The sequence below is a fragment of the Gorilla gorilla genome, chromosome 3, assembly GCF_029281585.2.
Source record: "Gorilla gorilla gorilla isolate KB3781 chromosome 3, NHGRI_mGorGor1-v2.1_pri, whole genome shotgun sequence".
Taxonomy (NCBI): Eukaryota; Metazoa; Chordata; class Mammalia; order Primates; family Hominidae; genus Gorilla; species Gorilla gorilla.
In genome coordinates, this window is record NC_073227.2 from 987,785 (window position 1) to 1,276,142 (window position 288,358).

The following is a 288,358-nucleotide window of genomic DNA, read 5'->3' on the forward strand; positions in this document are numbered from 1 at the left end:
TGCCATCTGGATGAAAATGGAAATATCTACACCGCTATATGTATGAACATGGGAATATCTACACCGCTATCTGTATGAACATGGAAATATCTACACCGCTATCTGTATGAACATGGAAATATCTTCAACGCCATCTGTATTAAGATGGAGATATCTACACCGCTATCTGAATGAACATGGAAATAACTACACAGCCATTTGGATGAACATGGAAATATCTACACCGCTATCTGTTTGAACATGCAAATATCTTCACCGCTATCTGTGTAAACATGCATATATCTTCTCCGCTATCTGTATAAACATGGAAATATCTACACCGCTATCTGTATGAACATGGAAATATCTGCACCGCTATCTGTTTGAACATGGAAATATCTACACCGCTATCTGCATGAAAATGGAAATATCTACACAGCTATCTGCATGTGCATGGAAATATCTATACAGCTATCTCTTTACACATGGAAATAACTACACCGCTATCTCTATAAACATGGAAATATCTACACCGCCATCTGTATGAACATGGAAATATCTGCACCGCCATGTGTATGAACATATAAATATCTACACCACCATCTGTATTAAGATGGAGATATCTACACCGATGTCTGTATAAACATGGAAATATCTACACCGCTATCTGTATAAACATGGAAATATCTACACCGCTATCTGTATGAACATGGAAATATCTACACCGCTATCTGTTTGAACATTGAAATATCGACACCGCCATCTGCATGAAAATGGAAATATCTACACTGCTATTTGCATATACATGGAACTATCTACAAAGCTATCTCTTTACACATGGAAATAACTACACCACTATATCTATAAAAATGGAAATATCTACACCGCCATCTGTATGAACATGGAAATGTCTGCACCACCATCTGTATGAACATATAAATATCTACACCGCCATTTGTATTAAGATGGAGATAACTACACCGCTATCTGTATAAACTTGGAAATATCTACACCGCTACCTGTATAAACATGGAAATATCTACACCGCTATCTGTATAAACATGGAAATATCTACACCGCTATCTGTATAAACATGGAAATATAAGCAACGCTATCTGTATTAAGATGGAAAATCTACACCGCAATCTGTACGAACATGGAAATATCTACACCGCTATCTGTATAAACATGGAAATAGCTACACCGCTATCTGTTTGAACATGGAAATATCTACAACACTATCTGTATGAACATGGAAATATCTCCACCGCCATCTGTATGAACATGGATATATCTACACAGCCATGTGGATGAACATGGAAATATCTACACCGCCATCTGTATGAACATGGAAATATCTGCACCACCATCTGTATGAACATATAAATATCTACACCGCCATCTGTATTAAGATGGAGATAACTACACCGCTATCTGTATAAACTTGGAAATATCTACACCGCTACCTGTATAAACATGGAAATATCAGCACCGCTATCTGTATGAACACGGAAATATCTACACCGCCATCTGAATGAACATGGAAATATCTTCACCGCCATCTGTACGAACACGGATATATCTACACAATCATCTGGATGAAAATGGAAATATCTACACCGCTATCTGTATGAACATGGAAATATCTACACCGCTATCTGTATGAACATGGAAATATCTTCACCGCCATCTGTATTAAGATGGAGATATCTACACCGCTATCTGTATAAACATGGAAATATCTACACCGCTACATGTGAAAACATGGAAATATAAGCACCGCTATCTGTATGAACATGAAAATATCTACACCGCTATCTGTACGGACATGGAAATATCTACACCGCTGTCTGTATGAACAAGGAAATATCTACAGCACTATCTGTATGAACATGGAAATATCTACACCGCTATATGTATGAACATGGATATATCTACACAGCCATCTGGATGAAAATGGAAATATCTACACCAATATCTGTATGAACATGGAAATATCTACACCGCTATCTGTGTAAACATGCATACATCTTCACCGCTATCTGTATAAACATGGAAATATCTTCACCGCCATCTGTATGAACATGGATATATCTACACAGCCGTCTGTATGAACATGGAAATATCTTCACCGCCATCTGTATGAACATGGATATATCTACACAGCCATCTGGATGAACATGGAAATATCTACACTGCTATCTGTATGAACATGGAAATAGCTACACCGCTATCTGTATGAACATGGAAATATCTACACCAGTATCTTTATGAACATGGAAATATCTACACCGCTATCTGTATGAACAAGGAAATATCTACACCGCTATCTGTATAAACACGGAAATACCTACACCGCTATCTGTATAAACATGGAAATATCTACACCGCTATCTGTATAAACATGGAAATATCTACACCGCTACCTGAATAAACATGGAAATATCAGCACCACTATCTGTATGAACATGGAAATATCTACAACGCTATCTGTATGAACATGGAAATATCTACACAGCTATCTGCATATACACGGAACTATCTACAAAGCTATATCTTTACACATGGAAATAACTACACAGCTATCTCTATAAACATGGAAATATCTACACCGCCATCTGTATGAACATGGAAATATCTGCACGGACATCTGTATGAACATATAAATATCTACACCGCCATCTGAATTAAGATGGAGATATCTACACCGCTATCTGTATAAACATGGAAATATCTACAACGCTATCTGTATAAACATGGAAATATCTACACCGCTATCTGTATAAACATGGAAATATCAGCACCGCTATCTGTATGAACATGGAAATATCAGCCCCTCTATTTGTATGAACATGGAAATATCTACACCGCTATCTGTATAAACATGGAAATATCTACACCGCTACCTGTATAAAGATGGAAGTATAAGCAATGCTATCTGTATTAAGATGGAAATATCTACACCGCAATCTGTACGAACATGGAAATATCTACACCGCTATCTGTATAAACAGGGAAATATCTACACAGTTTTCTGTGTAAACATGGAAATATCTACACCGCTTCCTGTATAAACATGGAAATATCAGCACCACTATCTGTATGAACACGGAAATATCTACACCGCCATCTGTATGTACATAGAAATATCTTCACCGCCATCTGTACCAACATGGATATATCTACACTGCCATCTGGATGAAAATGGAAATATCTACACCGCTATATGTATGAACATGGGAATGTCTACACCGCTATCTGTATGAACATGGAAATATCTACACCGCTATCTGTATGAACATGGAAATATCTTCACCGCCATCTGTATTAAGATGGAGATATCTACACCGCTATCTGTATGAACATGGAAATAACTACACAGCCATCTGGATGAACATGGAAATATCTACACCGCTATCTGTATGAACATGGAAATATCTTCACCGCTATCTGTGTAAACATGCATACATCTTCTCCGCTATCTGTATAAACATGGAAATATCTACACCGCTATCTGTATGAACATGGAAATATCTGCTCCGCTATCTGTTTGAACATGGAAATATCTACACCGCTATTTGCATGAAAATCGAAATATCAACACAGCTATCTGCATGTACATGGAAATATCTATACAGCTATCTCTTTACACATGGAAATAACTACACCGCTATCTCTATAAACATGGAAATATCTACACCGCCATCTGTATGAACATGGAAATATCTGCACCGCCATGTGTATGAACATATAAATATCTACACCACCATCTGTATTAAGATGGAGATATCTACACCGATGTCTGTATAAACATGGAAATATCTACACCGCTATCTGTATAAACATGGAAATATCTACACCGCTATCTGTATGAACATGGAAATATCTACACCGCTATCTGTTTGAACATTGAAATATCGACACCGCCATCTGCATGAAAATGGAAATATCTACACTGCTATTTGCATATACATGGAACTATCTACAAAGCTATCTCTTTACACATGGAAATAACTACATCACTATATCTATTAACATGGAAATATCTACACCGCCATCTGTATAAACATGGAAATATCTGCACCACCATCTGTATGAACATATAAATATCTACACCGCCATCTGTATTAAGATGGAGATAACTGCACCGCTATCTGTATAAACTTGGATATATCTACACCGCTATCTGTATAAACATGGAAATATCTACACCGCTACCTGTATAAACATGGAAATATCTACACCGCTACCAGTATAAACATGGAAATATCAGCACCGCTATCTGTATGAACACGGAAATATCTATACCGCCATCTGTATGAAAATGGAAATCTCTTCACCGCCATCTGTACGAACATGGATATACCTACACAGCCATCTGGATGAAAATGCAAATATCTACACTGCTATCTGTATGAACATGGAAATATCTACACCACTATCGGTATGAACATGGAAATATCTTCACCGCCATCTGTACTAAGATGGAGATATCTACACCGCTATCTGTATAAACATGGAAATATCTACACCGCTACCTGTATAAACATGGAAATATAAGCACCCCTATCTGTATGAACATGGAAATATCTACACCGCTATCGGTACGAACATGGAAATATCTACACCGCTATCTGTATGAACATGGAAATAGCTACACCGCTATCTGTGTAAACAGGCATACATCTTCACCGTTATCAGTATAAACATGGAAATTTCTACACCGCTATCTGTATGAACATGGAAATATCTCCACTGATATCTGTGTAAACATGCATGCATCTTCACCGCTATCTGTATAAATATGGAAATATCTTCACCGCCATCTGTATGAACGTGGATATATCTACACAGCCGTCTGGATGAACATGGAAATATCTACACCGCTATCTGTATGAACATGAAAATATCTTCACAGCCATCTGTATGAACATGGATATATCTACACAGCCATTTGGATGAACATGGAAATATCTACACCGCTATCTGTATGAACATGGAAATAGCTACACTGCCATCTGTATAAACATGGAAATATCTACACCGCCATCTGTATGAACATGGAAATATCTGCTCCGCTTTCTGTATGAACATATAAATATCTACACCGCCAACTGTATTAAGATGGAGATATCTACACCGCTATCTGTGTAAACATGCATGCATCTTCACCGCTATCTGTATAAACATGGAAATATCTTCACCGCCATCTGTATGATAATGGATATATCTACACAGCCATCTGGATGAACATAGAAATATCTTGACCGCTATCTGTATGAACATGGAAATAGCTACACCGCGATCGGTATGAACATGGAAATATCTACACCAGTATCTGTATGAACACGGAAATATCTACACCGAAATCTGTATGAACATGGAAATATCTTCACCATTATCTGTATAAACACGGAAATATCTACACCGCTATCAGTATAAACATGGAAATATCTACACCACTATCTGTATAAACATGGAAATATCTACACCGCTACCTGTATAAACATGGAAATATCAACACCGCTATCTGTATGAACATGGAAATATCTACACCGCTATCACTATGAACATGGAAATATCTACACCGCTATCTGTTTGAACATGGAAATATCTACACCGCTATCTGCATGAAAATGGAAATATCTACACAGATATCTGCATATACATGGAAATATCTACACAGATATATCTTTACAAATGGAAATAACTACACCGCTATCTCTATATACATGGAAATATCTACACCGCCATATGTATGAACATGGAAACATCTGCACCGCCATCTGTATGAACATATAAATATCTACACCGCCATCTATATTAAGATGGAGATATCTACACCGCTATCTGTATAAACATGGAAATATATACACCTCTATCTGTATAAATATGGAAATATCTACACTGCTACCTGTATAAACATGGAAATACCTACACTGCTACCTGTATAAACATGGAAATATCAGCACCGCTATCTGTATGAACATGGAAATATCTACACCGCTATCTGTGTAAACATGCATACATCTTCACCGCTATCTGTATAAACATGGAAATATCTACACCTCTATCTGTATGAACATGGAAATATCTACACCGCTATCTGTTTGAACATGGAAATACCTACACCGCTATATGCATGAAAATGGAAATATCTACACAGCTATCTGCATATACATGGAAATATCTACAAAGCTATCTCTTTACACATGGAAATTACTACACCGCTATCTCTATAAACATGGAAATAGCTTCACCGCCCCCTGTATGAACATGGAAATATCTGCACCGCCATCTGTATGAACATATAAATATCTACACCGCCATCTGTATTAAGATGGAGATATCTACACCGCTATCTGTATAAACATGGAAATATCTACACCGCTATCTGTATAAACATGTAAATATCTACACCGTTATCTGTATAAACATGGAAATATCTACACGGCTACCTGTATAAACATGGAAAAATCAGCACCGCTATCTGTATGAACATGGAAATATCTACACCGCTATCTGTATGAAACTGGAAATATCTACACCGCTATCTGTATGAACATGGAAATATCTTCACCGCCATCTGTGTGAACATGGATATACCTACACAGCCATCTGGATGAAATTGGAAATATCAGCACCGCTATCTGTATGCACATGGAAATATATACACCGCTATCTGTATGAACATGGAAATATCTACACCGCTATCTGTATGCACATGGAAAATCTACACCACTATATGTGTAAAGATGCATACATCTTCACCGCTATCTGTATAAACATGGAAATATCTACACCGCTATCTGTATGAACTTGGAAATATCTACACCGCTGTGTGAACACGGAAATATCTACACCGCTATCTGCATGAAAATGGAAATATCTACACAGGTATCTGCATATACATGGAAATATCTTTAAAGCTATCTCTTTACACATGGAAATAACTACACCGCTATCTCTATAAACATGGAAATATCTACACCGCCATCTATATGAACATGGAAATATCTGCACCGCCATCTGTATGAACATATAAATATATACACCGCCATCTGTATTAAGATGGAGATATCTACACCGCTATCTGTATAAACATGGAAATATCAGCACCGCTATCTGTATGAACATGGAAATATCAGCCCCTCTATCTGTATGAACATGGAAATATCTACACCACTATCTGTATGAACATGGAAATATCTACACCGCTATCTGTAAGAACATGGAATTACCTTCACCGCCATCTGTATGAACATGGATATGTCTACACAGCCATCTGGATGAACATGGAAATATCTACACCGCTATCTGTATGAACATGGAAATAGCAACACCTCTATCTGTATGAACATGGAAATATCTACACCACTATCTGTATGAACATGGAAATATCTACACAGCTATCTGTATGAACATGGAAATAGCTACACCGCTATCTCTATAAACATGGAAATATCTACACCACTATCTGTATGAACATGGAAATATCTACACCGCTATCTGTATGAAACTGGAAATATCTACACCGCTACCTGTATGAAGACGGAAATATCTTCACCGCCATCTGTATGAACATGGATATACCTACACAGCCATCTGGATGAACATGGAAATATCAGCACCGCTATCTGTATGCACATGGAAATATATACACGGCTATCTCCATGAACATGGAAATATCTACACCGCTATCTGTATGCACATGGAAATATCTTCACCGCCATCTGTATGAACATGGATATATCTACACCGCTACCTGTATAAACATGGAAATATCAGCACTGCTATTTGTATGAACATGGAAAGTCTACACAACTATCTGTGTAAAGATGCATACATCTTCACCGCTTTCTGTATAAACATGGAAATATCTTCACCGCTATCTGTATGAACTTGGAAATATCTACACCGCTGTTTGAACACGGAAATATCTACACCGCTATCTGCATGAAAATGGAAATATCTACACAGCTATCTGCATATACATGAAAATATCTAAAAAGCTATCTCTTTACACATGGAAATAACTACAACGCTATCTCTATAAACATGGAAATATCTACACCGCCATCTATATGAACATGGAAATATCTGCACCGCCATCTGTATGAACATATAAATATCTACACCGCCATCTGTATTAAGATGGAGGTATCTACTCCGCTATCTGTATAAACATGGAAATATCAGCTCCGCTATCTGTATGAACGTGGAAATATCAGCCCCTATATCTGTATGAACATGGAAATAGCTACACCGCTATCTGTATGAACATGGAAATATCTACAGCACTATCTGTATGAACATGGAAATATCTACACCGCTATATGTATGAACATGGATATATCTACACAGCCATCTGGATGAACATGGAAATATCTACACCGATATCTGTATGAACATGGAAATATCTACACCGCTATATGTGTAAACATGCATACATCTTCACCGCTATCTGTATAAACATGGAAATATCTTCACCGCCATCTGTATGATCATGGATATATCTGCACAGCCATCTCGATGAAAATGGAAATATCTACACCGCTATCTGTATGAACATGGAAATACCTATACCGCTATCTGTTTGAAGATGGAAATATCTACACCGCTATCTATGTAAACATGCATACATCTTCCACGCTATCTGTATAAACATGGAAATATCTACACTGCTATCTGTATCAACACTGAAGTATCTACACCGCCATCTGTATGAACATGTAAATATCTTCACCGCCATCTGTACGAACATGGATATATCTACACAGCCATCTGGATGAAAATGGAAATATCTACACCGCTATCTCCATGAACATGGAAATATCTACACCGCTATCTGTATGAACATGGAAATATCTTCACCGCCATCTGTATTAAGTTGGAGATATCTACACCGCTACCTGTATAAACATGGAAATATCTACACCACTACCTGTATAAACATGGAAATATAATCACCGCTATCTGTATGAACATGGAAATATCTACACCGCTATCTGTACGAACATGGAAATATCTACACCGCTATCTGTATGAACATGGAAATAGCTCCACCGCAATCTGTATGAACATGGAAATATCTACAGCACTATCTGTATGAACATGGAAATATCTACACCGCTATATGAGTGAACATGGATATATCTACACAGCCATCTGGATGAACACGGAAATATCTACACTAATATCTGTATGAACATGGAAATATCTACACCGCTATCTGTGTAAACATGCATACACCTTCACCGCTATCTGTATAAACATGGAAATATCTTCACAGCCATCTGTATGAACATGGATATATCTACACGGCCGTCTGAATGAACATGGAAATATCTACACCGCTATCTGTATGAACATGGAAATATCTTCACCGCCATCTGTATGAACATGGATATATCAACACAGCCATCTGGATGAACATGGAAATATCTCCACCGCTATCTGTATGAACATGGAAAGAGCTACACCGCTATCTGCATGAACATGGAAATATCTACACCGCTATCTTTTTGAACATGGGAATATCTACACCGCTATCTGCATGAAAATGGAAATATCTACACAGCTATCTGCATATACATGGAAATATCTACAAAGCTATCTCTTTACACTTGGAAATAACTACACCGCTATCTCTATAAACATGGAAATATCTACACCGCCATCTGTATGAACATATAAATATCTACACAGCCATCTGTATTAAGATGGAGATATCTACACCGCTATCTGTATAAACATGGAAATATCTACACCGCTTTCTGTATAAACATGGAAATATCTACACCGCTATATGTATAAACATGGAAATATCTACACCGCTACCTGTATAAACATGGAAATATCAGCACCGCTATCTGTATGAACATGGAAATATCTACACCGCTATCTGTGAAAACATGCATACCTCTTCACCGCTATCTGTATAAACATGGAAATATTTACACTGCTATCTGTATGAACATGGAAATATCTACACCGCTATCTGTTTGAACATGGAAATATCTACACCGCTATCTGCATGAAAATGGAAATATCTACACAGCTATCTGCATATACGTGGAACTATCTACAAATCTATCTCCTTACACATGGAAATAACTACACCGCTATCTCTACAAACATGGAAATATCTACACCGCCATCAGTATGAACATGGAAATATCTGCACCGCCGTCTGTATGAACATATAAATATCTACACCGCCATCAGTATTAAGATGGAGATATCTACACCGCTATCTGTATAAACATGGAAATATCTACACCGCTATCTGTATAAACATGGAAATATCAGCCCCTCTATCTGTATGAACATGGAAATATCAGCACCACTATCTGTATGAACATGGAAATATCTACACCGCATTCTGTACGAACATGGAAATATCTACACCGCTATCTGTACGAACATGGAAATATCTGCACCACCATCTATATGAACACATAAATATCTACACCAACATCTGTATTAAGATGGAGATAACTACACCACTATCTGTATAAACTTGGAAATATCTACACCGCTATCTGTATAAACATGGAAATATCTACACCGCTACCAGTATAAACATGGAAATATAAGCACCGCTATCTGTATGAACATGGAAATATCTACACCGCTATCGGTACGAACATGGAAATATCTACACCGCTATCTGTATGAACATGGATATAGCTACACCACTATCTGTATGAACATGGAAATATCTACAGCACTATCTGTATGAAAATGGAAATATCTACACCGCTATATGTATGAACATGTATATATCTACACAGCCATCTGGATGAACATGGAAATATCTACACCAATATCTGTATGAACATGGAAATATCTACACCACTATCTGTGTAAACATGCATACATCTTCACCGCTATCTGTATAAACATGGAAATACCTTCTCCGCCATCTGTATGAACATGGATATATCTACTAAGCCATCTGGATGAACATGAAAATATCTACACCGCTATCTGTATGAACATGGAAATAGCTACAACGCTATCTGTATGAACATGGAAATATCTGACCACCATCTGTATGAACATATAAATATCTAAAACACCATCTGTATTAAGATGGAGATAACTACACCGCTATCTGTATAAACTTGGAAATATCTACACCGCTATCTGTATAAACAAGGACATATCTACACCGCTATCTGTATAAACATGGAATTATCTACAACGCTACCTGTATAAATATGGAAATATAAGCACCGCTATCTGTATTAAAATGGAAATATCTACACCGCAATCTGTACGAACATGGAAATATCTACACCACTATCTGTATGAACATGGAAATAGCTACACCGCTATCTGTTTGAACATGGAAATATCTACAGCACTATCTGTATGAACATGGAAATATCTACACCGCTATCTGTATGAACATGGGTATATCTACACAGCCATCTGGATGAACATGGAAATATCTACACCGCTATCTGTATGAACATGGAAATATCTACACCGCTATCTGTGTAAACATGCATACATCTTCACCGCTATCTGTATAAAAATGGATATATCTACACCGCTATCTGTATGAACATGGAAATATCTACACCGCTATCTGTTTGAACATGGAAATATCTACACCGCTATCTGCATGAAAATGGGAATATCAACACCGCTATCTGTATAAACATGGAAATATCTACACCGTTATCTGTATAAACATGGAAATATCTACAACGTTACCTGTATAAACATGGAAATATGATCACCGCTATATGTATGAACACGGAAATATCTACACCGCCATCTGTATGAACATGGAAATATCTTCACCGCCATCTGTACGAACATGGATATATCTACACTGCCATCTGGATGAAAATGGAAATATCTACACCGCTATATGTATGAACATGGGAATATCTACACCGCTATCTGTATGAACATGGAAATATCTACATCGCTATCTGTATGAACATGGAAATATCTTCACCGCCATGTGTATTAAGATGGAGATATCTACACCGCTATCTGTATGAACATGGAAATAACTACACAGCCATCTGGATGAACATGGAAATATCTACACCGCTATCTGTATGAACATGGAAATATCTGCACCGCTATCTGTTTGAACATGGAAATATCTACACCGCTATCTGCATGAAAATGTAAATATCTACACAGCTATCTGCATATACATGGAACTATCTGCAAAGCTATCTCTTTACACATGGAAATAACTACACCACTATATCTATAAACATGGAAATATCTACACTTCCATCTGTATGAACATGGAAATATCTGCACCACCATCTGTATGAACATATAAATATCTACACCGCCATCTGTATTAAGATGGAGAAAACTACACCGCTATCTGTGTAAACTTGGAAATATCTACATCGCTACCTGTATAAACATGGAAATATAAGAACCGCTATCTGTATTAAGATGGAAATATCTACACCGCAATCTGTACGAACATGGAAATATCTACACCGCTATCTGTATGAACATGGAAATAGCTACACCGCTATCTGTTTGAACATGGAAATATCTACAGCACTATCTGTATGAACATGGAAATATCTACACCGCTATCTGTATGAACATGGATATATCTACACAGACATCTGGATGAACATGGAAATATCTACACCGCTAACTGTATGAACATGGAAAAATCTACACTGCTATCTGTGTAAACATGCATACATCTTCACCGCTATCTGTATAAACATGGATATGTCTACACAGCCATCTGGATGAACATGGAAATATCTACACCGCTATCTGTATGAACACGGAAATAGCAACACCGCTATCTGTATGAACATGGAAATATATACACCACTATCTGTATGAACATGGAAATATCTACACCGCTATCTGTATGAACATGGAAATATCTACATGGCTATCTGAACATGGAAATATATACACCGCTATCTGCATGAAAATGGAAATATCTACACAGCTATCTGCATATACATGGAAATATCTACAAAGCTATCTCTTTACACATGGAAATAACTACACCGCCATCTCTATAAACATGGAAATATCTACACCGCCATCTGTATGAACATGGAAAGATCTGCCCCGCCATCTGTATGAACGTATAAATATCTACTCCGCCATCTGTATTAAGATGGAGATATCTAAACCGCTATCTGTATAAACATGGAAATATCTACACCGCTATCTGTTTGAACATGGGAATATCTACAGCGCTATCTGTATAAACATGGAAATATCTACAGCGCTATCTGTATAAACATGGAAATATCTACACCGCTATCTGTATAAACATGGAAATATCAGCACCGCTATCTGTATGAACATGGAAATATCTACACCGCTATCTGTGTAAACATGCATACATCTTCACCGCTATCTGTATAAACATGGAAATATCGACACCGCTATCTGTATGAACATGGAAATATATACACCGCTCTCTGTTTGAACATGGAAATATCTACACCGCTATCTGCATGAAAATGGAAATATCTACACAGCTATCTGCATATACATGGAAATATCTACAAAGCTATCTCTTTACACATGGAAATAACTACACCGCTATCTCTATAAACATGGAAATATCTACACCGCCAACTGTATTAAGATGGAGATATCTACACCGCTATCTGTATAAACATGGAAATACCTACACCGCTATCTGTATAAACATGGAAATAACTACACCACTATCTGTATAAACATGGAAATATCTACACCGCTATCTGTATGAACATGGAAATATCTACACGGCTATCTGTATGAACATGGAAATATCTACACCGCTATCTTCATGAACATGGAAATATCTTCACCGCCATCTATATGAACATGGATATATCTACACAGCCAAATGGATAAACATGGAAATAACTACACCGCTATCTGTATGAACATGGAAATACCTACACCGCTATCTGTTTGAACATGGAAATATCTACACCGCTATCTGCATGAAAATGGAAATATCTACACGACTATCTGTATAAACATGGAAATATCTACACCGCTATATACATGAAAATGGAAATATCTACACTGCTATCTGTATGAACATGGAAATATCTACACCGCTATCTGTATAAACATGGAAATATCTACACCGCTATCTGTATAAACATGGAAATATCAGCACCGCTATCTGTATGAACATGGAAATATCAGCCCCTCTATCTGTATGAACATGGAAATATCTACACCACTATCTGTATGAACATGGAAATACCTACACCGTTATCTGTGTGAACATGGAATTAACTTCACCGCCATCTGTATGAACATGGATATGTCTACACAGCCATCTGGATGAACATGGAAATATCTACACCGCTATCTGTATGAACACGGAAATAGCAACACCACTATCTGTATGAACATGGAAATATCTACACCACTATCTGTATGAACATGGAAATATCTACACCGCTATCTGTATGAACATGGAAATAGCTACAACGCTATCTGTATGAACATGGAAATATCTACACCACTATCTGTATGAACATGGAAATGTCAGCACCGCTATTTGTATGAACATGGAAATATCTACACCGCTATCTGTATGAACATGGAAATATCTACACCACTATCTGTATGAACATGGAAATATCTACACCGCTATCTGAACATGGAAATACCTTCAACGCCATCTGTTAGAACATGCATATATCTACACAGCCATCTGGTTGAAAATGGAAATATCTACACCGCTATCTGCATGAACATGGAAATAGCTACACCGCTATCTGTATGAACATGGAAATATCTACACCATTATCTGTATGAACATGTAAATATCTACACCGCTATCTGTATGAACATGGATATATCAACACAGCCATCTGGATGAACATGGAAATATCTACACCGCTATCTGTGTAAACATGCATATATCTTCACCGCTATCTGTATAAACATGGAAATATCTACACCGCTATCTGGATGAACATGGAAATATCTACAACGCTATCTGTTTGAACATGGAAATATCTACACTGCTATCTGCATGAAAATGGAAATATCTACACAGCTTTCTGCATATACATGGAAATATCTACACAGCTATCTCTTTACACATGGAAATAACTACACCGCTATCTGTATGGACATGGAAATATCTACACCGCCATCTGTATGAACATGGAAATATCTGCACCGCCATCTGTATGAACATATAAATATCTACACCGCCATCTGTATAAAGATGGACATGTCTACACCGCTTTCTGTATAAACATGGAAATATGTACACCGCTATCTGTATAAACATGGAAATATCTACACCGCAATCTGTATAAACATGGAAATACCTACACCGCAACTTGTATAAACATGGAAATATCAGCACAGCTATCTGTATGAACATGGAAATATCTACACCGCTATCTGTTTGAACATGGAAATACCTACACCGCTATCTGCATGAAAATGGAAATATCTACACAGCTATCTGCATATACATGGAAATATCTACAAAGCTATCTCTTTACACATGGAAATAACTACACCGCTAACTCTATAAACATGGAAATATCTACACCGCCATCTGTATGAACATGGAAATAGCTGCACCGCCATCTGTAGGAACATATAAATATCTACACCGCTATCTGTATTAAGTTGGAGATACCAACACCGCTATCTGCATAAACATGAAAATATCTACACCGCTATCTGTATAAACATGGAAATATCTACACCGCTATCTGAATAAACATGGAAATATCTACACCGCTAGCTGTATAAAAATGGAAATATCAGCACCGCTATCTGTATGAACATGGAAATATCTACACAGCTATCTGTATGAACATGGAAATATCTACACCGCTATATGTATGAACATGGAAATATCTTCACCGCCATCTGTATGAACATGGATATATCTACACAGCCATCTGGATGAACATGGAAATATCAGCACAGCTATCTGTATGAACATAAAAATATCTACACCGCTATCTGTATGAACATGGAAATATCTACACCGCAATCTCTATGAACATGGAAATATCTTCACCGCCATCTGTGTGAACATGGAAATAACTACACAGCCATCTGGATGAACATGGAAATATCTACACCACTATCTGTATGAATATGGAAATATCATCACCGCTATCTGTGTAAACATGCATACATCTTCTCCGCTATCTGTATAAACATGGAAATATCTACACCGTTATCAGTATGAACATTTAAATATCTGCACCGCTATCTGTTTGAACATGGAAATATCTACACCGCTATCTGCATGAAAATGGAAATATCTACACAGCTATCTGCATATACATGGAAATATCTACACAGCTATCTCTTTACACATGGAAATAACTACACCGCTATCTCTATAAACACGGAAATATATACAAAGCCATCTGTATGAACATGGAAATATCTGCACCGCCATGTGTATGAACATATAAATATCTACACGACCATCTGTATTAAGATGGACATATCTAGACCGCCAACTGTATAAACATGGAAAGATCTACACCGTTATCTGTATAAACATGGAAATATCTACACCGCTATCTTTATGAACATGGAAATATCTACACCGCTATCTGTTTGAACATGGAAATATCTACACCGCTATCTGTATAAACATGGAAATATCTACACCGCTATCTGTATAAACATGGAAATATCTACACCGCTACCTGTATAAACATGGAAATATCAGCACCGCTATCTGTATGAACACGGAAATATCTACACCGCAATCTGTATGAACATGGAAATAACTTCACCGCCATCTGTACAAACATGGATATATCTACACAGCCATCGGGATGAAAATGGAAATATCTACACCGCTATCTGTATGAACATGGAAATATCTACACCGCTCTCTGTATGAACATGGAAATACCTTCACCGCCATCTATATTAAGATGGAAATATCTACACCGCTATCTGTATAAACATGGAAATATAAGCACTGCTATTTGTATGAACATGGAAATATCTACAACGCTATCTGTACGAACATGGAAATATCTACACCGCTATCTGTATGAACATGGAAATAGCTACACCGCTATCTGTATGAACATGGAAATATCTACAGCACTATATGTATGAACATGGAAATATCTACACCGCTATATGTATGAACATGGATATATGTACACAGCCATCTGGATGAACATGGAAATATCTACACCAATATCTGTATGAACATGGAAATATCTACACCGCTATCTGTGTAAACATGCATAGATCTTCACCGCTATCTGTATAAACATGGAAATATCTTCACCGTCATCTGTATGAACATGGATATATTACACAGTCGTCTGAATGAACATGGAAATATCTACACCGCTATCTGTATGAACATGGAAATATCTTCACCGCCATCTGTATGAACATGGATATATCTACACAGCCATCTGGATGAACATGGAAATATCTACACCGCTATCTGTATGAACATGGAAATAGCTACACCGCTATCTCTATAAACATGGAAATATCTACACCTCTGTCTGAACATGGAAATATCTACACCGCCATCTGTATGAACAGGGAAATATCTACACCGCTATCTGTATAAACACGGAAATATCTACACCGCTATCTGTATAAACATGGAAATATCTACACCGCTATCTTTATAAACGTGGAAATATCTACACCGCTACCTGTATAAACATGGAAATATCAGCACCGCTATCTGTATCAACATGGAAATATCTACACCGCTATCTGTATGAACATGGAATTATCTACACCGCTATCTGTTTGAACATGGAAATATCTACACCGCTATCTGCATGAAAATGGAAATATCTACACAGCTATCTGCATATACATGGAAATATCTACACAGCTATCTCTTTACACATGGAAATAACTACACCGCTATCTGTATGAACATGGAATTACCTACACCGCTATCTGTGTAAACATGCATACATCTTCACCGCTATCTGTATAAACATGGAAATATCTACACTGCTATCTGTATAAACATGGAAGTATCTACACCGCTATCTGTATAAACATGGAAATATCTACACCGCTACCTGTATAAACATGGAAATATCAGCACCGCTATCTGTATGAACATGGAAATATCTACACCGCTATCTGTGTAAACATCCATACATCTTCACCGCTATCTGTATAAACATGGAAATATTTACACTGCTATCTGTATGAACATGGAAATATGTACACCGCTGTCTGTTTGAACATGGAAATATCTACACCGCTATCTGCATGAAAATGGAAATATCTACACAGCTATCTGCATATACATGGAAATATCTACAAAGCTATCTCTTTACACATGGAATTAACTACACCGCTATCTCTATAAACATGGAAATATCTACACCGCCATCTGTATGAACATGGAAATATCTGCACCGCCATCTGTATGAACATATAAATATCTACACCGCCATCAGTATTAAGATGGAGATATCCACACCGCTATCTGTATAAACATGGAAATATCTACACCGCTATCTGTATAAACATGGAAATATCTACACCGCTATCTGTATAAACATGGAAATATCTACACCGCTACCTGTATAAACATGGAAATATCTACACCGCTATCTGTCTGAACATGGAAATATCTACACCGCTATCTGTGTAAACATGCATACACCTTCACCGCTATCTGTATAAACATGGAAATATTTACACTGCTATCTGTATGAACATGGAAATATCTACTCCGCTATCTGTTTGAACATGGAAATATCTACACCGCTATCTGCATGAAAATGGAAATATCTACACAGCTATCTGCATATACATGGAAATATCTACAAAGCTATCTCTTTACCCATGGAAATAACTACACCGCTATCTCTATAAACATGGAAATACCTACACCGCCATCTGTATGAACATGGAAATATCTGCACTGCCATCTGAATGAACATATAAATATCTACACCGCCATCTGTATTAAGATGGAGATATCTACACCGCTATCTGTATAAACATGGAAATATCTACACCGCTATCTGTGTAAACATGCATACATCTTCACCGCTATCTGTATAAACATGGATATATCTGCACCGCTATCTGTATCAACATGGAAATATCTACACCGCTATCTGTTTAAACATGGAAATATCTACACCGCTATCTGTATGAACATGGAAATAGCAACACCTCTATCTGTATGAACATGGAAATATCTACACCACTATCTGTATGAACATGGAAATATCTACACCGCTATCTGTATGAACATGGAAATAGCTACACCGCTATCTCTATAAACATGGAAATATCTACACCGCCATCTGTATGAACATGGAAATATCTGCACCGCCATCTGTATGAACATGTAAATATCTACACCGCCAACTGTATTAAGATGGAGATATCTACACCGCTATCTCTATAAACTTGGAAATATCTACACCGCTATCTGTATAAACATGGAAATATCTACACCACTATCTGTATAAACATGGAAATATCAACACCGCTACCTGTATAAACAAGGAAATATAAGCACCGCTATCTGTATGAACATGGAAATATCTACACCGCTATCTGTACGGACATGGAAATATCTACATCGCTATATGTATGAACATGGAAATAGCTACACCGCTATCTGTATGAACATGGAAATATCTACAGCACTATCTGTATGAACATGGAAATATCTACACCGCTATCTGTATGAACATGGATATATCTACACAGCCATCTGGATGAACATGGAAATATCTACTCCGATATCTGTATGAAGATGGAAATATCTACACCGCTATCTGTGTAAACAGGCATACATCTTCTCTGCTATCTGTATAAACATGGAAATATCTTCACCGCCATCTGTATGATGTTGGATATATCTACACAGCCGTCTGGATGAACATGGAAATATCTACACCGCTCTCTGTATGAACATGGAAAAATCTTCACCGCCATCTCTATGAACATGGAAATATCTACACCGCTATCTGTTTGAACATGGAAATATCTACACCGCTATCTGCATGAAAATGGAAATATCTACACAGCTATCTGCATTTACATGGAAATATCTACACAGCTATCTCTTTACACATGGAAATAACTACACCGCTATCTCTATATACATGGAAATATCTACACCGCCATATGTATGAACATGGAAACATCTGCACCGCCATCTGTATGAACATATAAATATCTACACCGCCGTCTATATTAAGATGGAGATATCTACACCGCTATCTGTATAAACATGGAAATATATAGACCGCTATCTGTATTAATATGGAAATATCTACACCGCTATCTGTATAAACTTGGAAATATCTACACTGCTACCTGTATAAACATGGAAATATCAGCACCGCTATCTGTATGAACATGGAAATATCTACACCGCTATCTGTGTAAACATGCATACATCTTCACCGCTATCTGTATAAACATGGAAATATCTACACCTCTATCTGTATGAACATGGAAATATATACACCGCTATCTGTTTGAACATGGAAATATCTACACCGCTTTCTGCATGAAAATGGAAATATCTACACAGCTATCTGCATATACATGGAAATATCTACAAAGCTATCTCTTTACACATGGAAATAACTACACCGCTATCTCTATAAACATGGAAATAGCTTCACCGCCATCTGTATGAACATGGAAATATCTGCACCGCCATCTGTATGAACATATAAATATCTACACCGCCATCTGTATTAAGATGGAGACATCTACACCGCTATCTGTATAAACATGGAAATATCTACACCGCTATCTGTATAAACATGTAAATATCTACAACGCTATCTGTATAAACATGGAAATATCTACACCGCTACCTGTATAAACATGGAAAAATCAGCACCGCTATCTGTATTAACATGGAAATATCTACACCGCTATCTGTATGAAACTGGAAATATCTACACCGCTTTCTGTATGAACATGGAAATATCTTCACCGCCATCTGTATGAACATGGATATACCTACACAGCCATCTGGATGAACATGGAAATATCAGCACCGCTATCTGTATGCACATGGAAATATATACACCGCCATCTGTATGAACATGGAAATATCTACACCGCTATCTGTATGCACATGCAAAATCTACACCACTATCTGTGTAAAGATGCATACATCTTCACCGCTATCTGTATAAACATGGAAATATCTACACCGCTATCTGTATGAACTTGGAAATATCTACACCGCTGTTTGAACACGGAAATATCTACACCGCTATCTGCATGAAAATGGAAATATCTACACAGCTATCTGCATATACATGGAAATATCTTCAAAGCTATCTCTTTACACATGGAAATAACTTCACCGCTATCTCTATAAACATGGAAATATCTACACGGCCATCTATATGAACATGGAAATATATGCACCGCCATCTGTATGAACATATAAATATCTACACTGCCATCTGTATTAAGATGGAAATATCTACACCGCTATCTGTATAAACATGGAAATATCAGCACCGCTATCTGTATGAACATGGAAATAGCAACACCTCTATCTGTATGAACATGGAAATATCTACACCACTATCTGTATGAACATGGAAATATCTACACAGCTATCTGTATGAACATGGAAATAGCTACACCACTATCTCTATAAACATGGAAATATCTACACCGCCATCTGTATGAACATGGAAATATCTGCACCGCCATCTGTATGAACATATAAATATCTACACCGCCAACTGTATTAAGATGGAGATATCTACACCGCTATCTGTATAAACTTGGAAATATCTACACCGCTATCTGTATAAACATGGAAATATCTACACCACTATATGTATAAACATGGAAATATCTACACCGCTACCTGTATAAACATCGAAATATAAGCACCGCTATCTGTATGAACATGGAAATATCTACACCGCTATCTGTACGAACATGGAAATATCTACACCGCTATCTTTATGAACATGGAAATATCTTCACCGCTATCTGTATGAAACTAGAAGTATCTACACCGCTATCTGTATGAAGATGGAAATATCTTCACCGCCATCTGTATGAACATGGATATAACTACACAGCCATCTGGATGAACATGGAAATATCAGCACCGCTATCTGTATGAACATGGAAATATATACACGGCTATCTGCATGAACATGGAAATATCTACACCGCTATCTGTATGCACATGGAAATATCTTCACCGCCATCTGTATGAACATGGATATATCTACACCGCTACCTGTATAAACATGGAAATATCTACACCGCTATCTGTATGAACATGGAAATAGCTACACCGCAATCTGTATGAACATGGAAATATCTACAGCACTATCTGTATGAACATGGAAATATCTACACCGCTATATGAATGAACATGGATATATCTACACAGCCATATGGATGAACATGGAAATATCTACACTAATATCTGTATGAACATGGAAATATCTACACCGCTATCTGTGTAAACATGCATACATCTTCACCGCTATCCGTATAAACATAGAAATATCTTCACAGCCATCTGTATGAACATGGATATATCTACACAGCCGTCTGGATGAACATGGAAATATCTACACCGCTATCTGTATGAACATGGAAATATCTACAACGCTATATGAATGAACATGGATATATCTACACAGCCATCTGGATGGACATGGAAAAATCTACACCGCCATCTGTATGAACATGGAAATATCTACACCGCTATCTGTGAAAACATGCATACATCTTCACCGCTCTCTGTATAAACATGGAAATATTTACACTGCTATCTGTATGAACATGGAAATATCTACACCGCTATCTGTTTGAACATGGAAATATCTACACCGCTATCTGCATGAAAATGGAAATATCTACACAGCTATCTGCTTATACATGGAAATATCTACAAATCTATCTCTTTACACATGGAAATAACTACACCGCTATCTCTATAAACATGGAAATATCTACACCGCCATCAGTATGAACATGGAAATATCTGCACCGCCGTCTGTATGAACATATAAATATCTACACCGCCATCAGTATTAAGATGGAGATATCTACACCGCTATCTGTATAAACTTGGAAATATCTACACCGCTATCTGTATAAACTTGGAAATATCTACACCGCTATCTGTATAAACATGGAAATACCTACACCGCTACCTGTATAAACATGGAAATATAAGCATCGCTATCTGTATTAACTTGGAAATATCTACACCGCAATCCGTACGAACATTGAAATACCTACACCGCTATCTGTATGAACATGGAAATAGCTACACCGCTATCTGTTAGATCATGGAAATATCTACAGCACTATCTGTATGAACATGGAAATATCTACACCGCTATCTGTATGAACATGGATATATATACACAGCCATCTGGATGAACATGGAAATATCTACACCGCTATCTGTATGAACATGGAAATATCTACAACGCTATCTGTGTAAACATGCATATATCTCCACCGCTATCAGTATAAACATGGAAATATCTTCACCGCTATCTGTATGTACATGGAAATACCTACACCGCTATCTGTTTGAACATGAAAATATCTACAAAGCTATCTGCATGAAAATGGAAATATCTACACAGCTATCTGAATATACATGGAAATATCTACACAGCTATCTCTATACACATGTAAATAACTAGACCGCTATCTGTATGAACGTGGAATTATCTACACCACTATCTGTATGAAGATGGAAATATCTACACCGCTATCTGCATGAACATGGAAATATCTTCACCGCCATCTGTATGAACATAGATATATCTACACAGCCATCTGGATGAACGTGGAAATATCTACACCGCTATCTGCATGGACTTGGAAATAGCAACACCGCTATCTGTATGAACATGGAGATATCTACACCACAATCTGTATGAACATGGAGATATCTACAACGCTATCTGTATGAACATGGATATAACTACACAGCCATCTGGATGAACATGGAAATATGTACACCGCTATCTGTGTAAACATCCATACGTCTTCACCGCTATCTGTATAAACATGGAAATATCTACACCGCCATCTGTATGAACATGGAAATATCTGCACGACCATCTGTATGAACATATAAATCTCTACACCGCCATCTGTATTAAGATGGAGATATCTACACCGCTATCTGTATAAACATGGAAATATCTACACCGCTACCTGTATAAACATGGAAATATAAGCATCGCTATCTGTATTAACATGGAAATATCTACACCGCAATCTGTATGAACATGGAAATAGCTACACCGCTATCTGTTTGAACATGGAAATATCTACATCACTATATGTATGAACATGGAAATACCTACACCGCTATCTGTGTGAACATGGATATATCTAAACAACCATCTGGAGGAACATGGAAATATCTACACGGCTATCTGTATGAACATGGAAATATCTACACCGCTATCTGTGTAAACATGCATACATCTTCACCGATATCTGTATAAACATGGACATACCTACACTGCTATCTGTATGAATATGGAAATATCTACACCGCTATCTGTTTGAACATGGAAATATCTACATCGCTATCGGCATGAAAATGGAAATATCTACACAGCTATCTGCATATACATGGAAATATCTACACAGCTATCTCTTTACACATGTAAATAACTACACCGCTATCTCTATGAACATGGAAATATCTACACCGCCATCTATATGAACATGGAAATATCTCCACCGCCATCTGTATGAACATATAAATATCTACACCGCCATCTGTATTAAGATGGATATATCTACACCACTATCTGTATAAACATGGAAATATCTACACCGCAATCTGTATTAACATGGAAATACCTACACCGCTATTTGTATGAACATGGAAATATCTACACCGCTATCTGTATGAACATGGAAATATCTTCACCTCCATCTGTATGAACATGGAGATATCTTCACCGCTATCTGTATAGCTCTATAAACATGGAAATATCTACACCGCCATCTGTATGAACATGGAAATATCTGCACCGCCATGAGTATGAACATATAAATATCTACACCGCCATCTGTATTGAGATGGGGATATCTACAACGCTATCTGTATAAACATGGTAATACCTACACCGCTATCTGCATAAACATGGAAATATCTACACCGCTATCTGTTTGAAAATGGAAATATCTACACTGATATCTGCATGAAAATGGAAATATCTACACAGCTATCTGCATATACATGGATATATCTACAAAGCTATCTCTTTACACATGGAAATAACTACACCAGTATATCTATAAACATGGAAATATCTACACCGCCATCTGTATGAACATGGAAATATCTGCACCACCATCTGTATGAACATATAAATCTTTACACCGCCATCTGTATTAAGATGGAGATATCTACACCGTTATCTGTATAAACTTGGAAATATCTACACCGCTATCTGTATGAATATGGAAATATCTACATCGCTATCTGTATGAACATGTAAATATCTTCACCGCCATCTGTATGAACATGGATATATCTACACAGCCATCTGGATGAACATGGAAATATCTACACCGCTATCTGCATGAACATGGAAATGGCTACATAGCTATCTGTATGAACATGGAAATATCTACACCACTATCTGTATGAACATAGAAATATCTACTCTGCAATCTGTATGAACATGGATATATCAACACAGCCATCTGGATGAACATGGAAATATCTACTCCTCTATCTGTGTAAAGATGCATACATCTTCACCGCTATCTGTATAAACATGGAAATATATACACCGCTATCTGTATGAACATGGAAATATCTACACCGCTGTCTGTTTGAACATGGAAATATCTACACCGCTATCTGCATGAAAATGGAAATATCTACACAGCTATCTGCATATACATGGAAATATCTACACGGCTATCTCTTTACACATGGAAATAACTACACGGCTATCTGTATGAACATGGAAATATCTGCACGGCCATCTGTATGAACATATAAATATCTACACTGCCATCTGTATTAAGATGGAGTTATCTACACCGCTATCTGTATAAACTTGGAAATATCTACACCGCTATCTGTATAAACATGGAAATATCTACACTGCTATCTGTATAAACATGGAAATACCTACACCGCTACCTGTATAAACATGGAAATATAAGCATCGCTATCTGTATTAACTTGGAAATATCTACACCGCAATCCGTACGAACATGGAAATACCTACACCGCTATCTGTATGAACATGGAAATAGCTACACCGCTATCTGTTTGATCATGGAAATATCTACAGCACTATCTGTATGAACATGGAAATATCTACACCGCTATCTGTATGAACATGGATATATATACACAGCCATCTGGATGAACATGGAAATATCTACACCGCTATCTGTATGAACATGGAAATATCTACAACGCTATATGTGTAAACATGCATATATCTCCACCGCTATCAGTATAAACATGGAAATATCTTCACCGCTATCTGTATGTACATGGAAATACCTACACCGCTATCTGTTTGAACATGAAAATATCTACAAAGCTATCTGCATGAAAATGGAAATATCTACACAGCTATCTGAATATACATGGAAATATCTACACAGCTATCTCTATACACATGTAAATAACTACACCGCTATCTGTATGAACGTGGAATTATCTACACCACTATCTGTATGAAGATGGAAATATCTACACCGCTATCTGCATGAACATGGAAATATCTTCACCGCCATCTGTATGAACATAGATATATCTACACAGCCATCTGGATGAACGTGGAAATATCTACACCGCTATCTGCATGGACTTGGAAATAGCAACACCGCTATCTGTATGAACATGGAAATATCTACACCACAATCTGTATGAACATGGAGATATCTACACCGCTATCTGTATGAACATGGATATAACTACACAGCCATCTGGATGAACATGGAAATATGTACACCGCTATCAGTGTAAACATCCATACGTCTTCACCGCTATCTGTATAAACATGGAAATATCTACACCGCCATCTGTATGAACATGGAAATATCTGCACGACCATCTGTATGAACATATAAATCTCTACACCGCCATCTGTATTAAGATGGAGATATCTACACCGCTATCTGTATAAACATGGAAATATCTACACCGCTACCTGTATAAACATGGAAATATAAGCATCGCTATCTGTATTAACATGGAAATATCTACACCGCAATCTGTATGAACATGGAAATAGCTACACCGCTATCTGTTTGAACATGGAAATATCTACATCACTATATGTATGAACATGGAAATACCTACACCGCTATCTGTGTGAACATGGATATATCTAAACAACCATCTGGAGGAACATGGAAATATCTACACCGCTATCTGTATGAACATGGAAATATCTACACCGCTATCTGTGTAAACATGCATACATCTTCACCGATATCTGTATAAACATGGATATACCTACACTGCTATCTGTATGAATATGGAAATATCTACACCGCTATCTGTTTGAACATGGAAATATCTACATCGCTATCGGCATGAAAATGGAAATATCTACACAGCTATCTGCATATACATGGAAATATCTACACAGCTATCTCTTTACACATGTAAATAACTACAATGCTATCTCTATGAACATGGAAATATCTACACCGCCATCTATATGAACATGGAAATATCTCCACCGCCATCTGTATGAACATATAAATATCTACACCGCCATCTGTATTAAGATGGATATATCTACACCACTATCTGTATAAACATGGAAATATCTACACCGCAATCTGTATTAACATGGAAATACCTACACCGCTATTTGTATGAACATGGAAATATCTACACCGCTATCTGTATGAACATGGAAATATCTTCACCTCCATCTGTATGAACATGGAGATATCTTCACCGCTATCTGTATAGCTCTATAAACATGGAAATATCTACACCGCCATCTGTATGAACATGGAAATATCTGCACCGCCATGAGTATGAACATATAAATATCTACACCGCCATCTGTATTGAGATGGGGATATCTACAACGCTATCTGTATAAACATGGTAATATCTACACCGCTATCTGTATAAACATGGAAATATCTACACCGCTATCTGTTTGAAAATGGAAATATCTACACTGCTATCTGCATGAAAATGGAAATATCTACACAGCTATCTGCATATACATGGATATATCTACAAAGCTATCTCTTTACACATGGAAATAACTACACCAGTATATCTATAAACATGGAAATATCTACACCACCATCTGTATGAACATGGAAATATCTGCACCACCATCTGTATGAACATATAAATCTTTACACCGCCATCTGTATTAAGATGGAGATATCTACACCGTTATCTGTATAAACTTGGAAATATCTACACCGCTATCTGTATGAATATGGAAATATCTACACCGCTATCTGTATGAACATGGAAATATCTACACCGCTATCTGTATGAACATGGAAATATCTTCAACGCCATCTGTATCAACATGGATATATCTACACAGCCATCTGGATGAACATGGAAATATCTACACCGCTATCTGTATGAACATGGAAATATCTACACCGCTATCTGTGTAAACAGGCATACATCTTCACCGCTATCTGTATAAACATGGAAATTTCTACACCGCTATCTGCATGAACATGGAAATATCTACACCGCTATCTTTTTGAACTTAGAAATATCTACACCACTATCTGCATGAAAATGGAAATATCTACACAGCTATCTGAATATACATGGATATATCTACACAGCTATCTCTTTACACATGGAAATAACTACACCACTATCTGTATGAACATGGAATTATCTACACCACTATCTGTATGAACATGGAAATATCTACACTGCCATCTGTATGAACATGGAAATATCTTCACCGCCATCTGTATGAACATGGATATATCTACACAGCCATCTGGACGAACATGGAAATATCTACACCGCTATCTGCATGGACTTGGAAATAGCTACACCGCTATCTGTATGAACATGGAAATATCTACACCGCTATCTGTATGAACATGGAGATATCTACACCGCTATCTGTATGAACATGGAAATATCTTCAACGCCATCTGTATGAACATGGATATATCTACACAGCCATCTCGATGAACATGGATATATCTACACAGCCATCTGGATGAACATGGAAATATGTACACCGCTATCTGTGTAAACATCCATCCATCTTCACCGCTATCTGTATAAACATGGAAATATCTACACCGCTACCTGTATGAACATGGAAATATCTACACCGATATCTGTTTGAACATGGAAATATCTACACCGCTATCTGCATGAAAATGCAAATATCTACACAGCTATCTGCATATACATGGAAATATCTACACAGCTATCTCTTTACAAATGGAAATAACTACACCGCTATCTGTATGAACATGGTTATATCTAAACCGCCACCTGTATTAACATGGAAATATCTGCACCGCCATCTGTATGAATATATAAATATCTATACCGCCATCTGTATTAAGATGGAGATATCTACCCCTCTATCTATATAAACATGGAAATATCTACACCGCTATCTGTATAAACATGGAAATATCTACACCACTAAATGTATAAACATGGAAATATCTACACCGCTACCTGTATAAACATGGAAATATCATCACCGCTATCTGCATGAACACGGAAATATCTACACCGCCATCTGTATGAACATGGAAATATCTTCACCGCCATCTGTACGAACATGGATATATCTACACAGCCATCTGGATGAACATGGAAATATCAGCACCGCTATCTGTATGAACATGGAAATATCTACACCGGTATCTGTATGAACATGGAAATATCTACACCGCTATCTGTATGAACATGGAATTACCTTCACCGCCATCTGTATGAACATGGATATGTCTACACAGCCATATGGATGAACATGGAAATATCTTCACCGCTATCTGTATGAACATGGAAATAGCTACACCGCTATCTGTATGAACATGGAAATATCTACACCACTATCTGTATGAACATGGAAATATCTACACCGCTACCTGTATGAACATGGAAATAGCTACACCGCTCTCTATAAACATGGAAATATCTACACCGCCATCTGTATGAACATGGAAATATCTGCACCGCGATCTGTATGAACATGTAAATATCTACACCGCCAACTGTATTAAGATGGATATATCTACACCGCTATCTGTATAAACTTGGAAATATCTACACCGCTATCTGTATAAACATGGAAATATCTACACCGTTATCTGTATAAACATGGAAATATCTACACCGCTACCTGTATAAACATGGAAATATAAGCACCGCTATCTGTACGAACATGGAAATATCTACACCGCTATCTGTATGAACATGGAAATATCTACACCGCTATCTGAATGAACATGGAAATAGCTACACCACTATCTGTATGAACATGGAAATATCTACAGCACTATCTGTATGAACATGGAAATATCTACACCGCTATCGGTGTAAACATGCATGCATCTTCACCGCTATCTGTAGAAACATGGAAATATCTTCACCGCCATCTGTATGATCATGGATATATCTACACAGCCGTCTGGATGAACATGGAAGTATCTTCACCGCTATCTGTATGAACATGGAAATATCTTCACCGCCATCTGTATGAACATGGATATAACTGCACAGCCCTCTGGATGAACATGGAAATATCTACACCGCTATCTGTATGAACATGGAAATAGCTCCACCGGTATCTGTATGAACAGGGAGATATCTACACCACTATCTGTATGAACACGGAAATATCTACACCGCTATCTGTATGAACATGGAAATAGCTACACCGCTATCTGTATAAACACGGAAATATCTACACCGCTATCAGTATAAACATGGAAATATCTACACCGCTATCTGTATAAACATGGAAATATCTACACCGCTACCTGGATAAACATGGAAATATCAGCACCGCTATCTGTATGAACATGGAAATATATACACCGCTATCTGTATGAACATGGAAATATCTACACCGCTATATGCATGAGCATGGAAATATCTACACCGGTATCTGTATGAAGATGGAATTAACTTCACCGCCATCTGTATGAACATGGATATGCCTACACAGCCATCTGGATGAACATGGAAATATCTTCACCGCTATCTGTATGAACATGAAAATATCTACACCACTATCTGTATGAACATGGAAATACCTACAACGCTGTCTGTATGAACATGGAAATAGCTACACCGCTATCTCTATAAACATGGAAATATCTACAGCGCCATCTGTATGAACATGGAAATATCTGCACCGACATCTGTATGAACATATAAATATCTACACCGCCAACTGTATTAAGATGGAGATATCTACACCACTATCTGTATTAACTTGGAAATATCTACACCGCTATCTGTATAAACATGGAAATATCTACACCGCTATCTGTATAAACATGGAAATATCTACACCTCTACCTGTACGAACATGGAAATATCTACACCGCTATCTGTACGTACATGGAAATATCTACACTGCTATCTGTATGAACATGGAAATAGCTACACCGCTATCTGTATGAACATGGAAATATCTACAGCACTATCTGTATGAACATGGAAATGTCTACACCGCTATCTGTATGAACATGGATATATCTACACAGCCATCTGGATGAACATGGAAATATCTACACCGCTATCTGTATGAACATGGAAATATCTACATCGCTTTCTGTATAAACACGAAAATAACTACTCCTCTATCTGTATAAACATGGAAATATCTACACCGCTATCTGTATAAACATGGAAATAACTACACCGCTACCTGTATAAAGATGGAAATATCAGCATCGCTATCTGTATGATCATGGAAATATCTACACCGCTATCTGTTTGAACAAGGAAATATCTACACCGCTATCTGCATGAAAATGGAAATATCTACACCGCTATCTGTATAAACATGGAAATATCTACACCGCTATCTGTATAAACATGGAAATATCTACACCGCTATCTGTATAAACATGGAAATATCTACACCGCTACCTGTAAAAACATGGAAATATCAGCACCGCTATCTGTAAAAACATGGAAATATCTACACCGCCATCTGTAGAAACATGGAAATATCTACACCACCATCTCTATAAACATGGAAATATCTACACAGCTATCTGTATAAACATTTAATTATCTACACCGCCATCTCTATAAACATAGAAATATCTACACCGCCATCTGTATGAACATGGAAATATGTACACCGTCATCTGTATAAATATGGAAATATCTTCACCGCTACCTGTACAAACATTGAAATACCTACACCACTACCTGTATAAACATGGAAATATCTACACCCCTATCTGTATAAACATGGAAATATCTACACCGCTATCTCTATAAACATGGAAATATCTACACCGCTGTCTCTATAAATATAGAAATATCTACACCGCTGTCTCTATAAACATGGAAATATCTACAACACTATCTGTATAAACATGGAAATATCTACTCCGCTATCTCTATAGACATGGGAATATCTACACCGCTATCTGTATAAACATGGAAATATCTGCACCGCTATCGGTATAAACATCCGTATTTGCTCTTAATTTATACCCAAGGCTGGGATGTTTCATATGATAAAAAGACCAAATACAGAATTAGTCTATATTTGGTCTGGCAATTGATCTCTGCAATAATCAAACCTCAAAGACAATCAAACCTGAAATCTAAGCTACTTATTAAATAGCTTGGTTTTTAGGTTGCACGTTGCTGTGTATGCTGGCTTCATAGAAAATGCAAGTAGCAATGGCCGTTTTTTAATAGTCATTAGCCTTGAAGCTCTCCTAGTTTTGAATCACATAGAAATAGAAATCAAATCTCACTAGATTTTTTTTTTTTGAAACAGGGTCTGGCTTGGTTGCCCAGGCTGAAGAGCAGGGCATGATCTTGGCTCACACCTCTGCCTCTCGGACTCAAGCCATCCTCCCACCTCAGCCTTGGAGTAGCTGGGACCACACGCATGTGCCACCATATCCAGCTAATATTTTTATTTTTGTACCAATGGGGTTTGTCATCTTTCCCAGGCAGGCCTCAAACTCCAAGACTCAAGCAATCCACCTGCCTTGAATTCCCAAAGTACTGGGTTTACAGGCGACAGCCACTACGCCCAGCAACTAAACTTCTAAAAATCAATTTAACATAAAATTATCTAAGCGTGCAAGGAAAGATAAGAAGCCTAAGGAACCAGTGAGTTGAAGAATAAATGCAGTTTAAATCATACATGTAAACAACATGATGTGATGTGGTAGGAATCATCTAACATGCTTTAAAGCATGAGTAAAAGGTCTTTACTTAGAAAACTGGATCTTAGTTTAGGATATCTTTAGATAAGAGTATGAAAAGTCATATCATATTGATAAGTAAAGTGCTTCCTTTGGCTAATTTTAAGGATAGGACATTTATTTTCATATAATTCATAGGAATCTTAGACTTAAAAATAAAATTTCCCTTCTCAAATCCTTACTTTCATACATTTTTTGCATTTCTTTCACTTTTGTGTTAATGGCCTATGTCTCAACATATTCTATTAAGCCTTCTGGAAACACATACTTTGTTTCCAGCCTCTTCAGAGAACCATCACTCCAATTCCTAGGCTTCTGAAGAAGCAGACCCAAGCTTATAGTTATTACATATTTCCAAATCTAGGTGACCAACAAAAATTGATACTTTTCCCATCATACCTTTAAGTTAATAATCAGGTGTATGCTGAGAGGTAAAGACCCAAGAGTGTTGGTTGTCTAATTCTGCAGCTGTATAAACAAATCTTAATGCTTGAAAATATTCAAAGGTTATTCTCACGTTGATTGTTGGTAACTATGTGTAACAACATGAAAAGAAAAAAAAATCAAAGAATTACGTCTGAGGATAATACACAATCTCTAAGGGTAAGAAGAGCAACAAAAATTCTGCTTCAATTACCACTGAAATAATATATTTATCCTGTAAAATCTATGGTGGCTGGTTGTAAAAATTAGGCATTAGCAAACTGATAAAGACTTTTTAATGAAAACATTATGAAACATAGTTTTTAAAAAGTTAAATACACCCACACCAGTTTTTCACATTCTTTGGGCTACTTTAATGCTGCCATTAAATAATGGATTTAGTTGTGACATAGATCCTATGTTCCATGGAGTCTACCATTCATAAAGATGCAATGTAAGGTAACAAAAATATAAATTATGTGTGTGGGGGGGAGAAGTCAAGAGTATTTTTATGTGACAGAAGTTAAGTTGTTATCAGTGTAAAATAGTCTGTTACAAATACAGGACTCTGTATGTTAGTTTCACTAACCAGAAAGAAAGAAATTACAGCAGATACACACACACACACCAAAAAAGGGAAAAGAAACAAAGCTTAGCACCACAGAAAACCACCAAACTAGAGGGATAAACAATAAGAAAGGAAGAAGTGAACAAGTAATCTAAAAAACAACTAATGAAATGGTAGAAGGAAGTCCTAATTTATCAATAATAAACTTGAATAGAAGTGGATTAAACTCTACTTAAAAGATATAAAGTGGATGAATGGATTCAGATAGCAAAACCCACCTATATGCTGCCTACATGATACTTACCTCACTATTAAAGACAAATAGACTGAAAGTGAAGAGATGGAAAAATATATTTTATGCAAACAAATGAAAAGCAAGCAGGAGTAGCCACAGTCATGTCATATTTTAAAAGGCTTTAAATAAAAAAACTATATAAAAAAAGAATGTCACTGTATAATGAAATGATAAAAGGCCCAATTCAATACGAGGACATAACATATATATTACTTAGGTGTAACTATATATGTACCCAACACCAGAACAACCAGATATATAAAGCAAATATTAGATTTAAAGGTAGAGATAGACTGCAATACAATATTAGTAGGAAATTTCAACACTCCACTTTAAAAATGGACAGATTCTATGAAGAGAAAATCAACCAAAAAATGACAGACTCAAACTATACCATAGACCAAATGGACCTAGCAGGTAAAGAAGATCTCACCTGATATGGTTTGGCTGTATATCCCCACCCAAATCTCATCTTGATTATAGCTCCCATAATTCATACATGTTGTGGGAGGGAACCAGTGGGAGATAATTGAATCATGGGGGCGGTTCCCCCATACTGTTCTTGTGGTAGTGAATACGTCTAACAAGATCTGATGGTTTTATAAGGGGGAACCCTTTCACTTGGTTCTCAATTCTATTTTGTTTGCTACCATGTAAGATGTGTCTTTCGCCTTCCATCATGATTGGGAGACCTCCCCAGCCACGTGGAACTATGAGTCCACTAAACCTCTTTTTCTCTGTAAATTACCCAGTCTCGGGTATGTCTTTATCAGCAGTATGAAAACAGACTAATACATCATCCAACAGCTGCAGAATACAAATTATTCTCAACTGTACACCAAACATTCTCTAGGACCAATCATACATTATGACACATAATAAGTCTTAACAAACTTAAGAAGACAGATATCATATGAAGTATCTTTTCTGATTACAGGGATATAAAGTCAGAAATCAACAACAGGAAAGCCCTTGGAAATTTTATAAAAACATGGAAATTAAATAGCACGCACCCAAGAAATCAATAGGTCTCATTAAGACATTAATAGGAAAATTTCAAAAGTCACTGAGACAAGTAAGAATGAAAATCCAACATACCCAAACCTATGGAACGTAGCAAAAGCAGTTCTAAGAGGGAAATTTATAGCAATAAAAGCCTACACCAAAAAAGAAGAAAGATTTTCAAATCACAAAGCAAAATTATACACTTCAAGTAACTAGAACATCAAAAACAAACTAAACCCAAAATTGGTAGAAGGAAGGAAATAATAAAGCTCACAGCAGATATAAATGAAACAGACACTAAGAAATATTTCAAAAGATAAATAAGACAAAGTGTAAAGGTAAAACTGACAAACCTTTAGCTAAACTAAGACAAAAGGAGAGAAAATTCAAATAAATAAAAGATGAAAAAGGAGACATTACAACTGATACACCACAGAAATAGAAGGGATTGTAAGACATTACTCATAACTATATGCCAACAAATTTGATAATGTAGAATAAAATGAATAAATTTCTGCACACATACAACTACCCAGATTAAATTGTGAGGAAATATAACATCTGAACACATCAATAATGAGTTTGGAAATTGAATCAATAATAAAACATCTTCCATCAAAACAACAACAACAACAACCAACACCCAGGACCTGATGTCTTCACTGCTGAATTCTACCAAACAGTTAAAGAATAACTACCAATTCTCCACAAACTTTTCCACAAAAGTAATGAGGAAGGAATACTTCCATACTCATCTTATGAGGCTCGCAACATCCTGATTCTAAAACCAGACAAAGACACGCACAAAATGAAAATAACAGGCCAATATTCCTGAAGAACATAGATACAAAAATTCTCAACAAGATACAAGTGAACTGACTTCGACAGCACACTAAAAAGAGTATTCACTATAATCAAGTGGGGTTCATCCCAGGGATGAAAGGATGGCTTAACATGCACAACTCAGTAAATATGATACACCACCACAATAGAAAGAAGAACAAAAACCATGTGATCATTTCAACAGATGCAAAAAGAACACTTGACAAAAGTCAACATTCGTTTATGATAAAAACTGTCAAGAAAGTAGGTATAGGAGTGTACCTCAACGCAGTAAAGGCCATATGTGACAAACCCACAGCTAACATCTTATTTATGGTGAATAGTTAAATGCTTTTCCTCTATGATATGGAGGAAGACAAGGATGTCAACTTCTACCACTTCTATTTAGCATAGTACTGGAGGTCAGAGCCAGAGCAATTGGACAAAAGAAATAAATAAGAGGGATCCAAACTGGAAAGAAGGAAGTCAGATTGTTTCTGTTTGTAGAAAATGTGATCTCACATACATATGTATACATCTATATATATGATCATATAGATATATATGATCTCTCTCTCTTTAGGGTTCTTTCTATATATACTTATATAGAGTGAGAACCCTAAAGACTTGACCAAAAACTACTAGAAATCATAAATAAATTCAGTAAAGTTGTAGTATACAAAATCAACACAGAAAATTCAGTGGTGTTTCTATACACTAATAGTGAACTATCTGAAAAAGTCATCAAGAAAGGAATTCCATTTACAATAGCTACCAAGAAATCTGCAGATAAATTTAATCAAGGTCGTGAAAGATCTCTACAATGAAAACTATAACACACTGATGGAAAAATTTACGATCCACAAAAAATGGACACTATATACTCATGGAATGGAAGAACTGATACTATTGAAATGACCATACTAACAAAATGTCCTACAGATTCAATGCAATCCCTATCAAAATACCAATGAAATTCTTCACAGAAATAGAAAAAAATACCCTAAAATTTGTATGAAACCAGAAAAGACCCCAAATAACCAAAGCAATCCTGTGCAAAAATAACAAAGCTGGAGGCACCACACTACCTGACTTCAAAATATACTACAAAGCCATAGTAAGCAAAACAGCATGGCACTGCCATAAAGCAAACACATAGACCAATGGAAGAGAATATACAGCTCAGAAATAAATTCTCATACCTAAAGTCAACTGATTTTCCAAAAAGGAGTCAAGAGCACACACACATGGGTAAAGACAGTCTCTTCATTAAATGGTACTGAGAAGATTGGATATCTACATGTGGGATAATGAAATTAGACCCCTATCTTTTACCTTATACAAAAATCAACTCAAATGCGATTAAAGACCTAAAGGTAAGATTGAAAACTATGAAAAACTACTAGAAGATAACATGTGGGAAATTCTCTATAACTTTGGGTTCTACAAGGATTTTTTAAATGAGACGTCAAAAGCACAGGCAACAAAAGAAAAAAATAGATAAATGGGGTTTCATCAAACTAAAATGCTTTTGCACAGCAAAGGAAACTTAACAGAGTGAAAAAACAACTTACAGAATGGGATACAATATTTGCAAACTATACATCTGCTAAGGAGTTAATGCCCAGATTATATAACAAACTTAAACAACTCAACAGCAAAAACATAAATAACTTATTTAAAAATGGGCAAAACTGGGAGGCTGAGGCAGGCGGATTGCCTGAGGTCAGGAGTTTGAGACCAGCCTGACCAATATGGTGAAATCATTTCTCTACTAAAAATACAAAAATTTAGCCAAACATGATGGCGTGTGCCTGTAACCCCAGCTACTCAGCAGGCTGAGGCAGGGGAATTGCTTGAACCAGGGAGATGGAGGTTGCCGTGAGCCCCGATTGCACCACTGCACTCCAGCTTGGGCAACAGAGCAAGACTCCTTCGCAAAAAAAAAAAAAAAAAAAAGGACAAAATAAACTAAAAGAAATGCCACAAGAGAAAATATAGAAAGGGTCAAGACGAATATATAATAAAATCATGTTCAACATCACTAACCATCAGGGAAATGCAAATCAAAACCGCAATGAGATACCAGTTCACCCATTAGAATGGCTATTAGCAAAAAGGTAAAAGATAACAAGAGTTGGCAAGGAAGTGGAGAAAACGGAACACTTACGCACTGTTGATGGGGTTGTAAACTAGTACAACCATTAAGCAAAACTTTATGGAAGTTCGCTAAAAAATAAAAAATAAAAAAAAAACAATCATTCGATCACATAACCCAGCAATCCCACTACTGGGTATATATCCATAGGAAATGAAATCATTGTGTTTGAAAAATATCTGCACTCTTATGTTTACTGTAGCACTATTTCTAATAATCAGATATGGAATCAACCTATGTGTATAAAAACAAACAAGTGAATTATATATATATAATATATATTATGTATATTATATATAATACATATTATGTATATTATATATAATATATTATATATTAATATATTATTAATATTAATATATTATATATTAATATATTATTAATATTAATATATTATATATTAATATTAATTATATTAATAATAAATAATAATTATTAATTAATAATTATTAATAATTAATAATAATTCATATTAATATTGATATATTATTAATATATAATATATGTATAATATACATTATATATTATGTATATTTTATATATAATACATATTATGTATATTATATACATAATACATATTATGTATATTATAATATATATAATGTATAATGTATATAATATACGTTATGTATATTATATATAATATACATTATGTATGTTATGTATATTATATATTACATATAATATATATATTATTATTATATATAATTATATATAATTATAATTATAATTATATATAATTTTATGTGTAATTATAATTATGCATAAAATTAATTATAATTATATATAATTTTATGTGTAATTATAATTATACATAAAATTATATATGTATATATATATATATATATGTATATATATGGACACACACACAATGAAATACTATTCAGCCATAAAAAAAGAATGAAATTCTGCCAGTTGCAACAACATGGATGACCCTGTAGGATACAATGTTAAGTGAAATAAGCCAGACACAGAAAGCAAATACCGCATGATCTCGCTCATATGTGGAATCTTAAAAAAAAAATGTTAATAGAGAAGTAGAGTAGAATAGTGGTTACCAAACAGTGAGGAAGAAGTGGGGAGGGCAAAATGGAGATAGATTGGTTAACAGTTATGAAATCACAATTATATAGGAAGAATAAGTTGTAGTGTTCTTTGCAAAGCAGGGTGACTATAGTTAAAAGTAAAGTATTGTATATTACAAAGTATCTAGAAGAAAGGATTTTGAAATTTCTTATTAAAAAGAAATGATGAATGCATGAGGTAATTAATACACTAACTATCCTTATTGGATCATTAGACAACATACATATTCATTGAAACATCAAATTGTATCCTATAAATCTATATAATTACAATGTGAAAATTTTTAAAAAATAAATTAATGAATTAAATAACAATTTTAAAATGTTCTCAATCACCAATGCAAAGTTTAGGAGCTTTGTTCTTGACTCAGCCTTAAGACTGAAAACTAATGTGTTAGAAATATTTGTAGATCCTCTCAATTTTGAAAGAATCCTAGCTAAACTACTGAAATATAAAGTATATTCTATGGAATATGCTCTTAGGTATATTCTTAGGTGAACTCTGCTTTTAGATGAAGCTTATAAAAATGAAAAACGTATCTGAAATAAAATTTTAAAGTATTTGGAAAATTACAGCTTAATCTCTTAAAGACAAATTTTCTATACAGTAACCTTTTTATGTGCTTTTGAAATGGGATATACAATTATTTTCCCTGATGTGAGACAAAATATAGAAAGTTGGCATTTTATCTAAGAAGTTAACTTAGGAAGAAAGAGTGAGAGGCAGAGGAATGAGGGAAGAAAGGAAGGCTGATGATGGGATACCTTATCAAGTTGCCTAATGCTGTATTGGAACCTAATAGGCCTTCTAAGGAGTTTTATTACATAATGCAAGACTCCTCAATCTGGGAGGAGGAAAGGGCTTTATTTTTGAGTGGTCACAGGTTGCCCCATGGGCATAAACTCTACCAAGCTGCTAGGTTACACCTACATGAGCATCCCACCTGCTTAAGTAAGAGCAGCCACAAACTGTGGGCCATTCCAGGTAAGTGTCATATCACACCTGCACCAACTAGTCAAAGCCTGGGTCAAAGCCTGTGCAGAACTGATCGCTACAGCAGAGGCTAAAATAAGAAATGGGGCTAAGAGAGTGAAAAGCAGTGCCCATATGTATCCAAAAACAGGTTGAAGATATCTTTAGGAAGGAACAGATAATTTTTTTTATTCATACAATAACAGATGCATATGAACTCCTCGAGTAGTCACCCATTCCTGTCAGCCCTTGGGCTTCATAACTAAATCATTCTTCCTTTGTAATCCAGTCCCACATTTTCAGCTATCTCTATATGTTTATTATCTTAAATATTTCTTTGCTCTATACTCTTCCTCTAGTCTTCAACCAATTTCTTTCTTTATTGTCCCAACCCACAGACTGTTATTTCCACTTCGATGTCCCATAGAAGCTTCAAGGGTTTGAAATACCTAAAAAAACAACTCATCTTTCTCCCTAAAACTCCCTCTCCTTCTCCCACTTCAAAATTTCAACTAATGGCTCCCCCTGTTATTCCCACCAGAATCCTGAATGATCCCTGTTTCTCCTCATTCACTCCATACATGTAAATCTCATTAACGTTACTTTCTAGATATTTCATGAATCCTTTCCATTCATTCTGTACTAGAAAGTGTTCCCAGTTTAGACCCTGGTGGTTGGTGGCCTCTTACCTAGGTGCGCTCTCTCTCTCTCTCTCTCTCTGTGGGTGTGGGTGTGGGTGTGTGTGTCCTGAGAATTTATTTACTTCTGGTTTTTGTTTGTTTTTTAGTATCCAGAATCTACAGGGAACTTAAATCAATTAGAAAAAAAATAACCCAATTAAAAAATGGGCAAAGGACATGAACAAACACTTCTCAAAAGAACACATACAAACGGCCAACAAATACATGAAAAAAAAATGCTTAGAATCACTAATCATCAGAAAAATGCAAATCAAAACACAATGAGATACCATTTCATACCGGTTGGAATGGCTATTATTAAAAAGTCAAAATACAACAGATGCCAGCAGGGCTGTAGACAAGAGGAAGTGTCTGTATATTTTTAGCTATAGCCCTACTTCAAACGTGTCCCCATTACAGCCAAAAGAGCGGCCTATCTAAAGGACTGTTCTGATCAGCTCACTTACCTGACTGAAACCTTCAGTGACTCCCATGGCCTGCAGGTCAATGCACTAATTCATGACTATAACATCTGAGATATCCTTGATCTGGCTACTGGTCTAGCCCTCTCTGACTCATGCTTTATAAACCATGCATTCTGGAACTTTTTAGTTGTTTCCCACATCAGCATGCTACTTCCCATCCATGTAGATTTGCAGAGACCTCCTCATCTTTTTAATTCCCAGTTCCCACTCTCAACATGGGCCATCTCCTACCCACACTTCAAAACCTAAGCAAAACAACACCTTCCGTGACACCTCCATGCTGAGTCAGATGCCATCCCCTTTGTATTGTAGTTCTTTGCTTGTGTGCCTTTGTCTCACTTTGTTCTCTTTAAAATAAACTCCATGAGGACAATGATCACCTGCTATTTGTGTTAATATCTGCACCTAGTGGCATAGTGTCTGGAGTATAGTAGGATCTATTTTCAAGGAAAAAAAGATTATATCTATACCAATAGACATGAATTAGCGCTTTTTTTTTTTTAAAGATAAGCTCCCTTTGAACTAAGTCAATGTTTACAAGAAGAGTTATACTAAAAAGTTCACTTTTGCTGCTTACGTTTCATTTATTTCAGGCAATTAATTCATTGTTATTGGTAAATCGATACTTTTTATTGATACTGAAAAGAGAGAAATAAACTAATGACTATCTCTGTTAGAGTAGATTTGTTCATATCTATCAGTAAAATGTTAATTATCTGAAAGTCAATAATAAAACATAAACTGTGATCTTAAATGTTTTTTAGGGGCTCAAAAATAATTAGAATTCATGTCAGCATATAAAAAAAGATCAGAGTATTTTTAAGATATGATAAAATTTTATTTTAGTTTCTTAATAGGGATTTTTGTGACCTTATAGAGTTCAACTAATTATAATTTTAAAAATAGGATTGATAGAGTTTTAGAATTAGAAACAATTTATAGATTATTTTATTTTTCTTTTGAGGAATCAGGTCATCAGAAGATCAAGGAACACCTATAATGTCACTAGATCCTAATTTAATTTAAATTTTAGAATCCAGGTATTCTAACTCCTGTCTTGATACTATTTCTACTTTATTATGTTGCTTCCCAGGGCTTTAAAAAATAAAAGCTGGGAAATTACATTTGCTTTGCATATACAGCACCAATTATCAAATTCAGCATAAAAGCATAACATGTATACATCAAAAAGAAAACATAAATCTTCAAATGAAAAGCATCTCAAAACAATTGAATATAATAGGGAAACCTTATACAAATGCAACACTCACCCATTAATAAAAGGAAACCAATTGGAGAAAAAAGAAATTCAATATAAACATGTTGGAATATAACCTAATTCATTTTAATCCAATGCTTCAAATTGAAAAAAATTAGCACTAGTGTTATTTTCCTTTATCATTACAATCTTGCTTTTCATTATATTATGCTATGTTTTGTATTAAACATAAAATCAATTTTTCACCTTAACACATGCTAGAAATACAGAGTCACCATATTGGAAATCAGTAGAAAGTGTCTTTGTTTCTACTTTTTTTTCTTTGAAAAAGCTTTGGGAAAAAAATCATTTACAATGTTTAATTTTAATAACTTAAAGAATGTAATTGATTTTTGTTTGTTTTTGACATGGAGTTTCACTCTTGTCACTCAGGCTGGAGTACAATGGCATGATCTCGGCTCACTGTAACCTCCACCTCCCAGGTTCAAATGATTCTCCTGTCTCAGCCTCCCGAATAGCTGGGATGACAGGCACTCGCCACCACACCCGGCTAATTTTTGTATTTTTAGTAGAGATGGGGTTTCATCATGTTGGCCAGGCTGGTCTCAAACTCCTGACCTCAGGCGATCCGCCAACCTCGGCCTCCCAAAGAGCTGGGACTACAGGCGTGAGCCACCGTGCCCAGCCAATTGAATAGTTTTTAACTCAGAGGATAAATGCTTGAGGGGATGGAAAGCCCATTCCTCATGACGTGATTATTTCACACTGCATGCCTGTATCAAAACATCTCATGTACCCCACAAATATATAAACCTCCTATGTACCCACAAAAATTTTATAAAATAATGAAAATATTTTAAAACTAAAAAAAGTGTTTTTTAATTAAGCAACTTTATTTAAATAAAATCATTCTTCCTCATCCTCAGTCCTGGGATCTACCAGAAAGAATTAGCAACATCTTAAAGATGACAAAGTGTTAAAGATAAGCTGCTATTAAGTAAAAGTGTGAAGTGTGGAGGGGACAAGCTGGATGCCTGAACCATTTTGTTCTATCTTTAGGACAGTGAAAGAGCAAGAAGCAGGGTTGGGTGGGGGACACATATTCTGTTGAGCATTGTCACCACTATATTCACTGAAATTCATCTGCATGCTTGTATGTATACTTTTGATTCGCCTGATACACTGAAAATTATATGAAATTGTTCTCTATTCTTTAGATAATTATAATCTAAGTGCTAATATGAAGCTTAGAATTTATATGAAATATGTATGCCCACAACAAGACATTTCAGCTATTTCCTAGATAATAATCTCACTTCACCCTGCACAAAACAGGCACATGATCATGTCACTCTGACCTGGTTTGAGTCCAAGGAGGCTTTTGTTTTTAAAATAATTTAGGTTAGTAGTTAAAATATGAACTTTGGGCCAGGAGTGGGAGCTCATGCCTATAATCCCAGCACTTCGGGAGGCTGAGGCGGGCGGATGACTTGAAGTCAGGAGTAGGAGACTGGACTGGCCAACATGCTGAAACCCCATCTCTACTAAAAAAAAAAAAAAATAGAAAACTTAGCTGGGTGTGGGGGGGGGCACCTATAATCCCAGCTACTTGGGAGACTGAGGCAGGAGAATTGCTTGAGCCTGGGAAGTGGAGGTTGCAGTGAGCAGAGATCTTACCACTACACTCCAAAACAAACAACAAACAAAAAAATTCTAGAGTCACACTGAAAATCTTAACAACCTGCTTCTACTACCCATTTTTTTTAATTTTTATTTTGACCTGATTTTAGATTGATAGCAAAATGCACAAATAACAGAAAGTGCCCCCTATGTCCCTCACCCTACTTCCCCTAATGCTAACATTTTCAGAGCCATCCTTATTTTCTCTATAAAAGAGCAGAGTTCTCCTTTTAGAGATTTGGAAAGATTATTAAAAGATAAGTTATAAAATACAGTACCTGACACGTATAAAATATTAAATAAATACTAGCCATGCTTAATTATTTTGTTTTAAGTCTATATGAGTCAAGTTTTAGTAGAAATATGGGCTAGAAAAAAAAAACAGAAAGCGGGACTCTGTGATCCGACTTGGGCTTATAGAACAGACTGCACTAGTTTGTTCTCATGCTGCTAATAAAGTCATACCCAAGACCGGGTAATTTAGAAAGGAAAGAGGTTTAAGGAACTCACAATTCCACATGGCTGGGGAGGCCTCACAGTCACGGCAGAAGGCAAAAAAGAAGCAAAGGCACATCTTAAATGGTAGCAGAGAAGAAAGCTTGTGTAGGGAAGCTCCCATTTTAAAAGCATCAGATCTCGTGAGACTTATTCGCTACCAGGAGAACAGTAGGGGGAACCCGCCCCTATGATTCAATGATCTCCACCTGACTCCATCCTTGACATGCGGGGATAATTACAATCAAGGTGAGATTCGGATGGAGACACAGCCGAATCATATCAATGACTAATGAGAGTTACGTCCAGAACCTAATGAAAACCTGTCTGAGGCCACATTCCCTGTAAAGCAGATTTGAGATAGAGATTTGTGTAGAGAACATTTAACTGGGTAAAATCCTAGGAACCAACAACTGTGGCGAAAAAGCTGAATTGGATAAAGGGAGTTGAGATGTGAGGCAGTCACAACAAATACCTCAGCTAATCTCAAGGGGGAGCTGAGAAGCTGGGGCGACCCTTCAGAGTTGCCCTAAATTGAGGCAGGAGTATGGAGTTTTAATACCTTTCACTGGCCATTCTTCAGATAAGAGTTGTCCCCAAGGATGGACATCAGCTTGACAAGTTATTAATTAGATCTCCTGAGAATAAATTCTAGAGAGAATCAGCTGAGAGGCATGATTTGCCAACACTCCCAATAGCTGGGCAAACTTCAGTTTTGAGGGAGGATTTGGGTCACACACAAAAGTCTCCACAACCAATTATTCATGGGAAATTCTATGTAGGCAGAGCTATTTCATGGCCAGTTAATCAAAACTACATAATCTATTTGGTTAAGCAAAAGAAATGAAAAAGATAAAATAAAATCTATGTATTAACACTCAAAAGTTTTTTAATGCATTTGCCTTGCATTTCGTATGTTTTGCCTTGCATTTCATATGTTTTGCCTTGCATTTGTTTATTTGCTTTTAAGAACCTTTAGAGAACAATAATTACTAATATAATATGGAGTAGCACAGCATAGACGAGGGAAGCTAACTCTCTCCCTTTTCCCAGAACCTGGAACAGCTAAAGATCCTAAGCATTGTCAGCTTTGGTATCTGACATAGTTTGGATGTTTGTCCCCTTCAAATCTCACGTTAAAATGTGATCCCCAATGTTGGAGATAGATGCCTTCTGAATGGCTTGGTGCTGTCCTCTTGGTAATGAATGAGTTCTTACCCTGTGAGTTCATGCGATATCTGGTTGTTTAAAAGAGACTGACACCTCCTCCCTGTCTCTCTTGCTTCCTCTCTCACCATGTGATATGCTGGTTTCCCTTCACCTTCCACCATGATTGGAAGGTTCCTGAGGCCCTCCCTGGAAGCAGGTGCCAGTACTATGCTTCACGTACAGCCTTCACAACAAGGAGCCAAATAAACCGCATTTCTTTATAAATTACCCAGCCTCAGGTATTTATAACAATGCAAATGGGCTAACAGAGTATCATTCATGGACAGTGAGTGTATTAGTCAATTTTCATGCTGCTGATAAAGACATACCCAAGACTGGGTCATTTATAAAGAAAAAGAGGTTTAATGAATTCACAGTTCCACATGGCTGAGGAGGCCTCACAGTTATGGCAGAAGGCGAAAGGCGCATCTTACATGGCAGCAGGCAAACAGCAAATGAGAACCAAGTGAAAGGCGAAAGGGGTTTCCCCTTATAAAACCATCAGATCTCATGAGACTTATTCACTACCACTAGAACAGTGTGGGGAAAACTGCCCCCATGATCCACTTACCTCTCACTGGGTCCCTCCCACAACATGTGAATTATGGGAGCTACAGTGCAAGATGAGATTTCAGTGGGGACACAGCCAAACCATATCAGACAGTAATAACTTTCAATTAAATATAGCTAGACTTTCTGTCAGTGGGTCACAGTAGTCTAGAGAATACATTGGAAAACTCTGGGAACAGCAGATATAGAGGTCAGATCTAGAGATTTTGAACAAAGTTTAGTGCTACAATGCATTGGTGACCACAGACAAAAGGTGTCTGTTGTTGTTAGTTTGTTTTCTGTCTTGTTTTTCATCATGGGAGGACAAAAAGAAAAAATGGGGGCAATGGTGAAGGAGAAATGAAAAAGACCTGCTTTTCTATGGGTGGAAGCGACTAAACGAGAGAATAAATTTGGATCACACAACAAATGCAAATCAAGTTAGAAGCATGAAAGGCATGTTTAAGGCCATGGTTCTAATAGAGATCAGCCAGCGGAACCAGGATCATGCCACACCGAGAGAGGCTGCAGAGCCATTGCCTTCTCTCCTGTCAAAGCTAAATTAATGAAATGGAACTCACAGAAGCACTATGTAATCAAATATTGGTGGGACACAAGCAAATTCTTAAAAAGTTTCATTGATCAGTGATAATATCTTTTGGTGTAAATATCTCCTCAAAACATTTCAGGAAAAAAAAAATAAAGCTATAATTTTACTTTAGAAATATTTAACTTTGTTATACTAGTTTACTTATTTTTTACCTAATACTTCTGATATATTGTTATGTAGGTTAAAGATGCTCGATTCATGCCACTGTGGAAACCACACATAATTTAGGCAATAATGCAAATTCTTTTCAAATTCTTTTATCAGTGTATTCACTTTATTTTTATTTCAAACACAATACAAAATTACAGGATGCTATCAAAGTGATGCTACAAAACGCCACTAAAATTTTTTCAATTCTTCAAATCACACACTTACACACACACACACACACACACACACACACACACCACATGCATTCCCCGTACAGACCTTTTTTTGGGGGGCCTGAGTAAATAATTGCATTTTATTTTCAATTTTTCATTTTGAAATAATTAAAGACTTACCAAAAATGTTGCAAAACTACGTGCCTTTTTGAAGTAAAGTCTTGAAAAAGTTGTTTGGTATATCCTTTATAGTAATAAAAGAAAACACGTGTATATTCTGTTGATTAAAGGCATGCTGAGATCGTCAGACATGTGATTTCATCAGAGACTCCAATATAGAGCGCAGCTGTAACGACATCCTAAGAGTGTTCTAACTGAAATGTGTTGGAAGAAGGTTCTAATTTTTTTCAACCCTTCTCAAGTTGGCACTCAGCAGATTTCCACTCTATAAAAGTAACTCCTGCTCTGCAACTAATGTTCACAGATAAGCTCCAAACATATTTACAGCTCCATTTAAGTATAATGTACACACAGTAAAATTCACCCTTTTCAATGTGCAATTTAATGGGTTATGGCAGATGAATATCATCATTTGACCACAATCATGATCAAGATACAGAAAATCTGCATCATCACAAAACGTTTTCTTTTGCTGTTTTGCATTTGATCTTTTCTCCATTCCTGAACACAGGCAACCACTAATCTGCTTCTGTTTCTACAGTTTGCATTTTCTAGAGTATCCTATTAGTGGAATGATACATTGGTGTCTTTCATGTCTAGCTTCTTTCACTGAGCATAATGCTTTTGATATTCATTTATATTGCTGTTGTATCAGTTTGCTCCTTTTTATTGTTGAGTGGTACTCCATCTACAACTGGTTTATCCATTTACAAGTTGATGGACACATCTGCTATGAACTTCAAGGATGAGGCTTGGTACGGATATGTTTTTTTTGATTTTGAGTCGCAGTGGAATTATTTGGCTATATGATCAGTACTAAGTTTAACATTAAAAGAAACTGCCAAACTGCTTTCCAAAATGTCTGTACCATCTTGAAGTCCCACTAGCCAGGTGTGAATAGCAATTCTTCACATCATGTGGTATGGTCAGTTCTGCTCGTGTCAGCCACTCCAGTGGGTGTACAGTGGTACCTCAATGTGGTTTTAACTTGCATTTCCCTGATGACGGGTAATGTTAAGTATCTTTTCATTTGTGTATTGGACATCATCTCTTTTTAAATTAAAATATCTGTACAAATATTTGGCCCATTTAGGTCAAAATATTACGTTAAATGAGTTATTTGTGTTTTGTTATTTAGTTTTTTAGTTATGTGTACATTCTAGATGAAAGTTCTTTATCAGACATATTTAAAATTATTCTGTCCCAATCTGTGGTTTGCCTTTTCATTTTTTGATGCTATGTTTTAAGTTGCAAAAGTCTTAATTTCATGAAGTCCAACTTACTATCTTTTTCCATTTTCATCCATCCTTTTCTTATCTAAAAAATTTTTAGCTATAGTAAGATTATTAAAAATTTTTCCTATTCAGTAAGCTTTATACATTTTATATTTACATTATGTATAAAATACATGTTGAGTTAATTTGAGGATATGGTGTGAGGTAATTCTGAAGTTCATATTCTCCATTTAATATCCAATTTTAATAGTACCATCTTTATAAAGACATTGATTTCCTTATTGAAATATTTTGGCAACTTTGGCCATGTAAGGCAGGATATATTTCTAAATTATTTATTCTGTTTCACTGATATATATGTCTTCTTCATGCCAGTAAGTTTACTGTACTGTTTAGTGTAGCTTTACAATATGTCTTGAAATTTGGAAAGTTTTCCAACTTTATTCTTCTTTCTAAAACATGCTCTGGCTATTCTAGGACTTCTGCATTTAAAAAAAAAAAAATTAGAATCAGCTTTGTAATTTCTCCAAAAAGGCCTATAGGTTTGACTGGGATTGTGCCAAATCTGGAGATCAGTTTCAGAAGAATTATCATCTAATAAGTATGACATGTATATTTACCAATGAACTTGATACATATTTCTACCTATTCAATCTCTCGTATTAGTGATTTAGAAATTTTGGATCAGCATACCTTTTATTAAATTTATTCTGAATTATTTTATTATTTTTGAGGCTATTATAAGTTAAATTGCTTACATAATTTTATTTTCTAATTGGTGTTGATTGTGTATAGAAACACAATTGATTTTATTTATTGATCTTTCATCCTACAACTTTGTTAAATTCACTTCATGCCTCTAGCACACTTCTGCAGATGCCTAAGGATTTTCTATGTATATGTTTACATCACGTGAGAATAGTATTTTTCTTTCTTCCCAACTTGGGTGTCACTTATTTCTTATTTTCTTTTCTTTTCTCTTTATTTCTTTCTTCTTTCTGTCCATTCCTCCTTCCTTCCCTTCTTTCTTTCTCCCTGTTTTAGAATCAGTTTTGTAATTTATCCAAAAGGACCTATAAGGTTTCATGGGAATTCCACTGAATCTAGAGATCAATTTCAGGAGAATTATCATCTCATAAGTGTTAAATATTTATCAATGAACTTGGTATATATTTCCACTTATTTAATATTGAATGCAATACTTTAAAGAACTAGGGAGAGAGGACATCATTGCATTTTTCATAATCTTATGTAGAAAGTATTAAGGCTTTCACCATTTTAAGTAAGATGTTTGCTATAGATTTTTTGTAAACACATAATCAGTTTGAAAATGTACTTTTCTATCCTCAGTTTGCTGGGAGTTTTTAATTTAAAAAATGTGTTACATTTTGTAAATTCCTTTTTTGCATCTATTGAGAGTGTCACGTGATTTTTCTTTTTTCTGTCAGCATGGTAGATTTTCAGTTGTTGAAACCAACTTGAGATAAACCCCACTTGGTTAAAACACATTATCATTTTTAAATATTCCTAGACTCAATTTGCTAATATTGTATTAAGAATGTTGCATCTAAGTTCATAATGGTTATCAGTCTGTCATTTTTGAGTTGTGATATCTGTATTTGTTTCTGATATCGAGAGAATCCACGTAAAACATCTACTTCTGTCATCAGTAATAATCTGACCAGGGATAACACCAACAGTTAGAGAGGAACCTGTCATTACCTGTGGCAGCAGAGATATCAGAGATTCCAAAAAGAAAAGCAAGGTTAAAATTTCAAATATAATCACATGAAATATCAGAAAGCCAGGGGATAGAAATATAGGAGAGCAAAATCTTAGAGGTCAAAACAAGTAGTTAAGTACTGCACATGATAATAAAAAGTAAAATCTTTTCCTAAGGCAGAGCCTGGCTGCTGCCTAGCTTCTTTGACAATTCTTGGTAGGCTTTCATGGCTTTATAAGGGCTTATACTTTAGGTAAAGTTATAGTCAGGGAAACGGTGGGTGTAGGTTGGCTCTGTAGAAATGAAGCATTACAGGAGCACTGCAGTGAGAAAGAAACTGATACTGATGATACTTCGGTCACACTAATAATACATGCTAATGATAATCATAGCAATCATGGTAATGACAGAAAATATATATATAATATTAACATGCTTCTATTTGCACATATACATATGTGAATAGAAACATTGATTTAAAGACATGAAAGTATAGAAATAGCCTACACCTGATAAAGATATGCTCATACACAATAACAAACCTCAGTATAAACAGAGATTTTGATGTATCACAGAATTCTGCAATAGATCACAATTTTGACACTATGGGAAGTGTCATTTTCAGAACTTTTCTTTATCTCCATTATCTCCATTCTCTATTTCCAACATTCCTGGAGACTGAACTCAAGGATCAGTAAATATTCTCAACCTTAACCATAGCAGACTTCATTCATCCCATATATGCTTGTTATTTTTCCCCATTGACAGAAGGCATTGTACCATGAAATATACAACATATCTCTGACACACCTGACGAAAACAAACAATGGGGAAAGATTGACTATTTAATAAATGGTGATGGGAAAACTGGCTAGCCAAATGAAGAAAGCTGAAAGTGGACCCCTTCCTTACACCTTATAAAATAATTAACTCAAGATGGATTAAAGACTTAAACATAAGATCTAAAACCATAAAAACTCTAGAAGACAACCTAGCCAATACCATTCAGAACATAGGCATAGGCAAAGACTTCACGACTAAAACACCAAAAGCAGTGGCAACAAAAGCCAAAATTGAGAAATGGGATCTAATTAAACTAAAGATAGCTTCTGCACAGCAAAAGACACTATCATCGGAGTGAACACACAACCTACAGAGTGGGAGAAAATTTTTGCAATCTATCCATCTAACAAAGGGCTAATATCCAGAATCTACAAGGAACTTAAACAAATTTACAAGAAAAAAACAACCCCATCAAAAAGTGGGAAAAGGATATGAACAGACACTTCTCAAAAGAAGACATTTATGCGGCCAATAAACACATGAGAAAAAGCTCATCATAGGCTGGGCGTGGTGGCTCACGCCTGTAATCCCATCACTTTGGGAGGCCAAGGCGAGTGGATCACAAGGTCAGGAGTTTGAGACTTGCCTGGCCACTATGGTGAAACTCTGTCTCTACCAAAAACACACAAAAAAACTTTAGCCAGGCGTGGTGGTATATATCTGTAATCCCAGCTACTCAAGAGGCTAAGGCAGGAGAATTGCTTGAACCCATTAGGTGGAGGTTGCAGTGAGCCGAAATTGTGCCACTGCACTCCACCCTGGGTGACAGAGTGAGGCTGTCTCGAAGAAAAAAAAAAAAAAAAGCTCATCACCCCTGGTCCAATGAGATACCATCTCGCGCCAGTTAGAATGGCAATCATTAAAAAGTCAGGAAACAACAGGTGCTAGAGAGGATGTGGAGAAATAGGAATGCTTTTACACTGTTGGTGGGAGTGTAAATTAGTTCAACCATTGTGGAAGACAGTGTAGCAATTCCTCAAGGATCCAGAACTAGAAATATCATTTGACCTAACAGTCTCATTACTAGGTACACATCCAAAGGATTATAAATCATTCTACTATAAAGACACATTCACACATATGTTTATTGCAGCACTATTCACAAGAGCAAAGACTAGGAACCAACCCAAATGCCCATCAATGATAGACTGGATAAAGAATATGTGGCACATATACACCATGGAATACCATGCAGCTATAAAAAAGGATGGATTAATGTCTTTTGCAGAGACATGGATGAAGCTGGAAACCATCATTCTCAGCAAACTATCACAAGAACAGAAAACCAAACACCACATGTTCTCACTCATAAGTGGGAGTTGAACAATGAGAACACATAGACACAGGGAGGGGAACATCACACACTGGGGCCTGTCAGTGGGTAGGAAGGAAAGAGGAGGGATAGCATTAGGAGAAATACTTAATGTAGATGACGAGTTGATGGGTGCAGCAAACCACGACAGCACATGTATACCTATTTCACAAAACAGCAAGTTCTGCAAATGTATCCCAGAACTTAAAGTGTATGTATGTGTGTATATATATATACACACAAATGTAAATGTAAATGTAAATAAATTGAAAATGGTAAAAATAGAAATATGTTTCCTACACAAATAGTGACATAATAAAGCAAGATAGAATGTATGTTTGAGTTAAAAAAAATTGCTTAGAAGACAACTTGAATTCCATTCCAAGGAACTAGTTTTCAAAAGTTTACAACCAGATTTCAGTTTGGCAAAAGGCAACAATGCTGTTTTGAAAATAATTTCTGAAAAGAGCTTCCCCAGCAGTTCCAAATGGCAGTCCTGATACAAGGAAGTAGGGGCAATTTTGTTACCACCAGGAACACTGAATTTATTTTCAGACCTTGAAATTCTGGGAGGCCCTCGAATAATAATCAACTACAATATTTTACTTTACATAGAAATATTGTTTTAATGTTAATATAAAAGCTTGTATATGAACTAAAATTGTCAATCTGCCACTTTTAAGAAAGAAGAATCCATTATGTCCCTAATCTATAGTGAGTTGATATGTTCCATAAGCAGTTCTGGAAGGAGGCTACACTTAGAGCATAAATTGGTATAGATCGCTTTGCTCTCACAGATAGCGACACAATATTTTCTGCTGAATGGGAAAAAGTTTGAAGGCATAAATCAAGATAAAGCAATCATCTGACAAAGAATTACAAAGAGGCCCCATACCTTTTTCTTAGTGAACTCCATGTGACACATTGATTTTCCACTGAAGATAAAAGCCAAAATCATGTGTCATCAATAGAAAGCAAGCAAAACTATTTGGTTCAATATGTTATGGTACTTAACAAAAAAAACTTGCAGAGAAAAGACAAATCTAAAATGTTGCACATGATTCAAACAAGTCTGGATCAGAAGAGACATTTCAGAGGTCACTGCTAGAGAGTCAAGGATACATTAGAGAGAAATAAACTCCTGCTTTTTTGTTTATCTACTTACATACACAGATACTGTCTGATGAAGATGATTGATATCAGGTATGGTATTTGATGGTATAGTCATTTACAAAATAATTCATCCCTTATGATCTAATGCAATTTTCTTCATATTACACGTGTATATTTAAATACTTCCTTGTGAAGTGGAGGCTAGCCAGGCTGCTGTTAGCATATCCAGTACATTTCTGCAAATTCCAAAATGGCAAATCCCACAGTTGAAATTTCAACCTCTCTAGCGTCCCTCGGCTGGAGTGCATAATCACGGCAAAAGTCTGCAACATCAGAGGTGGCCGCCACAGACACAAAGTCTATGTTTCTCACTCCATTCTACCAAATCTAGTCAGCAGTCTGGGTGAGGGGGCTTGGCAGTATCTATGAGCAGAAAGCATTCAAATGGCTGGTATATGTGCTTCTGGGGAAACTAAGGGGAAAAAAGAGAGAGGGAGGGAGGGAGGGAACAAGAAAGAAGAAGGAAACTCAAGGAGAGAGGAAGGGAAGGAGGCTGGCAAGAAGGGATGGAGGGAGCAAGGGAGGGAGGAATAAAGGAAGGAAGTTACACCAAGTTTCAAAACTGGCCACGGACTGAGAAGGATTAAGAGACAAACGGAATTGAAAGCATTTATGTTCATACTCGGTATTTTTCTTACCCATTCTTGCAAATTAGTAATTTAAAAATTTTCATTTCCACAAATCCACGTGTTTTCTTGTTCCTCTCTCTCCGCTCTTTTTCCTTCTTTCCTTCCTGACTTTCTTCTTTCTTTTCAACATAGGTTATATAAATGTGTGAGAGCTATCACTAGTCTACATTAATCATCAGGATTTCCCTGTATATTTCCAATTAAGATGACCCATAATAATATTCTACTGTAATTTTGGAGGGTCCAAATTACTAGATGGCATTTAGTGTTTTGGAAATCATGACAAGTCTAACAGGACTTTAAAAAACCTATCAAGACATCTGATGTGTTTTCTTGCCCATACACTCTTTAATGAGGTCTGCTTGACCCTTTCTTCTTCCCTTCTCTAGTCATGGGTTCTTCACACTGAAAACTAAGCTTTGCATCAGTGTTTGACGAACAGGTGACATAATAAACTGCAGTTACATTTTAAATTCAGCTCAAGATGGTAGATGAGAAATCTAAGATTGTGAAGTGAGATTTAGCATGCTGTTCAGTATGCAACAAATCTGAGTGTTGCTCACACAGGATTCATACCAACAGGCTCCTTCCAAAACCTTTCAATGCAAATTCTAGCAAATGCACACTTGGAAGAAAAATGTTCCATGAAGTTGTATATGTAAATTTATACTTTCAGCATTTATGTATATAATTTCAGGGGAAGTGGGATCAACTTAACATTATTAAACATAGTCCAATGATACTTACAACATAACTTCAGAAACATTTTATTACTAGAAGTATTTTAAAAAGGATGTACCATTTAGGATTTAAGACACGCCCCACAAATGAAAAAACAAATGAGATTATAAACAACATTTTTTAAGAAAATTATGCCATCTCTTTCACTACAAAATCCTCCTGGGGGAAAAATATCTTTTCCTTCATTATTAAAGGATGTTATCAGAGCACAGTGGAATTCTTTCAGATTTAGTCAGAAGGTTCTCTGGAGTTGAGAGATCTATTGGAGAATATTTTCTTTGAAAGTCCATGTCCTTTCCCCAGGCCTACATCATATATAAATAAACATTTCAGAAAAGGGGCCATGTTAGGAAAAAGTGGGTTGAAGATTGTAAGACCTGGTTCCTGGGTGCCAAATAATTCACAAGTTGGAATAAGCTGGGTTTCTGTAACACTTCTCTATGACTGCCATTGATACTGAACTATGCCAAGGCACTAAGTCCTACCAAGGAAAAGCAGGAGGAAAACAGGTGTAAGAAAACGTTTCCTGTCAGTGTGTCCAGAGATAGCATGAGTCAACAGCGGCTCCTCATGAAGCCATCGATTCGTAACACTGGAGTATCTAGAATGCATCTGGGTCGAATTATTAAAAAGAAAGTTCTTCTCAAGCTAGTTGTAATGGTAGCTACTTTAAAAAATTAATGTTCTGCGATTCTGATAAAAACCTATGTGGTGAACCAACAATAAAGGCAGCTGGAGATATTGGTATGAAATAGTTATTTTTCCTTATATACCTGGACGTTCATATAAGAAATTATACTTTTGGAAGGTCTGTCATATTCTCAGTGTATAAGAGTTGAATCATTTTTAGAAGTTATTGTCAGAATTTTGCTTTAATAGTGCAATAAAGTGTGCATTTTCTCTCTCTCTCATTTTCATTCAACAGCCTCTACAAATTGAGCCTGGCTCAAAGGTCTTTCCCTCTTGGAATATGACTCCTCCCCTGTCCCTCTACATAGGCTGTTCTATAACAAATTATTTTGCTGTCTTGATTTTTCAGAGACCTCATGCTAGTAGTAGAGAGCCAGGAGAAAGTGAGATGTCCTATATAAAAGGCCTGCTAGAAAAAGAAATCAGCACTGAGTTCTAAGGATACTGAACAACTTTTTAAAAAACAAGCAAGCCATATTAAACACATTAGTTACAACCAAATTAGATAAAACCATGAAAATTATCCAAGAAGAAAAAGTACATCACCTGTCTAGGTTTAAAATTGCTTAAGGCTGCCATCCAAGGACCATCTATGATAACAAATACAGTAGTCTGTATTGACACAAAGTTTTAGTGATAGACGTAATTACATTCTTCTGCTGGTGGTGTTCTAGAATAAATGGAATATCTGCTGATCAAATCTGAATGCATCCCATAATATTAGCATGTAGGATCCCAGATCTGCAGGCACTATCTCTTTCTCAGATCTACACTTTGAATATTATGTTAGTTAAAATGAGAAGTATGTTAGAAAATGTCTTTTAGAAAAGAAATATTGGCTGAGTATGGTGGCTCATGCCTGTAATCCCAACACTCTGGGAGGCCAAGGTGAGAAGATCTCTTGAGCTCAAGAATTTGAGACCAGCTTGGGCAACATATCTATAAAAAATTTTAAAACTTAGCCGGTGTGGTGGTGCACACCTATAGGCACAGCTACTTCAGAGGCTGAATCAAGAGGATCACTTGAGCTTGGGAGTTTGAGGTTGCAGTGAACTATGAACATGGCACTGAACTCCAGTCTGGGCAACAGAGTGAGAACTTGTCTTCAAAAAAATAAAAAAGAAGAAAAAAATAGGAAATATTGTGTTCACATATGCTATGGTACTCTTTCTTATATAAACTATTTCTTTGCAGTATTCTAGAAGATTTAAGACAAATTTACCACTGAATAATTTCATATGGTATATTATTGCATTAGTATAGTATGTTATTATATAATTAGTATAAGTGACCAGTGCTGCAACAACCACATTCCAAAAAGTATTGTGATCCTCCAAAATTACAATGTCTAAATGACATTATTCTCCTTCATGAGACCATTATACCTTAATTTTTCAGCACCATGAAAATCTACAAATGCCCTCTAAAATATATTTAGAAAACGTGGGGAAAAAATAGATACAGTTTCAGAAGATACATATATTTTGAAAATTAGCCTTTTTGGAATAAATTATTCTTTATGACATATAAATAAACACATTTTTCAGACTGGCGGGGTAACATTTGCATCAGTCAAAATAATTAGATTACTAAAACCTGTAATCTTATTAGAAAAATGGTTTATTCAGAGAATCATTGGAATTATTAGCCTTCAAGCTGCTATAGATTGAATCTGATCAAAATAATTAAGATAATATTATTTCATTTTTCAGTATAATATCTCCTTAGTATTTTTGTTTCTTATTTAATATGTGATTATATTTACTTCTGTGAATAATATGGATGAAGATCATTACAGTGTCAAGATCACTGGGTTCAGAGCACAGAGACCTCAAGTCTATTCTTTTTTCTTAAATACCTGTAAGCCTTTAAAGAAGACAGAGTTTCTGGACTCTAATTTCTCTATCTGTAGAATAAATGGGTTAGACCAAATAACTCCTTTCTGCTTATAAATTTTCTAATTATATGACTGAGCTTACACCTGGAAAACAGTCTATCTCCTGTATAAATTAATGATAGAAATGAAAACCACCACGTTTCATGAAATTAACCACATAAATATCAACATCAACTGCTCAGAAGGACTTAAGTGCAAGTATCACAGGAATTCTGAAGCACAGAGAACTAAATATAAGAAATGTAACACTCTTCGTATTTTCAAAGAAGATTTTAATAATATATGTAAACACAGTAGCCTGTTCATAAGAAAAAAGAAAAGGGACGTCTTAGCATATTCAGGGTTCAACCAAAACTACTACTGGAATGTAAATCAAAGTAATATTCACCTAACTGTCATAATTGGCATGAATAATTTTAAGTAAAACACTTTTATTTGATATTAAATATGAACAATAAGCCAAAACAGAGAAAATTAATAAATTGATCATTTATTGAAACTGAAATAAAAATATATAATTATTGAAGCCTCTTATATACATAAACCAATCATTGCTTAAATGAGCTGACATACTAGCTCCATAGTTTTATGTCACTAAGGAACTCTTTTGAACACAATAAAGAAACCAGAATTGATCACAAAGAATGATGAACTGGGAAGTTCATGGCTTTCTATCTACTAATTAGGAGTACAATCATTCAGTCAAACAGCCACTCAACAAACATTTAGCATACAGCTTCTGGATACCAGGTACTGGTGTAGGTGCTAGAGCAACAAGGAAATAGTCCCTGCATTCAGTGAGCTCACAGGCAAGTAAACAAGTAAGTATAAAGACTGCATGACTGATTGGGAGCGGTGGTTCATGCCTGTAATCCCAGCACTTTGGGAGGCCAACGTGGGCAGATCACGAGGTCAAGAGATCGAGACCATCCTGGCCAACATAGTGAAACCCCGTCTCTACTAAAAATACAAAAATTAGCTGGGCACGGTGGTGCACGCCTGTAGTTACTTGGGAGGCTGAGGCAAGAGAATCAGTTGAACCTGGAAGGTAAAGGTTGCAGTGAGCTGAGATCACACCACTGCACTCCAGCCTGGTGACAGAGTGAGACTCTGTCTCAAAAAAAAAAAAAAAAAAAAAAAGACTCCATGATAAATGTGTATCTACAAAGGGCACAAAGGAATGAGTAGCTAATCCCCAAAGCCATATGGAGCAGTCAGTATAAGCTTCAGGAAAAGAAACTGAAGTAAAAAGCTAACCTGAATCTGAAAAAAATGAGTAGGTATTTTCCAAGCACGTTTCAGGGGAAAAGTTGCAGGATGCAGAAGTCCTCCCAAGTACAAAAAGAGAATGAACTCTGGACAACTGGCAATTTATGGCACACAGGAATCAGTAAATGTAGGGATGAGAGGCACACAGAAACATGGGCAAAAACAGGAATTTTGACTTTATTCCATAAATCATGGAAAGCCACCAATGGGTTTTAAGTAATAAAATACTAAGACCAGGTTTGCATTTTAGAAAGATCAATTTGATTTCAGTGAGGAGGTCCAAAAATGAGAGCAGCAAGACCAGATAGAAGGTCCTACTGCAACTAGCTATGGTTAGAGATGCAGACCAAAACTAAGGTGAAATCATTTAGAAGAAAGAACGTGGATATAAGAGCCATTGGTTTGGCCTCTCCACATCATTTTTTTAATTTTATTTTCATTTATTTATTTATTTATTTTTTGAGACAGAGTCTCGCTCTGTCACCCAGGCTGGAGTGCAGTGGTGTGATCTTGGCTCACTGCAACTTCTGCCTCCCGGGTTCACACTATTCTCCTGCCTCAGCCTCCCGAGTAGCTGGGACTACAGGCACGCGCCACCACGCCCAGCTAATTTTTTCTATTTTTTAGTAGAGATGGGGTTTCACCGTGTTAGCCAGGATGGTCTCGATCTCCTGACCTCGTGATCCACCCACCTCGGCCTCCCAATGTGCTGGGATTACAGGCTTGAGCCACCATGCCCAGCTGGCCTCTCCACATCTTTGCTGTTATACTGATAACATGGGGATGAAAATAAATATTATTTGTATTTAAACAATTATTGTTATGTGAAAATTAAACAAATAACATACTATGATAACATCGGAGGTTCAAGAAATATTAAGTCTTGAAAATAGGAAAGATGAAAGGAAGGAAACAGGGAGTGGGGAGGAAAGTAGGAGAAAGGAGAGAATATAGGAATGAGAGAGGAGGAAAATAATAAGAAAGAAGTAGAAAGCTAGGTACGGTGGCTCATGACTGTAATCCCAGCGCTTTGGGAGGCCGAGTCAGGCAGATCACAAGGTCAGGAGTTCAAGACCAGCCTGGCCAATATGGTGAAACCTTGTCTCCACTAAAAATACAAAAATTAGCTGGGTGTGGTGGCAGGCACCTATAGTCCCAGCTACTCGGGAGGCTGAGGCAGGAGAATCACTTGACCCTGGGAGGCAGAGGTTGCAGTGAGCTGAGATCACACCACTGCACTCCAGCCTGGGTGACAGAGAAAGATGCTGTCTCAAAAAAAAAAAAGAAAAAAAAAAAAGAAAGAAGTAGAAAAAGATATAGTATTTCTTAATCAGCAGAAGCTACTCTTATTTTTCAATACTCTACCTTTCTAATGTATCACTGACAAGGAAAGGTCTTGAATAATTGACTGAAGTCAGAATAGGTAAGGCACTCTACCTGTGGATACATGAGAGGCCTTAAAAAGTTCATGGAAAATGTATATTATGAAAAAAACTATGCAAAGGTTTCAATTTTGGCAGCAAAATAAACTCATACTAATTTATTATAGCATGTTTGAACAGGATCTAGTTTGAGACAGTAAGAAGGAGTAGACATTAGTTTGAAAAGAGCCCCTAGCAGAGCAATGTAAATTCTGCTAAAATTGAAGCAAGAACAAACATTAGATTATGATGAAGCTTGGGTGAAAGAATGGTGAAATCACTGATGCTTTACAAGAAGCTTGAGGGGACACTGCACCAAAGAAATCAGTAGTTCACAAGCGGACAGCTTTTTTAAAGAAGAAACGAGATGATGTGGAAGATGAAGTCCACAGGGACAGATCATCCATATCAATTTGCAAGGAAAAAAATTAATCTTGTTTGTGCCCTAATTGAAGAGGACTGATAATCAACAGCACAAACAATAGCCAACATCGTAGACATCTTAATTGGTTCAGCTTACACAGTTCTGACTAAAAAATTAAAGTTGAACCAACTTTCCACTGCATGGGTGCCAAAAGTGTTGTGCTCAGATCAGCTGCAGACAAGAGGAGAGCTCTCAATGGAAATTTTAAAGAACTAGGGTCAAGATCCTGAAGGATTTCTTTGAAGAATTGTAACAGAAGATAAAACATGGCTTTCCCAGTATGATCCTGAGGGCAAAACACAATCAAAGCAATGGCTGCCAAAGGTGGAAGTGGTCCAGTCAAAGCTAAAGGGGATCACTCAAGAGCAAAGGTCACGGCAACAGTTTTTTGGGGACATTCCAGGCATTTTGCTTGTTGACTTTGTGGAAGGTCAAAGAACAATAATATCTGCATATCATGAGAGTGTTTTGAATAAGTTAGCCAAAGTTTTAGGGCAAAATACCTGGGAAAGCTTTAGCAGACAGTCCTCTAACACCACAATGTTTCTGCTCATTCCTGTCATCAAGCAAAGGCAATTTTGTGAGAGTCTCAATGGGAAATTGTCAGGCATCCACCTTACAGCTCTGATTTGGCTCCTTCTGACTTCTTTTTGTTTCCCAATCTCAACAAATGTGGAAAGGGCACCCATTTTTCTTAAGTTAATAATGTATAAGAGACTGCATTGACATTGTTAAGTTCCCAGGACCATCAGTTCTTTAGGGATGAAAACCGAAGATCACATTTTCAATGTTTATCTTTTAACTTCATTTTTCCACAAACTTTTTGAAGTTTCTCCATACAAATGTCTCCATACAAATGAGCACTTGCAAAATAAGCAGAGAGTCTCATTCAATGGACAGAAAGTTCTGTGCCATCTAAAAATTATCTTAAGCAAGTTCAATGTGTAGCAACAGACTGTATTGAGAAATATCAGTTAGGTTGACTTCTGCAATGACCATGATGGAGTAACAAGAACTAGACTTTCTCTCCCTCCTGAAACAACCAAAAAAATGGCCAAAATGTATGCCACAAAAGTTTGCAAGACCCTGTAAAGTCAGTCTCAAACAAGGTGAGCCTATCAACTGCCCTAATTTATGCCTGGAGAAAGTTTTCCAGCCCACTACTGCAGGAGAAAAGCCCAAGAGGAGCCCATTGTTCTCCCTGAGCTGAGGGGACAGAGCTGAGAGTCCACAGAAACCATGTTGACATGAGCTCTCAGGACAAGGTTTCCAAGAAGAAGGGGCTGCACAGAAAGAGAACTCCAGAGCTCTGCAAAGGGTCCCCCTAAAGTACATAGCTAAGTAATTGTTAGGACAGGCCTAGAGAAAAGTACCTACGGTTGGGGAAACAACACCCAGATAAGATGAAAAGTAACAGTACACATGCTCACCAAGGTCCAGTAATAGTGCTTATTTTATCAGCCAAACCAGAAACACCTCAAGATTCCCAGGGATACCCAGAAGGATCTTGCCTCACTAGTTGGGAGTGATTAGCTCTAAAATGAGAACTGGTCTGATCCCACCTGATGAATTTTTAAAGCAAGACCAAAAAGAGTCAAACTCTTTCCAACTAAACTTAAATACATACCAATACAAAGATCAAGAATATTTATATATACTTCCAGCACTCAATAAGATAAAAGTCACCATATCTGACATCCAGACACAGTTTAGCAGAGACACAACAGTAACAACAAAAGACAGAAGAACGTGGCTCATAATAAGGAGAAAAATCACTGAGTCAGAACTGATCCAGAGTAAATCAAGGTGCCAGAGTTATCAGTTAAGAACATTCAAATGCTTATTGAAACAGTATTCTATATGTTCTAAAATAGAGACATGCAAGATACACTAAAGGAGGCTGGGCGCAGTGGCTCATGCCTGTAATCTCAGCATTTTGCGAGGCCGAGGCAGGTGGATCACGAAGTCAGGAGTTCAGGACCAGCCTGACCAATATGGTGAAATCCCATCTCTACTAAAAATACAAAAATTAGCGGGGCATAGTAGCATGCGGCTGTAGTCCCAGCTACATGGTAGGCTGATAGCACGTTAGTCATTAAAGAAGAAAAGATAGACACCTCTCAAAATAAAATAGAGAGAGAAAATAAATTTTTAAAAAACATGAACAGAGCAATAGTAGACAGTAAATTTCAAGTAACTGAATTTACGTGTAATCTCAGTTCCCAAAGGAGAGGAGAGGGAAGATGTGAAAACATTTGGGACTTTGAGTCAGGCAAAGCTTTCTTTGATATGACCCCACAGCATGATTTATATAATAATATATTGATAAGAAGAACTCATCAAATTTAAAAAAAAGAATCTGCTCTTCAAAAGAATCTATTAAGAGACTGAAAAGACAAGCTGCAGGCTGGGAGAAAATATTTGCAATTCATATATCTGATGAAAGGCTTGCATCAAAAATATATTTTAAAAGCTCAAAATTTAATAATGAAAAACAAACAACCCCATTTAAAACTTGGGTGAAAGACTGGAACAGACATTACAAAGTAGACATTTGTTTGGTAAATAAGCACATATGCTCAACATAATTAATGCTTAGGGCAATGCAAATTAAAACCAAAATGAGACGCCACTATCTATTTTTAAATAGCTAAGATTAGCATGACTGATAACAGCCAAGCACTGGCTTGGATGTGGAGAAGCTGAAACTCTCATACACTGCTGATGGGAATACAAAAAAGTGTAACCTTTGAAAAACAGTTTAAGAGTCCCTTAAAAAGTTAAACATACTTCTGCCGTAAGACTCAGCCATTGCACTCCTGGGTATTTACCCAAGAGAGATAAAAGTAGGTGTTCATATAATGATATCAACACAAATGTTCATAGCACATGTATTCATAATAGCCCAAACTAGAAACAGTCTAAATATCAATCAATACATTAATGAATTAACTTGCTTTATCCGAATTAATTATGGATACATACTATAACATGAATGAATCTCAAAATAACTATACTAAGTGAAACAAGGCAGACTCTAGAGGTAAAACATGCAGAGAAAAAAACATAAAATGTCAGACAAAAAAGTGCATAGTGTAAAATTTTATTTATATACATTTTTTGACTGTATAAATTACTGTCCAGTGACAGAAAGCAGTTTGGTGGTTTTTAAGGGCCAGGAATGAGGGGCCAGAGAAATGTATTATAAAGAGGCATCAGGAAACTGGAGGTGAAGTATATTTCCATCACCTCGATTGTGTGCTGATGGTTTCTAAACTTTCAATATTTTTAGTTTATTATATGTTATACAAAATAAAGCTTGTAATAAAAATCAAAAGATTGAGCCATCCTTATTTTCTCTATAAAAGAGCAGAATTCTCCTTTTAGAGATTTGGAAAGATTATTAAAAGATAAGTTACAAAATACAGTACCTGACACGTATAAAATATTAAATAAATACTAGCCATGCTTAATTATTTTGTTTTAAGTCTATATGAGTCAAGTTTTAGTAGAAATATGGGCTAGAAAAAAAAAACGGAAAGCGGGACTCTGTGATCCGACTTGGGCTTATAGAACAGACTGCACTAGTTTGTTCTCATGCTGCTAATAAAGTCATACCCAAGACCGGGTAATTTAGAAAGGAAAGAGGTTTAATGAACTCACAATTCCACATGGCTGGGGAGGCCTCACAGTCACAGCAGAAGGCAAAAAAGAAGCAAAGGCACATCTTAAATGGCAGCAGAGAAGAAAGCTTGTGTAGGGAAACTCCCATTTTAAAAGCATCAGATCTCGTGAGACTTATTCGCTACCAGGAGAACAGTAGGGGGAACCCGCCCCTATGATTCAATGATCTCCACCTGACTCCATCCTTGACATGCGGGGATAATTACAATCAAGGTGAGATTCGGGTGGAGACACAGCCGAATCATATCAATGACTAATGAGAGTTACGTCCAGAACCTAATGAAAACCTGTCTGAGGCCACATTCCCTGTAAAGCAGATTTGAGATAGAGATTTGTGTAGAGAACATTTAACTGGGTAAAATCCTAGGAGCCAACAACTGTGGCGAAAAAGCTGAATTGGACAAAGGGAGTTGAGATGTGAGGCAGTCACAACAAATACCTCAGCTAATCTCAAGGGGGAGCTGAGAAGCAGGGGTGACCCTTCAGAGTTGCCCTAAATTGAGGCAGGAGTATGGAGTTTTAATACCTTTCACTGGCCATTCTTCAGATAAGAGTTGTCCCCAAGGATGGACATCAGCTTGACAAGTTATTAATTAGATCTCCTGAGAATAAATTCTAGAGAGAATCAGCTGAGAGGCATGATTTGCCAACACTCCCAATAGCTGGGCAAACTTCAGTTTTGAGGGAGGATTTGGGTCACACACAAAAGTATCCACAACCAATTATTCATGAGAAATTCTATGTAGGCAGAGCTATTTCATGGCCAGTTAATCAAAACTACATAATCTATTTGGTTAAGCAAAAGACATTAAAAAGATAAAATAAAACCTATATATTAACACTCAAAAGTTTTTAATGCATTTGCCTTGCATTTCGTATGTTTTGCCTTGCATTTCATATGTTTTGCCTTGCATTTGTTTATTTGCTTTTAAGAACCTTTAGAGAACAATAATTACTAATATAATATGGAGTAGCACAGCATAGACGAGGGAAGCTAACTCTCTCCCTTTTCCCAGAACCTGGAACAGCTAAAGATCCTAAGCATTGTCAGCTTTGGTATCTGACATAGTTTGGATGTTTGTCCCCTTCAAATCTCACGTTAAAATGTGATCCCCAATGTTGGAGATAGATGCCTCCTGAATGGCTTGGTGCTGTCCCCTTGGTAATGAATGAGTTCTTACCCTGTGAGTTCATGCGATATCTGGTTGTTTAAAAGAGACTGACACCTCCTCCCTGTCTCTCTTGCTTCCTCTCTCACCATGCGATATGCTGGTTTCCCTTCACCTTCCACCATGATTGGAAGGTTCCTGAGGCCCTCCCTGGAAGCAGGTGCCAGTACTATGCTTCACGTACAGCCTTCAGAACAAGGAGCCAAATAAACCTCATTTCTTTATTAATTACCCAACCTCAGGTATTTCTTTATAACAATGCAAATGGGCTAACAGAGTATCATTCATGGACAGTGAGTGTATTAGTCAATTTTCATGCTGCTGATAAAGACATACCCAAGACTGGGTCATTTATAAAGAAAAAGAGGTTTAATGAATTCACATATCTGCAACGATAGCTGTATAAATATGGAAATATCTACAGCGCTACCTGTATAAACATGGAAATATCTACACCGCTATCTGAATAAACATGGAAATATCTACACCGCTATCTCTATAAACATGGAAATATCTACACCGCTATCCGTATGAACATGGAAATATCTACACCGCTATCTGTATAAACAAGGAAATAACTACACCGCCATCTCTATAAACATGGATATATCTACAGGGCCATCTGTATAAACATGGAAATAACTACACCGCTATCTATATATACATGGAAATATATACACCGCTATCTCTATAAACATGGAAATATCAACACCGTTATCTGTATAAACATGGTAATAACTACACCTCTATCTCTATAAACATGGAAATACCTACACTGCTATCTGCATAAACATGGAAATATCTAAACCGCTACCTGTAAAACAGGGAAATATCTACACTGCTATCTCTATAAACATTGAAACATCTACACTGCTATCTTTATAAACATTGAAATACCTACACTGCTATTTGTATAAACATGGAAATATCTACACCGCTATCTCTATAAACGTGGAAATATCTACACCACCATCTGTATGAACATGGAATTATCTACAACGCCATCTGTATGAACATTGAAATATCTTCACCGCTATCTGTATAAACATGGAAATATCTACACCGCTATCTGTATATACATGGAAATATCAACACCGCTATCTCTATCAACATGGAAATATCTACAACGCTATCTCTATAATCATGGAAATACCTACACCGCCATCTGTATCGACATGAAAATATCTACACCGCCATCTGTATAAACATGGAAATATCTACACTGCTATCTGTATTAAGATGGAAATATCTACACCGCCATCTATGTAAACATGGAAATATCTACACCGCCATCTGTATGAACATGGAAATATATACAGAGCAATTTCTATAAAGATGGAAATATCTACACCGCAATCTGTTTAAACATGGAAATATCTACAACTCTATCTGTATTAAGATGGAAATATCTACACTGCCATCTCTATAAAGATGGAAATATCTACACCGCCATCTGTATGAACATGGAAATATCTACACAGCTATCTGTATATACATGGAAATATCTTCACCGCCATCTGTATGAACATGGAAATATCTACACAGCTATCTGTATATACATGGAAATATCTACACCGCTATCTCTATAAACATGGAAATATCTAAACTGCTACCTGTAAAACAGGGAAATATCTACACCGCTATCTCTACAAACATTGAAATATCTACACAGCAATCTTTATAAACATTGAAATACCTACACTGCTATTTGTATAAACATGGAAATATCTACAACGCTATCGCTATAAACACGGAAATATCCACAACGCTATCTCTAAAAACATGGAAATATCTACACAGCTATCTCTATAAACATGGAAATATCTACACCGCTATGCGTATCAACATGGAAATATCTATACCGCTATCTCTATAAACATGGAAATATCTACAGCACCATCTGTATAAACATGGAAATATCTACACCGCCATCTCTATAAACATTGAAATATCTACAATGCCATCTGTATGAATATGGAAATAACTACACCGCCACCTGTATAAACATGGAAATATCTACACTGCCATCTGTTTAAACATGGAAATATCTATACCGCTATATGTATAAACATGGAAATATCTAAAACGCTATCTCTATAAACATGGAAATATCTACACCGCTATCTGTATAAACATGGAAATATTTACAACGCTATCTGTATGAACATGGAAATATCTACACCGCTATCTGTATAAGCATGGAAATACCTACACTGCTATCTCTATAAACATGGAAATACCTACACCGCCATCTGTATAAACATGGAAATATCTACACCGCCATCTCTATAAACATGGAAATATCTCCACCGCCATCTCTATAAACATGGAAATAATTACACCGCTATCTCTATAAACATGGATATATCTACACCTCTATCTGAATAAACATGGCAATATCTACACTGCTGTCTGTGAAACAGGGAATTATCTACACCGCTATCTCTATAAACATGGAAATATCTACACGACTATCTCTATAAACATGGAAATATCTACACCAATATCTCTGTAAACATAGAAATATCTATACCGCTATGTGTATAAACATGGAAATATCTACACCGCTATGTGTATAAACATGGAAATATCTACACCGCCATCTGTATAAATATGGAAATATCTACACCGTCATCTCTATAAACATTGAAATATCTACACCGCCATCTGTATGCACATGGAAATATCTACACCGTCATGTGTATAAATATGGAAATATCTACACCGCTATTTGTATGAACATGGAAATATCTACACCACCATCTGTATAAACAAGTAAATAACTATAATGCCATCTCCATAAACATGGAAATATCTACACCGCTATCTGTATAAACATGGAAGTAGCTACACCGCTATCTGTATAAACATGGAAATATCTACACCACTATCTGTATAATCATGGAAATATTATCAGCGCTATCTGTATAAAAATGGAAATATCTACACAGCTATCTGTCAATACAAGGAAATATCTACACCGCCATCCCTATAAATATGTAAATATCTACATTGCCATCTGAATAAACATGGGAATATCTACACCGCTATCTGTATGTACATGGAAATATCTACACCGCTATCTGAATAAACATGGAAATATCTACACTGCTCTCTGTAAAACAGGGAAATATCTACACCGCTATCAGTATAAACATGGGAATATCCACAACACTCTCTCCATAAACATGGAAATACCTACACCGATATCTCCATAAACATGGAAATATCGACACTGCTATGTGTAAAAACATGGAAATATCTACACCGCCATGTCTATAAACATGTAAATATCTACACCGACATCTGTATAAACATGAAAATATCTACACCCAATCTGTATCAAAATGGAAATATCCACACCGCCATCTGTATGATCATGGAAATATCTACACCGTTATATGTATAAACACAGAAATATCTACACCGCTATCGGTATAAACATGGAAATGTCTACACTGCTATCTGTATAAACATGGAAATATCTACTCTGCTATCTGTAAAACATGGAAATATCTACACCGCTAACTCAATAAACATGGAAATATCTACAATGCTCTCTGTATAAACATGGAAATATCTACACCGCTGTCTGTGTAATGATGGAAATATCTACACCGCTTTCTGTATAAACATGGAAATATCTACACTGATATCTCCATACACATGGAAATAACTACACCGCTATCTGTATGAACATGGAAATATCTACACTGCCATCTGTATAAACTTGGAAATATCTACACCGCCATCTCTATAAACATGGAAATATTTACACCGCCCTCGGTATGAACATGGAAATATCAACAACGTCATCTGTATGAACATGGAAATATCTACACAGACATCTGTATGAACATGGAAATATCTACACCGACATCTGTATGAACATGGAAATATCTACACTGCCATCTGTATGAACATGCAAATATCTTCACCGCCATCTGTATGAAGATGAAAATATCTACACCGCCTTCTGTATGAACATGGAAATATCTACACCGCTATCTGTATGAACATGGAAATACCTTCAACCCTATCACTATAAACATCGAAATATTTACACCGCTATCTGTATAAACAAGGAAATATCTAAACCGCCATCTCTATAAACATGGAAATATCTACACTGCCATCTGTATAAACATGGAAATATCTACAACGCTATCTGTATAAACATGGAAATATCTACAATGCTTTCTGTGAAACAGGGAAATATCTACACCGCTACCTCTATAAACATGGAAATAACTACACCACTATCTCTATAAACATGGAAATATGTACACCACTATCTCTATAAACATGGAAATATCTACACCACTATCTCTATAAACATGGAAATATCTACACCGCTATTTGTATAAACATGGAAATATCTACACTGCTATCTGAATAAACATGGAAATATCTACAGCGTTAAGTGTATAAACATGGAAATATCTACTCCGCCATCTCTATAAACATGGAAATATCTACACCGCCGTCGGTGAGAACATGGAAATATCTGTACGCCATCTCTATAAACTTGGAAATAACTACACCGCCATCTGAATCAGCTTGCAAATATCTACACCGCCAGCTGAATGATGATGGAAATATCTACACGGCTATCTGTATAAACACAGAAATATCTGCACTGCTATATGTATAAACATGGAAATATCAACACCGATATCTGTATAAACATGGAAATTAATACCCTACTATCTCTACAAACATGGAAATATCTATAACGCTATCTGTATAAACATGGAAATATCTACACCGCTATCTGTATAAAGATGGAAATATCTACACCGCTATCTGTATAAACTTGTAAATATCTTCACTGCTATCTGTGTAAACATGGAAATATTGACACCGCGATCTCTATAAACATGGAAATATCTACATTGCTATCTGTATAAACATGGAAATATCTGCACCGCTATCTGTAAAAACATGGAAATATCTACACCGCTATCTCTATAAACACTGAAATATCTACCCCGCTATATCTATAAACATGGAAAAATCCACAATGCCATCTGTATAAACATGGAAATATCTACACCGCTATCTGTAGAAGCATGGCAATATCTACTCCGCTATCTGTATAAACATGGAAATATCTGCAACACTATCTCTATAAAGAAGGAAATATCTACACCGCCATCTCTGTAAACATGGAAATATCTACACCGCTATCTGTTTGAACATTTAAATATATACACCGCTATCTGTATAAACATGGAAATATCTACACCGCAATCTGCATGAACATGGAAATATCTACACAGCCATCTGTAAGTACATGGAATTATCTACACTGCCATCTGTATCAACATGGAAATATATACACCGCCATCTGTATCAACATGGAAATATCTTCACCGACATCTGTAGGAACATGGAAAAATCTACACCTCTATCTGTATGAAAATGGAAATATCTACACTGCTATCTGTAAAACAGGGAAATATCTTCACCGCTATCTATATAAACATGGAAATATATACACCGCTATCTGAATAAACATGGAAATATCTACACCGCTATCTATATAAACATGGAAATATCTACACCGCTATCTGTGTAAACATGGAAATATCGACATCGCTATCTCTATAAACATGGAAATATCTACACCGCCATCTGTATAAACATGGAAATATCTACACCGTCATCTGTATAAACATGGAAACATCTACACCGCCATCTGTATCAAAATGGAATTATCTACACCGCCATCTGTATGATCATGGAAATATCTACACTGTTATCTGTGTAAACAGAGAAATATCTACACCTCTATCTGCATAAACATGGAAATATATACACTGTTATCTGTTTAAACATGGAAATAACTACACTGCTATCTCTATAAACATGGAAATATCTACACCGCTATCAGTAAAAACTTGGAAATGACTACACTGCTCTCTGTATAAACATGGAAATATCTTCACCGCTATCTGTATAAACATGTAAATATCTACACCGCCATCTGTAAGAACATGGAATTATCTACACCGCCATCTGTATCAACTTGGAAATATATACACCGCCTTCTGTATAAACATGGAAATATCTTCACCGCCATCTGTATGAACCTGGAAATATCTGTACTGCCATCTGTATGAAAATGGAAAATTCTACACCGCTATCTGTATGAACATGGAAATATGTACACTGCTATCCATTTGAACATGGAAATATCTACCCCGCTATCTGTATAAACATGGAAATATCTTCAATGCTATCTCAATAAACATGGAAATAACTACACCGCTATCTGTATAAACATGGAAATATCTAGACCTTCATCTCTATAAACATGGAAATATCTACACTGCCATCTGTATAAGCATGGAAATATCTACACGGCCTTCTGTACAAACATGGAAATATCTACACCGCCATCTGTATAAAGATGGAAATATCTACAGCACTATCTGTATAAACATGGAAATATCTACACCGCTATCTGTAAAAACATGAAAATATTTACACCGCTATCTGCATAAACATGGAAATATCTACACCGCGATCTGTATAAACATGGAAATATCAACACCATTATCTGTATAAACATGGAAGTATCCACACCACTATCTCTATAAACATGTAAATAAGTACACTGCTATCTCTGTAAACATGGAAATATCTAGATCGCCATCTCTATAAACATGGAAATATCTACAACGCCATCTGTATGAACATGGAAATATCTACGTCGCCAACCAAATAAAGATGGATATATCTACACCGCTATCTGTATAAACATGGAAAAATCTTCACCACTATCTGTATAAACATGGAAATGTCTACACGGCCATCTCTATAAACATGGATATATCTACAATTCTATCTGTGTAAACATGGAAATGTCTACGCTGCTATATGGGTAAAGATGGAAATACCTACTCCGCTATCTGTATAAACACAGAAATATCTACACTGCTATCTGTTTAAACATGGAAATATCTACACCGTTATCTGTATAAACTTGGAAATAACTACACTGCTATATCTATAAACATGGAAATATCTGCACCGCTATCTGTATAAACATGGAAATATCTACATTGTTATCTGTAAAACAGGGAAATATCTACACCGCTATCTCTATAAACATCTAAATATCTACCGTGCTCTCTGTATAAACATGGAAATATCTACACCGCTATCTGCAAAAACATGGAAATATCTACGCCGCTATCTCTATAAACATGGAAATATGTACACCGCTATATCTATAAACATGGAATTATCTACACTGCCATCTGAATAAACATGGAAATATCAACACCGCTATCTGTATAAACATGGAAATATCTACACTGCTATCTGTATAAACATGGAAATATCTTCACCGCTATCTGTATAAACACGGAAATATCTACACCGCCATCTCTTTAAACATGGAAATATCTACACCGCAATCGGTAGAAATGTGGAAATATCTACACCACTATCTCTATAAACAAGGAAATATCTACACCGCCATCTGTATGAACACGGAAATATCTACACCGCTATCTGTATAAACATGCAAATTTCTACACCACTAACTCTATAAACATGGAAATATCTACACAACTAAATCTATAAACATGGAAATATCTACACCGCCATCTGTATGAACATGGAAATATCTGCACCACCATCTGTATGAACATATAAATATCTACACCGCCATCTGTATTAAGATGGAGATAACTACACCGCTATCTGTATAAACTTGGAAATATCTTCACCGCTATCTGTATAAACATGGAAATATCTGCACCGCTATCTGTATAAACAAGGAAATATCTACACCGCTACCTGTATAAACATGGAAATATAAGCACCGCTATCTGTATTAACATGGAAATATCTACACCGCAATCTGTACGAACATGGAAATATCTACACCGCTATCTGTATGAACATGGAAATATCTACACCGCTATCTGTGTAAACATGCATACATCTTCACCGCTATCTGTATAAACATGGATATATCTTCACCGCTATCTGTATGAACATGGAAATATCTACACCGCTATCTCTTTACACATGGAAATAACTACACCGCTATCTCTATAAACATGGAAATATCTACACCGCCATCTGTATGAACATGGAAATATCTCCACCGCCATCTGTATGAACATATAAATATCTACACCGCCATCTGTATTAAGATGGAGATATCTACACCGCTATCTGTATAAACATGGAAATATCTACACCGCTATCTGTATGAACATGGAAATAACTACACCGCTATCTGTATGAACTTGGAAATATCTACACCGCTATCTGTATGAACATGGAAATATCTTCACCGCCATCTGTATGAACATGGATATATCTACACAGCCACATGGATGAACATGGAAATAACTACACCACTATCTGTATGAACATGGAAATATCTACACCGCTATCTGAATGAACATGGAAATATCTAAACCGCTATCTGTATGAACGTGGAAATATCTACACCGCTATCTGTATGAACATTTAAATATCTTCAACGCCATCTGCATGAACATGGATATATCTACACAGCCATCTGGATGAACATGGATATATCTACACCGCTCTCTGTATGAACATGGAAATATCTACACCGCTATCTCTGTAAACAGGTATACATCTTCACCGCTATCTGTATAAACATGGAAATTTCTACACCGCTATCTGTATAAACATGGAAATTTCTACACCGCTATCTGTATGAACATAGAAATGTCTTCTCCGCTATCTTTTTGAACTTAGAAATATCTACACCGCTATCTGCATGAAAATGGAAATATCTACACACCTATCTGTATATACATGGAAATATCTACACAGCTATCTCTTTACACATGGAAATAACTACACCGCTATCTGTATGAACATGGAATTATCTACACCACTATCTGTATGAACATGGAAATATCTACACCGCTATCTGTATGAACATGGAAATATCTTCACCGCCATCTGCATGAACATGGATATATCTACTCAGCCATCTGGATGAACATGGAAATATCTACACCGCTATCTGCATGGACATGGAAATAGCTACACCGCTATCTGTTTGAACATGGAAATATCTACACCAATATCTGTATGTACTTGGAAATATCTACACCGCTATCTGTATGAACATGGAAATATCTACACAGCTATCTGCATATACATGGAAATATCTACACAGCTATCTCTTTACACATGTAAATAACTACACCGCTATCTCTATAAACATGGAAATATCTACACCGCCATCTGTATGAACATATAAATATCTACACCGCCATCTGTATTAAGATGGAGATATCCACACCGCTATCTGTATAAACAAGGAAATATCAACACTGCTACCTGTATAAACATGGAAATATCAGCACCGCTATCTGTATGAACACGAAAATATCTACACCGCCATCTGTATGAACATGGAAATATCTTCACCACCATCTGTACCAACATGGATATATCTACACTGCCATCTGGATGAGAATGGAAATATCTGCACCGCTACATGTATGAACTTGGGAATATCTACACCGCTATCTCTATGAACATGGAAATATCTGGACCGCTATCTGTATGAACATGGAAATATCTTCACCGCCATCTGTATTAAGATGGAGATATCTACACTGCTATCTGTATGAACATGGAAATAACTACACAGCCATCTGGATGAACATGGAAATATCTACACCGCTATCTCTATGAACATGGAAATATCTACACTGCCATCTGTATGAACATGCAAATATCTTCACCGCCATCTGTATGAAGATGAAAATATCTACACCGCCTTCTGTATGAACATGGAAATATCTACACCGCTATCTGTATGAACATGGAAATACCTTCAACCCTATCACTATAAACATCGAAATATTTACACCGCTATCTGTATAAACAAGGAAATATCTAAACCGCCATCTCTATAAACATGGAAATATCTACACTGCCATCTGTATAAACATGGAAATATCTACAACGCTATCTGTATAAACATGGAAATATCTACAATGCTTTCTGTGAAACAGGGAAATATCTACACCGCTACCTCTATAAACATGGAAATAACTACACCACTATCTCTATAAACATGGAAATATGTACACCACTATCTCTATAAACATGGAAATATCTACACCACTATCTCTATAAACATGGAAATATCTACACCGCTATTTGTATAAACATGGAAATATCTACACTGCTATCTGAATAAACATGGAAATATCTACAGCGTTAAGTGTATAAACATGGAAATATCTACTCCGCCATCTCTATAAACATGGAAATATCTACACCGCCGTCGGTGAGAACATGGAAATATCTGTACGCCATCTCTATAAACTTGGAAATAACTACACCGCCATCTGAATCAGCTTGCAAATATCTACACCGCCAGCTGAATGATGATGGAAATATCTACACGGCTATCTGTATAAACACAGAAATATCTGCACTGCTATATGTATAAACATGGAAATATCAACACCGATATCTGTATAAACATGGAAATTAATACCCTACTATCTCTACAAACATGGAAATATCTATAACGCTATCTGTATAAACATGGAAATATCTACACCGCTATCTGTATAAAGATGGAAATATCTACACCGCTATCTGTATAAACTTGTAAATATCTTCACTGCTATCTGTGTAAACATGGAAATATTGACACCGCGATCTCTATAAACATGGAAATATCTACATTGCTATCTGTATAAACATGGAAATATCTGCACCGCTATCTGTAAAAACATGGAAATATCTACACCGCTATCTCTATAAACACTGAAATATCTACCCCGCTATATCTATAAACATGGAAAAATCCACAATGCCATCTGTATAAACATGGAAATATCTACACCGCTATCTGTAGAAGCATGGCAATATCTACTCCGCTATCTGTATAAACATGGAAATATCTGCAACACTATCTCTATAAAGAAGGAAATATCTACACCGCCATCTCTGTAAACATGGAAATATCTACACCGCTATCTGTTTGAACATTTAAATATATACACCGCTATCTGTATAAACATGGAAATATCTACACCGCAATCTGCATGAACATGGAAATATCTACACAGCCATCTGTAAGTACATGGAATTATCTACACTGCCATCTGTATCAACATGGAAATATATACACCGCCATCTGTATCAACATGGAAATATCTTCACCGACATCTGTAGGAACATGGAAAAATCTACACCTCTATCTGTATGAAAATGGAAATATCTACACTGCTATCTGTAAAACAGGGAAATATCTTCACCGCTATCTATATAAACATGGAAATATATACACCGCTATCTGAATAAACATGGAAATATCTACACCGCTATCTATATAAACATGGAAATATCTACACCGCTATCTGTGTAAACATGGAAATATCGACATCGCTATCTCTATAAACATGGAAATATCTACACCGCCATCTGTATAAACATGGAAATATCTACACCGTCATCTGTATAAACATGGAAACATCTACACCGCCATCTGTATCAAAATGGAATTATCTACACCGCCATCTGTATGATCATGGAAATATCTACACTGTTATCTGTGTAAACAGAGAAATATCTACACCTCTATCTGCATAAACATGGAAATATATACACTGTTATCTGTTTAAACATGGAAATAACTACACTGCTATCTCTATAAACATGGAAATATCTACACCGCTATCAGTAAAAACTTGGAAATGACTACACTGCTCTCTGTATAAACATGGAAATATCTTCACCGCTATCTGTATAAACATGTAAATATCTACACCGCCATCTGTAAGAACATGGAATTATCTACACCGCCATCTGTATCAACTTGGAAATATATACACCGCCTTCTGTATAAACATGGAAATATCTTCACCGCCATCTGTATGAACCTGGAAATATCTGTACTGCCATCTGTATGAAAATGGAAAATTCTACACCGCTATCTGTATGAACATGGAAATATGTACACTGCTATCCATTTGAACATGGAAATATCTACCCCGCTATCTGTATAAACATGGAAATATCTTCAATGCTATCTCAATAAACATGGAAATAACTACACCGCTATCTGTATAAACATGGAAATATCTAGACCTTCATCTCTATAAACATGGAAATATCTACACTGCCATCTGTATAAGCATGGAAATATCTACACGGCCTTCTGTACAAACATGGAAATATCTACACCGCCATCTGTATAAAGATGGAAATATCTACAGCACTATCTGTATAAACATGGAAATATCTACACCGCTATCTGTAAAAACATGAAAATATTTACACCGCTATCTGCATAAACATGGAAATATCTACACCGCGATCTGTATAAACATGGAAATATCAACACCATTATCTGTATAAACATGGAAGTATCCACACCACTATCTCTATAAACATGTAAATAAGTACACTGCTATCTCTGTAAACATGGAAATATCTAGATCGCCATCTCTATAAACATGGAAATATCTACAACGCCATCTGTATGAACATGGAAATATCTACGTCGCCAACCAAATAAAGATGGATATATCTACACCGCTATCTGTATAAACATGGAAAAATCTTCACCACTATCTGTATAAACATGGAAATGTCTACACGGCCATCTCTATAAACATGGATATATCTACAATTCTATCTGTGTAAACATGGAAATGTCTACGCTGCTATATGGGTAAAGATGGAAATACCTACTCCGCTATCTGTATAAACACAGAAATATCTACACTGCTATCTGTTTAAACATGGAAATATCTACACCGTTATCTGTATAAACTTGGAAATAACTACACTGCTATATCTATAAACATGGAAATATCTGCACCGCTATCTGTATAAACATGGAAATATCTACATTGTTATCTGTAAAACAGGGAAATATCTACACCGCTATCTCTATAAACATCTAAATATCTACCGTGCTCTCTGTATAAACATGGAAATATCTACACCGCTATCTGCAAAAACATGGAAATATCTACGCCGCTATCTCTATAAACATGGAAATATGTACACCGCTATATCTATAAACATGGAATTATCTACACTGCCATCTGAATAAACATGGAAATATCAACACCGCTATCTGTATAAACATGGAAATATCTACACTGCTATCTGTATAAACATGGAAATATCTTCACCGCTATCTGTATAAACACGGAAATATCTACACCGCCATCTCTTTAAACATGGAAATATCTACACCGCAATCGGTAGAAATGTGGAAATATCTACACCACTATCTCTATAAACAAGGAAATATCTACACCGCCATCTGTATGAACACGGAAATATCTACACCGCTATCTGTATAAACATGCAAATTTCTACACCACTAACTCTATAAACATGGAAATATCTACACAACTAAATCTATAAACATGGAAATATCTACACCGCCATCTGTATGAACATGGAAATATCTGCACCACCATCTGTATGAACATATAAATATCTACACCGCCATCTGTATTAAGATGGAGATAACTACACCGCTATCTGTATAAACTTGGAAATATCTTCACCGCTATCTGTATAAACATGGAAATATCTGCACCGCTATCTGTATAAACAAGGAAATATCTACACCGCTACCTGTATAAACATGGAAATATAAGCACCGCTATCTGTATTAACATGGAAATATCTACACCGCAATCTGTACGAACATGGAAATATCTACACCGCTATCTGTATGAACATGGAAATATCTACACCGCTATCTGTGTAAACATGCATACATCTTCACCGCTATCTGTATAAACATGGATATATCTTCACCGCTATCTGTATGAACATGGAAATATCTACACCGCTATCTCTTTACACATGGAAATAACTACACCGCTATCTCTATAAACATGGAAATATCTACACCGCCATCTGTATGAACATGGAAATATCTCCACCGCCATCTGTATGAACATATAAATATCTACACCGCCATCTGTATTAAGATGGAGATATCTACACCGCTATCTGTATAAACATGGAAATATCTACACCGCTATCTGTATGAACATGGAAATAACTACACCGCTATCTGTATGAACTTGGAAATATCTACACCGCTATCTGTATGAACATGGAAATATCTTCACCGCCATCTGTATGAACATGGATATATCTACACAGCCACATGGATGAACATGGAAATAACTACACCACTATCTGTATGAACATGGAAATATCTACACCGCTATCTGAATGAACATGGAAATATCTAAACCGCTATCTGTATGAACGTGGAAATATCTACACCGCTATCTGTATGAACATTTAAATATCTTCAACGCCATCTGCATGAACATGGATATATCTACACAGCCATCTGGATGAACATGGATATATCTACACCGCTCTCTGTATGAACATGGAAATATCTACACCGCTATCTCTGTAAACAGGTATACATCTTCACCGCTATCTGTATAAACATGGAAATTTCTACACCGCTATCTGTATAAACATGGAAATTTCTACACCGCTATCTGTATGAACATAGAAATGTCTTCTCCGCTATCTTTTTGAACTTAGAAATATCTACACCGCTATCTGCATGAAAATGGAAATATCTACACACCTATCTGTATATACATGGAAATATCTACACAGCTATCTCTTTACACATGGAAATAACTACACCGCTATCTGTATGAACATGGAATTATCTACACCACTATCTGTATGAACATGGAAATATCTACACCGCTATCTGTATGAACATGGAAATATCTTCACCGCCATCTGCATGAACATGGATATATCTACTCAGCCATCTGGATGAACATGGAAATATCTACACCGCTATCTGCATGGACATGGAAATAGCTACACCGCTATCTGTTTGAACATGGAAATATCTACACCAATATCTGTATGTACTTGGAAATATCTACACCGCTATCTGTATGAACATGGAAATATCTACACAGCTATCTGCATATACATGGAAATATCTACACAGCTATCTCTTTACACATGTAAATAACTACACCGCTATCTCTATAAACATGGAAATATCTACACCGCCATCTGTATGAACATATAAATATCTACACCGCCATCTGTATTAAGATGGAGATATCCACACCGCTATCTGTATAAACAAGGAAATATCAACACTGCTACCTGTATAAACATGGAAATATCAGCACCGCTATCTGTATGAACACGAAAATATCTACACCGCCATCTGTATGAACATGGAAATATCTTCACCACCATCTGTACCAACATGGATATATCTACACTGCCATCTGGATGAGAATGGAAATATCTGCACCGCTACATGTATGAACTTGGGAATATCTACACCGCTATCTCTATGAACATGGAAATATCTGGACCGCTATCTGTATGAACATGGAAATATCTTCACCGCCATCTGTATTAAGATGGAGATATCTACACTGCTATCTGTATGAACATGGAAATAACTACACAGCCATCTGGATGAACATGGAAATATCTACACCGCTATCTCTATGAACATGGAAATATCTTCACCGCTATCTGTGTAAACATGCATACATATTCTCCGCTATCTGTATAAACATGGAAATATCTACACCGCTATCTGTATGAACATGGAAATATCTGCACCGCTATCTGTTTGAACATGGAAATATCTACACCGCTATCTGCATGAAAATGGAAATATCTACACAGCTATCTGCATATACCTGGAAATATCTATACAGCTATCTCTTTACACATGGAAATAACTACACCGCTATCTCTATAAACATGGAAATATCTACACCGCCATCTGTATGAACATATAAATATCTACACCACCATCTGAATTAAGATGGAGATATCTACACCGCTGTCTGTATAAACATGGAAATATCTTCACCACTATCTTTTATAAACATGGAAATATCTACACCGCTATCTGCATGAAAATGGAAATATCTACACAGCTATCTGCATATATATGGAACTATCTACAAAGCTATCTCTTTTCACAGGGAAATAACTACACCACTATATCTATAAACATGGAAATATCTACACCGCTACCTGTATAAACATGGAAATATAAGCACCGCTCTCTGTATTAAGATGGAAATATCTACCCCGCAATCTGTACGAACATGGAAATATCTACACCGCTATCTGTATGAACATGGAAATAGCTACACCGCTATCTGTTTGAACATGGAAATATCTACAGCACTATCTGTATGAACATGGAAATATCTACACCGCTATCTGTATGAACATGAAATATCTACACCGCTATCTGTGTAAACATGCATACATCTTCACCGCTATCTGTATAAACATGGATATATCTACACCGCTATCTGTTTGAACATGGAAATATCTACACCGCTATATGCATGAAAATGGAAATAACTACACAGCTATCTGCATATTCATGGAAATATCTACGCAGCTATCTCTTTAAACATGTAAATAACTACACCGCTATCTCTATAAACATGGAAATATCTACACCGCCATGTTTATGAACATGGAAATATCTGCACCGCCATCTGTATGAACATATAAATATGTACACCGCCATCTGTATTAAGATGGAGATATCTACACCACTATCTGTATAAACATGAAAATATTTACACCGCTCTCTGTATGAACATGGAAATATCTACACCGCTATCTGTATGAACATGGAAATATCTACACCGCTATCTGTATGAACATGGAAATATCTTCACCGCCATCTGTATGAACTTGGATATATCTACAAAGCCATATGGATGAACATGGAAATATCTACACCGCTATCTGTATGAACATGGAAATATCTACACCGCTATCTGTATGAACATGGAAATTTCTAAACCGCTATCTGTATGAACATGGAAATATCTACACCATTATCTGTATGAACATGGAAATATCTTCAACGCCATCTGTATGAACATGGATATATCTACACAGCCATCTGGTTGATCATGGAAATACCTACACCGCTATCTGTATGAACATGGAAATATCTACACCGCTATCTGAGTAAACAGGTATACATCTTCACCGCTATCTGTATAAACATGGAAATTTCTACACCGCAATCTGTATGAACATGGAAATGTCTACACCGCTATCTTTTTGAACTTAGAAATATCTACACCGCTATCTGCATGAAAATGGAAATATCTACACACCTACCTGAATATACATGGAAATATCTACACAGCTATCTCTTAACACATGGAAATATCTACACCGCTATCTGTATGAACATGGAATTATCTACACCACTATCTGTATGAACATGGAAATATCTATACCGCTATCTATATGAACATGGAAATATCTTCACCGCCATCTGAATGAACATGGATATATCTACACAGCCATCTGGATGAACATGGAAATATCTACACCGCTATCTGCATGCAAATGGAAATAGCTACACCGCTATCTGTAGGAACATGGAAATATCTACACCACTATCTGTATGAACTTGGAACTATCTACACCGCTATCTGTATGAACATGGATATATGTACACAGCCATCTGGATGAACATGGAAATATCTACACCGCTATCTGTGTAAACATGCATACATCTTCACCGCTATCTGTATAAACATGGAAATATCTACACCGCTATCTGTATGAACAAGAAATATCTACACTGATATCTGTTTGAACATGGAAATATCTACACCACTATCTGCATGAAAATGGAAATATCTACACAGCTATCTGCATATACATGGAAATATCTACACAGCTATCTCTTTACACATGGAAATAACTACACCGCTATCTGTATGAACATGGTAATATCTACACCGCCATCTGTATGAACATGGAAATATCTGCACCGCCATCTGTATGAACATATAAATATCTACACTGCCATCTGTATTAAGATGGAGATATCTACACCTCTTTCTGTATAAACATGGAAATATCTACACCGCTATCTGTATAAACATGGAAATATCTACACCGATACCTGTATAAACATGGAAATATCAGCACCGCTATCTGTATGAACACGGAAATATCTACACCGCCATCTGTATGAACATGGAAATATCTTCACCGCCATCTGTACGAACATGGATATATCTACACAGCCATCGGGATGAAAATGGAAATATCTACACCGCTATCTGTATGAACATGGAAATATCTACACCGCTATCTGTATGAACATGGAAATATCTACACCGCTATCTGTACGAACACGGAAATATCTACACCGCTATCTGTATAAACATGGAAATATCTACACCGCAACCTGTATAAACATGGAAATATCAGCACCGCTATCTGTATGAACCTGGAAATATCTACACCGCTATCTGTATGAACATGGAAATATCTACACCGCTATCTGTTTGAACATGGAAATATCTACACCTCTATCTGCATGAAAATGGAAATATCTACACAGCTATCTGCATATACATAGAAATATCTACAAAGCTATCTCTTTACACATGGAAATAACTACACCGCTATCTCTATAAACATGGAAATATCTACACCGCCATCTGTATGAACATGGAAATATCTTCACCGCCATCTGTATGAACATATAAATATCTACACCGCCGTCTCTATTAAGATGGAGATATCCACACCGCTATCTGTATAAACATGGAAATATCTACACCGCTATCTGAATAAACATGGAAATATCTACACCGCTATCTGTATAAACATGGAAATATCTACACCGCTACCTGTATAAACATGGAAATATCAGCACCGCTATCTGTATGAACATAGAAATATCCACACCGCTATCTGTGTAAACATGCTTACATCTTCACCGCTATATGTATAAACATGGAAATATTTACACTGCTATCTGTATGAACATGGAAATATCTACACCGCTATCTATTTGAACATGGAAATATCTACACCGCTATCTGCATGAAAATGGAAATATCTACACAGCTATCTGCATATACATGGAAATATCTACAAAGCTATCTCTCTACACATGGAAATAACTACACCGCTATCTCTATGAACATGGAAATATCTACACCGCCATCTGTATGAACATGGAAATATCTGCACCGCCATCTGTACGAACATATAAATATCTACACCGCCATCCGTATTAAGATGGAGATATCTACACCGCTATCTGTATAAACATGGAAATATCTACACCGCTATCTGTATAAACATGGAAATATCTACACCGCTATCTGTATAAACATGGAAATATCTACACCGCTACCTGTATAAACAAGGAAATATCATCACGGCTATCTGTATTAACATGGAAATATCCACACCGCTATCTGTGTAAACATGCTTACATCTTCACGGCTATCTGTATAAACATGGAAATATTTACACTGCTATCTGTATGAACATGGAAATATCTACACCGCTATCTGTTTGAACATGGAAATATCTGCACCGCTATCTGCATGAAAATGGAAATATCTACACAGCTATCTGCATATACATGGAAATATCTACAAAGCTATCTCTTTACACATGGAAATAACTACACCGCTATCTCTATAAACATGGAAATATCTACAGCGCCATCTGTATGAACATGGAAATATCTGCACCGCCATCTTTACGAACATATAAATATCTACACAGCCATCCATATTAAGATGGAGATATCTACACCGCTATCTGTATAAACATGGAAATATCTACACCGCTATCTGTATAAACATGGAAATATCTACACCGCTATCTGTATAAACATGGAAATATCAGCACTGCTATCTGTATGAACATGGAAATATCAGCCCCTCTATCTGTATGAAAATGGAAATATCTACACCACTATCTGTATGAACATGGAAATATCTACACCGCTATCTGTAAAAACATGGAATTACCTTCACCGCCATCTGTATGAAGATGGATATGTCTACACTGCCATCTGGATGAACATAGAAATATCTACACCGCTATCTGTATGAACATGGAAATAGCAACACCGCTATCTGTATGAACGTGGAAATATCTACACCACTATCTGTATGAATATGGAAATATCTACACCGCTATCTGTATGAACATGGAAATATCTACACCGCTATCTGTATAAACACGGAAATATCTACACCGCTATATGTATAAACGTGGAAATATCTACACCGCTATCTGTATAAACATGGAAATATCTACACCGCTACCTGTATAAACATGGAAATATCAGCACCGCTATCTGTATGAACATGGAAATATCTACACCGCTATCTGTATGAACATGGAAATATCTACACCACTATCTGTATGAACATGGAAATATCTACACCGCTATCTGAACATGGAAATATCTTCAACGCCATCTGTTAGAACATGCGTATATCTACATAGCCATCTGGTTGAACATGGAAATATCTACACCGCTATCTGTATGAACACAGAAATATCTACACCGCTATCTGTATAAACATGGAAATATCTACACCGCTATCTGCATGCAAATGGAAATAGCTACACCGCTATCTGTAGGAACATAGAAATATCTACACCACTATCTGTATGAACTTGGAACTATCTACACCGCTATCTGTATGAAAATGGATATATCTACACAGCCATCTGGATGAACATGGATATATCTACACCGCTATCTGTGTAAACATGCATACATCTTCACCGCTATCTGTATAAACATGGAAATATCTACACCGCTATCTGTATGAACAAGAAATATCTACACCGATATCTGTTTGAACATGGAAATATCTACACCACAATCTGCATGAAAATGGAAATATCTACACAGCTATCTGCATATACATGGAAATATCTACACCGATACCTGTATAAACATGGAAATATCAGCACCGCTATCTGTATGAACATGGAAATATCTACACCGCCATCTGTATGAACATGGAAATATCTTCACCGCCATCTGTACGAACATGGATATATCTACACAGCCATCGGGATGAAAATGGAAATATCTACACCGCTATCTGTATGAACTTGGAAATACCTACACCGCTATCTGTATGAACATGGAAATATCTACACCACTATCTGTATGAACATGGAAATATCTACACCGCTATCTGTAAGAACATGGAATTACCTTCACCGCCATCTGTATGAAGATGGATATGTCTACACAGCCATCTGGATGAACATAGAAATATCTACACCACTATCTGTATGAACTTGGAAATAGCAACACCGCTATCAGTATGAACATGGAAATATCTACACCAATATCTGTATGAACATGGAAATATCCACACCGCTATCTGTATGAACATGGAAATATCTACACCGCTATCTGTATAAACATGGAAATATCTACACCGCTATCTGAACATGGAAATATCTTCAACGCCATCTGTTAGAACATGCGTATATCTACATAGCCATCTGGTTGAACATGGAAATATCTACACCGCTATCTGTATAAACGTGGAAATATCTACACAGCTATCTGTATAAACATGGAAATATCTACACCGCTACCTGTATAAACATGGAAATATCAGCACCGCTATCTGTATGAACATGGAAATATCTACACCGCTATCTGTATGAACATGGAAATATCTACACCGCTATCTGTATGAACATGGAAATATCTACACCGCTATCTGAACATGGAAATATCTTCAACGCCATCTGTTAGAACATGCGTATATCTACATAGCCATCTGGTTGAACATGGAAATATCTACACCGCTATCTGTATGAACACGGAAATATCTACACCGCTATCTGTATAAACATGGAAATTTCTACACCGCTATCTGTATAAACATGGAAATATCTACACCGCTACCTGTATAAACAAGGAAATATCAGCACGGCTATCTGTATGAACATGGAAATATCTACACCGCTATCTGTGTAAACATGCTTACATGTTCACGGCTATCTGTATAAACATGGAAATATTTACACTGCTATCTGTATGAACATGGAAATATCTACACCGCTATCTGTATAAACATGGAAATATCAGCTCTGCTATCTGTATGAACATGGAAATATCAGCCCCTCTATCTGTATGAACATGGAAATATCTACACCACTATCTGTATGAACATGGAAATATCTACACCGCTATCTGTAAGAACATGGAATTACCTTCACCGCCATCTGTATGAAGATGGATATGTCTACACAGCCTTCTGGATGAACATAGAAATATCTACACCGCTATCTGTATGAACATGGAAATAGCAACACCGCTATCTGTATGAACATGGAAATATCTACACCACTATCTGTATGAACATGGAAATATCTACACCGCTATCTGTATGAACATGGAAATATCTACACCGCTATCTGTATAAACGCGGAAATATCTACACCACTATATGTATAAACGTGGAAATACCTACACCGCTATCTGTATAAACATGGAAATATCTACACCACTACCTGTATAAACATGGAAATATCAGCACCGCTATCTGTATGAACATGGAAATATCTACACCGCTATCTGTATGAACATGGAAATATCTACACCACTATCTGTATGAACATGGAAATATCTACACCGCTATCTGAACATGGAAATAACTTCAACGCCATCTGTTAGAACATGCGTATATCTACATAGCCATCTGGTTGAACATGGAAATATCTACACCGCTATCTGTATGAACACGGAAATATCTACACCGCTATCTGTATAAACATGGAAATATCGACACCGCTATCTGTATAAACATGGAAATATCTACACCGCAACCTGTATAAACATGGAAATATCAGCACCGCTATCTGTATGAACCTGGAAATATCTACACCGCTATCTATATGAACATGGAAATATCTACACTGCTATCTGTTTGAAGATGGAAATAACTACACCGCTATCTGCATGAAAATGGAAATATCTACACAGCTATCTGCATATACATGGAAATATCTACAAAGCTATCTCTTTACACATGGAAATAACTACACCGCTATCTCTATAAACATGGAAATATCTACACCGCCATCTGTATGAACATGGAAATATCTGCACCGCCATCTGTACGAACATATAAATAGCTACACCGCCATCCGTATTAAGATGGAGATATCTACACTGCTATCTGTATAAACATGGAAATATATACACCGCTATCTGTATAAACATGGAAATATCTACACCGCTATCTGTATAAACATGGAAATATCAGCACTGCTATCTGTATGAACATGGAAATATCAGCCCCTCTATCTGTATGAACATGGAAATATCTACACCACTATCTGTATGAACATGGAAATATCTACACCGCTATCTGTAAGAACATGGAATTACCTTCACCGCCATCTGTATGAAGATGGATATGTCTACACAGCCTTCTGGATGAACATAGAAATATCTACACCGCTATCTGTATGAACATGGAAATAGCAACACCGCTATCTGTATGAACATGGAAATATCTACACCACTATCTGTATGAACATGGAAATATCTACACCGCTATCTGTATGAACATGGAAATATCTACACCGCCATCTGTATAAACACGGAAATATCTACACCACTATATGTATAAACGTGGAAATATCTACACCGCTATCTGTATAAACATGGAAATATCTACACCGCTATCTGTATGAACATGGAAATATCTACACCGCTATCTGTTTGAAGATGGAAATAACTACACCGCTATCTGCATGAAAATGGAAATATCTACACAGCTATCTGCATATACATGGAAATATCTACAAAGCTATCTCTTTACACATGGAAATAACTACACCGCTATCTCTATAAACATGGAAATATCTACACCGCCATCTGTATGAACATGGAAATATCTGCACCGCCATCTGTATGAACATATAAATATCTACACCGCCATCTGTATTAAGATGGAGATATCCACACCGCTATCTGTATAAACATGGAAATATCTACACCGCTATCTGTATAAACATGGAAATATCTACACCGCTATCTGTATAAACATGGAAATATCTACACCGCTACCTGTATAAACAAGGAAATATCAGCATGGCTATCTGTATGAACATGGAAATATCTACACCGCTATCTGTGTAAACATGCTTACAACTTCACGGCTATCTGTATAAACATGGAAATATTTACCCTGCTGTCTGTATGAACATGGAAATATCTACACCGCTATCTGTTTGAACATGGAAATATCTACACCGCTATCTGCATGAAAATGGAAATATCTACACAGCTATCTGCATATACATGGAAATATCTACAAAGCTATCTCTTTACACATGGAAATAACTACACCGCTATCTCTATAAACATGGAAATATCTACACCGCCATCAGTATGAACATGGAAATATCTGCACCGCCATCTGTACGAACATATAAATATCTACACCGATATCCGTATTAAGATGCAGATATCTACACCGCTATCTGTATAAACATGGAAATATCTACACCGCTATCTGTATAAACATGGAAATATCTACAGCGCTATCTGTATAAACATGGAAATATCAGCACTGCTATCTGTATGAACATGGAAATATCAGCCCCTCTATCTGTATGAACATGGAAATATCTACACCGCTATCTGTAAGAACATGGAATTACCTTCACCGCCATCTGTATGAAGATGGATATGTCTACACAGCCTTCTGGATGAACATAGAAATATCTACACCGCTATCTGTATGAACATGGAAATAGCAACACCGCTATCTGTATGAACATGGAAATATCTACACCACTATCTGTATGAACATGGAAATATCTACACCGCTATCTGTATGAACATGGAAATATCTAAACCGCCATCTGTATAAACACGGAAATATCTACACCACTATATGTATAAACGTGGAAACATCTACACCGCTATCTGTATAAACATGGAAATATCTACACCGCTATCTGTATGAACATGGAAATATCTACACCGCTATCTGTTTGAAGATGGAAATAACTACACCACTATCTGCATGAAAATGGAAATATCTACACAGCTATCTGCATATACATGGAAATATCTACAAAGCTATCTCTTTACACATGGAAATAACTACACCGCTATCTCTATAAACATGGAAATATCTACACCGCCATCTGTATGAACATGGAAATATCTGCACCGCCATCTGTATGAACATATAAATATCTACACCGCCATCTGTATTAAGATGGAGATATCCACACCGCTATCTGTATAAACATGGAAATATCTACACCGCTATCTGTATAAACATGGAAATATCTACACCGCTATCTGTATAAACATGGAAATATCTACACCGCTACCTGTATAAACAAGGAAATATCAGCATGGCTATCTGTATGAACATGGAAATATCTACACCGCTATCTGTGTAAACATGCTTACAACTTCACGGCTATCTGTATAAACATGGAAATATTTACCCTGCTGTCTGTATGAACATGGAAATATCTACACCGCTATCTGTTTGAACATGGAAATATCTACACCGCTATCTGCATGAAAATGGAAATATCTACAAAGCTATCTGCATATACATGGAAATATCTACAAAGCTATCTCTTTACACATGGAAATAACTACACCGCTATCTCTATAAACATGGAAATATCTACACCGCCATCAGTATGAACATGGAAATATCTGCACCGCCATCTGTACGAACATATAAATATCTACACAGCCATCCGTATTAAGATGGAGATATCTACACCGCTATCTGAATAAACATGGAAATATCTACACCGCTATCTGTATAAACATGGAAATATCTACAGCGCTATCTGTATAAACATGGAAATATCAGCACTGCTATCTGTATGAACATGGAAATATCAGCCCCTCTATCTGTATGAACATGGAAATATCTACACCAATATCTGTATGAACATGGAAATATCAGCCCCTCTATCTGTATGAACATGGAAATATCTACACCATTATCTGTATGAACATGGAAATATCTACACCGCTATCTGTAAGAACATGGAATTAACTTCACCGCCATCTGTATGAAGATGGATATGTCTACATAGCCGTCTGGATGAAGATAGAAATATCTACAACGCTATCTGTATGAACATGGAAATAGCAACACCGCTATCTGTATGAACATGGAAATATCTACACCACTATCTGTATGAACATGGAAATATCTACACCGCTATCTGCATGAACATGGAAATAGCTACACCGCTATCTGTATAAACACGGAAATATCTACACCGCTATATGTATAAATGTGGAAATATCTACACCGCTATCTGTATAAACATGGAAATATCTACACCGCTAAATGTATAAACATGGAAATATCAGCACCGCTATCTGTATGAACATGGAAATATCTACACCGCTATCTGTATGAACATGGAAATATCTACACCACTATCTGTATGAACATGGAAATATCTACACCGCTATCTGAACATGGAAATATCTTCAACGCCATCTGTTAGAACATGCGTATATCTACATTGCCATCTGGTTGAGCATGGAAATATCTACACCGCTATCTGTATGAACAAGCTAATATCTACACCGCTATCTGTATAAACATGGAAATATCTACACCGCTATCTGTATAAACATGGAAATATCTACACCGCAACCTGTATAAACATGGAAATATCAGCACCGCTATCTGTATGAACCTGGAAATATCTACACCGCTATCTGTATGAACATGGAAATATCTACACTGCTATCTGTTTGAAGATGGAAATAACTACACCGCTATCTGCATGAAAATGGAAATATCTACACAGCTATCTGCATATACATGGAAATATCTACAAAGCTATCTCTTTACACATGGAAATAACTACACGGCTATCTGTATAAACATGGAAATATCTACACCGCCATCTGTATGAACATGGAAATATCTGCACCGCCATCTGTATGAACATATAAATATCTACACCGCCATCTGTATTAAGATGGAGATATCCACACCGCTATCTGTATAAACATGGAAATATCTACACCGCTATCTGCATAAACATGGAAATATCTACACCGCTATCTGTATAAACATGGAAATATCTACACCGCTACCTGTATAAACAAGGAAATATCAGCATGGCTATCTGTATGAACATGGAAATATCTACACCGCTATCTGTGTAAACATGCTTACATCTTCACGGCTATCTGTATAAACATGGAAATATTTACACTGCTGTCTGTATGAACATGGAAATATCTACACCGCTATCTGTTTGAACATGGAAATATCTACACCGCTATCTGCATGAAAATGGAAATATCTACACAGCTATCTGCATATACATGGAAATATCTACAAAGCTATCTCTTTACACATGGAAATAACTACACCGCTATCTCTATAAACATGGAAATATCTACACCGCCATCTGTATGAACATGGAAATATCTGCACCGCCATCTGTACGAACATATAAATATCTACACCGCCATCCGTATTAAGATGGAGATTTCTACACCGCTATCTGTATAAACATGGAAATACCTACACCGCTATCTGTATAAACATGGAAATATCTACACCGCTATCTGTATAAACATGGAAATATCTACACCGCTACCTGTATAAACAAGGAAATGTCAGCACGGCTATCTGTATGAACATGGAAATATCTACACCGCTATCTGTGTAAACATGCTTACATCTTCACGGCTATCTGTATAAACATGGAAATATTTACACTGCTATCTGTATGAACATGGAAATATCTACACCGCTATCTGTTTGAACATGGAAATATCTACACCGCTATCTGCATGAAAATGGAAATATCTACACAGCTATCTGCATATACATGGAAATATCTACAAAGCTATCTCTTTACACATGGAAATAACTACACCGCTATCTCTATAAACATGGAAATATCTACAGCGCCATCTGTATGAACATGGAAATATCTGCACCGCCATCTTTACGAACATATAAATATCTACACAGCCATCCATATTAAGATGGAGATATCTACACCGCTATCTGTATAAACATGGAAATATCTACACCGCTATCTGTATAAACATGGAAATATCTACACCGCTATCTGTATAAACATGGAAATATCAGCACTGCTATCTGTATGAACATGGAAATATCAGCCCCTCTATCTGTATGAAAATGGAAATATCTACACCACTATCTGTATGAACATGGAAATATCTACACCGCTATCTGTAAAAACATGGAATTACCTTCACCGCCATCTGTATGAAGATGGATATGTCTACACTGCCATCTGGATGAACATAGAAATATCTACACCGCTATCTGTATGAACATGGAAATAGCAACACCGCTATCTGTATGAACGTGGAAATATCTACACCACTATCTGTATGAATATGGAAATATCTACACCGCTATCTGTATGAACATGGAAATATCTACACCGCTATCTGTATAAACACGGAAATATCTACACCGCTATATGTATAAACGTGGAAATATCTACACCGCTATCTGTATAAACATGGAAATATCTACACCGCTACCTGTATAAACATGGAAATATCAGCACCGCTATCTGTATGAACATGGAAATATCTACACCGCTATCTGTATGAACATGGAAATATCTACACCACTATCTGTATGAACATGGAAATATCTACACCGCTATCTGAACATGGAAATATCTTCAACGCCATCTGTTAGAACATGCGTATATCTACATAGCCATCTGGTTGAACATGGAAATATCTACACCGCTATCTGTATGAACACAGAAATATCTACACCGCTATCTGTATAAACATGGAAATATCTACACCGCTATCTGCATGCAAATGGAAATAGCTACACCGCTATCTGTAGGAACATAGAAATATCTACACCACTATCTGTATGAACTTGGAACTATCTACACCGCTATCTGTATGAAAATGGATATATCTACACAGCCATCTGGATGAACATGGATATATCTACACCGCTATCTGTGTAAACATGCATACATCTTCACCGCTATCTGTATAAACATGGAAATATCTACACCGCTATCTGTATGAACAAGAAATATCTACACCGATATCTGTTTGAACATGGAAATATCTACACCACAATCTGCATGAAAATGGAAATATCTACACAGCTATCTGCATATACATGGAAATATCTACACCGATACCTGTATAAACATGGAAATATCAGCACCGCTATCTGTATGAACATGGAAATATCTACACCGCCATCTGTATGAACATGGAAATATCTTCACCGCCATCTGTACGAACATGGATATATCTACACAGCCATCGGGATGAAAATGGAAATATCTACACCGCTATCTGTATGAACTTGGAAATACCTACACCGCTATCTGTATGAACATGGAAATATCTACACCACTATCTGTATGAACATGGAAATATCTACACCGCTATCTGTAAGAACATGGAATTACCTTCACCGCCATCTGTATGAAGATGGATATGTCTACACAGCCATCTGGATGAACATAGAAATATCTACACCACTATCTGTATGAACTTGGAAATAGCAACACCGCTATCAGTATGAACATGGAAATATCTACACCAATATCTGTATGAACATGGAAATATCCACACCGCTATCTGTATGAACATGGAAATATCTACACCGCTATCTGTATAAACATGGAAATATCTACACCGCTATCTGAACATGGAAATATCTTCAACGCCATCTGTTAGAACATGCGTATATCTACATAGCCATCTGGTTGAACATGGAAATATCTACACCGCTATCTGTATAAACGTGGAAATATCTACACAGCTATCTGTATAAACATGGAAATATCTACACCGCTACCTGTATAAACATGGAAATATCAGCACCGCTATCTGTATGAACATGGAAATATCTACACCGCTATCTGTATGAACATGGAAATATCTACACCGCTATCTGTATGAACATGGAAATATCTACACCGCTATCTGAACATGGAAATATCTTCAACGCCATCTGTTAGAACATGCGTATATCTACATAGCCATCTGGTTGAACATGGAAATATCTACACCGCTATCTGTATGAACACGGAAATATCTACACCGCTATCTGTATAAACATGGAAATTTCTACACCGCTATCTGTATAAACATGGAAATATCTACACCGCTACCTGTATAAACAAGGAAATATCAGCACGGCTATCTGTATGAACATGGAAATATCTACACCGCTATCTGTGTAAACATGCTTACATGTTCACGGCTATCTGTATAAACATGGAAATATTTACACTGCTATCTGTATGAACATGGAAATATCTACACCGCTATCTGTATAAACATGGAAATATCAGCTCTGCTATCTGTATGAACATGGAAATATCAGCCCCTCTATCTGTATGAACATGGAAATATCTACACCACTATCTGTATGAACATGGAAATATCTACACCGCTATCTGTAAGAACATGGAATTACCTTCACCGCCATCTGTATGAAGATGGATATGTCTACACAGCCTTCTGGATGAACATAGAAATATCTACACCGCTATCTGTATGAACATGGAAATAGCAACACCGCTATCTGTATGAACATGGAAATATCTACACCACTATCTGTATGAACATGGAAATATCTACACCGCTATCTGTATGAACATGGAAATATCTACACCGCTATCTGTATAAACGCGGAAATATCTACACCACTATATGTATAAACGTGGAAATACCTACACCGCTATCTGTATAAACATGGAAATATCTACACCACTACCTGTATAAACATGGAAATATCAGCACCGCTATCTGTATGAACATGGAAATATCTACACCGCTATCTGTATGAACATGGAAATATCTACACCACTATCTGTATGAACATGGAAATATCTACACCGCTATCTGAACATGGAAATAACTTCAACGCCATCTGTTAGAACATGCGTATATCTACATAGCCATCTGGTTGAACATGGAAATATCTACACCGCTATCTGTATGAACACGGAAATATCTACACCGCTATCTGTATAAACATGGAAATATCGACACCGCTATCTGTATAAACATGGAAATATCTACACCGCAACCTGTATAAACATGGAAATATCAGCACCGCTATCTGTATGAACCTGGAAATATCTACACCGCTATCTATATGAACATGGAAATATCTACACTGCTATCTGTTTGAAGATGGAAATAACTACACCGCTATCTGCATGAAAATGGAAATATCTACACAGCTATCTGCATATACATGGAAATATCTACAAAGCTATCTCTTTACACATGGAAATAACTACACCGCTATCTCTATAAACATGGAAATATCTACACCGCCATCTGTATGAACATGGAAATATCTGCACCGCCATCTGTACGAACATATAAATAGCTACACCGCCATCCGTATTAAGATGGAGATATCTACACTGCTATCTGTATAAACATGGAAATATATACACCGCTATCTGTATAAACATGGAAATATCTACACCGCTATCTGTATAAACATGGAAATATCAGCACTGCTATCTGTATGAACATGGAAATATCAGCCCCTCTATCTGTATGAACATGGAAATATCTACACCACTATCTGTATGAACATGGAAATATCTACACCGCTATCTGTAAGAACATGGAATTACCTTCACCGCCATCTGTATGAAGATGGATATGTCTACACAGCCTTCTGGATGAACATAGAAATATCTACACCGCTATCTGTATGAACATGGAAATAGCAACACCGCTATCTGTATGAACATGGAAATATCTACACCACTATCTGTATGAACATGGAAATATCTACACCGCTATCTGTATGAACATGGAAATATCTACACCGCCATCTGTATAAACACGGAAATATCTACACCACTATATGTATAAACGTGGAAATATCTACACCGCTATCTGTATAAACATGGAAATATCTACACCGCTATCTGTATGAACATGGAAATATCTACACCGCTATCTGTTTGAAGATGGAAATAACTACACCGCTATCTGCATGAAAATGGAAATATCTACACAGCTATCTGCATATACATGGAAATATCTACAAAGCTATCTCTTTACACATGGAAATAACTACACCGCTATCTCTATAAACATGGAAATATCTACACCGCCATCTGTATGAACATGGAAATATCTGCACCGCCATCTGTATGAACATATAAATATCTACACCGCCATCTGTATTAAGATGGAGATATCCACACCGCTATCTGTATAAACATGGAAATATCTACACCGCTATCTGTATAAACATGGAAATATCTACACCGCTATCTGTATAAACATGGAAATATCTACACCGCTACCTGTATAAACAAGGAAATATCAGCATGGCTATCTGTATGAACATGGAAATATCTACACCGCTATCTGTGTAAACATGCTTACAACTTCACGGCTATCTGTATAAACATGGAAATATTTACCCTGCTGTCTGTATGAACATGGAAATATCTACACCGCTATCTGTTTGAACATGGAAATATCTACACCGCTATCTGCATGAAAATGGAAATATCTACACAGCTATCTGCATATACATGGAAATATCTACAAAGCTATCTCTTTACACATGGAAATAACTACACCGCTATCTCTATAAACATGGAAATATCTACACCGCCATCAGTATGAACATGGAAATATCTGCACCGCCATCTGTACGAACATATAAATATCTACACCGATATCCGTATTAAGATGCAGATATCTACACCGCTATCTGTATAAACATGGAAATATCTACACCGCTATCTGTATAAACATGGAAATATCTACAGCGCTATCTGTATAAACATGGAAATATCAGCACTGCTATCTGTATGAACATGGAAATATCAGCCCCTCTATCTGTATGAACATGGAAATATCTACACCGCTATCTGTAAGAACATGGAATTACCTTCACCGCCATCTGTATGAAGATGGATATGTCTACACAGCCTTCTGGATGAACATAGAAATATCTACACCGCTATCTGTATGAACATGGAAATAGCAACACCGCTATCTGTATGAACATGGAAATATCTACACCACTATCTGTATGAACATGGAAATATCTACACCGCTATCTGTATGAACATGGAAATATCTAAACCGCCATCTGTATAAACACGGAAATATCTACACCACTATATGTATAAACGTGGAAACATCTACACCGCTATCTGTATAAACATGGAAATATCTACACCGCTATCTGTATGAACATGGAAATATCTACACCGCTATCTGTTTGAAGATGGAAATAACTACACCACTATCTGCATGAAAATGGAAATATCTACACAGCTATCTGCATATACATGGAAATATCTACAAAGCTATCTCTTTACACATGGAAATAACTACACCGCTATCTCTATAAACATGGAAATATCTACACCGCCATCTGTATGAACATGGAAATATCTGCACCGCCATCTGTATGAACATATAAATATCTACACCGCCATCTGTATTAAGATGGAGATATCCACACCGCTATCTGTATAAACATGGAAATATCTACACCGCTATCTGTATAAACATGGAAATATCTACACCGCTATCTGTATAAACATGGAAATATCTACACCGCTACCTGTATAAACAAGGAAATATCAGCATGGCTATCTGTATGAACATGGAAATATCTACACCGCTATCTGTGTAAACATGCTTACAACTTCACGGCTATCTGTATAAACATGGAAATATTTACCCTGCTGTCTGTATGAACATGGAAATATCTACACCGCTATCTGTTTGAACATGGAAATATCTACACCGCTATCTGCATGAAAATGGAAATATCTACAAAGCTATCTGCATATACATGGAAATATCTACAAAGCTATCTCTTTACACATGGAAATAACTACACCGCTATCTCTATAAACATGGAAATATCTACACCGCCATCAGTATGAACATGGAAATATCTGCACCGCCATCTGTACGAACATATAAATATCTACACAGCCATCCGTATTAAGATGGAGATATCTACACCGCTATCTGAATAAACATGGAAATATCTACACCGCTATCTGTATAAACATGGAAATATCTACAGCGCTATCTGTATAAACATGGAAATATCAGCACTGCTATCTGTATGAACATGGAAATATCAGCCCCTCTATCTGTATGAACATGGAAATATCTACACCAATATCTGTATGAACATGGAAATATCAGCCCCTCTATCTGTATGAACATGGAAATATCTACACCATTATCTGTATGAACATGGAAATATCTACACCGCTATCTGTAAGAACATGGAATTAACTTCACCGCCATCTGTATGAAGATGGATATGTCTACACAGCCGTCTGGATGAAGATAGAAATATCTACAACGCTATCTGTATGAACATGGAAATAGCAACACCGCTATCTGTATGAACATGGAAATATCTACACCACTATCTGTATGAACATGGAAATATCTACACCGCTATCTGCATGAACATGGAAATAGCTACACCGCTATCTGTATAAACACGGAAATATCTACACCGCTATATGTATAAACGTGGAAATATCTACACCGCTATCTGTATAAACATGGAAATATCTACACCGCTAAATGTATAAACATGGAAATATCAGCACCGCTATCTGTATGAACATGGAAATATCTACACCGCTATCTGTATGAACATGGAAATATCTACACCACTATCTGTATGAACATGGAAATATCTACACCGCTATCTGAACATGGAAATATCTTCAACGCCATCTGTTAGAACATGCGTATATCTACATTGCCATCTGGTTGAGCATGGAAATATCTACACCGCTATCTGTATGAACAAGCTAATATCTACACCGCTATCTGTATAAACATGGAAATATCTACACCGCTATCTGTATAAACATGGAAATATCTACACCGCAACCTGTATAAACATGGAAATATCAGCACCGCTATCTGTATGAACCTGGAAATATCTACACCGCTATCTGTATGAACATGGAAATATCTACACTGCTATCTGTTTGAAGATGGAAATAACTACACCGCTATCTGCATGAAAATGGAAATATCTACACAGCTATCTGCATATACATGGAAATATCTACAAAGCTATCTCTTTACACATGGAAATAACTACACGGCTATCTGTATAAACATGGAAATATCTACACCGCCATCTGTATGAACATGGAAATATCTGCACCGCCATCTGTATGAACATATAAATATCTACACCGCCATCTGTATTAAGATGGAGATATCCACACCGCTATCTGTATAAACATGGAAATATCTACACCGCTATCTGCATAAACATGGAAATATCTACACCGCTATCTGTATAAACATGGAAATATCTACACCGCTACCTGTATAAACAAGGAAATATCAGCATGGCTATCTGTATGAACATGGAAATATCTACACCGCTATCTGTGTAAACATGCTTACATCTTCACGGCTATCTGTATAAACATGGAAATATTTACACTGCTGTCTGTATGAACATGGAAATATCTACACCGCTATCTGTTTGAACATGGAAATATCTACACCGCTATCTGCATGAAAATGGAAATATCTACACAGCTATCTGCATATACATGGAAATATCTACAAAGCTATCTCTTTACACATGGAAATAACTACACCGCTATCTCTATAAACATGGAAATATCTACACCGCCATCTGTATGAACATGGAAATATCTGCACCGCCATCTGTACGAACATATAAATATCTACACCGCCATCCGTATTAAGATGGAGATTTCTACACCGCTATCTGTATAAACATGGAAATACCTACACCGCTATCTGTATAAACATGGAAATATCTACACCGCTATCTGTATAAACATGGAAATATCTACACCGCTACCTGTATAAACAAGGAAATGTCAGCACGGCTATCTGTATGAACATGGAAATATCTACACCGCTATCTGTGTAAACATGCTTACATCTTCACGGCTATCTGTATAAACATGGAAATATTTACACTGCTATCTGTATGAACATGGAAATATCTACACCGCTATCTGTTTGAACATGGAAATATCTACACCGCTATCTGCATGAAAATGGAAATATCTACACAGCTATCTGCATATACATGGAAATATCTACAAAGCTATCTCTTTACACATGGAAATAACTACACCGCTATCTCTATAAACATGGAAATATCTACACCGCCATCTGTATGAACATGGAAATATCTGCACCGCCATCTGTACGAACATATAAATAGCTACACCGCCGTCCGTATTAAGATGGAGATATCTACACTGCTATCTGTATAAACATGGAAATATATACACCGCTATCTGTATAAACATGGAAATATCTACACCGCTATCTGTATAAACATGGAAATATCAGCACTGCTATCTGTATGAACATGGAAATATCAGCCCCTCTATCTGTATGAACATGGAAATATCTACACCACTATCTGTATGAACATGGAAATATCTACACCGCTATCTGTAAGAACATGGAATTACCTTCACTGCCATCTGTATGAAGATGGATATGTCTATACAGCCTTCTGGATGAACATAGAAATATCTACACCGCTATCTGTATGAACATGGAAATAGCAACACCGCTATCTGTATGAACATGGAAATATCTACACCACTATCTGTATGAACATGGAAATATCTACACCGCTATCTGTATGAACATGGAAATATCTACACCGCTATCTGTATAAACACGGAAATATCTACACCACTATATGTATAAACGTTGAAATATCTACACCGCTATCTGTATAAACATGGAAATATCTACATCGCTACCTGTATAAACATGGAAATATCAGCACCACTATCTGTATGAACATGGAAATATCTACACCGCTATCTGTATGAACATGGAAATATCTACACCACTATCTGTATGAACATGGAAATATCTACACCGCTATCTGAACATGGAAATATCTTCAACGCCATCTGTTAGAACATGCGTATATCTACATAGCCATCTGGTTGAACATGGAAATATCTACACCGCTATCTGTATGAACACGGAAATATCTACACCGCTATCTGTATAAACATGGAAATATTTACACCGCTATCTGTATAAAAATGGAAATATCTACACCGCAACCTGTATAAACATGGAAATATCAGCACCGCTATCTGTATGAACCTGGAAATATCTACACCGCTATCTGTATGAACATGGAAATATCTACACCGCTATCTGTTTGAACATGGAAATAACTACACCGCTATCTGCGTGAAAATGGAAATATCTACGCAGCTATCTGCATATACATGGAAATATCTACAAAGCTATCTCTTTACACATGGAAATAACTACACCGCTATCTCTATAAACATGGAAATATCTACACCGCCATCTGTATGAACATGGAAATATCTGCACCGACATCTGTATGAACATATAAATATCTACACCGCCACCCGTATTAAGATGGAGATATCTACACCGCTACCTGTATAAACATGGAAATATCTACACCGCTATCTGTATAAACATGGAAATATCTACACCGCTATCTGTATAAACATGGAAATATCTACACCGCTACCTGTATAAACAAGGAAATATCAGCACGGCTATCTGTATGAACATGGAAATATCTACACCGCTATCTGTGTAAACATGCTTACATCTTCACGGCTATCTGTATAAACATGGAAATATTTACACTGCTATCTGTATGAACATGGAAATATCTACACCGCTATCTGTTTGAACATGGAAATATCTACACCGCTATCTGCATGAAAATGGAAATATCTACACAGCTATCTGCATATACATGGAAATATCTACAAAGCTATCTCTTTACACATGGAAATAACTACACCGCTATCTCTATAAACATGGAAATATCTACACCGCCATCAGTATGAACATGGAAATATCTGCACCGCCATCTGTACGAACATATAAATATCTACACCGCCATCCGTATTAAGATGGAGATATCTACACCGCTATCTGTATAAACATGGAAATATCTACACCGCTATCTGTATAAACATGGAAATATCTACACCGCTATCTGTATAAACATGGAAATATCTACACCGCTACCTGTATAAACAAGGAAATATCAGCACGGCTATCTGTATGAACATGGAAATATCTACACCGCTATCTGTGTAAACATGCTTACATCTTCACTGCTATCTGTATAAACATGGAAATATTTACACTGCTATCTGTATGAACATGGAAATATCTACACCGCTATCTGTTTGAACATGGAAATATCTACACCGCTATCTGCATGAAAATGGAAATATCTACACAGCTATCTGCATATACATGGAAATATCTACAAAGCTATCTCTTTACACATGGAAATAACTACACCGCTATCTCTATAAACATGGAAATATCTACACCGCCATCTGTATGAACATGGAAATATCTGCACCGCCATCTGTACGAACATATAAATAGCTACACCGCCATCCGTATTAAGATGGAGATATCTACACTGCTATCTGTATAAACATGGAAATATATACACCACTATCTGTATAAACATGGAAATATCTACACCGCTATCTGTATAAACATGGAAATATCAGCACTGCTATCTGTATGAACATGGAAATATCAGCCCCTCTATCTGTATGAACATGGAAATATCTACACCACTATCTGTATGAACATGGAAATATCTACACCGCTATCTGTAAGAACATGGAATTACCTTCACCGCCATCTGTATGAAGATGGATATGTCTACACAGCCTTCTGGATGAACATAGAAATATCTACACCGCTATCTGTATGAACATGGAAATAGCAACACCGCTATCTGTATGAACATGGAAATATCTACACCACTATCTGTATGAACATGGAAATATCTACACCGCTATCTGTATGAACATGGAAATATCTACAACGCTATCTGTATAAACACGGAAATATCTACACCACTATATGTAGAAACGTGGAAATATCTACACCGCTATCTGTATAAACATGGAAATATCTACACCGCTACCTGTATAAACATGGAAATATCAGCACCACTATCTGTATGAACATGGAAATATCTATACCGCTATCTGTATGAACATGGAAATATCTACACCACTATCTGTATGAACATGGAAATATCTACACCGCTATCTGAACATGGAAATATCTTCAACGCCATCTGTTAGAACATGCGTATATCTACATAGCCATCTGGTTGAACATGGAAATATCTACACCGCTATCTGTATGAACACGGAAATATCTACACCGCTATCTGTATAAACATGGAAATATCTACACCGCTATCTGTATAAAAATGGAAATATCTACACCGCAACCTGTATAAACATGGAAATATCAGCACCGCTATCTGTATGAACCTGGAAATATCTACACCGCTATCTGTATGAACATGGAAATATCTACACCGCTATCTGTTTGAACATGGAAATAACTACACCGCTATCTGCATGAAAATGGAAATATCTACGCAGCTATCTGCATATACATGGAAATATCTACAAAGCTATCTCTTTACACATGGAAATAACTACACCGCTATCTCTATAAACATGGAAATATCTACACCGCCATCTGTATAAACATGGAAATATCTGCACCACCATCTGTATGAACATATAAATATCTACACTGCCACCTGTATTAAGATGGAGATATCCACACCGCTATCTGTATAAACATGGAAATATCTACACCTCTATCTGTATAAACATGGAAATATCTACACCGCTATCTGTATAAACATGGAAATATCTACACCGCTACCTGTATAAACAAGGAAATATCAGCATGGCTATCTGTATGAACATGGAAATATCTACACCGCTATCTGTGTAAACATGCTTACATCTTCACGGCTATCTGTATAAACATGGAAATATTTACACTGCTATCTGTATGAACATGGAAATATCTACACCGCTATCTGTTTGAACATGGAAATATCTACACCGCTATCTGCATGAAAATGGAAATATCTACACAGCTATCTGCATATACATGGAAATATCTACAAAGCTATCTCTTTACACATGGAAATAACTACACCGCTATCTCTATAAACATGGAAATATCTACACCGCCATCAGTATGAACATGGAAATATCTGCACCGCCATCTGTACGAACATATAAATATCTACACCGCCATCCGTATTAAGATGGAGATATCTACACCGCTATCTGTATAAACATGGAAATATCTACACCGCTATCTGTATAAACATGGAAATATCTACACCGCTATCTGTATAAACATGGAAATATCTACACCGCTACCTGTATAAACAAGGAAATATCAGCACGGCTATCTGTATGAACATGGAAATATCTACACCGCTATCTGTGTAAACATGCTTACATCTTCACGGCTATCTGTATAAACATGGAAATATTTACACTGCTATCTGTATGAACATGGAAATATCTACACCGCAATCTGTTTGAACATGGAAATATCTACACCGCTATCTGCATGAAAATGGAAATATCTACACAGCTATCTGCATATACATGGAAATATCTACAAAGCTATCTCTTTACACATGGAAATAACTACACCGCTATCTCTATAAACATGGAAATATCTACACCGCCATCTGTATGAACATGGAAATATCTGCACCGCCATCTGTACGAACATATAAATAGCTACACCGCCATCCATATTAAGATGGAGATATCTACACTGCTATCTGTATAAACATGGAAATATATACACCGCTATCTGTATAAACATGGAAATATCCACACCGCTATCTGTATAAACATGGAAATATCAGCACTGCTATCTGTATGAACATGGAAATATCAGCCCCTCTATCTGTATGAACATGGAAATGTCTACACCACTATCTGTATGAACATGGAAATATCTACACCGCTATCTGTAAGAACATGGAATTACCTTCACCGCCATCTGTATGAAGATGGATATGTCTACACAGCCTTCTGGATGAACATAGAAATATCTACACCGCTATCTGTATGAACATGGAAATAGCAACACCGCTATCTGTATGAACATGGAAATATCTACACCACTATCTGTATGAACATGGAAATATCTACACCGCTATCTGTATGAACATGGAAATATCTACACCGCTATCTGTATAAACACGGAAATATCTACACCACTATATGTATAAACGTGGAAATATCTACACCGCTATCTGTATAAACATGGAAATATCTACACCGCTACCTGTATAAACATGGAAATATCAGCACCACTATCTGTATGAACAGGGAAAATCTACACCGCTATCTGTATGAACATGGAAATATCTACACCACTATCTGTATGAACATGGAAATATCTACACCGCTATCTGAACATGGAAATATCTTCAACGCCATCTGTTAGAACATGTGTATATCTACATAGCCATCTGGTTGAACATGGAAATATCTACACCGCTATCTGTATGAACTCGGAAATATCTACACCGCTATCTGTATAAACATGGAAATATCTACACCGCTATCTGTATAAAAATGGAAATATCTACACCGCAACCTGTATAAACATGGAAATATCAGCACCGCTATGTGTATGAACCTGGAAATATCTACACCGCTATCTGTATGAACATGGAAATATCTACACCGCTATCTGTTTGAACATGGAAATAACTACACCGCTATCTGCATGAAAATGGAAATATCTACGCAGCTATCTGCATATACATGGAAATATCTACAAAGCTATCTCTTTACACATGGAAATAACTACACCGCTATCTCTATAAACATGGAAATATCTACACCGCCATCTGTATGAACATGGAAATATCTGCACCGCCATCTGTATGAACATATAAATATCTACACCGCCATCTGTATTAAGATGGAGATATCCACACCGCTATCTGTATAAACATGGAAATATCGACACCGCTATCTGTATAAACATGGAAATATCTACACCGCTATCTGTATAAACATGGAAATATCTACACCGCTACCTGTATAAACAAGGAAATATCAGCACGGCTATCTGTATGAACATGGAAATATCTACACCGCTATCTGTGTAAACATGCTTACATCTTCACGGCTATCTGTATAAACATGGAAATATTTACACTGCTATCTGTATGAACATGGAAATATCTACACCGCTATCTGTTTGAACATGGAAATATCTACACCGCTATCTGCATGAAAATGGAAATATCTACACAGCTATCTGCATATACATGGAAATATCTACAAAGCTATCTCTTTACACATGGAAATAACTACACCGCTATCTCTATAAACATGGAAATATCTACACCGCCATCTGTATGAACATGGAAATATCTGCACCGCCATCTGTACGAACATATAAATATCTACACCGCCATCCGTATTAAGATGGAGATATCTACACCGCTATCTGTATAAACATGGAAATATCTACACCGCTATCTGTATAAACATGGAAATATCTACACCGCTATCTGTATAAACATGGAAATATCAGCATTGCTATCTGTATGAACATGGAAATATCAGCCCCTCTATCTGTATGAACATGGAAATATCTACACCACTATCTGTATGAACATGGAAATATCTACACCGCTATCTGTAAGAACATGGAATTACCTTCACCGCCATCTGTATGAAGATGGATATGTCTACACAGCCATCTGGATGAACATAGAAATATCTACACCGCTATCTGTATGAACATGGAAATAGCAACACCGCTATCTGTATGAACATGGAAATATCTACACCACTATCTGTATGAACATGGAAATATCTACACCGCTATCTGTATGAACATGGAAATATCTACACCGCTATCTGTATAAACACGGAAATATCTACACCGCTATATGTATAAACGTGGAAATATCTACACCGCTATCTGTATAAACATGGAAATATCTACACCGCTAAATGTATAAACATGGAAATATCAGCACCGCTATCTGTATGAACATGGAAATATCTACACCACTACCTGTATGAGCATGGAAAAATCTACACCGCTATCTAAACATGGAAATATCTTCAACGCCATCTGTTAGAACATGCGTATATCTACATAGCCATCTGGTTGAACATGGAAATATCTACACCGCTATCTGTATGAACACGGAAATATCTACACCGCTGTCTGTATAAACATGGATATATCTACACTGCTATCTGTATAAACATGGAAATATCTACACCGCAACCTGTATAAACATGGAAATATCAGCACCGCTATCTGTATGAACCTGGAAATATCTACACCGCTATCTGTATGATCATGGAAATATCTACGCCGCTATCTGTTTGAACATGGAAATAACTGCACCGCTATCTGCATGAAAATGGAAATGTCTACACAGCTATCTGCATATACATGGAAATATCTACAAAGCTATCCCTTTACACATGGAAATAACTACACCGCTATCTCTATAAACATGGAAATATCTACACCGCCATCTGTATGAACATGGAAATATCTGCACCGACATCTGTATGAACATATAAATATCTACACCGCCACCTGTATTAAGATGGAGATATCCACACCGCTATCTGTATAAACATGGAAATATCGACACCGCTATCTGTATAAACATGGAAATATCTACACCGCTATCTGTATAAACATGGAAATATCTACACCGCTACCTGTATAAACAAGGAAATATCAGCACGGCTATCTGTATGAACATGGAAATATCTACACCGCTATCTGTGTAAACATGCTTACATCTTCACGGCTATCTGTATAAACATGGAAATATTTACACTGCTATCTGTATGAACATGGAAATATCTACACCGCTATCTGTTTGAACATGGAAATATCTACACCGCTATCTGCATGAAAATGGAAATATCTACACAGCTATCTGCATATACATGGAAATATCTACAAAGCTATCTCTTTACACATGGAAATAACTACACCGCTATCTCTATAAACATGGAAATATCTACACCGCCATCTGTATGAACATGGAAATATCTGCACCGCCATCTGTACGAACATATAAATATCTACACCGCCATCCGTATTAAGATGGAGATATCTACACCGCTATCTGTATAAACATGGAAATATCTACACCGCTATCTGTATAAACATGGAAATATCTACACCGCTATCTGTATAAACATGGAAATATCAGCATTGCTATCTGTATGAACATGGAAATATCAGCCCCTCTATCTGTATGAACATGGAAATATCTACACCACTATCTGTATGAACATGGAAATATCTACACCGCTATCTGTAAGAACATGGAATTACCTTCACCGCCATCTGTATGAAGATGGATATGTCTACACAGCCATCTGGATGAACATAGAAATATCTACACCGCTATCTGTATGAACATGGAAATAGCAACACCGCTATCTGTATGAACATGGAAATATCTACACCACTATCTGTATGAACATGGAAATATCTACACCGCTATCTGTATGAACATGGAAATATCTACACCGCTATCTGTATAAACACGGAAATATCTACACCGCTATATGTATAAACGTGGAAATATCTACACCGCTATCTGTATAAACATGGAAATATCTACACCGCTAAATGTATAAACATGGAAATATCAGCACCGCTATCTGTATGAACATGGAAATATCTACACCACTACCTGTATGAGCATGGAAAAATCTACACCGCTATCTAAACATGGAAATATCTTCAACGCCATCTGTTAGAACATGCGTATATCTACATAGCCATCTGGTTGAACATGGAAATATCTACACCGCTATCTGTATGAACGCGGAAATATCTACACCGCTGTCTGTATAAACATGGATATATCTACACTGCTATCTGTATAAACATGGAAATATCTACACCGCAACCTGTATAAACATGGAAATATCAGCACCGCTATCTGTATGAACCTGGAAATATCTACACCGCTATCTGTATGATCATGGAAATATCTACGCCGCTATCTGTTTGAACATGGAAATAACTGCACCGCTATCTGCATGAAAATGGAAATGTCTACACAGCTATCTGCATATACATGGAAATATCTACAAAGCTATCCCTTTACACATGGAAATAACTACACCGCTATCTCTATAAACATGGAAATATCTACACCGCCATCTGTATGAACATGGAAATATCTGCACCGACATCTGTATGAACATATAAATATCTACACCGCCACCTGTATTAAGATGGAGATATCCACACCGCTATCTGTATAAACATGGAAATATCGACACCGCTATCTGTATAAACATGGAAATATCTACACCGCTATCTGTATAAACATGGAAATATCTACACCGCTACCTGTATAAACAAGGAAATATCAGCATGGCTATCTGTATGAACATGGAAATATCTACACCGCTATCTGTGTAAACATGCTTACATCTTCACGGCTATCTGTATAAACATGGAAATATTTACACTGCTGTCTGTATGAACATGGAAATATCTACACCGCTATCTGTTTGAACATGGAAATATCTACACCGCTGTCTGCATGAAAATGGAAATATCTACACAGCTATCTGCATATACATGGAAATATCTACAAAGCTATCTCTTTACACATGGAAATAACTACACCGCTATCTCTATAAACATGGAAATATCTACACCGCCATCTGTATGAACATGGAAATATCTGCACCGCCATCTGTACGAACATATAAATATCTACACCGCCATCCGTATTAAGATGAAGATATCTACACCGCTATCTGTATAAACATGGAAATATCTACACCGCTATCTGTATAAACATGGAAATATCTACACCGCTATCTGTATAAACATGGAAATAACTACACCGCTACCTGTATAAACAAGGAAATATCAGCACGGCTATCTGTATGAACATGGAAATATCTACACCGCTATCTGTGTAAACATGCTTACATCTTCACGGCTATCTGTATAAACATGGAAATATTTACACTGCTATCTGTATGAACATGGAAATATCTACACCGCTATCTGTTTGAACATGGAAATATCTACACCGCTATCTGCATGAAAATGGAAATATCTACACAGCTATCTGCATATACATGGAAATATCTACAAAGCTATCTCTTTACACATGGAAATAACTACACCGCTATCTCTATAAACATATAAATATCTACACCGCCATCAGTATGAACATGGAAATATCTGCACCGCCATCTGTACGAACATATAAATATCTACACCGCCATCCGTATTAAGATGGAGATATCTACACCGCTATCTGTATAAACATGGAAATAGCTACACCGCTATCTGTATAAACATGGAAATATCTACACCGCTATCTGTATAAACATGGAAATATCTACACCGCTACCTGTATAAACAAGGAAATATCAGCACGGCTATCTGTATGAACATGGAAATATCTACACCGCTATCTGTGTAAACATGCTTACATCTTCACGGCTATCTGTATAAACATGGAAATATTTACACTGCTATCTGTATGAACATGGAAATATCTACACCGCTATCTGTTTGAACATGGAAATATCTACACCGCTATCTGCATGAAAATGGAAATATCTACACAGCTATCTGCATATACATGGAAATATCTACAAAGCTATCTCTTTACACATGGAAATAACTACACCGCTATCTCTATAAACATGGAAATATCTACACCGCCATCTGTATGAACATGGAAATATCTGCACCGCCATCTGTACGAACATATAAATAGCTACACCGCCATCCGTATTAAGATGGAGATATCTACACAGCTATCTGTATAAACATGGAAATATATACACCGCTATCTGTATAAACATGGAAATATCCACACCGCTATCTGTATAAACATGGAAATATCAGCACTGCTATCTGTATGAACATGGAAATATCAGCCCCTCTATCTGTATGAACATGGAAATATCTACACCACTATCTGTATGAACATGGAAATATCTACACCGCTATCTGTAAGAACATGGAATTACCTTCACCGCCATCTGTATGAAGATGGATATGTCTACACAGCCTTCTGGATGAACATAGAAATATCTACACCGCTATCTGTATGAACATGGAAATAGCAACACCGCTATCTGTATGAACATGGAAATATCTACACCACTATCTGTATGAACATGGAAATATCTACACCGCTATCTGTATGAACATGGAAATATCTACACCGCTATCTGTATAAACACGGAAATATCTACACCACTATATGTATAAACGTGGAAATATCTACACCGCTATCTGTATAAACATGGAAATATCTACACCGCTACCTGTATAAACATGGAAATATCAGCACCACTATCTGTATGAACATGGAAATATCTACACCACTATCTGTATGAACATGGAAATATCTACACCACTATCTGTATGAACATGGAAATATCTACACCGCTATCTGAACATGGAAATATCTTCAACGCCATCTGTTAGAACATGCGTATATCTACATAGCCATCTGGTTGAACATGGAAATATCTACACCGCTATCTGTATGAACACGGAAATATCTACACCGCTATCTGTATAAACATGGAAATATCTACACCGCTATCTGTATAGAAATGGAAATATCTACACCGCAACCTGTATAAACATGGAAATATCAGCACCGCTATCTGTATGAACCTGGAAATATCTACACCGCTATCTGTATGAACATGGAAATATCTACACCGCTATCTGTTTGAACATGGAAATAACTACACCGCTATCTGCATGAAAATGGAAATATCTACGCAGCTATCTGCATATACATGGAAATATCTACAAAGCTATCTCTTTACACATGGAAATAACTACACCGCTATCTCTATAAACATGGAAATATCTACACCGCCATCTGTATGAACATGGAAATATCTGCACCGCCATCTGTATGAACATATAAATATCTACACCGCCATCTGTTTTAATATGGAGATATCCACACCGCTATCTGTATAAACATGGAAATATCTACACCGCTATCTGTATAAACATGGAAATATCTACACCGCTATCTGTATAAACATGGAAATATCTACACCGCTACCTGTATAAACAAGGAAATATCAGCATGGCTATCTGTATGAACATGGAAATATCTACACCGCTATCTGTGTAAACATGCTTACATCTTCACGGCTATCTGTATAAACATGGAAATATTTACACTGCTGTCTGTATGAACATGGAAATATCTACACCGCTATCTGTTTGAACATGGAAATATCTACACCGCTATCTGCATGAAAATGGAAATATCTACACAGCTATCTGCATATACATGGAAATATCTACAAAGCTATCTCTTTACACATGGAAATAACTACACCGCTATCTCTATAAACATGGAAATATCTACACCGCCATCTGTATGAACATGGAAATATCTGCACCGCCATCTGTACGAACATAGAAATATCTACACCGCCATCCGTATTAAGATGGAGATATCTACACCGCTATCTGTATAAACATGGAAATATCTACACCGCTATCTGTATAAACATGGAAATATCTACACCGCTATCTGTATAAACATGGAAATATCTACACCGCTATCTGTATAAACATTTAAATATCTACACCGCTACCTGTATAAACATGGAAATATCAGCACCGCTATCTGTATGAACATGGAAATATCTACACCGCTATCTGTATGAACATGGAAATATCTACACCACTATCTGTATGAACATGGAAATATCTACACCGCTATCTGAACATGGAAATATCTTCAACGCCATCTGTTAGAACATGCGTATATCTACATAGCCATCTGGTTGAACATGGAAATATCTACACCGCTATCTGTATGAACACGGAAATATCTACACCGCTATCCGTATAAACATGGAAATATCTACACCGCTATCTGTATAAACATGGAAATATCTACACTGCAACCTGTACAGACATGGAAATATCAGCACCGCTATCTGTATGAACCTGGAAATATCTACACCGCTATCTGTATGAACATGGAAATATCTACACCGCTATCTGTTTGAACATGGAAATAACTACACCGCTATCTGCATGAAAATGGAAATATCTACACAGCTATCTGCATATACATGGAAATATCTACAAAGCTATCTCTTTACACATGGGAATAACTACAGCGCTATCTCTATAAACATGGAAATATCTACACCGCCATCTGTATGAACATGGAAATATCTGCACCGCCATCTGTATGAAAATATAAATATCTACACCGCCACCTGTATTAAGATGGAGATATCCACACCGCTATCTGTATAAACATGGAAATATCTACACCGCTATCTGTAAAAACATGGAAATATCTACACCGCTATCTGTACAAACATGGAAATATCTACACCACTACCTGTATAAACAAGGAAATATCAGCACGGCTATCTGTATGAACATGGAAATATCTACACCGCTATCTGTGTAAACATGCTTACATCTTCACGGCTATCTGTATAAACATGGATATATTTACACTGCTATCTGTATGAACATGGAAATATCTACACCGCTATCTGTTTGAACATGGAAATATCTACACCGCTATCTGCATGAAAATGGAAATATCTACACAGCTATCTGCATATACATTGGAAATATCTACAAAGCTATCTCTTTACACATGGAAATAACTACACCGCTATCTCTATAAACATGGAAATATCTACACCGCCATCTGTATGAACATGGAAATATCTGCACCGCCATCTGTACGAACATATAAATATCTACACCGCCATCCGTATTAAGATGGAGATATCTACACCGCTATCTGTATAAACATGGAAATATCTACACCGCTATCTGTATAAACATGGAAATATCTACACCGCTATCTGTATAAACATGGAAATATCTACACCGCTACCTGTATAAACAAGGAAATATCAGCACGGCTATCTGTATGAACATGGAAATATCTACACCGCTATCTGTGTAAACATGCTTACATCTTCACGGCTATCTGTATAAACATGGAAATATTTACACTGCTATCTGTATGAACATGGAAATATCTACACCGCTATCTGTTTGAACATGGAAATATCTACACCGCTATCTGCATGAAAATGGAAATATCTACACAGCTATCTGCATATACATGGAAATATCTACAAAGCTATCTCTTTACACATGGAAATAACTACACCGCTATCTCTATAAACATGGAAATATCTACACCGCCATCTGTATGAACATGGAAATATCTGCACCGCCATCTGTACGAACATATAAATATCTACACCGACATCCGTATTAAGATGGAGATACCTACACCGCTATCTGTATAAACATGGAAATATCTACACCGCTATCTGTATAAACATGGAAATATCTACACCGCTATCTGTATAAACATGGAAATATCAGCACTGCTATCTGTATGAACATGGAAATATCAGCCCCTCTATCTGTATGAACATGGAAATATCTACACCACTATCTGTATGAACATGGAAATATCTACACCGCTATCTGTAAGAACATGGAATTACCTTCACCGCCATCTGTATGAAGATGGATATGTCTACACAGCCATCTGGATTAACATAGAAATATCTACACCGCTATCTGTATGAACATGGAAATAGCAACACCGCTATCTGTATGAACATGGAAATATCTACACCACTATCTGTATGAACATGGAAATATCTACACCGATATCTGTATGAACATGGAAATATCTACACCGCTATCTGTATGAACACGGAAATATGTACACCGCTATATGTATAAACGTGGAAATATCAACACCGCTATCTGTATAAACATGGAAATATCTACACCGCTACCTGTATAAACATGGAAATATCAGCACCGCTATCTGTATGAACATGGAAATATCTACACCGCTATCTGTATGAACACGGAAATATCTACACCACTATCTGTATGAACATGGAAATATCTACACCGCTATCTGAACATGGAAATATCTTCAACGCCATCTGTTAGAACATGCGTATATCTACATAGCCATCTGGTTGAACATGGAAATATCTACACTGCTATCTGTATGAACACGGAAATATTTACACCGCTATCTGTATAAACATGGAAATATCTACACCGCTATCTGTATAAACATGGAAATATCTACACTGCTACCTGTATAAACAAGGAAATATCAGCACGGCTATCTGTATGAACATGGAAATATCTACACCGCTATCTGTGTAAACATGCTTACATCTTCACGGCTATCTGTATAAACATGGAAATATTTACACTGCTATCTGTATGAACATGGAAATATCTACACCGCTATCTGTTTGAACATGGAAATATCTACACCGCTATCTGCATGAAAATGGAAATATCTACACAGCTATCTGCATATACAAGGAAATATCTACAAAGCTATCTCTTTACACATGGAAATAACTACACCGCTATCTCTATAAACATGGAAATATCTACACCGCCATCTGTATGAACATGGAAATATCTGCACCGCCATCTGTACGAACATATAAATATCTACACGGCCATCCGTATTAAGATGGAGATATCTACACCGCTATCTGTATAAACATGGAAATATCTACACCGCAATCTGTATAAACATGGAAATATCTACACCGCTATCTGTATAAACATGGAAATATCAGCACTGCTATCTGTATGAACATGGAAATATCAGCCCCTCTATCTGTATGAACATGGAAATATCTACACCACTATCTGTATGAACATGGAAATATCTACACCGCTATCTGTAAGAACATGGAATTACCTTCACCGCCATCTGTATGAAGATGGATATGTCTACACAGCCATCTGGATGAACATAGAAATATCTACACCGCTATCTGTATGAACATGGAAATAGCAACACCGCTATCTGCATGAAAATGGAAATATCTACACAGCTATCTGCATATACATTGGAAATATCTACAAAGCTATCTCTTTACACATGGAAATAACTACACCACTATCTCTATAAACATGGAAATATCTACACCGCCATCTGTATGAACATGGAAATATCTGCACCGCCATCTGTACGAACATATAAATATCTACACCGCCATCCGTATTAAGATGGAGATATCTACACCGCTATCTGTATAAACATGGAAATATCTACACCGCTATCTGTATAAACATGGAAATATCTACACCGCTATCTGTATAAACATGGAAATATCTACACCGCTACCTGTATAAACAAGGAAATATCAGCACGGCTATCTGTATGAACATGGAAATATCTACACCGCTATCTGTGTAAACATGCTTACATCTTCACGGCTACCTGTATAAACATGGAAATATTTACACTGCTATCTGTATGAACATGGAAATATCTACACCGCTATCTGTTTGAACATGGAAATATCTACACCGCTATCTGCACGAAAATGGAAATATCTACACAGCTATCTACATATACATGGAAATATCTTCAAAGCTATCTCTTTACCCATGGAAATAACTACACTGCTATCTCTATAAACATGGAAATATCTACACCGCCATCTGTATGAACATGGAAATATCTGCACCGCCATCTGTACGAACATATAAATATCTACACCGCCATCCGTATTAAGATGGAGATATCTACACCGCTATCTGTATAAACATGGAAATATCTACACCGCTATCTGTATAAACATGGAAATATCTACACCGCTATCTGTATAAACATGGAAATATCTACACCGCTACCTGTATAAACAAGGAAATATCAGCACGGCTATCTGTATGAACATGGAATTATCTACACCGCTATCTGTGTAAACATGCTTACATCTTCACGGCTATCTGTATAAACATGGAAATATTTACACTGCTATCTGTATGAACATGGAAATATCTACACCGCTATCTGTTTGAACATGGAAATATCTACACCGCTATCTGCATGAAAATGGAAATATCTACACAGCTATCTGCATATACATGGAAATATCTGCAAAGATATCTCTTTACACATGGAAATAACTACACCGCTATCTCTATAAACATGGAAATATCTACACCGCCATCTGTATGAACATGGAAATATCTGCACCGCCATCTGTACGAACATATAAATAGCTACACCGCCATCCGTATTAAGATGGAGATATCTACACCGCTATCTGTATAAACATGGAAATATCTACACCGCTATCTGTATAAATATGGAAATATCTACACCGCTATCTGTATAAACATGGAAATATCAGCACTGCTATCTGTATGAACATGGAAATATCAGCCCCTCTATCTGTATGAACATGGAAATATCTACACCACTATCTGTATGAACATGGAAATATCTACACCGCTATCTGTATGAACATGGAAATATCTACACCGCTATCTGTATAAACACGGAAATATCTACACCACTATATGTATAAACGTGGAAATATCTACACCGCTATCTGTATAAACGTGGAAATATCTACACCGCTACCTGTATAAACATGGAAATATCTACACCGCTACCTGTATAAACATGGAAATATCAGCACCCCTATCTGTATGAACATGGAAATATCTACACCGCTATCTGTATGAAAATGGAAATATCTACACCACTATCTGTATGAACATGGAAATATCTACACCGCTATCTGAACATGGAAATATCTTCAACGCCATCTGTTAGAACATGCGTATATCTACATAGCCATCTGGTTGAACATGGAAATATCTACACCGCTATCTGTATGAACACGGAAATATCTACACCGCTATCTGTATAAACATGGAAATATCTACACCGCTATCTGTATAAACATGGAAATATCTACACTGCAACCTGTATAGACATGGAAATATCAGCACCGCTATCTGTATGAACCTGGAAATATCTACACCGCTATCTGTATGAACATGGAAATATCTACACCGCTATCTGTTTGAACATGGAAATAACTACACCGCTATCTGCATGAAAATGGAAATATCTACACAGCTATCTGCATATACATGGAAATATCTACAAAGCTATCTCTTTACACATGGAAATAACTACACCGCTATCTCTATAAACATGGAAATATCTACACCGCCATCTGTATGAACATGGAAATATCTGCACCGCCATCTGTATGAAAATATAAATATCTACACCGCCATCTGTATTAAGATGGAGATATCCACACCGCTATCTGTATAAACATGGAAATATCTACACCGCTATCTGTAAAAACATGGAAATATCTACACCGCTATCTGTACAAACATGGAAATATCTACACTGCTACCTGTATAAACAAGGAAATATCAGCACGGCTATCTGTATGAACATGGAAATATCTACACCGCTATCTGTGTAAACATGCTTACATCTTCACGGCTGTCGGTATAAACATGGAAATATTTACACTGCTATCTGTATGAACATGGAAATATCTACACCGCTATCTGTATGAACATGGAAATATCTACACTGCTACCTGTATAAACAAGGAAATATCAGCACGGCTATCTGTATGAACATGGAAATATCTACACCGCTATCTGCATGAAAATGGAAATATCTACTCAGCTATCTGCATATACATGGAAATATCTACAAAGCTATCTATTTACACATGGAAATAACTACACCGCTATCTCTATAAACATGGAAATATCTACACCGCCATCTGTATGAACATGGAAATATCTGCACCGCCATCTGTACGAACATATAAATAGCTACACCGCCATCCGTATTAAGATGGAGATATCTACACTGCTATCTGTATAAACATGGAAATATCTACACCGCTATCTGTATAAACATGGAAATATCTACACCGCTATCTGTATAAACATGGAAATATCAGCACTGCTATCTGTATGAACATGGAAATATCAGCCCCTCTATCTGTATGAACATGGAAATATCTACACCACTATCTGTATGAACATGGAAATATCTACACCGCTATCTGTAAGAACATGGAATTACCTTCACCGCCATCTGTATGAAGATGGATATGTCTACACAGCCTTCTGGATGAACATAGAAATATCTACACCGCTATCTGTATGAACATGGAAATAGCAACACCGCTATCTGTATGAACATGGAAATATCTACACCACTATCTGTATGAACATGGAAATATCTACACCGCCATCTGTATGAACATGGAAATATCTACACCGCTATCTGTATAAACACGGAAATATCTACACCACTATATGTATAAACGTGGAAATATCTACACCGCTATCTGTATAAACATGGAAATATCTACACCGCTAACTGTATAAACATGGAAATATCTACACCGCTACCTGTATAAACATGGAAATATCAGCACCGCTATCTGTGTGAACATGGAAATATCTACACCGCTATCTGTATGAACATGGAAATATCTACACCACTATCTGTATGAACATGGAAATATCTACACCGCTATCTGAACATGGAAATATCTTCAAAGCCATCTGTTATAACATGCGTATATCTACATAGCCATCTGGTTGAACATGGAAATATCTACACCGCTATCTGTATGAACACGGAAATATCTACACCGCTATCTGTATAAACATGGAAATATCTACACCGCTATCTGTATAAACATGGAAATATCTACACTGCAACCTGTATAGACATGGAAATATCAGCACCGCTATCTGTATGAACCTGGAAATATCTACACCGCTATCTGTATGAACATGGAAATATCTACACCGCTATCTGTTTGAAGATGGAAATAACTACACCGCTATCTGCATGAAAATGGAAATATCTACACAGCTATCTGCATATACATGGAAATATCTACAAAGCTATCTCTTTACACATGGAAATAACTACACCGCTATCTCTATAAACATGGAAATATCTACACCGCGATCTGTATGAACATGGAAATATCTGCACCGCCATCTGTATGAAAATATAAATATCTACACCGCCATCTGTATTAAGATGGAGATATCCACACCGCTATCTGTATAAACATGGAAATATCTACACCGCTATCTGTAAAAACATGGAAATATCTACACCGCTATCTGTACAAACATGGAAATATCTACACTGCTACCTGTATAAACAAGGAAATATCAGCACGGCTATCTGTATGAACATGGAAATATCTACACCGCTATCTGTGTAAACATGCTTACATCTTCACGGCTATCTGTATAAACATGGAAATATTTACACTGCTATCTGTATGAACATGGAAATATCTACACCGCTATCTGTTTGAACATGGAAATATCTACACCGCTATCTGCATGAAAATGGAAATATCTACACAGCTATCTGCATATACATTGGAAATATCTACAAAGCTATCTCTTTACACATGGAAATAACTACACCGCTATCTCTATAAACATGGAAATATCTACACCGCCATCTGTATGAACATGGAAATATCTGCACCGCCATCTGTACGAACATATAAATATCTACACCGCCATCCGTATTAAGATGGAGATATCTACACCGCTATCTGTATAAACATGGAAATATCTACACCGCTATCTGTATAAACATGGAAATATCTACACCGCTATCTGTATAAACATGGAAATATCTACACCGCTACCTGTATAAACAAGGAAATATCAGCACGGCTATCTGTATGAACATGGAAATATCTACACCGCTATCTGTTTGAACATGGAAATATCTACACCGCTATCTTCATGAAAATGGAAATATCTACACAGCTATCTGCATATACATGGAAATATCTACAAAGCTATCTCTTTACACATGGAAATAACTACACCGCTATCTCTATAAACATGGAAATATCTACACCGCCATCTGTATGAACATGGAAATATCTGCACCGCCATCTGTACGAACATATAAATATCTACACCGACATCCGTATTAAGATGGAGATATCTACACCGCTATCTGTATAAACATGGAAATATCTACACCGCTATCTGTATAAACATGGAAATATCTACACCGCTATCTGTATAAACATGGAAATATCAGCACTGCTATCTGTATGAACATGGAAATATCAGCCCCTCTATCTGTATGAACATGGAAATATCTACACCACTATCTGTATGAACATGGAAATATCTACACCGCTATCTGTAAGAACATGGAATTACCTTCACCGCCATCTGTATGAAGATGGATATGTCTACACAGCCATCTGGATTAACATAGAAATATCTACACCGCTATCTGTATGAACATGGAAATAGCAACACCGCTATCTGTATGAACATGGAAATATCTACACCACTATCTGTATGAACATGGAAATATCTACACCGATATCTGTATGAACATGGAAATATCTACACCGCTATCTGTATAAACACGGAAATATCTACACCGCTATATGTATAAACGTGGAAATATCTACACCGCTATCTGTATAAACATGGAAATATCTACACCACTACCTGTATAAACATGGAAATATCAGCACCGCTATCTGTATGAACATGGAAATATCTACACCGCTATCTGTATGAACACGGAAATATCTACACCACTATCTGTATGAACATGGAAATATCTACACCGCTATCTGAACATGGAAATATCTTCAACGCCATCTGTTAGAACATGCGTATATCTACATAGCCATCTTGTTGAACATGGAAATATCTACACCGCTATCTGTATGAACAAGGAAGTATTTACACCGCTATCTGTATAAACATGGAAATATCTACACCGCTATCTGTATAAACATGGAAATATCTACACTGCTACCTGTATAAACAAGGAAATATCAGCACGGCTATCTGTATGAACATGGAAATATCTACACCGCTATCTGTGTAAACATGCTTACATCTTCACGGCTATCTGTATAAACATGGAAATATTTACACTGCTATCTGTATGAACATGGAAATATCTACACCGCTATCTGTTTGAACATGGAAATATCTACGCTATCTGCATGAAAATGGAAATATCTACACAGCTATCTGCATATACAAGGAAATATCTACAAAGCTATCTCTTTACACATGGAAATAACTACACCGCTATCTCTATAAACATGGAAATATCTACACCGCCATCTGTATGAACATGGAAATATCTGCACCGCCATCTGTACGAACATATAAATATCTACACGGCCATCCGTATTAAGATGGAGATATCTACACCGCTATCTGTATAAACATGGAAATATCTACACCGCTATCTGTATAAACATGGAAATATCTACACCGCTATCTGTATAAACATGGAAATATCAGCACTGCTATCTGTATGAACATGGAAATATCAGCCCCTCTATCTGTATGAACATGGAAATATCTACACCACTATCTGTATGAACATGGAAATATCTACACCGCTATCTGTATAAACACGGAAATATCTACACCACTATATGTATAAACGTGGAAATATCTACACCGCTATCTGTATAAACGTGGAAATATCTACACCGCTACCTGTATAAACATGGAAATATCTACACCGCTACCTGTATAAACATGGAAATATCAGCACCGCTATCTGTATGAACATGGAAATATCTACACCGCTATCTGTATGAACATGGAAATATCTACACCACTATCTGTATGAACATGGAAATATCTACACCGCTATCTGAACATGGAAATATCTTCAACGCCATCTGTTAGAACATGCGTATATCTACATAGCCATCTGGTTGAACATGGAAATATCTACACCGCTATCTGTATAAACATGGAAATATCTACACCGCTATCTGTATAAACATGGAAATATCAGCACTGCTATCTGTATGAACATGGAAATATCAGCCCCTCTATCTGTATGAACATGGAAATATCTACACCACTATCTGTATGAACATGGAAATATCTACACCGCTATCTGTAAGAACATGGAATTACCTTCACCGCCATCTGTATGAAGATGGATATGTCTACACAGCCATGTGGATGAACATAGAAATATCTACACCGCTATCTGTATGAACATGGAAATAGCAACACCGCTATCTGTATGAACATGGAAATATCTACACCACTATCTGTATGAACATGGAAATATCTACACCGCTATCTGTATGAACATGGAAATATCTACACCGCTATCTGTATAAACACAGAAATATCTACACCGCTATATGTATAAACGTGGAAATATCTACACCGCTATCTGTATAAACATGGAAATATCTACACCGCTACCTGTATAAACATGGAAATATCAGCACCGCTATCTGTATGAACATGGAAATATCTACACCACTATCTGCATGAACATGGAAATATCTACACCGCTATCTGAACATGGAAATATCTTCAACGCCATCTGTTAGAACATGCGTATATCTACATAGCCATCTGGTTGAACATGGAAATATCTACACCGCTATCTGTATGAACACGGAAATATCTACACCGCTATCTGTATAAACATGGAAATATCTACACCGCTATCTGTATAAACATGGAAATATCTACACCGCAACCTGTATAAACATGGAAATATCATCACCGCTATCTGTATGAACCTGGAAATATCTACACCGGTATCTGTATGAACATGGAAATATTTACACCGCTATCTGTTTGAACATGGAAATAACTACACCGCTATCTGCATGAAAATGGAAATATCTACACAGCTATCTGCATATACATGGAAATATCTACAAAGCTATCTCTTTACACACGGAAATAACTACACCGCTATCTCTATAAACATGGAAATATCTACACCGCCATCTGTAGGAACATGGAAATATCTGCACCGCCATCTGTATGAACATATAAATATCTACACCGCCATCTGTATTAAGATGGAGATATCCTTACCGCTATCTGTATAAACATGAAAATATCTACACCGCTATCTGTATAAACATGGAAATATCTACACCGCTATCTGTATAAGCATGGAAATATCTACACCGCTACCTGTATAAACAAGGAAATATCAGCACGGCTATCTGTATGAACATGGAAATATCTACACCGCTATCTGTGTAAACATGCTTACATCTTCACGGCTATCTGTATAAACATGGAAATATTTACACTGCTATCTGTATGAACATGGAAATATCTACACCGCTATCTGCATGAAAATGGAAATATCTACTCAGCTATCTGCATATACATGGAAATATCTACAAAGCTATCTCTTTACACATGGAAATAACTACACCGCTATCTCTATAAACATGGAAATATCTACACCGCCATCTGTATGAACATGGAAATATCTGCACCGCCATCTGTACGAACATATAAATATCTACACCGCCATCCGTATTAAGATGGAGATATCTACACCGCTATCTGTATAAACATGGAAATATCTACACCGCTATCTGTATAAACATGGAAATATCTACACCGCTATCTGCATAAACATGGAAATATAAGCACTGCTATCTGTATGAACATGGAAATATATACACCACTATCTGTATGAACATGGAAATATCTACACCGCTATCTGTAAGAACATGGAATTACCTTCACCGCCATCTGTATGAAGATGGATATGTCTACACAGCCATCTGGATGAACATAGAAATATCTACACCGCAATCTGTATGAACATGGAAATAGCAACACCGCTACCTATATGAACATGGAAATATCTACACCGCTATCTGTATGAACATGGAAATATCTACACCGCTATCTGTATGAACATGGAAATATCTACACCGCTATCTGTATAAACACGGAAATATCTACACCGCTATATGTATAAACGTGGAAATATCTACACCGCTATCTGTATAAACATGGAAATATCTACACCGCTACCTGTATAAACATGGAAATATCAGCACCGCTATCTGTATGAACATGGAAATATCTACACCGCTATCTGTATGAACATGGAAATATCTACACCGCTATCTGTATGAACATGGAAATATCTACACGGCTATCTGAACATGGAAATATCTTCAACGCCATCTGTTAGAACATGCGTATATCTACACAGCCATCTGGTTGAACATGGAAATATCTACACCGCTATCTGTATGAACATGGAAATATCTACACCGCTATCTGTTTGAACATGGAAATACCTACACCGCTATCTTCATGAAAATGGAAATACCTACACCGCTATCTGTATAAACCTGGAAATATCTACACCGCTATCTGTATAAACATGGAAATATCTACACCGCTATCTGCATGAAAATGGAAATATCTACACCGCTATCTGTATAAACATGGAAATATCTACACCGCTACCTGCATAAACATGGAAATATCAGCACCGCTATCTGTATGAACACGGAAATATCTACACCGCCATCTGTATGAAAATAGAAATATCTTCAACGCCATCTGTACCAACATGGATATATCTACACTGCCATCTGGATGAGAATGGAAATATCTACACCGCTATATGTATGAACATGGGAATATCTACACCGCTATCTCTATGAACATGGATATATCTATACAGCCATCTGGATGAACATGGAAATATCTACACAGCTATCTGTATGAACATGAAATATCAACACCGCTATCTGTGTAAACATGCATACATCTTCACCGCTATCTGTATAATCATGGATATATCTACACCGCTATCTGTTTGAACATGGAAATATCTACACCGCTATCTGCATGAAAATGGAAATAACTACACAGCTATCTGCATATACATGGAAATATCTACGCTGCTATCTCTTAACACATGTAAATAACTACACCGCTATCTCTATAAACATGGAAATATCTACACCGCCATATTTATGAACATGGATATATCTGCACCGCCATCTGTATGAACATATAAATATGTACACCGCCATCTGTATTAAGATGGAGATATCCACACCGCTATCTGTATAAACATGGAAATATTTACACCGCTATCTGTATGAACATGGAAATATCTACACCGCTATCTGTATGAACATGGAAATATCTACACCGCTATCTGTATGAACATGGAAATATCTTCACCGCCATCTGTATGAACTTGGATATATCTACACAGCCATATGGATGAACATGGAAATAACTACACCGCTATCTGTATGAACATGGAAATATCTACACCGCTATCTGTATGAACATGGAAATATCTAAACCGCTATCTGTATGAACATGGAAATATCTACAGCGATATCTGTATGAACATGGAAATATCTTCAAAGCCATCTGTATGAACATGGATATATCTACACAGCCATCTGGATGATCATGGAAATATCTACACCGCTATATGTATGAACGTGGAAATATCTACACCGCTATCTGTATAAACATGGAAATATCTACACCGCTACCTGTATAAACATGGAAATATCAGCACCGCTATCTGTATGAACATGGAAACAACTACACCGCTATCTGTATGAACATGGAAATATCTACACCACTATCTGTATGAACATGGAAATATCTACACCGCTATCTGAACATGGAAATATCTTCAATGCCATCTGTTAGAACATGCGTATATCTACATAGCCATCTGGTTGAACATGGAAATATCTACACCTCTATCTGCATGAACATGGAAATATCTACACCGCTATCTGTATGAACATGGAAATATCTACACCGCTATCTGTTTGAACATGGAAATAACTACACCGCTATCTGCATGAAAATGGAAATATCTACACAGCTATCTGCATATACATGGAAATATCTACAAAGCTATCTCTTTACACATGGAAATAACTACACCGCTATCTCTATAAACATGGAAATATCTACACCGCCATCTGTATGAACATGGAAATATCTGCACCGCCATCTGTATGAACATATAAATATCTACACCGCCATCTGTATTAAGATGGAGATATCCACACCGCTATCTGTATAAACATGGAAATATCTACACCGCTATCTGTATAAACATGGAAATATCTACACCGCTATCTGTATAAACATGGAAATATCTACACCGCTACCTGTATAAACAAGGAAATATCAGCACGGCTATCTGTATGAACATGGAAATATCTACACCGCTATCGGTGTAAACATGCTTACATCTTCACGGCTATCGGTATAAACATGGAAATATTTACACTGCTATCTGTATGAACATGGAAATATCTACACCGCTATCTGTTTGAACATGGAAATATCTACACCGCTATCTGCATGAAAATGGAAATATCTAAACAGCTATCTGCATATACATGGAAATATCTACAAAGCTATCTCTTTACACATGGAAATAACTACACCGCTATCTCTATAAACATGGAAATATCTACACCGCCATCTGTATGAACATGGAAATATCTGCACCGCTATCTGTATGAACATGGAAATATCTACACCGCTATCTGTATAAACATGGAAATATCTACACCGCTATCTGTATAAACATGGAAATATCAGCACTGCTATCTGTATGAACATGGAAATATCAGCCCCTCTATCTGTATGAACATGGAAATATCTACACCACTATCAGTATGAACATGGAAATATCTACACCGCTATCTGTAAGAACATGGAATTACCTTCAACGCCATCTGTATGAAGATGGATATGTCTACACAGACATCTGGATGAACATAGAAATATCTACACCGCTATCTGTATGAACATGGAAATAGCAACACCGCTATCTGTATGAACATGGAAATATCTACACCACTATCTGTATGAACATGGAAATATCTACACCGCTATCTGTATGAACAAGGAAATATCTACATCGCTATCTGTATAAACACGGAAATATCTACACCGCTACATGTATAAACGTGGAAATATCTACACCGCTATCTGTATAAACATGGAAATATCTACACCGCTACCTGTATAAACGTGGAAATATCTACACCGCTATCTGTATAAACATGGAAATATCTACACCGCTACCTGTATAAACATGGAAATATCAGCACCGCTATCTGTATGAACATGGAAATATCTACACCGCTATCTGTATGAACATGGAAATATCTACACCACTATCTGTATGAACATGGAAATATCTACACCGCTATTTGAACATGGAAATATCATCAACGCCATCTGTTAGAACATGCGTATATCTACATAGCCATCTGGTTGAACTTGGAAATATCTACACCGCTATCTGCATGAACATGGAAATAGCTACACCGCTATCTGTATGAACATGGAAATATCAGCACAGCTATCTGTATGAACATGGAAATATCTACACCGCTATCTGTTTGAACGTGGAAATATCTACACCGCTATCTGCATGAAAATGGAAATATCTACACAGCTATCTGCATATACCTGGAAATAACTACAAAGCTATCTCTTTACACATGGAAATAACTACACCGCTATCTCTATAAACATGGAAATATCTACACCGCAATCTGTATGAACATGGAAATAGCTGCACCGCCATCTGTAGGAACATATAAATATCTACACCGCTATCTGTATTAAGTTGGAGATACCTACACCGCTCTCTGTATAAACATGAAAATATCTACACCGCTATCTGTATAAACATGGAAATATCTACACCGCTATCTGTATAAACATGGAAATATCTACACCGCTAGCTGTATAAACATGGAAATATCAGCACCGCTATCTGTATGAACATGGAAATATCTTCACCGCTATCTGCATGAACACGGAAATATCTACACCGCTATCTGTATAAACATGGAAATATCTTCACCGCCATCTGTATGAACATGGATATATCTACACAGCCATCTGGATGAACATGGAAATATCAGCACCGCTATCTGTATGAACATAGAATTATCTACACCGCTATCTGTATGAACATGAAAATATCTACACCGCTATCTGTATGAACATGGAAATATCTTCACCGCCATCTGTGTGAACATGGAAATAACTACACAGCCATCTGGATGAACATGGAAATATCTACACCCCTATCTGTATGAACATGGAAATATCTTCACCGCTATCTGCGTAAACATGCATACATCTTCTCTGCTCTCTGTATAAACATGGAAATATCTACACCGTTATCTGTATGAACATGGAAATATCTGCACCGCTATGTGTTTGAACATGGAAATATCAACACCGCTATCTGCATGAAAATGGAAATATCTACACAGCTATCTGCATATACATGGAAATATCTACACAGCTATCTCTTTACTCATGGAAATAACTACACCGCTATCTCTATAAACACGGAAATATCTACACCGCCATCTGTGTGAACATGGAAATATCTGCACCGCCGTGTGTATGAACATATAAATATCTACACCGCCATCTGTGTTAAGATGGAGATATCTACACCGCTATCTGTATAAACATGGAAATATCTACACCGCTATCTGTATAAACATGGAAATATCTACACCGCTATCTGTATAAACATGGAAATATCTACACCGCTATCTGTATGAACATGGAATTATCTACACCACTATCTGTTTGAACATGGAAATATCTACACCGCTATCTGTATGAACATGGAAATAGCTACACCGCTATCTGTATGAACATGGAAATATCTACACCGCTATCTGTATGAACATGGAAATATCTACACCGCTATCCGTACGAACATGGAAATATCTACACCGCTATCTGTATAAACACGGAAATATCTACACCGCTATCTGTATAAACATGGAAATATCTGCACCGATATCTGCATAAACATGGAAATATCTACACCGCTACCTGTATAAACATGGAAATATCAGCACCGCTATCTGTATGAACATGGAAATATCTACACCGCTATCTGGATAAACATGGAAATATCTACACCGCTACCTGTATAAACATGGAAATATCAGCACCGCTATCTGTATGAACATGGAAATATCTACACTGCTATCTGAGTGAACATGCATACATCTTCACCGCTATCTGTATAAACATGGAAATATCTACACCGCAATCTGTATAAACATGGAAATACCTACACCGCAACTTGTATAAACTTGGAAATATCAGCACAGCTATCTGTATGAACATGGAAATATCTACACCGCTATCTGTTTGAACATGGAAATATCTACACCGCTATCTGCATGAAAATGGAAATATCTACACAGCTATCTGCATATACCTGGAAATAACTACAAAGCTATCTCTTTACACATGGAAATAACTACACCGCTATCTCTATAAACATGGAAATATCTACACCATTATCTGTATGAACATGGAAATATCTGCACCGCTATGTGTTTGAACATGGAAATATCAACACCGCTATCTGCATGAAAATGGAAATATCTACACAGCTATCTGCATATACATGGAAATATCTACACAGCTATCTCTTTACACATGGAAATAACTACACCGCTATCTCTATAAACACGGAAATATCTACACCGCCATCTGTGTGAACATGGAAATATCTGCACCGCGATGTGTATGAACATATAAATATCTACACCGCCATCTGTGTTAAGATGGAGATATCTACACCGCTATCTGTATAAACATGGAAATATCTACACCGCTATCTGTATAAACATGGAAATATCTACACCGCTATCTGTATAAACATGGAAATATCTACACCGCTATCTGTATGAACATGGAATTATCTACACCGCTGTTTGAACATGGAAATATCTACACCGCTATCTGTATGAACATGGAAATAGCTACACCGCTATCTGTATGAACATGGAAATATCTACACCGCTATCTGTATGAACATGGAAATATCTACACCGCTATCTGTATGAACATGGAAATACCTACACCGCTATCTGTATAAACACGGAAATATCTACACCTCTATCTGTATAAACATGGAAATATCTGCACCGATATCTGCATAAACATGGAAATATCTACACCGCTACCTGTATAAACATGGAAATATCAGCACCGCTATCTGTATGAACATGGAAATAACTACACCACTATCCGTATGAACATGGAAATATCTACCCCGCTATCTGTTTGAACATGGAAATATCTACACCGCTATCTGCATGAAAATGGAAATATCTACACAGCTATCTGCATATACATGGAAATATCTACAAAGCTATCTCTTTACTCATGGAAATAACTACACCGCTATCTCTATAAACATGGAAATATCTACACCGCCATCTGTATGAACATGGAAATATCTGCACCGCCATCTGTATGAACATGGAAATATCTACACCGCCATCTGTATAAACATGGAAATATCAGCACCGCTATCTGTATGAACATGGAAATATCAGCCCCTCTATCTGTATGAACATGGAAATATCTACACCACTATCTGTATGAACATGGAAATATCTACACCGCTATCTGTATGAACATGGAATTACCTTCACCGCCATCTGTATGAACATGGATATGTCTACACAGCCATCTGGATGAACATGGAAATATCTACACCGCTATCGGTATAAACATGGAAATATCTACACCGCTACCTGTATAAACATGGAAATATAAGCACCGCTATCTGTATGAACATGGAAATATGTACACCGCTATCTGTACGAACATGGAATTATCTACACCGCTATCTGTATGAACATGGAAAAAGCTTCACCGCTATCTGTATGAACATGGAAATATCTACATCACTATATGTATGAACATGGAAATATCTACACCGCTATATGTATGAACATGGATATATCTACACAGCCATCTGGATGAACATGGAAATATCTACACCAATATCTGTACGAACATGGAAATATCTACACCGCTATCTGTGTAAACATGCATACATCTTCACCGCTATCTGTATAAACATGGAAATATCTCCACCGCCATCTGTATGAACAAGGACATATCTACACAGCCGTCTGGATGAACATGGAAATATCTACACCGCTATCTGTATAAACATGGAAATATCTACACCGCTATCTGTATAAACATGGAAATATCTACACCGCTACCTGTATAAACATGGAAATATCAGCACCGCTATCTGTGTGAACATGGAAATATCTACACCGCTATCTGTGTAAACATGCATACATCTTCACCGCTATCTGTATAAACATGGAAATATTTACACTGCTATCTGTATGAACTTGGAAATATCTACACCACTATCTGCATGAAGATGGAAATATCTACAAAGCTATCTGCATATACATGGAAATAACTAAAAAGCTATCTCTTTACACATGGAAATAACTACACCGCTATCTCTATAAACATGGAAATATCTACACCACCATCTGTATGAACATGGAAATATCTGCACCGCCATGTGTATGAACGTATAAATATCTACACCACCATCTGTATTAAGATGGAGATATCTACACCGCTATCTGTATAAACATGGAAATATCTACACCGCTATCTGTATAAACATGGAAATATCTACACTGCTATCTGTTTGAACATGGAAATATCTACACCGCTATCTGTTTGAACATGGAAATATTTACACCGCTATCTGCATGAAAATGGAAATATCTACACAGCTATCTGCATATACATGGAAATATCTACAAAGCTATCTCTTTACACATGGAAATAACTACACCACTATATCTATAAACATGGAAATATCTACACCGCCATCAGTATGAACATGGAAATATCTGCACCACCATCTGTATGAACATATATATACCTACACCGCCATCTGTATTAAGATGGAGATATCTACACCGCTATCTGTATAAACTTGGAAATATATTCACCGCTATCTGTATAAACATCGAAATATCTACACCACTATCTGTATAAACATGGAAATATCTACACCGCTACCTGTATAAACAAGGAAATATAAGCACCGCTATCTGTATTAACATGGAAATAACTACACCGCTATCTGTTTGAACATGGAAATATCTACACTGCTATCTGTATGAACATGGAAATAGCTACACCGCAATCTGTTTGAACATGGATATATCTACAGCACTATCTGTATGAACATGGAAATATCTACACCGCTATCTATATGAACATGGAAATATCTTCACCGCCATCTGAATGAACATGGATATATCTACACAGCCTTCTGGATGAACATGGAAATATCTACACCGCTATCTGCATGGACATGCAAATAGCTACACCGCTATCTGTAGGAACATGGAACTATCTACACCACTATCTGTATGAACTTGGAACTATCTACACCGCTATCTGTATGAACATGGATATATCTACACAGCCATCTGGATGAACATGGAAATATCTACACCGCTATCTGTGTAAACATGCATACATCTTCACCGCTATCTGTATAAACATGGAAATATCTACACCGCTATCTGTATGAACATGGAATTATCTACACCGCTATCTGTTTGAACATGGAAATATCTACACCGCTATCTGTATGAACATGGAAATAGCTACACCGCTATCTGTATGAACATGGAAATATCTACACCGCTATCTGTATGAACATGGAAATATCTACACCGCTATCTGTATGAACATGGAAATATCTACACCGCTATCTGTATAAACACGGAAATATCTACACCACTATCTGTATAAACATGGAAATATCTGCACCGATATCTGCATAAACATGGAAATATCTACACCGCTACCTGTATAAACATGGAAATATCAGCACCGCTATCTGTATGAACATGGAAATAACTACACCGCTATCTGTATGAACATGGAAATATCTACCCCGCTATCTGTTTGAACATGGAAATATCTACACCGCTATCTGCATGAAAATGGAAATATCTACACAGCTATCTGCATATACATGGAAATATCTACAAAGCTATCTCTTTACACATGGAAATAACTACACCGCTATCTCTATAAACATGGAAATATCTACACCGCCATCTGTATGAACATGGAAATATCTGCACCGCCATCTGTATGAACATGGAAATATCTACACCGCCATCTGTATAAACATGGAAATATCAGCACCGCTATCTGTATGAACATGGAAATATCAGCCCCTCTATCTGTATGAACATGGAAATATCTACACCACTATCTGTATGAACATGGAAATATCTACACCGCTATCTGTATGAACATGGAATTACCTTCACCGCCATCTGTATGAACATGGATATGTCTACACAGCCATCTGGATGAACATGGAAATATCTACACCGCTATCGGTATAAACATGGAAATATCTACACCGCTACCTGTATAAACATGGAAATATAAGCACCGCTATCTGTATGAACATGGAAATATGTACACCGCTATCTGTACGAACATGGAATTATCTACACCGCTATCTGTATGAACATGGAAAAAGCTACACCGCTATCTGTATGAACATGGAAATATCTACATCACTATATGTATGAACATGGAAATATCTACACCGCTATATGTATGAACATGGATATATCTACACAGCCATATGGATGAACATGGAAATATCTACACCAATATCTGTACGAACATGGAAATATCTACACCGCTATCTGTGTAAACATGCATACATCTTCACCGCTATCTGTATAAACATGGAAATATCTTCACCGCCATCTGTATGAACAAGGACATATCTACACAGCCGTCTGGATGAACATGGAAATATCTACACCGCTATCTGTATAAACATGGAAATATCTACACCGCTATCTGTATAAACATGGAAATATCTACACCGCTACCTGTATAAACATGGAAATATCAGCACCGCTATCTGTGTGAACATGGAAATATCTACACCGCTATCTGTGTAAACATGCATACATCTTCACCGCTATCTGTATAAACATGGAAATATTTACACTGCTATCTGTATGAACTTGGAAATATCTACACCACTATCTGCATGAAAATGGAAATATCTACAAAGCTATCTGCATATACATGGAAATGACTAAAAAGCTATCTCTTTACACATGGAAATAACTACACCGCTATCTCTATAAACATGGAAATATCTACACCACCATCTGTATGAACATGGAAATATCTGCACCGCCATGTGTATGAACATATAAATATCTACACCACCATCTGTATTAAGATGGAGATATCTACACCGCTATCTGTATAAACATGGAAATATCTACACCGCTATCTGTATAAACATGGAAATATCTACACTGCTATCTGTTTGAACATGGAAATATCTACACCGCTATCTGTTTGAACATGGAAATATTTACACCGCTATCTGCATGAAAATGGAAATATCTACACAGCTATCTGCATATACATGGAAATATCTACAAAGCTATCTCTTTACACATGGAAATAACTACACCACTATATCTATAAACATGGAAATATCTACACCGCCATCAGTATGAACATGGAAATATCTGCACCACCATCTGTATGAACATATATATACCTACACCGCCATCTGTATTAAGATGGAGATATCTACACCGCTATCTGTATAAACTTGGAAATATATTCACCGCTATCTGTATAAACATCGAAATATCTACACCACTATCTGTATAAACATGGAAATATCTACACCGCTACCTGTATAAACAAGGAAATATAAGCACCGCTATCTGTATTAACATGGAAATAACTACACCGCTATCTGTTTGAACATGGAAATATCTACACTGCTATCTGTATGAACATGGAAATAGCTACACCGCAATCTGTTTGAACATGGATATATCTACAGCACTATCTGTATGAACATGGAAATATCTACACCGCTATCTATATGAACATGGAAATATCTTCACCGCCATCTGAATGAACATGGATATATCTACACAGCCTTCTGGATGAACATGGAAATATCTACACCGCTATCTGCATGGACATGCAAATAGCTACACCGCTATCTGTAGGAACATGGAACTATCTACACCACTATCTGTATGAACTTGGAACTATCTACACCGCTATCTGTATGAACATGGATATATCTACACAGCCATCTGGATGAACATGGAAATATCTACACCGCTATCTGTGTAAACATGCATACATCTTCACCGCTATCTGTATAAACATGGAAATATCTACACCGCTATCTGTATGAACAAGAAATATCTACACCGATATCTTTTTGAACATGGAAATATCTACACCGCTATCTGCATGAAAATGGAAATATCTCCACAGCTATCTGAATATACATGGAAATATGAACACAGCTATCTCTTTACACATGGAAATAACTACACCGCTATCTGTATGAACATGGTAATATCTACACCTCCATCTGTATGAACATGGAAATATCTGCACCGCCATCTGTATGAACATATAAATATCTACACTGCCATCTGTATTAAGATGGAGATATCTACAACTCTATCTGTATAAACATGGAAATATCTACACCACTATCTGTAAAAACATGGAAATATCTAAACCGCTATCTGTATAAACATGGGAATATCTACACCGCTACCTGTATAAACATGGAAATATCAGCACCGCTATCTGTATGAACACGGAAATATCTACACCGTCATCTGTATGAACATGGAAATATCTTAACCGCCATCTGTACGAACATGGATATATCTACACAGCCATCGGGATGAAAATGGAAATATCTACACCGCTATCTGTATGAACATGAAAGTATCTACACCGCTATCTGTATGAAAATGGAAATATCTACACCACTATCTGTATAAACACGGAAATATCTACACCGCTATCTGTATAAACATGGAAATATCTACACTGCTATCTGTATAAACATGGAAATATCTACACCGCTACCTGTTTAAACATGGAAACATCAGCACCGCTATCTGTATGAACCTGGAAATATCTACACCGCAATCTGTACGAACATGGAAATATCTACACTGCTATCTGTTTGAACATGGAAATAACTACACCGCTATCTGTATGAACATGGAAATATCTTCACTGCTATCTGTATAAACATGGAGATATCTACACCGCTATCTGTATAAAAATGGAAATATCTACACCGCTATCTGTATGAACATGGAAATATCTACACCGCTATCTGTATGAACATGGAAATATCTACACCGCTATCTGTATGAACATGGAAATATCTTCACCGCCATCTGTATGAACTTGGATATATCTACACAGCCATATGGATGAACATGGAAATAACTACACCGCTATCTGTATGAACGTGGTAATATCTACACCGCTATCTGTATGAACATGGAAATATCTAACCCGCTATCTGTATGAACATGGAAACATCTACACCGAAATCTGTATGAACATGGAATTATCTACACCACTATCTGAGTAAACAGGTATACATCTTCACCGCTATCTGTATAAACATAGAAATTTCTACACCGCAATCTGTATGAACATGGAAATGTCTACACCGCTATCTTTTTGAACTTAGAAATATCTACACCGCTATCTGCATGAAAATGGAAATATCTACACACCTATCTGAATATACATGGAAATATCTACACAGCTATCTCTTTACACATGGAAATAACTACACCGCTATCTGTATGAACATGGAATTATCTACACCACTATCTGTATGAACATGGAAATATCTACACCGCTATCTATATGAACATGGAAATATCTTCACCGCCATCTGAATGAACATGGATATATCTACAAAGCCATCTGGATGAACATGGAAATATCTACACCGCTATCTGCATGGACATGGAAATAGCTACACCGCTATCTGTAGGAACATGGAAATATCTACACCACTATCTGTATGAACTTGGAACTATCTACACCGCTATCTGTATGAACATGGATATATCTACACAGCCATCTGAATGAACATGGAAATATCTACACCGCTATCTGTGTAAACATGCATACATCTTCACCGCTATCTGTATAAACATGGAAATATCTACACCGCTATCTGTATGAACAAGAAATATCTACACCAATATCTGTTTGAACATGGAAATATCTACACCGCTATCTGCATGAAAATGGAAATATCTACACAGCTATCTGCATATACATGGAAATATGTGCACAGCTATCTCTTTACACATGGAAATAACTACACCGCTATCTGTATGAACATGGTAATATCTACAGCGCCATCTGTATGAACATGGAAATATCTGCACCGCCATCTGTATGAACATATAAATATCTACACTGCCATCTGTATTAAGCTGGAGATATCTACACCTCTATCTGTATAAACATGGAAATATCTACACCGCTATCTGTATAAACATGGAAATATCTACACCACTATCTGTATAAACATGGAAATATCTACACCGATACCTGTATAAACATGGAAATATCAGCACCGCTATCTGTATGAACACGGAAATATCTACACCGCCATCTGTGTGAACATGGAAATATCTTCACCGCCATCAGTACGAACATGGACATATCTACACAGCCATCGGGATGAAAATGGAAATAACTACACCGCTATCTGTATGAACATGGAAATATCTACACCGCCATCTGTATGAACATGGAAATATCTGCACCGCCATCTGTATGAACATATAAATATCTACACCGCCATCTGTATTAAGATGGAGATATCCACACCGCTATCTGTATAAACATGGAAATATCTACACCGCTATCTGTATAAACATGGAAATATCTACACCGCTATCTGTATAAACATGGAAATATCTACACCGCTATCTGTGTAAACATGCATACATCTTCACCGCTATCTGTATAAACATGGACATATTTACACTGCTATCTGTATGAACATGGAAATATCTACACCGCTATCTGTTTGAACATGGAAATATCTACACCGCTATCTGCATGAAAATGGAAATATCTACACAGCTATCTGCATATACATGGAAATATCTACAAAGCTATCTCTTTACACATGGAAATAACTACACCGCTATCTCTATAAACATGGAAATATCTACACCGCCATCTGTATGAACATGGAAATATCTGCACCGCCATCTGTATGAACATATAAATATCTACACCGCCATCTGTATTAAGATGGAGATATCTACACCGCAATCTGTATAAACATGGAAATATCAACACCGCTATCTGAATAAACATGGAAATATCTACACCGCTATCTGTATAAACATGGAAATATCAGCACTGCTATCTGTATGAACATGGAAATATCAGCCCCTCTATCTGTATGAACATGGAAATATCTACACCACTATCTGTATGAACATGGAAATATCTACACCCCTATCTGTATGAACATGGAAATATCTACACCGCTATCTGTAAGAACATGGAATTACCTTCACCGCCATCTGTATGAACATGGATATGTCTACACAGTCATCTGGATGAACATGGAAATATCTACACCGCTATCTGTATGAACATGGAAATAGCAACAACGCTATCTGTATGAACATGGAAATATCTACACCACTATCTGTATGAACATGGAAATATCTACACCGCTATCTGTATGAACATGGAAATAGCTACACCGCTATCTGTATGAACATGGAAATATCTACACCACTATCTGTATGAACATGGAAATATCTACACCGCTATCTGAATGAACATGGAAATATCTACACCGCTATCTGTATAAACACGGAAATATCTACACCGCTATCTGTATAAACGTGGAAATATCTTCACCGCTATCTGTATAAACATGGAATTATCTACACCGCTACCTGTATAAACATGGAAATATCAGCACCGCTATCTGTATGAACTTGGAAATATCTACACCGCTATCTGTATGAACATGGAAATATCTACACCACTATCTGTATGAACATGGAAATATCTACACCGCTATCTGAACATGGAAATATCTTCAACGCCATCTGTTAGAACATGCATATATCTACATAGCCATCTGGTTGAACATGGAAATATCTACACCGCTATCTGCATGAACATGGAAATAGCTACACCGCTATCTGTATGAACATGGAAATATCTACACCACTATCTGTATGAACATGGAAATATCTACACCGCTATCTGTATGAACATGGATATATCAACACAGCCATCTGGATGAACATGGAAATATCTACACCGCTATCTCTGTAAACATGCATATATCTTCACCGCTATCTGTATAAACATGGAAATATCTACACCGCTATCTGGATGAACATGGTAATATCTACACTGCTATCTGCATGAAAATGGAAATATCTACACAGCTATCTGCATATACATGGAAATATCTACACAGCTATCTCTTTACACATGGAAATAACTACACCGCTATCTGTATGAACATGGAAATATCTACACCGCCATCTGTATGAACATGGAAATATCTGCACCGCCATCTGTATGAACATATAAATATCTACACCGCCATCTGTATTAAGATGGAGATATCTACACCGCTTTCTGCATAAACATGGAAATATGTACACCGCTATCTGTATAAACATGGAAATATCTACACCGCAATCTGTATAAACATGGAAATACCTACACCGCAACTTGTATAAACATGGAAATATCAGCACAGCTATCTGTATGAACATGGAAATATCTACACCGCTATCTGTTTGAACATGGAAATATCTACACCGCTATCTGCATGAAAATGGAAATATCTACACAGCTATCTGCATATACCTGGAAATAACTACAAAGCTATCCCTTTACACATGGAAATAACTACACCGCTATCTCTACAAACATGGAAATATCTACACCGCAATCTGTATGAACATGGAAATAGCTGCACCGCCATCTGTAGGAACATATAAATATCTACACCGCTATCTGTATTAAGTTGGAGATACCTACACGGCTCTCTGTAAACATGAAAATATCTACACCGCTATCTGTATAAACATGGAAATATCTACACCGCTATCTGTATAAACATGGTAATATCTACACCGCTAGCTGTATAAACATGGAAATATCAGCACCGCTATCTGTATGAACATGGAAATATCTACACCGCTATCTGTATGAACATGGAAATATCTACACCGCTATCTGTATGAACATGGAAATATCTTCACCGCCATCTGTATGAAAATGGATATATCTACACAGCCATCTGGATGAACATGGAAATATCAGCACCGCTATCTGTATGAACATAGAAATACCTACAACTCTGTCTGTATGAACATGAAAATATCTACACCGCTATCTGTATGAACATGGAAATATCTTCACCGCCATCTGTGTGAACATGGAAATAACTACACAGCCATCTGGATGAACATGGAAATATCTACACCGCTATCTGTATGAACATGGAAATATCTTCACCGCTATCTGTGTATACATGCATACATCTTCTCCGATATCTGTATAAACTTGGAAATATCTACACCGTTATCTGTATGAACATGGAAATAACTGCACTGCTATGTGTTTGAACATGGAAATATCTACACCGCTATCTGCATGAAAATGGAAATATCTACACAGCTATCTGCATATACATGGAAATACCTACACAGCTATCTCTTTACACATGGAAATAACTACACCGCTATCTCTATAAACACGGAAATATCTACACCGCCATCTGTGTGAACATGGAAATATCAGCACCGCCATGTGTTTGAACATATAAATATCTACACCGCCATCTGTATTAATATGGAGATATCTACACCGCTATCTGTATAAACATGGAAATATCTACACCGCTATCTGTATAAATATGGAAATATCTACACCGCTATCTGTATGAACATGGAAATATCTACACCGCTATCTGTATGAACATGGAATTATCTACACCACTATCTGTTTGAACCTGGAAATATCTACACCGCTATCTGTAGGAACATGGAAATAGCTACACCGCTATCTGTATGAACATGGAAATATCTACACCGCTATCTGTATGAACATGGAAATATCTACACCGCTATCTGTATGAACATGGAAATATCTACACCGCTATCTGTATAAACACGGAAATATCTACACCGCTATCTGTATAAACATGGAAATATCTACACCGATATCTGCATAAACATGGAAATATCTACACCGCTACCTGTACAAACATGGAAATATCAGCACCGCTATCTGTATGAACATGGAAATATCTACACCGCTATCTGTATGAACATGGAAATATCTACCCCGCTATCTGTTTGAACATGGAAATATCTACACCGCTATCTGCATGAAAATGGAAATATCTACACAGCTATCTGCATATACATGGAAATATCTACAAAGATATCTCTTTACACATGGAAATAACTACACCGCTATCTCTATAAACATGGAAATATCTACACCGCCATCTGTATGAACATGGATATATCTGTACCGCCATCTGTATGAACATATAAATATCTACACCGCCGTCTGTATTTAGATGGAGATATCCCCACCGCTATCTGTATTAACATGGAAATATCTACACCGCTATCTGTATAAACATGGAAATATCTACACCGCTATCTGTATAAACATGGAAATACCTACACCGCTACCTGTATAAACATGGAAATATCAGCACCGCTATCTGTATGAACATGGAAATATCTACACCGCTATCTGTGTGAACATGCATACATCTTCACCGCTATCTGTATAAACATGGAAATATTTACACTGCTATCTGTATGAACATGGAAATATCTACACCGCTATCTGTTTGAACATGGAAATATCTACACCGCTATCTGCATGAAAATGGAAATATCTACACAGCTATCTGCATATACATGGAAATATCTACAAAGCCATCTGTTTACACATGGAAATAACTACACCGCTATATTTATAAACATGGAAATATCTACACCGCCATCTGTATGAACATGGAAATATCTGCACCGCCATCTGTATGAACATATAAATATCTACACCGCCATCTGCATTAAGATGGAGATATCTACACCGCTTTCTGTATAAACATGGAAATATGTACACCGCTATCTGTATAAACATGGAAATATCTACACCGCAATCTGTATAAACATGGAAATACCTACACCGCAACTTGTATAAACATGGAAATATCAGCACAGCTATCTGTGTGAACATGGAAATATCTACACCGCTATCTGTTTGAACATGGAAATATCTACACCGCTATCTGCATGAAAATGGAAATATCTACACAGCTATCTGCATATACCTGGAAATAACTACAAAGCTATCCCTTTACACATGGAAATAACTACACCGCTATCTCTACAAACATGGAAATATCTACACCGCAATCTGTATGAACATGGAAATAGCTGCACCGCCATCTGTAGGAACATATAAATATCTACACCGCTATCTGTATTAAGTTGGAGATACTTACACCGCTCTCTGTAAACATGAAAATATCTACACCGCTATCTGTATAAACATGGAAATATCTACACCGCTATCTGTATAAACATGGCAATATCTACACCGCTAGCTGTATAAACATGGAAATATCAGCACCGCTATCTGTATGAACATGGAAATATCTACACCGCTATCTGTATGAACATGGAAATATCTACACCGCTATCTGTATGAACATGGAAATATCTTCACCGCCATCTGTATGAAAATGGATATATCTACACAGCCATCTGGATGAACATGGAAATATCAGCACCGCTATCTGTATGAACATAGAAATATCTACAACGCTGTCTGTATGAACATGAAAATATCTACACCGCTATCTGTATGAACATGGAAATATCTTCACCGCCATCTGTGTGAACATGGAAATAACTACACAGCCATCTGGATGAACATGGAAATATCTACACCGCTATCTGTATGAACATGGAAATATCTTCACCGCTATCTGTGTATACATGCATACATCTTCTCCGATATCTGTATAAACTTGGAAATATCTACACCGTTATCTGTATGAACATGGAAATAACTGCACCGCTATGTGTTTGAACATGGAAATATCTACACCGCTATCTGCATGAAAATGGAAATATCTACACAGCTATCTGCATATACATGGAAATACCTACACAGCTATCTCTTTACACATGGAAATAACTACACCACTATCTCTATAAACACGGAAATATCTACACCGCCATCTGTGTGAACATGGAAATATCTGCACCGCCATGTGTATGAACATATAAATATCTACACCGCCATCTGTATTAATATGGAGATATCTACACCGCTATCTGTATAAACATGGAAATATCTACACCGCTATCTGTATAAATATGGAAATATCTACACCGCTATCTGTATGAACATGGAAATATCTACACCGCTATCTGTATGAACATGGAATTATCTACACCACTATCTGTTTGAACCTGGAAATATCTACACCGCTATCTGTAGGAACATGGAAATAGCTACACCGCTATCTGTATGAACATGGAAATATCTACACCGCTATCTGTATGAACATGGAAATATCTACACCGCTATCTGTATGAACATGGAAATATCTACACCGCTATCTGTATAAACACGGAAATATCTACACCGCTATCTGTATAAACATGGAAATATCTACACCGATATCTGCATAAACATGGAAATATCTACACCGCTACCTGTACAAACATGGAAATATCAGCACCGCTATCTGTATGAACCTGGAAATATCTACACGGCTATCTGTATGAACATGGAAATATCGACACCGCTATCTGAACATGGAAATATCTACACCGCTATCTGCATGAAAATGGAAATATCTTCACAGCTATCTGCATATACATGGAAATATCTACAAAGCTATCTCTTTACACATGGAAATAACTACACCACTATCTCTATAAACATGGAAATATCTACACCGCCATCTGTATGAACATGGAAATATCTGCACCGCCATCTGTAAAACATATAAATATCTACACCACCATCTGTTTTAAGATGGAGATATCCACACCGCTATCTGTATAAACATGGAAATATCTACACCGCTATCTGTATAAACATGGAAATATCTACACCGCTATCTGTATAAACATGGAAATATCTACACCGCTACCTGTATAAACGTGGAAATATCAGCACCGCTATCTGTATGAACATGGAAATATCTACACCGCTATCTGTGTAAACATGCATACATCTTCACGGCTATCTGTATAAACATGGAAATATTTACTCTGCTATCTGTATGAACTTGGAAATATCTACACCGCTATCTGTTTGAACATGGAAATATCTACACCGCTATCTGCATGAAAATGGAAATATCTACACAGCTATCTGCATATACAAGGAAATATCTACAAAGCTATCTCTTTACACATGGAAATAACTACACCGCTATCTGTATGAACATGGAAATATCCACACCGCTATCTGTATGAACATGGAATTACCTTCACCGCCATCTGTATGAACATGGACATGTCTAAAAAGCCATCTGGATGAACATGGAAATATCTACACCGCTATCTGTATGAACATGGAAATAGCAACACCGCTATCTGTATGAACATGGAAATATCTACAACACTATCTGTATGAACATGGAAATATCTACACACCTATCTCTATGAACATGGAAATAGCTACACCGCTATCTGTATGAACATGGAAATATCTACACCGCTATCTGTATGAACATGGAAATATCTACACCGCTATCTGTATGAACATGGAAATATCTACACCGCTATCTGTATGAACATGGAAATATCTACACCGCTATCTGTATGAACATGGAAATATCTACACCGCTATCTGTATGAACATGGAAATATCTACACAGCTATCTGTATAAACATGGAAATATCAGCACCGCTATCTGTATGAACATGGAAATATCTACACCGCTATCTGTATGAACATGGAAATATCTACACCGCTATCTGTATGAACATGGAAATATCTTCACCGCCATCTGTTTGAACATGGATATATCTACACAGCCATCTCGATGAACATGGAAATATCAGCACCGCTATCTGTATGAACATAGAAATATCTACACCGCTATCTGTATGAACATGAAAATATCTACACCGCTATCTGCATGAACATGGAAATATCTTCACCGCCGTCTGTGTGAACATGGAAATAACTACACAGCCATCTGGATGAACATGGAAATATCTACACCCCTATCTGTATGAACATGGAAATATCTTCACCGCTATCTGTGTTATCATGCATACATCTTCTCCGCTCTCTGTATAAACATGGAAATATCTACACCGTTATCTGTATGAACATGGAAATATCTGCACCGCTATGTGTTTGAACATGGAAATTCCTACACCGCTATCTGCATGAAAATGGAAATATCTACACAGCTATCTGCATATACATGGAAATATCTACACAGTTATCTCTTTACACATGGAAATAACTACACCGCTATCTCTATAAACACGGAAATATCTACACCGCCATCTGTGTGAACATGGAAATATCTGCACCGCCATGTGTATGAACATATAAATATCTACACCGCCATCTGTATTAAGATGGAGATATCTACACCGATATCTGTATAAACGTGGAAATATCTACACCGCTATCTGTATAAACATGGAAATATCTACACCGCTATCTGTATGAACATGGAAATATCTACACCGCTATCTGTATGAACATGGAATTATCTACAACACTATCTGTTTGAACATGGAAATATCTACACCGCTATCTGTATGAACATGGAAATAGCTACACCGCTATCTGTATGAACATGGAAATATCTACACCGCTATCTGTATGAACATGGAAATATCTACACCGCTATCTGTATGAACATGGAAATATCTACACCGCTATCTGTATAAACACGGAAATATCTACACCGCTATCTGTATAAACATGGAAATATCTACACCGATATCTGCATAAACATAGAAATATCTACACCGCTACCTGTACAAACATGGAAATATCAGCACCGCTATCTGTATGAACATGGAAATATCTACACCGCTATCTGTATGAACATGGAAATATCTACCCCGCCATCTGTTTGAACATGGAAATATCTACACCGCTATCTGCATGAAAATGGAAATATCTACACAGCTATCTGCATATACATGGAAATATCTACAAAGATATCTCTTTACACATAGAAATAACTACACCGCTATCTCTATAAACATGGAAATATCTACACCGCCATCTGTATGAACATGGAAATATCTGTACCGCCATCTGTATGAACATATAAATATCTACACCGCCATCTGTATTAAGATGGAGATATCCCCACCGCTATCTGTATAAACATGGAAATATCTACACCGCTATCTGTATAAACATGGAAATATCTACACCGCTATCTGTATAAACATGGAAATATCTACACCGCTATCTGTATAAACATGGAAATATCAGCACCGCTATCTGTATGAACATGGAAATATCTACACCGCTATCTGTATGAACATGGAAATATCTACACCGCTATCTGTATGAACATGGAAATATCTTCACCGCCATCTGTATGAACATGGATATATCTACACAGCCATCTGGATGAACATGGAAATATCAGCACCGCTATCCGTATGAACATAGAGATATCTACACCGCTATCTGTATGAACATGAAAATATCTACACCGCTATCTGTATGAACATGGAAATATCTTCACCGCCGTCTGTGTGAACATGGAAATAACTACACAGCCATCTGGATGAACATGGAAATATCTACACCCTTATCTGTATGAACATGGAAATATCTTCACCGCTATCTGTGTTAACATGCATACAACTTCTCCGCTCTCTGTATAAACATGGAAATATCTACACCGTTATCTGTATGAACATGGAAATATCTGCACCGCTATGTGTTTGAACATGGAAATATCTACACCGCTATCTGCATGAAAATGGAAATATCTACACAGCTATCTGCATATACATGGAAATATCTACACAGTTATCTCTTTACACATGGAAATAACTACACCGCTATCTCTATAAACACGGAAATATCTACACCGCCATCTGTGGGAACATGGAAATATCTGCACCGCCATGTGTATGAACATATAAATATCTACACCGCCATCTGTATTAAGATGGAGATATCTACACCGATATCTGTATAAACATGGAAATATCTACACCGCTATCTGTATAAACATGGAAATATCTACACCGCTATCTGTATGAACATGGAAATATCTACACCGCTATCTGTATGAACATGGAATTCTCTACACCACTACCTGTTTGAACATGGAAATATCTACACCGCTATCTGTATGAACATGGAAATAGCTACACCGCTATCTGTATGAACATGGAAATATCTACACCGCTATCTGTATGAACATGGAAATATCTACACCGCTATCTGTATGAACATGGAAATATCTACACCGCTATCTGTATGAACACGGAAATATCTACACCGCTATCTGTATAAACATGGAAATATCTACACCGATATCTGCATAAACATGGAAATATCTACACCGCTACCTGTACAAACATGGAAATATCAGCACCGCTATCTGTATGAACATGGAAATATCTACACCGCTATCTGTATGAACATGGAAATATCTACCCCGCTATCTGTTTGAACATGGAAATATCTACACCGCTATCTGCATGAAAATGGAAATATCTACACAGCTATCTGCATATACATGGAAATATCTACAAAGATATCTCTTTACACATGGAAATAACTACACCGCTATCTCTATAAACATGGAAATATCTACACCGCCATCTGTATGAACATGGAAATATCTGTACCGCCATCTGTATGAACATATAAATATCTACACCGCCATCTGTATTAAGATGGAGATATCCCCACCGCTATCTGTATAAACATGGAAATATCTACACCGCTATCTGTATAAACATGGAAATATCTACACCGCTATCTGTATAAACATGGAAATATCTACACCGCTACCTGTATAAACATGGAAATATCAGCACCGCTATCTGTATGAACATGGAAATATCTACACCGCTATATGTGTGAACATGCATACATCTTCACCGCTATCTGTATAAACATGTAAATATTTACACTGCTATCTGTGTGAACATGGAAATATCTCCACCGCTATCTGTTTGAACATGGAAATATCTACACCGCTATCTGCATGAAAATGGAAATATCTACACAGCTATCTGCATATACATGGAAATATCTACAAAGCTATCTCTTTACACATGGAAATAACTACACCGCTATATTTATAAACATGGAAATATCTACACCGCCATCTGTATGAACATGGAAATATCTGCACCGCCATCTGTATGAACATATAAATATCTACACCGCCATCTGTATTAAGTTGGAGATATCTACACCGCTATCTGTATAAACATGGAAATATCTACACCGCTATCTGTATAAACATGGAAATATCTACACCGCTATCTGTATAAACATGGAAATATCAGCACCGCTATCTGTATGAACATGGAAATATCAGCCCCTCTATCTGTATGAACATGGAAATATCTACACCACTATCTGTATGAACATGGAAATATCTACACCGCTATCTGTATGAACATGGAATTACCATCACCGAAATCTGTATGAACATGGATATGTCTACACAGCCATCTGGATGAACATGGAAATATCTACACCGCTATCTGTATGAACATGGAAATAGCAACACCGCTATCTGTATGAACATGGAAATATCTACACCACTATCTGTATGAACATGGAAATATCTACACCGCTATCTGTATCAACATGGAAATATCTACACCGCTACCTGTATAAACATGGAAATATAAGCACCGCTATCTGTATGAACATGGAAATATGTACACCGCTATCTGTACGAACATGGAATTATCTACACCACTATCTGTATGAACATGGAAAAAGCTACACCGCTATCTGTATGAACATGGAAATATCTACATCACTATATGTATGAACATGGAAATATCTACACCGCTATATGTATGAATATGGATATATCTACACAGCCATCTGGATGAACATGGAAATATCTACACCAATATCTGTATGAACATGGAAATATCTACAGCACTATCTGTGTAAACATGCATACATCTTCACCGCTATCTGTATAAACATGGAAATATCTTCACCGCCATCTGTATGAAAATGGATATATCTACACAGCCGTCTGGATGAACATGGAAATATCTACAGGGTTATCTGTATGAACATGGAAATAGCTACACCGCTATCTGTATGAACATGGAAATATCTACACCACTATCTGTATGAACATGGAAATATCTACACCGCTATCTGTATGAACACGGAAATATCTACACCGCTATCTGTATGAACACGGAAATATCTACACCGCTATCTGTATAAACATGGAAATATCTACACCGCTATCTGTATAAACATGGAAATATCTACACCGCTACCTGTATAAACATGGAAATATCAGCACCGCTATCTGTATGAACCTGGAAATATCTACACCGCTATCTGTATGAACATGGAAATATCTACACCGCTATCTGTTTGAACATGGAAATATCTACACCGCTATCTGCATGAAAATGGAAATATTTTCACAGCTATCTGCATATACATGGAAATATCTACAAAGCTATCTCTTTACACATGGAAATAACTACACCGCTATCTCTATAAACATGGAAATATCTACACCGCCATCTGTATGAACATGGAAATATCTGCACCGCCATCTGTAAAACATATAAATATCTACACCACCATCTGTCTTAAGATGGAGATATCCACACCGCTATCTGTATAAACATGGAAATATCTACACCGCTATCTGTATAAACATTGAAATATCTACACTGCTATCTGTATAAACATGGAAATATCTACACCGCTACCTGTATAAACGTGGAAATATCAGCACCGCTATCTGTATGAACATGGAAATATCTACACCGCTATCTGTGTAAACATGCATACATCTTCACCGCTATCTGTATAAACATGGAAATATTTACACTGCTATCTGTATGAACTTGGAAATATCTACACCGCTATCTGTTTGAACATGGAAATATCTACACCGCTATCTGCATGAAAATGGAAATATCTACACAGCTATCTGCATATACAAGGAAATATCTACAAAGCTATCTCTTTACACATGGAAATAACTACACCGCTATCTGTATGAACATGGAAATATCTACACCGCTATCTGTATGAACATGGAATTACCTCCACCGCCATCTGTATGAACATGGACATGTCTACACAGCCATCTGGATGAACATGGAAATATCTAAACCGCTATCTGTATGAACATGGAAATAGCAACACCGCTATCTGTATGAACATGGAAATATCTACACCACTATCTGTATGAACATGGAAATATCTACACAGCTATCTGTATGAACATAGAAATAGCTACACCGCTATCTGTATGAACATGGAAATATCTACACCGCTATCTGTATGAACATGGAAATATCTACACCGCTATCTGTATGAACATGGAAATATCTACACCGCTATCTGAATGAACATGGAAATATCTACACCGCTATCTGTATAAACACGGAAATATCTACACCGCTATCTGTATAAACGTGGAAATATCTACACCGCTATCTGTATGAACATGGAAATATCTACACCGCTACCTGTATAAACATGGAAATATCAGCACCGCTATCTGTATGAACATGTAAATATCTACACCGCTATCTGTATGAACATGGAAATATCTACACCACTATCTGTATGAACATGGAAATATCTACACCGCTATCTGAACATGGAAATATCTTCAACGCCATCTGTTAGAACATGCATATATCTACACAGCCGTCTGGTTGAACATGGAAATATCTACACCGCTATCTGCATGAACATGGAAATAGCTACACCGCTATCTGTATGAACATGGAAATATCTGTACCGCCATCTGTATGAACATATAAATATCTACACCGCCATCTGTATTAAGATGGAGATATCCCCACCGCTATCTGTATAAACATGGAAATATCTACACCGCTATCTGTATAAACATGGAAATATCTACACCGCTACCTGTATAAACATGGAAATATCAGCACCGCTATCTGTATGAACATTTAAATATCTACACCGCTATCTGTGTGAACATGCATACATCTTCACCGCTATCTGTATAAACATGGAAATATTTACACTGCTATCTGTGTGAACATGGAAATATCTCCACCGCTATCTGTATGAACATGGAAATATCTACACCGCTATCTGTATGAACATGGATATATCAACACAGCCATCTGGATGAACATGGAAATATCTTCACCGCTATCTGTATAAACATGGAAATATCTACACCGCTATCTGGATGAACATGGAAATATCTACAACGCTATCTGTTTGAACATGGAAATATCTACACTGCTATCTGCATGAAAATGGAAATATCTACACAGCTATCTGCATACACATGGAAATATCTACACAGCTATCTCTTTACACATGGAAATAACTACACCGCTATCTGTATGAACATGGAAATATCTACACCGCCATCTGTATGAACATGGAAATATCTGCACCGCCATCGGTATGAACATATAAATATCTACACCGCCATCTGTATTAAGATGGAGATATCTACACCGCTTTCCGCATAAACATGGAAATATGTACACCGCTATCTGTATAAACATGGAAATATCTACACCGCAATCTGTATAAACATGGAAATACCTACACCGCATCTTGTATAAACATGGAAATATCAGCACAGCTATCTGTATGAACATGGAAATATCTACACCGCTATCGGTTTGAACATGGAAATATCTACACCGCTATCTGCATGAAAATGGAAATATCTACACAGCTATCTGCATATACATGGAAATAACTACAAAGCTATCTCTTTACACATGGAAATAACTACACCGCTATCTCTATCAACATGGAAATATCTACACCACCATCTGTATGAACATGGAAATAGGTGCACCGCCATCTGTAGGAGCATATAAATATCTACACCGCTATCTCTATTAAGTTGGAGATACCTACACCGCTATCTGCATAAACATGAAAATATCTACACCGCTATCTGTATAAACATGGAAATATCTACACCGCTATCTGTATAAACATGGAAATATCTACACCGCTAGCTGTATAAACATGGAAATATCAGCACCGCTATCTGTATAAACATGGAAATATCTACACCGCTATCTGTATAAACATGGAAGTATCTACACCGCTATCTGTATGAACATGGAAATATCTACACCGCAATCTGTTTGAACATGGAAATATCTACACCGCTATCTGTATGTACATGGAAATAGCTACACCGCTATCTGTATGAACATGGAAATATCTACACCGCTATCTGTGTAAACATGCATACATCTTCACCGCTATCTGTATAAACATGGAAATATTTACACTGCTATCTGTATGAACTTGGAAATATCTACACCGCTATCTGTTTGAACATGGAAATATCTACACCGCTATCTGCATGAAAATGGAAATATCTACACAGCTATCTGCATATACAAGGAAATATCTACAAAGCTATCTCTTTACACATGGAAATAACTACACCGCTATCTGTATGAACATGGAAATATCTACACCGCTATCTGTATGAACATGGAATTACCTTCACCGCCATCTGTATGAACATGGACATGTCTACACAGCCATCTGGATGAACATGGAAATATCTAAACCGCTATCTGTATGAACATGGAAATAGCAACACCGCTATCTGTATGAACATGGAAATATCTACACCACTATCTGTATGAACATGGAAATATCTACACAGCTATCTGTATGAACATAGAAATAGCTACACCGCTATCTGTATGAACATGGAAATATCTACACCGCTATCTGTATGAACATGGAAATATCTACACCGCTATCTGTATGAACATGGAAATATCTACACCGCTATCTGAATGAACATGGAAATATCTACACCGCTATCTGTATAAACACGGAAATATCTACACCGCTATCTGTATAAACGTGGAAATATCTACACCGCTATCTGTATAAACCTGGAAATATCTACACCGCTACCTGTATAAACATGGAAATATCAGCACCGCTATCTGTATGAACATGTAAATATCTACACCGCTATCTGTATGAACATGGAAATATCTACACCACTATCTGTATGAACATGGAAATATCTACACCGCTATCTGAACATGGAAATATCTTCAACGCCATCTGTTAGAACATGCATATATCTACACAGCCATCTGGTTGAACATGGAAATATCTACACCGCTATCTGCATGAACATGGAAATAGCTACACCGCTATCTGTATGAACATGGAAATATCTGTACCGCCATCTGTATGAACATATAAATATCTACACCGCCATCTGTATTAAGATGGAGATATCCCCACCGCTATCTGTATAAACATGGAAATATCTACACCGCTATCTGTATAAACATGGAAATATCTACACCGCTACCTGTATAAACATGGAAATATCAGCACCGCTATCTGTATGAACATGGAAATATCTACACCGCTATCTGTGTGAACATGCATACATCTTCACCGCTATCTGTATAAACATGGAAATATTTACACTGCTATCTGTGTGAACATGGAAATATCTCCACCGCTATCTGTATGAACATGGAAATATCTACACCGCTATCTGTATGAACATGGATATATCAACACAGCCATCTGGATGAACATGGAAATATCTTCACCGCTATCTGTATAAACATGGAAATATCTACACCGCTATCTGGATGAACATGGAAATATCTACAACGCTATCTGTTTGAACATGGAAATATCTACACTGCTATCTGCATGAAAATGGAAATATCTACACAGCTATCTGCATACACATGGAAATATCTACACAGCTATCTCTTTACACATGGAAATAACTACACCGCTATCTGTATGAACATGGAAATATCTACACCGCCATCTGTATGAACTTGGAAATATCTGCACCGCCATCGGTATGAACATATAAATATCTACACCGCCATCTGTATTAAGATGGAGATATCTACACCGCTTTCCGTATAAACATGGAAATATGTACACCGCTATCTGTATAAACATGGAAATATCTACACCGCAATCTGTATAAACATGGAAATACCTACACCGCAACTTGTATAAACATGGAAATATCAGCACAGCTATCTGTATGAACATGGAAATATCTACACCGCTATCTGTTTGAACATGGAAATATCTACACCGCTATCTGCATGAAAATGGAAATATCTACACAGCTATCTGCATATACATGGAAATAACTACAAAGCTATCTCTTTACACATGGAAATAACTACACCGCTATCTCTATCAACATGGAAATATCTACACCACCATCTGTATGAACATGGAAATAGGTGCACCGCCATCTGTAGGAGCATATAAATATCTACACCGCTATCTCTATTAAGTTGGAGATACCTACACCGCTATCTGCATAAACATGAAAATATCTACACCGCTATCTGTATAAACATGGAAATATCTACACCGCTATCTGTATAAACATGGAAATATCTACACCGCTAGCTGTATAAACATGGAAATATCAGCACCGCTATCTGTATAAACATGGAAATATCTACACCGCTATCTGTATAAACATGGAAGTATCTACACCGCTATCTGTATGAACATGGAAATATCTACACCGCAATCTGTTTGAACATGGAAATATCTACACCGCTATCTGTATGTACATGGAAATAGCTACACCGCTATCTGTATGAACATGGAAATATCTACACCACTATCTGTATGAACATGGAAATATCTACACCGCTATCTGTATGAACATGGAAATATCTACACCGCTATCTGAACATGGAAATATCTTCAACGCCATCTGTTAGAACATGCATATATCTACACAGCCATCTGGTTGAACATGGAAATATCTACACCGCTATCTGCATGAACATGGAAATAGCTACACCGCTATCTGTATGAACATGGAAATATCTACACCACTATCTGTATGAACATGGAAACTTCTACACCGCTATCTGTATGAACATGGATATATCAACACAGCCATCTGGATGAACCTGGAAATATCTACACCGCTATCTGTGTAAACATGCATATATCTTCACCGCTATCTGTATAAATATGGAAATATCTACACCGCTATCTGGATGAACATGGAAATATCTACAACGCTATCTGTTTGAACATAGAAATATCTACACTGCTATCTGCATGAAAATGGAAATATCTACACAGCTATCTGCATATACAGGGAAATATCTACAAAGCTATCTCTTTACACATGGAAATAACTACACCGCTATCTGTATGAACATGGAAATATCTACACCGCTATCTGTATGAACATGGAATTACCTTCACCGCCATCTGTATGAACATGGATATGTCTACACAGCCATCTGCATGAACATGGAAATATCTACACCGCTATCTGTATGAACATGGAAATAGCAACACCGCTATCTGTTTGAACATGGAAATATCTACACCACTATCTGTATGAACATGGAAATATCTACACAGCTATCTGTATGAACATGGAAATAGCTACACCGCTATCTGTATGAACATGGAAATATTTACACCGCTATCTGTATGAACATGGAAATATCTACACCGCTATCTGTATGAACATGGAAATATCTACACCGCTATCTGTATGAACATGGAAATATCTACACCGCTATCTGTATAAACACGGAAATATCTACACCGCTATCTGTATGAACATGGAAATATCTACACTGCTATCTGTATGAACATGGAAATATCTACACCGCTATCTGTATGAACATGGAAATATCTACACCGCTATCTGTATAAACACGGAAATATCTACACCGCTATCTGTATAAACGTGTTATTATCTACACCGCTATCAGTATAAACATGGAAATATCTACACCGCTACCTGTATAAACGTGGAATTATCTACACCGCTATCAGTATAAACATGGAAATATCTACACCGCTATCTGTATAAACATGGAAATATCTACACTGCTATCTGTATAAACATGGAAATATCTACACCGCTACCTGTATAAACGTGGAAATATCAGCACCGCTATCTGTATGAACATGGAAATACCTACACCGCTATCTGTGTAAACATGCATACATCTTCACCGCTATCTGTATAAACATGGAAATATTTACACTGCTATCTGTATGAACTTGGAAATATCTACACCGCTATCTGTCTGAACATGGAAATATCTACACCGCTATCTGCATGAAAATGGAAATATCTACACAGCTATCTGCATATACAAGGAAATATCTACAAAGCTATCTCTTTACACACGGAAATAACTACACCGCTATCTGTATGAACATGGAAATATCTACACCGCTATCTGTATGAACATGGAATTACCTTCACCGCCATCTGTATGAACATGGACATGTCTACACAGCCATCTGGATGAACATGGAAATACCTACACCGCTATCTGTATGAACATGGAAATAGCAACACCGCTATCTGTATGAACATGGAAATATCTACACCACTATCTGTATGAACATGGAAATATCTACACAGCTATCTGTATGAACTTAGAAATAGCTACACCGCTATCTGTATGAACATGGAAATATCTACACCGCTATCTGTATGAACATGGAAATATCTACACCGCTATCTGTATGAACATGGAAATATCTACACCGCTATCTGAATGAACATGGAAATATCTACACCGCTATCTGTATAAACACGGAAATATCTACACCGCTATCTGTATAAAAGTGGAAATATCTACACCGCTAGCTGTATAAACATGGAAATATCTACACCGCTACCTGTATACACATGGAAATATCAGCACCGCTATCTGTATGAACATGTAAATATCTACACCGCTATCTGTATGAACATGGAAATATCTACACCACTATCTGTATGAACATGGAAATATCTACACTGCTTTCTGAACATGGAAATATCTTCAACGCCATCTGTTAGAACATGCATATATCTACACAGCCATCTGGTTGAACATGGAAATATCTACACCGCTATCTGCATGAACATGGAAATAGCTACACCGCTATCTGTATGAACATGGAAATATCTACACCGCTATCTGTATGAACATGGAAATATCTACACCGCTATCTGTATGAACATGGATATATCAACACAGCCATCTGGATGAAAATGGAAATATCTTCACCGCTATCTGTATAAACATGGAAATATCTACACCGCTATCTGGATGAACATGGAAATATCTACAACGCTATCTGTTTGAACATGGAAATATCTACACTGCTATCTGCATGAAAATGGAAATATCTACACAGCTATCTGCATACACATGGAAATATCTACACAGCTATCTCTTTACACATGGAAATAACTACACCGCTATCTGTATGAACATGGAAATATCTACACCGCCATCTGTATGAACATGGAAATATCTGCACCGCCATCGGTATGAACATATAAATATCTACACCGCCATCTGTATTAAGATGGAGATATCTACACCGCTTTCCGTATAAACATGGAAATATGTACACCGCTATCTGTATAAACATGGAAATATCTACACCGCAATCTGTATAAACATGGAAATACCTACACCGCAACTTGTATAAACATGGAAATATCAGCACAGCTATCTGTATGAACATGGAAATATCTACACCGCTATCTGTTTGAACATGGAAATATCTACACTGCTATCTGCATGAAAATGGAAATATCTACACAGCTATCTGCATATACATGGAAATAACTACAAAGCTATCTCTTTACACATGGAAATAACTACACCGCTATCTCTATCAACATGGAAATATCTACACCACCATCTGTATGAACATGGAAATAGGTGCACCGCCATCTGTAGGAGCATATAAATATCTACACCGCTATCTCTATTAAGTTGGAGATACCTACACCGCTATCTGCATAAACATGAAAATATCTACACCGCTATCTGTATAAACATGGAAATATCTACACCGCTATCTGTATAAACATGGAAATATCTACACCGCTAGCTGTATAAACATGGAAATATCAGCACCGCTATCTGTATAAACATGGAAATATCTACACCGCTATCTGTATAAACATGGAAGTATCTACACCGCTATCTGTATGAACATGGAAATATCTACACCGCAATCTGTTTGAACATGGAAATATCTACACCGCTATCTGTATGTACATGGAAATAGCTACACCGCTATCTGTATGAACATGGAAATATCTACACCGCTATCTGTGTAAACATGCATACATCTTCACCGCTATCTGTATAAACATGGAAATATTTACACTGCTATCTGTATGAACTTGGAAATATCTACACCGCTATCTGTTTGAACATGGAAATATCTACACCGCTATCTGCATGAAAATGGAAATATCTACACAGCTATCTGCATGTACAAGGAAATATCTACAAAGCTATCTCTTTACACATGGAAATAACTACACCGCTATCTGTATGAACATGGAAATATCTACACCGCTATCTGTATGAACATGGAATTACCTTCACCGCCATCTGTATGAACATGGACATGTCTACACAGCCATCTGGATGAACATGGAAATATCTAAACCGCTATCTGTATGAACATGGAAATAGCAACACCGCTATCTGTATGAACATGGAAATATCTACACCACTATCTGTATGAACATGGAAATATCTACACAGCTATCTGTATGAACATAGAAATAGCTACACCGCTATCTGTATGAACATGGAAATATCTACACCGCTATCTGTATGAACATGGAAATATCTACACCGCTATCTGTATGAACATGGAAATATCTACACCGCTATCTGAATGAACATGGAAATATCTACACCGCTATCTGTATAAACACGGAAATATCTACACCGCTATCTGTATAAACGTGGAAATATCTACACCGCTATCTGTATAAACCTGGAAATATCTACACCGCTACCTGTATAAACATGGAAATATCAGCACCGCTATCTGTATGAACATGTAAATATCTACACCGCTATCTGTATGAACATGGAAATATCTACACCACTCTGTATGAACATGGAAATATCTACACCGCTATCTGAACATGGAAATATCTTCAACGCCATCTGTTAGAACATGCATATATCTACACAGCCATCTGGTTGAACATGGAAATATCTACACCGCTATCTGCATGAACATGGAAATAGCTACACCGCTATCTGTATGAACATGGAAATATCTGTACCGCCATCTGTATGAACATATAAATATCTACACCGCCATCTGTATTAAGATGGAGATATCCCCACCGCTATCTGTATAAACATGGAAATATCTACACCGCTATCTGTATAAACATGGAAATATCTACACCGCTACCTGTATAAACATGGAAATATCAGCACCGCTATCTGTATGAACATGGAAATATCTACACCGCTATCTGTGTGAACATGCATACATCTTCACCGCTATCTGTATAAACATGGAAATATTTACACTGCTATCTGTGTGAACATGGAAATATCTCCACCGCTATCTGTATGAACATGGAAATATCTACACCGCTATCTGTATGAACATGGATATATCAACACAGCCATCTGGATGAACATGGAAATATCTTCACCGCTATCTGTATAAACATGGAAATATCTACACCGCTATCTGGATGAACATGGAAATATCTACAACGCTATCTGTTTGAACATGGAAATATCTACACTGCTATCTGCATGAAAATGGAAATATCTACACAGCTATCTGCATACACATGGAAATATCTACACAGCTATCTCTTTACACATGGAAATAACTACACCGCTATCTGTATGAACATGGAAATATCTACACCGCCATCTGTATGAACATGGAAATATCTGCACCGCCATCGGTATGAACATATAAATATCTACACCGCCATCTGTATTAAGATGGAGATATCTACACCGCTTTCCGTATAAACATGGAAATATGTACACCGCTATCTGTATAAACATGGAAATATCTACACCGCAATCTGTATAAACATGGAAATACCTACACCGCAACTTGTATAAACATGTTATTATCAGCACAGCTATCTGTATGAACATGGAAATATCTACACCGCTATCTGTTTGAACATGGAAATATCTACACCGCTATCTGCATGAAAATGGAAATATCTACACAGCTATCTGCATATACATGGAAATAACTACAAAGCTATCTCTTTACACATGGAAATAACTACACCGCTATCTCTATCAACATGGAAATATCTACACCACCATCTGTATGAACATGGAAATAGGTGCACCGCCATCTGTAGGAGCATATAAATATCTACACCGCTATCTCTATTAAGTTGGAGATACCTACACCGCTATCTGCATAAACATGAAAATATCTACACCGCTATCTGTATAAACATGGAAATATCTACACCGCTATCTGTATAAACATGGAAATATCTACACCGCTAGCTGTATAAACATGGAAATATCAGCACCGCTATCTGTATAAATATGGAAATATCTACACCGCTATCTGTATAAACATGGAAGTATCTACACCGCTATCTGTATGAACATGGAAATATCTACACCGCAATCTGTTTGAACATGGAAATATCTACACCGCTATCTGTATGTACATGGAAATAGCTACACCGCTATCTGTATGAACATGGAAATATCTACACCGCTATCTGTATGAACATGGAAATATCTACACCGCTATCTGAACATGGAAATATCTTCAACGCCATCTGTTAGAACATGCATATATCTACACAGCCATCTGGTTGAACATGGAAATATCTACACCGCTATCTGCATGAACATGGAAATAGCTACACCGCTATCTGTATGAACATGGAAATATCTACACCACTATCTGTATGAACATGGAAACTTCTACACCGCTATCTGTATGAACATGGATATATCAACACAGCCATCTGGATGAACCTGGAAATATCTACACCGCTATCTGTGTAAACATGCATATATCTTCACCGCTATCTGTATAAATATGGAAATATCTACACCGCTATCTGGATGAACATGGAAATATCTACAACGCTATCTGTTTGAACATGGAAATATCTACACTGCTATCTGCATGAAAATGGAAATATCTACACAGCTATCTGCATATACAGGGAAATATCTACAAAGCTATCTCTTTACACATGGAAATAACTACACCGCTATCTGTATGAACATGGAAATATCTACACCGCTATCTGTATGAACATGGAATTACCTTCACCGCCATCTGTATGAACATGGATATGTCTACACAGCCATCTGCATGAACATGGAAATATCTACACCGCTATCTGTATGAACATGGAAATAGCAACACCGCTATCTGTTTGAACATGGAAATATCTACACCACTATCTGTATGAACATGGAAATATCTACACAGCTATCTGTATGAACATGGAAATAGCTACACCGCTATCTGTATGAACATGGAAATATTTACACCGCTATCTGTATGAACATGGAAATATCTACACCGCTATCTGTATGAACATGGAAATATCTACACCGCTATCTGTATGAACACGGAAATATCTACACCGCTATCTGTATGAACATGGAAATATCTACACCGCTATCTGTATGAACATGGAAATATCTACACCGCTATCTGTATGAACATGGAAATATCTACACCGCTATCTGTATAAACACGGAAATATCTACACCGCTATCTGTATAAACGTGTTATTATCTACACCGCTATCAGTATAAACATGGAAATATCTACACCGCTACCTGTATAAACGTGGAATTATCTACACCGCTATCAGTATAAACATGGAAATATCTACACCGCTATCTGTATAAACATGGAAATATCTACACTGCTATCTGTATAAACATGGAAATATCTACACCGCTACCTGTATAAACGTGGAAATATCAGCACCGCTATCTGTATGAACATGGAAATACCTACACCGCTATCTGTGTAAACATGCATACATCTTCACCGCTATCTGTATAAACATGGAAATATTTACACTGCTATCTGTATGAACTTGGAAATATCTACACCGCTATCTGTTTGAACATGGAAATATCTACACCGCTATCTGCATGAAAATGGAAATATCTACACAGCTATCTGCATATACAAGGAAATATCTACAAAGCTATCTCTTTACACACGGAAATAACTACACCGCTATCTGTATGAACATGGAAATATCTACACCGCTATCTGTATGAACATGGAAATATCTGTACCGCCATCTGTATGAACATATAAATATCTACACCGCCATCTGTATTAAGATGGAGATATCCCCACCGCTATCTGTATAAACATGGAAATATCTACACCGCTATCTGTATAAACATGGAAATATCTACACCGCTACCTGTATAAACATGGAAATATCAGCACCGCTATCTGTATGAACATGGAAATATCTACACCGCTATCTGTGTGAACATGCATACATCTTCACCGCTATCTGTATAAACATGGAAATATTTACACTGCTATCTGTGTGAACATGGAAATATCTCCACCGCTATCTGTATGAACATGGAAATATCTACACCGCTATCTGTATGAACATGGATATATCAACACAGCCATCTGGATGAACATGGAAATATCTTCACCGCTATCTGTATAAACATGGAAATATCTACACCGCTATCTGGATGAACATGGAAATATCTACAACGCTATCTGTTTGAACATGGAAATATCTACACTGCTATCTGCATGAAAATGGAAATATCTACACAGCTATCTGCATACACATGGAAATATCTACACAGCTATCTCTTTACACATGGAAATAACTACACCGCTATCTGTATGAACATGGAAATATCTACACCGCCATCTGTATGAACATGGAAATATCTGCACCGCCATCGGTATGAACATATAAATATCTACACCGCCATCTGTATTAAGATGGAGATATCTACACCGCTTTCCGTATAAACATGGAAATATGTACACCGCTATCTGTATAAACATGGAAATATCTACACCGCAATCTGTATAAACATGGAAATACCTACACCGCAACTTGTATAAACATGTTATTATCAGCACAGCTATCTGTATGAACATGGAAATATCTACACCGCTATCTGTTTGAACATGGAAATATCTACACCGCTATCTGCATGAAAATGGAAATATCTACACAGCTATCTGCATATACATGGAAATAACTACAAAGCTATCTCTTTACACATGGAAATAACTACACCGCTATCTCTATCAACATGGAAATATCTACACCACCATCTGTATGAACATGGAAATAGGTGCACCGCCATCTGTAGGAGCATATAAATATCTACACCGCTATCTCTATTAAGTTGGAGATACCTACACCGCTATCTGCATAAACATGAAAATATCTACACCGCTATCTGTATAAACATGGAAATATCTACACCGCTATCTGTATAAACATGGAAATATCTACACCGCTAGCTGTATAAACATGGAAATATCAGCACCGCTATCTGTATAAATATGGAAATATCTACACCGCTATCTGTATAAACATGGAAGTATCTACACCGCTATCTGTATGAACATGGAAATATCTACACCGCAATCTGTTTGAACATGGAAATATCTACACCGCTATCTGTATGTACATGGAAATAGCTACACCGCTATCTGTATGAACATGGAAATATCTACACCGCTATCTGTATGAACATGGAAATATCTACACCGCTATCTGAACATGGAAATATCTTCAACGCCATCTGTTAGAACATGCATATATCTACACAGCCATCTGGTTGAACATGGAAATATCTACACCGCTATCTGCATGAACATGGAAATAGCTACACCGCTATCTGTATGAACATGGAAATATCTACACCACTATCTGTATGAACATGGAAACTTCTACACCGCTATCTGTATGAACATGGATATATCAACACAGCCATCTGGATGAACCTGGAAATATCTACACCGCTATCTGTGTAAACATGCATATATCTTCACCGCTATCTGTATAAATATGGAAATATCTACACCGCTATCTGGATGAACATGGAAATATCTACAACGCTATCTGTTTGAACATGGAAATATCTACACTGCTATCTGCATGAAAATGGAAATATCTACACAGCTATCTGCATATACAGGGAAATATCTACAAAGCTATCTCTTTACACATGGAAATAACTACACCGCTATCTGTATGAACATGGAAATATCTACACCGCTATCTGTATGAACATGGAATTACCTTCACCGCCATCTGTATGAACATGGATATGTCTACACAGCCATCTGCATGAACATGGAAATATCTACACCGCTATCTGTATGAACATGGAAATAGCAACACCGCTATCTGTTTGAACATGGAAATATCTACACCACTATCTGTATGAACATGGAAATATCTACACAGCTATCTGTATGAACATGGAAATAGCTACACCGCTATCTGTATGAACATGGAAATATTTACACCGCTATCTGTATGAACATGGAAATATCTACACCGCTATCTGTATGAACATGGAAATATCTACACCGCTATCTGTATGAACACGGAAATATCTACACCGCTATCTGTATGAACATGGAAATATCTACACCGCTATCTGTATGAACATGGAAATATCTACACCGCTATCTGTATGAACATGGAAATATCTACACCGCTATCTGTATAAACACGGAAATATCTACACCGCTATCTGTATAAACGTGTTATTATCTACACCGCTATCAGTATAAACATGGAAATATCTACACCGCTACCTGTATAAACGTGGAATTATCTACACCGCTATCAGTATAAACATGGAAATATCTACACCGCTATCTGTATAAACATGGAAATATCTACACTGCTATCTGTATAAACATGGAAATATCTACACCGCTACCTGTATAAACGTGGAAATATCAGCACCGCTATCTGTATGAACATGGAAATACCTACACCGCTATCTGTGTAAACATGCATACATCTTCACCGCTATCTGTATAAACATGGAAATATTTACACTGCTATCTGTATGAACTTGGAAATATCTACACCGCTATCTGTTTGAACATGGAAATATCTACACCGCTATCTGCATGAAAATGGAAATATCTACACAGCTATCTGCATATACAAGGAAATATCTACAAAGCTATCTCTTTACACACGGAAATAACTACACCGCTATCTGTATGAACATGGAAATATCTACACCGCTATCTGTATGAACATGGAATTACCTTCACCGCCATCTGTATGAACATGGACATGTCTACACAGCCATCTGGATGAACATGGAAATATCTACACCGCTATCTGTATGAACATGGAAATAGCAACACCGCTATCTGTATGAACATGGAAATATCTACACCACTATCTGTATGAACATGGAAATATCTACACAGCTATCTGTATGAACATAGAAATAGCTACACCGCTATCTGTATGAACATGGAAATATCTACACCGCTATCTGTATGAACATGGAAATATCTACACCGCTATCTGTATGAACATGGAAATATCTACACCGCTATCTGAATGAACATGGAAATATCTACACCGCTATCTGTATAAACACGGAAATATCTACACCGCTATCTGTATAAACGTGGAAATATCTACACCGCTAGCTGTATAAACATGGAAATATCTACACCGCTACCTGTATACACATGGAAATATCAGCACCGCTATCTGTATGAACATGTAAATATCTACACCGCTATCTGTATGAACATGGAAATATCTACACCACTATCTGTATGAACATGGAAATATCTACACTGCTATCTGAACATGGAAATATCTTCAACGCCATCTGTTAGAACATGCATATATCTACACAGCCATCTGGTTGAACATGGAAATATCTACACCGCTATCTGCATGAACATGGAAATAGCTACACCGCTATCTGTATGAACATGGAAATATCTACACCACTATCTGTATGAACATGGAAATATCTACACCGCTATCTGTATGAACATGGATATATCAACACAGCCATCTGGATGAAAATGGAAATATCTTCACCGCTATCTGTATAAACATGGAAATATCTACACCGCTATCTGGATGAACATGGAAATATCTACAACGCTATCTGTTTGAACATGGAAATATCTACACTGCTATCTGCATGAAAATGGAAATATCTACACAGCTATCTGCATACACATGGAAATATCTACACAGCTATCTCTTTACACATGGAAATAACTACACCGCTATCTGTATGAACATGGAAATATCTACACCGCCATCTGTATGAACATGGAAATATCTGCACCGCCATCGGTATGAACATATAAATATCTACACCGCCATCTGTATTAAGATGGAGATATCTACACCGCTTTCCGTATAAACATGGAAATATGTACACCGCTATCTGTATAAACATGGAAATATCTACACCGCAATCTGTATAAACATGGAAATACCTACACCGCAACTTGTATAAACATGGAAATATCAGCACAGCTATCTGAATGAACATGGAAATATCTACACCGCTATCTGTTTGAACATGGAAATATCTACACCGCTATCTGCATGAAAATGGAAATATCTACACAGCTATCTGCATATACATGGAAATAACTACAAAGCTATCTCTTTACACATGGAAATAACTACACCGCTATCTCTATCAACATGGAAATATCTACACCACCATCTGTATGAACATGGAAATAGCTGCACCGCCATCTGTAGGAGCATATAAATATCTACACCGCTATCTCTATTCAGTTGGAGATACCTACACCGCTATCTGCATAAACATGAAAATATCTACACCGCTATCTGTATAAACAAGGAAATATCTACACCGCTATCTGTATAAACATGGAAATATCTACACCGCTAGCTGTATAAACATGGAAATATCAGCACCGCTATCTGTATAAACATGGAAATATCTACACTGCTATCTGTATAAACATGGAAGTATCTACACCGCTATCTGTATGAACATGGAAATATCTACACCGCAATCTGTTTGAACATGGAAATATCTACACCGCTATCTGTATGTACATGGAAATAGCTACACCGCTATCTGTATGAACATGGAAATATCTACACCACTATCTGTATGAACATGGAAATATCTACACCGCTATCTGTATGAACATGGAAATATCTACACCGCTATCTGAACATGGAAATATCTTCAACGCCATCTGTTAGAACATGCATATATCTACACAGCCATCTGGTTGAACATGGAAATATCTACACCGCTATCTGCATGAACATGGAAATAGCTACACCGCTATCTGTATGAACATGGAAATATCTACACCACTATCTGTATGAACATGGAAACTTCTACACCGCTATCTGTATGAACATGGATATATCAACACAGCCATCTGGATGAACCTGGAAATATCTACACCGCTATCTGTGTAAACATGCATATATCTTCACCGCTATCTGTATAAATATGGAAATATCTACAGCGCTATCTGGATGAACATGGAAATATCTACAACGCTATCTGTTTGAACATGGAAATATCTACACTGCTATCTGCATGAAAATGGAAATATCTACACAGCTATCTGCATATACAAGGAAATATCTACAAAGCTATCTCTTTACACATGGAAATAACTACACCGCTATCTGTATGAATATGGAAATATCTACACCGCAATCTGTATGAACATGGAATTACCTTCACCGCCATCTGTATGAACATGGATATGTCTACACAGCCATCTGCATGAACATGGAAATATCTACACCGCTATCTGTATGAACATGGAAATAGCAACACCGCTATCTGTTTGAACATGGAAATATCTACACCACTATCTGTATGAACATGGAAATATCTACACAGCTATCTGTATGAACATGGAAATAGCTACACCGCTATCTGTATGAACACGGAAATATTTACACCGCTATCTGTATGAACATGGAAATATCTACACCGCTATCTGTATGAACATGGAAATATCTACACCGCTATCTGTATGAACATGGAAATATCTACACCGCTATCTGTATAAACACGGAAATATCTTCACCGCTATCTGTATGAACATGGAAATATCTACACTGCTATCTGTATGAACATGGAAATATCTACACCGCTATCTGTATGAACATGGAAATATCTACACCGCTATCTGTATAAACACGGAAATATCTACACCGCTATCTGTATAAACGTGTTATTATCTACACCGCTATCAGTATAAACACGGAAATATCTACACCGCTACCTGTATAAACGTGGAATTATCTACACCGCTATCAGTATAACATGGAAATATCTACACCGCTACCTGTATAAACATGGAAATATCAGCACCGCTATCTGTATGAACATGTAAATATCTACACCGCTATCTGTATGAACATGGAAATATCTACACCACTATCTGTATGAACATGGAAATATCTACACCGCTATCTGAACATGGAAATATCTTCAACGCCATCTGTTAGAACATGCATATATATACACAGCCATCTGTTTGAACATGGAAATATCTACACCGCTATCTGCATGAACATGGAAATAGCTTCACCGCTATCTGTATGAACATGGAAATATCTACACCACTATCTGTATGAACATGGAAATATCTACACCGCTATCTGTATGAACATGGATATATCAACACAGCCATCTGGATGAACATGGAAATATCTACACCGCTATCTGTGTAAACATGCATATATCTTCACCGCTATCTGTATAAACATGGAAATATCTACACCGCTATCTGGATGAACATGGAAATATCTACAACGCTATCTGTTTGAACATGGAAATATCTACACTGCTATCTGCATGAAAATGGAAATACCTACACAGCTATCTGCATATACATGGAAATATCTACACAGCTATCTCTTTACACATGGAAATAACTACACCGCTATCTGTATGAACATGGAAATATCTACACCGCCATCTGTATGAACATGGAAATATCTGCACCGCCTTCGGTATGAACATGTAAATATCTACAACGCTATCTGTATTAAGATGGAGATATCTACACCGCTTTCCGTATAAACATGGAAATATGTACACAGCTATCTGTATAAACATGGAAATATCTACACCGCAATCTGTATAAACATGGAAATACCTACACCGCAACTTGTATAAACATGGAAATATCAGCACAGCTATCTGTATGAACATGGAAATATCTACACCGCTATCTGTTTGAACATGGAAATATCTACACCGCTATCTGCATGAAAATGGAAATATCTACACAGCTATCTGCATATACATGGAAATAACTACAAAGCTATCTCTTTACACATGGAAATAACTACACCGCTATCTCTATAAACATGGAAATATCTACACCACCATCTGTATGAACATGGAAATAGCTGCACCGCCATCTGTAGGAGCATATAAATATCTACACCGCAATCTCTATTAAGTTGGAGATACCTACACCGCTATCTGCATAAACATGAAAATATCTACACCGCTATCTGTATAAACATGGAAATATCTACACCGCTATCTGTATAAACATGGAAATATCTACACCGCTAGCTGTATAAACATGGAAATATCAGCACCGCTATCTGTATAAACATGGAAATATCTACACCGCTATCTGTATAAACATGGAAGTATCTACACCGCTATCTGTATGAACATGGATATATCAACACAGCCATCTGGAGGAACATGGAAATATCTACACCGCTATCTGTGTAAACATGCATGCATCTTCACCGCTATCTGTATAAACATGGAAATATTTACACTGCTATCTGTATGAACTTGGAAATATCTACACCGCTATCTGTTTGAACATGGAAATATCTACACCGCTATCTGCATGAAAATGGAAATATCTACACAGCTATCTGCATATACATGGAAATATCTACACAGCTATCTCTTTACACATGGAAATAACTACACCGCTATCTGTATGAACATGGAAATATCTACACCGCCATCTGTATGAACATGGAAATATCTGCACCGCCATCGGTATGAACATATAAATATCTACACCGCCATCTGTATTAAGATGGAGATATCTACACCGCTTTCTGTATAAACATGGAAATATGTACACCGCTATCTGTATAAACATGGAAATATCTACACCGCAATCTGTATAAACATGGAAATACCTACACCGCAACTTGTATAAACATGGAAATATCAGCACAGCTATCTGTATGAACATGGAAATATCTACACCGCTATCTGTTTGAACATGGAAATATCTACACCGCTATCTGCATGAAAATGGAAATATCTACACAGCTATCTGCATATACATGGAAATAACTACAAAGCTATCTCTTTACACATGGAAATAACTACACCGCTATCTCTATCAACATGGAAATATCTACACCACCATCTGTATGAACATGGAAATAGCTGCACCGCCATCTGTAGGAGCATATAAATATCTTCACCGCTATCTCTATTAAGTTGGAGATACCTACACCGCTATCTGTATAAACATGAAAATATCTACACCGCTATCTGTATAAACATGGAAATATCTACACCGCTATTTGTATAAACATGGAAATATCTACACCGCTAGCTGTATAAACATGGAAATATCAGCACCGATATCTTTATGAACATGGAAATATCTACACCGCTATCTGTATGAACATGAAAATATCTACACCGCTATCTGTATGAACATGGAAATATCTTCACCGCCATCTGTATGAACATGGATATATCTACACAGCCATCTGGATGAACATGGAAATATCAGCACCGCTATCTGTATGAACATAGAAATATCTACACCGCTATCTGTATGAACATGAAAATATCTATACCGCTATCTTTATGAACATGGAAATATCTTCACCACCATCTGTGTGAACATGGAAATAACTACACAGCCATCTGGATGAACATGGAAATATCTACACCACTATCTGTATGAACATGGAAATATCTTCACCGCTATCTGTGTAAACATGCATACATCTTCTCCGCTATCTGTATAAACATGGAAATATCTACACCGTTATCTGTATGAACATGGAAATATCTGCACTGCTATCTGTTTGAACATGGAAATATATACACCGCTATCTGCATGAAAATGGAAATATCTTCACAGCTATCTGCATATACATGGAAATATCTACAAAGCTATCTCTTTACACATGGAAATAACTACACCGCTATCTCTATAAACATGGAAATATCTACACCGCCATCTGTATGAACATGGAAATATCTGCACCGCCATCTGTAAAACATATAAATATCTACACCACCATCTGTATTAAGATGGAGATATCCACACCGCTATCTGTATAAACATGGAAATATCTACACCGCTATCTGTATAAACATGGATATATCTACACCGCTATCTGTATAAACATGGAAATATCTACACCGCTACCTGTATAAACATGGAAATATCAGCACCGCTATCTGTATGAACATGGAAATATCTACACCGCTATCTGTGTAAACATGCATACATCTTCACCGCTATCTGTATAAACATGGAAATATTTACACTGCTATCTGTATGAACTTGGAAATATCTACACCGCTATCTGTTTGAACATGGAAATATCTACACCGCTATCTGCATGAAAATGGAAATATCTACACAGCTATCTGCATATACAAGGAAATATCTACAAAGCTATCTATTTACACATGGAAATAACTACACCACTATCTGTATGAACATGGAAATTTCTACACCGCTATCTGTATGCACATGGAATTACCTTCACCGCCATCTGTATGAACATGGATATGTCTACACAGTCATCTGGATGAACATGGAAATATCTACACCGCTATCTGTATGAACATGGAAATAGCAACACCGCTATCTGTATGAACATGGAAATATCTACACCACTATCTGTATAAACATGGAAATATCTACACCGCTATCTGTATGAACATGGAAATAGCTACACCGCTATCTGTATGAACATGGAAATATCTACACCGCTATCTGTAAGAACATGGAAATATCTACACCGCTATCTGTATGAACATGGAAATATCTACACCGCTATCTGTATGAACATGGAAATATCTACACCGCTATCTGTATAAACACGGAAATATCTACAACGCTATCTGTATAAACGTGGAATTATCTACACCGCTAGCTGTATAAACATGGAAATATCTACACCGCTACCTGTATTAACATGGAAATATCAGCACCGCTATCTGTATGAACATGTAAATAACTACACCGCTATGTGTATGAACATGGAAATATCTACACCGCTATCTGTATGAACATGGAAATATCTACACCGCTATCTGAACATGGAAATATCTTCAACGCCATCTGTTAGAACATGCATATATATACACAGCCATCTGGTTGAACATGGAAATATCTACACCGCTATCTGCATGAACATGGAAATAGCTACACCGCTATCTGTATGAACATGGAAATATCTACACCACTATCTGTATGAACATGGAAATATCTACACCGCTATCTGTATGAACATGGATATATCAACACAGCCATCTGGATGAACATGGAAATATCTACACCGCTATCTGTGTAAACATGCATATATCTTCACCGCTATCTGTATAAACATGGAAATATCTACACCGCTATCTGGATGAACATGGAAATATCTACAACGCTATCTGTTTGAACATGGAAATATCTACACTGCTATCTGCATGAAAATGGAAATATCTACACAGCTATCTGCATATACATGGAAATATCTACACAGCTATCTCTTTACACATGGAAATAACTACACCGCTATCTGTATGAACATGGAAATATCTACACCGCCATCTGTATGAACATGGAAATATCTGCACCGCCATCGGTATGAACATATAAATATCTACACCGCCATCTGTATTAAGATGGAGATATCTACACCGCTTTCTGTATAAACATGGAAATATGTACACCGCTATCTGTATAAACATGGAAATATCTACACCGCAATCTGTATAAACATGGAAATACCTACACTGCAACTTGTATAAACATGGAAATATCAGCACAGCTATCTGTATGAACATGGAAATATCTACACCGCTATCTGTTTGAACATGGAAATATCTACACCGCTATCTGCATGAAAATGGAAATATCTACACAGCTATCTGCATATACATGGAAATAACTACAAGGCTATCTCTTTACACATGGAAATAACTACACCGCTATCTCTATAAACATGGAAATATCTACACCACCATCTGTATGAACATGGAAATAGCTGCACCGCCATCTGTAGGAGCTTATAAATATCTACACCGCTATCTCTATTAAGTTGGAGATACCTACAACGCTATCTGTATAAACATGAAAATATCTACACCGCTATCTGTATAAACATGGAAATATCTACACCGCTATCTGTATAAACATGGAAATATCTACACCGCTAGCTGTATAAACATGGAAATATCAGCACCGATATCTGTATAAACATGGAAATACCTACACCGCTATCTGTATAAACATGGAAGTATCTACACCACTATCTGTATGAACATGGAAATATCTACACCGCAATCTGTTTCAACATGGAAATATCTACACCGCTATCTGTATGTACATGGAAATAGCTACACCGCTATCTGCATGAACATGGAAAAACCTACACCGCTATCTGTATGAACATGGAAATATCTACACCGCTATCTGTATGAACATGGAAATATCTACACCGCTATCTGTATGAACATGGATATATCAACACAGCCATCTGGATGAACATGGAAATATCTACACCGCTATCTGTGTAAACATGCATATATCTTCACCGCTATCTGTATAAACATGGAAATATCTACACCGCTACCTGGATGAACATGGAAATATATACAACGCTATCTGTTTGAACACGGAAATATCCACACTGCTATCTGCATGAAAATGGAAATATCTACACAGCTATCTGCATATACATGGAAATATCTACACAGCTATCTCTTTACACATGGAAATAACTACACCGCTATCTGAATGAACATGGAAATATCTACACCGCCATCTGTATGAACATGGAAATATCTGCACCGCTATCTGTATGAACATGGAAATATCTTCACCGCCATCTGTGTGAACATGGAAATAACTACACAGCCATCTGGATGAACATGGAAATATCTACACCACTATCTGTATGAACATGGAAATATCTTCACCGCTATCTGTGTAAACATGCATACATCTTCTCCGCTATCTGTATAAACATGGAAATATCTACACCGTTATCTGTATGAACATGGAAATATCTGCACCGCTATCTGTTTGAACATGGAAATATATACACCGCTATCTGCATGAAAATGGAAATATCTTCACAGCTATCTGCATATACATGGAAATATCTACAAAGATATCTCTTTACACATGGAAATAACTACACCGCTATCTCTATAAACATGGAAATATCTACACCGCCATCTGTATGAACATGGAAATATCTGCACCGCCATCTATAAAACAAATAAATATCTACACCACCATCTGTATTAAGATGGAGATATCCACACCGCTATCTGTATAAACATGGAAATATCTACACCGCTATCTGTATAAACATGGAAATATCTACACCGCTATCTGTATAAACATGGAAATATCTACACCGCTACCTGTATAAACATGGAAATATCAGCACCGCTATCTGTATGAACATGGAAATATCTACACCGCTATCTGTGTAAACATGCATACATCTTCACCGCTATCTGTATAAACATGGAAATATTTACACTGCTATCTGTATGAACTTGGAAATATCTACACCGCTATCTGTTTGAACATGGAAATATCTACACCGCTATCTGCATGAAAATGGATATATCTACACAGCTATCTGCATATAAAAGGAAATATCTACAAAGCTATCTCTTTACACATGGAAATAACTACACCGCTATCTGTATGAACATGGAAATATCTACACCGCTATCTGTATGAACATGGAATTACCTTCACCGCCATCTGTATGAACATGGATATGTCTACACAGTCATCTGGATGAACATGGAAATATCTACACCGCTATCTGTGTAAACATGCATACAACTTCATCGCTATCTGTATAAACATGGAAATATCGACACCGCTATCTGTATAAACATGGAAATATCTACACCGCTATCTGTATGAACATGGAAATATCTACACCGCTATCTGTATGAACATGGAATTATCTACACCACTATCTGTTTGAACATGGAAATATCTACACCGCTATCTGTATGAACATGGAAATAGCTACACCGCTATCTGTATGAACATGGAAATATCTACACCGCTATCTGTATGAACATGGAAATATCTACACCGCTATCTGTATGAACATGGAAATATCTACACCGCTATCTGTATAAACACGGAAATATCTACACCGCTATCTGTATAAACATGGAAATATCTACACCGATATCTGCATAAACATGGAAATATCTACACCGCTACCTCTACAAACATGGAAATATCAGCACCGCTATCTGTATGAACATGGAAATATCTACACCGCTATCTGTATGAACATGGAAATATCTACCCCGCTATCTGTTTGAACATGGAAATATCTACACCGCTATCTGCATGAAAATGGAAATATCTAAACAGCTATCTGCATATACATGGAAATATCTACAAAGATATCTCTTTACACATGGAAATAACTACACCGCTATCTCTATAAACATGGAAATATCTACACCGCCAACTGTATGAACATGGAAATATCTGTACCTCCATCTGTATGAACATATAAATATCTACACCGCAATCTGTATTAAGATGGAGATATCCCCACCGCTATCTGTATAAACATGGAAATATCTACACCGCTATCTGTATAAACATGGAAATATCTACACCGCTATCTGTATAAACATGGAAATATCTACACCGCTACCTGTATAAACATGGAAATATCAGCACCGCTATCTGTATGAACATGGAAATATCTACACCGCTATATGTGTGAACATGCATACATCTTCACCGCTATCTGTATAAACATGGAAATAATTACACTGCTATCTGTGTGAACATGGAAATATCTCCACCGCTATCTGTTTGAACATGGAAATATCTACACCGCTATCTGCATGAAAATGGAAATATCTACACAGCTATCTGCATATACATGGAAATATCTACAAAGCTATCTCTTTACACATGGAAATAACTACACCGCTATATTTATAAACATGGAAATATCTACACCGCCATCTGTATGAACATGGAAATATCTGCACCGCCATCTGTATGAACATATAAATATCTACACCGCCATCTGTATTAAGTTGGAGATATCTACACCGCTATCTGTATAAACATGGAAATATCTACACCGCTATCTGTATAAACATGGAAATATCTACACCGCTATCTGTATAAACATGGAAATATCAGCACCGCTATCTGTATGAACATGGAAATATCAGCCCCTCTATCTGTATGAACATGGAAATATCTACACCAGTATCTGTATGAACATGGAAATATCTACACCGCTATCTGTATGAACATGGAATTACCATCACCGAAATCTGTATGAACATGGATATGTCTACACAGCCATCTGGATGAACATGGAAATATCTACACCGCTATCTGTATGAACATGGAAATAGCAAAACCGCTATCTGTATGAACATGGAAATATCTACACCACTATCTGTATGAACATGGAAATATCTACACCGCTATCTGTATCAACATGGAAATATCTACACCGCTACCTGTATAAACATGGAAATATTAGCACCGCTATCTGTATGAACATGGAAATATGTACACTGCTATCTGTACGAACATGGAATTATGTACACCACTATCTGTATGAACATGGAAAAAGCTACACCGCTATCTGTATGAACATGGAAATATCTACATCACTATATGTATGAACATGGAAATACCTACACCGCTATATGTATGAACATGGATATATCTACACAGCCATCTGGATGAACATGGAAATATCTACACCAATATCTGTATGAACATGGAAATATCTACAGCGCTATCTGTGTAAACATGCATACATCTTCACCGCTATCTGTATAAACATGGAAATATCTTCACCGCCATCTGTATGAAAATGGATATATCTACAAAGCCGTCTGGATGAACATGGAAATATCTACAGGGTTATCTGTATGAACATGGAAATAGCTACACCGCTATCTGTATGAACATGGACATATCTACACCACTATCTGTATGAACATGGAAATATCTACACCGCTATCTGTATGAACACGGAAATATCTACACCGCTATCTGTATGAACACGGAAATATCTACACCGCTATCTGTATAAGCATGGAAATATCTACACCGCTATCTGTATAAACATGGAAATATCTACACCGCTACCTGTATAAACATGGAAATATCAGCACCGCTATCTGTATGAACCTGGAAATATCTACACCGCTATCTGTATGAACATGGAAATATCTACACCGCTATCTGTTTGAACATGGAAATATCTACACCGCTATCTGCATGAAAATGGAAATATTTTCACAGCTATCTGCATATACATGGAAATATCTACAAAGCTATCTCTTTACACATGGAAATAACTACACCGCTATCTCTATAAACATGGAAATATCTACACCGCCATCTGTATGAACATGGAAATATCTGCACCGCCATCTGTAAAACATATAAATATCTACACCACCATCTGTCTTAAGATGGAGATATCCACACCGCTATCTGTATAAACATGGAAATATCTACACCGCTATCTGTATGAACATGGAAATATCTACACCGCTATCTGAATGAACATGGAAATATCTACACCGCTATCTGTATAAACACGGAAATATCTACACCGCTATCTGTATAAACGTGGAAATATCTACACCGCTAGCTGTATAAACATGGAAATATCTACACCGCTACCTGTATACACATGGAAATATCAGCACCGCTATCTGTATGAACATGTAAATATCTACACCGCTATCTGTATGAACATGGAAATATCTACACAACTATCTGTATGAACATGGAAATATCTACACTGCTATCTGAACATGGAAATATCTTCAACGCCATCTGTTAGAACATGCATATATCTACACAGCCATCTGGTTGAACATGGAAATATCTACACCGCTATCTGCATGAACATGGAAATAGCTACACCGCTATCTGTATGAACATGGAAATATCTACACCACTATCTGTATGAACATGGAAATATCTACACCGCTATCTGCATGAACATGGATATATCAACACAGCCATCTGGATGAAAATGGAAATATCTTCACCGCTATCTGTATAAACATGGAAATATCTACACCGCTATCTGGATGAACATGGAAATATCTACAACGCTATCTGTTTGAACATGGAAATATCTACACTGCTATCTGCATGAAAATGGAAATATCTACACAGCTATCTGCATACACATGGAAATATCTACACAGCTATCTCTTTACACATGGAAATAACTACACCGCTATCTGTATGAACATGGAAATATCTACACCGCCATCTGTATGAACATGGAAATATCTGCACCGCCATCGGTATGAACATATAAATATCTACACCGCCATCTGTATTAAGATGGAGATATCTACACCGCTTTCCGTATAAACATGGAAATATGTACACCGCTATCTGTATAAACATGGAAATATCTACACCGCAATCTGTATAAACATGGAAATACCTACACCGCAACTTGTATAAACATGGAAATATCAGCACAGCTATCTGTATGAACATGGAAATATCTACACCGCTATCTGTTTGAACATGGAAATATCTACACCGCTATCTGCATGAAAATGGAAATATCTACACAGCTATCTGCATATACATGGAAATAACTACAAAGCTATCTCTTTACACATGGAAATAACTACACCGCTATCTCTATAAACATGGAAATATCTACACCACCATCTGTATGAACATGGAAATAGCTGCACCGCCATCTGTAGGAGCATATAAATATCTACACCGCTATCTCTATTAAGTTGGAGATACCTACACCGCTATCTGCATAAACATGAAAATATCTACACCGCTATCTGTATAAACAAGGAAATATCTACACCGCTATCTGTATAAACATGGAAATATCTACACCGCTAGCTGTATAAACATGGAAATATCAGCACCGCTATCTGTATAAACATGGAAATATCTACACTGCTATCTGTATAAACATGGAAGTATCTACACCGCTATCTGTATGAACATGGAAGTATCTACACCGCAATCTGTTTGAACATGGAAATATCTACACCGCTATCTGTATGTACATGGAAATAGCTACACCGCTATCTGTATGAACATGGAAATATCTACACCACTATCTGTATGAACATGGAAATATCTACACCGCTATCTGTATGAACATGGAAATATCTACACCGCTATCTGAACATGGAAATATCTTCAACGCCATCTGTTAGAACATGCATATATCTACACAGCCATCTGGTTGAACATGGAAATATCTACACCGCTATCTGCATGAACATGGAAATAGCTACACCGCTATCTGTATGAACATGGAAATATCTACACCACTATATGTATGAACATGGAAACTTCTACACCGCTATCTGTATGAACATGGATATATCAACACAGCCATCTGGATGAACCTGGAAATATCTACACCGCTATCTGTGTAAACATGCATATATCTTCACCGCTATCTGTATAAATATGGAAATATCTACACCGCTATCTGGATGAACATGGAAATATCTACAACGCTATCTGTTTGAACATGGAAATATCTACACTGCTATCTGCATGAAAATGGAAATATCTACACAGCTATCTGCATATACAAGGAAATATCTACAAAGCTATCTCATTACACATGGAAATAACTACACCGCTATCTGTATGAACATGGAAATATCTACACCGCTATCTGTATGAACATGGAATTACCTTCACCGCCATCTGTATGAACATGGATATGTCTACACAGCCATCTGCATGAACATGGAAATACCTACACCGCTATCTGTATGAACATGGAAATAGCAACACCGCTATCTGTTTGAACATGGAAATATCTACAACACTATCTGTATGAACATGGAAATATCTACACAGCTATCTGTATGAACATGGAAATAGCTACACCGCTATCTGTATGAACATGGAAATATTTACACCGCTATCTGTATGAACATGGAAATATCTACACCGCTATCTGTATGAACATGGAAATATCTACACCGCTATCTGTATGAACATGGAAATATCTACACCGCTATCTGTATAAACACGGAAATATCTACACCGCTATCTGTATGAACATGGAAATATCTACACTGCTATCTGTATGAACATGGAAATATCTACACCGCTATCTGTATGAACATGGAAATATCTACACCGCTATCTGTATAAACACGGAAATATCTACACCGCTATCTGTATAAACGTGTTATTATCTACACCGCTATCAGTATAAACATGGAAATATCTACACCGCTACCTGTATAAACGTGGAATTATCTACACCGCTATCAGTATAAACATGGAAATATCTACACCGCTACCTGTATAAACATGGAAATATCAGCACCGCTATCTGTATGAACATGTAAATATCTACACCGCTATCTGTATGAACATGGAAATATCTACACCACTATCTGTATGAACATGGAAATATCTACACCGCTATCTGAACATGGAAATATCTTCAACGCCATCTGTTAGAACATGCATATATATACACAGCCATCTGTTTGAACATGGAAATATCTACTCCGCTATCTGCATGAACATGGAAATAGCTTCACCGCTATCTGTATGAACATGGAAATATCTACACCACTATCTGTATGAACATGGAAATATCTACACCGCTATCTGTATGAACATGGATATATCAACACAGCCATCTGGATGAACATGGAAATATCTACACCGCTATCTGTGTAAACATGCATATATCTTCACCGCTATCTGTATAAACATGGAAATATCTACACCGCTATCTGGATGAACATGGAAATATCTACAACGCTATCTGTTTGAACATGGAAATATCTACACTGCTATCTGCATGAAAATGGAAATACCTACACAGCTATCTGCATATACATGGAAATATCTACACAGCTATCTCTTTACACATGGAAATAACTACACCGCTATCTGTATGAACATGGAAATATCTACACCGCCATCTGTATGAACATGGAAATATCTGCACCGCCATCGGTATGAACATGTAAATATCTACAACGCCATCTGTATTAAGATGGAGATATCTACACCGCTTTCCGTATAAACATGGAAATATGTACACAGCTATCTGTATAAACATGGAAATATCTACACCGCAATCTGTATAAACATGGAAATACCTACACCGCAACTTCTATAAACATGGAAATATCAGCACAGCTATCTGTATGAACATGGAAATATCTACACCGCTATCTGTTTGAACATGGAAATATCTACACCGCTATCTGCATGAAAATGGAAATATCTACACAGCTATCTGCATATACATGGAAATAACTACAAAGCTATCTCTTTACACATGGAAATAACTACACCGCTATCTCTATAAACATGGAAATATCTACACCACCATCTGTATGAACATGGAAATAGCTGCACCGCCATCTGTAGGAGCATATAAATATCTACACCGCTATCTCTATTAAGTTGGAGATACCTACACCGCTATCTGCATAAACATGAAAATATCTACACCGCTATCTGTATAAACATGGAAATATCTACACCGCTATCTGTATAAACATGGAAATATCTACACCGCTAGCTGTATAAACATGGAAATATCAGCACCGCTATCTGTATGAACATGGAAATATCTACACCGCAATCTGTTTGAACATGGAAATATCTACACCGCTATCTGTATGTACATGGAAATAGCTACACTGCTATCTGTATGAACATGGAAATATCTACACCACTATCTGTATGAACATGGAAATATATACACCGCTATCTGTATGAACATGGAAATATCTACACCGCTGTCTGAACATGGAAATATCTTCAACGCCATCTGTTAGAACATGCATATATCTACACAGCCATCTGGTTGAACATGGAAATATCTACACCGCTATCTGCATGAACATGGAAATAGCTACACCACTATCTGTATGAACATGGAAATATCTACCCCACTATCTGTATGAACATGGAAACATCTACACCGCTATCTGTATGAACATGGATATATCAACACAGCCATCTGGATGAACATGGAAATATCTACACCGCTATCTGTGTAAACATGCATATATCTTCACCGCTATCTGTATAAACATGGAAATATCTACACCGCTATCTGGATGAACATGGAAATATCTACAACGCTATCTGTTTGAACATGGAAATATCTACACTGCTATCTGCATGAAAATGGAAATATCTACACAGCTATCTGCATATACAGGGAAATATCTACAAAGCTATCTCTTTACACATGGAAATAACTACACCTCTATCTGTATGAACATGGAAATATCTACACCGCTATCTGTATGAACATGGAATTACCTTCACCGCCATCTGTATGAACATAGATATGTCTACACAGCCATCTGCATGAACATGGAAATATCTGCACCGCTATCTGTATGAACATGGAAATTGCTACACCGCTATCTGTATGAACATGGAAATATCTACACCGCTATCTGTATGAACATGGAAATATCTACACCGCTATCTGTATGAACATGGAAATATCTACACCGCTATCTGTATGAACATGGAAATATCTACACCGCTATCTGTATAAACACGGAAATATCTACACTGCTATCTGTATAAACGTGGAATTATCTACACCGCTATCAGTATAAACATGGAAATATCTACACCGCTACCTGTATAAACATGGAAATATCAGCACCGCTATCTGTATGAACATGTAAATATCTACACCGCTATCTGTATGAACATGGAAATATCTACACCACTATCTGTATGAGCATGGAAATATCTACAACGCTATCTGAACATGGAAATATCTTCAACGCCATCTGTTAGAACATGCATATATATACACAGCCATCTGGTTGAACATGGAAATATCTACACCGCTATCTGCATGAACATGGAAATAGCTTCACCGCTATCTGTATGAACATGGAAATATCAACACCACTATCTGCATGAACATGGAAATATCTACACCGCTATCTGTATGAACATGGATATATCAACACAGCCATCTGGATGAACATGGAAATATCTACACCGCTATCTGTGTAAACATGCATATATCTTCACCGCTATCTGTATAAACATCGAAATATCTACACCGCTATCTGGATGAACATGGAAATATCTACAACGCTATCTGTTTGAACATGGAAATATCTACACTGCTATCTGCATGAAAATGGAAATACCTACACAGCTATCTGCATATACATGGAAATATCTACACAGCTATCTCTTTACACATGGAAATAACTACACCGCTATCTGTATGAACATGGAAATATCTACACCGCCATCTGTACGAACATGGAAATATCTGCACCGCCATCGGTATGAACATATAAATATCTACACCGCCATCTGTATTAAGATGGAGATATGTACACCGCTTTCCGTATAAACATGGAAATATGTACACCGCTATCTGTATAATCATGGAAATATCTACACCGCAATCTGTATAAACATGGAAATACCTACACCGCAACTTGTATTAACATGGAAATATCAGCACAGCTATCTGTATGAACATGGAAATATCTACACCGCTATCTGTTTGAACATGGAAATATCTACACCGCTATCTGCATGAAAATGGAAATATCTACACAGCTATCTGCATATACAAGGAAATATCTACAAAGCTATCTCTTTACACATGGAAATAACTACACCGCTATCTGTATGAACATGGAAATATCTACACCGCTATCTGTATGAACATGGAATTTCCTTCACCGCCATCTGTATGAACATGGATATGTCTACACAGCCATCTGCATGAACATGGAAATATCTACACCGCTATCTGTATGAACATGGAAATAGCAACACCGCTATCTGTTTGAACATGGAAATATCTACACCACTATCTGTATGAACATGGAAATATCTACACAGCTATCTGTATGAACATGGAAATATCTACACCGCTATCTGTATGAACATGGAAATATCTACACCGCTATCTGTATAAACACGGAAATATCTACACCGCTATCTGTATAAACGTGTAATTATCTACACCGCTATCAGTATAAACATGGAAATATCTACACCGCTACCTGTATAAACATGGAAATATCAGCACCGCTATCTGTATGAACATGTAAATATCTACACCGCTATCTGTATGAACATGGAAATATCTACACCACTATCTGTATGAACATGGAAATATCTACACCGCTATCTGAACATGGAAATATCTTCAATGCCATCTGTTAGAACATGCATATATATACACAGCCATCTGTTTGAACATGGAAATGTCTACACCGCTATCTGCATGAACATGGAAATAGCTACACTGCTATCTGTATGAACATGGAAATATCTACACCACTATCTGTATGAACATGGAAATATCTACACCGCTATCTGTATGAACATGGATATATCAACACAGCCATCTGGATGAACATGGAAATATCTACACCGCTATCTGTGTAAACATGCATATATCTTCACCGCTATCTGTATAAACATGGAAATATCTACACCGCTATCTGGATGAACATGGAAATATCTACAACGCTATCTGTTTGAACATGGAAATATCTACACTGCTATCTGCATGAAAATGGAAATATCTACACAGCTATCTGCATATACATGGAAATATCTACACAGGTATCTCTTTACACATGGAAATAACTACCCCGCTATCTGTATGAACATGGAAATATCTACACCGCCATCTGTATGAACATGGAAATATCTGCACCGCCATCGGTATGAACATATAAATATCTACACCGCCATCTGTATTAAGATGGAGATATCTACACCGCTTTCCGTATAAACATGGAAATATGTACACCGCTATCTGTATAAACATGGAAATATCTACACCGCAATCTGTATAAACATGGAAATACCTTCACCGCAACTTGTATAAACATGGAAATATCAGCACAGCAATCTGTATGAACATGGAAATATCTACAGCGCTATCTGTTTGAACATGGAAATATCTACACCGCTATCTGCATGAAAATGGAAATATCTAAACAGCTATGTGCATATACATGGAAATAACTACAAAGCTATCTCTTTACACGTGGAAATAACTACACCGCTATCTCTATAAACATGGAAATATCTACACCGCAATCTGTATGAACATGGAAATAGCTGCACCGCCATCTGTAGGAGCATATAAATATCTACACCGCTATCTCTATTAAGTTGGAGATACCTACACCGCTATCTGTATAAACATGAAAATATCTACACCGCTATCTGTATAAACATGGAAATATCTACACCGCTATCTGTATAAACATGGAAATATCTACACCGCTAGCTGTATAAACATGGAAATATCAGCACCGCTATCTGTATAAACATGGAAATATATACACCGCTATCTGTATAAACATGGAAGTATCTACACCGCTATCTGTATGAACATGGAAATATCTACACCGCAATCTGTTTGAACATGGAAATATCTACACCGCTATCTGTATGTGCATGGAAATAGCTACACCGCTATCTGTATGAACATGGAAATATCTACACCACTATCTGTATGAACATGGAAATATCTACACCTCTATCTGTATGAACATGGAAATATCTACACCACAATCTGTTTGAACATGGAAATATCTACACCGCTATCTGTATGTACATGGAAATAGCTACACCGCTATCTGTATGAACATGGAAATATCTACACCACTATCTGTATGAACATGGAAATATCTACACCGCTATCTGTATGAACATGGAAATATCTACACCGCTATCTGTATGAACATGGAAATATCTACACCGCTATCTGAACATGGAAATATCTTCAACGCCATCTGTTAGAATATGCATATATCTACACAGCCATCTGGTTAAACATGGAAATATCTACACCGCTATCTGCATGAACATGGAAATAGCTACACCACTATCTGTATGAACATGGAAACATCTAAAACGCTATCTGTATGAACATGGATATATCAACACAGCCATCTGGATGAACATGGAAATATCTACACCGCTATCTGTGTAAACATGCATGCATCTTCACCGCTATCTGTATAAACATGGAAATATTTACACTGCTATCTGTATGAACTTGGAAATATCTACACCGCTATCTGATCATGGAAATATCTACACCGCTATCTGCATGAAAATGGAAATATCTACACAGCTATCTGCATATACATGGAAATATCTACACAGCTATCTCTTTACACATGGAAATAACTACACCGCTATCTGTATGAACATGGAAATATCTACACCGCCATCTGTATGAACATGGAAATATCTGCACCGCCACCGGTATGAACATATAAATATCTACACCGCCATCTGTATTAAGATGGAGATACCTACACCGCTTTCTGTATAAACATGGAAATATGTACACCGCTATCTGTATAAACATGGAAATATCTACACCGCAATCTGTATAAACATGGAAATACCTACACCGCAACTTGTATAAACATGGAAATATCAGCACAGCTATCTGTATGAACATGGAAATATCTACACCGCTATCTGTTTGAACATGGAAATATCTACACCGCTATCTGCATGAAAATGGAAATATCTACACAGCTATCTGCATATACATGGAAATAACTACAAAGCTATCTCTTTACACATGGAAATAACTACACCGCTATCTCTATCAACATGGAAATATCTACACCACCATCTGTATGAACATGGAAATAGCTGCACCGCCATCTGTAGGAGCATATAAATATCTTCACCGCTATCTCTATTAAGTTGGAGATACCTACACCGCTATCTGTATAAACATGAAAATATCTACACCGCTATCTGTATAAACATGGAAATATCTACACCGCTATTTGTATAAACATGGAAATATCTACACCGCTAGCTGTATAAACATGGAAATATCAGCACCGATATCTTTATGAACATGGAAATATCTACACCGCTATCTGTATGAACATGAAAATATCTACACCGCTATCTGTATGAACATGGAAATATCTTCACCGCCATCTGTATGAACATGGATATATCTACACAGCCATCTGGATGAACATGGAAATATCAGCACCGCTATCTGTATGAACATAGAAATATCTACACCGCTATCTGTATGAACATGAAAATATCTATACCGCTATCTTTATGAACATGGAAATATCTTCACCGCCATCTGTGTGAACATGGAAATAACTACACAGCCATCTGGATGAACATGGAAATATCTACACCACTATCTGTATGAACATGGAAATATCTTCACCGCTATCTGTGTAAACATGCATACATCTTCTCCGCTATCTGTATAAACATGGAAATATCTACACCGTTATCTGTATGAACATGGAAATATCTGCACCGCTATCTGTTTGAACATGGAAATATATACACCGCTATCTGCATGAAAATGGAAATATCTTCACAGCTATCTGCATATACATGGAAATATCTACAAAGCTATCTCTTTACACATGGAAATAACTACACCGCTATCTCTATAAACATGGAAATATCTACACCGCCATCTGTATGAACATGGAAATATCTGCACCGCCATCTGTAAAACATATAAATATCTACACCACCATCTGTATTAAGATGGAGATATCCACACCGCTATCTGTATAAACATGGAAATATCTACACCGCTATCTGTATAAACATGGATATATCTACACCGCTATCTGTATAAACATGGAAATATCTACACCGCTACCTGTATAAACATGGAAATATCAGCACCGCTATCTGTATGAACATGGAAATATCTACACCGCTATCTGTGTAAACATGCATACATCTTCACCGCTATCTGTATAAACATGGAAATATTTACACTGCTATCTGTATGAACTTGGAAATATCTACACCGCTATCTGTTTGAACATGGAAATATCTACACCGCTATCTGCATGAAAATGGAAATATCTACACAGCTATCTGCATATACAAGGAAATATCTACAAAGCTATCTCTTTACACATGGAAATAACTACACCACTATCTGTATGAACATGGAAATTTCTACACCGCTATCTGTATGAACATGGAATTACCTTCACCGCCATCTGTATGAACATGGATATGTCTACACAGTCATCTGGATGAACATGGAAATATCTACACCGCTATCTGTATGAACATGGAAATAGCAACACCGCTATCTGTATGAACATGGAAATATCTACACCACTATCTGTATAAACATGGAAATATCTACACCGCTATCTGTATGAACATGGAAATAGCAAAACCGCTATCTGTATGAACATGGAAATATCTACACCGCTATCTGTATGAACATGGAAATATCTACACCGCTATGTGTATGAACATGGAAATATCTACACCGCTATCTGTATGAACATGGAAATATCTACACCGCTATCTGAACATGGAAATATCTTCAACGCCATCTGTTAGAACATGCATATATATACACAGCCATCTGGTTGAACATGGAAATATCTACACCGCTATCTGCATGAACATGGAAATAGCTACACCGCTATCTGTATGAACATGGAAATATCTACACCACTATCTGTATGAACATGGAAATATCTACACCGCTATCTGTATGAACACGGATATATCAACACAGCCATCTGGATGAACATGGAAATATCTACACCGCTATCTGTGTAAACATGCATATATCTTCACCGCTATCTGTATAAACATGGAAATATCTACACCGCTATCTGGATGAACATGGAAATATCTACAACGCTATCTGTTTGAACATGGAAATATCTACACTGCTATCTGCATGAAAATGGAAATATCTACACAGCTATCTGCATATACATGGAAATATCTACACAGGTATCTCTTTACACATGGAAATAACTACACCGCTATCTGTATGAACATGGAAATATCTACACCGCCATCTGTATGAACATGGAAATATCTGCACCGCCATCGGTATGAACATATAAATATCTACACCGCCATCTGTATTAAGATGGAGATATCTACACCGCTTTCTGTATAAACATGGAAATATGTACACCGCTATCTGTATAAACATGGAAATATCTACACCGCAATCTGTATAAACATGGAAATACCTACACTGCAACTTGTATAAACATGGAAATATCAGCACAGCTATCTGTATGAACATGGAAATATCTACACCGCTATCTGTTTGAACATGGAAATATCTACACCGCTATCTGCATGAAAATGGAAATATCTACACAGCTATCTGCATATACATGGAAATAACTACAAGGCTATCTCTTTACACATGGAAATAACTACACCGCTATCTCTATAAACATGGAAATATCTACACCACCATCTGTATGATCATGGAAATAGCTGCAACGCCATCTGTAGGAGCTTATAAATATCTACACCGCTATCTCTATTAAGTTGGAGATACCTACACCGCTATCTGTATAAACATGAAAATATCTACACCGCTATCTGTATAAACATGGAAATATCTACACCGCTATCTGTATAAACATGGAAATATCTACACCGCTAGCTGTATAAACATGGAAATATCAGCACCGATATCTGTATAAACATGGAAATATCTACACCGCTATCTGTATAAACATGGAAGTATCTACACCACTATCTGTATGAACATGGAAATATCTACACCGCAATCTGTTTCAACATGGAAATATCTACACTGCTATCTGTATGTACATGGAAATAGCTACACCGCTATCTGTATGAACATGGAAATATCTACACCACTATCTGTATGAACATGGAAATATCTACACCACTATCTGTATGAACATGGAAATATCTACACCGCTATATGAACATGGAAATATCTTCAACGCCATCTGTTAGAACATGCATATATCTACACAGCCATCTGGTTGAACATGGAAATATCTACACCGCTATCTGCATGAACATGGAAAAACCTACACCGCTATCTGTATGAACATGGAAATATCTACACCGCTATCTGTATGAACATGGAAATATCTACACCGCTATCTGTATGAACATGGATATATCAACACAGCCATCTGGATGAACATGGAAATATCTACACCGCTATCTGTGTAAACATGCATATATCTTCACCGCTATCTGTATAAACATGGAAATATCTACACCGCTACCTGGATGAACATGGAAATATCTACAACGCTATCTGTTTGAACATGGAAATATCTACACTGCTATCTGCATGAAAATGGAAATATGTACACAGCTATCTGCATATACATGGAAATATCTACACAGCTATCTCTTTACACATGGAAATAACTACATCGCTATCTGAATGAACATGGAAATATCTACACCGCCATCTGTATGAACATGGAAATATCTGCACCGCTATCTGTATGAACATGGAAATATCTTCACCGCCATCTGTGTGAACATGGAAATAACTAAACAGCCATATGGATGAACATGGAAATATCTACACCACTATCTGTATGAACATGGAAATATCTTCACCGCTATCTGTGTAAACATGCATACATCTTCTCCGCTATCTGTATAAACATGGAAATATCTACACCGTTATCTGTATGAACATGGAAATATCTGCACCGCTATCTGTTTGAACATGGAAATATATACACCGCTATCTGCATGAAAATGGAAATATCTTCACAGCTATCTGCATATACATGGAAATATCTACAAAGATATCTCTTTACACATGGAAATAACTACACCGCTATCTCTATAAACATGGAAATATCTACACCGCCATCTGTATGAACATGGAAATATCTGCACCGCCATCTATAAAACATATAAATATCTACACCACCATCTGTATTAAGATGGAGATATCCACACCGCTATCTGTATAAACATGGAAATATCTACACCGCTATCTGTATAAACATGGAAATATCTATACCGCTATCTGCATAAACATGGAAATATCTACACCGCTACCTGTATAAACATGGAAATATCAGCACCGCTATCTGTATGAACATGGAAATATCTACACCGCTATCTGTGTAAACATGCATACATCTTCACCGCTATCTGTATAAACATGGAAATATTTACACTGCTATCTGTATGAACTTGGAAATATCTACACCGCTATCTGTTTGAACATGGAAATATCTACACCGCTATCTGCATGAAAATGGATATATCTACACAGCTATCTGCATATACAAGGAAATATCTACAAAGCTATCTCTTTACACATGGAAATAAATACACCGCTATCTGTATGAACATGGAAATATCTACACCGCTATCTGTATGAACATGGAATTACCTTCACCGCCATCTGTATGAACCTGGATATGTCTACACAGTCATCTGGATGAACATGGAAATATCTACACCGCTATCTGTGTAAACATGCATACAACTTCATCGCTATCTGTATAAACATGGAAATATCGACACCGCTATCTGTATAAACATGGAAATGTCTACACCGCTATCTGTATGAACATGGAAATATCTACACCGCTATCTGTATGAACATGGAATTATCTACACCACTATCTGTTTGAACATGGAAATATCTACACCGCTATCTGTATGAACATGGAAATAGCTACACCGCTATCTGTATGAACATGGAAATATCTACACCGCTATCTGTATGAACATGGAAATATCTACACCGCTATCTGTATGAACATGGAAATATCTACACCGCTATCTGTATAAACACGGAAATATCTACACCGCTATCTGTATAAACATGGAAATATCTACACCGATATCTGCATAAACATGGAAATATCTACACCGCTACCTCTACAAACATGGAAATATCAGCACCGCTATCTGTATGAACATGGAAATATCTACACCGCTATCTGTATGAACATGGAAATATCTACCCCGCTATCTGTTTGAACATGGAAATATCTACACCGCTATCTGCATAAAAATGGAAATATCTACACAGCTATCTGCATATACATGGAAATATCTACAAAGATATCTCTTTACACATGGAAATAACTACACCGCTATCTCTATAAACATGGAAATATCTACACCGCCAACTGTATGAACATGGAAATATCTGTACCGCCATCTGTATGAACATATAAATATCTACACCGCCATCTGTATTAAGATGGAGATATCCCCACCGCTATCTGTATAAACATGGAAATATCTACACCGCTATCTGTATAAACATGGAAATATCTACACCGCTATCTGTATAAACATGGAAATATCTACACCGCTACCTGTATAAACATGGAAATATCAGCACCGCTATCTGTATGAACATGGAAATATCTACACCGCTATATGTGTGAACATGCATACATCTTCACCGCTATCTGTATAAACATGGAAATATTTACACTGCTATCTGTGTGAACATGGAAATATCTCCACCGCTATCTGTTTGAACATGGAAATATCTACACCGCTATCTGCATGAAAATGGAAATATCTACACAGCTATCTGCATATACATGGAAATATCTACAAAGCTATCTCTTTACACATGGAAATAACTACACCGCTATATTTATAAACATGGAAATATCTACACCGCCATCTGTATGAACATGGAAATATCTGCACCGCCATCTGTATGAACATATAAATATCTACACCGCCATCTGTATTAAGTTGGAGATATCTACACCGCTATCTGTATAAACATGGAAATATCTACACCGCTATCTGTATAAACATGGAAATATCTACACCGTTATCTGTATAAACATGGAAATATCAGCACCGCTATCTGTATGAACATGGAAATATCAGCCCCTCTATCTGTATGAACATGGAAATATCTACACCACTATCTGTATGAACATGGAAATATCTACACCGCTATCTGTATGAACATGGAATTACCATCACCGAAATCTGTATGAACATGGATATGTCTACACAGCCATCTGGATGAACATGGAAATATCTACACCGCTATCTGTATGAACATGGAAATAGCAACACCGCTATCTGTATGAACATGGAAATATCTACACCACTATCTGTATGAACATGGAAATATCTACACCGCTATCTGCATCAACATGGAAATATCTACACCGCTACCTGTATAAACATGGAAATATAAGCACCGCTATCTGTATGAACATGGAAATATGTACACCGCTATCTGTACGAACATGGAATTATCTACACCACTATCTGTATGAACATGGAAAAAGCTACAGCGCTATCTGTATGAACATGGAAATATCTACATCACTATATGTATGAACATGGAAATATCTACACCGCTATATGTATGAACATGGATATATCTACACAGCCATCTGGATGAACATGGAAATATCTACACCAATATCTGTATGAACATGGAAATATCTACAGCGCTATCTGTGTAAACATGCATATATCTTCACCGCTATCTGTATAAACATGGAAATATCTTCACCGCCATCTGTATGAAAATGGATATATCTACACAGCCGTCTGGATGAACATGGAAATATCTACAGGGTTATCTGTATGAACATGGAAATAGCTACACCGCTATCTGTATGAACATGGACATATCTACACCACTATCTGTATGAACATGGAAATATCTACACCGCTATCTGTATGAACACGGAAATATCTACACCGCTATCTGTATGAACACGGAAATATCTACACCGCTATCTGTATAAGCATGGAAATATCTACACCGCTATCTGTATAAACATGGAAATATCTACACCGCTACCTGTATAAACATGGAAATATCAGCACCGCTATCTGTATGAACCTGGAAATATCTACACCGCTATCTGTATGAACATGGAAATATCTACACCGCTATCTGTTTGAACATGGAAATATCTACACCGCTATCTGCATGAAAATGGAAATATTTTCACAGCTATCTGCATATACATGGAAATATCTACAAAGCTATCTCTTTACACATGGAAATAACTACACCGCTATCTCTATAAACATGGAAATATCTACACCGCCATCTGTATGAACATGGAAATATCTGCACCGCCATCTGTAAAACATATAAATATCTACACCACCATCTGTCTTAAGATGGAGATATCCACACCGCTATCTGTATAAACATGGAAATATCTACACCGCTATCTGTATAAACATGGAAATATCCACACTGCTATCTGTATAAACATGGAAATATCTACACCGCTACCTGTATAAACGTGGAAATATCAGCACCGCTATCTGTATGAACATGGAAATATCTACACCGCTATCTGTGTAAACATGCATACATCTTCACCGCTATCTGTATAAACATGGAAATATTTACACTGCTATCTGTATGAACTTGGAAATATCTACACCGCTATCTGTTTGAACATGGAAATATCTACACCGCTATCTGCATGAAAATGGAAATATCTACACAGCTATCTGCATATACAAGGAAATATCTACAAAGCTATCTCTTTACACATGGAAATAACTACACCGCTATCTGTATGAACATGGAAATATCTACACCGCTATCTGTATGAACATGGAATTACCTTCACCGCCATCTGTATTAACATGGACATGTCTACACAGCCATCTGGATGAACATGGAAATATCTAAACCGCTATCTGTATGAACATGGAAATAGCAACCCCGCTATCTGTATGAACATGGAAATATCTACACAGCTATCTGTATGAACATAGAAATAGCTACACCGCTATCTGTATGAACATGGAAATATCTACACCGCTATCTGTATGAACATGGAAATATCTACACCGCTATCTGTATGAACATGGAACTATCTACACCGCTATCTGAATGAACATGGAAATATCTACACCGCTATCTGTTTGAACATGGAAATATCTACACCGCTATCTGCATGAAAATGGAAATATCTTCACAGCTATCTGCATATACATGGAAATATCTACAAAGCTATCTCTTTACACATGGAAATAACTACACTGCTATCTCTATAAACATGGAAATATCTACACCGCCATCTGTATGAACATGGAAATATCTGCACAGCCATCTGTAAAACATATAAATATCTACACCACCATCTGTCTTAAGATGGAGATATCCACACCGCTATCTGTATAAACATGGAAATATCTACACCTCTATCTGTATAAACATGGAAATATCTACACTGCTATCTGTATAAACATGGAAATATCTACACCGCTACCTGTATAAACGTGGAAATATCAGCACCGCTATCTGTATGAACATGGAAATACCTACACCGCTATCTGTGTAAACATGCATACATCTTCACCGCTATCTGTATAAACATGGAAATATTTACACTGCTATCTGTATGAACTTGGAAATATCTACACCGCTATCTGTTTGAACATGGAAATATCTACACCGCTATCTGCATGAAAATGGAAATATCTACACAGCTATCTGCATATACAAGGAAATATCTACAAAGCTATCTCTTTACACACGGAAATAACTACACCGCTATCTGTATGAACATGGAAATATCTACACCGCTATCTGTATGAACATGGAATTACCATCACCGCCATCTGTATGAACATGGACATGTCTACACAGCCGTCTGGATGAAAATGGAAATATCTACACCGCTATCTGTATGAACATGGAAATAGCAACACCGCTATCTGTATGAACATGGAAATATCTACACCACTATCTGTATGAACATGGAAATATCTACACAGCTATCTGTATGAACATAGAAATAGCTACACCGCTATCTGTATGAACATGGAAATATCTACACCGCTATCTGTATGAACATGGAAATATCTACACCGCTATCTGTATGAACATGGAAATATCTACACCGCTATCTGAAAGAACATGGAAATATCTACACCGCTATCTGTATAAACACGGAAATATCTACACCGCTATCTGTATAAACGTGGAAATATCTTCACCGCTATCTGTATAAACATGGAAATATCTACACCGCTACCTGTATAAACATGGAAATATCAGCACCGCTATCTGTATGAACATGTAAATATCTACACCGCTATCTGTATGAACATGGAAATATCTACACCACTATCTGTATGAACATGGAAATATCTACACTGCTATCTGAACATGGAAATATCTTCAACGCTATCTGTTAGAACATGCATATATCTACACAGCCATCTGGTTGAACATGGAAATATCTACACCGCTATCTGCATGAACATGGAAATAGCTACACCGCTATCTGTATGAACATGGAAATATCTACACCACTATCTGTATGAACATGGAAATATCTACACCGCTATCTGTATGAACATGGATATATCAACACAGCCATCTGGATGAACATGGAAATATCTTCACCGCTATCTGTATAAACATGGAAATATCTACACCGCTATCTGGATGAACATGGAAATATCTACAACGCTATCTGTTTGAACATGGAAATATCTACACTGCTATCTGCATGAAAATGGAAATATCTACACAGCTATCTGCATACACATGGAAATATCTACACAGCTATCTCTTTACACATGGAAATAACTACACCGCTATCTGTATGAACATGGAAATATCTACACCGCCATCTGTATTAAGATGGAGATATCTACACCGCTTTCCGTATAAACATGGAAATATGTACACCGCTATCTGTATAAACATGGAAATATCTACACCGCAATCTGTATAAACATGGAAATACCTACACCGCAACTTGTATAAACATGGAAATATCAGCACAGCTATCTGTATGAACATGGAAATATCTACACCGCTATCTGTTTGAACATGGAAATATCTACACCGCTATCTGCATGAAAATGGAAATATCTACACAGCTATCTGCATATACATGGAAATAACTACAAAGCTATCTCTTTACACATGGAAATAACTACACCGCTATCTCTATAAACATGGAAATATCTACACCACCATCTGTATGAACATGGAAATAGCTGCACCGCCATCTGTAGGAGCATATAAATATCTACACCGCTATCTCTATTAAGTTGGAGATACCTACACCGCTATCTGCATAAACATGAAAATATCTACACCGCTATCTGTATAAACATGGAAATATCTACACCGCTATCTGTATAAACATGGAAATATCTACACCGCTAGCTGTATAAACATGGAAATATCAGCACCGCTATCTGTATAAACATGGAAATATCTACACCGCTATCTGTATAAACATGGAAGTATCTACACCGCTATCTGTATGAACATGGAAATATCTACACCGCAATCTGTTTGTACATGGAAATATCTACACCGCTATCTGTATGTACATGGAAATAGCTACACCGCTATCTGTATGAACATGGAAATATCTACACCACTATCTGTATGAACATGGAAATATCTACACCGCTATCTGTATGAACATGGAAATATCTACACCGCTATCTGAACATGGAAATATCTTCAACGCCATCTGTTAGAACATGCATATATCTACACAGCCATCTGGTTGAACATGGAAATATCTACACCGCTATCTGCATGAACATGGAAATAGCTACACCGCTATCTGTATGAACATGGAAATATCTACACCACTATCTGTATGAACATGGAAACTTCTACACCGCTATCTGTATGAACATGGATATATCAACACAGCCATCTGGATGAACCTGGAAATATCTACACCGCTATCTGTGTAAACATGCATATATCTTCACCGCTATCTGTATAAAAATGGAAATATCTACACCGCTATCTGGATGAACATGGAAATATCTACAACGCTATCTGTTTGAACATGGAAATATCTACACTGCTATCTGCATGAAAATGGAATTATCTACACAGCTATCTGCATATACAAGGAAATATCTACAAAGCTATCTCTTTACACATGGAAATAGCTACACCGCTACCTGTATGAACATGGAAATATCTACACCGCTATCTGTATGAACATGGAATTACCTTCACCGCCATCTGTATGAACATGGATATGTCTACACAGCCATCTGCATGAACATGGAAATATCTACACCGCTATCTGTATGAACATGGAAATAGCAACACCGCTATCTGTTTGAACATGGAAATATCTACACCAATATCTGTATGAACATGGAAATATCTACACAGCTATCTGTATGAACATGGAAATAGCTACACCGCTATCTGTATGAACATGGAAATATTTACACCGCTATCTGTATGAACATGGAAATATCTACACTGCTATCTGTATGAACATGGAAATATCTACACCGCTATCTGTATGAACATGGAAATATCTACACCGCTATCTGTATAAACACGGAAATATCTACACCGCTATCTGTATAAACATGTAATTATCTACACCGCTATCAGTATAAACATGGAAATATCTACACCGCTACCTGTATAAACATGGAAATATCAGCACCGCTATCTGTATGAACATGTAAATATCTACACCGCTATCTGTATGAACATGGAAATATCTACACCACTATCTGTATGAATATGGAAATATCTACACCGCTATCTGAACATGGAAATATCTTCAACGCCATCTGTTAGAACATGCATATATATACACAGCCATCTGTTTGAACATGGAAATGTCTACACCGCTATCTGCATGAACATGGAAATAGCTACACCGCTATCTGTATGAACATGGAAATATCTACACCACTATCTGTATGAACATGGAAATATCTACACCGCTATCTGTATGAACATGGATATATCAACACAGCCATCTGGATGAACATGGAAATATCTACAACGCTATCTGTGTAAACATGCATATATCTTCACCACTATCTGTATAAACATGGAAATATCTACACCGCTATCTGGATGAACATGGAAATATCTACAACGCTATCTGTTTGAACATGGAAATATCTACACTGCTATCTGCATGAAAATGGAAATATCTACACAGCTATCTGCATATACATGGAAATATCTACACAGGTATCTCTTTACACATGGAAATAACTACCCCGCTATCTGTATGAACATGGAAATATCTACACCGCCATCTGTATGAACATGGAAATATCTGCACCGCCATCGGTATGAACATATAAATATCTACACCGCCATCTGTATTAAGATGGAGATATCTACACCGCTTTCCGTATAAACATGGAAATATGTACACCGCTATCTGTATAAACATGGAAATATCTACACCGCAATCTGTATAAACAATGAAATACCTACACCGCAACTTGTATAAACATGGAAATATCAGCACAGCTATCTGTATGAACATGGAAATATCTACACCGCTATCTGTTTGAACATGGAAATATCTACACCGCTATCTGCATGAAAATGGAAATATCTACACAGCTATCTGCATATACATGGAAATAACTACAAAGCTATCTCTTTACACGTGGAAATAACTACACCGCTATCTCTATAAACATGGAAATATCTACACCGCAATCTGTATGAACATGGAAATAGCTGCACCGCCATCTGTAGGAGCATATAAATATCTACACCGCTATCTCTATTAAGTTGGAGATAACTACACCGATATCTGTATAAACATGAAAATATCTACACCGCTATCTGTATAAACATGGAAATATCTACACCGCTATCTGTATAAACATGGAAATATCTACACCGCTAGCTGTATAAACATGGAAATATCAGCACCGCTATCTGTATAAACATGGAAATATATACACCGCTATCTGTATAAACATGGAAGTATCTACACCGCTATCTGTATGAACATGGAAATATCTACACCGCAATCTGTTTGAACATGGAAATATCTACACCACTATCTGTATGTGCATGGAAATAGCTACACCGCTATCTGTATGAACATGGAAATATCTACACCACTATCTGTATGAACATGGAAATATCTACACCGCCATCTGTATGAACATGGAAATATCTACACCGCAATCTGTTTGAACATGGAAATATCTACACCGCTATCTGTATGTACATGGAAATAGCTACACCGCTATCTGTATGAACATGGAAATATCTACACCACTATCTGTATGAACATGGAAATATCTACACCGCTATCTGTATGAACATGGAAATATCTACACCGCTATCTGAACATGGAAATGTCTTCAACGCCATCTGTTAGAATATGCATATATCTACACAGCCATCTGGTTAAACATGGAAATATCTACACCGCTATCTGCATGGAAATGGAAATATCTACACAGCTATCTGCATATACATGGAAATATCTACACAGCTATCTCTTTACACATGGAAATAACTACACCGCTATCTGTATGAACATGGAAATATCTACACCGCCATCTGTATGAACATGGAAATATCTGCACCGCCATCGGTATGAACATATAAATATCTACACCGCCATCTGTATTAAGATGGAGATATCTACACCGCTTTCTGTATAAACATGGAAATATACACACCGCTATCTGTATAAACATGGAAATATCTACACCGCAATCTGTATAAACATGGAAATACCTACACCGCAACTTCTATAAACATGGAAATATCAGCACAGCTATCTGTATGAACATGGAAATATCTACACCGCTATCTGTTTGAACATGGAAATATCTACACCGCTATCTGCATGAAAATGGAAATATCTACACAGCTATCTGCATATACATGGAAATAACTACAAAGCTATCTCTTTACACATGGAAATAACTACACCGCTATCTCTATCAACATGGAAATATCTACACCACCATCTGTATGAACATGGAAATAGCTGCACCGCCATCTGTAGGAGCATATAAATATCTCCACCGCTATCTCTATTAAGTTGGAGATACCTACACCGCTATCTGTATAAACATGAAAATATCTACACCGCTATCTGTATAAACATGGAAATATCTACACCGCTATTTGTATAAACATGGAAATATCTACACCGCTAGCTGTATAAACATGGAAATATCAGCACCGCTATCTGTATGAACATGGAAATATCTACACCGCTATCTGTATGAACATGAAAATATCTACACCGCTATCTGTATGAACATGGAAATATCTTCACCGCCATCTGTATGAACATGGATATATCTACACAGCCATCTGGATGAACATGGAAATATCAGCACCGCTATCTGTATGAACATAGAAATATCTACACTGCTATCTGTATGAACATGAAAATATCTATACCGCTATCTGTATGAACATGGAAATATCTTCACCGCCATCTGTGTGAACATGGAAATAACTACACAGCCATCTCTTTGAACATGGAAATATCTACACCACTATCTGTATGAACATGGAAATATCTTCACTGCTATCTGTGTAAACATGCATACATCTTCTCCGCTATCTGTATAAACATGGAAATATCTACACCGCTATCTGGATGAACATGGAAATATCTACAACGCTATCTGTTTGAACATGGAAATATCTACACTGCTATCTGCATGAAAATGGAAATATCTTCACAGCTATCTGCATATACATGGAAATATCTACAAAGCTATCTCTTTACACATGGAAATAACTACACCGCTATCTGTATGAACATGGAAATATCTACACCGCCATCTGTATGAACATGGAAATATCTGCACCGCCATCGGTATGAACATATAAATATCTACACCGCCATCTGTATTAAGATGGAGATATCTACACCGCTTTCTGTATAAACATGGAAATATGTACACCGCTATCTGTATAAACATGGAAATATCTACACCGCAATCTGTATAAACATGGAAATACCTACACCGCAACTTGTATAAACATGGAAATATCAGCACAGCTATCTGTATGAACATGGAAATATCTACACCGCTATCTGTTTGAACATGGAAATATCTACACCGCTATCTGCATGAAAATGGAAATATCTACACAGCTATCTGCATATACATGGAAATAACTACAAGGCTATCTCTTTACACATGGAAATAACTACACCGCTATCTCTATAAACATGGAAATATCTACACCACCATCTGTATGAACATGGAAATAGCTGCACCGCCATCTGTAGGAGCTTATAAATATCTACACCGCTATCTCTATTAAGTTGGAGATACCTACACCGCTATCTGTATAAACATGAAAATATCTACACCGCTATCTGTATAAACATGGAAATATCTACACCGCTAGCTGTATGAACATGGAAATATCAGCACCGATATCTGTATAAACATGGAAATATCTACACCGCTATCTGTATAAACATGGAAGTATCTACACCGCTATCTGTATGAACATGGAAATATCTACACCGCAATCTGTTTGAACATGGAAATATCTACACCGCTATCTGTATGTACATGGAAATAGCTACACCGCTATCTGTATGAACATGGAAATATCTACACCACTATCTGTATGAACATGGAAATATCTACACCGCTAACTGTATGAACATGGAAATATCTACACCGCTATCTGAACATGGAAATATCTTCAACGCCATCTGTTAGAACATGCATATATCTACACAGCCATTTGGTTGAACATGGAAATATCTACACCGCTATCTGCATGAACATGGAAATAGCTACACCGCTATCTGTATGAACATGGAAATATCTACACCACTATCTGTATGAACATGGAAATATCTACACCGCTATCTGTATGAACATGGATATATCAACACAGCCATCTGGATGAACATGGAAATATCTAAACCGCTATCTGTGTAAACATGCATATATCTTCACTGCTATCTGTATAAACATGGAAATATCTACACCGCTATCTGGATGAACATGGAAATATCTACAACGCTATCTGTTTGAACATGGAAATATCTACACTGCTATCTGCATGAAAATGGAAATATCTACACAGCTATCTGCAAATACCTGGAAATATCTACACAGCTATCTCTTTACACATGGAAATAACTACACCGCTATCTGTATGAACATGGAAATATCTACACCGCCATCTGTATGAACATGGAAATATCTACACCGCTATCTGTATAAACGTGGAAATATCTACACCGCTATCTGTATAAATATGGAAATATCCACACCGCTACCTGTATAAACATGGAAATATCAGCACCGCTATCTGTATGAACATGTAAATATCTACACCGCTATCTGTATGAACATGGAAATATCTACACCACTATCTGTATGAACATGGAAATATCTACACCGCTATATGAACATGGAAATATCTTCAACGCCATCTGTTAGAACATGCATATATCTACACAGCCATCTGGTTGAACATGGAAATATCTACACCGCTATCTGCATGAACATGGAAATAGCTACACCACTATCTGTATGAACATGGAAATATCTACACCGCTATCTGTATGAACATGGAAATATCTACACCGCTATCTGTATGAACATGGATATATCAACACAGCCATCTGGATGAACATGGAAATATCTACACCGCTATCTGTGGAAACATGCATATATCTTCACCGCTATCTGTAAAAACATGGAAATATCTACACCGCTATCTGGATGAACATGGAAATATCTACAACGCTATCTGTTTGAACATGGAAATATCTACACTGCTATCTGCATGAAAATGGAAATATCTACACAGCTATCTGCATATACATGGAAATATCTACACAGCTATCTCTTTACACATGGAAATAACTACACCGCTATCTGTATGAACATGGAAATATCTACACCGCTATCTGTATGAACATGGAAATATCTACACCGCTATCTGTATGAACATGGAAATATCTACACCGCTATCTCTATGAACATGGAAATATCTACACCGCTATCTGTATAAACACGGAAATATCTACAACGCTATCTGTATAAACGTGGAATTATCTACACCGCTAGCTGTATAAACATGGAAATATCTACACCGCTACCTGTATTAACATGGAAATATCAGCACCGCTATCTGTATGAACATGTAAATATCTACACCGCTATCTGTATGAACATGTAAATATCTACACCGCTATCTGTATGAACATGGAAATATCTACACCGCTATCTGTATGAACATGGATATATCAACACAGCCATCTGGATGAACATGGAAATATCTTCACCGCTATCTGTGTAAACATGCATATATCTTCACCGCTATCTGTATAAACATGGAAATATCTACACCGCTATCTGGATGAACATGGAAATATCTACAACGCTATCTGTTTGAACATGGAAATATCTACACTGCTATCTGCATGAAAATGGAAATATCTACACAGCTATCTGCATATACATGGAAATATCTACACAGCTATCTCTTTACACATGGAAATAACTACACCGCTATCTGTATGAACATGGAAATATCTACACCGCCATCTGTATGAACATGGAAATATCTGCACCGCCATCGGTATGAACATATAAATATCTACACCGCCATCTGTATTAAGATGGAGATATCTACACCGCTTTCTGTATAAACATGGAAATATGTACACCGCTATCTGTATAAACATGGAAATATCTACACCGCAATCTGTATAAACATGGAAATACCTACACCGCAACTTGTATAAACATGGAAATATCAGCACAGCTATCTGTATGAACATGGAAATATCTACACCGCTATCTGTTTGAACATGGAAATATCTACACCGCTATCTGCATGAAAATGGAAATATCTACACAGCTATCTGCATATACATGGAAATAACTACAAGGCTATCTCTTTACACATGGAAATAACTACACCGCTATCTCTATAAACATGGAAATATCTACACCACCATATGTATGAACATGGAAATAGCTGCACCGCCATCTGTAGGAGCTTATAAATATCTACACCGCTATCTCTATTAAGTTGGAGATACCTACACCGCTATCTGTATAAACATGAAAATATCTACACCGCTATCTGTATAAACATGGAAATATCTACACCGCTAGCTGTATAAACATGGAAATATCAGCACCGATATCTGTATAAACATGGAAATATCTACACCGCTATCTGTATAAACATGGAAGTATCTACACCGCTATCTGTATGAACATGGAAATATCTACACCGCAATCTGTTTGAACATGGAAATATCTACACCGCTATCTGTATGTACATGGAAATAGCTACACCGCTATCTGTATGAACATGGAAATATCTACACCACTATCTGTATGAACATGGAAATATCTACACCGCTAACTGTACGAACATGGAAATATCTACACCGCTATCTGAACATGGAAATATCTTCAACGCCATCTGTTAGAACATGCATATATCTACACAGCCATTTGGTTGAACATGGAAATATCTACACCGCTATCTGCATGAACATGGAAATAGCTACACCGCTATCTGTATGAACATGGAAATATCTACACCACTATCTGTATGAACATGGAAATATCTACACCGCTATCTGTATGAACATGGATATATCAACACAGCCATCTGGATGAACATGGAAATATCTAAACCGCTATCTGTGTAAACATGCATATATCTTCACCGCTATCTGTATAAACATGGAAATATCTACACCGCTATCTGGATGAACATGGAAATATCTACAACGCTATCTGTTTGAACATGGAAATATCTACACTGCTATCTGCATGAAAATGGAAATATCTACACAGCTATCTGCAAATACCTGGAAATATCTACACAGCTATCTCTTTACACATGGAAATAACTACACCGCTATCTGTATGAACATGGAAATATCTACACCGCCATCTGTATGAACATGGAAATATCTACACCGCTATCTGTATAAACGTGGAAATATCTACACCGCTATCTGTATAAATATGGAAATATCCACACCGCTACCTGTATAAACATGGAAATATCAGCACCGCTATCTGTATGAACATGTAAATATCTACACCGCTATCTGTATGAACATGGAAATATCTACACCACTATCTGTATGAACATGGAAATATCTACACCGCTATATGAACATGGAAATATCTTCAACGCCATCTGTTAGAACATGCATATATCTACACAGCCATCTGGTTGAACATGGAAATATCTACACCGCTATCTGCATGAACATGGAAATAGCTACACCGCTATCTGTATGAACATGGAAATATCTACACCGCTATCTGTATGAACATGGAAATATCTACACCGCTATCTGTATGAACATGGATATATCAACACAGCCATCTGGATGAACATGGAAATATCTACACCGCTATCTGTGGAAACATGCATATATCTTCACCGCTATCTGTAAAAACATGGAAATATCTACACCGCTATCTGGATGAACATGGAAATATCTACAACGCTATCTGTTTGAACATGGAAATATCTACACTGCTATCTGCATGAAAATGGAAATATCTACACAGCTATCTGCATATACATGGAAATATCTACACAGCTATCTCTTTACACATGGAAATAACTACACCGCTATCTGTATGAACATGGAAATATCTACACCGCCATCTGTATGAACATGGAAATATCTGCACCGCTATCTGTATGAACATGGAAATATCTTCACCGCCATCTGTGTGAACATGGAAATAACTACACAGCCATCTGGATGAACATGGAAATATCTACACCACTATCTGTATGAACATGGAAATATCTTCACCGCTATCTGTGTAAACATGCATACATCTTCTCCGCTATCTGTATAAACATGGAAATATCTACACCGTTATCTGTATGAACATGGAAATATCTGCACCGCTATCTGTTTGAACATGGAAATATATACACCGCTATCTGCATGAAAATGGAAATATCTTCACAGCTATCTGCATATACATGGAAATATCTACAAAGATATCTCTTTACACATGGAAATAACTACACCGCTATCTCTATAAACATGGAAATATCTACACCGCCATCTGTATGAACATGGAAATATCTGCACCGCCATCTATAAAACAAATAAATATCTACACCACCATCTGTATTAAGATGGAGATATCCACACCGCTATCTGTATAAACATGGAAATATCTACACCGCTATCTGTACAAACATGGAAATATCTACACCGCTATCTGTATAAACATGGAAATATCTACACCGCTACCTGTATAAACATGGAAATATCAGCACCGCTATCTGTATGAACATGGAAATATCTACACCGCTATCTGTGTAAACATGCATACATCTTCACCGCTATCTGTATAAACATGGAAATATTTACACTGCTATCTGTATGAACTTGGAAATATCTACACCGCTATCTGTTTGAACATGGAAATATCTACACCGCTATCTGCATGAAAATGGATATATCTACACAGCTATCTGCATATACATGGAAATATCTACAAAGCTATCTCTTTACACATGGAAATAACTACACCGCTATCTGTATGAACATGGAAATATCTACACCGCTATCTGTATGAACATGGAATTACCTTCACCGCCATCTGTATGAACATGGATATGTCTACACAGTCATCTGGATGAACATGGAAATATCTACACCGCTATCTGTATGAACATGGAAATAGCAACACCGCTATCTGTATGAACATGGAAATATCTACACCGCTATCTGTATGAACATGGAAATATCTACACCGCTATCTGTATGAACATGGAAATATCTACACCGCTATCTGTATGAACATGGAAATATCTACACCGCTATCTGTATAAACACGGAAATATCTACACCGCAATCTGTATAAACGTGGAATTATCTACACCGCTATCTGTACAAACATGGAAATATCTACACCGCTACCTGTATTAACATGGAAATATCAGCACCGCTATCTGTATGAACATGTAAATATCTACACCGCTATCTGTATGAACATGGAAATATCTACACCACTATCTGTATGAACATGGAAATATCTACACTGCTATCTGAACATGGAAATATCTTCAACGCCGTCTGTTAGAACATGCATATATCTACACAGCCATCTGGTTGAACATGGAAATATCTACACCGCTATCTGTATGAACATGGAAATGTCTTCACCGCCATCTGTTTTAAGATGGAGATATCTACACCGCTATCTGTATGAACATGGAAATAACTACACAGCCATCTCGATTAACATGGAAATATCTACACCGCTATCTGTGTAAACATGCATACAACTTCACCGCTATCTGTATAAACATGGAAATATCGACACCGCTATCTGTATGAACATGGAAATATCTACACCGCTATCTGTTTGAACATGGAAATATCTACACCGCTATCTGCAAGAAAATGGAAATATCTACACAGCTATCTGCATATACATGGAAATATCTACACAGCTATCTCTTTACACATGGAAATAACTACACCGCTATCTGTATGAACATGGTAATACCTACACCGCCATCTGAATGAACATGGAAATATCTACACCGCCATCTGTATGAACATGGAAATATCTACACCGCTATCTGTATAAACGTGGAAATATCTACACCGCTATCTGTATAAATATGGAAATATCCACACCGCTACCTGTATAAACATGGAAATATCAGCACCGCTATCTGTATGAACATGTAAATATCTACACCGCTATCTGTATGAACATGGAAATATCTACACCACTATCTGTATGAACATGGAAATATCTAAACCGCTATCTGAACATGGAAATATCTTCAACGCCATCTGTTAGAACATGCATATATCTACACAGCCATCTGGTTGAACATGGAAATATCTACACCGCTATCTGCATGAACATGGAAATAGCTACACCGCTATCTGTATGAACATGGAAATATCTACACCACTATCTGTATGAACATGGAAATATCTACACCGCTATCTGTATGAACATGGATATATCGACACAGCCATCTGGATGAACATGGAAATATCTACACCGCTATCTGTGTAAACATGCATATATCTTCACCGCTATCTGTTTAAACATGGAAATATCTACACCGCTATCTGGATGAAAATGGAAATATCTACAACGCTATCTGTTTGAACATGGAAATATCTACACTGCTATCTGCATGAAAATGGAAATATCTACACAGCTATCTGCATATACATGGAAATATCTACACAGCTATCTCTTTACACATGGAAATAACTACACCGCTATCTGTATGAACATGGAAATATCTACACCACCATCTGTATGAACATGGAAATATCTGCACCACCATCGGTATGAACATATAAATATCTACACCGCCATCTGTATTAAGATGGAGATATCTACACCGCTTTCTGTATAAACATGGAAATATGTACACCGCTATCTGTATAAACATGGAAATATCTACACCGCAATCTGTATAAACATGGAAATACCTACACCGCAACTTGTATAAACATGGAAATATCAGCACAGCTATCTGTATGAACATGGAAATATCTACACCGCTATCTGTTTTAACATGGAAATATCTACACCCCTATCTGCATGAAAATGGAAATATCTACACAGCTATCTGCATATACATGGAAATAACTACAAAGCTATCTCTTTACACATGGAAATAACTACACCGCTATCTCTATAAACATGGAAATATCTACACCACCATCTGTGTGAACATGGAAATAGCTGCACCGCCATCTGTAGGAGCATATAAATATCTACACCGCTATCTCTATTAAGTTGGAGATACCTACACCGCTATCTGTATAAACATGAAAATATCTACACCGCTATCTTTATAAACATGGAAATATCTACACCGCTATCTGTATAAACATGGAAATATCTACACCGCTAGCTGTATAAACATGGAAATATCAGCACCGCTATCTGTATAAACATGGAAATATCTACACCGCTATCTGTATAAACATGGAAGTATCTACACAGCTTTCTGTATGAACATGGAAATATCTACACCGCAATCTGTTTGAACATGGAAATATCTACACCGCTATCTGTATGTACATGGAAATAGCTACACCGCTATCTGTATGAACATGGAAATATCTAAACAACTATCTGTATGAACATGGAAATATCTACACCGCTATCTGTAAGAACATGGAAATATCTACACCGCTATCTGAACATGGAAATATCTTCAACGCCATCTGTTAGAACATGCATATATCTACACAGCCATCTGGTTGAACATGGAAATATCTACACCGCTATCTGCATGAACATGGAAATAGCTACACCGCTATCTGTATGAACATGGAAATATTTACACCACTATCTGTATGAACATGGAAACATCTACACCGCTATCTGTATGAACATGGATATATCAACAGAGCCATCTGGATGAACATGGAAATATCGACACCGCTATCTGTGTAAACATGCATATATCTACACCGCTATCAGTATAAACATGGAAATATCTACACCGCTATCTGGATGAACATGGAAATATCTACAACGCTATCTGTTTGAACATGGAAATATATACACTGCTATCTGCATGAAAATGGAAATATCTACACAGCTATCTGCATATACATGGAAATATCTACACAGCTATCTCTTTACACATGGAAATAACTACACCGCTATCTGTATGAACATGGAAATATCTACACCGCCATCTGTATGAACATGGAAATATCTGCACCGCCATCGGTATGAACATATAAATATCTACACCGCCATCTGTATTAAGATGGAGATATCTACACCTCTTTCTGTATAAACATGGATATATGTACACCGCTATCTGTATAAACATGGAAATATCTACACCGCAATCTGTAGAAACATGGAAATACCTACACCGCAACTTGTATAAACATGGAAATATCAGCACAGCTATCTGTATGAACATGGAAATATCTACACCGCTATCTGTTTGAACATGGAAATATCTACACCGCTATCTGCATGAAAATGGAAATATCTACACAGCTATCTGCATATACATGGAAATAACTACAAAGCTATCTCTTTACACATGGAAATAACTACACGGCTATCTCTATAAACATGGAAATTTCTACACCACCATCTGTATGAACATGGAAATAGCTGCACCGCCATCTGTAGGAGCATATAAATATCTACACCGCTATCTCTATTAAGTTGGAGATACCTATACCGCTATCTGTATAAACATGAAAATATCTACACCGCTATCTGTATAAACATGGAAATATCTACACCGCTATCTGTATAAACATGGAAATATCTACACCGCTAGCTGTATAAACATGGAAATATCAGCACCGCTATCTGTATGAACATGGAAATATCTACACCGCTATCTGTATGAACATGAAAATATCTACACCGCTATCTGTATGAACATGGAAATATCTTCACCGCCATCTGTATGAACATGGATATATCTACACAGCCATCTGGATGAACATGGAAATATCAGCACCGCTATCTGTATGAACATAGAAATATCTACACCGCTATCTGTATGAACATGGAAATATCTACACCGCTATCTGTATGAACATGGAAATATCTTCACCGCCATCTGTGTGAACATGGAAATAACTACACAGCCATCTGGATGAACATGGAAATATCTACACCACTATCTGTATGAACATGGAAATATCTTCACCGCTATCTGTGTAAACATGAATACATCTTCTCCGCTATCTGTATTAACATGGAAATATCTACACCGTTATCTGTATGAACATGGAAATATCTGCACCGCTATCTGTTTAAACATGGAAATATCTACACCGCTATCTGCATGAAAATGGAAATATCTACACAGATATCTGCATATACATGGAAATATCTACACAGCTATCTCATTAAACATGGAAATAACTACACCGCTATCTCTATAAACACGGAAATATCTACACCGCCATCTGTATGAACATGGAAATATCTGCACCGTCATGTGTATAAACATATAAATATCTACACCGCCATCTGTATTAAGATGGACATATCTACACCGCTATCTGTATAAACATGGAAATATCGACACCGCTATCTGTATAAACATGGAAGTATCTACACCGCTATCTGTATGAACATGGAAATATCTACACCGCAATCTGTTTGAACATGGAAATATCTACACCGCTATCTGTATGTACATGGAAATAGCTACACCGCTATCTGTATAAACATGGAAATATCTACACCACTATCTGTATGAACATGGAAATATCTACACCGCTATCTGTATGAACATGGAAATATCTTCACCGCCATCTGTATTAAGATGGCGATATCTACACCGCTATCTGTATGAACATGGAAATAACTACACAGCCATCTCGATGAACATGGAAATATCTACACCGCTATCTGTGTAAACATGCATACATCTTCACCGCTATCTGTATAAACATGGAAATATCGACACCGCTATCTGTATGAACATGGAAATATCTACACCGCTATCTGTTTGAACATGGAAATATCTACACCGCTATCTGCAAGAAAATGGAAATATCTACACAGCTATCTGCATATACATGGAAATATCTACGCAGCTATCTCTTTACACATGGAAATAACTACACCGCTATCTGTATGAACATGGTAATATCTACACCGCCATCTGTATGAACATGGAAATATCTGCACCGCCATCTGTATGAACATATAAATATCTACACCACCATCTGTATTAAGATGGAGATATCTACACCTCTATCTGTATAAACATGGAAATATCTACACGGCTATCTGTATAAACATCGAAATATCTACACCGCTATCTGTATAAACATGGAAATATCTACACCGCTACCAATATAAACATGAAAATATCAGCACTGCTATCTGCAGGAACACGGAAATATCTACACCGCCATCTGTATGAACATGAAAATATCATCTCCGCCATCTGTACGAACATGGATATATCTACACTGCCATCTCGATGAAAATGGAAATATCTACACCGCTATATGTATCAACATGGGAATATCAACACCGCTATCTGTACGAACGTGGAAATATCTACACCGCTATCTGTATGAACATGGAAATATCTACACCGCTATCTGTATGAACATGGAAATATCTTCACCGCCATCTGTAATAAAGATGGAAATATCTTCACCGCTATCTGTGTAAACATGCATACATCTTCTCCACTATCTGTATAAACATGGATATATCTTCACCGGTATCTGTATGAACATGGAAATATCTACACCGCTATCTGTATGAACCTGGAAATAGCTACACCGCAATCTGTTTGAACATGGAAATATCTACAGCACTATCTGTATGAACATGGAAATATCTACACCGCTATCTGTATGAACATGGAAATATCTACACTGCTATCTGTGTAAACATGCATACATCTTCACCGCTATCTGTATAAACATGGATATATCTTCACCGGTATCTGTATGAACATGGAAATATCTACACCGCTATCTGTTTGAACATGGAAATATCTACACCGTTATCTGCATGAAAATGGAAACATCTACACAGCTATCTCCATATACAAGGAAATATCTACACAGCTATCTCTTTACACATATAAATAACTACACCGCTATCTCTATAAACATGGAAATATCTACACCGCCATCTGTATGAACATATATATATCTACACCGCCATCTGTATTAAGATGGAGATATCTACACCGCTATCTGTATAAACATGGAAATATCTACACCGCTATCTGTATGAACATGGAAATATCTACACGGCTATCTGTATGAACATGGAAATATCTACACCGCTATCTGTATGAACATGGAAATATCTTCATCGCCATCTGTATGAACATGGATATATCTACACAGCCATATGGATGAGCATGGAAATAACTACACCGCAATCTGTATGAACATGGAAATATCTTCACCGCTCTCTGTATGAACACGGAAATATCTAAACCGCTATCTGTATGAACATGGAAATATCTACACCGATATCTTTATGAACATGGAAATATCTTCAATGCCATCTGTATGAACATGGATATATCTACACAGCCATCTGGATGATCATGGAAATATCTACACCGCTATCTGTATGAACATGGAAATATCTACACCGCTATCTGTTTGAACATGGAAATATCTACACCGCTATCTTCATGAAAATGGAAATATCTACACCGCTATCTGTATAAACATGGAAATATCTACACCGCTATCTGCATGAAAATGGAAATATCTACACCGCTATTTGTATACACATGGAAATATCTACACCACTATCTGTATAAACAGGGAAATATCTACACCGCTACCTGTATGAACATGGAAATATCAGCACCGCTATCTGTATGAACACGGAAATATCTACACCGCCATCTGTATGAACATGGAAATAGCTTCACCGCCATCTGTACCAACATGGATATATCTACACTGCCATCTGTATGAGAATGGAAATATCTACACCGCTATATGTATGAACATGGGAATATCTACACCGCTAACTGTAGGAACATGGAAATATCTACACCGCTATCTGTATGAACATGGAAATATCTTCACCGCCATCTGTATTAAGATAGAGATATCTACACCGTTATCTGTATGAACATGGAAATAACTACACAGCCATCTGGATGAACATGGAAATATCTACACCGCTATCTCTACGAACATGGAAATATCTTCACCGCTATCTGTGTAAACATGCATACATATTCTCCGCTATCTGTATAAACATGGAAATATCTACACCGCTATCTGTATGAACATGGAAATATCTGCACCGCTATCTGTTTCAACATGGAAATATCTACACTGCTACCTGCAAGAAAATGGAAATATCTACACAGCTATCTGCATATACATGGAAATATCTACACAGCTATCTCTTTACACATGGAAATAACTACACCGCTATCTCTATAAACATGGAAATATCTTCACCGCCATCTGTATGAACATGGAAATATCTGCACCGCCATGAGTATGAACATATAAATATCTACAGAACCATCTGAATTAAGATGGAGATATCTACACCGCTGTCTGTATAAACATGGAAATATCTACACCACTATCTGTATAAAAATGGAAATATCTACACCGCTATCTGTATGAACATGGAAATATCTACACCGCTATCTGTTTGAACATGGAAATATCTACACCGCTATCTGCATGAAAATGGAAATATCTACACAGCTATCTGCATATACATGGAACTATCTACAACGCTATCTCTTTACACATGGAAATAACTACACCACTATATCTATAAACATGGAAATATCTACACCGCCATCTGTATGAATATGGAAATATCTGCACCACCATCTGTATGAACATATAAATATCTACACCGCCATCTGTATTTAGATGGAGATATCTACACCGCTATCTGTATAAACGGGGAAATATCTACACCGCTATCTGTATAAACATGCAAATATCTACACCGCTATCTGTATAAACATGGAAATATCTACACCGCTACCTGTATAAACATGGAAATATAAGCACCGCTATCTGTATTAAGATGGAAATATCTACACCGCAATCTGTACGAACATGGAAATATCTACACCGCTATCTGTATGAACATGGAAATAGCTACACCGCTATCTGTTTGAACATGGAAATATCTACAGCACTGTCTGTATGAACATGGAAATATCTACACCGCTATCTGTATGAACATGGATATATCTACACAGCCATCTGGATGAACATGGAAATATCTACACCGCTATCTGTATGAACATGAAATATCTACACCGCTATCTGTATAAACATGGAAATATCTACACCGCTACCTGTATAAACATGGAAATATCAGCACCGCTATCTGTATGAACATGTAAATATCTACACCGCTATCTGTATGAACATGGAAATATCTACACCACTATCTGTATGAACATGGAAATATCTACACCGCTATCTGAACATGGAAATATCTTCAACGCCATCTGTTAGAACATGCATATATCTACACAGCCATCTGGTTGAACATGGAAATATCTACACCGCTATCTGCATGAACATGGATATATCAACACAGCCATCTGGATGAACATGGAAATATCTACACCGCTATCTGTGTAAACATGCATATGTCTTCACCGCTATCTGTATAAACATGGAAATATCTACACCGCTATCTGGATGAACATGGAAATATCTACAACGCTATCTGTTTGAACATGGAAATATCTACACTGCTATCTGCATGAAAATGGAAATATCTACACAGCTATCTGCATATACATGGAAATATCTACACAGCTATCTCTTTACACATGGAAATAACTACACCGCTATCTGTATGAACATGGAAACATCTACACCGCCATCTGTATGAACATGGAAATATCTGCACCACCATCGGTATGAACATATAAATATCTACACCGCCATCTGTATTAAGATGGAGATATCTACACCGCTTTCTGTATAAACATGGAAATATGTACACCGCTATCTGTATAAACATGGAAATATCTACACCGCAATCTGTATAAACATGGAAATACCTACACCGCAACTTGTATAAACATGGAAATATCAGCACAACTATCTGTATGAACATGGAAATATCTACACCGCTATCTGTTTGAACATGGAAATATCTACACCGCTATCTGCATGAAAATGGAAATATCTACACAGCTATCTGCATATACATGGAAATAACTACAAAGCTATCTCTTTACACATGGAAATAACTACACCACTATCTCTATAAACATGGAAATATCTACACCACCATCTGTATGAACATGGAGATAGCTGCACCGCCATCTGTAGGAGCATATAAATATCTACACCGCTATCTCTATTAAGTTGGAGATACCTACACCGCTATCTGTACAAACATGAAAATATCTACACCGCTATCTGTATAAACATGGAAATATCTACACCGCTATCTGTATAAACATGGAAATATCTACACCGCTAGCTGTATAAACATGGAAATATCAGCACCGCTATCTGTATAAACATGGAAATATCTACACCGCTATCTGTATAAACATGGAAGTATCTACACCGCTTTCTGTATGAACATGGAAATATCTACACCGCAATCTGTTTGAACATGGAAATATCTACACCGCTATCTGTATGTACATGGAAATAGCTACACCGCTATCTGTATGAACATGGAAATATCTACACCACTATCTGTATGAACATGGAAATATCTACACCGCTATCTGTACGAACATGGAAATATCTACACCGCTATCTGAACATGGAAATATCTTCAACGCCATCTGTTAGAACATGCATATATCTACACAGCCATCTGGTTGAACATGGAAATATCTACACCGCTATCTGCATGAACATGGAAATAGCTACACCGCTATCTGTATGAACATGGAAATATCTACACCACTATCTGTATGAACATGGAAACATCTACACCGCTATCTGTATGAACATGGATATATCAACAGAGCCATCTGGATGAACATGGAAATATCGACACCGCTATCTGTGTAAACATGCATATATCTACACCGCTATCTGTATAAACATGGAAATATCTACACCGCTATCTGTTTGAACATGGAAATATCTACACTGCTATCTGCATGAAAATGGAAATATCTACACAGCTATCTGCATATACATGGAAATATCTACACAGCTATCTCTTTACACATGGAAATAACTACACCGCTATCTGTATGAACATGGAAATATCTACACCGCCATCTGTATGAACATGGAAATATCTGCACCTCCATCGGTATGAACATATAAATATCTACACCGCCATCTGTATTAAGATGGAGATATCTACACCGCTTTCTGTATAAACATGGATATATGTACACCGCTATCTGTATAAACATGGAAATATCTACACCGCAATCTGTAGAAACATGGAAATACCTACACCGCAACTTGTATAAACATGGAAATATCAGCACAGCTATCTGTATGAACATGGAAATATCTACACCGCTATCTGTTTGAACATGGAAATATCTACACCGCTATCTGCATGAAAATGGAAATATCTACACAGCTATCTGCATATACATGGAAATAACTACAAAGCTATCTCTTTACACATGGAAATAACTACACGGCTATCTCTATAAACATGGAAATTTCTACACCACCATCTGTATGAACATGGAAATAGCTGCACCGCCATCTGTAGGAGCATATAAATATCTACACCGCTATCTCTATTAAGTTGGAGATACCTATACCGCTATCTGTATAAACATGAAAATATCTACACCGCTATCTGTATAAACATGGAAATATCTACACCGCTATCTGTATAAACATGGAAATATCTACACCGCTAGCTGTATAAACATGGAAATATCAGCACCGCTATCTGTATGAACATGGAAATATCTACACCGCTATCTGTATGAACATGAAAATATCTACACCGCTATCTGTATGAACATGGAAATATCTTCACCGCCATCTGTATGAACATGGATATATCTACACAGCCATCTGGATGAACATGGAAATATCAGCACCGCTATCTGTATGAACATAGAAATATCTACACCGCTATCTGTATGAACATGGAAATATCTACACCGCTATCTGTATGAACATGGAAATATCTTCACCGCCATCTGTGTGAACATGGAAATAACTACACAGCCATCTGGATGAACATGGAAATATCTACACCACTATCTGTATGAACATGGAAATATCTTCACCGCTATCTGTGTAAACATGAATACATCTTCTTCGCTATCTGTATTAACATGGAAATATCTACACCGTTATCTGTATGAACATGGAAATATCTGCACCGCTATCTGTTTAAACATGGAAATATCTACACCGCTATCTGCATGAAAATGGAAATATCTACACAGATATCTGCATATACATGGAAATATCTACACAGCTATCTCATTAAACATGGAAATAACTACACCGCTATCTCTATAAACACGGAAATATCTACACCGCCATCTGTATGAACATGGAAATATCTGCACCGTCATGTGTATAAACATATAAATATCTACACCGCCATCTGTATTAAGATGGACATATCTACACCGCTATCTGTATAAACATGGAAATATCGACACCGCTATCTGTATAAACATGGAAGTATCTACACCGCTATCTGTATGAACATGGAAATATCTACACCGCAATCTGTTTGAACGTGGAAATATCTACACCGCTATCTGTATGTACATGGAAATAGCTACACCGCTATCTGTATAAACATGGAAATATCTACACCACTATCTGTATGAACATGGAAATATCTACACCGCTATCTGTATGAACATGGAAATATCTTCACCGCCATCTGTATTAAGATGGCGATATCTACACCGCTATCTGTATGAACATGGAAATAACTACACAGCCATCTCGATGAACATGGAAATATCTACACCGCTATCTGTGTAAACATGCATACATCTTCACCGCTATCTGTATAAACATGGAAATATCGACACCGCTATCTGTATGAACATGGAAATATCTACACCGCTATCTGTTTGAACATGGAAATATCTACACCGCTATCTGCAAGAAAATGGAAATAACTACACAGCTATCTGCATATACATGGAAATATCTACACAGCTATCTCTTTACACATGGAAATAACTACACCGCTATCTGTATGAACATGGTAATATCTACACCGCCATCTGTATGAACATGGAAATATCTGCACCGCCATCTGTATGAACATATAAATATCTACACCACCATCTGTATTAAGATGGAGATATCTACACCTCTATCTGTATAAACATGGAAATATCTACACGGCTATCTGTATAAACATCGAAATATCTACACCGCTATCTGTATAAACATGGAAATATCTACACCGCTACCAGTATAAACATGAAAATATCAGCACTGCTATCTGCAGGAACACGGAAATATCTACACCGCCATCTGTATGAACATGGAAATATCATCTCCGCCATCTGTACGAACATGGATATATCTACACTGCCATCTCGATGAAAATGGAAATATCTACACCGCTATATGTATCAACATGGGAATATCAACACCGCTATCTGTACGAACATGGAAATATCTACACCGCTATCTGTATGAACATGGAAATATCTACACCGCTATCTGTATGAACATGGAAATATCTTCACCGCCATCTGTAATTAAGATGGAAATATCTTCACCGCTATCTGTGTAAACATGCATACATCTTCTCCACTATCTGTATAAACATGGATATATCTTCACCGGTATCTGTATGAACATGGAAATATCTACACCGCTATCTGTATGAACCTGGAAATAGCTACACCGCAATCTGTTTGAACATGGAAATATCTACAGCACTATCTGTATGAACATGGAAATATCTACACCGCTATCTGTATGAACATGGAAATATCTACACTGCTATCTGTGTAAACATGCATACATCTTCACCGCTATCTGTATAAACATGGATATATCTTCACCGGTATCTGTATGAACATGGAAATATCTACACCGCTATCTGTTTGAACATGGAAATATCTACACCGTTATCTGCATGAAAATGGAAACATCTACACAGCTATCTGCATATACAAGGAAATATCTACACAGCTATCTCTTTACACATATAAATAACTACACCGCTATCTCTATAAACATGGAAATATCTACACCGCCATCTGTATGAACATATATATATCTACACCACCATCTGTATTAAGATGGAGATATCTACACCGCTATCTGTATAAACATGGAAATATCTACACCGCTATCTGTATGAACATGGAAATATCTACACGGCTATCTGTATGAACATGGAAATATCTACACCGCTATCTGTATGAACATGGAAATATCTTCATCGCCATCTGTATGAACATGGATATATCAACACAGCCATATGGATGAGCATGGAAATAACTACACCGTAATCTGTATGAACATGGAAATATCTTCACCGCTCTCTGTATGAACACGGAAATATCTAAACCGCTATCTGTATGAACATGGAAATATCTACACCGATATCTGTATGAACATGGAAATATCTTCAATGCCATCTGTATGAACATGGATATATCTACACAGCCATCTGGATGATCATGGAAATATCTACACCGCTATCTGTATGAACATGGAAATATCTACACCGCTATCTGTTTGAACATGGAAATATCTACACCGCTATCTTCATGAAAATGGAAATATCTACACCGCTATCTGTATAAACATGGAAATATCTACACCGCTATCTGCATGAAAATGGAAATATCTACACCGCTATTTGTATACACATGGAAATATCTACACCACTATCTGTATAAACAGGGAAATATCTACACCGCTACCTGTATGAACATGGAAATATCAGCACCGCTATCTGTATGAACACGGAAATATCTACACCGCCATCTGTATGAACATGGAAATAGCTTCACCGCCATCTGTACCAACATGGATATATCTACACTGCCATCTGTATGAGAATGGAAATATCTACACCGCTATATGTATGAACATGGGAATATCTACACCGCTAACTGTAGGAACATGGAAATATCTACACCGCTATCTGTATGAACATGGAAATATCTTCACCGCCATCTGTATTAAGATAGAGATATCTACACCGTTATCTGTATGAACATGGAAATAACTACACAGCCATCTGGATGAACATGGAAATATCTACACCGCTATCTCTACGAACACGGAAATATCTTCACCGCTATCTGTGTAAACATGCATACATATTCTCCGCTATCTGTATAAACATGGAAATATCTACACCGCTATCTGTATGAACATGGAAATATCTGCACCGCTATCTGTTTCAACATGGAAATATCTACACTGCTATCTGCAAGAAAATGGAAATATCTACACAGCTATCTGCATATACATGGAAATATCTACACAGCTATCTCTTTACACATGGAAATAACTACACCGCTATCTCTATAAACATGGAAATATCTTCACCGCCATCTGTATGAACATGGAAATATCTGCACCGCCATGAGTATGAACATATAAATATCTACAGAACCATCTGAATTAAGATGGAGATATCTACACCGCTGTCTGTATAAACATGGAAATATCTACACCACTATCTGTATAAAAATGGAAATATCTACACCGCTATCTGTTTGAACATGGAAATATCTACACCGCTATCTGCATGAAAATGGAAATATCTACACAGCTATCTGCATATACATGGAACTATCTACAACGCTATCTCTTTACACATGGAAATAACTACACCACTATATCTATAAACATGGAAATATCTACACCGCCATCTGTATGAATATGGAAATATCTGCACCACCATCTGTATGAACATATAAATATCTACACCGCCATCTGTATTTAGATGGAGATATCTACACCGCTATCTGTATAAACGGGGAAATATCTACACCGCTATCTGTATAAACATGCAAATATCTACACCGCTATCTGTATAAACATGGAAATATCTACACCGCTACCTGTATAAACATGGAAATATAAGCACCGCTATCTGTATTAAGATGGAAATATCTACACCGCAATCTGTACGAACATGGAAATATCTACACCGCTATCTGTATGAACATGGAAATAGCTACACCGCTATCTGTTTGAACATGGAAATATCTACAGCACTGTCTGTATGAACATGGAAATATCTACACCGCTATCTGTATGAACATGGATATATCTACACAGCCATCTGGATGAACATGGAAATATCTACACCGCTATCTGTATGAACATGAAATATCTACACCGCTATCTGTATAAACATGGAAATATCTACACCGCTACCTGTATAAACATGGAAATATCAGCACCGCTATCTGTATGAACATGTAAATATCTACACCGCTATCTGTATGAACATGGAAATATCTACACCACTATCTGTATGAACATGGAAATATCTACACCGCTATCTGAACATGGAAATATCTTCAACGCCATCTGTTAGAACATGCATATATCTACACAGCCATCTGGTTGAACATGGAAATATCTACACCGCTATCTGCATGAACATGGATATATCAACACAGCCATCTGGATGAACATGGAAATATCTACACCGCTATCTGTGTAAACATGCATATGTCTTCACCGCTATCTGTATAAACATGGAAATATCTACACCGCTATCTGGATGAACATGGAAATATCTACAACGCTATCTGTTTGAACATGGAAATATCTACACTGCTATCTGCATGAAAATGGAAATATCTACACAGCTATCTGCATATACATGGAAATATCTACACAGCTATCTCTTTACACATGGAAATAACTACACCGCTATCTGTATGAACATGGAAACATCTACACCGCCATCTGTATGAACATGGAAATATCTGCACCACCATCGGTATGAACATATAAATATCTACACCGCCATCTGTATTAAGATGGAGATATCTACACCGCTTTCTGTATAAACATGGAAATATATACACCGCTATCTGTATAAACATGGAAATATCTACACCGCAATCTGTATAAACATGGAAATACCTACACCGCAACTTGTATAAACATGGAAATATCAGCACAGCTATCTGTATGAACATGGAAATATCTACACCGCTATCTGTTTGAACATGGAAATATCTACACCGCTATCTGCATGAAAATGGAAATATCTACACAGCTATCTGCATATACATGGAAATAACTACAAAGCTATCTCTTTACACATGGAAATAACTACACCGCTATCTCTATAAACATGGAAATATCTACACCACCATCTGTATGAACATGGAGATAGCTGCACCGCCATCTGTAGGAGCATATAAATATCTACACCGCTATCTCTATTAAGTTGGAGATACCTACACCGCTATCTGTACAAACATGAAAATATCTACACCGCTATCTGTATAAACATGGAAATATCTACACCGCTATCTGTATAAACATGGAAATATCTACACCGCTAGCTGTATAAACATGGAAATATCAGCACCGCTATCTGTATAAACATGGAAATATCTACACCGCTATCTGTATAAACATGGAAGTATCTACACCGCTTTCTGTATGAACATGGAAATATCTACACCGCAATCTGTTTGAACATGGAAATATCTACACCGCTATCTGTATGTACATGGAAATAGCTACACCGCTATCTGTATGAACATGGAAATATCTACACCACTATCTGTATGAACATGGAAATATCTACACCGCTATCTGTACGAACATGGAAATATCTACACCGCTATCTGAACATGGAAATATCTTCAACGCCATCTGTTAGAACATGCATATATCTACACAGCCATCTGCTTGAACATGGAAATATCTACACCGCTATCTGCATGAACATGGAAATAGCTACACCGCTATCTGTATGAACATGGAAATATCTACACCACTATCTGTATGAACATGGAAACATCTACACCGCTCTCTGTATGAACATGGATATATCAACAGAGCCATCTGGATGAACATGGAAATATCGACACCGCTATCTGTGTAAACATGCATATATCTACACCGCTATCTGTATAAACATGGAAATATCTACACCGCTATCTGTTTGAACATGGAAATATCTACACTGCTATCTGCATGAAAATGGAAATATCTACACAGCTATCTGCATATACATGGAAATATCTACACAGCTATCTCTTTACACATGGAAATAACTACACCGCTATCTGTATGAACATGGAAATATCTACACCGCCATCTGTATGAACATGGAAATATCTGCACCTCCATCGGTATGAACATATAAATATCTACACCGCCATCTGTATTAAGATGGAGATATCTACACCGCTTTCTGTATAAACATGGATATATGTACACCGCTATCTGTATAAACATGGAAATATCTACACCGCAATCTGTAGAAACATGGAAATACCTACACCGCAACTTGTATAAACATGGAAATATCAGCACAGCTATCTGTATGAACATGGAAATATCTACACCGCTATCTGTTTGAACATGGAAATATCTACACCGCTATCTGCATGAAAATGGAAATATCTACACAGCTATCTGCATATACATGGAAATAACTACAAAGCTATCTCTTTACACATGGAAATAACTACACGGCTATCTCTATCAACATGGAAATATCTACACCACCATCTGTATGAACATGGAAATAGCTGCACCGCCATCTGTAGGAGCATATAAATATCTACACCGCTATCTCTATTAAGTTGGAGATACCTATACCGCTATCTGTATAAACATGAAAATATCTACACCGCTATCTGTATAAACATGGAAATATCTACACCGCTATCTGTATAAACATGGAAATATCTACACCGCTAGCTGTATAAACATGGAAATATCAGCACCGCTATCTGTATGAACATGGAAATATCTACACCGCTATCTGTATGAACATGAAAATATCTACACCGCTATCTGTATGAACATGGAAATATCTTCACAGCCATCTGTATGAACATGGATATATCTACACAGCCATCTGGATGAACATGGAAATATCAGCACCGCTATCTGTATGAACATAGAAATATCTACACCGCTATCTGTATGAACATGGAAATATCTACACCGCTATCTGTATGAACATGGAAATATCTTCACCGCCATCTGTGTGAACATGGAAATAACTACACAGCCATCTGGATGAACATGGAAATATCTACACCACTATCTGTATGAACATGGAAATATCTTCACCGCTATCTGTGTAAACATGAATACATCTTCTCCGCTATCTGTATTAACATGGAAATATCTGCACCGCTATCTGTTTGAACATGGAAATATCTACACCGCTATCTGCATGAAAATGGAAATATCTACACAGATATCTGCATATACATGGAAATATCTACACAGCTATCTCATTAAACATGGAAATAACTACACCGCTATCTCTATAAACACGGAAATATCTACACCGCCATCTGTATGAACATGGAAATATCTGCACCGTCATGTGTATAAACATATAAATATCTACACCGCCATCTGTATTAAGATGGACATATCTACACCGCTATCTGTATAAACATGGAAATATCGACACCGCTATCTGTATAAACATGGAAGTATCTACACCGCTATCTGTATGAACATGGAAATATCTACACCGCAATCTGTTTGAACATGGAAATATCTACACCGCTATCTGTATGTACATGGAAATAGCTACACCGCTATCTGTATAAACATGGAAATATCTAAACCACTATCTGTATGAACATGGAAATATCTACACCGCTATCTGTATGAACATGGAAATATCTTCACCGCCATCTGTATTAAGATGGAGATATCTACACCGCTATCCGTATGAACATGGAAATAACTACACAGCCATCTCGATGAACATGGAAATATCTACACCGCTATCTGTGTAAACATGCATACATCTTCACCGCTATCTGTATAAACATGGAAATATCGACACCGCTATCTGTATGAACATGAAAATATCTACACCGCTATCTGTTTGAACATGGAAATATCTACACCGCTATCTGCAAGAAAATGAAAATATCTACACAGCTATCTGCATATACATGGAAATATCTACACAGCTATCTCTTTACACATGGAAATAACTACACCGCTATCTGTATGAACATGGTAATATCTACACCGCCATCTGTATGAACATGGAAATATCTGCACCGCCATCTGTATGAACATATAAATATCTACACCACCATCTGTATTAAGATGGAGATATCTACACCTCTATCTGTATAAACATGGAAATATCTACACGGCTATCTGTATAAACATCGAAATATCTACACCGCTATCTGTATAAACATGGAAATATCTACACCGCTACCAGTAAAAACATGGAAATATCAGCACTGCTATCTGTACGAACACGGAAATATCTACACCGCCATCTGTATGAACATGGAAATATCTTCACCGCCATCTGTACGAACATGGATATATCTACACTGCCATCTCGATGAAAATGGAAATATCTACACCGCTATATGTATCAACATGGGAATATCAACACCGCTATCTGTACGAACATGGAAATATCTACACCGCTATCTGTATGAACATGGAAATATCTACACCGCTATCTGTATGAACATGGAAATATCTTCACCGCCATCTGTAATTAAGATGGAAATATCTTCACCGCTATCTGTGTAAACATGCATACATCTTCTCCACTATCTGTATAAACATGGATATATCTTCACCGGTATCTGTATGAACATGGAAATATCTACACCGCTATCTGTATGAACATGGAAATAGCTACACCGCAATCTGTTTGAACATGGAAATATCTACAGCACTATCTGTATGAACATGGAAATATCTACACCGCTATCTGTATGAACATGGAAATATCTACACCGCTATCTGTGTAAACATGCATACATCTTCACCGCTATCTGTATAAACATGGATATATCTTCACCGGTATCTGTATGAACATGGAAATATCTACACCGCTATCTGTTTGAACATGGAAATATCTACACCGTTATCTGCATGAAAATGGAAACATCTACACAGCTATCTGCATATACAAGGAAATATCTACACAGCTATCTCTTTACACATATAAATAACTACACCGCTATCTCTATAAACATGGAAATATCTACACCGCCATCTGTATGAACATATATATATCTACACCGCCATCTGTATTAAGATGGAGATATCTACACCGCTATCTGTATAAACATGGAAATATCTACACCGCTATCTGTATGAACATGGAAATATCTACACGGCTATCTGTATGAACATGGAAATATCTACACCGCTATCTGTATGAACATGGAAATATCTACACCGATATCTGTATGAACATGGAAATATCTTCATCGCCATCTGTATGAACATGGATATATCTACACAGCCATGTGGATGAGCATGGAAATAACTACACCGCAATCTGTATGAACATGGAAATATCTTCACCGCACTCTGAATGAACACGGAAATATCTAAACCGCTATCTGTATGAACATGGAAATATCTACACCGATATCTGTATGAACATGGAAATATCTTCAATGCCATCTGTATGAACATGGATATATCTACACAGCCATCTGGATGATCATGGAAATATCTACACCGCTATCTGTATGAACATGGAAATATCTACACCGCTATCTGTTTGAACATGGAAATATCTACACCGCTATCTTCATGAAAATGGAAATATCTACACCGCTATCTGTATAAACATGGAAATATCTACACCGCTATCTGCATGAAAATGGAAATATCTACACCGCTATTTGTATACACATGGAAATATCTACACCGCTATCTGTATAAACAGGGAAATATCTACACCGCTACCTGTATAAACATGGAAATATCAGCACCGCTATCTGTATGAACACGGAAATATCTACACCGCCATCTGTATGAACATGGAAATACCTTCACCGCCATCTGTACCAACATGGATATATCTACACTGCCATCTGGATGAGAATGGAAATATCTACACCGCTATATGTATGAACATGGGAATATCTACACCGCTAACTGTAGGAACATGGAAATATCTACACCGCTATCTGTATGAACATGGAAATATCTTCACCGCGATCTGTATTAAGATAGAGATATCTACACCGTTATCTGTATGAACATGGAAATAACTACACAGCCATTTGGATGAACATGGAAATATCTACACCGCTATCTCTACGAACATGGAAATATCTTCACCGCTATCTGTGTAAACATGCATACATATTCTCCGCTATCTGTATAAACATGGAAATATCTACACCGCTATCTGTATGAACATGTTAATATCTGCACCGCTATCTGTTTCAACATGGAAATATCTACACCACTATCTGCAAGAAAATGGAAATATCTACACAGCTATCTGCATATACATGGAAATATCTACACAGCTATCTCTTTACACATGGAAATAACTACACCGCTGTCTCTATAAACATGGAAATATCTTCACCGCCATCTGTATGAACATGGAAATATCTGCACCGCCATGTGTATGAACATATAAATATCTACAGAACCAACTGAATTAAGATGGAGATATCTACACCGCTGTCTGTATAAACATGGAAATATCTACACCACTATCTGTATAAAAATGGAAATATCTACACCGCTATCTGTATGAACATGGAAATATCTACACCGCTATCTGTTTGAACATGGAAATATCTACACCGCTATCTGCATGAAAATGGAAATATCTACACAGCTATCTGCATATACATGGAACTATCTACAAAGCTATCTCTTTACACATGGAAATAACTACACCACTATATCTATAAACATGGAAATATCTACACCGCCATCTGTATGAATATGGAAATATCTGCACCACCATCTGTATGAACATATAAATATCTACACCGCCATCTGTATTTAGATGGAGATATCTACACCGCTATCTGTATAAACGGGGAAATATCTACACCGCTATCTGTATAAACATGCAAATATCTACACCGCTATCTGTATAAACATGGAAATATCTACACCGCTACCTGTATAAACATGGAAATATAAGCACCGCTATCTGTATTAAGATGGAAATATCTACACCGCAATCTGTACGAACATGGAAATATCTACACCGCTATCTGTATGAACATGGAAATAGCTACACCGCTATCTGTTTGAACATGGAAATATCTACAGCACTATCTGTATGAACATGGAAATATCTACACCGCTATCTGTATGAACATGGATATATCTACACAGCCATCTGGATGAACATGGAAATATCTACACCGCTATCTGTATGAACATGAAATATCTACACCGCTATCTGTGTAAACATGCATACATCTTCACCGCTATCTGTATAAACATGGATATATCTACACCGCTATCTGTTTGAACATGGAAATATCTACACCGCTATCTGCATGAAAATGGAAATATATACACAGCTATCTGCTCATACATGGAAATATCTACACAGCTATCTCTTTACACATGTAAATAACTACACCGCTATCTCTATAAACATGGAAATATCTACACCGCCATCTTTATGAACATGGAAATATCTGCACCGCCATCTGTATGAACATATAAATATGTACACCGCCATCTGTATTAAGATGGAGATATCTACACCACTATCTGTATAAACATGGAAATATTTACACCGCTATCTGTATGAACATGGAAATATCTACACCGCTATCTGTATGAACATGGAAATATCTACACCGCTATCTGTATGAACATGGAAATATCTTCACCGCCATCTGTATGAACTTGGATATATCTACACAGCCATATGGATGAACATGGAAATAACTACACCGCTATCTGTATGAACATGGAAATATCTACACCGCTATCTGGATGAACATGGAAATATCTACAACGCTATCTGCTTGAACATGGAAATATCTACACTGCTATCTGCATGAAAATGGAAATATCTACACAGCTATCTGCATATACATGGAAATATCTACACAGCTATCTCTTTACACATGGAAATAACTACACCGCTATCTGTATGAACATGGAAATATCTACGCCGCCATCTGTATGAACATGGAAATATCTGCACCGCCATTGGTATGAACATATAAATATCTACACCGCCATCTGTATTAAGATGGAGATATCTACACCGCTTTCTGTATAAACATGGAAATATGTACACCGCTATCTGTATGAACATGGAAATATCTACACCGCAATCTGTTTGAACATGGAAATATCTACACCGCTATCTGTATGTACATGGAAATAGCTACACCGCTATCTGTATGAACATGGAAATATTTACACCACTATCTGTATGAACATGGAAATATCTACACCGCTATCTGTATGAACATGGAAATATCAGCACCGCTATCTGTATGAACATGGAAATATCTACACGGGCATCTGTATGAACATGGAAATATCTACACCGCTATCTGTATGAACATGGAAATAACTACACAGCCATCTGGATGACCATGGAAATATCTACACCGCTATCTCTACGAACATGGAAATATCTTCACCGCTATCTGTGTAAACATGCATACATATTCTCCGCTATCTGTATAAACATGGAAATATCTACACCGCTATCTGTATGAACATGGAAATATCTGCACCGCTATCTGTTTGATCATGGAAATATCTACACCGCTATCTGCATGAAAATGGAAATATCTACACAGCTATCTGCATGTACATGGAAATATCTATACAGCTATCTCTTTACACATGGAAATAACTACACCGCTATCTCTATAAACATGGAAATATCTACACCGCCATCTGTATGAACATGGAAATATCTGCACCGCCATGTGTATGAACATATAAATATCTACACCACCATCTGAATTTAGATGGAGATATCTACACCACTGTCTGTATAACCATGGAAATATCTACACCACTATCTGTATAAACATGGAAATATCTACACCGCTATCTGTATGAACATGGAAATATCTACACCGCTATCTGTTTGAACATGGAAATATCTACACCGCTATCTGCATGAAAATGGAAATACCTACACAGCTATCTGCATATACATGGAACTATCTACAAAGCTATCTCTTTACACATGGAAATAACTACACCACTATATCTACAAACATGGAAATATCCACACCGCCATCTGTATGAACATGGAAATATCTGCACCACCATCTGTATGAACATATAAATATCTACACCGCCATCTGTATTAAGATGGAGATATCTACACCGCTATCTGTATAAACTTGGAAATATCTACACCGCTATCTGTATAAACATGGAAATATCTACACCGCTATCTGTATAAACATGGAAATATCTACACCGCTACCTGTATAAACATGGAAATATAAGCACCGCTATCTGTATTAAGATGGAAATATCTACACCGCAATCTGTACGAACATGGAAATATCTACACCGCTATCTGTATGAACATGGAAATATCTACACCGCCATCTTTATGAACATGGAAATATCTGCACCGCCATCTGTATGAACATATAAATATGTACACCGCCATCTGTATTAAGGTGGAGATATCTACACCACTATCTGTATAAACATGGAAATATTTACACCGCTATCTGTATGAACATGGAAATATCTACACCGCTATCTGTATGAACATGGAAATATCTACACCGCTATCTGTATGAACATGGAAATATCTTCACCGCCATCTGTATGAACTTGGATATATCTACACAGCCATATGGATGAACATGGAAATAACTACACCGCTATCTGTATGAACATGGAAATATCTACACCGCTATCTGTATGAACATGGAAATATCTAAACCGCTATCTGTATGAACATGGAAATATCTACACCGATATCTGTATGAACATGGAAATACCTTCAACGCCATCTGTATGAACATGGATATATCAACACAGCCATCTGGATGATCATGGAAATACCTACACCTCCATCTGTATGAACATGGAAATATCTACTCCGCTATCTGTGTAAACAGGTATACACCTTCACCGCTATCTGTATAAACATGGAAATTTTTACACCGCAATTTGTATGAACATGGAAATGTCTACACCGCTATCTTTTTGAACTTAGAAATATCTACACCGCTATCTGCATGAAAATGGAAATATCTACACACCTATCTGAATATACATGAAATATCTACACAGCTATCTCTTTACACATGGAAATAACTACACCGCTATGTGTATGAACATGGAATTATCTACACCACTATCTGTATGAACATGGAAATATCTACACCGCTATCTATATGAACGTGGACATATCTTCACCGCCATCTGAATGAACATGGATATATCTACACAGCCATCTGGATGAACATGGAAATATCTACACCGCTATCTGCATGGACATGGAAATAGCTACACCGCTATCTGTAGGAACATGGAAATATCTACACCACTATCTGTATGAACTTGGAACTATCTACACCGCTATCTGTATGAACATGGATATATCTACACAGCCATCTGGATGAACATGGAAATATCTACACCGCTATCTGTATAAACACGGAAATATCTACACCGCTATCTGTATAAACGTGGAAATATCTACACCGCTATCTGTATAAACATGGAAATATCTACACCGCTACCTGTATAAACATGGAAATATCAGCACAGCTATCTGTATGAACATGGAAATATCTACACCGCTATCTGTATGAACATGGAAATATCTACACCACTATCTGTATGAACATGGAAATATCTACACTGCTATCTGAACATGGAAATATCTTCAACGCCATCTGTTAGAACATGCATATATCTACACAGCCATCTGGTTGAACATGGAAATATCTGCACCGCTATCTGCAAGAACATGAAAATAGCTACACCGCTATCTGTATTAACATGGAAATATTTACACCGCTATCTGCATGAAAATGGAAATATCTACACAGCTATCTGCATATACATGGAAATATCTACAAAGCTATCTCTTTACGCATGGAAATAACTACACCACTATATCTATAAACATGGAAATATCTACACCGCCATCTGTATGAACATGGAAATATCTGCACCACCATCTGTATGAACATATATATATCTACACCGCCATCTGTATTAAGATGGAAATATCTTCACCGCTATCTGTATAAACATGGAAATATCCACACCGCTATCTGTATAAACATGGAAATATCTACACCGCTACCTGTATAAACATGGAAATATAAGCACTGCTATCTGTATTAACATGGAAATAACTACACCGCAATCTGTACGAACATGGAAATATCAACACCACTATCTGTATGAACATGGAAATACCTACACCGCAATCTGATTGAACATGGAAAAATCTACAGCACTATCTGGATGAACATGGAAATATCTACACCGCTATCTGTATGAACATGGATATATCTACACAGCCTTCTGGATGAACATGGAAATATCTACACCGCTATCTGTATGAACATGGAAATATCTACACCGCTATCTGTGTAAACACGCATACATCTTCACCGCTATCTGTATAAACATGGATATATCTTCACCGCTATCTGTATGAACATGGAAATATCTACACCGCTATCTGTTTGAACATGGAAATATCTACACCGCTATCTGCATGAAAATGGAAACATCTACACAGCTATCTGCATATACATGGAAATATCTACACCGCTATCTCTTTTCACATGTAAATAACTACACCGCTATCTCTATAAACATGGAAATATCTACACCGCCATCTGTATGAACATATAAATATCTACACCGCCATCTGTATTAAGATGGAGTTATCTACACCGCTATCTGTATAAACATGGAAATATCTACACCGCTATCTGTATGAACATGGAAATATCTACACGGCTATCTGTATGAACATGGAAATATCTACACCGCTATCTGTATGAACATGGAAATATCTTCACCGCCATCTGTATGAACATGGATATATCTACACAGCCAAATGGATGAACATGGAAATAACTACACCGCTATCTGTATGAACATGGAAATATCTTCACCGCTATCTGTATGAACATGGAAATATCTAAACCGCTATCTGTATGAACATGGAAATATCAACACCGATATCTGTAGGAACATGGAAATACCTTCACCGCCATCTGTATGAACATGGATATATCTACACAGCCATCTGGATGATCATGGAAATATCTACACCGCTATCTGTATGAACTTGGAAATATCTACACCGCTATCTGTTTGAACATGGAAATATCTACACTGCTATCTTCATGAAAATGGAAATATCTACACCGCTATCTGTATACACATGGAAATATCTTCACCGCTATCTGTATAAACATGGAAATATCTACACCGCTACCTGTATAAACATGGAAATATCAGCACCGCTATCTGTATGAACACGGAAATATCTACACCGCCATCTGTATGAACATGGAAATAACTTCACCGCCATCTGTACAAACATGGATATATCTACACTGCCATCTGGATGAGAATGGAAATATCTACACCGCTATATGTATGAACATGGAAATATCTACACCGCTATCTGTATGAACATGGAAATATCTTCACCGCCATCTGTATTAAGATGGAGATATCTACAACGCTATCTGTAAGAACATGGAAATAACTACACAGCCATCTGGATGAACATGGAAATTTCTTCACCGCTATCTGTGTAAACATGCATGCATATTCTCCGCTATCTGTATAAACATGGAAATATCTTCACCGCTATCTGTATGAACAAGAAATATCTACACCGATATCTGTTTGAACATGGAAATATCTACACCGCTATCTGCATGAAAATGGAAATATCTACACAGCTATCTGCATATACATGGAAATATGTACACAGCTATCTCTTTACACATGGAAATAACTACACCGCTATCTGTATGAACATGGTAATATCTACACCGCCATCTGTATGAACATGGAAATATCTGCACCACCATCTGTATGAACATATGAATATCTACACTGCCATCTGTATTAAGATGGACATATCTACACCGCTATCTGTATAAACATGGAAATATCTACACTGCCATCTGTATGAACATGGAAATATCTTTACCGCCATCTGTACGAACATGGATATATCTACACAGCCATCGGGATGAAAATGGAAATATCTACACCGCTATCTGTATGAACATGGAAGTATCTACACCACTATCTGTATCAACACGGAAATATCTACACTGCTATCTGAACATGGAAATATCTTCAACGCCATCTGTTAGAACATGCAGATATCTACACAGCCATCTGGTTGAACATGGAAATATCTGCACCTCTATCTGCATGAACATGGAAATAGCTACACCGCTATCTGTATTAACATGGAAATATTTACACCGCTATCTGCATGAAAATGGAAATATCTACACAGCTATCTGCATATACATGGAAATATCTACAAAGCTATGTCTTTACACATGGAAATAACTACACCACTATATCTATAAACATGGAAATAACTACACCGCCATCTGTATGAACATGGAAATATCTGCACCACCATCTGTATGAACATATATATATCTACACCGCCATCTGTATTAAGATGCAGTTATCTACCCCGCTATCTGTATAAACTTGGAAATATCTTCACCGATATCTGTATAAACATGGAAATATCTACACCGCTATCTGTATAAACATGGAAATAGCTACACCGCTACCTGTATAAACATGGAAATATAAGCACCGCTATCTGTATTAACATGGAAATAACTACACCGCAATCTGTACGAACACGAAAATATCTACACCGCTATCTGTATGAACATGGAAATAGCTACACCGCCATCTGTTTGAACATGGAAATATCTACAGCCCTATCTGTATGAACATGGAAATATCTACACCGCTATCTGTATGAACATGGATATATCTACACAGCCTTCTCGATGAACATCGAAATATCTACACCGCTCTCTGTATGAACATGGAAATATCTACACCGCTATCTGTGTAAACATGCATACATCTTCACCGCTATCTGTATGAACATGGAAATATCTACACTGCTATCTGTTTGAACATGGAAATATCTACACCGCTATCTGCATGAAAATGGAAACATCTACACAGCTATCTGCATACACATGGAAATATCTACACCGCTATCTGTATAAACCTGGGAATATCTACACCGCTATCTGTATATACATGGAAATATCTACACCGCTATCTGCATGAAAATGGAAATATCTACACCGCTATCTGTATACACATGGAAATATCTACACCGCTATCTGTATAAACAGGGAATTATCTACACCGTTACCTGTATAAACATGGAAATATCAGCACCGCTATCTGTATGAACACGGAAATATCTACACCGCCATCTGTATGAACATGGAAATATCTTCACCGCCATCTGTACCAACATGGATATATCTACACTGCCATCTGGATGAGAATGGAAATATCTACACCGCTATATGTATGAACATGGGAATATCTACACCGCTATCTGTATGAACATGGAAATATCTACACCACTATCTGTATGAACATGGAAATATCTTCACCACCATCTGTATGAACATGGAAATATCTTCACCGCTATCTGTGTAAACATGCATACATATTCTCCGCTATCTGTATAAACATGGAAATATCTACACCGCTATCTGTATGAACATGGAAATATCGGCACCTCTATCTGTTTGAACATGGAAATATCTACACCGCTATCTGCATGAAAATGGAAATATCTACACAGCTATCTGCATGTACATGGAAAAATCTATACAGCTATCTCTTTACACATGGAAATAACTACACCGCTATCTCTATAAACATGGAAATATCTACACCGCCATCTGTATGAACATGGAAATATCTGCACAGCCATGTGTATGAACATATAAATATCTACACCACCATCTGAATTTAGATGGAGATATCTACACCACTGTCTGTATAAACTTGGAAATATCTACACCACTATCTGTATAAACATGGAAATATCTACACTGCTATCTGTATGAACATGGAAATATCTACACCGCTATCTGTTTGAACATGGAAATATCTACACCGCTATCTGCATGAAAATGGAAATATCTACACAGCTATTTGCATATACATGGAACTATCTACAAAGCTATCTCTTTACACATGGAAATAACTACACCACTATATCTATAAACATGGAAATATCCACACCGCCATCTGTATGAACATGGAAATATCTGCACCACCATCTGTATGAACATATAAATATCTACACCGCCATCTGTATTAAGATGGAGATATCTACACCGCTATCTGTATAAACATGAAAATATCTACACCGCTATCTGTATAAATATGGAAATATCTACACCACTATCTGTATAAACATGGAAATATCTACACCGCTAGCTGTATATACATGGAAATATCAGCACCGCTATCTGTATGAACATGGAAATATCTACACCGCTATCTGTATGAACATGGAAATATCTACACCGCTATCTGTATGAACATGGAAATATCTTCACCGCCATCTGTATGAACATGGATATATCTACACAGCCATCTGGATGAACATGGAAATATCAGCACCGCTATCTGTATGAACATAGAAATATCTACAACGCTATCTGTATGAACATGGAAATATCTACACCGCTATCTGTAGGAACATGGAAATATCTTCACGGCCATCTGGGTGAACATGGAAATAACTACAGAGCCATCTGGATGAACATGGAAATATCTACACCACTATCTGTATGAACATGGAAATATCTTCACCGCTATCTGTGTAAACATGCATACATCTTCTCCGCTATCTGCATAAACACGGAAATATCTACACCGTTATCTGTATGAACATCGAAATATCTGCACCGCTATCTGTTTGAACATGGAAATATCTACACCGCTATCTGCATGAAAATGGAAATATCTACACAGCTATCTGCATATACATGGAAATATCTACACAGCTATCTCTTTACACATGGAAATAACTACACCGCTATCTCTATAAACACGGAAATATCTACACCGTCATCTGTATGAACATGGAAATATCTGCACCGCCATGTGTATGAACATATAAATATCTACACCGCCATCTGTATTAAGATGGAGATATCTACACCGCTATCTGTATAAACATGGAAATATCTACACCGCTATCTGTATAAATATGGAAATATCTACACCACTATCTGAATAAACATGGAAATATCTACACCGCTATCTGTATGAACATGGAGATATCTACACCGCTATCTGTTTGAACATGGAAATATATACACTGCTATCTGTATGAACATGGAAATAGCTACACCGCTATCTGTATTAACATGGAAATAGCTACACCGCTATGTGTATAAACATGGAAATATCTACACTGCTATCTGCATAAACATGGAAATTTCTACACCGCTACCTGTATAAACATGGAAATATCAGCACCGCTATCTGTATGAACCTGGAAATATCTACACCGCTATCTGTATGAACATGGAAATATCTACACCGCAATCTGTTTGAACATGGAAATAACTACACCGCTATCTGCATGAAAATGGAAATATCTACACAGCTATCTGCATATACATGGAAATATCTACAAAGCTATCTCTTTACACATGGAAATAACTACACCGCTATCTCTATAAACATGGAAATATCTACACCGCCATCTGTATTAAGATGGAGATATCCACACCGCTATCTGTATAAACATGGAAATATCTACACCGCTACCTGTATAAACATGGAAATATCAGCACCGCTATCTGTATGAAGATATAAATATCTACACCGCCATCTGTATTAAGATGGAGATATCTACACCGCTTTCTGTATAAACATGGAAATATGTACTCCGCTATCTGTATAAACACGGAAATATCTGCACCGCAATCTGTATAAACATGGAAATACCTACACCGCAACTTGTATAAACATGGAAATATCAGCACAGCTATCTGTATGAACATGGAAATATCTACACCGCTATCTGTTTAAACATGGGAATATCTACACCGCTATCTGCATGAAAATGGAAATATCTACACAGCTATCTGCATATACATGGAAATAACTACAAAGCTATCTCTTTACCCATGGAAATAACTACACCGCTATCTCTATAAACATGGAAATATCTACACCGCCATCTGTATGAACATGGAAATAGCTGCACCGCCATCTGTAGGAACATATAAATATCTACATCGCTATCTGTATTAAGTTGGAGATACCTACACCGCTATCTGTATAAACATGAAAATATCTACACCGCTATCTGTATAAACATGGAAATATCTACACCGCTATCTGTATAAACATGGAAATATCTACACCGCTAGCTGTATAAACATGGAAATATCAGCACCGCTATCTGTATAAACATGGAAATATCTACACCGCTATCTGTATAAACATGGAAGTATCTACACCGCTATCTGTATGAACATGGAAATATCTACACCGCAATCTGTTTGAACATGGAAATATCTACACCGCTATCTGTATGTACATGGAAATAGCTACACCGCTATCTGTATGAACATGGAAATATCTACACCACTATCTGTATGAACATGGAAATATCTACACCGCTATCTGTATGAACATGGAAATATCTACACCGCTATCTGAACATGGAAATATCTTCAACGCCATCTGTTAGAACATGCATATATCTACACAGCCATCTGGTTGAACATGCAAATATCTACACCGCTATCTGCATGAACATGGAAATAGCTACACCGCTATCTGTATGAACATGGAAATATCTACACCACTATCTGTATGAACATGGAAACTTCTACACCGCTATCTGTATGAACATGGATATATCAACACAGCCATCTGGATGAACCTGGAAATATCTACACCGCTATCTGTGTAAACATGCATATATCTTCACCGCTATCTGTATAAATATTGAAATATCTACACCGCTATCTGGATGAACATGGAAATATCTACAACGCTATCTGTTTGAACATGGAAATATCTACACTGCTATCTGCATGAAAATGGAAATATCTACACAGCTATCTGCATATACAGGGAAATATCTACAAAGCTATCTCTTTACACATGGAAATAACTACACCGCTATCTGTATGAACATGGAAATATCTACACCGCTATCTGTATGAACATGGAATTACCTTCACCGCCATCTGTATGAACATGGATATGTCTACACAGCCATCTGCATGAACATGGAAATATCTACACCGCTATCTGTATGAACATGGAAATAGCAACACCGCTATCTGTTTGAACATGGAAATATCTACACCACTATCTGTATGAACATGGAAATATCTACACAGCTATCTGTATGAACATGGAAATAGCTACACCGCTATCTGTATGAACATGGAAATATCTACACCGCTATCTGTATGAACATGGAAATATCTACACCGCTATCTGTATGAACATGGAAATATCTACACCGCTATCTGTATGAACATGGAAATATCTACACCGCTATCTGTATAAACACGGAAATATCTACACCGCTATCTGTATGAACATGGAAATATCTACACTGCTATCTGTATGAACATGGAAATATCTACACCGCTATCTGTATGAACATGGAAATATCTACACCGCTATCTGTATAAACACGGAAATATCTACACCGCTATCTGTATAAACGTGTTATTATCTACACCGCTATCAGTATAAACATGGAAATATCTACACCGCTACCTGTATAAACGTGGAATTATCTACACCGCTATCAGTATAAACATGGAAATATCTACACCGCTATCTGTATAAACATGGAAATATCTACACTGCTATCTGTATAAACATGGAAATATATACACCGCTACCTGTATAAACGTGGAAATATCAGCACCGCTATCTGTATGAACATGGAAATACCTACACCGCTATCTGTGTAAACATGCATACATCTTCACCGCTATCTGTATAAACATGGAAATATTTACACTGCTATCTGTATGAACTTGGAAATATCTACAGCGCTATCTGTTTGAACATGGAAATATCTACACCGCTATCTGCATGAAAATGGAAATATCTACACAGCTATCTGCATATACAAGGAAATATCTACAAAGCTATCTCTTTACACACGGAAATAACTACACCGCTATCTGTATGAACATGGAAATATCTACACCGCTATCTGTATGAACATGGAATTACCTTCACCGCCATCTGTATGAACATGGACATGTCTACACAGCCATCTGGATGAACATGGAAATATCTACACCGCTATCTGTATGAACATGGAAATAGCAACACCGCTATCTGTATGAACATGGAAATATCTACACCACTATCTGTATGAACATGGAAATATCTACACAGCTATCTGTATGAACATAGAAATAGCTACACCGCTATCTGTATGAACATGGAAATATCTACACCGCTATCTGTATGAACATGGAAATATCTACACCGCTATCTGTATGAACATGGAAATATCTACACCGCTATCTGAATGAACATGGAAATATCTACACCGCTATCTGTATAAACACGGAAATATCTACACCGCTATCTGTATAAAAGTGGAAATATCTACACCGCTAGCTGTATAAACATGGAAATATCTACACCGCTACCTGTATACACATGGAAATATCAGCACCGCTATCTGTATGAACATGTAAATATCTACACCGCTATCTGTATGAACATGGAAATATCTACACCACTATCTGTATGAACATGGAAATATCTACACTGCTATCTGAACATGGAAATATCTTCAACGCCATCTGTTAGAACATGCATATATCTACACAGCCATCTGGTTGAACATGGAAATATCTACACCGCTATCTGCATGAACATGGAAATAGCTACACCGCTATCTGTATGAACATGGAAATATCTACACCACTATCTGTATGAACATGGAAATATCTACACCGCTATCTGTATGAACATGGATATATCAACACAGCCATCTGGATGAAAATGGAAATATCTTCACCGCTATCTGTATAAACATGGAAATATCTACACCGCTATCTGGATGAACATGGAAATATCTACAACGCTATCTGTTTGAACATGGAAATATCTACACTGCTATCTGCATGAAAATGGAAATATCTACACAGCTATCTGCATATACAGGGAAATATCTACAAAGCTATCTCTTTACACATGGAAATAACTACACCTCTATCTGTATGAACATGGAAATATCTACACCGCTATCTGTATGAACATGGAATTACCTTCACCGCCATCTGTATGAACATAGATATGTCTACACAGCCATCTGCATGAACATGGAAATATCTGCACCGCTATCTGTATGAACATGGAAATAGCAACACCGCTATCTGTATGAACATGGAAATATCTACACCACTATCTGTATGAACATGGAAATATCTACACAGCTATCTGTATGAACATGGAAATTGCTACACCGCTATCTGTATGAACATGGAAATATCTACACCGCTATCTGTATGAACATGGAAATATCTACACCGCTATCTGTATGAACATGGAAATATCTACACCGCTATCTGTATGAACATGGAAATATCTACACCGCTATCTGTATAAACACGGAAATATCTACACCGCTATCTGTATAAACGTGGAATTATCTACACCGCTATCAGTATAAACATGGAAATATCTACACCGCTACCTGTATAAACATGGAAATATCAGCACCGCTATCTGTATGAACATGTAAATATCTACACCGCTATCTGTATGAACATGGAAATATCTACACCACTATCTGTATGAGCATGGAAATATCTACAACGCTATCTGAACATGGAAATATCTTCAACGCCATCTGTTAGAACATGCATATATATACACAGCCATCTGTTTGAACATGGAAATATCTACACCGCTATCTGCATGAACATGGAAATAGCTTCACCGCTATCTGTATGAACATGGAAATATCTACACCACTATCTGCATGAACATGGAAATATCTACACCGCTATCTGTATGAACATGGATATATCAACACAGCCATCTGGATGAACATGGAAATATCTACACCGCTATCTGTGTAAACATGCATATATCTTCACCGCTATCTGTATAAACATCGAAATATCTACACCGCTATCTGGATGAACATGGAAATATCTACAACGCTATCTGTTTGAACATGGAAATATCTACACTGCTATCTGCATGAAAATGGAAATACCTACACAGCTATCTGCATATACATGGAAATATCTACACAGCTATCTCTTTACACATGGAAATAACTACACCGCTATCTGTATGAACATGGAAATATCTACACCGCCATCTGTATGAACATGGAAATATCTGCACCGCCATCGGTATGAACATATAAATATCTACACCGCCATCTGTATTAAGATGGAGATATGTACACCGCTTTCCGTATAAACATGGAAATATGGACACCGCTATCTGTATAATCATGGAAATATCTACACCGCAATCTGTATAAACATGGAAATACCTACACCGCAACTTGTATAAACATAGAAATATCAGCACAGCTATCTGTATGAACATGGAAATATCTACACCGCTATCTGTTTGAACATGGAAATATCTACACCGCTATCTGCATGAAAATGGAAATATCTACACAGCTATCTGCATATACAAGGAAATATCTACAAAGCTATCTCTTTACACATGGAAATAACTACACCGCTATCTGTATGAACATGGAAATATCTACACCGCTATCTGTATGAACATGGAATTACCTTCACCGCCATCTGTATGAACATGGATATGTCTACACAGCCATCTGCATGAACATGGAAATATCTACACCGCTATCTGTATGAACATGGAAATAGCAACACCGCTATCTGTTTGAACATGGAAATATCTACACCACTATCTGTATGAACATGGAAATATCTACACAGCTATCTGTATGAACATGGAAATATCTACACCGCTATCTGTATGAACATGGAAATATCTACACCGCTATCTGTATAAACACGGAAATATCTACACCGCTATCTGTATAAACGTGTAATTATCTACACCGCTATCAGTATAAACATGGAAATATCTACACCGCTACCTGTATAAACATGGAAATATCAGCACCGCTATCTGTATGAACATGTAAATAACTACACCGCTATCTGTATGAACATGGAAATATCTACACCACTATCTGTATGAACATGGAAATATCTACACCGCTATCTGAACATGGAAATATCTTCAATGCCATCTGTTAGAACATGCATATATATACACAGCCATCTGTTTGAACATGGAAATGTCTACACCGCTATCTGCATGAACATGGAAATAGCTACACTGCTATCTGTATGAACATGGAAATATCTACACCACTATCTGTATGAACATGGAAATATCTACACCGCTATCTGTATGAACATGGATATATCAACACAGCCATCTGGATGAACATGGAAATATCTACACCGCTATCTGTGTAAACATGCATATATCTTCACCGCTATCTGTATAAACATGGAAATATCTACACCGCTATCTGGATGAACATGGAAATATCTACAACGCTATCTGTTTGAACATGGAAATATCTACACTGCTATCTGCATGAAAATGGAAATATCTACACAGCTATCTGCATATACATGGAAATATCTACACAGGTATCTCTTTACACATGGAAATAACTACCCCGCTATCTGTATGAACATGGAAATATCTACACCGCCATCTGTATGAACATGGAAATATCTGCACCGCCATCGGTATGAACATATAAATATCTACACCGCCATCTGTATTAAGATGGAGATATCTACACCGCTTTCCGTATAAACATGGAAATATGTACACCGCTATCTGTATAAACATGGAAATATCTACACCGCAATCTGTATAAACATGGAAATACCTACACCGCAACTTGTATAAACATGGAAATATCAGCACAGCAATCTGTATGAACATGGAAATATCTACACCGCTATCTGTTTGAACATGGAAATATCTACACCGCTATCTGCATGAAAATGGAAATATCTAAACAGCTATGTGCATATACATGGAAATAACTACAAAGCTATCTCTTTACACATGGAAATAACTACACCGCTATCTCTATAAACATGGAAATATCTACACCGCAATCTGTATGAACATGGAAATAGCTGCACCGCCATCTGTAGGAGCATATAAATATCTACACCGCTATCTCTATTAAGTTGGAGATACCTACACCGCTATCTGTATAAACATGAAAATATCTACACCGCTATCTGTATAAACATGGAAATATCTACACCGCTATCTGTATAAACATGGAAATATCTACACCGCTAGCTGTATAAACATGGAAATATCAGCACCGCTATCTGTATAAACATTGAAATATATACACCGCTATCTGTATAAACATGGAAGTATCTACACCGCTATCTGTATGAACATGGAAATATCTACACCGCAATCTGTTTGAACATGGAAATATCTACACCGCTATCTGTATGTGCATGGAAATAGCTACACCGCTATCTGTATGAACATGGAAATATCTACACCACTATCTGTATGAACATGGAAATATCTACACCTCTATCTGTATGAACATGGAAATATCTACACCGCAATCTGTTTGAACATGGAAATATCTACACCGCTATCTGTATGTACATGGAAATAGCTACACCGCTATCTGTATGAACATGGAAATATCTACACCACTATCTGTATGAACATGGAAATATCTACACCGCTATCTGTATGAACATGGAAATATCTACACCGCTATCTGTATGAACATGGAAATATCTACACCGCTATCTGAACATGGAAATATCTTCAACGCCATCTGTTAGAATATGCATATATCTACACAGCCATCTGGTTAAACATGGAAATATCTACACCGCTATCTGCATGAACATGGAAATAGCTACACCGCTATCTGTATGAACATGGAAATATCTACACCACTATCTGTATGAACATGGAAACATCTAAACCGCTATCTGTATGAACATGGATATATCAACACAGCCATCTGGATGAACATGGAAATATCTACACCGCTATCTGTGTAAACATGCATGCATCTTCACCGCTATCTGTATAAACATGGAAATATTTACACTGCTATCTGTATGAACTTGGAAATATCTACACCGCTATCTGTTTGAACATGGAAATATCTACACCGCTATCTGCATGAAAATGGAAATATCTACACAGCTATCTGCATATACATGGAAATATCTACACAGCTATCTCTTTACACATGGAAATAACTACACCGCTATCTGTATGAACATGGAAATATCTACACCGCCATCTGTATGAACATGGAAATATCTGCACCGCCATCGGTATGAACATATAAATATCTACACCGCCATCTGTATTAAGATGGAGATATCTACACCGCTTTCTGTATAAACATGGAAATATGTACACCGCTATCTGTATAAACATGGAAATATCTACACCGCAATCTGTATAAACATGGAAATACCTACACCGCAACTTGTATAAACATGGAAATATCAGCACAGCTATCTGTATGAACATGGAAATATCTACACCGCTATCTGTTTGAACATGGAAATATCTACACCGCTATCTGCATGAAAATGGAAATATCTACACAGCTATCTGCATATACATGGAAATAACTACAAAGCTATCTCTTTACACATGGAAATAACTACACCGCTATCTCTATCAACATGGAAATATCTACACCACCATCTGTATGAACATGGAAATAGCTGCACCGCCATCTGTAGGAGCATATAAATATCTTCACCGCTATCTCTATTAAGTTGGAGATACCTACACCGCTATCTGTATAAACATGAAAATATCTACACCGCTATCTGTATAAACATGGAAATATCTACACCGCTATTTGTATAAACATGGAAATATCTACACCGCTAGCTGTATAAACATGGAAATATCAGCACCGATATCTTTATGAACATGGAAATATCTACACCGCTATCTGTATGAACATGAAAATATCTACACCGCTATCTGTATGAACATGGAAATATCTTCACCGCCATCTGTATGAACATGGATATATCTAAACAGCCATCTGGATGAACATGGAAATATCAGCACCGCTATCTGTATGAACATAGAAATATCTACACCGCTATCTGTATGAACATGAAAATATCTATACCGCTATCTTTATGAACATGGAAATATCTTCACCGCCATCTGTGTGAACATGGAAATAACTACACAGCCATCTGGATGAACATGGAAATATCTACACCACTATCTGTATGAACATGGAAATATCTTCACCGCTATCTGTGTAAACATGCATACATCTTCTCCGCTATCTGTATAAACATGGAAATATCTACACCGTTATCTGTATGAACATGGAAATATCTGCACCGCTATCTGTTTGAACATGGAAATATATACACCGCTATCTGCATGAAAATGGAAATATCTTCACAGCTATCTGCATATACATGGAAATATCTACAAAGCTATCTCTTTACACATGGAAATAACTACACCGCTATCTCTATAAACATGGAAATATCTACACCGCCATCTGTATGAACATGGAAATATCTGCACCGCCATCTGTAAAACATATAAATATCTACACCACCATCTGTATTAAGATGGAGATATCCACACCGCTATCTGTATAAACATGGAAATATCTACACCGCTATCTGTATAAACATGGATATTTCTACACCGCTATCTGTATAAACATGGAAATATCTACACCGCTACCTGTATAAACATGGAAATATCAGCACCGCTATCTGTATGAACATGGAAATATCTACACCGCTATCTGTGTAAACATGCATACATCTTCACCGCTATCTGTATAAACATGGAAATATTTACACTGCTATCTGTATGAACTTGGAAATATCTACACCGCTATCTGTTTGAACATGGAAATATCTACACCGCTATCTGCATGAAAATGGAAATATCTACACAGCTATCTGCATATACAAGGAAATATCTACAAAGCTATCTCTTTACACATGGAAATAACTACACCACTATCTGTATGAACATGGAAATTTCTACACCGCTATCTGTATGAACATGGAATTACCTTCACCGCCATCTGTATGAACATGGATATGTCTACACAGTCATCTGGATGAACATGGAAATATCTACACCGCTATCTGTATGAACATGGAAATAGCAACACCGCTATCTGTATGAACATGGAAATATCTACACCACTATCTGTATAAACATGGAAATATCTACACCGCTATCTGTATGAACATGGAAATAGCTACAACGCTATCTGTATGAACATGGAAATATCTACACCGCTATCTGTATGAACATGGAAATACCTACACCGCTATCTGTATGAACATGGAAATATCTACACCGCTATCTGTATGAACATGGAAATATCTACACCGCTATCTGTATAAACACGGAAATATCTACAACGCTATCTGTATAAACGTGGAATTATCTACACCGCTAGCTGTATAAACATGGAAATATCTACACCGCTACCTGTATTAACATGGAAATATCAGCACCGCTATCTGTATGAACATGTAAATAACTACACCGCTATGTGTATGAACATGGAAATATCTACACCGCTATCTGTATGAACATGGAAATATCTACACCGCTATCTGAACATGGAAATATCTTCAACGCCATCTGTTAGAACATGCATATATATACACAGCCATCTGGTTGAACATGGAAATATCTACACCGCTATCTGCATGAACATGGAAATAGCTACACCGCTATCTGTATGAACATGGAAATATCTACACCACTATCTGTATGAACATGGAAATATCTACACCGCTATCTGTATGAACATGGATATATCAACACAGCCATCTGGATGAACATGGAAATATCTACACCGCTATCTGTGTAAACATGCATATATCTTCACCGCTATCTGTATAAACATGGAAATATCTACACCGCTATCTGGATGAACATGGAAATATCTACAACGCTATCTGTTTGAACATGGAAATATCTACACTGCTATCTGCATGAAAATGGAAATATCTACACAGCTATCTGCATATACATGGAAATATCTACACAGCTATCTCTTTACACATGGAAATAACTACACCGCTATCTGTATGAACATGGAAATATCTACACCGCCATCTGTATGAACATGGAAATATCTGCACCGCCATCGGTATGAACATATAAATATCTACACCGCCATCTGTATTAAGATGGAGATATCTGCACCGCTTTCTGTATAAACATGGAAATATGTACAGCGCTATCTGTATAAACATGGAAATATCTACACCGCAATCTGTATAAACATGGAAATACCTACACTGCAACTTGTATAAACATGGAAATATCAGCACAGCTATCTGTATGAACATGGAAATATCTACACCGCTATCTGTTTGAACATGGAAATATCTACACCGCTATCTGCATGAAAATGGAAATATCTACACAGCTATCTGCATATACATGGAAATAACTACAAGGCTATCTCTTTACACATGGAAATAACTACACCGCTATCTCTATAAACATGGAAATATCTACACCACCATCTGTATGAACATGGAAATAGCTGCACCGCCATCTGTAGGAGCTTATAAATATCTACACCGCTATCTCTATTAAGTTGGAGATACCTACACCGCTATCTGTATAAACATGAAAATATCTACACCGCTATCTGTATAAACATGGAAATATCTACACCGCTATCTGTATAAACATGGAAATATCTACACCGCTAGCTGTATAAACATGGAAATATCAGCACCGATATCTGTATAAACATGGAAATATCTACACCGCTATCTGTATAAACATGGAAGTATCTACACCACTATCTGTATGAACATGGAAATATCTACACCGCAATCTGTTTCAACATGGAAATATCTACACCGCTATCTGTATGTACATGGAAATAGCTACACCGCTATCTGTATGAACATGGAAATATCTACACCACTATCTGTATGAACATGGAAATATCTACACCACTATCTGTATGAACATGGAAATATCTACACCGCTATATGAACATGGAAATATCTTCAACGCCATGTGTTAGAACATGCATATATCTACACAGCCATCTGGTTGAACATGGAAATATCTACACCGCTATCTGCATGAACATGGAAAAACCTACACCGCTATCTGTATGAACATGGAAATATCTACACCGCTATCTGTATGAACATGGAAATATCTACACCGCTATCTGTATGAACATGGATATATCAACACAGCCATCTGGATGAACATGGAAATATCTACACCGCTATCTGTGTAAACATGCATATATCTTCACCGCTATCTGTATAAACATGGAAATATCTACACCGCTACCTGGATGAACATGGAAATATCTACAACGCTATCTGTTTGAACATGGAAATATCTACACTGCTATCTGCATGAAAATGGAAATATCTACACAGCTATCTGCATATACATGGAAATATCTACACAGCTATCTCTTTACACATGGAAATAACTACACCGCTATCTGAATGAACATGGAAATATCTACACCGCCATCTGTATGAACATGGAAATATCTGCACCGCTATCTGTATGAACATGGAAATATCTTCACCGCCATCTGTGTGAACATGGAAATAACTACACAGCCATCTGGATGAACATGGAAATATCTACACCACTATCTGTATGAACATGGAAATATCTTCACCGCTATCTGTGTAAACATGCATACATCTTCTCCGCTATCTGTATAAACATGGAAATATCTACACCGTTATCTGTATGAACATGGAAATATCTGCACCGCTATCTGTTTGAACATGAAAATATATACACCGCTATCTGCATGAAAATGGAAATATCTTCACAGCTATCTGCATATACATGGAAATATCTACAAAGATATCTCTTTACACATGGAAATAACTACACCGCTATCTCTATAAACATGGAAATATCTACACCGCCATCTGTATGAACATGGAAATATCTGCACCGCCATCTATAAAACATATAAATATCTACACCACCATCTGTATTAAGATGGAGATATCCACACCGCTATCTGTATAAACATGGAAATATCTACACCGCTATCTGTATAAACATGGATATATCTACACCGCTATCTGTATAAACATGGAAATATCTACACCGCTACCTGTATAAACATGGAAATATCAGCACCGCTATCTGTATGAACATGGAAATATCTACACCGCTATCTGTGTAAACATGCATACATCTTCACCGCTATCTGTATAAACATGGAAATATTTACACTGCTATCTGTATGAACTTGGAAATATCTACACCGCTATCTGTTTGAACATGGAAATATCTACACCGCTATCTGCATGAAAATGGATATATCTACACAGCTATCTGCATATACAAGGAAATATCTACAAAGCTATCTCTTTACACATGAAAATAACTACACCGCTATCTGTATGAACATGGAAATATCTACACCGCTATCTGTATGAACATGGAATTACCTTCACCGCCATCTGTATGAACATGCATATGTCTACACAGTCATCTGGATGAATATGGAAATATCTACACCGCTATCTGTGTAAACATGCATACAACTTCATCGCTATCTGTATAAACATGGAAATATCGACACCGCTATCTGTATGAACATGGAAATATCTACACCGCTATCTGTATGAACATGGAAATATCTACACCGCTATCTGTATGAACATGGAATTATCTACACCACTATCTGTTTGAACATGGAAATATCTACACCGCTATCTGTATGAACATGGAAATAGCTACACCGCTATCTGTATGAACATGGAAATATCTACACCGCTATCTGTATGAACATGGAAATATCTACACCGCTATCTGTATAAACACGGAAATATCTACACCGCTATCTGTATGAACATGGAAATATCTACACCGCTATCTGTATGAACATGGAATTATCTACACCACTATCTGTTTGAACATGGAAATATCTACACCGCTATCTGTATGAACATGGAAATAGCTACACCGCTATCTGTATGAACATGGAAATATCTACACCGCTATCTGTATGAACATGGAAATATCTACACCGCTATCTGTATAAACACGGAAATATCTACACCGCTATCTGTATAAACATGGAAATATCTACACCGATATCTGCATAAACATGGAAATATCTACACCGCTACCTCTACAAACATGGAAATATCAGCACCGCTATCTGTATGAACATGGAAATATCTACACCGCTATCTGTATGAACATGGAAATATCTACCCCGCTATCTGTTTGAACATGGAAATATCTACACCGCTATCTGCATGAAAATGGAAATATCTACACAGCTATCTGCATATACATGGAAATATCTACAAAGATATCTCTTTACACATGGAAATAACTACACCGCTATCTCTATAAACATGGAAATATCTACACCGCCAACTGTATGAACATGGAAATATCTGTACCGCCATCTGTATGAACATATAAATATCTACACCGCCATCTGTATTAAGATGGAGATATCCCCACCGCTATCTGTATAAACATGGAAATATCTACACCGCTATCTGTATAAACATGGAAATATCTACACCGCTATCTGTATAAACATGGAAATATCTACACCGCTACCTGTATAAACATGGAAATATCAGCACCGCTATCTGTATGAACATGGAAATATCTACACCGCTATATGTGTGAACATGCATACATCTTCACCGCTATCTGTATAAACATGGAAATATTTACACTGCTATCTGTGTGAACATGGAAATATCTCCACCGCTATCTGTTTGAACATGGAAATATCTACACCGCTATCTGCATGAAAATGGAAATATCTACACAGCTATCTGCATATACATGGAAATATCTACAAAGCTATCTCTTTACACATGGAAATAACTACACCGCTATATTTATAAACATGGAAATATCTACACCGCCATCTGTATGAACATGGAAATATCTGCACCGCCATCTGTATGAACATATAAATATCTACACCGCCATCTGTATTTAGTTGGAGATATCTACACCGCTACCTGTATAAACATGGAAATATCTACACCGCTATCTGTATAAACATGGAAATATCTACACCGCTATCTGTATAAACATGGAAATATCAGCACCGCTATCTGTATGAACATGGAAATATCAGCCCCTCTATCTGTATGAACATGGAAATATCTACACCACTATCTGTATGAACATGGAAATATCTACACCGCTATCTGTATGAACATGGAATTACCATCACCGAAATCTGTATGAACATGGATATGTCTACACAGCCATCTGGATGAACATGGAAATATCTACACCGCTATCTGTATGAACATGGAAATAGCAACACCGCTATCTGTATGAACATGGAAATATCTACACCACTATCTGTATGAACATGGAAATATCTACACCGCTATCTGTATCAACATGGAAATATCTACACCGCTACCTGTATAAACATGGAAATATTAGCACCGCTATCTGTATGAACATGGAAATATGTACACCGCTATCTGTACGAACATGGAATTATCTACACCACTATCTGTATGAACATGGAAAAAGCTACACCGCTATCTGTATGAACATGGAAATATCTACATCACTATATGTATGAACATGGAAATATCTACACCGCTATATGTATGAACATGGATATATCTACACAGCCATCTGGATGAACATGGAAATATCTACACCAATATCTGTATGAACATGGAAATATCTACAGCGCTATCAGTGTAAACATGCATACATCTTCACCGCTATCTGTATAAACATGGAAATATCTTCACCGCCATCTGTATGAAAATGGATATATCTACACAGCCGTCTGGATGAACATGGAAATATCTACAGGGTTATCTGTATGAACATGGAAATAGCTACACCGCTATCTGTATGAACATGGACATATCTACACCACTATCTGTATGAACATGGAAATATCTACACCGCTATCTGTATGAACACGGAAATATCTACACCGCTATCTGTATGAACACGGAAATATCTACACCGCTATCTGTATAAGCATGGAAATATCTACACCGCTATCTGTATAAACATGGAAATATCTACACCGCTACCTGTATAAACATGGAAATATCAGCACCGCTATCTGTATGAACCTGGAAATATCTACACCGCTATCTGTATGAACATGGAAATATCTACACCGCTATCTGTTTTAACATGGAAATATCTACACCGCTATCTGCATGAAAATGGAAATATTTTCACAGCTATCTGCATATACATGGAAATATCTACAAAGCTATCTCTTTACACATGGAAATAACTACACCGCTATCTCTATAAACATGGAAATATCTACACCGCCATCTGTATGAACATGGAAATATCTGCACCGCCATCTGTAAAACATATAAATATCTACACCACCATCTGTCTTAAGATGGAGATATCCACACCGCTATCTGTATAAACATGGAAATATCTACACCGCTATCTGTATGAACATGGAAATATCTACACCGCTATCTGAATGAACATGGAAATATCTACACCGCTATCTGTATAAACACGGAAATATCTACACCGCTATCTGTATAAACGTGGAAATATCTACACCGCTAGCTGTATAAACATGGAAATATCTACACCGCTACCTGTATACACATGGAAATATCAGCACCGCTATCTGTATGAACATGTAAATATCTACACCGCTATCTGTATGAACATGGAAATATCTACACCACTATCTGTATGAACATGGAAATATCTACACTGCTATCTGAACATGGAAATATCTTCAACGCCATCTGTTAGAACATGCATATATCTACACAGCCATCTGGTTGAACATGGAAATATCTACACCGCTATCTGCATGAACATGGAAATAGCTACACCGCTATCTGTATGAACATGGAAATATCTACACCACTATCTGTATGAACATGGAAATATCTACACCGCTATCTGTATGAACATGGATATGTCAACACAGCCATCTGGATGAAAATGGAAATATCTTCACCGCTATCTGTATAAACATGGAAATATCTACACCGCTATCTGGATGAACATGGAAATATCTACAACGCTATCTGTTTGAACATGGAAATATCTACACTGCTATCTGCATGAAAATGGAAATATCTACACAGCTATCTGCATACACATGGAAATATCTACACAGCTATCTCTTTACACATGGAAATAACTACACCGCTATCTGTATGAACATGGAAATATCTACACCGCCATCTGTATGAACATGGAAATATCTGCACCGCCATCGGTATGAACATATAAATATCTACACCGCCATCTGTATTAAGATGGAGATATCTACACCGCTTTCCGTATAAACATGGAAATATGTACACCGCTATCTGTATAAACATGGAAATATCTACACCGCAATCTGTATAAACATGGAAATACCTACACCGCAACTTGTATAAACATGGAAATATCAGCACAGCTATCTGTATGAACATGGAAATATCTACACCGCTATCTGTTTGAACATGGAAATATCTACACCGCTATCTGCATGAAAATGGAAATATCTAAACAGCTATCTGCATATACATGGAAATAACTACAAAGCTATCTCTTTACACATGGAAATAACTACACCGCTATCTCTATCAACATGGAAATATCTACACCACCATCTGTATGAACATGGAAATAGCTGCACCGCCATCTGTAGGAGCATATAAATATCTACACCGCTATCTCTATTAAGTTGGAGATACCTACACCGCTATCTGCATAAACATGAAAATATCTACACCGCTATCTGTATAAACAAGGAAATATCTACACCGCTATCTGTATAAACATGGAAATATCTACACCGCTAGCTGTATAAACATGGAAATATCAGCACCGCTATCTGTATAAACATGGAAATATCTACACTGCTATCTGTATAAACATGGAAGTATCTACACCGCTATCTGTATGAACATGGAAATATCTACACCGCAATCTGTTTGAACATGGAAATATCTACACCGCTATCTGTATGTACATGGAAATAGCTACACCGCTATCTGTATGAACATGGAAATATCTACACCACTATCTGTATGAACATGGAAATATCTACACCGCTATCTGTATGAACATGGAAATATCTACACCGCTATCTGAACATGGAAATATCTTCAACGTCATCTGTTAGAACATGCATATATCTACACAGCCATCTGGTTGAACATGGAAATATCTACACCGCTATCTGCATGAACATGGAAATAGCTACACCGCTATCTGTATGAACATGGAAATATATACACCACTATCTGTATGAACATGGAAACTTCTACACCGCTATCTGTATGAACATGGATATATCAACACAGCCATCTGGATGAACCTGGAAATATCTACACCGCTATCTGTGTAAACATGCATATATCTTCACCGCTATCTGTATAAATATGGAAATATCTACACCGCTATCTGGATGAACATGGAAATATCTACAACGCTATCTGTTTGAACATGGAAATATCTACACTGCTATCTGCATGAAAATGGAAATATCTACACAGCTATCTGCATATACAAGGAAATATCTACAAAGCTATCTCTTTACACATGGAAATAACTACACCGCTATCTGTATGAACATGGAAATATCTACACCGCTATATGTATGAACATGGAATTACCTTCACCGCCATCTGTATGAACATGGATATGTCTACACAGCCATCTGCATGAACATGGAAATACCTACACCGCTATCTGTATGAACATGGAAATAGCAACACCGCTATCTGTTTGAACATGGAAATATCTACACCACTATCTGTATGAACATGGAAATATCTACACAGCTATCTGTATGAACATGGAAATAGCTACACCGCTATCTGTATGAACATGGAAATATTTACACCGCTATCTGTATGAACATGGAAATATCTACACCGCTATCTGTATGAACATGGAAATATCTACACCGCTATCTGTATGAACATGGAAATATCTACACCGCTATCTGTATAAACACGGAAATATCTACACCGCTATCTGTATGAATATGGAAATATCTACACTGCTATCTGTATGAACATGGAAATATCTACACCGCTATCTGTATGAACATGGAAATATCTACACCGCTATCTGTATAAACACGGAAATATCTACACCGCTATCTGTATAAACGTGTTATTATCTACACCGCTATCAGTATAAACATGGAAATATCTACACCGCTACCTGTATAAACATGGAAATATCAGCACCGCTATCTGTATGAACATGTAAATATCTACACCGCTATCTGTATGAACATGGAAATATCTACACCGCTATCTGTATGAACATGGAAATATCTACACCGCTATCTGAACATGGAAATATCTTCAATGCCATCTGTTAGAACATGCATATATATACACAGCCATCTGTTTGAACATGGAAATGTCTACACCGCTATCTGCATGAACATGGAAATAGCTACACTGCTATCTGTATGAACATGGAAATATCTACACCACTATCTGTATGAACATGGAAATATCTACACCGCTATCTGTATGAACATGGATATATCAACACAGCCATCTGGATGAACATGGAAATATCTACACCGCTATCTGTGTAAACATGCATATATCTTCACCGCTATCTGTATAAACATGGAAATATCTACACCGCTATCTGGATGAACATGGAAATATCTACAACGCTATCTGTTTGAACATGGAAATATCTACACTGCTATCTGCATGAAAATGGAAATATCTACACAGCTATCTGCATATACATGGAAATATCTACACAGGTATCTCTTTACACATGGAAATAACTACCCCGCTATCTGTATGAACATGGAAATATCTACACCGCCATCTGTATGAACATGGAAATATCTGCACCGCCATCGGTATGAACATATAAATATCTACACCGCCATCTGTATTAAGATGGAGATATCTACACCGCTTTCCGTATAAACATGGAAATATGTACACCGCTATCTGTATAAACATGGAAATATCTACACCGCAATCTGTATAAACATGGAAATACCTACACCGCAACTTGTATAAACATGGAAATATCAGCACAGCAATCTGTATGAACATGGAAATATCTACACCGCTATCTGTTTGAACATGGAAATATCTACACCGCTATCTGCATGAAAATGGAAATATATAAACAGCTATGTGCATATACATGGAAATAACTACAAAGCTATCTCTTTACACGTGGAAATAACTACACCGCTATCTCTATAAACATGGAAATATCTACACCGCAATCTGTATGAACATGGAAATAGCTGCACCGCCATCTGTAGGAGCATATAAATATCTACACTGCTATCTCTATTAAGTTGGAGATACCTACACCGCTATCTGTATAAACATGAAAATATCTACACCGCTATCTGTATAAACATGGAAATATCTACACCGCTATCTGTATAAACATGGAAATATCTACACCGCTAGCTGTATAAACATGGAAATATCAGCACCGCTATCTGTATAAACATGGAAATATATACACCGCTATCTGTATAAACATGGAAGTATCTACACCGCTATCTGTATGAACATGGAAATATCTACACCGCAATCTGTTTGAACATGGAAATATCTACACCGCTATCTGTATGTGCATGGAAATAGCTACACCGCTATCTGTATGAACATGGAAATATCTACACCACTATCTGTATGAACATGGAAATATCTACACCTCTATCTGTATGAACATGGAAATATCTACACCGCAATCTGTTTGAACATGGAAATATCTACACCGCTATCTGTATGTACATGGAAATAGCTACACCGCTATCTGTATGAACATGGAAATATCTACACCACTATCTGTATGAACATGGAAATATCTACACCGCTATCTGTATGAACATGGAAATATCTACACCGCTATCGGTATGAACATGGAAATATCTACACCGCTATCTGAACATGGAAATATCTTCAACGCCATCTGTTAGAATATGCATATATCTACACAGCCATCTGGTTAAACATGGAAATATCTACACCGCTATCTGCATGAACATGGAAATAGCTACACCACTATCTGTATGAACATGGAAACATCTAAACCGCTATCTGTATGAACATGGATATATCAACACAGCCATCTGGATGAACATGGAAATATCTACACCGCTATCTGTGTAAACATGCATGCATCTTCACCGCTATCTGTATAAACATGGAAATATTTACACTGCTATCTGTATGAACTTGGAAATATCTACACCGCTATCTGTTTGATCATGGAAATATCTACACCGCTATCTGCATGAAAATGGAAATATCTACACAGCTATCTGCATATACATGGAAATATCTACACAGATATCTCTTTACACATGGAAATAACTACACCGCTATCTGTATGAACATGGAAATATCTACACCGCCATCTGTATGAACATGGAAATATCTGCACCGCCACCGGTATGAACATATAAATATCTACACCGCCATCTGTATTAAGATGGAGATATCTACACCGCTTTCTGTATAAACATGGAAATATGTACACCGCTATCTGTATAAACATGGAAATATCTACACCGCAATCTGTATAAACATGGAAATACCTACACCGCAACTTGTATAAACATGGAAATATCAGCACAGCTATCTGTATGAACATGGAAATATCTACACCGCTGTCTGTTTGAACATGGAAATATCTACACCGCTATCTGCATGAAAATGGAAATATCTACACAGCTATCTGCATATACATGGAAATAACTACAAAGCTATCTCTTTACACATGGAAATAACTACACCGCTATCTCTATCAACATGGAAATATCTACACCACCATCTGTATGAACATGGAAATAGCTGCACCGCCATCTGTAGGAGCATATAAATATCTTCAACGCTATCTCTATTAAGTTGGAGATACCTACACCGCTATCTGTATAAACATGAAAATATCTACACCGCTATCTGTATAAACATGGAAATATCTACACCGCTATTTGTATAAACATGGAAATATCTACACCGGTAGCTGTATAAACATGGAAATATCAGCACCGATATCTTTATGAACATGGAAATATCTACACCGCTATCTGTATGAACATGAAAATATCTACACCGCTATCTGTATGAACATGGAAATATCTTCACCGCCATCTGTATGAACATGGATATATCTACACAGCCATCTGGATGAACATGGAAATATCAGCACCGCTATCTGTATGAACATAGAAATATCTACACCGCTATCTGTATGAACATGAAAATATCTATACCGCTATCTTTATGAACATGGAAATATCTTCACCGCCATCTGTGTGAACATGGAAATAACTACACAGCCATCTGGATGAACATGGAAATATCTACACCACTATCTGTATGAACATGGAAATATCTTCACCGCTATCTGTGTAAACATGCATACATCTTCTCCGCTATCTGTATAAACATGGAAATATCTACACCGTTATCTGTATGAACATGGAAATATCTGCACCGCTATCTGTTTGAACATGGAAATATATACACCGCTATCTGCATGAAAATGGAAATATCTTCACAGCTATCTGCATATACATGGAAATATCTACAAAGCTATCTCTTTACACATGGAAATAACTACACCGCTATCTCTATAAACATGGAAATATCTACACCGCCATCTGTATGAACATGGAAATATCTGCACCGCCATCTGTAAAACATATAAATATCTACACCACCATCTGTATTAAGATGGAGATATCCACACCGCTATCTGTATAAACATGGAAATATCTACACCGCTATCTGTATAAACATGGATATATCTACACCGCTATCTGTATAAACATGGAAATATCTACACCGCTACCTGTATAAACATGGAAATATCAGCACCGCTATCTGTATGAACATGGAAATATCTACACCGCTATCTGTGTAAACATGCATACATCTTCACCGCTATCTGTATAAACATGGAAATATTTACACTGCTATCTGTATGAACTTGGAAATATCTACACCGCTATCTGTTTGAACATGGAAATATCTACACCGCTATCTGCATGAAAATGGAAATATCTACACAGCTATCTGCATATACAAGGAAATATCTACAAAGCTATCTCTTTACACATGGAAATAACAACACCACTATCTGTATGAACATGGAAATTTCTACACCGCTATCTGTATGAACATGGAATTACCTTCACCGCCATCTGTATGAACATGGATATGTCTACACAGTCATCTGGATGAACATGGAAATATCTACACCGCTATCTGTATGAACATGGAAATAGCAACACCGCTATCTGTATGAACATGGAAATATCTACACCACTATCTGTATAAACATGGAAATATCTACACCGCTATCTGTATGAACATGGAAATAGCTACACCGCTATCTGTATGAACATGGAAATATCTACACCGCTATCTGTATGAACATGGAAATATCTACACCGCTATCTGTATGAACATGGAAATATCTACACCGCTATCTGTATGAACATGGAAATATCTACACCGCTATCTGTATAAACACGGAAATATCTACAACGCTATCTGTATAAACGTGGAATTATCTACACCGCTAGCTGTATAAACATGGAAATATCTACACCGCTACCTGTATTAACATGGAAATATCAGCACCGCTATCTGTATGAACATGTAAATAACTACACCGCTATGTGTATGAACATGGAAATATCTACACCGCTATCTGTATGAACATGGAAATATCTACACCGCTATCTGAACATGGAAATATCTTCAACGCCATCTGTTAGAACATGCATATATATACACAGCCATCTGGTTGAACATGGAAATATCTACACCGCTATCTGCATGAACATGGAAATAGCTACACCGCTATCTGTATGAACATGGAAATATCTACACCACTATCTGTATGAACATGGAAATATCTACACCGCTATCTGTATGAACATGGATATATCAACACAGACATCTGGATGAACATGGAAATATCTACACCGCTATCTGTGTAAACATGCATATATCTTCACCGCTATCTGTATAAACATGGAAATATCTACACCGCTATCTGGATGAACATGGAAATATCTACAACGCTATCTGTTTGAACATGGAAATATCTACACTGCTATCTGCATGAAAATGGAAATATCTACACAGCTATCTGCATATACATGGAAATATCTACACAGCTATCTCTTTACACATGGAAATAACTACACCGCTATCTGTATGAACATGGAAATATCTACACCGCCATCTGTATGAACATGGAAATATCTGCACCGCCATCGGTATGAACATATAAATATCTACACCGCCATCTGTATTAAGATGGAGATATCTACACCGCTTTCTGTATAAACATGGAAATATGTACACTGCTATCTGTATAAACATGGAAATATCTACACCGCAATCTGTATAAACATGGAAATACCTACACTGCAACTTGTATAAACATGGAAATATCAGCACAGCTATCTGTATGAACATGGAAATATCTACACCGCTATCTGTTTGAACATGGAAATATCTACACCGCTATCTGCATGAAAATGGAAATATCTACACAGCTATCTGCATATACATGGAAATAACTACAAGGCTATCTCTATACACATGGAAATAACTACACCGCTATCTCTATAAACATGGAAATATCTACACCACCATCTGTATGAACATGGAAATAGCTGCACCGCCATCTGTAGGAGCTTATAAATATCTACACCGCTATCTCTATTAAGTTGGAGATACCTACACCGCTATCTGTATAAACATGAAAATATCTACACCGCTATCTGTATAAACATGGAAATATCTACACCGCTATCTGTATAAACATGGAAATATCTACACCGCTAGCTGTATAAACATGGAAATATCAGCACCGATATCTGTATAAACATGGAAATATCTACACCGCTATCTGTATAAACATGGAAGTATCTACACCACTATCTGTATGAACATGGAAATATCTACACCGCAATCTGTTTGAACATGGAAATATCTACACCGCTATCTGTATGTACATGGAAATAGCTACACCGCTATCTGTATGAACATGGAAATATCTACACCACTATCTGTATGAACATGGAAATATCTACACCACTATCTGTATGAACATGGAAATATCTACACCGCTATATGAACATGGAAATATCTTCAACGCCATCTGTTAGAACATGCATATATCTACACAGCCATCTGGTTGAACATGGAAATATCTACACCGCTATCTGCATGAACATGGAAAAACCTACACCGCTATCTGTATGAACATGGAAATATCTACACCGCTATCTGTATGAACATGGAAATATCTACACCGCTATCTGTATGAACATGGATATATCAACACAGCCATCTGGATGAACATGGAAATATCTACACCGCTATCTGTGTAAACATGCATATATCTTCACCGCTATCTGTATAAACATGGAAATATCTACACCGCTACCTGGATGAACATGGAAATATCTACAACGCTATCTGTTTGAACATGGAAATATCTACACTGCTATCTGCATGAAAATGGAAATATCTACACAGCTATCTGCATATACATGGAAATATCTACACAGCTATCTCTTTACACATGGAAATAACTACACCGCTATCTGAATGAACATGGAAATATCTACACCGCCATCTGTATGAACATGGAAATATCTGCACCGCTATCTGTATGAACATGGAAATATCTTCACCGCCATCTGTGTGAACATGGAAATAACTACACAGCCATCTGGATGAACATGGAAATATCTACACCACTATCTGTATGAACATGGAAATATCTTCACCGCTATCTGTGTAAACATGCATACATCTTCTCCGCTATCTGTATAAACATGGAAATATCTACACCCTTATCTGTATGAACATGGAAATATCTGCACCGCTATCTGTTTGAACATGGAAATATATACACCGCTATCTGCATGAAAATGGAAATATCTTCACAGCTATCTGCATATACATGGAAATATCTACAAAGATATCTCTTTACACATGGAAATAACTACACCGCTATCTCTATAAACATGGAAATATCTACACCGCCATCTGTATGAACATGGAAATATCTGCACCGCCATCTATAAAACATATAAATATCTACACCACCATCTGTATTAAGATGGAGATATCCACACCGCTATCTGTATAAACATGGAAATATCTACACCGCTATCTGTATAAACATGGAAATATCTACACCGCTATCTGTATAAACATGGAAATATCTACACCGCTACCTGTATAAACATGGAAATATCAGCACCGCTATCTGTATGAACATGGAAATATCTACACCGCTATCTGTGTAAACATGCATACATCTTCACCGCTATCTGTATAAACATGGAAATATTTACACTGCTATCTGTATGAACTTGGAAATATCTACACCGCTATCTGTTTGAACATGGAAATATCTACACCGCTATCTGCATGAAAATGGATATATCTACACAGCTATCTGCATATACAAGGAAATATCTACAAAGCTATCTCTTTACACATGGAAATAACTACACCGCTATCTGTATGAACATGGAAATATCTACACCGCTATCTGTATGAACATGGAATTACCTTCACCGCCATCTGTATGAACCTGGATATGTCTACACAGTCATCTGGATGAACATGGAAATATCTACACCGCTATCTGTGTAAACATGCATACAACTTCATCGCTATCTGTATAAACATGGAAATATCGACACCGCTATCTGTATAAACATGGAAATATCTACACCGCTATCTGTATGAACATGGAAATATCTACACCGCTATCTGTATGAACATGGAATTATCTACACCACTATCTGTTTGAACATGGAAATATCTACACCGCTATCTGTATGAACATGGAAATAGCTACACCGCTATCTGTATGAACATGGAAATATCTACACCGCTATCTGTATGAACATGGAAATATCTACACCGCTATCTGTATGAACATGGAAATATCTACACCGCTATCTGTATAAACACGGAAATATCTACACCGCTATCTGTATAAACATGGAAATATCTACACCGATATCTGCATAAACATGGAAATATCTACACCGCTACCTCTACAAACATGGAAATATCAGCACCGCTATCTGTATGAACATGGAAATATCTACACCGCTATCTGTATGAACATGGAAATATCTACCCCGCTATCTGTTTGAACATGGAAATATCTACACCGCTATCTGCATGAAAATGGAAATATCTACACAGCTATCTGCATATACATGGAAATATCTACAAAGATATCTCTTTACACATGGAAATAACTACACCGCTATCTCTATAAACATGGAAATATCTACACCGCCAACTGTATGAACATGGAAATATCTGTACCGCCATCTGTATGAACATATAAATATCTACACCGCCATCTGTATTAAGATGGAGATATCCCCACCGCTATCTGTATAAACATGGAAATATCTACACCGCTATCTGTATAAACATGGAAATATCTACACCGCTATCTGTATAAACATGGAAATATCTACACCGCTACCTGCATAAACATGGAAATATCAGCACCGCTATCTGTATGAACATGGAAATATCTACACCGCTATATGTGTGAACATGCATACATCTTCACCGCTATCTGTATAAACATGGAAATATTTACACTGCTATCTGTGTGAACATGGAAATATCTCCACCGCTATCTGTTTGAACATGGAAATATCTACACCGCTATCTGCATGAAAATGGAAATATCTACACAGCTATCTGCATATACATGGAAATATCTACAAAGCTATCTCTTTACACATGGAAATAACTACACCGCTATATTTATAAACATGGAAATATCTACACCGCCATCTGTATGAACATGGAAATATCTGCACCGCCATCTGTATGAACATATAAATATCTACACCGCCATCTGTATTAAGTTGGAGATATCTACACCGCTATCTGTAGAAACATGGAAACATCTACACCGCTATCTGTATAAACATGGAAATATCTACACCGCTATCTGTATAAACATGGAAATATCAGCACCGCTATCTGTATGAACATGGAAATATCAGCCCCTCTATCTGTATGAACATGGAAATATCTACACCACTATCTGTATGAACATGGAAATATCTACACCGCTATCTGTATGAACATGGAATTACCATCACCGAAATCTGTATGAACATGGATATGTCTACACAGCCATCTGGATGAACATGGAAATATCTACACCGCTATCTGTATGAACATGGAAATAGCAACACCGCTATCTGTATGAACATGGAAATATCTACACCACTATCTGTATGAACATGGAAATATCTACACCACTATCTGTATCAACATGGAAATATCTACACCGCTACCTGTATAAACATGGAAATATAAGCACCGCTATCTGTATGAACATGGAAATATGTACACCGCTATCTGTACGAACATGGAATTATCTACACCACTATCTGTATGAACATGGAAAAAGCTACAGCGCTATCTGTATGAACATGGAAATATCTACATCACTATATGTATGAACATGGAAATATCTACACCGCTATATGTATGAACATGGATATATCTACACAGCCATCTGGATGAACATGGAAATATCTACACCAATATCTGTATGAACATGGAAATATCTACAGCGCTATCTGTGTAAACATGCATACATCTTCACCGCTATCTGTATAAACATGGAAATATCTTCACCGCCATCTGTATGAAAATGGATATATCTACACAGCCGTCTGGATGAACATGGAAATATCTACAGGGTTATCTGTATGAACATGGAAATAGCTACACCGCTATCTGTACGAACATGGACATATCTACACCACTATCTGTATGAACATGGAAATATCTACACCGCTATCTGTATGAACACGGAAATATCTACACCGCTATCTGTATGAACACGGAAATATCTACACCGCTATCTGTATAAGCATGGAAATATCTACACCGCTATCTGTATAAACATGGAAATATCTACACCGCTACCTGTATAAACATGGAAATATCAGCACCGCTATCTGTATGAACCTGGAAATATCTACACCGCTATCTGTATGAACATGGAAATATCTACACCGCTATCTGTTTGAACATGGAAATATCTACACCGCTATCTGCATGAAAATGGAAATATTTTCACAGCTATCTGCATATACATGGAAATATCTACAAAGCTATCTCTTTACACATGGAAATAACTACACCGCTATCTCTATAAACATGGAAATATCTACACCGCCATATGTATGAACATGGAAATATCTGCACCGCCATCTGTAAAACATATAAATATCTACACCACCATCTGTCTTAAGATGGAGATATCCACACCGCTATCTGTATAAACATGGAAATATCTACACCGCTATCTGTATAAACATGGAAATATCCACACTGCTATCTGTATAAACATGGAAATATCTACACCGCTACCTGTATAAACGTGGAAATATCAGCACCGCTATCTGTATGAACATGGAAATATCTACAACGCTATCTGTGTAAACATGCATACATCTTCACCGCTATCTGTATAAACATGGAAATATTTACACTGCTATCTGTATGAACTTGGAAATATCTACACCGCTATCTGTTTGAACATGGAAATATCTACACCGCTATCTGCATGAAAATGGAAATATCTACACAGCTATCTGCATATACAAGGAAATATCTACAAAGCTATCTCTTTACACATGGAAATAACTACACCGCTATCTGTATGAACATGGAAATATCTACACCGCTATCTGTATGAACATGGAATTACCTTCACCGCCATCTGTATGAACATGGACATGTCTACACAGCCATCTGGATGAACATGGAAATATCTAAACCGCTATCTGTATGAACATGGAAATAGCAACACCGCTATCTGTATGAACATGGAAATATCTACACAGCTATCTGTATGAACATAGAAATAGCTACACCGCTATCTGTATGAACATGGAAATATCTACACCGCTATCTGTATGAACATGGAAATATCTACACCGCTATCTGTATGAACATGGAACTATCTACACCGCTATCTGAATGAACATGCAAATATCTACACCGCTATCTGTTTGAACATGGAAATATCTACACCGCTATCTGCATGAAAATGGAAATATCTTCACAGCTATCTGCATATACATGGAAATATCTACAAAGCTATCTCTTTACACATGGAAATAACTACACTGCTATCTCTATAAACATGGAAATATCTACACCGCCATCTGTATGAACATGGAAATATCTGCACAGCCATCTGTAAAACATATAAATATCTACACCACCATCTGTCTTAAGATGGAGATATCCACACCGCTATCTGTATAAACATGGAAATATCTACACCGCTATCTGTATAAACATGGAAATATCTACACTGCTATCTGTATAAACATGGAAATATCTACACCGCTACCTGTATAAACGTGGAAATATCAGCACCGCTATCTGTATGAACATGGAAATACCTACACCGCTATCTGTGTAAACATGCATACATCTTCACCGCTATCTGTATAAACATGGAAATATTTACACTGCTATCTGTATGAACTTGGAAATATCTACACCGCTATCTGTTTGAACATGGAAATATCTACACCGCTATCTGCATGAAAATGGAAATATCTACACAGCTATCTGCATATACAAGGAAATATCTACAAAGCTATCTCTTTACACACGGAAATAACTACACCGCTATCTGTATGAACATGGAAATATCTACACCGCTATCTGTATGAACATGGAATTACCATCACCGCCATCTGTATGAACATGGACATGTCTACACAGCCGTCTGGATGAACATGGAAATATCTACACCGCTATCTGTATGAACATGGAAATAGCAACACCGCTATCTGTATGAACATGGAAATATCTACACCACTATCTGTATGAACATGGAAATATCTACACAGCTATCTGTATGAACATAGAAATAGCTACACCGCTATCTGTATGAACATGGAAATATCTACACCGCTATCTGTATGAACATGGAAATATCTACACCGCTATCTGTATGAACATGGAAATATCTACACCGCTATCTGAATGAACATGGAAATATCTACACCGCTATCTGTATAAACACGGAAATATCTACACCGCTATCTGTATAAACGTGGAAATATCTTCACCGCTATCTGTATAAACATGGAAATATCTACACCGCTACCTGTATAAACATGGAAATATCAGCACCGCTATCTGTATGAACATGTAAATATCTACACCGCTATCTGTATGAACATGGAAATATCTACACCACTATCTGTATGAACATGGAAATATCTACACTGCTATCTGAACATGGAAATATCTACACCACTATCTGTATGAACATGGAAATATCTACACCGCTATCTGTATGAACATGGATATATCAACACAGCCATCTGGATGAACATGGAAATATCTTCACCGCTATCTGTATAAACATGGAAATATCTACACCGCTATCTGGATGAACATGGAAATATCTACAACGCTATCTGTTTGAACATGGAAATATCTACACTGCTATCTGCATGAAAATGGAAATATCTACACAGCTATCTGCATACACATGGAAATATCTACACAGCTATCTCTTTACACATGGAAATAACTACACCGCTATCTGTATGAACATGGAAATATCTACACCGCCATCTGTATGAACATGGAAATATCTGCACCGCCATCGGTATGAACATATAAATATCTACACCGCCATCTGTATTAAGATGGAGATATCTACACCGCTTTCCGTATAAACATGGAAATATGTACACCGCTATCTGTATAAACATGGAAATATCTACACCGCAATCTGTATAAACATGGAAATACCTACACCGCAACTTGTATAAACATGGAAATATCAGCACAGCTATCTGTATGAACATGGAAATATCTACACCGCTATCTGTTTGAACATGGAAATATCTACACCGCTATCTGCATGAAAATGGAAATATCTACACAGCTATCTGCATATACATGGAAATAACTACAAAGCTATCTCTTTACACATGGAAATAACTACACCGCTATCTCTATAAACATGGAAATATCTACACCACCATCTGTATGAACATGGAAATAGCTGCACCGCCATCTGTAGGAGCATATAAATATCTACACCGCTATCTCTATTAAGTTGGAGATACCTACACCGCTATCTGCATAAACATGAAAATATCTACACCGCTATCTGTATAAACATGGAAATATCTACACCGCTATCTGTATAAACATGGAAATATCTACACCGCTAGCTGTATAAACATGGAAATATCAGCACCGCTATCTGTATAAACATGGAAATATCTACACCGCTATCTGTATAAACATGGAAGTATCTACACCGCTATCTGTATGAACATGGAAATATCTACACCGCAATCAGTTTGTACATGGAAATATCTACACCGCTATCTGTATGTACATGGAAATAGCTACACCGCTATCTGTATGAACATGGAAATATCTACACCACTATCTGTATGAACATGGAAATATCTACACCGCTATCTGTATGAACATGGAAATATCTACACCGCTATCTGAACATGGAAATATCTTCAACGCCATCTGTTAGAACATGCATATATCTACACAGCCATCTGGTTGAACATGGAAATATCTACACCGCTATCTGCATGAAAATGGAAATAGCTACACCGCTATCTGTATGAACATGGAAATATCTACACCACTATCTGTATGAACATGGAAACTTCTACACCGCTATCTGTATGAACATGGATATATGAACACAGCCATCTGGATGAACCTGGAAATATCTACACCGCTATCTGTGTAAACATGCATATATCTTCACCGCTATCTGTATAAAAATGGAAATATCTACACCGCTATCTGGATGAACATGGAAATATCTACAACGCTATCTGTTTGAACATGGAAATATCTACACTGCTATCTGCATGAAAATGGAATTATCTACACAGCTATCTGCATATACAAGGAAATATCTACAAAGCTATCTCTTTACACATGGAAATAGCTACACCGCTATCTGTATGAACATGGAAATATCTACACCGCTATCTGTATGAACATGGAATTACCTTCACCGCCATCTGTATGAACATGGATATGTCTACACAGCCATCTGCATGAACATGGAAATATCTACACCGCTATCTGTATGAACATGGAAATAGCAACACCGCTATCTGTTTGAACATGGAAATATCTACACCAATATCTGTATGAACATGGAAATATCTACACAGCTATCTGTATGAACATGGAAATAGCTACACCGCTATCTGTATGAACATGGAAATATCTACACCGCTATCTGTATGAACATGGAAATATCTACACCGCTATCTGAACATGGAAATATCTTCAACGCCATCTGTTAGAACATGCATATATCTACACAGCCATCTGGTTGAACATGGAAATATCTACACCGCTATCTGCATGAACATGGAAATAGCTACACCGCTATCTGTATGAACATGGAAATATCTACACCACTATCTGTATGAACATGGAAACTTCTACACCGCTATCTGTATGAACATGGATATATCAACACAGCCATCTGGATGAACCTGGAAATATCTACACCGCTATCTGTGTAAACATGCATATATCTTCACCGCTATCTGTATAAAAATGGAAATATCTACACCGCTATCTGGATGAACATGGAAATATCTACAACGCTATCTGTTTGAACATGGAAATATCTACACTGCTATCTGCATGAAAATGGAATTATCTACACAGCTATCTGCATATACAAGGAAATATCTACAAAGCTATCTCTTTACACATGGAAATAGCTACACCGCTATCTGTATGAACATGGAAATATCTACACCGCTATCTGTATGAACATGGAATTATTTTCACCGCCATCTGTATGAACATGGATATGTCTACACAGCCATCTGCATGAACATGGAAATATCTACACCGCTATCTGTATGAACATGGAAATAGCAACACCGCTATCTGTTTGAACATGGAAATATCTACACCAATATCTGTATGAACATGGAAATATCTACACAGCTATCTGTATGAACATGGAAATAGCTACACCGCTATCTGTATGAACATGGAAATATTTACACCGCTATCTGTATGAACATGGAAATATCTACACCGCTATCTGTATGAACATGGAAATATCTACACCGCTATCTGTATGAACATGGAAATATCTACACCGCTATCTGTATAAACACGGAAATATCTACACCGCTATCTGTATAAACGTGTAATTATCTACACCGCTATCAGTATAAACATGGAAATATCTACACCGCTACCTGTATAAACATGGAAATATCAGCACCGCTATCTGTATGAACATGTAAATATCTACACCGCTATCTGTATGAACATGGAAATATCTACACCGCTATCTGTATGAACATGGAAATATCTACACCGCTATCTGAACATCGAAATATCTTCAACGCCATCTGTTAGAACATGCATATATATACACAGCCATCTGTTTGAACATGGAAATGTCTACACCGCTATCTGCATGAACATGGAAATAGCTACACCGCTATCTGTATGAACATGGAAATATCTACACCACTATCTGTATGAACATGGAAATATCTACACCGCTATCTGTATGAACATGGATATATCAACACAGCCATCTGGATGAACATGGAAATATCTACAACGCTATCTGTGTAAACATGCATATATCTTCACCACTATCTGTATAAACATGGAAATATCTACACCGCTATCTGGATGAACATGGAAATATCTACAACGCTATCTGTTTGAACATGGAAATATCTACACTGCTATCTGCATGAAAATGGAAATATCTACACAGCTATCTGCATATACATGGAAATATCTACACAGGTATCTCTTTACACATGGAAATAACTACCCCGCTATCTGTATGAACATGGAAATATCTACACCGCCATCTGTATGAACATGGAAATATCTGCACCGCCATCGGTATGAACATATAAATATCTACACCGCCATCTGTATTAAGATGGAGATATCTACACCGCTTTCCGTATAAACATGGAAATATGTACACCGCTATCTGTATAAACATGGAAATATCTACACCGCAATCTGTATAAACATTGAAATACCTACACCGCAACTTGTATAAACATGGAAATATCAGCACAGCTATCTGTATGAACATGGAAATATCTACACCGCTATCTGTTTGAACATGGAAATATCTACACCGCTATCTGCATGAAAATGGAAATATCTAAACAGCTATGTGCATATACATGGAAATAACTACAAAGCTATCTCTTTACACGTGGAAATAACTACACCGCTATCTCTATAAACATGGAAATATCTACACCGCAATCTGTATGAACATGGAAATAGCTGCACCGCCATCTGTAGGAGCATATAAATATCTACACCGCTATCTCTATTAAGTTGGAGATACCTACACCGCTATCTGTATAAACATGAAAATATCTACACCGCTATCTGTATAAACATGGAAATATCTACACCGCTATCTGTATAAACATGGAAATATCTACACCGCTAGCTGTATAAACATGGAAATATCAGCACCGCTATCTGTATAAACATGGAAATATATACACCGCTATCTGTATAAACATGGAAGTATCTACACCGCTATCTGTATGAACATGGAAATATCTACACCGCAATCTGGTTGAACATGGAAATATCTACACCACTATCTGTATGTGCATGGAAATAGCTACACCGCTATCTGTATGAACATGGAAATATCTACACCACTATCTGTATGAACATGGAAATATCTACACCGCTATCTGTATGAACATGGAAATATCTACACCGCAATCTGTTTGAACATGGAAATATCTACACCGCTATCTGTATGTACATGGAAATAGCTACACCGCTATCTGTATGAACATGGAAATATCTACACCACTATCTGTATGAACATGGAAATATCTACACCGCTATCTGTATGAACATGGAAATATCTACACCGCTATCTGAACATGGAAATGTCTTCAACGCCATCTGTTAGAATATGCATATATTTACACAACCATCTGGTTAAACATGGAAATATCTACACCGCTATCTGCATGGAAATGGAAATATCTACACAGCTATCTGCATATACATGGAAATATCTACACAGCTATCTCTTTACACATGGAAATAACTACACCGCTATCTGTATGAACATGGAAATATCTACACCGCCATCTGTATGAACATGGAAATATCTGCACCGCCATCGGTATGAACATATAAATATCTACACCGCCATCTGTATTAAGATGGAGATATCTACACCGCTTTTTGTATAAACATGGAAATATGTACACCGCTATCTGTATAAACATGGAAATATCTACACCGCAATCTGTATAAACATGGAAATACCTACACCGCAACTTCTATAAACATGGAAATATCAGCACAGCTATCTGTATGAACATGGAAATATCTACACCGCTATCTGTTTGAACATGGAAATATCTACACCGCTATCTGCATGAAAATGGAAATATCTACACAGCTATCTGCATATACATGGAAATAACTACAAAGCTATCTCTTTACACATGGAAATAACTACACCGCTATCTCTATCAACATGGAAATATCTACACCACCATCTGTATGAACATGGAAATAGCTGCACCGCCATCTGTAGGAGCATATAAATATCTTCACCGCTATCTCTATTAAGTTGGAGATACCTACACCGCTATCTGTATAAACATGAAAATATCTACACCGCTATCTGTATAAACATGGAAATATCTACACCGCTATTTGTATAAACATGGAAATATCTACACCGCTAGCTGTATAAACATGGAAATATCAGCACCGCTATCTGTATGAACATGGAAATATCTACACCGCTATCTGTATGAACATGAAAATATCTACACCGCTATCTGTATGAACATGGAAATATCTTCACCGCCATCTGTATGAACATGGATATATCTACACAGCCATCTGGATGAACATGGAAATATCAGCACCGCTATCTGTATGAACATAGAAATATCTACACTGCTATCTGTATGAACATGAAAATATCTATACCGCTATCTGTATGAACATGGAAATATCTTCACCGCCATCTGTGTGAACATGGAAATAACTACACAGCCATCTGGATGAACATGGAAATATCTACACCACTATCTGTATGAACATGGAAATATCTTCACCGCTATCTGTGTAAACATGCATACATCTTCTCCGCTATCTGTATAAACATGGAAATATCTACACCGTTATCTGTATGAACATGGAAATATCTGCACCGCTATCTGTTTGAACATGGAAATATATACACCGCTATCTGCATGAAAATGGAAATATCTTCACAGCTTTCTGCATATACATGGAAATATCTACAAAGCTATCTCTTTACACATGGAAATAACTACACCGCTATCTCTATAAACATGGAAATATCTACACCGCCATCTGTATGAACATGGAAATATCTGCACCGCCATCTGTAAAACATATAAATATCTACACCACCATCTGTATTAAGATGGAGATATCCACACCGCTATCTGTATAAACATGGAAATATCTACACCGCTATCTGTATAAACATGGATATATCTACACCGCTATCTGTATAAACATGGAAATATCTACACCGCTACCTGTATAAACATGGAAATATCAGCACCGCTATCTGTATGAACATGGAAATATCTACACCGCTATCTGTGTAAACATGCATACATCTTCACAGCTATCTGTATAAACATGGAAATATTTACACTGCTATCTGTATGAACTTGGAAATATCTACACCGCTATCTGAACATGGAAATATCTACACCGCTATCTGCATGAAAATGGAAATATCTACACAGCTATCTGCATATACAAGGAAATATCTACAAAGCTATCTCTTTACACATGGAAATAACTACACCACTATCTGTATGAACATGGAAATATCTACACCGCTATCTGTATGAACATGGAATTACCTTCACCGCCATCTGTATGAACATGGATATGTCTACACAGTCATCTGTATAAACATGGAAATATATACACCGCTATCTGTATTAACATGGAAATTGCTACACCGCTATCTGTATGAACATGGAAATATCTACACCGCTATCTGTATGAACATGGAAATATCTACACCGCTATCTGTATGAACATGGAAATATCTACACCGCTATCTGTATGAACATGGAAATATCTACACCGCTATCTGTATAAACACGGAAATATCTACAACGCTATCTGTATAAACGTGGAATTATCTACACCGCTAGCTGTATAAACATGGAAATATCTACACCGCTACCTGTATTAACATGGAAATATCAGCACCGCTATCTGTATGAACATGTAAATATCTACACCGCTATCTGTATGAACATGGAAATATCTACACCGCTATCTGTATGAACATGGAAATATCTACACCGCTATCTGAACATGGAAATATCTTCAACGCCATCTGTTAGAACATGCATATATATACACAGCCATCTGGTTGAACATGGAAATATCTACACCGCTATCTGCATGAACATGGAAATAGCTACACCGCTTTCTGTATGAACATGGAAATATCTACACCAATATCTGTATGAACATGGAAATATCTACACCGCTATCTGTATGAACATGGATATATCAACACAGCCATCTGGATGAACATGGAAATATCTACACCGCTATCTGTGTAAACATGCATATATCTTCACCGCTATCTGTATAAACATGGAAATATCTACACCGCTATCTGGATGAACATGGAAATATCTACAACGCTATCTGTTTGAACATGGAAATATCTACACTGCTATCTGCATGAAAATGGAAATATCTACACAGCTATCTGCATATACATGGAAATATCTACACAGCTATCTCTTTACACATGGAAATAACTACACCGCTATCTGTATGAACATGGAAATATCTACACCGCCATCTGTATGAACATGGAAATATCTGCACCGCCATCGGTATGAACATATAAATATCTACACCGCCATCTGTATTAAGATGGAGATATCTACACCGCTTTCTGTATAAACATGGAAATATGTACACCGCTATCTGTATAAACATGGAAATATCTACACCGCAATCTGTATAAACATGGAAATACCTACACCGCAACTTGTATAAACATGGAAATATCAGCACAGCTATCTGTATGAACATGGAAATATCTACAACGCTATCTGTTTGAACATGGAAATATCTACACCGCTATCTGCATGAAAATGGAAATATCTACACAGCTATCTGCATATACATGGAAATAACTACAAGGCTATCTCTTTACACATGGAAATAACTACACCGCTATCTCTATAAACATGGAAATATCTACACCACCATCTGTATGAACATGGAAATAGCTGCACCGCCATCTGTAGGAGCTTATAAATATCTACACCGCTATCTCTATTAAGTTGGAGATACCTACACCGCTATCTGTATAAACATGAAAATATCTACACCGCTATCTGTATAAACATGGAAATATCTACACCGCTAGCTGTATAAACATGGAAATATCAGCACCGATATCTGTATAAACATGGAAATATCTACACCGCTATCTGTATAAACATGGAAGTATCTACACCGCTATCTGTATGAACATGGAAATATCTACACCGCAATCTGTTTGAACATGGAAATATCTACACCGCTATCTGTATGTACATGGAAATAGCTACACCGCTATCTGTATGAACATGGAAATATCTACACCACTATCTGTATGAACAAGGAAATATCTACACCGCTAACTGTATGAACATGGAAATATCTACACCGCTAACTGTATGAACATGGAAATATCTACACCGCTATCTTAACATGGAAATATCTTCAACGCCATCTGTTAGAACATGCATATATCTACACAGCCATTTGGTTGAACATGGAAATATCTACACCGCTATCTGCATGAACATGGAAATAGCTACACCGCTATCTGTATGAACATGGAAATATCTACACCACTATCTGTATGAACATGGAAATATCTACACCGCTATCTGTATGAACATGGATATATCAACACAGCCATCTGGATGAACATGGAAATATCTAAACCGCTATCTGTGTAAACATGCATATATCTTCACCGCTATCTGTATAAACATGGAAATATCTACACCGCTATCTGGATGAACATGGAAATATCTACAACGCTATCTGTTTGAACATGGAAATATCTACACTGCTATCTGCATGAAAATGGAAATATCTACACAGCTATCTGCAAATACCTGGAAATATCTACACAGCTATCTCTTTACACATGGAAATAACTACACCGCTATCTGTATGAACATGGAAATATCTACACCGCCATCTGTATGAACATGGAAATATCTACACCGCTATCTGTATAAACGTGGAAATATCTACACCGATATCTGTATAAATATGGAAATATCCACACCGCTACCTGTATAAACATGGAAATATCAGCACCGCTATCTGTATGAACATGTAAATATCTACACCGCTATCTGTATGAACATGGAAATATCTACACCACTATCTGTATGAACATGGAAATATCTACACCGCTATATGAACATGGAAATATCTTCAACGCCATCTGTTAGAACATGCATATATCTACACAGCCATCTGGTTGAACATGGAAATATCTACACCGCTATCTGCATGAACATGGAAATAGCTACACCGCTATCTGTATGAACATGGAAATATCTACACCGCTATCTGTATGAACATGGAAATATCTACACCGCTATCTGTATGAACATGGATATATCAACACAGCCATCTGGATGAACATGGAAATATCTACACCGCTATCTGTGGAAACATGCATATATCTTCACCGCTATCTGTAAAAACATGGAAATATCTACACCGCTATCTGGATGAACATGGAAATATCTACAACGCTATCTGTTTGAACATGGAAATATCTACACTGCTATCTGCATGAAAATGGAAATATCTACACAGCTATCTGCATATACATGGAAATATCTACACAGCTATCTCTTTACACATGGAAATAACTACACCGCTATCTGTATGAACATGGAAATATCTACACCGCCATCTGTATGAACATGGATATATCTGCACCGCTATCTGTATGAACATGGAAATATCTTCACCGCCATCTGTGTGAACATGGAAATAACTACACAGCCATCTGGATGAACATGGAAATATCTACACCACTATCTGTATGAACATGGAAATATCTTCACCGCTATCTGTGTAAACATGCATACATCTTCTCCGCTATCTGTATAAACATGGAAATATCTACACCGTTATCTGTATGAACATGGAAATATCTGCACCGCTATCTGTTTGAACATGGAAATATATACACCGCTATCTGCATGAAAATGGAAATATCTTCACAGCTATCTGCATATACATGGAAATATCTACAAAGATATCTCTTTACACATGGAAATAACTACACCGCTATCTCTATAAACATGGAAATATCTACACCGCCATCTGTATGAACATGGAAATATCTGCACCGCCATCTATAAAACAAATAAATATCTACACCACCATCTGTATTAAGATGGAGATATCCACACCGCTATCTGTATAAACATGGAAATATCTACACCGCTATCTGTACAAACATGGAAATATCTACACCGCTATCTGTATAAACATGGAAATATCTACACCGCTACCTGTATAAACATGGAAATATCAGCACCGCTATCTGTATGAACATGGAAATATCTACACCGCTATCTGTGTAAACATGCATACATCTTCACCGCTATCTGTATAAACATGGAAATATTTACACTGCTATCTGTATGAACTTGGAAATATCTACACCGCTATCTGTTTGAACATGGAAATATCTACACCGCTATCTGCATGAAAATGGATATATCTACACAGCTATCTGCATATACATGGAAATATCTACAAAGCTATCTCTTTACACATGGAAATAACTACACCGCTATCTGTATGAACATGGAAATATCTACACCGCTATCTGTATGAACATGGAATTACCTTCACCGCCATCTGTATGAACATGGATATGTCTACACAGTCATCTGGATGAACATGGAAATATCTACACCGCTATCTGTATGAACATGGAAATAGCAACACCGCTATCTGTATGAACATGGAAATATCTACTCCGCTATCTGTATAAACATGGAAATATCTACACCGCTATCTGTATGAACATGGAAATATCTACACCGCTATCTGTATGAACATGGAAATATCTACACCGCTATCTGTATAAACACGGAAATATCTACACCGCAATCTGTATAAACGTGGAATTATCTACACCGCTATCTGTATAAACATGGAAATATCTACACCGCTACCTGTATTAACATGGAAATATCAGCACCGCTATCTGTATGAACATGTAAATATCTACACCGCTATCTGTATGAACATGGAAATATCTACACCACTATCTGTATGAACATGGAAATATCTACACTGCTATCTGAACATGGAAATATCTTCAACGCCGTCTGTTAGAACATGCATATATCTACACAGCCATCTGGTTGAACATGGAAATATCTACACCGCTATCTGTATGAACATGGAAATGTCTTCACCGCCATCTGTATTAAGATGGAGATATCTACACCGCTATCTGTATGAACATGGAAATAACTACACAGCCATCTCGATTAACATGGAAATATCTACACCGCTATCTGTGTAAACATGCATACAACTTCACCGCTATCTGTATAAACATGGAAATATCGACACCGCTATCTGTATGAACATGGAAATATCTACACCGCTATCTGTTTGAACATGGAAATATCTACACCGCTATCTGCAAGAAAATGGAAATATCTACACAGCTATCTGCATATACATGGAAATATCTACACAGCTATCTCTTTACACATGGAAATAACTACACCGCTATCTGTATGAACATGGTAATACCTACACCGCCATCTGAATGAACATGGAAATATCTACACCGCCATCTGTATGAACATGGAAATATCTACACCGCTATCTGTATAAACGTGGAAATATCTACACCGCTATCTGTATAAATATGGAAATATCCACACCGCTACCTATATAAACATGGAAATATCAGCACCGCTATCTGTATGAACATGTAAATATCTACACCGCTATCTGTATGAACATGGAAATATCTACACCACTATCTGTATGAACATGGAAATATCTAAACCGCTATCTGAACATGGAAATATCTTCAACGCCATCTGTTAGAACATGCATATATCTACACAGCCATCTGGTTGAACATGGAAATATCTACACCGCTATCTGCATGAACATGGAAATAGCTACACCGCTATCTGTATGAACATGGAAATATCTACACCACTATCTGTATGAACATGGAAATATCTACACCGCTATCTGTATGAACATGGATATATCGACACAGCCATCTGGATGAACATGGAAATATCTACACCGCTATCTGTGTAAACATGTATATATCTTCACCGCTATCTGTTTAAACATGGAAATATCTACACCGCTATCTGGATGAAAATGGAAATATCTACACAGCTATCTGCATATACATGGAAATAACTACAATGCTATCTCTTTACACATGGAAATAACTACACCGCTATCTCTATAAACATGGAAATATCTACACCACCATCTGTATGAACATGGAAATAGCTGCACCGCCATCTGTAGGAGCATATAAATATCTACACCGCTATCTCTATTAAGTTGGAGATACCTACACCGCTATCTGTATAAACATGAAAATATCTACACCGCTATCTTTATAAACATGGAAATATCTACACCGCTATCTGTATAAACATGGAAATATCTACACCGCTAGCTGTATAAACATGGAAATATCAGCACCGCTATCTGTATAAACATGGAAATATCTACACCGCTATCTGTATAAACATGGAAGTATCTACACAGCTTTCTGTATGAACATGGAAATATCTACACCGCAATCTGTTTGAACATGGAAATATCTACACCGCTATCTGTATGTACATGGAAATAGCTACACCGCTATCTGTATGAACATGGAAATATCTACACCACTATCTGTATGAACATGGAAATATCTACACCGCTATCTGTACGAACATGGAAATATCTACACCGCTATCTGAACCTGGAAATATCTTCAACGCCATCTGTTAGAACATGCATATATCTACACAGCCATCTGGTTGAACATGGAAATATCTACACCGCTATCTGCATGAACATGGAAATAGCTACACCGCTATCTGTATGAACATGGAAATATTTACACCACTATCTGTATGAACATGGAAACATCTACACCGCTATCTGTATGAACATGGATATATCAACAGAGCCATCTGGATGAACATGGAAATATCGACACCGCTATCTGTGTAAACATGCATATATCTACACCGCTATCTGTATAAACATGGAAATATCTACACCGCTATCTGGATGAACATGGAAATATCTACAACGCTATCTGTTTGAACATGGAAATATCTACACTGCTATCTGCATGAAAATGGAAATATCTACACAGCTATCTGCATATACATGGAAATATCTACACAGCTATCTCTTTACACATGGAAATAACTACACCGCTATCTGTATGAACATGGAAATATCTACACCGCCATCTGTATGAACATGGAAATATCTGCACCGCCATCGGTATGAACATATAAATATCTACACCGCCATCTGTATTAAGATGGAGATATCTACACCTCTTTCTGTATAAACATGGATATATGTACACCGCTATCTGTATAAACATGGAAATATCTACACCGCAATCTGTAGAAACATGGAAATACCTACACCGCAACTTGTATAAACATGGAAATATCAGCACAGCTATCTGTATGAACATGGAAATATCTACACCGCTATCTGTTTGAACATGGAAATATCTACACCGCTATCTGCATGAAAATGGAAATATCTACACAGCTATCTGCATATACATGGAAATAGCTACAAAGCTATCTCTTTACACATGGAAATAACTACACGGCTATCTCTATAAACATGGAAATTTCTACACCACCATCTGTATGAACATGGAAATAGCTGCACCGCCATCTGTAGGAGCATATAAATATCTACACCGCTATCTCTATTAAGTTGGAGATACCTATACCGCTATCTGTATAAACATGAAAATATCTACACCGCTATCTGTATAAACATGGAAATATCTACACCGCTATCTGTATAAACATGGAAATATCTACACCGCTAGCTGTATAAACATGGAAATATCAGCACCGCTATCTGTATGAACATGGAAATATCTACACCGCTATCTGTATGAACATGAAAATATCTACACCGCTATCTGTATGAACATGGAAATATCTTCACCGCCATCTGTATGTACATGGATATATCTACACAGCCATCTGGATGAACATGGAAATATCAGCACCGCTATCTGTATGAACATAGAAATATCTACACCGCTATCTGTATGAACATGGAAATATCTACACCGCTATCTGTATGAACATGGAAATATCTTCACCGCCATCTGTGCGAACATGGAAATAACTACACAGCCATCTGGATGAACATGGAAATATCTACACCACTATCTGTATGAACATGGAAATATCTTCACCGCTATCTGTGTAAACATGAATACATCTTCTCCGCTATCTGTATTAACATGGAAATATCTACACCGTTATCTGTATGAACATGGAAATATCTGCACCGCTATCTGTTTGAACATGGAAATATCTACACCGCTATCTGCATGAAAATGGAAATATCTACACAGATATCTGCATATACATGGAAATATCTACACAGCTATCTCATTAAACATGGAAATAACTACACCGCTATCTCTATAAACACGGAAATATCTACACCGCCATCTGTATGAACATGGAAATATCTGCACCGTCATGTGTATAAACATATAAATATCTACACCGCCATCTGTATTAAGATGGACATATCTACACCGCTATCTGTATAAACATGGAAATATCGACACCGCTATCTGTATAAACATGGAAGTATCTACACCGCTATCTGTATGAACATGGAAATATCTACACCGCAATCTGTTTGAACATGGAAATATCTACACCGCTATCTGTATGTACATGGAAATAGCTACACCGCTATCTGTATAAACATGGAAATATCTACACCACTATCTGTATGAACATGGAAATATCTACACCGCTATCTGTATGAACATGGAAATATCTTCACCGCCATCTGTATTAAGATGGCGATATCTACACCGCTATCTGTATGAACATGGAAATAACTACACAGCCATCTCGATGAACATGGAAATATCTACACCGCTATCTGTGTAAACATGCATACATCTTCACCGCTATCTGTATAAACATGGAAATATCGACACCGCTATCTGTATGAACATGGAAATATCTACACCGCTATCTGTTTGAACATGGAAATATCTACACCGCTATCTGCAAGAAAATGGAAATATCTACACAGCTATCTGCATATACATGGAAATATCTACACAGCTATCTCTTTACACATGGAAATAACTACACCGCTATCTGTATGAACATGGTAATATCTACACCGCCATCTGTATGAACATGGAAATATCTGCACCGCCATCTGTATGAACATATAAATATCTACACCACCATCTGTATTAAGATGGAGATATCTACACCTCTATCTGTATAAACATGGAAATATCTACACGGCTATCTGTATAAACATCGAAATATCTACACCGCTATCTGTATAAACATGGAAATATCTACACCGCTACCAGTATAAACATGAAAATATCAGCACTGCTATCTGCAGGAACACGGAAATATCTACACCGCCATCTGTATGAACATGGAAATATCATCTCCGCCATCTGTACGAACATGGATATATCTACACTGCCATCTCGATGAAAATGGAAATATCTACACCGCTATATGTATCAACATGGGAATATCAACACCGCTATCTGTACGAACATGGAAATATCTACACCGCTATCTGTATGAACATGGAAATATCTACACCGCTATCTGTATGAACATGGAAATATCTTCACCGCCATCTGTAATTAAGATGGAAATATCTTCACCGCTATCTGTGTAAACATGCATACATCTTCTCCACTATCTGTATAAACATGGATATATCTTCACCGGT